Source organism: Lutjanus erythropterus, chromosome 14 (assembly GCF_056507025.1).
Source record: "Lutjanus erythropterus isolate fLutEry1 chromosome 14, fLutEry1.hap2, whole genome shotgun sequence".
In the NCBI taxonomy this organism is placed as follows: Eukaryota; Metazoa; Chordata; class Actinopteri; order Lutjaniformes; family Lutjanidae; genus Lutjanus; species Lutjanus erythropterus.
In genome coordinates, this window is record NC_139330.1 from 22,244,577 (window position 1) to 22,532,934 (window position 288,358).

Sequence of the window (288,358 nt, forward strand, 5' to 3'; positions counted from 1 at the left end):
TAATTCCCCTTGGCTGGAAAATGGGTCATTTCCCCAACTGCTGGAGCTTACCTTTGAGCGAGCCAATTTGCCAGTTTCAATTATTAAAGGCAGCACCTGTCTCCTTTCAAATTTCAGTGGCTCAGATCACTGTACGAGCAGCCCTACAGAGACAAAATCTGCAGATTTTAAAGCAACAGCCATCAAAATGAAAAGAAGATATTGGTGCGATGCAGGATTCAAAAAGGAGGGATGCAAACACACCTCATCTGTGGAATATCATCTGTCTCCAGCACTGTCTCTGTCCCTTTTCCGTACTAAACCCTTGTGAAGTAATTGGCTTTCTCTTGGCATGGAGTTGTCCAATCTAAATGGTAATTTGGAAGGCCCTCCTCTCGTCACTGGTGGTAATGCTTGTTTACTGGAAGGACGGTTACTCTATAGGAAAATTAGAGTTGTAATGAGAAGGCAGGGGTCTGTCCGACTGTCATGAGACAATACATGTCAAAACTGAGAATCTGCTCTACAGCACTTCATGTGATAAACTACATATTGCCCAAGTGAAATCCAGTCTAAACAAAAACATCCACTTTTTTTTCCTTTAGTTTATCAATGAAGACCTTTCTAAGTGTGGTTGCTCTCTCTCCTTGTTTACCTGTGTTTTCCCCAGGTGATCCGGTTTCATCCCACATTCAAAACACATGCATAGCAGGTATGGTGGAGTCTCTTAAGTGTCAATATATATAAATTTTCATTCTCTATGTACTACATCTGATAGAGGTGCTTCCCTGCCTTCTCCCAAATAGATACTGCGATAAGAGCCAGTCACCTCAAACTGGAACTAATGGAGTGAAGAAAGACAATAAATCAATGTGTAGGGTGAACAAGAGCAAGACGATTTCTCTGCAGATTTTGGACTCTGCTTGGTGCATCAGTGTTCCACTGAAAATGCAGTACAAACACCTTCCCTCCCCAGTGAAGCATGTCTGATGTCCTCTCTGTTGAGAAAATAAATAGCTGGTCTAAATTTCATCTGTCATTTTGATATTAAAGTACTGAATTCAAAGGCACTGGCATCTGGGAAAATGATCTTCTGTCATGTCCTCTGCTTTATTATTTCTTGTTTTCTGACCTTGCAAGGTCTGAGCATTTCACACCATTTTTTTAATCTTTACTTTTGGACGGCTCGACAACATATAGGATGAAAATTGCAAAGAAAAAGTGCAGAGAGGAAGCTACATGATTTCACTCAGGGTAAATGGCAGTGTAATAATACTCCAAAGGCTGGAAAAGAATTTAGGGAGTTACGTGGGAGGTATTAGAGGACAATTTTTTATCATGTGCAAAATGGTTGTTGCAGCTACTTAATCTGCAACAGTCACAGCAGGATTTCATGGCCACAGTTCTTGTAAAAAAAAAAAAAAGACTGCTGCTACTAGTTGTTTTTAACTTGAGGGATTAATAAGGTTATATTCAATTAAAATACATGTTAAAATAATAATGCTGCTGCCAAAGTAGATAGACTTAAGGCAAGGTCTGACTGGGAACTTAGTTCAGACCTTGTATTTTTTGTCTGGACTGGATTGGAGAATTTTGTGACTAAAAGATTTGAGTTTCAGAGACTTTTGTTTCCTGCATTCCAGTGACTTTTTAATGAGAACAAAATAACGTGCCCATCTGGTGTGAACTTATTTAAATCTCTGGCATAAACTAAAATTCATCACTTTGCTTGCATTCATTTATTTTTGCCTCTGCTCCAACAAAACAACTGGTGCGGCAGATTTTACTAAATGCGTGCCCCTTTATTGTTTCTTGTAACTAAAAAACACTGATAAAAATTGTGGCCAAATTAATGTTTTTGATTTATAGCATCAGCCTCAGGATTTATTTTCTTTATCTCTCTAACTTTTTCCACTTTAGCCATTTGCTTTATCAGGTCCTTATCCATTTCACTTGTTTTTCAACTGGACTCCTGGCAAATGGAGGAGCCAGGCAGCACACACCACTGTACATTACATACTTAGACGGGTCATACTCTGTCACCTAAATTCCTACTTACATTCATACCTAAATTTTATTTTTTGTTTCAGGTTCTTTTTTTTTGGTTTGGTTATAGTTTAGCAGTCTGGTGTTGGTTGCCCATTATTTGATTAATGTAACTATAGTGGATCAACATGCAGGATGGTGTTTTGGTCAGAACCTTTTGATTTAGAGGCTGTCCTCATGACTTCAAACAGCTGGAGGGATTTAATCAACTGAAGAGGAAGTATTTCTGACAGATTCAAGATGTTGTGACTGATAGACACTGGGAACACAGTCAGGTCAGTGCAGGCTGTTTACTGGCAGGACGGAAAAAAATGTAAGGGAGAAAAGATTGTTTTCTCAGCCAATACTGTTTCTGAAAGATTTGTGTTTCTGTAAATACGAGCAACTACAGTTATTTTTCTTCCATTATTCCACGAGACCCTATCCCTTAAAAACAACTTTCTGACTTTAAATTGCCAGTGCACAAAAAAACTCACTGTGTCTCTCCCTAAGAAGTCCTCATATGCTACACAGCAGCCGAGAGGCTTCAAGTGATTTCCTGACAGGTCAGAGAAACTGTGAAAGAAAGAGACTGAACAAAGAAAATGACTTTGGGAAGAGTGTCTGGGGATGACAGCATGGATGAAAAATAGACCATTTCTTAAGTTTAATCTCAAAAGGATGAATGCCCATAAACACAGATACAGTACTCATACTATGAACTGAAGAGGATGAAATTTATCATTTGTTCATATTACCAAATATGTCCTTTTATTCTGAAAAACAAGTAGCTCATTTGGTCCCAGCACTCCAAATAGACAAAATTAATACATTTTTTATGAGACCACAAAAACAAGCAAGCAAGATTAGACTGCCCTACACTGCCAAATATTAAAATAAAATCAATAAATGACAATTACAAAATCACAACACAGAATCCTACGTGAAAAATAGTTGCAGTTTCAGGCAGACAAGAGCTCCCAAACTGAAGCCAGAGCCAATAACACAAAGCAGTCATGTTTAATTCAGAGTACTTGGCCTCAGGTATGAGTAAATTCACAGCTGCACTCTCCCCACACTTTCTTTCCTCCTGTCATCTTTTATTGATTTACAGCTCCGATTACATCGCAGTGATATATTTGGGTGCAGAGGCAATATTCAGAATGATCCAACCACATGCCCCCTTATCCATAATCCATAATTACAATGCCCTCTATGCATACCCACCTGCTGTATGCCAGCCTAAAGCCATCTGCCCATGCATAATGCTTAAATCCCTTATTGCTGGCTACACATACTGTACATTACCAGAATGTCTTTATATCATGCAAAAACTTAAGGCTCTGCATGATGGATCCATATCCCATTGATTTTCCATTGAGGACCATGAGAAATACGGCTGGCTCCATTAGTCACCGCATACATTTTGCTTATGTCACCAGGTCAGTGCAGTTTACATTATTTCTGTCGCTGACAGGCCAACTGGCTTTTTGTTCAACGTACTGGATGGAATTACACCAGTGAATTTTGCAGAAAGACAAGTATGAGATTTGTTTTTGCAAAAAGACAAAAGGATTTCAGTCACTGATATTCATGTCTGCATAGTTTGTATAGATAAAAGGATAAAAGCTACTGTAGAGATTGACTCCAATGTTGACCTCAGTAGTAGCAATGACCTTGAGAAGTAATATACCTACACTTGCTGTTAGACAGTGCACATCTCTGTGAGAATAATATTATTCATATTCTGCTGTGAATGAAATACTAGCATTATGACTTGCTTAGTCTTGATATTTTTCTCTTTTTTTCACTTTCCCGTCAGCTCCTGCCATGGTGGAAAGTAAAAGACTTTCCTGTGTGCATGAGATTCAAATCTCAGAAAAGTATGTATACGTGTTTAATATCAGTGTCTGACTGGTAGTTGGTGTCAGAAGGTTGTGACTTTAGGCAAAAGGCACTTGGTTTAATGAACAGTCACAGTGAAGAGGTGGCTGCACTGTCCTGCTCACATGTCAGTGGATGGACATCGCAGACGAAGCTGCAATACCAGTTCACAATAAGTTTCATCTTTTGCTTTTAGGAGAAAACCTGAGGTTTATGTGCAATATTTTCTTCTTCGACATCAGAGATCGGATCTGTGTCACGTAGTGCAACCTTTCTGCTAAACTACCATTCCTTCTTTGAATGTAAAAAACCCTTAAGTACATCCAGACCTTCTGGCCTCACCATCATTCCACCACAGGATGGAAAGATCATGAAGACTAGAGGGGGAAGCTTGGCGGCTACAAACGAACATCCATCTTATCCACGGTATCTTTTGATCAAGCGGATGTGGCAATTATCCACACAGTCAGTATATTTAATTTGGGAAGTTTTGAGGGCATTAGGTGCCCCGCTTCAAAAACGCGGTGTTCCAGTTAATTGACCGGTGGAAGGCTACTTGTGCAATTGTAGCCTGTGCCTCCTGCAGATCTGTGGTGTGAGAGAACTGCAAAGAGGAGTTGGATGTCTGTGGGTTTGATGTTCTGACGGTATGATTGATTTTTATACACACCAGAATGGGATAAAATTCCAAATGAAATGGGCTTTTGATGAGAGAGGTTTTTCCCCATTCTTAGACCTCTGGAGTAAGACTGACATGGCAACTGATCAACTGGTTTTCAGTCTCTGGTAGCTCCGGAGCTGGCAGCTACGATCTTTATGAAACTTCAACTGAGACTTTGTCTTCAAAGTGCTGTTATTTACAGACAGTAGCAGTATAAGATAGAATGGCATAAGAAAAATGTCTTGTGGTCTTAAATACAACTTTTACCTGTAAACAACCATCCTTTCACATAATCATATTAGTGATATCTATTGTAGATACTTCATTAGACCTGTATTAAACCTTATTAGAGGGTAATTATGGACACATTGCAACAGAAAAAGGCCAAAACTATAGAGGTAGATGAATATTCTACCTATGGGTGCACAGACTTATTCTAATACTGTGGGACTGACTCCCTGTGGCTTTGGCAAAAATTATATGGAAATGAACAACGGTTACTTTCTTAATAGTCTAATTTTCATTCATCATTGTTGTGCGCCTTAAGTAATTCTTCAGTTCTACAATTGTAAAAATGTGTTGCCTGTAGTTGTAATATTTTGTCAACTAAAATATGGGTCAAAGCCTTCATCTACAGCTTGGCGCCTTTTCCTCTAAGTTTTGTCACTGGCTAGTCTTGAATCTCCCTAGGATAGCTATGGATGCCAAATCCCCTCTGAGGAAAAAAAACAGAATTTATAGTTGCGACTCCAGACAGACTTTTGTTGTTGTTGTTTTGAGAGAAAAGGTGTGTTTTTGTTTACTGGATAAGAATATATTACAGTATTTCTAGTTTGTGTCTAATTTAATACAAAGTACAGCCTGTTAGGAATTATAGGTGTGCTGTGAAACAGTGCAAAACAAAGTAGTCAAAATAATATGAACGTTAACTAGTATTTAAACCTCAGATATAAGAAGCCCACAGTAGGGGTTTCTGCTGGACTGGTAATCATCAGGAGCTGAGCACAGATTCTTCTCCACCAATAAAAAATTTACTTCTAAAAAGACTCTTTCCATGAACACTGGTTAAAAATGTGAAATTTAGAGAATGGAGAGTTTGGATTTCATTCACAATATAATCTGCACATAAATATTCCAGACACTTTAATGTCTCAAACTAAAATAAAAATCATATCAGATACTATTATCACTGGGCCTACATGGTGGAAAATCTTCAAAACGGATAATACAATGGCAATTTCGTGAACGAGAGGTAAAAAAAAAAAATACTAACCTCTCAAAGTCACTTTTAGAATTTGGTTGCAAACTCATTGCTGATGGACCTACTTGATATAATCCACAATTCCCAGCACAGATAGTAAAACATGAGAAAATACTGTTACCTGTGGAAAAATGAAGACAATGACTGAGTTTAGTTGGTGTTCGCTTCTTGTGATATTCTCTGCCTTCTGTTTTGTCTCCCTCATTTTTACTGCATATTTTTATCTCCCTCTTCTGTCTCCTTTCCTTCTCTCTCTCTCCTGTCCTCACTTCTTTCCATCCTGTCTGGCTCATCTGTAATAATGTATCAGAAGATACAAAAAATAATGTTCAGTTCTCAAAGTCTATGACAAATAAATGAATATAAACACATGCAAATGTTCCTCCGTGTCCATCAGATACCTATTATCATGATAGTAATTCATTCATTATACTGCTTATATTATACTACCTCGGAAACACACGCTGGAAATGAGGCTGTATGTAATGATTTGGACCTGCAGTGCTGCATCATTAACATAGCAACTGGCTGAGTGACATACACATTCCTGATTGTGACTTCAGAAAAAAAGCATTATTGCTGCTAATTTGGTAAAATAAATTACTAAATAGCCTAACTTAAAACTAAAAAATTACACGCATGTTTCAATTTGCACCCTTTAAGAAAAATGTGTCAAAATATGTGGAGTAAATAATAACACAATCCAGTCACACTCCTCTCAGACTCCGATAGTGGACAGTGAAAACAGACCTCTGCTTGTTAGAATTAATGTTGAACAAATAATCACATTCAAACCCTGAGGCTTGATTTTAGAATTAGGGACAGAACTCGATTAAAGTTATTTTCTAAATCACTTACCAACCTACAGGAAACAGCTGAATCCCCCCCCCCCCCCCCAACACCAAAAAACTCAAACTTTGGTAGATGTTGTGGACTCATATAGGACCCCATCAGTTACAATGACAAGCTAATTGAGAACACAAGTTTTCATGGCCTGTAATTATCTCCCACATCAGTGATTACACATTCTAGATTAATGATTTAATCAAAAGATGGCTCAACCCTAATGGTGACAATCTCTACCACCATAGCCCTTTAAAATGCAGGAACCCAGTGCCCCAATGTTTTACTTTGGATATCTATAAAGCCTGATTTTTATTATTGCATTGGAAAAGATATTTATTAAGATTTCTGTTTATGCAGAGAACATCATGCAGAACCTTTTCCATTTGTCAGAATAAAGCAGGAGTTCCTCATCTTTTTTTCTCGTCCTTCAATGAGTTATAACCATATGCTTACAAGTCATAACTGAAAAGCAACATGAATACATATCAGCAGCAGAGTTTGACCTTTGCATAATGAGGACAATATCTGTAGGTGGCCCTCCTGCGCCTGCTAACCCGCTGTTAAGATCTGTGCCCACATGCACATACTCAGGGCGAGTTTTTAACGCTTTAACAAAACTTGCCACGCTACTTTAGTCACCAAGTTAGATTAGAGGATTCCCCAAAGACTTTGTTGGCTTTTGTGATTGTGGTCAATTGTGTTGTTAAGCTTGGTAATCCACTTCCCTGGCAATATTTTGACCCAAGCACTGAGACACCTGCTGGCATGCAACAGAGACTGGTAATGAGAAGGGAAAAGAGCTGAGGATGCGGGACGAGAGCAGAGGGAAGGGGGAAAAAAAAATTAAGAAGCAAGGACAGGAGGAGGAGAGGGATCCTGGAGAGATGAGTACAGCAGACAAGAAGAGAGAGTCACAAGAAGCAGGGAAGAGGAGGGTAAAAAGAACAAATGCCAGAGGGAGAGTGTTTATCTGGATGTCACACAGGGGAAAGGGATGGGAAGCTGTGATTAGAAAGACAAGTCGCATCATTCACAAAACATGAGCTCTACAGAGACACATCACGCCAGCAAAGTGCCAGCTTTGACTGCTTGAGATAATGATGTATAAAAGAGTAAACTGGTGCAAAACTTTTTTTTGGAGACTCAAGAAACTGAAGAAATAAGTAACTTCCTGCCCACAGGACAAAAACAAACAGTGAATTAATTTTGTATCTAAACATAAACAAATGGTCCTCTTTCTTCAGTTTCCAAATAATTTAATAAATATGTTTTAGAAATACTCATGTGCATAAATACATCCGTATACTTTGAGGGAAAATCACTCCAAAATCAATGTAGTGCACACACACAATTCAAGGTAATTAAGTGAGTCCAAGGGCATCAGTCAAGATGGCTTCTGTGTGATGACATTATCTAGGGAGGCCTTAGATCTCTCAGATTTCCTTTCATCCCAGCTGATCCTCATATTGCTTACGGAAACAGTCTCCCACGGGAAAGAATTCCCAGGAACGTTCCTGATACATTTTCCACACATAAGATTCCTGGCAAAGACAACACAGTGGTAATATATCATTATTAACTATGTCAAACTAGAGCAGATTAGATGAGTAAAATAGCAATCTAAACAGTCTCCACAGAGAATACTATTTCAATTTAAAGTTCTTTTGAGGTTTGTGTGGCTTGATGGAGAAACATTTTCCACATTCCACCTAGCAGCTCTCTTTATAATCTTCACCTGACACCTGTATACATTTGTCCAAAATAATTCAGGCAGATATAAAATGTAATATTTTCTTCTTTTTATCAATTCCGCAGTGTCACATTTAAAAAGCATTCAGTTCCACAAAGATAAATCCAAATGATTTAAAATAAAATGGATTTATTATTTTTCCTCTTACACTGTGCAGTATTTAGAAATAAACATGGTCTCATCTACCTTGATGTGTATCCCTTTAATAGATTCACGTACACTGAGTACGAGACACAAGACAGAGATGAAAAGATGCAGCTCTTTTGAAACTGAAAATGTTTTTGCTGATTGAAAACACTCCTTTCTGCTCCTCTATTGAAAAGATCAAGTGATGTAAAATATTTGCCCGCTTCGTTTTGAAACACCCCCACTGACATGAGTAAAAAGAGAACTGCAATCAGGGGTATTCCTGGCATGTATATTATCATAAAATGTGCATGTTGAGACTGATAGGGTTTTTGAAAGACAGACTGAATACAGATTCCGTCTTAGTTGAAAAGGTTACACTACAGCTTTGTCATTTCTGTGGCAAATGTTGGAATTAAAAGGTCACTGAGACATGGTGGAACCGTTGTAGAGGGACATATTAAGGAATGCGAGAATTGGCAATGACAATAGAATTGTTTAAAAGCATTAAAAGTGCAGGCCTTGTTCTTACTTTCATGCAACAATAAAACAGAAGAAGTAAGTATTATACCTGCCCTGTGTGTTCGGTTTCGTCCTTGTTAATGAGGTACATCAGAAAAAATCTGTAAGGACACGACAGAAGGATTCATGTCACACAGCTCCTGTATATATTTGGATTTGATATGGAGAAATTCACACTCAGGTAGAAAGTTACCAAGTTAGTTATAAGAAAGTTATAAGTATTTCGAGTGGAAATACAAATAAAGCAGCTCTGTTTTTCACAATCAAGTTAAATATTTACTTAAATGCTTACAAATATCTGATGATTGAGAAGAATCAAGGAATAACGAAAACTACCTGAACATTTCTTTTGTTAAATTATGAATTATGAGGGTTCAGTCTATACACGTTTTCCAAGAAAGCTCAAAATGCCACATGGAGAGCCACCATACATACACTGACATGAGCAGGCCATCAATAAGAGGATGCAAACACATCTTGTGGAATCCATACTAATTTGGCTCAATACGCTCTTGCCAAAGGCAATTATTGATGTGGCAACAGTGAAAAATTCAGCAACACCTTACAAATACCTGTTTTTAATCATATACATAGAAGAAAAAGTTTTCATTAACTTAGTGATTAACTGATTTTTATTTGAGCCTTGTTTTAGTTTGCACCACTGACATATTGAAATGGACAACATGAGAGCTCCCTAAAAGTGAAGCCAGAACATCTCTGTCATCCTCTGGTCGCTGGCTGCAGTGTAGGTCATAAATCCTGCCTCCCCAATGTTAATAGATAGGACATGGGCCAAACTAAAACATCAAAGTACCGGTCAAATATATTTCTTTTCTAAAATGGTTTCTGTCATTTTAGGTAGCTCTTATCATGTTGATGTCTGTCAAAGGTTTTTTTTTTTTTATCAGTTTAGCTTTAATTAGTTATCTGATGCTTTAAAAAGTAGGTTTAACAGAGTGATTGACAGCTGAGCTCTGATCACAATTGAGCCAGCCAGATGTTTGGGCAGGAACTTGAAAGCATTGCTCCAATGCTGGTCACTGTGCAGACTGCTGCAGCGCTCATATCCGGGATATTTTGGCTGCATTTTTGTACAGCAGGAGGATGTGAAGAAACACATCCACCTTTATTTATGTCAGTGGTTTGCACCCTGTTTTTATAGGTGTTGTTATATATTACAAGATGTGGCAGAATATCTGTGTGGTGGTGGAGCTTTTTGACATTTTAATATTTTAATAATACTGAGACTGAGAAGTGAGCAGCAATCCCTCTGGCATTACACACATCAAAATGACATAATGTTAATTGATGCACTTATTAGTAAAATATTGATAAATAAGAAACAAGTCAGTGGTTTGAATTTGAATCATAAACGCAAGTGCTGAGGTGGCTGAAGATTTAGTATTGTGGAGCATGCAGAATATTTGTGCTTCACTGTCTCTGTGAAAGACAACATGACAAATGTAACAACATATCAAGTTGTGAGCTTTAGTGTTAGATTGAGGCATTGGCAACCCGAGGCACGATAGCGGTGAACATGAGTCAACTCACAGATAGTTGGCCAAGTTGTGCTCCTGCAGAGTGTGAGTCTCAAAGCCATGAGGGACTTTATCAAAGTATTCACTTCCTATTCCACATATGAAACATTTGGTCTGCAGGGGAAGAGATGTAAGACATGTATAAATTCATGAAACAGGGCTGAGCATACGTGACGTTCTTATTAAAGAAACATAAAATACAATCCCCACCTCAAGACCAGAGCAACCTGCTAGCAAAACAGTGACACCTTTTAAGCTGTTTGTTTTTGCAAAGGCACTCAAAGGAGGCCCACAAAAGGCAAACAGCAGCAACTTAATTCTTCCAGAATTACTCACTACCAAGCCTTCTGAAGAGACACAGGGGCATATTTATTGAGGATTTGCATCACTTTGGGGTACTAAATAGCCAAATTATGTTGGCTGCTCATATTTACTATGTAGCTGTGCAAAGGTTTCGTGCTGGCAAAATGACAATTGAATTTGTGCTTTTTCGGTTAATGCAATATGTGTTTTAGGGCAATCCTTTTTAGGGCTTCAAATTATAGGATGGAAGTGGCAGCTGAAACTGATTTATCATTGCTGACTGCAGCAGAGTAAATTGTGAAATTTAATGTCTGGGAAAAGCAGCTTTGACATCTGTGGCACTGTTTTATTTTTTGAAACAGACAAAGGGGGACCGAGATGATACAGATACTAAATGAAAACATGCACTAATCACTGATGTCAGAAAACAAAATACAGTATTATACTATACACTAATACAATACTTGTAATCATTTCACAGCCACTGCTCGCTTCTGCTCTCTTCAGCTTTTGGTAATCTATAAAACATTTTGCTTGAATTATTTCTGATATTATTTTTTAATCAACTGCACAATGGCTCTCTGCTATTTTTCACATGATTGTTTTTTTTCACGTGAAGGTACAGTTGCAGACACTGACTATACTGTGTGTGCCACTCAAGTGGAGGTGAGCATAACAGCTATGTGTTCAGCGGCCTCACGTGTGTACCCTTTATATTGAGAGGGTAGCTCACCACTGTTTGTCAGATCATCTGTGCTGCCTTGTCACCTCAGCAGTCCAGCCTTTCATTGTCCGCCTGCCTCTCCTCCACCTTTGGACTTGTTTGCCTGTTCTGATTACATACCTGTTGATGATTGTCCATATGGGTGACCACATAATAAAGTCTCTTTTAACCTTCCTAGTACTGCCTGCAGAGTCTGCTTTGGTAGGCTTCTGTTCACACCTGTTGCAGAGGCAAACCACTGAGGAATACATGCACTGTGGCTGCACTGCCAATAACGCTGTGCCACAGGCTCCAATAAAGCAAGCATCAGATGTAACTCTAGTTCAGCAAATCTGATCAACTAGCGGAATCGTAATTAAAAAGAAATGCATCTTCAATTCAAGAGTAAGGTGGTGGGACCCCTAAATGTTCTATTGTGGCAGTGAACACCCACCTTCTTTTCTTTTGTTTATTTTTCTCAACTTCCTCCTTTTGTTTGAGTAATTAATACATACATGGTGCACATTGCCTCTTTGTGGGAAATGAGTAGGTACGCTGAAATCAAGTATGCATGTTCTGTACTATCTACTTTCTTGAGGTAAAAATGGATGGTACATATCAGTAGTGCGAGAGCATGTTGGGGTAGGGCCGAGGGGGAATTGGGCTTGTGTATGCGCATGGGTGGGTCGGTGGGTGGGTATTTGTATGTGAGAGAAAGAGAGAAAGTGTCAAATCTCACCTCCATATCCTCTTTCACCTGCTCCTGCTGGTCACGCAGCTCCCCAAAGGCATCAATTATCAAGCCTGAAAAGAAGGCCACAATTGTGTGTGTCTGTGTATCTGTTGGTGCACAGGTATTCATGTGCATGGCTGTGTTTGTCTCTGAATGACAGGTGTCAGCGAAACTTAAAGACTCAGAGGAATAAACAGAGACTTTGTTGTTTTTCCACTTCTACATGAAAAATTCATCAAATGTACTCTAGTCAAACAAGGGGAATAAAATGTACTTCTGGGTCTTGGTAAAAACATGTAATATACATGTTCTCCAGCTGAGATGTAATACTAATTCAGGTGTGAGACTCACCTTGGATGATGGCCAGGAGGATGACGACGACGAAGAAGAAAAACGTGATGTCAAAGACAATGCGTTCAACCTCAAACTCATCTCCAGCAGGGTCCTCAATCTCATCACCTATGCCTCCGCCTGCACGGACTCCAACATACATGTGGAACATGTAGCACTGAAAGAAAAGACATTTTCATTTATTGTATAGTATCCTTTTTTACCTGAGGATGAGTACACTTCTCCCCCAACATATCCTTGCCAGACAGGCATTTTCTTTAGCCATCTTCGTCAAAGTGTCTAAAAGGGACTGGACTATTGTTTCTCCAAACTCCAAGGATAACACATTATGCCGAAATTTCAAACTGCAAAACAACATGAGAACTTATTTACTGCATTTTCATGCCTGTCTCCATGCTGATTGCTTTTGAGGGGGCATTTAAAACTTTCAAACATACAGCATGTTTATACAATTTCACAGAATAGTATAAGTTTTTTAATCAATATTCTTCGCCTCACACACTGAATTTCCCCAAGAGGAGTTTATGTAAGAGTATGAGGCAAGAGGAATTAACATTCAACTTGTCTAGCAGGGAGGGTACTGTGCTTTTAAGTGCCAAGGATAATATTTTCCACAAGAAACTTGAACAAAAGCAACAAAAAAAATGTCTACTAAACTTTCAAGGAACATTCAAAATTTGAAATTGCTACTCTTTCTGTGAAGAGGAGACTACACAGTAGAGATTGAGATGTTATAATGGTGGGAATGGGATTCTGAATCATTGTTACTAAAGTGCTGCTAAAAGTCAAGCATAAACAATAGCACAGTGAGTGTCACTGAGGATTTAATGCAATATTCCCTGCCTCCTATAATGGTAGGGTTTTATTCAAATGCTATCGCTGCCCATCCGTCTGCTTGTGTGAGTGACAGTGTAGAGAATAAAGCAGGCGGTGGGGTGTTAATGTTGTGAATGGCAAAACAAAGAGCTGTGCTAAGGCTTGAGGAGCTGTTTTGTATCCATGTGTCCATCATTTTATGGGAAAGTAGTAGAGGGACTAAGACAAGAGGCTGTTCTCGGTCCAACAATGGGGATCACTGTCAGAATCCTCTTCTGCCCCTCTCAATCTGAGGAGGTAGAAAATGAGGTGTGTGGCTGAGGTGGTACTAGAAAGATCAACAGAGACAGATAGAGAGGATGGAAAGCTGCAGATAGATAAATGCGGAGGAACAGACTAAAGTGTGTGTGCGTGTGTGTGTGTGCCAATATGCAAATTAAACTCACAGTGAGCATGTCATTGCACTTCATATCTTGGGTGTCCTTGTCATCACTCTTGTTGTAAAACTTCCTGAAGAAGTTGAAGGCCACAACGGTGTAGAGATACACGACCACCGCCAACAGGCCCACAGTCAGGACCAACTGACAAACACACATGTAATTACAGATGGATAGACAGAGGCAGATGGGCTTTAATACGCTTCTTCATCTCAGAAAAGCCCCCATATAACCCTACAGCGTGAAAGCAAACATCACATGCATGCAAACTGAAGCTACGAACACACAAGACAGATGGATATAGAGGACTGACACACACACCTGTTTCCCATTGTGTGTAACAGAAGAAAGGATGGTACGAAGTGTCTTAAAACCCATGGCGATGTCCAAAAGGTGAGCAGCAAAGAAGAAGTTGTTATAATGACCCAGCACTGACATGGCCATGTACCAAGCCAAGTACAAGAAAGACTGTAAGCACACGAACACACACACACACACACACACACACACACACACACACACACACACACACACACACACACACGTGTATATATAAAAACAGGCAATATAGATTACCAGGACAGATACAGGGACAAATGTGTATTTTAGATAAGGCAGAATCACAGGATATTACTACTGTCACTTCTGCAGCATGAATTAAACAGAAACATAGCACAGTAGAACAAGAGATTAAACAAATCAGGAGTAAGTCGTAAAATATCTGATGTGTTTTACACACACTGCTGGGCAGTATTGCATTATCTGTGAACATAAATTTCAGGAGGTGACATCTTTATCTTTATTGTTGCAGGTACAAGAGGGCATACACAAACCAATCAAGCAGGCAGCCATTAAATATTAGACACAACCAAACTTACATTATCAGTGAACACAACTCCTAGTTTCCAGACCTGGTACTTCATGTCAATGGCCTTAAATCTGAAATAAACAGCATTATTACTCAGACACATGATGGTAAGAACATGTGAGAGAAGGTAAAAAAAACAGTCCATGGCTAAAATCAGAACTTTGTTGCTACAGTGTCTCTTCTAAAAGAGCCTCTCTGTCATGTGATTCAGAACGCCCTGTTCTTCCTCAAGTACACCATAATGTTCTAGGACCTTCTTTTGTCCTTCTTTTGCTACCCCTGTAGGTGACACACACATACACACAACCTCGGAAAACACATACACAACACCATTGAAAGTGGCTATAAATAATGGCATAGGATATTGATAACTGACTGTCTGAAATGTTAACTAAGAAGACCCAGACAAAAGCAGGACATAACCGTCAGTGGTTCATCAGCAGGGCTCATTTAGGATTCCCATTCACTGATACAGCAAAATGCAATTGAGAAAGAGCTATATTGATTTCCTGATTTAAGGATTTTTCATTGTATATCAATACCACATTGCCCGCATGCAAAAACACATGCAGCTATCCTACAAAAAAGAACGCCACAGGATGGCTATCATCAGTGCAAGCTGTTTTTGTACCAGCCACCTGCTCAGCTGCATATTATATTACCTATCAAAGGCCAGAATTATTTATTATTTATAACAATGATGTACATATATGCTATACTGCCATAAAAATTTGAAGATCTTTTCCTTTGATGCCTCACAGTATGACAAATGTAATCAAGAAAAAAACTATTTTAAATGCTCTCCTATTTAATAGTCCACCATATTTTGTTTTTCTGAAACTGCATTCAGGGCAAAACAAGTGACAGACTAGATAGCTGCAGCTTCCTCATGGATCTCTTTAAGACTTTGGCATTTTTTACTCACAGAGCACTCCAGGCAGCGTCTCTCTTGAGCCTCTTCCTTTCTTTTCTCTCAGAGCTGAAGTCTAAAGCAGCTTGGTCCAGACCTAAGAGTTCACTAATCTTTTCACAGCCGTAAAAGTCACCATACTTATCCATCACCTGATGAGGGAAGAGGACAGGTTTACATTGGGACTACAACAATAGTCTCTTCACTGTCTTTTCATATGAATAAAGAATGACAAGAGATAGCAAGAGGCAACTGGCTGACTCCCTCTGCACAGTCTGTACCATAATGAGATGGCAGCTTAATGCTGCTGACAACATGATGGTGCTGCTTATGATGGCTACCGAACAAAAAAGGGTTTTCTGGTGCCTGTGCTGACGATATAATATTTCTTAGGGGGCACAGTGTCTGCATCCCCCATAGTGGCATGGTGGTTGTGTATATGGCTGTAAGCCATTTGTATTGATCTAGGCTTATATTTTATTCTTATATTATATCCTTCCTTCCAAATTGTGTATATACAGGGAACCTTGGCTAGAACAAACACTTAAAGTACTGAATTTAATCATGACAAAGTTTCTTCTTATTGTGCTGCCATGGCTCTAAGAAACTTTATGTCACTTGATTTATTAACTTGAAACAACAACCTACCAAAGCTTAGTTTTATCACAGAGCCATTTTGTTATTACAAACATGAGCACTTCAACATATGGTAAGCAATATCTATAACCTCCAAAGTCAAAAGTGGATTACCAGAAGCACTTGAAGGCATTAGACCATGTATTTTACTGCAGGCTCTTAAATGGATGCAATGCAGAGTATTAAATGCACTGTGGCAGTTCTAGACTTGGTTTATATAGATCAAGTGGCCACCCCAGTGGCAAAAAGCTGAAGTACCTTAAGATTTAGTGCCACTAATGGGGGCTGGATGCTGGCTCCAAAACAAAAAATCTAGCTCTATGGAGATCCATTCAAACTAATTTTATCATACATTTATTTCACAAGGCATTATGTGCTAAATAGCTAGTTCTTCTAATATTGGTGTTTGTGGCAATAAAAAAAATACATTGTGATTTACAGAGATGTATATTTCAGGGCATGTTTGCCAGATTGGAAGGAGTCTCAGCCAATCACAATCAGCTCTGGCAGTATCCACTACCTTGTTCCATATGAGCCCCACTCAGGCCACCTGTCCTTTGTTAAAATGTGTTACAATTTGTAATGTTTAGGAAGATGGCATCGGAAAGAATATTGCTAATGTTGTTTCCAGCATCCTCTGATGAGGCTATCACTGATGAGAACCTGATCTGATGCCATTCACTTGGGGAAAAGAGGAGGAATGTGCTTTTATGAAGACTTTGGGATTTTAGGAAGATATTCACCGGAGTGAACCGGTAAAACCAGTTACAGTATTCTACTTTTACTGAACAGATCTGTCTTCTTTCTTTCTAGATGCATTGTCTAACTTAACTAGTTTTTTTTTTTTTAAAAAAAAAGAAGACAAATAAAGTGTTTCTTGAATCAAAGAATAATTTCATCTCATAACATGAGTGGCAACCAGAATGAGGAAACTAAAAGTGTCTCACTGTCTCTGGAGACAATAAAATCCACTTTGGTAGCTGATAGGGGAATAATTACACCTGCCATTAAATGGCTCATTAAATTTCAGTTAGTTTCTTAATGCACTGTCACTGACTGAAATATGTACACAATTGCATACACGGATAAGCACATTTAGAATAGGATGTATAATATTTTGCTGTGCAAAATTACAGCCAGAGTCCTCTGAAGAACTTACCTTCCTCTTCACAAATTTATCCCAATAATTACTTGGAAAAGATCTGAAAAGACAAAGAATTTAAAAAACGTAATTATTCACTGTATATATAATTATATATTAATAAATTGTTCTGAAAAATATATTGACAACTGAGACATCATTGTGAGTGAAGCATTTCTGTAGTGTATGACTTGTAACATCATAATAAACATATGCTAACAGTGAGCTCCTCAAACTTAAAGTCTAAAACATGTTTTTATTTGATGTAAATATGACATCAGCCCAGTGGATTATGTGGCTATGAACATACGGTGTGTTAATGACTAGTCGGTCCCATTGCCCTTTGATGTCCTCCTCTGGGGGCTGCTCTGTCACATACAGCCCGTCAAACTCCAGCCTTCGTGCCACTTCCTTCTCACGTTTGAAGATCACCAATGGTACCTGCCAATCAAACACACTGCAGAGATCACTTGGCTCCTTGAATAATCAGTCCATTCTTAAATGGCCAAAATTCAATTCGAAAAAGTGAGAGTGAGTTCATTATATCTGCAAAAGTACGCTTGTGCCAGTATACCTTGAGGCAGTAGTAACCGATAATGCAACAGAAGGATATGAGTGTGTGTGCTACAGCCAGGAAATGGAGTGCCGGCTCCATGTATCCACTGCTCTCCTCCAGCACAAAATAAACTGATTCCTCGTCATCACTGTCAGCAGCAGAGTCCAATTCCTCACTGTAAACAGATGTGACCACTCCTTCCTCTTTTTCTGATGCAGGCAAAGACGCTACCTGGGAAGACAGTAAGACACCAAAAGAAAGACAAAGCATGACCAAAAAGACAAAACACACACACAGTATAATGCAATACAGTTCCACATCACCAAACTACAGCAACCAAAAAGCTAAAACTCCTCTCTGACAGTCTCTGATGTTCTTTTGATCTTATCAAGGAATGCTTGCTAGTTAAACCATTGCTGGTAAATAGTTAGGCTACACAGCATATAATGAGTCTGCAAATTAATTAATAAAGCCTTTTCAAAACTTTAAAACTTTTTAAAATAAACTTATTTTCCCTTGGTCCTTTTGGGGTTTTTTGAGTGGACAGAGTGAGATCAGCAGTTTATGCCATACAGGCTCAAGCCTGTAAATAATTAACATGTTACAAAATTTGCAGCTACGAAAGAAGTGCTTAGATCCCTTACTGGAGTGAAGGTACCAATACCACACTGGAAAAAATAAAAGCCCTGCATTAAAATTTTTAAAAGTAAAGCACTAAGTCCAAAATTATTGTATTAGTACCCAAAGTAAAAGTATCTGTTATGATGAAAGATGGTGACCGTGAGTGTTGCATTGTTTAATAGTCTATTATTAGATTATTATTACTAATACATTCTTGTGTACATAGTATGTCATTGTTTGGGGTTGTCCAAGTACCGCTAATCTTTACTACTGTTAAGTAGTTTAAAAGGAATATTTTATGGGACAATCCCATGTTTTGTTTGTGAAACTGTACACTCTATAATAACAAGTAAGATGTCAGATAAATAAATTTAAAGCTACTTAATTGATTATGAAACTGTCTCAAGATTTTTCCTCAGATTATTTTATTTTTGACATTTTATTTTGTGGTAATTACAGTGGAAACACCACTTCTTTTGTCCAGAATAAAACGTGAAAGTTCCTTGTAGTCGCTGTAAGTGCAATATGTCCATGTGAAATCTAGTGTAGTCGACTTTCCACCCGCAACACTACAAAGTTGATGTAATTTTGGATTTTTCTCACAGGTGCGCTCTCACCTTGTAGAACAGGAGGATGAAGTTGATCGCAAAGGCAACAAACAGAGCCAGCAAGCGCATATTATAAAAATTCCTTGCAAAGTAATTCTGGGGGAATAAAAGAAAAAAACATCAGATGTTTTATGCCTGTATGCGCAAACTGAAGTGCTGGTAAGTGGACATCTTTATCTGTGTTGGTATGGGTATCCATAAGTGCACAGGCATCTGTGTGTGTGTGTTAGTTGTCTATTACCAGCAGGCCCTTGTTATGAGTGCTTATCGTCTCCCAGAGGGCAGACTGTTGGCTCTCCGTTTCCTCAGACTTATTAGAGCATCTCTTGGCTCTCCATTCTGCCTCGGCTCTCTCCTTCCCAGTTTTCTTCTCAGATTCCTTCCCTCTGCAAACAGCCCAAGCACAAACAGAGGGAATGTCAAATTATTTTAAATTATTATTTCTTTTATCAAGAGAGTACCTGAAATGATGAAATCAAACTTTAACTTTTTCTTGTTTTATGATGAAGTGTGACATCAACACTTCTGCAGCTTAATTGGACAATATAGTTTTTCTAAGTTTTAGACCCATCATACCTAACACCACTGTCTTTATTTTTCTACTTTAACTGACTCTGCATCAAGCATTTAGGATGTTGTGTAATTTCTCTTTGACGATTAAATGGTGAAGCAAGGGACTCACTTTGTGTTCTCAAATTCAGATGTTTTCTCATCTTCTGTTTTTTCCTCAGTGGTGGTGCAGACTTTATGTTGCTGTCAGTAAAATTCATAAGGAAATCAAAAATTAATATGAAACACTACAGTATCAAAGCAGTACAAAATTATGCTCAGCAAAACTTCTGGGAAATGAAACACACTGAGCATTAAAGATTTAAAAAAGTTATGGACATCATCTCATATCCAAAGATACAAATAAATTCATACCGTGCCCTGGTGCTTCACGGAAAAATCAGCAGTTGTAACTTTTCTGGAGGTTGTGTTGAACAGGTCAGTCAGACTGGCAGTGAGGTCTTGTGCTGTAAGTCTGTACTGACTTCCCTCTTTCCTCAATTTAAGGCCAAATATGTCTGACAGTACATCCACCTCCCTTGGGGAGGTCACAGCTGCCACTTGCCCCATCTCCCTCATTTCTCTCTGGGAAGACAAACTGGCAGAATTCTTCCTCAGCCGATCCACGCCACTTGGCACCCCCATGACCTCATCAAGAGTCGGCTCAAGGATCCCACCCAGCAAGTCCGATATCCTCATCTTTTTGGCTCCCTCTATGAGCCCACCGTTGACAAAGGCTATGTACAGCACATATATGACGCTGCGAATTACAACAGAAATACATCTGACCTGAGCCATAAAAATCAATCTGAGGAGAAAAACAGCTGACATGAGGATATCCTTCAGGGTCATCTTCATCAGTGCCTTCAGGTGTTTGACAGAAAGCAGAGATATCAACATGAAAAACATTCCTTTGTTGTCCAGCCCTTCTTCCTCACTCTTACTCTTTTCCTCTCCTCCTTTCTCAGCATACCTTTCTCCAGTGTCAGAGCCAGATATCTGTGCTGCAAGCTGCATCTCAAAGATGGTATCCTCACAGAAATTGACAAACATCTCCATTTTCTCCTTCTCTCCACCCTCGTTGACCACGTCAAAAATGAACTGCCTCTTTGACTCTTTGACCTGAGGCTTCTCCCACTGTGTGCGGCTGGATTCACTGATCTCAAAGTAAACACGTTCAATGCGCTTCCCACCACCAAGGATCTCAATACGTCCTAGATAGGGCTGGAAGTAAGTCAAGACACACTCTGCCAGCTCCAAGAATGTCCCTAGTCTTAAATCGTTGGGCATGTGTTCGGACAAATTGGTCAGGAGGACAGCGATGCTGAAGCCGATGTCTTGGGCTGGCTCATGGAAGCGATCCACAAAGGCCTCATAATCCACAATTTCACTGTCATCAGTGTCCATGCAGGAGAGGAGGAAGTGAGTCTCAGTTTGGGAGAAATGCTTGCAATTCTCCATGGCTTTCTGGAAGTCCTTCCTGGAGATGCAGCCCTTACGATCAGGGTCATACTCTCTGAAGGCATCTGATGAGGTGAGGTCTTTAAGTTTGAGGAACATGTCAAAAAACTTGAGGATCATCTCCACATTTCCTGATGATTCCACCAACATATCCACCATCTGTTTTCCAATAGTTCCATTAACAACATTACCTGCAGGAGAGAAACACAGCCACAGAAATACAGTTTATGTTAACCTGTAATCTATTTATATGGTTATAAACTGTGGAAAAACTAGAATAACAGTTTCACAATTGTTTGCCTCCACCCATTATTCTTTATGCCTGCTACCCATGAAGTCAGATGACACCAGTCTGTGTTAACTTTTCCCAGGTAAAGTCACAGTAAGTAGCACATTAGCCAGTTTTAAAAAAAGCAGAATTTTTTTTTTTTTTTTTAAGATAACTTTATTTTTGACACTGGAAACAATACCGATTTTGTCCACACAGGCCTCCAAAATCAACAAAATATTAAAGTTTTGGAAGTTATCATTATATTGACATGTGTGATTCCAGTAAATAATTTCCAGTGAAAAACAGAATTTTGTCATAATTAGTGCGTGAATTCAGTGACCTTTGACCTCCAAAATTTAATCAGTTCATCCTTGAGTATCAAATTTGAAGAATTCCCCTCATGGTGTTCTTGAGATATCACACTCACATGGGATGGGATGGAGGGAAGACCCAAAAACACGAAGCCTCTGAACACGGCTGCCGCGGAGGCATAGGAGCATCAGGATAAGTGGAAATCTTACCTTCTAACATGGACAGCAAAAAAACAACCATGTCCTTTTGTAAATCCATGAGCTCTTTAAGAAGCTCAATTTGTCTTGAATCCTGTATATGAGAAAAAAATTTACAATTTCATTTTCATCCAATATCTTTCATTTTACATATTTATCAAACACATTACCAGGGGCACTTTACAAATAGTGCATTAACAGATTAAATGTTTTGTATTAACATTGCCAGCAGACTAAAACAAGACTTGCTGGGGTAGAACAGTACACTATTATTTTATGTTTCAGCAGAATTCTAGACAGGAAAAGCCAATTAAATGGGAGAATATATGTGCTGTACCTGAGACAGCTTCATCTGCATGTGGGCAAAGACATGGAGGAATCCAATGACAGCATCCCAAAGACGACTGTGAGCTAGACTCTGTTGGTTCCCAATACATGGGCCCTGGATAAACACACTGATAATGTGAGCTGCATCATTTTCAGAAGCATCTCAACTAGTTGAACTTCCTGACTAATAAATCTATATATGTTCAGGAAAAGAGCCAGAAGACCGAAGTATGACACTATAACATGTAACGGAGACTGACTGACCTGTATGTACTCAGTGAGTGTGTTGAAGACCTGTTTGGCCACTTCAATGGCCTTGGAGAAGTTGTGTTGGCCTTGTGCATCAATCACATCCTTCCCTGAGTAGTACCAGTAGAAGTCGCTGATTGACTCCTACAGCGTAGCAAAGAAAAACAGTTGTGATTTATGATATCAAGAAAAGTATTATTTCAAAGACTAAATGCAATGTTATGATAACACCATGATGAATTTACAATTAAGAGGATCTTCAATCTGATGACAAACAGAACTTGTATTCACACAGCAGCCAAATAAAGGTTTTCAGGGATCCTACAGTTGCTGCACAGCCCATACACAGTTGAGGCATGTTACAAAGTCTCAGTCTAAGAAACCACCTGTACAACTTTTTGGATCAAGATGCTGATCTGTCAAATAAACAACTGAAACATCCAACTTCAGTCAATTTTCTTAAAATAGTCAATTGATCAGAAACTAGTCAGTTATTCTTACATGCTTTTATCATTTGGTTGACCAATATTGACCATTTTGAGTGACAATTGCTGCATTCAGACTCATGGGAGTCATGTACACAACTCATTAACTCAGCACTTTCAGACATTTTCTAGAAACAAGGTCATAAATACCACAGTTTATATGAACTCTTCTTGTGAATATGATGAATGCAAAAATGCGACTCCATTTGAAGGCAGCAAATAATAAGGAAAATATTTGCAAGCAAGAAAGTGCTGTTTACAGTCAGTATCGCCGACCTTAAGATTGATGATGCGCTGTGAAAACACTCTATAGTGCTGGACAATAATAAATAAGTACAGCATCACAAAGGAAAACCTGTCACTGTGGGCTTACCTGTACTCTCAGAAGATAGTCCACAGTGGATATAATGATGTTGACAGTGGTGTTGTTGCCTGTTTGTGTTCTCAAGTAATTCTGGAAATCTAACACATGAAGAAGGTAAGTACGTGCTCATTACATACTGAAAACAGCAAATGAATTTCATCTGTTATAGGTAATGGAAGTGAATTAGAGCAACAAATATGAATCAATGCTATACTCTCATAAGCATAATATAAAAGTGACATTAAAGGCACAGTTCACCCAAAAATAAAGCCTTAAAACTTAAAATGCCTCCATACTGCTCATCTCCTAAAGCCCCAACATGCCAAGGTGACTTCAAAGATGTCATTTACACCATGTTTTTACTCTGAATCTTCACTGTATATCCTTAGCTTGGAGCCACATTCACATTTCGGTGGTATGTCAGGGATTCAGGAAACTTGAATTATGCCAGACAAGAGATATGCAGGCATTTTATGTTTTTTGGGGGGGTTGTTTTTTCTGTCTGAACATTCACCATTCATTTCCATTCTTTGGGAAATTCTACAACACTGCTTTCCTGTGAAACCTCCAGCAGTGTTGTGTGGTCTACAAAACTAAACATGACCTTCAATCAACATGAGGCTGAGTAGATAACGACTGAATTTTAATTTCAGGGTGAACTATCCCTTTAAGGTGAAGAAACAATTAAGCCTGTTTTGTGTTCTCCTTTTATTCAAGTATGTGTTCTAGGGTGTACGTTTCTATTTTTCAGACATCAATATGATACATGAACTTTGTGACAGAGTGTAAGTGGCTACACCAGAGGGCAAATAACCTGAGTTGTGTCCTTCACAGAGCAGCTGTAGAAAACGAAACAGGTCACAAGTTATGTCTTTGTCAGGCATCACCTTCTCCCCTGGGAAAAAAAAGACAGAAAACGGCATGAACTGGAAGGATGAAAGGCAGGAATGAAGTACTACTGTAGAAAAGGTCATGAAAGAGTGAATGAGAGAATATATGATGAATTTAGACAGGTGAGAGAACAGAAAGGGAGACGGCTGTTGATAATACTCAGGACTGTAAAAGGCAGAGAAATAAAATGTGAATTTGGAGAGTGAATTTAGAGTATGCTCCAGCCCGGGGATCTCACAGCTGGCTGCATGCTATGACATGGCTTCACAGAAATTGATTTTTCTTTTTTTATTTCCATATGAATACAGTACCTGAGCTCTCGTCCATAGCCATGCCTAATCCTTCTGCTTTGTTCTGCCTCTCAAATGCATTCAGATCCAGAACGCTGGATAGCAAAAACACACACATGCACGCGCGCGCACACACACACACATACACACACACACACACACACACACAGACACACAAAAGGATAAAAAAAAGATTTTGCGCGCTTACCATTTTTATCAATCTGTACATGAAGCCTGCTGGCCTTTGTGACATTTGACAGGTCTTGTCAGAGAATTTTCTTACAGTTACTCACTTGCATGACAGTATGAGTCCAGCCATGCTCTGAAAGAAGCCAACATCTCGCTTCTCTCTCAGGTAATCCAGCATTTTCTATCAAACAAAAGCATCAGAAATGAGGACTGTGCATGGAGCAGAATCTCATATAAAATTATTAATTACATTATTTTTATTACTGAAAGCTTTGCAGATGTGTCTCGGAACAAGATTTTATCATGAAAGTGATATATTCTGAATGGGTTAAAAACTCCACATGCTGAAGAAAGAGCATTTAATTTATTGCAGGAATAGTCCAGATTCTTACTTAACTGATGGGCTCTACAGTGAGTTACCACATAATGTGTCATCATGACATCTCTATTCATTAAATTTATCATCACGTTTTTTTTTTTTTATATAGCCCACATCTTCCACTACTGAATACCATATTTTACAGCTATACTGTTCTGCAGCTATACAGAATTATGAAGGCAATTGTTCTAGCAATCTGATCTGGCTGCTGTAATAACCTTATTTCTTGGTGTCACCAAATCTAATTTTACTTCCTCTTCATCTTATCTGTGGTAATTATTATAATCCTTTGTTTCATGATATTAAAATAACTAGTCCCTGACTGAAAGGCAGAAATGGTCAATGTCAGAAACCAGGGAATATACAAAGAAAAAAAGACACAAACCAAATAGTTAAGCTGTACAATTTGAAGGGGAGACACACTGTACCTGTTGAACAGTGGCATTTCCTCCACTGAGAACAGCAATACCCAGCTTGAGTGTTGGAGCAATCATGGGGCCCATGACCCCTGATGGGATTTGAAGTTTGTTACAGTGAGACGCTTTGCAGCACAGACTCAGAAGAATAATAGTGCACAACTGCTACAGATCATCATGTATACTTTAACAAAAGAAATGCTTCACTTTATTTTTAACTTTAGAGTTCAGGACTCAGCTCACCTCAACAAAGCAAAAACCTAACCTTAATAGAAATTATTTACTTCAGTAATTAAGCTTTTCCTACCTTTGCTGGCACTAATAGTTTGCAGGACCATTTCAGAAGCTCCACGATGATGCAGCCTGGCCTGCTGGTACAGCAGCTTCTGTTTCTGCATCTCCTTCTCCTGAGCCATAGAGAAGAAAAAATATAAAATAAAGAATTTATTACATTTTTGCTCACTGAAATATAACTTGAATGTCAATGAATTATTAATGTAATATTTTAATTTCATCATTGCAGTAGAAAAATTAAGATGAAAAAGTCAATTATGATTAAATACTGTTAGCAAGAAACACTTTTAATTCTGTTCACTCACTTCAAAGCTTTCCACCTCTTGTTTTTCATCATCATCATCATCATTATCATCATCCTCTCTGTGGCAGCTCTGGGAGAGCAAACATACAAGGCATTGCAGTGATAAAACAGGGGAAGACCGTTAATCAATACAGAAGAGATACAAAATGTACAAACTCAGCTCTTGCTTTTTATTATATATTGTAAGTGACATGCACAAAGACATGAAAAGACATAAAAGCACAAAAATAAAAGCAATACTGAAAGATGTCCCATTAAACTGTAGAGTTTTTATCTCTTTAGAGTTTATTCCTGCCAGCCGAAATAAAAAAAAAACCTTTATAGCAACATCTGTAACATTCAAGTCCTTTTCAAGTGTCTTGTCTCGTCTCTTGTTCTGACCTTTACCCAGGCCTGCAGAACCAGGAATTATTAAATGCAATATTGTCACAACATTATTAATAACGCCTGTGTAATGCTATACATGTAAATTTACAGGCCATCAACCCTTTCAGAATAATGCATGACGTAACATTATTTGAACAAATCAACAAATATTTAAATACTAAAGCTCTAAATAATTCTTCATGTTCTATTACCTTGGCCATAATAGCAGCATAGGACTGATAGAGACTGTCATTTCCCAGCTTACTGTGAACACAGAAGACAGATGACATTATATTAGTATACGTAGGTCTATTAACAGATTAAGTATTTGTAAAAACAGCAGGTCAATGACTATAGTTCCTGGCCAATCTGGAGCTGATCCTCACTGGATCCATTCAAATTCATAAACATGATCCCCTTGTTTATAGTCACAGTAGCACCTCAGTACACCCCTAAACTGTGTGAGAGTGCGACAGTCCCAGTGGCACTGAACATCACCTGGAATCTGGTTAATTTGATCATATCTATGCAGTGACCGCATTAGTGAGAGTGTTCTCCCTCTCCTAAAGTCTTTGCAGTGATCGGGAGACAAACAGTTAATTTAATGTAATGCTCACAGACAATGTCTGAGTCTCTGCAGCAATGTCATGGGGATATCACAGCAATACCTGATGGGATTGGTGGACCAAGTCATGCATGAATAATAAGAGAACCACAGGAATACCATGAGAATACTAATTTTTTTTGATAAACATACAGGTTACCCATTAGGCCAAAGGAAGCATTCATGCATAACCCAACACTGGAAAATTGTACTTCTATTCAAAAAGTGTCTAAAAGAAAAAGTCTTGTTGTTACTTGTACCAATAAACATTTCAGCAGGGTGAACCTACAAAGAATTGAAACATGTATCAGATTTCAAGGTTTCAGAAAAGAATTTTGTTGAAAAAAGAAACAAATCACACATCTGACCAATTTAATATTGACTTTCCTGGTTTGACCACTAATAAAGGTAGACTGGGGTTTTTACTGCATGTGATCTTTTATAATGAACACACACACACACACACACACACACACACACACACACACACACACACACACACACACACACACACACACACACACACACACACACACACACACACACACACACACACACCTCCTTTCGTTCAGGGTGCTTCGACTGAAGAGTGTAATGAGTTGTAGGAGGGGATCGATCGGTTTGGCGCCATCTTCCACATCCTTTTCTTCCTCTCTGTCGCCTCCATACAGCTCCATCCCACGTCCTTTCTGCAGTCCAGTGAGAGAGTAAAGCAGATAATGTCAAACACTGACCATCCACAGCCACTGGTGTCTGACTAATGTTTACAAATGCCAGGTTCGCTCTCTCGCATACACAGTATACACCAAACATACACAAAATTATTGCTTTTATGCGAACAGTGAAGACAAAACAATAGAAAAGGAAAGGACTGTCTTCCCAAAATAAGGTTTAACTGACAGTTGTCTGAGAGCATCTTGTGTCATTTCTTATTAGCATATATACTGCAGTATTACTATATAGTATGAATTTGGTGCATCCAAGTATGTGGGATTTGTACAGAGTCTAGAGGATGTTCTGCCTGAGAAGCTCATCTTAATGATATAAATTGTTCTTGCAGATCATCAACATAGCAGCAAGCTTGAGCCCAGAATCAACATGAGACATGGAGAAAGAGTTGTCCAGGTGCTTTGGTCCAGGTAATCTAATGTAGAGTTAGAGTTAGTACAATGTTCTAAAGAAAGTTAATCAAAAGCAATTTTGGACCATGTTTGAGTTACACACATTCATGGTTAAAAAATTTGAGTTACAGGTGACATTTTGTGTTTCTCACCTGATCATAATTCAAAATATAGGTCCGTACCAACTATTTTAATGGATTTATTTTAAACCACCAATGTCAATATGGCTTGCATTTCCACTCACAGCTAAATCCTCCACAAGTTTCTCCTCAAAGCTGTGGTTCTCAGCTGATATCCAGGATTTATTGTAGCCTTGGAGGAACAGGTTGACAGCCCTGTGCCTGAGGAGGAAAAAGAAAGGATGAAGCGAAAGCAATACATTTGCACTGGTCTTATTTGCAACAGACAAATGCAAATAAGAGACTGAAAACAGGCAGCATAAAATGAAACTATTAAACTATAAAAGAGCCCTGATTAGACCCATTATTACTCATTAATCAAGGCCTCTTCTGCCAATCTAACGTAATGATTGTTACATCCACCAGAGAGTAAGGAGTGCTACAGGCTATAATTCACAAGACACAAACGCCAAAATACCATTCCTATACTGTATCACCTACATACCACACACAGCCACAGGGCTTTCATATGCTAATTGACACCTCACGGCCCTGACATGCCTGTACCTAATTAGGTTTCACATTACCTCTCCATCACAGTAGTGTCTCCTACACAATGCAGAGCTGCCATTCACGCACCTAAATAGGTTTGTATCCCTATGGTGCTACTGTATAAGTTCATACAGCATATTCACAATTTCTTGGTCTGAACAGCAAAAAAAGGGCAGAGGGAGGAATGCAACAAAATCTGATGAAATTGTGGTTATCGCTGACTCATTTTGTGCCTAACTTCAGATTAAAATAAAACCCTCAGTTAATGGATCAAGCAACAAAATAATAAGCAATTCACCTGATAGCATAAATAGCACTTTTGTGTATACGAGGTAGCCATATATACATCATGTGTTCGTACCTGGGTAAGTTGTAGAGGGGAGCCATTCTTAAGCAGGCCACCACTGCTCGTTTCCTCTGTTTGGATAAGACCTTGTGCCACACAGGTCTTTTATTTCTCTGTGGGTGTTCCACCTGAACCCAAAACCAAATATAGATTAATATAACAAGGTAGTTCACATGAAACTCCAGTGACATAAGGGGTTTCAGTGGTAGCTGCTGGAGAGCTTCACCTTCATGCATTTGTCTTGCATTTTCATGCATTGGCACTGCAGGTATGACTTTCTTTAAAGCAATACATTCAAACCTATTAGTGTCTGAAACACGAACACACCAATTTTTCTTATTCCAGGGCTCACTATAAGAAAAAAGTTGGAAAATAAGCAAATCCTAACTTATACCAACAACAATTAATCAAAAGTGCAGCACTGCAGCCAGTGAGCAAATAACGTGGTGCTTCTACAATTATGTATTTGTAAATAGATATAGTTTAAATTAATGAAAAAACAATTCAGCAACACTACTGTAAATACTACTTGAGGAGTGTTTTCTTTACAAAACATTTTTTACAGTCACACTCGATGAAAAGTCACTTTATTTACAGAAGACTAGAAAAATACTCCATATAAGGAATTTTATAGACTGGATAGAAGTACAGGTTATAGTATTAATATTCCACAAAATGTCTCAGAATGTCCAACAGTAAATACAATCAAATCACACAAACTAGAGTAAACAATTCAATATAAAAGCATGTTACATGTTACAACAAAAAAATCACTGAAACTAATGCCAAAAAGAAAAAGAAAAGAAAACAGTCAGAGCTGTCCTTGTGCCACTTTACTTGTCACTTTAGAGCTAACAGCTGACTGATTAAGTAGCACCACCAGTCCACATTTCCAGCAGATTTGATCAATGATTTCGTACCTGAATGCATTACTAATGATGTTTTATATTGCTTGAAAAGCTCACCTGGTCCAGGTAATGCAGGACTTGTGCTATTTCCAAAATCCTGTCTGCAGTCCTTTGGGCGTCAGTGATGGCCTCCAGCTGGCTCGGGTGCTCAGAATTAAGAGCCTCCTGCCTCAAGCAGTCTGATGCCTGTAAAGAGAAAAAAGAATGGCACCTTTCTTTCGTTCTTTCTTTTGTTCTCATATCTCAACCATTCAATTAAAGATATTTTTAGAAAGGCTGCTGGAGAGGTCCTCAATCCACTGTAAAAAGGTTTATGGCAATGAGAAAAGAGAAGCAGCAGTTCACCTTTCACAGTGCAAAACACATCGAAGAGGAAATGAAAAAGCTTGGTTTGAAGTGCGTAGGTGAATAAACATCATTAAGGAATCAAGTCGTTGTCCTGAATCTTGCTTTCTCTATTGCCTTTAATTTCCCTGCTTGAATTCTCATACAGTAAACAACAACAAGACTCACTCTTGACTATTTCACTGAAATTAATTACAAATGTTCACACAGCCAAAAATATGGTGAAATTTCTGTTTAAAACTTTGTTTATGCTAATGGCAAAACAGAATTTACGCTCTTTTCCATCACTGACTTATGAATAAACATTTTTATCACTGACTCATAAACAAATATTGCATGAATACTCTGTGTCTCTAATGAACAATGAGTCACTGACTGAGATTATTTAAAAAACAGCTTTGGATTTTCCAGGGTACAAGAGCTTCTTCAGTTTAATTCATCACACACTTCTTTGGCATGTTAACAGGTATGCAGGATTTCTGCAGAATGTAGAAAAGATATGAGCTTTTGTTCACATTCTAACAGAAGATAGTCCAAAAAGTGAATTCATGCAACCGACTTCTATATGCTTTTTCTTGACATTTGCACTTAAACTGTCTCCAACTAAGGATATTCTGATATAGGAATTTCACTTTTTCAGTCATTCTTGAAAACCCCCCGTCGCCTACAGGTGGATGCTGGGGTGGTGGTGGGGTTAAAAGAGCAGGCAAGCGACACTGTGCAGGGCAGCAATGCATGCAGGCAGCGCCAGATTGGAAGGGTGCGTTCAGTATGTACTATTGAGAGTGAGGTATGTCACGTGTGATTGGTGATGCAGCTCGAGTTGTCTGCCTGAACTAGCCTGCACGTGTCGCCACATGTATCGTCAGGAGACACTTCATCAATCAATTCAATCAATTCATCAATAGCAATAAGAAAACTGTTCAATCAAATGTTCAATAGTTTCACTTAAATGCATTAAATGCAAACTGCCATGAAAGCACATAACTAACACGCCCTGGCTTATAAACAGACTATCACATCCCTTGATAAAACAAACAAACAACCAAGCAATCATTGAACAGGTGTGTTTTTCTGTTGCATCACCGAATTGTGATAAAACAGAAACAGCATGAAATGAGGAAATGAGAGCAGATGATGAGGATTTTTTAATAAGCAGGTCAGCTTGGCAGTATAACAGTTTTTTTTTGTTCTGTTTGTCAAGTCTGTACCTATGTGTTGGACAATGTGGCTAAAATCAAACTAAGGTGAGTAAATCAAAAATAGTTTTTGAATTTTTATCATTAAAAATTAGCAATAATTATCAATATTGTGTTGAATAAAAGTTGAAAATGAAGTAGCAGTCTTTACCTGACTCTGAAGATGTATAAGGCAACTGAAAACATGCTCTCGAATCTCATCTTCAGTCTTCTTCTGTGGGACGCAAAAAATGCCCAACATTAAATAAATATACCATAGAAATATTTTAAGACTCTCATGTTCACTTTAATCACACCACACTGGAGACTATCAAATAAATACACTCATTAAAGTGATTTACATCTTAGAAGATTTTGTCGTCATGGAAATACATTAATGTTGGTGTTGTCTACATTTCCAGCTGACCTGAGTGAAGCTGTTCTTGGCCAACACGATGAGGCTCTGGTCGCTCAGAAAACCAACTCGGAGTCCCACAGGGAGCAGTCTCTTCATGGAGGCCACAATGAGAGAGGTATGTGTGGAATAACGATTTCCCTTCTTCTTCATCCTCCTCTTCTCATGGCTGAACTGAGTATTGAAATGCCATGAACAGGGATTAACTTCATGTGATTACAATAGAACATCTAATAGTATCTCTGTTACAAAGACATGAAGGTGTTGAACATCAATGTCAACATGTCATTGACGTCAATTCAGAAATATAGCTGACCTTAGACATTTTGTCCTTGTTGACCAGGAAAGCCAAGTTGTTGATTTCATTCTGAACAACATAGTTCTGTTCCTCCCACTTGAAATTCTATTATAGCAAGTACAGGAGAAGAAATTACATACTTAATTGGGTATAATATCGACTTGGACAGTATAGATATGAGAAGAAATAAATAAAAAACACTATTATGTGTCATCCTCACATGAGATTTGGCCCAGAATACGAAGACCTCTGCCACCATGCTGTACAGCTGCTCAGCATCAGGGTTCGATTCTTTCAGCCAGCTGGCTCTGAGACAAGACAGACAAAAACGCATCAAATTACTGTCGCAGAATTTATTCCTGTAAAACCTAACCTAAGCATGAGATAATAAGAAAAACAACTATGCATATTACTCTTTTTGTATCTTCATTTTTTCTGTATTTATAATAACTAGTTTAAAATTTTCAAACAGTTGTTTAATGAGTCAATGATTTTTATCAGTGTTTTAGGATTACCATAAATATTCACAGAAAATTTGGTGTTTGAAGGGTTTCTGAAGAACTTCAGAGGCCAGATGATAATTACTGGTTAGGTGATGTCAATATATATTAAAATATGTTTCACTTTCCACTGAGTCTATAAATACTTTAAATTTCTCCTGGAGCTTTTGTCCTCAGAAAATAAGCTTGCCTCTCCACATATAAGCTCCTTGGTAGCGTGCCTTACCGATTAGAATCCACAAATGGGATGAGGAGGGGATAGAAAGCATAGAGGTCTCGCACCAGCACAGTGAACTTCTCCTGTATCTTCAACTCTGCTTCAGAGGTATCACTCCCTTCTGCTTTCATCTGCTCCTCCTCTAGCAGCACACATTCCGCCCTCTTCCTCAACTTTTCCATCAGTGGCAGGAAGTGGCTCTTTAACAGATTAGAGTGGGCTTTGGATATGATTGGCTGAGAAAAAACTGAAACATATGACAGCTGTTAATAGTGGAGAGAAAAAAGAAATACACACCAGTACTGGGCATGACCACAATACCTGCCATCTGTGTCATCCAGTCACCCTGGCTGGCACCCACATGGTTGTGGATGATCCGGAGGATGTGGCCAAGTAGGTCACTGGCATGCTGAGGAATGACAGAAGTACAGATCGGGCTGTCTGGCTGGCCCTCGGGGCCCCAGTGCCACCAAAGGGACATGTAGCTGCACAGCATGGGCAAAGTGACTTCCGTGACATGGATGTAGTGGGCCTGGCGAGCTCCAGCGCCAGCACCTGCCAACTCCTCTACTTCCCCCAGAGCCTGTTCCAGAGAAGGCAGGAGGGGACACATGTCGTCCACCCGATCAGACAGCCCCAGGTCTAAAAGAAAAGAGATATGGAAAATAAGGCTTAGAATACAGAGGGGTTAAGACACAAGATTATACAGACAAAACTAATAAATATCAGTGTGTTTGTTCATTACCTTCTCTTTCAGTGGCACTCATTGTGTTGTAGATGGAGTAAGGGTTGTTTTGGTTTAGGCCTGGCTCCAGGAAGCATACAGGAAAAGTTCCAGTCAGGGCTGCCAAGCAAGCGCCTGCTGCTGACCTCTGCCTGTATGAATATTACTGTGTTAGGACATCGGTGTAGGACTGATTGACTGTCCAAATCTTATCTAACTCTCTGGGATAGGATTTCTAAGACAGGTCTGTTTGCCGGCTGCTTAATTTTGTAGCTAAGCTTTAAAACTTGACAGTCATTGGTAGGCGAATTATTAAAAAGATTGGAGAGGTTGTCTCTTCATGTTAAGACAACCAAATTCTGTTTTTTTATAAATCAGAAACACATTGATGGGGATACTGAATTGAAGAAATCTGTGCTGTCAAAATTAAAAAAGTTTTTGAGACAGAATTTCTAGGGCATGTGATTGATCAAAATGTTTTTAAGTTCACTGTACAAACAGCAAAATAAGGAATTAAAACAAGATGTGTCTATCTCTATTGTTGGGGTTTAATTATGGAACAATGTAACTATAAATCAAAGAATGTCTAACTTGGTTTTAGATTTCAAAGAAATGGCTCAGAAAGCCATTTTTAAGGTTTACAAATGTGCATGATCCGTATTATTTTAATTTGGGTTGGGTTAAAGTGATAAGAATGTTGGACAGGTATATATAAGCTTATTGTTTCTGCTTGTGCCTTTTCAGTCACTACTTAATACATAACTGGATAAAGCAAAAACACTAGTACTAGTACATCAAATGGAGAAATAACATTTCATTTCATTTATTAGGATCCCCATTAGCTGCAGCTGTAGGAACAGCTATTCTTCCTGGGGGTCCACCCCAACACACAACACTATATACAATATGATTAAAAGAAGACACTGTCCTTAGCACAAAGTCTGAAATCACATTGTAAAACAGACAGTACCCGTCCATGTAGACGCTGCTACTGGTGCCAAGAGAGTAGAGGCTGTTGAGGATCCTGTAACAGGACACCTGGATACTCCCCACTGGAAAGACAAGGTGATGCTTAAAGGTGAGATCCTTGTAAGGTTTCTGTAAGAAACAGCCAAGGGTGCTGAGTAGGAAAGCTGATAGTATGTAATCACAGAGAGATGGACTAGCTGGATGGCTGCTGATTCAGGTAATGAATTATTCCTGGGAGGTCTGGATATTAGTGAGGAGACAATATGCTCCTGCTCCTCTGTGGCCATGACTGAGACACTTAATGAGAGCGGGTTTCAAAGATGTGGAAGGTGAAGTGGAGGGGAGGGTGTCCCTGAGTGATTTCAGGGGTGTGGAAACCAGCTGTTCATCCAGGTCCATGACATATGGAGGGAAGCGAATGAGACTACTGAACACATGTGGTGGTGGTTTGAATTTTACTATTGTGAAATGATATGTTAAAGGGCTACATTTGTAACTGTGTATTGTTTTGGATGCACAACAAGGCAGTCCTTACCCAGGAGGTCCACTCCAAAGTTTTGGATGCCAAGATGCTGGAAGACGGAAGTCAAGGTGGGGAGAAGAATAGAGGTTGTGTGGCTGAGAACTTTGGCCACTCCTCTAGTCTGTTGACTCCTGCTCTGAGGCAGACAGACCAAGGTTACAGAGAGGCTTTCCACAGTCATCTCCAGATCAGCTGCAGCTGCCTCAAAGAATGACTGCAAGGATGACTGAATAGACTCCGGGGCTGACTTCATCAAGGTCCTAGGAACAAAAATATTACTTTTTTGGTGATATGTTGCGTTGCAAATTTTGTGCATTTTTTTCATGAACAATCAATAATAAATTAATAATTAATCATTAATTAATCATTAATAAGATTCAAATACATGCCCTTTTATAATTTTAAGATTTCTTTAAAGAATTCTAGTGGCACTTTAGTTGTCTGAAACAATTCATCAAGCACAAAAAATTAAAACACACAGAATGATAAAACAGTAAAGCTCTCATCAATCGTTAATATGATACAAAACAGTTTGAATTTTCTTTAAACTATTTTAATGGCATATTAGTTATGTGACACAAAACATAAATTATTGGTTAATAAATTTTTAATTGGTGAAAAAAATTACAATTGATTTGTTTTCTACAAACTGAGATAATATAAAAGGAACAATGTTGGATGAAAAGTGTAAGAAACTAAAATGTTGCAGTGCTCTTTTAGCAACCTATAATAAATGCAGTTAAGTGGTCTAAATCAGTTGCTAATCTATCCACCAGACAAGCCCAAATGACATCAATCTCTGCAGAGCCAAGATTCTACTTCTGGCGTCATGCATCAGTGGCATTGTCCTCAAGGGAGTAAAAGTGATATCAACCACAATTAGATAGCATCGGTGTATCAGTGGTTCAATTACACCAGTCTTCTCATCCTCAGACATGGTGGTGTGACACTGATGCGACCACAGGCAGAGAGCGAGGATATCGATTTAGGCAGAATGGGACAGTAGTGCCATCTAGCTACCTGGCATCCAAAGCCTGAGCCAAGACATGGAGGCAGCTTGCAACTGAGGTGGCTTCGTTTCCTGGGGAGAAACACACACACTTCAAATCCAAAATGTCAGCAAACATGCACAGACAAAAAGATATGCAACCTTACAACATGCAAGGAGTTAGATAAATGTCAGAAAACTACATCACAGAGAAAGAATAGGCAAAAATGAACAGTGTTAACAACCAAAGCGCAAACTAAAGAAGCAACAAGCAAATGGAACATATTAATACCAAAACAACATCCTTACCAAAGAGTGAGATTCTGTGTCTTACTAGAGCTGCAAGCTTACAAAAGAGGCTGGATGTGAGAAGAAAAGACAAGTGAAATAATGAGGAGAGGAGTGAAAAAAGTAATTACGGGACACGAAATCAGAAGAATGGCAGCACAGAACAATGAGGTTTCTCCTGCAAAAAACGGTTACTAAATGAAAACTGTTATTATGCAAAACATGTCAGGGAAATTGACCCATAACAACACAATTCAAGAGCATGAGAACTTTCTCAAATACTGCTGGTGTAATCAACATACTGTGTGTTTTGTTGGGGGTGGCACATACCTTGCAATCATCTCCTTTTCCTTCTTTGAGGCATGGCTTCTACTACCACTTGAGCAGAAAGAAGTGGACAAGAAATACAGATGGTGGCTCTTCACATATTGTTCCAAAAGAGGAAGGATAACCTGTTGAATGGAGTAATGATCACATTATAAATGAACATAATAATCAATACAATATCACTCACATTACCCTTAAATGGTTAGTTTTGAGTTTTGGGAGTGGGGTCACAGCAGGTTATTATATCTACATTGAGCACACACCCAGTTTGAAGAAGCAAAGAGGAGTACTGGTCTAGGAAACTTAGCAATGTACTGCTTTGGACAGGGTCAGCAGCAAAATGCATTTTAGCCAGATAAAAAAGGTCCCCTAAAAAGCAATATGAGTTTAAATATATCCAATATTTAGAACTATTTTCACAGATTTACTTTGTTGTCAGACAGACTTTTCCAACTGCAAACTGCTGGTATATAAACCAAATATCACTCTCTTCAAAGTAGAGTTGTCATGACATGACTTTTTCTTTTATTTTATTCATTTTTCTTAATAATTCAAAACTTTTGACTCTATTGAATATTTCTAAATAAAATTAATGTCATTGTACTGTTTTAAAACGTGGAATTGAAAAAGTATTAAAGTAATGATACTTTTGACAACTTTACTCCAAAGCAACCAGACTCATTTGACTCTACTCGGTTTGTTGTATTGTTGTGTGACTTTGGTGTTTTAAATGGTTATTTCAGATTCACCAAAGTCACATAATAACAAAGAAACCAATCAAGGCAGCAGCAGCAGAATATCAATGCCTGAGTTCCGTGAGGTAAAATGACTGTTTTTGCCAAAGAAGTCTGGTTGCCTTGGAGCAGATATTTGACTTATATAATGTTGGTGTCCTGTAGAAAAGGCTGTTTGATGGAAAGTAAAGCTGTGAAAATATTCTCAATATAGGGCACACCTTAACTGATATCAATTTTTCAGGGTGGGTGCTGACACTGCCATCTTCTGTGGGCTGACGATGGATAAGAACCTTGTACAACCCTGTTTCAAAAAATCTGCAATTTTCCCCTAGCTTCAAAGTTTGATGTAAAAAAAATCATCCTGTTTGACAACATCACATACATTTGGTGCCTGCTTGTCCCAGAGCTTCATTGAAGCTACATCACACCCACTGAGAGAAATATTTAATTCAAAGAAACATTTTATTTATGGCTGCACCATTACATCAAATATCTAACTCTAGAAGCCTTGTTTATCACATTTTAGTTGCACACATACTCCCATAATTCAGAGGATTTGAATGTGTTGTGATTATGGCCAGAATTTCAAATCAGTTCTCGGGGTCTGAGCAGCGCCTGCCTGTTTAACATGAGGTCGTACTGATGGACCTAGCAATGACCTGAGGGGAAAAGAGGTTAAACATTTTGCACTCAATTAGCTCTTCTCACGAAGCACTGACAGACAGATGGACAGCCACAGAGAGAAATGCGTGGTTGTACGAGTGTGTGGTTCAGTGGAAGGTGTGGGCTGTGGAGATCTGAGGCATGACTGTTCACGGTCTTGGCTGACTGGGTCTCACTCAGGGGGTCCCATCAATGAAAAATAAACCCTTTTCATTCGCTGCCTCCTTAGAGGCAGAACTGTGTGGGAGGCTTTAATCAATGTCCTGATGGCAATCGACACACCCACATGGATTTCCAAAATGGTTAAATAAATTACACAGCCACAAAGGGTTTTACTTAGAGGAGTTCCCCATGGCAACCATCTAACAAAACTAATTAGATGACGTAAATGTAATAAGAAAAAAGCTAAGGAGAGGAAAGAAAATGGCACTGGAGAAATGAAACTGGAAGAGGGCTAAATCAATGTTGGAGATTCCATATCAGACAGTAGATTTGGACTGTGTTTAGACATGCATTGATTGAGGCAAACCTTCAGAAAAAAGTGTTGCTGCTGGTGTGGAGCTCTTTCTCCTTTAGACATCTGTCCTCTGGCTTGCATCACCTCTGGAAAGAAAAACACAATGAAGTGCTGAATCATACACAATGAAAGATCAACACTATCATGATCCTACAGACAAAATAGAGAGATATAAATACGTAATCAGCATTTCTACGCAATTTCTACCTAACAAAGACAGGTTCATATACCCAGGCCTGGTGTGAAATATTTTGTGATGGTTCAGTTCAAAACTATCTTGAGGCAGACTTGCTGGATGTAGACCCAAGGGCTTGTTGTTCATTATTCATAAAATAAAGATTCCAGGCTCAGTGATGTTCAAAACCTTAGAATATCAGGTGCATAATATATGCACAACTTTGAAATGCATTATGTTACAGCCATGTTTTGTATTTTATTTTATATCCATGTTTTCTTGTCTCTACATTCATGACCCCTATAATGTTACCCAGCTCCAACATGTGCTCTTGGGCATCCTCAGTATGAGACAGCAGCTGATGAAGGAGAGTGTAGCCAAAGCAGTTGGTGACAGCTGGGAAGTCCATCTCCACTGTTTTCCGATCCCTGTAGAGGGAGTGACATCGAACAGGGCTAATAAAACACTACTGCTTGAAAAGACAGCAAGCTCTAACCGTTAATACTGTACAGTCTGGACTATTTGTTTTATTTTCAGGAGAAAAAGTGGGAAGTAAGAAGATAAAGAGGTAATACAATTATCTTATTCACCGGCTGTGCCGTATAGATAGTTTTGATTGCTGCGATGCCTGAATCACGTTAAGAAAGGAATACCACTGTGACATGAAAACAGAACAAATCATTTGCTACCCACCTCATACTGTACCACATAGACCTTTTGCAATCATAAGCTCATTCTGTACTCACCTCCACACAGTGTAGCCATTGAGCTGAAGGAACTTGAGGATGTCCTGGGCCCTTTCTCTGAATTTGGTCTTCTCCTTGGCAGTTAGGGTATCATAGGGTACAAACACTGAATGGCCACCCCCTCCTGAGAACAGAAATGCAGAGGAGAGGAGAGGAGAGGAGAGGAGAGGAGAGGAGAGGAGAGGAGAGGAGAGGAGAGGAGAGGAGAGGAGAGGAAGAACATTTTATGCTGCAGACCTTGGTGCCATTTCTATCAAAGTTTATGGGAGATGCAATTTCAATTGAACAGCAAAGCCAAAAATCAAATGCACAAAAATCATTCAGTAGGCTATTCTCTGAATTGTGTGTTTTTAGTGTAGATAATGTAGATATGTCGGGTTTTAAGCCCAGTTCAAACCAAAGATTTGAAACAAGGCAAGTTGAAACTACTTAGAGTGTGCCATTCTGCAACATTCTGAAAATCTCCCAACTGACAGCACTACAACTGGATGAGATGGTACATCAACTCCATCACGATGATTCTGTACTTTAGCTCTAACTGCTGGCTGTTCAGGTTTTTTGTAGCTTTATATAATTTGTAGCTTCCTACAATATGAAATGAGCACAGTGGTAGTGAGTTAATTGCTACAGTTGCATTTCTAGTGTTGATTAAACTGCGAAAACATAAAAGGTATGGGACTGTGGTTGAGCTGAGTGAGAGAGGGAGAGAGAGTGACACAAAGACAGATAGCACAAAACTGCAGGCAATGGGTATCAGTACTCAATACCTTCAAGGTATCAACTGAAATAACCCAGTACCAAGTAGGTATCTATGGTTTTGCCACCAAAATGTTTGAAAGTATGGTTATATTACACTCTTGTAGGGCCTGATAAGAATAAATGCATAAAATGTGGAAAGATTATTTCAGGAAAAATTGTGAATATGATTAAAATGGGCCTCCTAACCTAATAATCATGAAGAAAACTACAGGGAGAATAGTTGCACTGTGCACTGTGAAAGGTTACCAAATGAGGTACTCTATTGGTATTGGCATTACTTTAAGGGTACTGATATTGGTGCTGGTATTGTAATTTCTTTAAACAATACCTAACCCTTGTTATTCAGAAATGTCTTTTCCTCATAGAAACTGATGATCTGATGCTCTCTTTCTGTCCAAAGCTCATTACAGACAGTTTATTGACTTTAACAGCTGACTTTGCTGTTAGCTAACTGATCGTTCTAAAACCAGCTGCTGGGGATTCAACAAGGTGAGTCCCAGGTGATGCCATCAGCTGGCTTGAGTCGAGCTGAGATGGGCTGAAACTTTTCCCTGCGACATTCTAAAATGTTTCCTCTCATTCTGAATCTTTGGTCTGAGCTGGGCTTTAATGTGTTTCTTCATGCATGTCCCGTAGGCTTCAATATAACTAGCACCAGAGTCTGGCACCACGTAGATCACAGAATGTTCTATAGCAGAGGTTTTCAAAGTGGGAGGCGGGCCTCCCCAGGGGGCTCCAAACAGTTTCAAGGGAGGCTGAGTGAATGGCAGTGAAACAAGAATTACATTAGTTATCAGAAGGAGATCACATAGAATAGCGTAACTGTGTGTGATCTGGTTAAAGAGATATTTCAGGAATACAGTAGTTTTAGGAAATTTTACTGTTTTTTTTCCCCCAAGAGCCAGAAACTAATAAATGCCTTTGACATAATTTCAGACTGCACCTAATGCATAAAACTATCAGTACAAACTGCAATATTAGGTGATTCTGGCCCAATGTTGAGTCTCTCAGGGACTGAATAACATAATCATGATCTCATAGATATGGAGGAACTGAGCTAAACTAAGCAAATAAAAAGGGGAAATCTTTAGCAAGCTTTGTCTAAGGCGAAGCCCACAGACTTTGAAAACCCCTGTTGTATAATGAGAGGAGAGGAGTGGAAAGAGTATTGTACCTTTACTCTCGAGTTCCAATTTCTTCCTCTTAGCCCAGGCATTGTGGTAGTTTTCAGCCAACTGTTCGGCCATGGCCTATGGAAATAAAAAAGACAGAGTCAAAATCTTCTATAACTATCTAGCAAATTAATTTGGCAGACTTGTATTGACTAATTATGTGACCACAGGGATGCAGATGCATGGCAGGTTGAAATAATGGCCAACATGTCAGCTCAGACAGTGTCCAAACGGACCAGGATTAGAGCCCAGGCCCACTTATCCAACAAGACAACTGCTTTTGTCAAAGACATGCATCAAGGAAAATGCCTGAAACTTGTGTCACCGAGTTGTTTTAGAAAACAATTATGTCTACTGCATTACATTAAGCCTACATTAAGCCACTTATATGACTGCACAAAAAGACTGCATAATCTGACAACTTCAACTAAAAACCCTTTAACATGCAAGAAAATATTATTTGGATTATTCAGATGTGCAACACAAATGTGTGATCCATCACCCACCATCACAGAATGATTGACTTACACACTGATCCCATGATAAGGTGATGCTGCTCATGTCCAGAGGTTTGGGGCTGAACGTTGATGCTCCTTCAAAAGACAGCTAGGACAGACAACAAAAAGCTTATTACTCTATTAAAAACAATCCAGTAGTGGAAAAGTTTAGTTGTGAATAGTATCACTTTTACTGGGACAGACATGTTCAATGCCCAGAGGCAAAGTGAATGTTGCCTATGAAGTAAAGATGCACCAACTGACCAGCCAGTGACTGCAATCCGTCAGTTTTTAGCTTGACCGGACATGACCGATGACCAGCTGGTCAGCATCAGATATCTGATTCTGTACCAGTCAAATTTACATGCATGCACCACATGATGGTTCTCGTCAGAAAGAAAAAGAAATCAAAATCAGCCATAATCAGAGTTGACTAGTCAGACTTTCAAAAACTGGAAACTGGAATCAGCCATGAAAACATCTCGACTATGAAGTACACATACCTGCCCAGACTGAGAGACTCTGCGTGTACAGGTATGTGAGCCAAAAGCATCTCCTTCTTTGGTCCTCTCTATGGTCCATCTAAAAGCCAGCATACTCTTTATTGTCTCTTTAATAGCCCAGCGGTATGCCTCCTTCTCCTGGAAAATTCAGAAATAAAATACATAAACCCTCATGTAAAACTGACACTGGCAGGTCATCAAAGGACAGCAGAAAAGCAGAACATGCTTCAACTGTTTTGATATTTAAAAAAAAAAAACTTGAAAAGAAGTCTGTTGTCCACTCAATACACCAAAGACCATGAACCGAAGCATTTTAATCTTTTATGCTACATAAACCACATTTGATATGCAAGTGCCCCTGGGATTTGTCAGTTCGCTGCTTTCTTTATTGAAGCACATTCACAGACAGACAGCATAAAAACTGACTTCTCAGTCTACCTTCTCAGCTAGAGCCCTGTATGGCTTGAGGAGAGGGTGAACCTTGGTGTTCTCACAGAGCTGTTCTCCATGAACCCAGCCATTGGCAAACTATCAGAGAGAACACAGATTCAGAAAAAAATATATATACAGACATCAACCTCTTAGCTCAATCACATTGCAGACTAATGTTCTAACACTGTCAAGCAGAAAAAGAATTATTAGAATATCTTAAGTGGTTCAGCCCTGAACAGGACATCATACATCAACTCTACTTTGTGGACTTCAACAGGCCATTCAGATTTGAGGAATAATTATTGTGATATTACCTTGTCCAGTGACCATTTCTCGTGAGTATGCTCTGCATATTTGTTCACTACAAACTCCAGTCTCTCTGGCACTGACACACTAGTGCAGGGAAAGAAATGATACATTATTTAGCTCTATTGCACAGTTTCACATTTTGGATGAAACTGCACATTATAAATGGATATATTAAGAGGTAATCTTTAGGATATTCCTACTAAGTAAGTAAGTATCCCTGGTCAGTATCTTACTTGGAGGTATCTATAGGCTGAGGGTCAAAATGTCCATCCAGGTCCATGCAGGCTTTCCCCTCCGTGTGGGACATGCTGCTTGAGTCTATGTGGTCAGGAGGCAGGGCCTTGGCTACTGCAGCCAGGCACTGAACACAAAGCCTGAATAAGTCAGACTCATAGGGCTGTTGTGTGGAAGAAGGAAGGAGGGTATTGGAAACATAGTGTTGGAAAAAGGGAAGAAGAAAAAGACACAGCATGGGACATGGGGAGACAGGGTCAGGAGAAGCTGGGCCATAAATTATGTGAAGAACTAGTGTACAATATAGAGACAGCAAAGTTTGTAATTATTGATTTCCATGATGGTTCTGGGTGATTTACAACAGTAATGTGTGTCTGTTTTTTGCTGTTGGCATGTGCCTGAATTTTACAAACAGAACACTACTCAGCAGAGGAAAACGGGTTGTTCATTCAAATTTAATCACATATTGGATTTAATTATTCTGGGTACAAAGATGTAGCCCCTGTTGCAGAAACCCCAGAATGAAGTCTATTTCAAGAACGTGTGCAGCCATGTAAAAACCCTGTTACAAACCTACTGAAGTGGTCAACAAATCCTGAAATCCAGCTGTAAACTCCTCACCACAAGAGAAGTTTCTCATTTATACGGTGCTTAAAATATCTGCTTGCTGCAGGAAGCCAAAACTAATCCAATTAATGGCTTCAATTTAATGTAAACACAGTATGTTATACAAACAATAAACAAATATATATACACATACTGTATCCCACATTCTTCAACTGATTTAAAATTTAGTTTGCATAGCCAGTTTTCCTTGCTATACAATTTTAACCTTAAATTATGTTTCAGTTGTACTCGATGTACAATTAGCAAAGCGGAATAAATAAGGAAACTGCAGGCTAGGCTACAGTACATATACATTAACTTACTGTGCACTGACCTGTATGGTAATTTCTCCGAAAAAGTTATGCAATTTAATGCAATGTTAACTGTGCACACAGCTTTTGAGGCCATTTGATGTGGGCCACAAGTGGGAATGGGATAACCTTATGAATTAGTTCTTTGATGTTTTCATGTTCTGAATCAGTCAGGGAAGTGTCTGTCACAAATATGCTGGTCACACTTAAAGTGACCTGATAAAAGATTCAGTTATGCTTATGTCTCACATTTCCAACAGCTCTTTTTTAGGTTTCATACCAGAATATGAAAAATTAGGTCTTAATCTTAAGTGTGTTATATGTTCTTCCACTTGTTTTTTTTTTTTTTTAAGTTCACGAAAAGACAAAATCAAATACACATTGTTCCTGAAATAAGCTCAGAGGATGGAGAAAGAAATGCAATGCATCAATGAAAAATTTTAACATTCACTCATTTTCTGTAACTTCTTTTGGTGCTCCAGAAAAGTATTCTTATTACCTCCACCAAGTAGGTTGTTTTCAATGCTGTTCGTTGGTCCATTTGTCAGCTAGGATAACAGAAAATCCACTGACCCGAATTTAAAGATTCTGTTTTAAAGAATCTGAATAATTAAAAAATTGCTAAGTATAGAAAATTAAGTCTCAAAATCATGAAAAATGTTCTCTCCTCTGACATGCTGGGGGGGTGAGTGCCCCTCTAATTTTAAATCATTTCAATATGATCTTGAGATTGCCATGGGTATTCAATATGGTTTACCTTTTTTGCCAAAGCCTTAAACACACCCCAGAACAACTTTCTAGACAGGTGGAGCTCCTCTTCAGAGGCCAAACCGTGGTCACTCTGCCCTCCAGTTAGCAAGTAGTACTTCCACCTCTGCTCATAGTGACTGGTCAAGAGCTGGTAGATGAAAATATTGTCATTAAAATGAATCATTTTAACTTGGTGTGACTGATACACTTGCACTTAGACTGCAGTAAACTTTAATTTAATTTGTGTAACCACCTTCAGTGGCATTTTGTTGTAGTCTGTGAGATGGGGAACATCGAAGACGAGACATCGAAGAAGAGGCTGCATCATAGATGGCTGGAGTTTACTGAGGACACCAATGAGTGCAAAATTAGTCACATGAGCAAGCCAACACACACACACAAACACACACAGTGAGTGATGCTATAACTGATTATCATGTCTCAGAAGTATGACATATGTAATTGAGAAGATGCCATGGGCAAGATGTTAATTAATTTAACATTTTGATTGAATTTGGCAAATTATATTTGAATTGGGAAAAAACAAGCTTTATAGTGATTCATTAAATATAATGAGTGGGAATAAGATTGCAGTGATGTGGGCATTTCTCTACTCAGCAAATGGTTTGCTGAAAACAGCAAGAGTTAGGTCAGTGGATATAGGAAAATAATTCATAAATTAAAAATAGCAACCAGAAGGTGAAGCTACTAAAAATAAAACACCACAACATATATAATCAGCGGCTTGCTGAAAAATCAATATCTTATCTGAAGTCAGTAACTGGAATAATTCTTTCCAATAACAACTGAGAGGAAACAGAAGCCTAACACTGTATGTCATGTCATCAAACCAACTAATAACTGTACCTGCACACAGCCAACAAACACTCTTCAATAGTGTCTCTCTGAGCCTTGGTCAGGCTAAGAGCCCTGGAGAGGCTGTAGATCGCCTGGATGAGAGAATCCACCAGCAGAGGATGGTCCTCCAAAGCACAGAAAAGAGCTGAGTATTTGGTGAGCAGGGGAAGCACGGTTGTACACAAATATCTGTTGAGAGCCAGGGCCATATCTGTGGATCCTAAGTCAGCCTGCAATGAAAAAGAGGTTACACTAACATTCAGTCCAAATAACTAAGTGAAACTAAACTTACAAGCTGGAATTAGGTGGCAGCAAGAAGAAATGTTTCCTCAGACTGAAATTATTTTTTAAATTTATATGCAGATCACAACAAGGCTACTACAAACACATATTAAAACTGAAATGTCAGCTTTTATTAGGAGTGTTGCATCCTACACTAAGTTTCACGGAAAACAAAACACTCACTTATTAGAAGATATCTTTGTGGATTGAACAAATAATTTTTATGTCAGTTCATCACTCAAGCCCTGTTAAATAGGATTTTTAACAATCACAATAATGTTATGATATAGTTCACTCAATGCTGGGGGACTGGCGGCAGAGAGGAGCGGATATTTTTCATTGATGACTGGCTGCAGCTTGAACTAATAGAAAGCCATAGGTCACCCCTACAATGTTACAGTGGGTCTCCCAAGCAGGTGAACAGGGCAACTAAATTCAATTTTCTCTGCTCACAGTGTCAAGAGAGATTGCTGCCTGAAGGTCAGGTAGAAAGCCAACTTCCAGCAGATGGAGAAGAAAACTCTGGTTCTCGACGCCATAAACCCGGTCCAGGAATAGAACCATAGCTGCCTTGTGTTCTGGGCAGAACACTGTGGATAGGTCAGGCTCAACCACTAGACCATCTGGACAAACAAGCAAAAGGTAAAGATTAGATGTACTGTATGACCAAAAGCCATGTTGACATGATAGGCCTCATGCAGCAACATTTTCTTGAAGTTCTCTTATATTATCTCCTAATTTTCTCTTTTCTTAAAAAAAAAAATAAGGCAAATCAACTCTGTATGCATCAGTGCTCTAAACCATCCAAATGTGCATTTACCCAGGTGTGCTAAATGATGAATCCCACATCATAAAGTCATGAACTGTTATTAACATAGATAACTCCCCCTAAAGAATACAGAAAGGCAGGTGTTGTGCCCTGTGCACATACTCACATGCCCAAGACTTAGCAAAATGCCACCAAAAAGGCAATATTATTATTTATTATAATTTGTTATTCATCGCTATATTTAGTTTTATTTTTGACTGGTCTCATAACATTTTATTACATAATGTCAGTTTATGGGCTCTGCTGACATCTTCAAATTTCTTCGATGTTCTGTCTGACCAACAGTCTAAAACCTCTGAACCTACTGAACATAATATTATATAAAATAGATAAAGGCAGCAAATTTAGGAACAGAAATCCGATGTGGGAAGACAACATAAAACATCTTTTATTGTTTGTTCAGGTCCCCCTAAAACCACGTGTAAAATTTAACCTAAAAAAAGAGCAAAAATAAAAACACTGGTGAATCCCAGAAACCAATGGGTACAAACAAAATAAGAACAAATTGTGGATACAAACAAAAATAAGAGAATATCTGTTTATATATTGCTTCTGGCATGAGGCCCAATGTGTATTATACATTTATTTATGATGTATGTGCCCATCCCTGACACCCAGATTCAGCCATTGTCACAATTGTGTACAAGATGAAGAGTCACAGACACACTTTAACTACAGCAATCTCAGATCTGAAAGAAAATCATAATTTCATCGGCAGGCCAGGTTTTTGTGCAGCGGCTTAATAGAACTTTGATTTACTGTAGTGATGTAAGATTGCCTGACAGGCTCATTTGACCTTTAGACACTGAAGGGACTTGAAATGAGATGCTGATGACTCCCTCAAGATCCTGAATGGGGATGAGTGACCTCAGAATGGCTCTGATTCGGATAGCTTCTCCTTTGCCTCCTTGAATCAACTGGACGACAACAAGAAAAAACATTGTTAATGGTCGGTCATTTACAGATTACATGGGATTGCAGATGGGCGTATTTCATAATGATATGGTAATGTTATTATTGTTATGTACATACAGTATATTATGATATACTGTCTTCACTGGATGTACACTGATTCTACAAAAGATCAGGCACATCATTCTAACATTAAGCTGCAGCCCATTTTGCAATCTAAAATGTTCTTGAAAGCGTTGTAGTTATATTAATGTGTCTTTCGAGTATCGCCTTATTTCGTTTTACAATTTATCTGCTTTTTCATTATCTTTGAGATGTTTTAATGCATTCTTATGGCTCCTGTAAAACATTCTGAAGTGCCTTTGTGTTTGAGAGATGTGACGAAAAACATGGCCTTGTCTTATTTTGCCTTGCATTTTAATGGCACTGTCATGGGGAAAAACACATCCTTTCAACAGACAATTTTTGTCAGGTGTTTATGCTGACAGTCAGGTACACATGCACACTCCCAGAGATGGCCTAGTTTTGCTGCATTCTAACATATTCTGACAGCTTAAACCAATTAGTTGTCACCCACTGAATAATGCCAAGGAAGTCAGAGTTTTGATGGACATCACAGACCACCAGTTAAAAATTGGATGACAACATATAACGTGTGTGTGTGTGTGTGTATATATATATATGTACATATATATACACACACACACATATATATATATATATATATATATACACACACACACACACACACAGTAACAGAATATAATACAACTAGAAAAGTCAGAAAGTCCATTAGGCTTTATTGTTTAGGGCATCAGTGGATATTGATGCAGAAGGGCTGCTGAAGGCTGAGAAAACACTCACATGCATCTCTGGAGCGCAGCGGCCCAGCAAGTCGATAAGGGCTGAGTAGAAGGTCATGATGGCGTGCCCCATGTGAATGAGGTCATCATCAGTGTCTTGGACAACATCTCTGTTGCAGGAAACAATTGTAACAGTCAACACTTTGTCATGAACTAAAATAAATAATTAAAGATGCTGTGTTTCAGCCAAGAACAATATTTTGATTGTGTATTTGATGAATCTTTGTCAATGCTGATTACAGAAAAATGTACAAAAATGTAATTTACTAAAGAATTCTGAATTGTTTGCAATGTTGTAATCTGTAGTCTTACTACTGTACAGTTCAAATCCAGTACAGTATCCATTAGACAGCTTTTGTATGTGTGTGTACACAATACTAAACCAATTTCTAAGAATCAGAATCAAAGTAACAAATTGGTGAAACCAGATTTAGTTCCTGAGATATTCTGCACCTACACAAAAACCCCATTCACTCAACATCTAATACTGACAGTGTTCTGTTGGACGGGTATGTGGTGCAAGGTCCATCCATAAAAGGGTCCTCTGAAATCCTAATGGCTTCCTCCATGGCTGCTAAGAGACCGTTTCCCCCGTCACCTCGCAGGGCAGGGCCAAAACACTCAGGCCGACGAATCAGCAACCTCAGCACCACATAAGCATTCTCTTCCACACTCTCACCTGTGGTCAAGGAATGCACTGAATATTAAGACTAACCATCACCAGAGATGCCCATGAATTTGTAGGACAGGAAATTAATAAAACGAAAAACATTCCAAGATGATCAATTCAATAATGATACAAAGGTTAATATTATGTACAGACGGTACAGAAAAGAGTTACAGCTGCAATCTCTAAGAGGCACTTGGTATGGAAAGCCAATGCCATTTGGCTGAACTGTCAACATCCTCAAGGACAATTTGAACTGATGCCTTCTGGGCATTGCTACAGAGTAAGAAAAATCAATAGCAGAAGAACTAGAGAAGTAATGAGGTAATCACCTCTATTGCAAATCATGTACTTAATGTGGAGTATGATATAGTATGATGCAGCCTCTTGTGCCCTTTTAAGTTTTTATAATTCAAATATCCAAGAAGTGATGAATGCCATGAAGAGGTTGTAAGTCATAAGTATAACTGAATAGAGAAATTGCTCTGTACTCCAATAACAGTTGAGCAAACTTGGTACCTCAGTTAACTTTCTCTTTACCTATAAAAGCAACATATAGCCACATTTTTAGCTAACTGATGTCAGCAAAAGGCTAGCTAGCTAGCTAATATTAGTAAAAACGCTAGACAGCTAATGACCAAGGTGGATTAGCAAGATACCTTGCTATTTTCACTTAACTTAAGATGTGAATATATGTCACTTTTACAGGTCCCCCAGCAACATCTTTAAGCAATCTTCAAAATTAATTTTTCTCAACATAGATGGCCTAGCAAATTTTATACCTAAGTACAGGAAACAGAAAAGGCGAAATTTAACTGAGGTACCAAGGTTGTTAAACTGTTATTGGAGCACAGAGTGAAAAGGTGGGATTTAGGAAGGTCCAATTAGTTAAATAGTAAATTGACAAAAAGTATAGACTGACTTTAAGTCAAATAATAATAATCAAGCCAATCAAATTTCTGTGATGGGACAGCCAAGTTTATATAATTAAGTACATTTTTTAAAGATAAACTGACCAGTATCACCAGAATAATACAGTTTTTGCAAACAACTGTCATTTGAAGACCTGATATTTTGCCATTTAAGCTATCACAGAACAGTTTCTACCTGGGAGAAATTTTATGGGTAGCACTAACAGGTTACCATTGCAGAAGACAGCAAAGCGTAGAAAATCCAGGTAACGCTCGCCCTCCACAGGGTTCCATCCAATATCAGGGTAGCCTTTAGCCACTAGCATCGGACAGCTCTGAAGACCACAGCCAGCAAGGTACTGAACCACCTGGATAGGAGATTAGACAAGTTATACAGTTACTGGGTTATTGCAGCTACTCTACAAATTATTAATATAGTATATGAACTCACCTTCTCTAGGTCAGGTTCCCTCAGTGCTAAGGCCAGTTCATTATTATCCATAACAGAGGCTGCTGCCACATCCAGAGGAGTGGCCCCACGCATGGATGGTGAAGCTACGGGACAAAGCCATAAAACCATGAACACCCAACTCATGAACTATATATTATTTTGGGATATTGGGGTTTCTTATCATGGAGACAAGATCCCAACACCTTCACAAGGTCATTGTGTCCCTAAAATTTAATTCTGGACACGGAGAGGGAGTCAAATAAAAAATGTTTTCTCCATTTTCTCATGTGCAAGATAACGTTCAAGCAAAGAGGTTCAGACACAGTGCACATATATCTGTGTAATTTAATACAACCGTCCTGCAATCAATTTTACTGAGTAAACCATCTTCATGAAACGTTCAATGCTACATGTTTAAAATTTAACGCCACTCTTACAACAACAATGCAACTTATAGTCTCAAGAAATGAAAAAAAGAAAAGAAAGTTGAATCAACATCCATTTCAAGAAGTTGAGAATTATAGGCTTGATATGTAAAGTTCAGTATGGTAATGAAAGGTTATTGTATTGCCATGCATTATAGTACATTCTATAGGAATCTGTGTTGCTTTGCACACCACGTATACACAGACACAAAAAAGATTTACCTAGTCCAACACTGCTGTTTTCCAGCAGGTAGCTGAGATGGTCAAATAGGGCTCCCTGATTGTGACGGCTGATGCGGCAAAAATAACACAGGAATCGACAGCAGCTGGCCACCATCTTGGGAAAGGTAATCTCCTAACAAAAGAAAATTAATGCATGGATGTAAAAAAGAAATGTGACGAGGTAGATGGTTCAAAATACTGGACTTTACTACAGGGAGTACAGCCCTACTCATCATACATGTCTGCTAGAACATATTATTTCACCTTTGGATTTTTTTAACCTTTACCCTTAGAGTATGGTCTGTGGAATATCAATAATGTTCAAATAACAAACTAATGAAAACATGTGCTTCATTGATTACCAACATTTTCTCCACATTATCACAATAATTTAAAATGAATCTCTCACCTTTGATTCTCCTTCTCCTAGAACATTTACCATCACCTCCATCACAGTTTCATGCATCCCCAATGCTCTCATTAAGTTGGGGTGTTGGTAGAAAACTTTATTATTCATGATGTCTCTGTACATAAAACATGGCATGACATAAAACTATAAGAATACTTTCTAAACCACAGAGGATAGTATGCTGCATATGTGTTAAAAATGAATCAATACAAGTAATTATACAAGATCACAACAATAAAGAGGTGTCAAAAGCCATGTCAAACCCATGTTGCATTGCAAATCTCACCCTACCCTAGTTTTCTGATCATCAGCCTCTCCTCTTCTTTCCCCATGCGAACACTGAGAAGGGAGCGGATTTGGCTCAGGGAGGACAGGAGAGCCATGGTGTCCTCTACTGAAGCCTGACTTATCGTATAGGCTCTGCTGAGGTATCCTGCCATCTGGCCACCAAGGCCCTGATACTGGCGGTGCAGCAATGAGAAGACGGCCCGAACCAGTTCGGGGTCTTCCATCTCAGTCTCTTGTGCCCAGTGCACCATTGTCTTGGAGATCAGCTTTTTGAGAGAATCTAAAGAAGAAACAGGTGAAAAGCAGGGATAAAAGTGACATTACATTTTAGGTAATTGTCCAACAAAGATTCTATTGGACAAGCTACAGTAGATATGTCACTTGCAAAATTCAACTTAAAATCTCTGATCCATTTTCATCAAATTCCTTTCTTAATACTAGCCAGCTGTGTTTCTATATAACATTGATCCTGAATGATAAAATGCTGCATGTACAGGTAAATTAATAGAGAATGTAAACATGATAAAATACAACTGTTGTTTTGAGAGCACAGCAACCTAAATGTATAAAGTGAGAAGGGGCTTTGACACCATTGATGCACTTACTGGCACTCTGCGGTCTACTCTCCTCCACTTCTATGGGTTTCCTCTTCAGTCCAGTGACTCTCGCCACTAGACTGAGAAGTCGATCTTTTACAGACATCTCAAAATCCTCTTCATCCTCTGTGTTATTGTCCAATTCAATGCCTGCACCACAACACCACATAAGATGAGATTTTCACAGAGGCAATCATGTTAAGTGCCTCCACAAAGCCTTTTCTCAATTTTCATTGAGCTTCTGGCTCAATGAAGATTAATAATGAATTCATTCAAAGACAAAACAGTCTTCCAACCACAGTGTATCTTGAGGAGCTGATGGAAGTCGTGCAGAAGCTGCTGGATTTTCACTGGACATGGACATTTGAGCTCATCCTCTTTAAAGTTCAGCAGCATGTTGATCTAAAGACACAAACAGTAGAGACATATTCCTAGAAATGCCACAGTTATATTGTCAACTATGATGACCCAGCATTTCTCTATGTTGTTTATATTTTAGAGTGCACAGCTCCTGGAATTTACACAGTTAGTTGATTAGGTTTTTAGAACAGTTGTTGTTCAACTGTGCATTTTTGGCTAAGCCTCTTATCCTGAAAACAAGAGTCCACTGCTCTGAAAATACAGGAGACTAGGAGATGAGATTAGGGACTATCAGCTTTAATATTTTCTAGACTAGATTCTAGAGATCATGTTTTTTTCTGACTTATATACATCCACCAACTCATTCTGCAAACATTCAGTATTAACTTTAACTCTATCTAAAGGTGAATAAAAGTTGTACAGACAAACAAAAACACGTGTTCAACAGTGGAATAAAAAATTCAAAGGAGAAGCATGTTTCCTTTATCTATGATGACATATCATGGTTGATTTCATGATTTAATACTGTAGAAATGTTACAAGTTTCTCCTCCAATCATCTTAGCTAGCATTAGCAACTGCTAATAGGATTATCACATATTATTTAATCTCAGCACATTCAACCTGCTCCTGTGGAGGTGAGCGGAATTCCTTGGTCTTGCGGGCGGTGAGGGCAGCAGACATGTTGAGTGCTTGCATGACTTGGTTGTAGCGAAAGCGTTGGTTCTCCTGCAGCTGACACACAAAGTTGTCAGAGAAGGCGACCACAGCTTCGATCCTGTGGCGCATCTGACAGTCACACAGGTAGGACAGCAGATGACAGAGCTGGAGAAAGACATGTGTTAAATCTTCCTTTACAATTCATTTTAAACTGCTTATAGAAATATAACAAGCATCAAAATAAAGCTGCTGGTTTGTTCACCTCGAGCTTGACAGCTTCTGGAAGCTTCATTTGAAGAAGTCCTTGTTTAGGGATGTCATCTTCTTTTACATTGCCCCCTTCACATTCGTTTTCATCATCACTAGTTTCTTCCTCTTCTTCCTCCTCAGGGATTTCACGATCTGCAGAGAAGACTCCTGGCTCTATTAGTCTCAGAACTTTCCCCAGATCTTCATCCCTAAATACCCCCATCACCAGCAGGGTGTAGAACAGTCTAATTAGGGGAACCAGCAAAAGCTCAATGCTGCCTCCCACAGGATCCCGCACACCCTGACCCACAGCCCAAACTCCAGCCGTCAGCATCTCGACAGTCAGGTTCTTCAGTGTGTCCAGAGGGATTTCTGGGCTGTCTGCACAGGCTATTTCAACTGCATCTTCTCTTTCTATGCCATCACTCCTGACAAAACAAGGAGGTGAGAAATGCATCTGTGGTTTAAGAGATGTGCTAAGACTAGTGTTCAGAATACCATTAACACCATCAGTAGCACTGGGAAAAAGGGTAATTTCTCTGGTCTGGTCAGTCATAGGCACAATGTATTCATGGTTCGTCAGGAGACATGCTGTGGTGTAGCTGCTGAGGTGAACCTAAAAAAACAAAAAATATACATTTATTTATTTGTCAAAGACCAAAGTTGCCCCATCCTGAGCTTGATGAAAGTTACATACAGAAAAACATAAATTTGGAGAAGCAATCACCTGAATAAGCAGCTGATAAAATGCTGAGCGGAGTGGACCAGGGAGGTAGTGATTCTGAATAGCAAAAAGAACCTGTGATTGGTCCACATGACTGCAGAGTGCATGGCAAACTCTGGTGTTTCCAAGGGTGCATAAAGAGCAGTAGAGCAGGAGAGTGTGGTGGTGAAAGGTCAAGAGGTCATCAAGTTCTGACAGCTCCAAAATGTCAACACACCTAGACACAGGTCATCAAAAAGTAAAGACAATTTCAGTGTTCTTGCTTGCTCAAGATCAAACTAAAGCTCTTATTGATAACTTGGCACAACGGCAGTACCTGGATAGACTGTTATAGAGCTGCAGAAGTCTGGGACAAACTGAGGGCTTTGATATAAAATGTAATATTTGTTATAAAATTGTTTTGGCTGCCTGTTGCATGGAAATCTGTCATCTAAACACATAGAACTGTTACAATTAGTCACTGGTATTGTATGTTTGAAAATATGGAAAAGAAGGTGTATGATGGTGACACAACAGTCTGTGACCATACTGTCAAACAAGTACTTGCTGACCTCCAGAGGAGGAAAAGGCTTGACAGCACCTCGGCATCTCCCCTGAAATATTTTAAATTTATAATGGAACAGCACTTTACAATTTCTTTATGTACATTCTTGTACTTTGCACTGGTATTATTTCACTTGCTTAAGAATTTGCAACCACAGTCTGTGACATGTTTGATTACGGTATACACTAAATAACATGTCTTGCCATGTGAGGGAAAAAAAGACCAGTGAAATGATAGTGACATTAATAATAACACATGCATTTTTCTGTGCACTTAAATCTGCAAGCCCAGCTCCAAAAACACACATTTATTTCTAATGTTTAACCTGTTTTCATCAGGGATCTGTAGGGTCATGACTTGCAGGGGCTCAGAGCACTGGACTCTCCATCCGTGGCACTCATCTGGTCGATCCACAATCACCTTTAATGCACTGTCTGGTACTCTGGTCCATGAAACCAGGCTGAGATGCTGGACCTGAAACCTTGGAGGACACTGAGCAGTGGTATTTCTTCTTTGACTGCGGAGCAAACCAGCTGACAGTGGCATCACATTCTAGATCGAGAGGAAAATAAATGCAGTGAATGGTGCAACAGACCAAACATTTATAAAGAGAGAAAAAAACAAACAAACTGAAAAGAGTACTTCATAGAGAAGGAACGTTCTAACACTGAACAGTTCACTAACTTTCAAAACTGCATCCTAATTAATTACTGATCCAAAATGTCAACAACAATTCGCCTAAATTTCATTAATTACGTTTTTTTTTATATGATGCTGAGAAGCAGACAAGGGCAAAAAAACACAACATTCTTCTAATGTCTTTGACGGGATTAGTAATTAAAAGCTCTACCTTTACACGTCCCACTTCAAACTGAAACATGTTGCTGGTGGTGGGCTTCACAAAAACAGCAGGAAACAGCTTTGTGCTGGCTTCCACCTGATTAATGATGAAATAGTGCTTCAGTTTAATAATGCAGTGCTCTCTGTTTAACAGTGCCTATAATTACTTTAATAGGTTATTCCCCCAAGCGTAACATACATAGCTCAATATGAGGCTTGACGTATACTGAATTTAGATTAATATAAATGCATTACATTTAACAAAAATACTGAATAGAGAAGAAAAAGACTGATTAGCATAAGCAAATTAAATTAATTCCTGTGTGACCTACTTGGTAGAAGGTGGCCATCTCCACTCCACTGGAGGTAAAGGTGAGCAGCCCAGTGGCTGTGTCAATTAAACAGCCAATTTCCAACCCTGAACTTCTCCGGCTCTGAGACAGGCCCGTTGCCTCTCCAGCACACACCATGTAACAGTTACATCGTTTCACACTTAGAAAAAGAACAGGGGTGTTTAATTGGCAGCTTGCTGATGATTTGTCATGAAAACCCAAAAGAAGAGCCAGCAAATTTAAGGGAAAATGAAGACAGAATAATTTTTCATAAAAGTTAAGATAGCACTGTAGTTCAGTAATATAGCAAACACAATTTCATAATACAGTCTGTAATTATGATTCAAGATGGATAATCAACATCATATTTGACTGCACAATCTGGATTTAAATTTTTAGTCACGCATATGAAAAATGTAACTGTCTTGGTGTATATTAACCTTTCCTGGACTTTGCCACTGTCATCTCCGAGGGTGACAGTCACAGTGTGGACAGTGTCGGCGTCAAAGGTCATGTCATGTTGATGAAAGTCAGAGGTCACCCAGCCTACCCACACATTGAATGGCTCCTGGCCTGGAAGAACCCTCACTGAGTAATAATACTGAAACAAAGAGGTCAGTTAGTGTTAATGTGCGGTACTTGTATTTTGTATGTATATGCATAAGCCCTGCAGTGGAATTTGTTTCATTTAAGTGCACTCAGAAGCAGCAGAGTGCCCAAAAACATTTAGTCTTTTCTGTTATTATTTCTGGGCGTTGCTTAAAAAAAAAAATACAGTACTGTAATATGTTTTTCTTATTTGTGTTGATTTTTTGGTATGTTCTGTGATAATGATTATGAGGAGAAAATGAAAGTCTCACTCTGGAGCTTTGGATAAGATGATCATGGTTATCTTTGTCAACTACAACATCTTCTAGAAGCCGTGCAGACGAGTTGCTGTTGACTAGTCCTGGTTTAGTCCTCTTCAGCATGAACCTTACAGAACAGAAATGCACATGAACTTATAAAAAGCACAATGAATGCAGATTAAGTATGACTGAGGTGAATCATTTTAATCACCTGGCAGACAAATATGGTTACATACTGTGTACAATACTTAACATTTCTAAATAAATGGTACATCATTATCCTAACTTAAGTAACGACCCAAATGTTGATGTTTTTGTGTTTACTCTTCCTTATTCTAAATTATGTGCATTTCATTGCATATAATCCCAATTTTAGTTTCTCTACAACCTACCTTTGTTTCAATCTTGACGCTTTGTCTTGACTGTGATCCTTATGGTTGAGCTCATCTCTTGAGCCAGCAAAGGCGTGGGCTGACTTCCTCAGCACTTCAAAGTCAGAGTCCACCTCCTCCTGCTCTTTCCTTGCTAAAAGGACAACGGGAATTAATTACATCAGGGCCCCAGGGAGCTTAAGCAGAACAATCCATCAAGGTCATAATGGTAGAATATCAGTAATCTGGATAGTGGATAATCTGGATAACTGCGAAGAACCGCTATCCAGATCTCACACACTAATTATTTCACAAAGTTTTCATTTTGTAATACGGTAGCTTTGTACTTTTTGCATGCTGCATCAGGGGTCCTGTCATTTTCCTTGCTGTGGTCCTTTGTGATGTCGTCTAGAGTTCTATATGGCTAATGTGAACACACTTCATGTGATATGATATAAATGATCTGAACCTGGAGAGAGAGAGTTGGAGGCCACTGGCAGTATGCCCACCACAGGGCTTTTGAGGATGGCAGCACATTCGACGGACATGCTGAGCCGGTAAAAGCCCATTTCACTCACTCCACCGTGGTGTGCAAACATCCTCTGAGAGACCCTCAGGCTGGATACGGAATCCGTTGAGCCACTGACTCGAGCGACCTTGCATAAGATTTGAACAAGAGTGTCAGGATCAGTGTTGTCAATTAACCAGCGCTCAAGCAACCCTGGTTCCCAAAGAGTAAAAGACAGCCAACAGACTGCTCAGCTAACCTGTAAGTTGTGATCATCAGGTTTTATGGAGGTAAACTGAGGCTGATTCCAGCTCATCCACAGGGATGGGTCTCTGGCCATGTTGACAGCAAATGGTTCATAGCCCTCCTGCTGACCACATACAGTGAAGTACCGCAGAGAGTCTACTTGACGGCCCAGGTTCAGCCTCCCCACCTGGTTCACCCCAACACAGACCACAGGCAGCAGGCCTGAGAAATATGAGAAAGACAAGACAAATTCAGTTTTAGTCTGACAAATATATTTAAGTCTTGGACATAGTTTGGGCTTCAATAAAGGGATAATACTGCCAAATTGAAAATCAATGTCTTTATTTACTATCTTTCAATTTAACAGAAAGTATCAAGTCTGTGAACTACACTGTATAAATTCAAAAACTCTTGCTGACCGTCTCTGATATCAAAGTCCTTGGCAGCCAGCTCTGATCCTCTGTCATTAAACAGCACCTCTCCATTGAGCGTGACCATCATGGTGCGTTCAGCTATGTCCACCAAGCAACCCACCACATCGCCTCTCTGCCATGGGCATCCCAGGGGCTCGACGCCCTGATGGTACCACTGAGCCTGAACGCAACAGGGAGACGGGTACAGGAAACAGAAATAAAAAGAGACAAGTGTAAAAGCCTCATATAAGAACAGAAAAGGAGGTAAAGGAACCAGATAACTACAGAGATTACAGTGGCTGTGCTCCACTTTGTTAATGTCTATGTCCCTCATGTTAATAGAGACCAGTATAACAATGCTTTTTTGGGTACAAATTTTAAATAATATGGAAATAGTCCAACAGAAACTGGCACTGGTTTGATCACACATTGTTTAATCAGAGTTACACATCTTGATAACAGCTTTGTTGTAATTGTGAACAGCTGTGTTGTTGGTCAAGCACCAAGTTTAATTCAGATGATACTGCCTGGAGAAGCAACTAGCGTGCTGACATTAAATTCTGTTGGACTTCTTAATGCTTAATTCCAATTATTAGTCATTAGTCATTTGACAGTTATTTTACTGACAAGCATAAGGCCACAGGGTCCACAGTTTATGGTGAGTAACATGTTTGAAATTTCTTTTAAATTACCCCAATATTTACCACAAATTTCATGGGAGTGAGTGGTAAATAGCTAGTGATGTATTTGAAGATACCCTCAACATTTACCCCAACATTGCTATTTAATGTAATTTAAACTGCAAGTGCTTACATGTGACTTCTGCATAACAGGCGAGTAAATGAACTGTCACTGCTGAACTTCCAAATAGTTTCTGCCTAACTTCTGTAGGCCAGTAACAACATTAAAAATTCTTACAACAGCAACAACAAGCCATTTGTGATAATAATAATAATAATGATTAATTAACAGGGACCATAGTAGTGGTTAACATTTAAAAAACACACACACACACACACACACACACACACACACACAATCATGCACACCCTGACAACAATGATATGATATAAATAAGGTCTCTGTGTTAAATGATATCACTCCTGATCAGATCAGAAAATATATTGAAATGTTAGGATAATTTGTACTTTCAGATTTATTACAAGCTAATTATGACCTATCTACCATGAAATTTGGGATCTGTAATATGACGTGTTACCTAGAGTTTTTTATTAGATCTAATCATAGTGTAATTCTGTATGCTGTAAGAGTAAATCAAGAAATATCTAAGATCTGCTGAAACATAAAGCCATTTTTAAACACACTTGAATTTTGTTATGACAAAAAAAAAAATCCACACAGAGGCTTAAATAGCATCACACTGTGATTTGGGCTTATTGCTGTTTTAACAACATTACATTAAAGCTGTATTAAGAACTGTCAAAGTCGACTATCTCACCTCAGATCCATTGAAGACATATGCTTGATCATCTGAGCCAAGTTCTTTATCGGGGGTACAGCTTGGATGGGCCCAGCCCACTTTCATACTCCCTGCTGTCACAACTTCAAATTCAAAATACCACTTCCCCTGGGTTACAGTGTATGACTTATCTGGTCTGAACACTCTGCGCTTCTCAGCAGAGAAGAGACAAGAATTTGATAATGTGGCTGTAAATCCAAGAACAGAAAAAAAAATTGTTATCTGCTAAAATAAGATTTGCATTCTAGTACCACTGAACAGAGTGTATCTTTGTAATACAATGTTGACACATTTTGCAGTATTGTAAATATTATGTAAAATAGTGCAATTAATACTCACATTAATTTAGCTGACAACAAAGACATATCTTAATTAAACTTAATCCAATATCTGTATAAAGGTTACAATAAATAGAAGTGAACCGCTAGAACTGATAAAATTATTGTTTGAAACATACTCCGTTCCTGGTTGAGGGGCTCCAGGCTGTAACCGTAGGCCAGCAGGGTACAGACAGCCTCTCTGACACTCTCCCTGCCCACTCTCCTACTCCTTTCATCAAGAAGGCTGTAGGGCATGAGGTATGGACTCCGCTTTGCTTTCACATCCTAAAAATACAGATGCAAGGAGAAAAAAAAATGTGCGACTGAATTTGTCAGAGAACAATGTCAATGTTTGTGCTGCCAGAGCATGATGTAACAATGTGCATTTCTATGTTATGTCTGAGAGACAATGTACAGGGAATACTTTTTCATATACTTCATTCTCAATACTATCTGAAAACAACTGAACAACAATTTCCCCTACTCCCGCTTCCCACTCTTTTCTAGAGATAATCTTCCAGGACTTTCCTAGGACTTTTTCAGTGATTATCTAGTATTTGGTATGACAGACAAGAATTGCACTATGGAAACCAGATTTAAAACACGTTCACTTTATGAAATCATCTTAGAAATGCTCAGAAAGTATGACAAATTGATCACAGAATAATGCAAACACACCTGTGGATGTACATTACTTCACTTAAGATGTTTCAATGTCATTATATTTACTACTAGGTCTTCTTATTGTTGTTCTTTTTTATTTAATGGTTTATTTTAATGCTCTGTTTTAATATTGTTAACTTTTTTATAGCGTTCCTTGATTGTTTTTACTTAAAGACCTTTGTGCTCCATACTTGGGAAGTGCTATTTAAATAAATCTTTTCAATATTATTAATTTTCAATCAGAATCCCTTTTTTCTTATGATTTAATGATATTAACCTGCTGCCTGAACATCAGTAACTGAAGCCCTGGGGAAACCTGATTTGAGCAAGGCTACATACAATATCATAACTGAAAAGTTATTAAAATGCAGTTCCTCCTCAGCAGTGCCTGACCAGTGCAGTAATACAACGCAGAACATAAACCTGTTGGGCTCCATAGGTCCATCCCTGCTTGATACGCTCTCTGGCCCAAACATTGTGATCATTCTCTGCCAGCAAGTTCACCACTTCCTCGTGGGCGGGGTTCAGAAAAACCTGCCTCAAGTCTAGTGGGGCAGGTCTGTAGCCACTGGGCTGCTCATATCTGGGAATGACAGTATTCATGAATAAGATGGTCAGCAGACAAAGAGCTTCCCTTGGCAATTTTTTCATAAAAAAAAGAAAGAAAGAAAGAAAATAACCCTAACACACATGTTGGGCTACAATAACAATCCAAACTGAACCCCCTCCCCCAAATTTTTCCTATGCGCAAGGGCTTCGAACAAATTGCAATTACACATGATATTAAACCTGTACATACTTGGTGGCTAGTCTCACGTGTTTCACTCTCTCTTCAGCATGGTCATCAGTCAAACCAATGTAGAAACCAAAGGCAAGAAGAGTCCTCCAGGGGAAAAATAAAAAGAAACATTCACTAAGTATGACAACATGATGACAGACTCATTACTAGTGTTTAAAGTGTAAAATTTCAATGGAAAAAACTCTGTTAACATACAACTGTGTCAGTTTTAATGAATGAATCGACATAATAAAGTCAAATAAAGGTTTGGTCTATTGTATGATGCAGATAGTGGCGCTCACCTGAGGGTGTCCTGAGCCACCTGAAGGTTCTGGTTCCTCTCCTGCTCTGGCAGCTTGGAGAACTCCACCAGACAGGGATCATGCCTCTTCACTTCATCTCTCACCTGTTTGACAAAAATAACTTTAAAGCTGCGAGTAAAGGTTAAGTGAGCTGAACCAGTCAAGTTTCAGATAACACTACTCTATTACATACTATTTGACATACAGTGTTTATTTGTTACTTAATTTATGCAATTATTGGTGTTGTTTTTCTTTTCTTACAGGTGCATGTGTCCATCCAAGATCAATCTTGTCCATTGCCCAAAGTTCATGGATATTCTCAGCCATTTTTTCTCGTATAGCTTCGAGTTGTGGTGGCAACACCACCTATGAGAGTAATATGGGTTAATAAATTTAACTACACTAATTGATATGGAATTTTTCAACCCAAAAGAAGAATTTTAAATTGGAGATAAATATATGTATTTCCAATTTAATATAATATTTCTAAATATAAAATCTACTTGTACAATGAGTTAATAATTAAAATGAAAAAAGGAAAGAAGAATAATAATTTTTACCTTGCTGATGTCGACTGGTGTGGGAATAAAGGTCACTGCAGAGGCAGGTACCAAAGGACCAATGAGCTCTTGTTTGCCCTCTCCATAATCCAAGATGTATTTGTGACATGGCTCTACCTTCAGCTTGACTCTCGGGAGCAAAGCATCACAGCATGGAGCAAAACCTGGGGGTGGCAAGAAGCGAAAATCTCCATGCCTTCCTCCGAATAGAAAACGAACCCTGATTTCCAGAAATGAGTCAAGGACGAAAGAATGGAGAGGTCAGTTACAGAGACAAAAGAATGAACTGAGACAAGAATGCATAAAGACAGATTTTTCAATTGACTTTTATTACACTCTTTACTATAGAAAGGGACAAAATACTGAAAAAACTAAAACGTATCTCCACAACTAACTTGACTCCAGCAGAGAAGCTGACCACAGGATAAAGGAGACCATCAGCACTGAAGTTCTCCAACATGCCCTGCACAGGTAGACCGTTGACTCGGAATGAGATGCATGGTGCGCTGAGGTCAAGACAGCAGCTGACCACATCGTCGTCTTTCAGTAGGTGAGGGAAGGGAGAGCTCACTCTGCGGCCTACACAGCCTGAGATTCAGGAGACACAGCCAAGTCATCCAAGTTTAGATTTCTTTTTTTTTTTTTCTTTGAAGTTGTTGGTTTCTCTTCAGCTCAAACTGAGGCAGCATTTAAGTGGAGGAACACATTACCGTGTCTGAAAGATTTGCCATACTTTATTAAATGGAAAACAAAAATAATGTAAAATAAAATACACATTTTTGTATTATTTTCATAAGATGCTCACATTTCATCACATTTAAAAAAACAGTGTAAAAATCGAGGCTGACATTATAACAACATACATTTTTGGAACATAACTCCAGGGCCACTGCAGAGCAACACAAGAGAACACCATTAATCACTATCAGAGCAATTCTTAAATTCAAATATGGAATTAAATTGTTGTTCAAGTACATCATGCTTAACAGGACTAAAATGCAATGAGATTGTTCATTTTGACAAGTTTTTCTCTTTTCTGAATTGATCTTAATATGGCATTAACAAATCTTTGTTAAAAATCTGTCTGCATCACTACTGCTGCTGCTTTAATATCATCTTTCCCCACCTCTCCCTATGCAGGCTTTAAGAAACAAGCAGTTACTAGCTCTCTCTGGATCGCTGAGTGTTGCTGAACTATAATTTTAATTGCTTTTACTTCAATCGCTGCTGAGATTTGAGTTTTTCTAAACGGGCAAATAAAATCTAGTTTATTGAGCTTCTTTGTTACTTCTTTTAATTAAGCATGATACATTAACCATATATGCCTTATATGGCACTTAATTAAATGCACAAAGGCACATCTCTAGATGCTAATGTGCAGTACCCTGGAATTTGTGAACCACTTTAGTTTGTGAAGAAGAATTTAAGATTATAAAATATAAGTCAAACCTGTATGCCTGTTTCTTCTTATGAAACTCTCCTGTCAATCTGATAACACACCGTGTTTCTATCCTAACATATATCTTTTGTATGTGTGTAAAAAGTGGTCTATGTTGGTCTGTATCTGTACTCTTTATAGATATTTTGCATACCTAGATTACAATTTAACTCTAAGGGTGGACATATACTTACCATTTACTGTAACAACACATTGGCGTTCACAAAAGCATAGTGTTTATTTCTAAGGAAATGAACAATCATTGCTCCAAATGGAGGCAGGATATGTGAGGCAGCCATGATGCATGTGGATGTGGATGTGAACATGTACTTAAAAGCAAATATGTCTCCGGGCTAAGGATCGGTATTAACTCCGGTGTACACTGAAGGAAACTGTATGTGATGTTGGTTGTCAATATTTATTTCTTTATTTCTATATCTATTCTTCTATCTTATTTCTTTATATAATCTTTCTTCTTCATTAATTTTAATTGTACACTGTATGATTTGTATCTGCAATAAAAATATTTTTTTGAAAACCTCTAAGGATCAGTAAAAACTCTCATAAATGTGCACTCTGACAAAACTAAACAAGAAACATGGTTGTGATGAGAGTGTATTTCAGTGAGTTCCCCAGTAGTACTTATGTATTACTCTATCTTTTATCTCTTGTTTGATCTCATCCTCACCTGACCAGAGGTGAAGTCCATCAAAGCCATAGGAGCAGAAGTCATCTCCCACCCCGTTGCAGCCCCAGCCCTCACCTCCTGAGGGCCTGGGCTGGTAGCCCTCAGTGCAAGCCCAGCCAACACGCAGGTGTGTGGGCTCAGATGTGAGGAAAGGCTCGACTTGATCCACAACCAGTTCATAGTACCACCTGCGATGCTGAGCTGAATCTTCCCCCATATCCAAAAAGATGTTTGGTCTCATGCTGTGGTGGAGCAACATGCAGGGAGTGTCGGAAACAAACAAAGGGCAGAAGAACAGTTAAGAAGAGCAGTAAATCCTAAGAAAGTGGACATTTAAATGCAGCGTATGAAATATATCACTACCTGTAAAAAAATAATTTAGAAAGGTAGGATGGAGGTTTTGACTGAGGTGAGCTGAACAACAGACTTGCTGTACCACAGAGGATCACTGAACTGAATATCTAATAAGCAGACAGTCTCTGGTATGCTTGTTTATTCTTTATCATACTTCTCCATGTAGGACCACACAATATATATTTCTGTTATGCGGGGCATTTAATAGTCTCTGCAGCCCACAGCATCACATCACTTCCTCACTGGCTCTATTTTAGCAAAGTTTCTAGCACTTGCTTCATTTCCAATGTGTTTTATCTGTTAAAACTCACTGCTGACATCCTTGACCTTTTTCATTCCCCTCATCAAAGCAGCCAATAGAGAGGACAAGAGACTAATTAACGGTGCTGAGAAGTGGCATCTTTTATACGATCCACAGCAATCATTTTATGGGAATAACCTCAGAAAGGACAAGGACTTGAAAGAAATCGGGGTGTTACAAGTAAGTAAACTCTCATCCAAGTATATAGAAATAAGACTGACTTAAGGAAATTATGTTATTTACAATTAAATCACTTCACTTCACTTACTCATCTGTACTCATCTGAGGGAGAACTCACAAGTGGTGCTGCTGCAACATTGATCTTATTATATCAGGACAATGTTTTGCCCTCCATCCGCTTGAGTTCACTCACTTGCTGTATTTTAGGAAGCGGTCTAACTCTCATGGGCACAGCTCATTGCATCGCAATAAATATATAAATGAGTGAGCAAATACAGGGCCAGGTTATTATTTTGACCTCCCGATATCAATGCTGAAACTAAATTACAAAAAATAATACAAGAAGCAGCGTATGAGAAACAGTAAGATGGAGAGGTATGTGGACAATAAAATGACAAACATGTTGTTGGAATTAAGTCCTGGCAACATGGTGTCTGGAGAGTAAATGACAGTTCATATCGTGACACTAATCTTGCCCTTGACAGAGCTCTAATGACAGTGGGGACATGAGGACAGAAGGAGGGAAATGGGGAAATGGTAAAAGGACACAGAGAAAACTACGATTTGGTTAAAATTATGTAGGAGATTGGATAAAAATAGAAAAGAAGAATTGATCAAGAAAAAAAAAAAACAACAGGACAAAGGGCATCTGGAAAAATTTACAAAATGTGATGGGAAAGGGGAGAAAGAAAGAGAAAAACAATTGATGAGATGAAGGAAATAAAAATGAAAGCAGATGCACTAATGAGGCATTTTGATGAACAAGAAGTAAAATTGATAGAATGAGAAGTCGCTTGAGGATGAAGAAAGAGCTGGGGAATGGACTGAGCAGGTGTGAAGAATATGAAACAAAATAAGCTATAAGGCCTGAGGAACAAAATGGGCTGCTGATGGAGAAAAGCATGATAAAAGAAGGCAGCTGCTGAGTAAAAAAAAAAGGGCAGGTGAAGTTAAAAAAAAAAACAAGCTCAAAGGAAAAAGGAAATGGAAACTGCCTACACGATCAGACTGGGACAAAATATTGAGAGAGAGACAGGAACATGAAATATGATGAAACTGTCAAAAATTAACTCTGTTGAGCCATACCATTTCAGGCAGTGGGCAACTTTTCCAAAGTCTCACTGGAAAAGACTGAGACATATACATCTCTGCTGCAACATTTTTGGTCTGATCTATCCAGACAAAAAGAAGTGGTGCAGCAAATGATGAGCTGACACTGAAGGAGACAAGTAATTCTTCAGTTAACTCGAGTCCAACAGAGAAAAGATGAGTGCTGTGCTGTGGAAAAACCTGAAGTGTCTCTTATATCAAGGACATGGACCTTCTTACAGAAGAAAAACTAATAAAAGCATACCTAGGGCACCACCAGTTGACAAACAGCACTTGGCTAAACAGAGGCATGAGCAAGTATTTGAAGAAGCCCTCATTCAATGGTGGCATCAACAGTAAATAAAAGCAAGGACGGAATATGTGTAGATGCACTCTGTGTAACACAGACACATTTTAATTGTGTTCTTTTGTCATAATAAATCATATTTTATCATTTTTTTATGTAACTTTTGTACATTTGATTTTCAGGTATAGTGAATGGCACACAAAATTAGAAAAACACTAAATTAAAAAGGATAGAATAGAACTGCAAAGAAAGGAATGACTTAGAGACAAAGCACAGTAGTCCTACTGAGTGAAAACACTCAGTATAATACATAAGTTGTACCTGGTGACGCGATTAGCCAGATGTGTTTGGAGCAGCAAGTCTCTGTCTGGCAGCAGGTTGTCACAAATGAGGTTTTGATTGGCCCGCACCGCTACACCATGGCACACACACAGAGAGCAAAGCACCTCCAGCACCTGGAACACAACCTGTCAGCACTTCACCCAGACATAGCTCCATAAACACATGGAAATTATCCCACATTAGAGAACAGATCAAAAATGGCTATTACAGCCACAGTACTTCCATGTTTTTGCATTTATGTGCAACACTGACACTGGCTCATTTCTAAACCATTTACAAGACAATAATGGATATTTTTCTCTAAAACTCTATACTTTCTACTGCATTCCAGCCTGTAAATACAGAAGTGACATGACAAAAAAGACAATAACTGGTTGTTGTGCATATTTTATTAATAAAGTATGCTCATTACTTCTTATTATTTTTCAGTGTTTTAAAAAAACACAAAAATCTTGCAAACATTACCTTGTGGTTGTGTCCATGCTTGTCTAGAAAAGAGATTATAGAATGAATGTGTCCTTCTTTGATGACATTGAGTGCTTCAGGACTTTCCTCTAGGACACACTGCAGAACCTCCAAGACTCCTGTACATAACAGTAACATGACAAGACATAACAATGTATACCCAGAATATTTCACCACATAATCACTGATGTAAAACAACTCAAACAGGAATACAAAGCTACTGTAAGATCAACATTTTTCATTTTTTTGAATGTTTTGCAAATTAAATCTAGGACCACTGATGAAATGACCAAAAATCCAACGAACCAGAAGAGGCCTCTAGGCGGTCTAGCCTGCCAATCAGCCAGTCTAGAGAACCTGCGAAGTGTGCACAGTTTACACGGTTTCCCTGGAGCAGAGCAGCTAAAGGGGAAAAAGAGGGAAACATTAAGGAAACAGAAACACTTTAAAGATAGGTATTTTAAACAAAATGTGTTTCAGTTGAGTATTAACAACTTAGTAGATATCAAAGAAGAAGAATTTGTATCCATTTGGCATCAGTATTGAAGATGAAAACGTGAAATTGAGCCATTTGTATTAAGAAGATACATGTTAATTCTCACCCAGTAGCTCATAGAAATGGTTGAGGATGGTCTCCCACTCTTCTCCTGTGTCACTCGGAGCAGCCTCAGCAAAATGAGAGGCACTACTATATTGGTGTAGATGGTCAATACAATCCAGGACCAGATCTATCACACCCTGAGAAGAAAACAAAGTGTACTTATGAAACAGTGACAAACACACCTCACCTAGGAAGAATTTATTTATTTACACACATATGTATTTACCTCTTCTTGAAACATGTTCTGACGATTCTTTAGCACTGTCATGTTGTTCTGCCTGGCCTCATGGTCCAGCCCCTCTGGTACAGGCTGGAAATAGTTTATCAGATCCTGCAGACTATGTGTCACTATCTCCATTGGCAGGCTGACAGATGTGTGGTTGCCTTGTTGACTAAAAGCATCCAGTTTCCTAAAGAAAAGGTGGGTTAAGTACAATGACTCAAACTACCACACTTCCAAATCTTTTGCTATCTGTAAAAGAAGCCCTGGTTTGAAAGTGACCAGTATGACTGGCCCTAGCAGTTTTCTATGATACATATGCAATGTTAGCCTTTTTATTCAAGGATCTAAGGATATTAGGTACTATTTGTATGTGACTGGCTGTGATCTTTTTCTTTTACTTAGACCACAGTACATATTGTGAAGACACAAAATTACTTTAAACCAAGTCTGGCATGTCTATACTACAACTGTTGTTACCTACTTGCCAATATATACACCAATACTAATAGATCAGCTGATTTATGGGTCTACCACTAACAAGGACGTGCAAAACTTGTACTATGAACTCATTTGCAGCAAGATATTTAGTATAATATTTAACCTCAATCTTTATTGAGGTAGAGAACATTCCAAGTGGAAACAACTTTCATGATGTCAGTCTAACCATGTCTCTATAGGTGAGGTATCCTCAAATTATGTTCTAGATATGCCATCCAATACCTGATAAAGTGAGTGAAAAGGAGAGTAGCACTCCGGATAAGTCTGGCTGTGTGAGATTCTTCACTCTGAGAGCGAGACAGTGTCAGCCCATCGTCCATATGACCCTCACTGTGCAGAATAGCCTGGAAACGCATTATTTGCAATAGCTTAAAATTTATTCTTGCACTTTGTGAAAGTGGTATTCAGCACATTTTCACATTTAACATTAATCAATAATGATTCTGTCATAATAATAACTTTGACTCTAAAGTTTACCTTTCGCTGAGCCACTCCCATACGTGTAGATTTGGCATTAGTAGCTTGGTACGTGAGCCAGAGCCCAGAGTCTACGTGCTGAACATAACAAATGGAGTCTCCATACTTGATCTCTGGGGTCCCCATGCCATCAGCATTAGTCTTTGAGCCAGAGTCTAGCTTCTCCTACAGACAAAAAAAAAATCCATTGTCACATGTATCCCAAACAGACTGTTTCACTGATAATAATTATGAATTGATCACAGCAACCTTAAAAAACGCTTCAGTGTATTTCTCATGTGACTCCTGACCTTCGACGATCGAAAGCAGAAAGAGGTTGCGTTGATGTCAGCCTTGTCCCGATCAACCAGCTGCAAGCCTTTGTCCTCTGTAAGACCCAGGTACCTCCCAGTGGTCATATGGCAGAGTCGGAAAGGCTGCCCCCAGCATGTATGCCTACCACTCCAACTGAGGAATATCAAGAGCATTGTGTTTTCATTTTCCTCTGAGGGAAACTGAACAGTCCAAAACATTTAGTTTTTCCTTTTTATTGTTGAAATTGCAGGGGAGCAAGCAGGGGACACACAACCCTAATTCCATTCTGGGCCAGCAATATTAAATATGGTTCCAGCAACTCTGTAAAGCCTTTGTGGGCAAAAACAGCAGAAACGGAAATTTTAGGTCCTGCTCTGGCAGTGACCAGAAACAATGTACGCAACATGATACAGACTCGCTCTATGGTCTCAACAACCATCGACTACTGTGTGTATGTCTGGATTATTTTCTCTTTTTGGCAAAAGGTCTTACAGATGAGACTATAAAAATGCGATGTGTTTTCCAATAATGAGTTTAAACCTATAGAGCTTAAAATGTCATCCTTTTATGAGGCTACAGTAAATATTCATTTAGACTGCAAGTGAGTGGATCATTATATCCAATGTATACTTACACAACACGCAGAATCTCCAGCCTCCAGAGAGAGCGGGCATGGCTGGAGACTGATCCAATCTCATAATGCAACGTCCTAGATTAAGAAAAAACACATGACCATTGAAGTAAAGGACGTTTTGTCTTGCTGGCATGAGCAGATACTCATGTTGAACTGACCTTTGAAGCTCTTCCCCCTGCTCTGTGGATGGAATAGTCAGACACGCGTCACTGTGGCTGTGAAGAAGCCGCAACGTGTCACCCCCCTTCAGGTATCCTAGAATTAGCACAACAAACACAGAGGTAATCTCCACTCAAAAGGGAAATCTTACTGCATCTTTGAAACAGGCCATTTCTTGTCTATTACTGGTATCTAAACAAGGGTGACTATTCCAAGCAAAAAAGCACAGGGTATGCTTCATAATAACTATAGGCACATCTCTTACACAAGTATTAATTGGCATCTGCATTTGTAATGTCTGTCAGTTTGCAAAAAACAAGGGACATCATTTATATATGAAACATCTCTTTGACCAATCACATTTTTTGGAACAGTCAGTTGTCAAACTTGCCTTGAGCAACTCCCCCTCCAGAGCAGATGGGAGCAACACTCCAGAGAGTCTGCTGGAAGGCTGCATTAACAATCAGGCTGTCACTCAAGCTTTTGTTGTCAAATACAGTGCCAAAGGACAGGTGCTGGGGAGAAAACAAAATGGTAATAGCAAAAATGGTCTCATCAACAATGAAAACAACTTCTGATTTTTCCACTGTAGTAGCTGTCATCATAAACAATTATGCTACACAACTCCTCAGAGGCAGAGAAAACAAAGTTTGCAAATGAATTCAAGGAAAATTAAATCAATAACATATAAATGGTAGTTTCTGGTTCTGCAAAGCTCAGAGGAAAGATAGAGAAGAAATGCAGGAGATGAAAACACACATTCCATTTACCAACTTCAAATGTTCAATTAGCAGTCTTGTGTTCTTTCTTCAAATGAATAACAGGGCTAGAGTGCATTTGATATAATCTCAAATATTTAAATCAGATTTTTTGTTGTCTAAGCATAAAAAAACTTCTTTACTGACTCACCAGATATCTCTCTGAGGACACATTGACCAGGATGAGGTCATCTCCAACACGCACTTTCTCTCCCTCTGACCTCTGTCTGGATGCTGGGTGGATGGTCCACCAACATGCTTCACCTAAACCACAAACAAAACACAAATTTAAGTAATTGCTGTTCCACATGTTTGCCAAAGGCTTACTCACAGTTCAGGGTTGAGTGTGTAAGATTTAGGGGGTCTATTGCCAGAATATACCAGGAATGGAATAATATTCATGTTACATTAGTGCATAATCACCTGTTAATAAGAACCGTTGTGTTTCATTAATCTTAGAATATGATATTAATATCTACAGAAGGCATGGTTCCTCTTCTTCTGATTTGTCTTTTTTTTCTCCATGCTACTATAAAAACATGGTGGGTGAGTCTTTCGTGTTTTTTGGAAGTTTGCAACCACCATAGTTCTCCTATGCGCTTAGAATGAGAGGGTGAAATGTGTGTGATTCAGGTGGTTGCAGTCTACAACTTCACTGCCAGATACCACTAAATCCTACACACAGGTCATTTAAAATTACGAATAAACCACATCATATTATAATTATAAGAAAAGAATAACAATGGTATGAATACATACATTTTTGTGGGTACATTTAAGAGAATTATAAAAACGAATGTACTGACATTTGAATTATTCACTGTTGAATAAAAAAAAAGTCTGATACCAAATACCTGCTTTATCTTCTTGCAGACCGACATCAAATGCCAATTTGTCAGTTGAAGACTGAGATGAAGACAAGCAGCTGAGATACTGGAAGTGTAATAAACAATGGATATATATTTAAGTAGACATATGAACACTTTTTTTTTAAGTTGATAAATCTTTTTACTATATCGAAGTGGAAAAAGTACAACTAAAACAATCTGAATTATTTCTGCATTATATCAAAATGACTCACCATGCCAGTGTATGAGTGTTGAAACAGCACTGCTTGGCCATAAAGGAGAGTGCGATGGTTTCCTCCAGCTCCCACCTGTAAATCACAATCACACAGCATTATAGAACTCTTAGAATGACAATAACACTAGTGTGAGAAGTGAATAAACTCAAATAGAAATCATCCTAATAAATAATATAAAAGAAGCAAACAATCATACAATGTGTGGTTAATGTAATTCACTTGTTAGTTCATGTTAACGTCAGCGGTTCCAGCTTTATGATGGTTCTGTCAGTGTTTTAAGATTGTGTTAACCTGGCATATATTTTGCTTTCATTTACAAGTAAGGCTGATATGAGGTCAGTTTAACCTGGCAATTTATGTATGTTAAGTATGGAGATACTTAAATATGAACGTCACAATGAAGATTCTCACCTCTGTAGCCAGGTGCTCGCTGTGGGTCAACATCTCCTGCAGGGCTCTAACAGAGAGACACTGGGCCAGGACAAAGCCACATACAGACAAGTCCGGTGGAACATTCTGTTAAAAATAAAGACACAATAAATCAAATAAATGTCATTGAGGTAACTTCATATCTGTCTACTCTTTCCACAGCCTAACAGTGCAATTAGATGTGACAAGGACTACAGCAAATTGGAATTGGGCAGTCCAAATTAGGGAAAAAAGAGATCTGGCCCAAAAAAATCTAACAAAAACATATATTATAAAAAGACACTGGAAAAATATTAAGGAACATAGTAAACATGGAAGAAATATGAATTATTAAATGTATTTAGTTATTAATTTAGATGTCATTTGGTAGTAGGAAATTAAGAAAACAAACATTTACAGTTTGAAGATTTGATTACTGTGTACCCTGATGTTCAACATACAGAGGCTACAGAATTTCTGTGAAGGCTAGCCATTCGGTCACTTTTCCGTGAATTATTTGCTCATTTTACACATTTCTCTTCATTACTTAAATTTTCATGAGTGATGAAACGTGATGATAATTGACAAATGGACTGCTCTGGCAATGAGGTGTAGCTTTTTACCTTGCAGTTAGAGGTGGGCTCAAGCCTGCAGAGTCTGCTACCAAATCCCTCAGCAGCAAGACAGAGCTTCACATGTTCCTCCTGGGAAGTGAAGATGCTCTGCAACACCACGTCATCTCCCTGAGAAATAACAAACACGGAAACAACAGTAAGCATAAACTCTCACCTGCATAAGAGTAAGATATCTATGTACATAAAAAAAAGCACATTTCTGGTGTGAGTGCAAATTAAGAGTTAACTGATTTGTTTGTTAAGACCAAAGCTGATACAGATCTGTTGAAGACCATCTTCCCAAAGAGAATTTAGTGCTCCCTCTTTATTTACTCAGCATTTATACCAAGCGATACGATAACGCTTCACTGAATCTCACTGATAATAGAATTCTTTTAGGAAAGTTTACAGCATTTTGGGGCATGGTGACCCAACATTTCCACACAGTGCTGGCACGAATTTAGCCTTTAGTAATCCAGTAAAACAACTCACAAATATCCATGAAGTAAATGACAGAAACCCTGAAAATTTTAATTGAATCAAACAATAATTAACTTTAATTTAAGCTTATCAGCTTAATACCTCTGAATCAGGGTCTACAATATTTGGAGAAAGTTACTTGTGAAAAATAAGGTGTAATGAAGTCAGTAGGCCACTGTTGTTTCATTGTGCTAGATACATATCCAACGATCACCCTAATCAATTATGAATTGATTATTACTCTGATCACCAACTATTTTGATAATTGATTAATTAGTTTGGTTTTTTTTAAGAAAACAAAGGGTCAAAGTTCTCTCATTCTAGCTTTTAAAATATTAATATTGTCTGGTTTCTTTACCCCTTTGTGCCAATAAACTGAATATCTTTGTGTTATCTTGTGGCCAAAACAATACATTTGAAGATGTCATCTTGGGCTTTCAGAAATAATAAACAGCTTAATCAACAATGAAAATAACCCTTAGTTACAGCACTGACTGCAATTCTTTATAAGAATAAGCAGCCTGTATGCTGGTTAAAACGGGATGCATAAAAAAAGTAATCTCTTGCTCCTGCACCTTGTGCAAACTGTATGTTTAACGTTAAAAAGCAATGCATCAATGTAATTTCTCAAAAATTCTCTTTCTCAACAAAAAAAACAAAAAAAAAACACGCCAACGTCATACCCCTTATTCGTAAGATTAGAAAAGACCTGCCTCACTGGACAGCATTGCCACTGTCTCTCCTACGGAAGAGTGAATCTTTTTAAGATAAATATATTTCCACAGTTGTTTTATCCCTTTCAAATGATCCCAGCTCTTTTAACAAGGAAATCACTTTCAGTTCTAAATAGTTTGCTATCATCCTTTCTTTGGAGGAACAAGAGGGCTTACAACACTGCAGCATCCTTTGAGGAAGGGGGGCTGGGACTGACAGATATTAAATGCTACCAAATTGCATGCCTCTGTACCTATCTATTGCACTGGTTTAGAGACGACCCCTATTCTACCTTGTCTTACCTTGGAGGCTGCCCCTGTGGCCCCTATTCCTCTCCATAACATTTTATATGCTTCCATGAAATGGGTTTGCAACAAAGTAAAGGCCAATTTTATCCTACAAAGTACTGTAAAAGTTTAAAAACTGACAAGAAAACTAGAAAACCAAACATCCTTTGATCAGCTTAGAGAGAAGTATAATCTTCCTTAGAATAACTTTTTCAAATATTTGCAGATATGTAGCTTTATCTCTTCTGCCACAAAGTTACACCCCAATGGGTTCTTCCTTTCAGCAGTAGAAAAGGTTATTCAAAATCTTGACACCAAGAAACCTATCACTCGGTTTTATGGGGCCCTGTCAATCCCAAATAATGAATATGTGGGTCAAATCAGATCTTCCTGGTAAGCTGATTTTGGGGAGGCTATCAAGAATGATAAGAGAGACAGTATCTGGTCATGCTCCTCAGATTGTTTACCTATCAGGTTATATATAGGCTCCAGATTACCCCGCTGAAACACAATACATTTAATCCTTTGCTTTCAAAATACTGCAGGAAGTGCACAATTTCTGAAGGTGCGTATTTCCATTGTGTCTTTGACTTCCCCCTTATTAATGACTTCTAGGTCAAAGTGTGTAAAGAAATTGATATTATTTTTAAGAAAAAACTGACGATTGAGCCTATATTTTGTATTCTTGGGATCCAGTCAGCAGCACTGAACCTTAGCCCCTCTTCACTGAAGCTGCTTAAGGTGCTTCATTTTAGTGCAAGGAGATGTGTTCTTCTTCAGTGGATTTCAGATACTGTTCCTACGGTTTCATATTGGATTCAGAGCACTATGGAACTTATCCCTTTAGAAGGTAAAAGCTTCTGGCTCAAGGACTATCCATTCAAGGTTTTTCACATTTGGGACCCCTTTCTGGACTATATTTGAAATGATGGGGCCCAGACCCTTAGGAGTGGACCGTACGGACTAGCATAGACTGAGATCTCATAATACATCTCCATGTAGATCTAAGTGCTCAATATGTTACTATGTTCAGTATACCTGATTACCCCTGAGAACTGTAATTCTGTGAACCTTTGCTTGTTTGTTTTGTTTTTTGCCTGTTTTGTTTTTTATTTGTCCATTTGTCTGTTGGTTAGTTGTTAACCACATAATAATTAACTAATATATTGTTTGATTATTTCATTTATATCTATTTTTGGTGTGGAGAATGTGTTCTGTGCTACAGAATAAGTTGGAAAAGAGGATATGTATATCTTCTAAGCCCTTCAATTTGTACTTTTATGATTCTCAACCCAATAAATATACTGTAAAAAAAAAAAAAAAAAAAAAAAAGACAGTGGCCATATATTCTTAACACACAAAAGTAAGCATAGACCCCTGCTACATGATCTAGTCCTACTATGAATGCATTTATAGTAGATCTCTGTCACTTAAACTATCTTATCTCAATGTAAATGTCAAATTGACCACGTCAAAGGAATTAGGCTTTTCACATCTATTTAAGGAACTGTAGACAGAGACAACAGACGATTGGGCTCCAACGTGCAGCCACGACTACCAACACCTCTCTGTAACCAGGCTGCATACCTCCATATTGGGAAGATACTGCACTGTCTGACCCCTGATTCACCCTTCTTTCCACTCCTCATATCAGCAGTACTCTGCAATCAGTCAAACACACTGCCCAACGCTGGGGCACTGTGTGGCATTCAGATGGCTAGATGACTCTGTTCTTCTTCAAGGTACATTTGGCAAGTGGACATTCACTAAGCTACAGTGCTTCATTCAAAGCCCTGACAATTAGAAATGCATGTTCACACGACTGTAACAGGCTTTTAAAAGTCTTAATTTGGATTTGAAACTGACGCTGGTCTATACATTTCAATCTGTACTTTTCAGGGTTTCCAGTGATGTCTTCAAACAGAGGTGGACCACCTTACCCCAAACAAAGACCACCACCATTAACATCATAAAAATGAATACACTTTTAAGACATGAAATATTGACCTCTAGGGACAAAAAAAGCAGAGGTGCACTTTTACAAAGGCCATCTATTTACAGTAACCAATGTGGCTAGAGAAGTAAAGGAATCGGTCAACTGATTAATTGTTGCAGTTCTAGATATGAGACTGTGTGGTATCTAAGTGTTATCTTTTCCTGGTTTTAAAGGCTGCATTAAATAATGCAATTTTCTGATCTTAGCAGACTGTTCTAGCTGCTGGAATTATTTGCCTTTACCCACTTAGTCATTATATCCACATTGTTGATGACTGTACATCAAAAATATCATTGTGTAACCTTTTTGTGAAAGTAACGGTCATCCCTACAATACTGTCGCAATATTGACATTAAGGTATTTGTTCAGAAATATTGATACTTGATTTTGTCCATATTGCCCAGCCATACTCTGGATACTAGCTTCAATAACCATCTGCATCACTGCCTGTGTGAGTATTTGTCTCATATCCACACCACACACTCTCTCTGTGACATGCCCTTATCAGAGGGGAGAGATAACAAGCTGTGAGACAGATTACAACTAGGGAACAAAGATAGCATCTTGCAATGAGGATGAAAAAACCCATTAGTTGTCTTCCTTTACTATCAATGACAAAATAAAACAATGTGATGAAGATAGCAAAAATGCTGCTGGGAGGCACTGTGCATTACAAGTAAATAAGGATTATAAATTAATTGCTATTCAGAATTACTTTATATGTGTTATGTTAGAATCATGTTTTAAGTAACCTAATTAAATTAATAACATGACATGAACAACTTCAAATTGGCAGCCTTGGGCCATACACCATAATGTCACACTTAATTTTGATAGACACATGCTTAATGATATTAAAATAATTCTCATAATCGAAAGTCATTATAAAGTACTCTAGGTCAGCAGTATTAAAACTTAGGTTAGACGATAATGAAATTAAAAATCTTTGAGCTACTCAGGTTGAAGTTACCATTAATAAAGTATTCAGATTTTGCATCCTGAGACACTAAACTCCAGAGGACTGCACAAATAAAGAGTTACATTTTAAATATGAATTAGCGGTTTTAAAACTAAAAAGAGTAAGGTGCGGATATTCATTCATAGAGCTAGCTAGCTAGGTAGCTAATTTCAGCTATGGTCAGCCAATGCATCCTTTGTGCCTTGACCAAATATTATAAATTTATCACTAGTTTGAAAAGTGTCTGACTCACCGTTCGTAGAAACTGGTATTCATCGTCGCCCTCTCCAGTGTCAACCATTATTTGAACCAAACGATCCACATTAGATAGTCTTGAGTAATACTGTTGACACCGAGGGAAACAGAAGAAGACTGACTGAAGAAGTTGCAGCAAGGTGTACAGCCGTTGACGTGTGGGCGGAGTTTATCGTTAGACTCCCGTGACGCCATCTTTTTTTTTTTTTTTTTTTTGGCGGGAGAGAGTACTTTATGTTTAGTGACGAAAAATAATAATGAAAGCGTCACAGCAGTTTATAGTGTACAGCAGCTCATAGTATATTCACCTGGAAGTATCACTGACCCTTATAAATAAGACACATCACTACGAGATGAACGACATAAACAGAGGAAGGAGACTAATGGTCGAGTCTTGAAGGGAACCCCAGACCTGTGATCGAGCTCGCGAGTCTATTAAAAAGTCTGTAACACTACATTAAAAACACACCACGAGCTCAGTAGTTTACGCAATGTATGGCGAAATGCCAACCGTCAGACTGGGCTACGGGGTTTTGTGAATCACAGTTTGTGAGCTAGTCTAAGCTAAATCCACTGCTAACATTAGCTTAGCCGTTTGTATACCAGGCAGACGGGACGCTGACATTCGCCTCTCTACGCCCAACCTCACGGTGACCCGTGGACAAACAAGAAGGCCCCATTCGCCTGACTGAACATCGGAGCTTCGGGGCAACTACAGCGGTCACGCAAAAACAACACGAAGAAGAATGTCTTCCACCACCGAGGTCACGTGATTTCCTGCCAATTCCGGAGGTCGAAGGTCTGCAGCCAGGTACTCTTTTAATGTTATTTATATATATTATATTATATTATATTATATTATATTATATTATTCATTCAGTCCAAGGAAAGGAAAGGAAAGTTTTATTATGAAAACTTCATGGGTCAAAAACTTGTAATAGCAAGAGTCATAACTGAACTTGTTTGCAGTTTGAGGTGTCTTGTAAACAATTTTACAGACATCTCTTTTATAATGGTGGCCTATGGGGGAAAGTGCTTTTTGGGACGTTCTTTCTCTTTTTAAGGGTTAAACATGACGATATGAGATTTATTTTCATGCTTTAAAAAGTACTGATTACCTATGTGTAATCTTTTTAGATCAATACTTTAATAGCCTGGTAATTGTGTATCATATGTGCACCTTTGTGCTCTGGATAATTACGTAAAAAATAAAATTATTAAATATTTTATAATAAATTAATTAATACTAGAACATCTTATTTTTATTTTGACCAGACAATGTTTTTTAATGCTTCATTTTCTGGATTTGTAACAGACCTTTTTTTCACAGCACTCATATTGATATGAAATAGCTCAGTTTCTAATTGTCCAATATTGAATTAATTGGAAGTGTGGAATTGTCCAACTGAAGTAATTGCAAGAGTCGGCATGTACCAACTAAACGCTGTCTCAGTTTTACCCACAATTTGTATCAGATTACACAATTTTTCCAAGGAAAGATCTTGGAAGATATTAGAAAAATATATTTGTAAAATGCATGTCAGAATTTGCTATGGATATTCAAGATATCCTGTGTTTATTTCCACTTGATTTGAATGACCCCCATCAACCCTTCCTCTAAAGACATTATCTGGTCAAACTTGACCAATGCTTTAGTCCATTTTACCTGGAAAAGTAACAGATGAATTGCTTTGGATACTTATGAAGCCCAGGGGACAAATATTTCTGGTGACCCTGTGACTTTTCTCAAGCTAGCACAGCACTGCAACCAAACCTAATGGGCAAAACACAATAAAATTCACTGAAGGCTTCATTATCCTAAGAGGATCCCTGTCCATTTTGATTACATGACCTGTAACACCCTTGCACCAAAACACCACTTCCACAGAAGAAATTGCATAATGTTGATTGCACCGACATTTGTTTTCCACATTCAGGGAGAAGCCTTTCAAATTTTTGCAGTCTGTAATGCCATAAAGGGCTCAAATTTCACATTTTTAGTCTTGAGAGGCAACGCTCTGCAAAAAGCTAAATCGTTAACACATTATTCTTTCCATCCAGTGAAGGAATAATTGGAAGATGACATTGCAGACATTACTTTTCTACAATCTGGATGACTTTACCAAGTAATACATTTCTCATTAAGCTTTGCTCTATGGCAAAGCATATTAATGTACATCTCAGATTGTAAAACATACTTAAAATGTAGCTCTCCAGCACTGCAAATACAACCCACACAACAAATCAAACCAGTATCTTCTCCCAGTCATAATTTGTACCTGTTCAAGCCCAAACCTGCAATTATTGACTACATGAATATTAATTTGAATCACATACAGATAGAATTTGGCATATAGAAATCTGATCATGAATAAAAATATAGGCTTTTTGTCTTGCTATTTTTACAACCGGTACTGATGGAGCTTCTGTTTACATGTGCATTATGGCTCTACATATTTTCCACAATAGTGACAAATTGGAAATGAAAGAAATAGTGCAAGCAACAATTTATCAGGTGAAATAAATGTTTGACAAACAGTTTATTTAATTAATCCATTACCCTCAAATACAAAGTTTAACTCACTGAATTTGTTGATAACAGAGCCAGCAAATGTCTTCAAGGTGTCAGTACTGCCTGAGTATCTTTATTTTCCTACCAAAATACAGCAAAGCAAAAAGCTTTCACCCAAAATTAGAACATCTCCTTCACCAAGAGAGATCTGTGGTGCCTGAGGCAACTTTTCTTTTAAAGGGGACTGCTTGCATCTAAATAGAGTATTAAATTAAAACTGTGCTCCAGTGTCTTGTGTTCAGTTTGTGGGAAGTGACACGGACATTATTTTGAGAACTTCTACAGAATTTTAGCACTCTTGTGTGATTCACATATTGCCCATGGCTGAGCATGTACATAACTGGCACATTACCACTATTGTATATTTAAATACTTCATTTGTGGAAATACTATTTCTTCCTATCTTAACCATATACAGTACCAAAAAAGGACAAATGGGAAACAACTTGACTACAAAAGTAAACACATAAACATTAGTGATTACACACATTATATCCATACAACACAAAGATGACTAAATATGGAGTTAATTTACACAAGTGATGCTTTTTAAGCCAAAATATCATTGAGCAGGAACAAGCAACATAGTGCCTTACTTGTCTCTGGAAATACTTTGGGAAAGACAAAAAAATGCCAGCACAATGACTTTGTAAGCCAAAAGACAAAATAGAAAAACATCTATAAAAAGATGCAAGACATTTATCAAAAATATGTAGTGACCCTTTGCATCTCTTGCAGCATACCTCACCAAACAAGAAAAGGGTAAAAAGAAAACCTCCAATGCAAATTCTTTTTCTTATTATTGTACTCGTACGTGGAGTTTATTGTAGTTATTTTTAGACACATGTAAGCATTACAGTGTTTGTTGCTGCCTGAGAAAAATCTCTAAAAACATTACTCATGAATACTGCACATTCAGTCTTCCGTGTTTCTGCCTTCAAGCTACTGAGCAATTGTAAACATTTACTTTTGCATTCATGTGGTTTCCCCACTTCTCCTTGGTTGGTACTGTATATTTTTGGTCTTTTGGGAACCCATTTCCTACACTGTTTATTGTTGAATGGCACTAGGTCTAAAATTGCTTTTGCAAACTGTAATTCACTCTCAAAATGCCTTATCAGAAGACTGTATTCCCAAAACAAAGGCACTGCGAGGAAATATGAAAACAATAGATGTCACTGTTTGACAAAACAGGACTTTCATGTCTAATTTCTTCAACTGATAAACTATGGAAACACCACGATCCTGTTGTTGTATTAAGTGATCTGTGCTTTTGATAGAGTCAGTTCTGCTCAAATACCATATCACATATCACACAAGACAAAATGTACAATGCATTATTTAAATTTGAACATGGCAATTTCTGTTTTGTTTAGGGGGGCATCTTTCATCCAAGAGGACACAAGAAGAGTACCAAGACACATGACAATGCTCAGCATGATTATAGACAGTCTAATGCTTCAGACAACTAATCAACAAAAACCTGGTATGGCAACAAACACATTTCATTCAACATTATTTGATCCAACTTTCTTATAGATTCCTTAAATTCATCAAGAGATGGAGGGCGGGGTTGGGAGGGGCAGATGGAGGGGAGGTTAGGTAAACGGTCAGTAGATGAAAGGTTTTCTAGACAGTTAAAGGTCACTCTCTCCATATAGGGCAGTGGAGAAGGCGGTGTAGTCCAGCGCCCCTGGTGGCGCTCCTGGGCCAGCGTAAGGAGGCATCCTCGTGATGCAATACTCTGCCTGTTCAGGGGGGAGTTCTCTCCTCAGCTCCTCCACCAGTATGTAGGGCTGTGGCAGTGGGGAAAAAACTCAGATTGGTTTCCCGAAAGGATTCATGCTAACACCCCCCCACTCTTTTCCATTTTAAGCTCATGAACAAAATTGTACATCATAAATCAACATGGCATGGCAAATCCTTGGAAATAATGACGGGAATAGAATAGATTAGTGTTGGCTAAGAATATCTGCCCATTTGCCAGTAAATGACACCAACAGAAACACGCACATACCTTATCAGCTGCCAGGATCCGGAAAGATGCCACAACTTGCTCGGCAGTGTCTGTGTCAGCAGTCTCCCTGGTCATAAAGTCAATGAAAGACTGGAAAGAGACAATTCCAGTAGCATTGGGGTCCACTAGCATCATTATACGGGCAAACTCCACCTCTCCCTGAGAAAGGCATGAATACAGAATGAGAAGAGTTTGTACAGTAAACAAAACCCTAAACATTGAGAACTGGTAACATGGCCCCCATCCACCCGCCCACATTTGAATTACCATACCAAGTCATAACCCATAGAGATGAGACAGGCTCTGAAGTCATCAGTGTCCATAGCGCCATTCTTCTTCTACAAGTTGAGGCCAAATTTCAGGTGCAACATACAGAAAATAAAAAGGAAAGTAGAGTCAGAACAGACAGAAGCACAGAAACAGATGCACAGGAGAGAGCAAGATTGTAGGACTAAATCCTAAAAGATATATGCTATCTGCAGTGTCTTCAAACTTTTCCCAGATCTGACAATTAGATGTTTTGCACTGTGATAAAATAAATAACTCTAAGGAGGAATACTTTCAACTTTAAGCACCTAATCTTTTGGCTTCTGTGATAAGACGTTAAAGATGCTGAAGATTTCGGGATAAAGAAAGTTTGAGAGCTTAGAGACTCAGGAAAGAAGCGTACAGCGCACACTGTATACAGACATGGAAGTTTTGTACACAGACACAAAACATTACTATCTGGGACATCAGTACACAGCAACAGTTTGCCACTTTGAAGCTGTCAGGTGTATTTTCCATGCTGTTACTCTGGCAGTCAGTCTGTGGGATTCCTGCAGATGTAGCTTGAATAAAATGAAACAGTATACTTGAATAAGTCATCCATTGTTGCACTTTCATCATATGAGCCATTAAAAAAAAATCGCTAAATCATTGCTTATCATTCCACAGTACAATAGCAGATATTGTTTATAATGCATTATTAGTGGTCATCTGTGATGGCCAAAGGAGACTTTTCATCCTCCCCCTCCATCAGGAATTCCTTCAGGTCAAATGTATAGGTCAGCTGCTCAGCACTGCTCCTGGGTCTGGTAAGAATTCAGCATCATATATATAAAAATGATACTAAAATGATTTTTGCTCCATTTTCCATCGTTGTTTTAAAAAAGATCTTTCAGATTTTATTCAAAGTAAAAAAAAACATTTATTTTGTACTTTCTTTGTAAATCAAGTTTTTTGTAAAATAAAAAAAATGTTGTCCCACATTTTTATGTCACTACTGAAACAGTGTAAGTTTGAGTCCATGGCCTGAGACTGATTTTAGCCACACCTTTACATTTTTGATCAGGAAATTGTCCCTCTCTCTAATGGCTGCATGGTAACATGGTAGGTTCCATCATTTTGAAGCAAATGTGTTCATAAGTCAGAAAATCAGGGTGTAACTTTAAGGTATGTCACTATCAAATACCTATTTTCTGCAATTAAGCAACATTTTTTGGGTGTTATCGCAGAAAACGTGGGAATTGGGTGATTTGTCAAAAATAACGTATATTCAGTTATAAATTAAGATGTCATGATAGTGTTTTGTTCAATTAATATTAAAACTAACAAATCCCTAACTTTGAAATCACAATGATCAACTTTATGCCCTTAACAAAGAAAAACTAGATAACTTTAACCAATGAAAACAATATGAGTACAATTAACTGTACAACTAGTGGAAATGTTAGATGCATACCAAACTTGGAGGAAAAGGGACTTTTATTTCAAAAGGTTTCCAACTCTGACTTTGAACCAATTCTGCAGAATGGCCCACTTACAGAACCATCTCTAAATAAAAGGTCACCATCACCTCCTGCTCTGCTTCGCTCGGATTTCTTTAGATCAGTCACTCAAATGGCCAAAAAAAATGTGGCGTGAAACCGGTAGAGAGCTGTACCCTGTCAAAGTGGTTGAAAGAGGATCTGAACTCATTCATCTGCTGCTGGCTGATTCCTTTGGCATCCCGGGTCAAGATCTGGGTCTCAATCTCGTTGATGGTGCGGGCGATGGTTGTGAGGAGCAGCTCCCAGCCGACACGGATGTGCTGTTGATGTGGTGACAGAGCAGACGTGTTAACACAGAGATGCTTGAACCCTGAGCACTTAAATAAATATTGAACGTTCAAAGGTGCAATATGTGATATTCAGCCTCAGTAGATGTCAGAAAACTATTTGCTGAAAATAAAGTGAACTAATGGCATCCTGAACAGAGAATAAAGTCACACAGCCTGGTGAATAAGCTTTATCATATTACAGCTAAATAATGCACTAAAATATGTTTCTGAAAACAGTTAAGGAGAACAATAGGTAATGTAGTAACAGAACTGTAATCCATATTTTATCAACACTGCCTAGTTTGAAATTTTGATCTGAGTTTTGGGAGTTTCCATTGGAATCCGGACCCAAAATCTTTCTTGTATTACAGCCAAACAGTGCATAAAACTGTGTTTCTGAAAACACTTTAGACTAGAAATAGGCAATAGGCAGTAAAACATGTTTGATCCATCTTGTGAGCTGGGTTTTGTTTCTTTTAGCTTTATTGAGTCAACGAGATGCACAAGTGTTTTCATTCTATGAAAACCAACCGTGCCCAACGCAAACACGAGTATTGTGTGTGTGTGTCAGCAAATAGTCTACATGCATCCATTGTTGTATAGTCCTGTAACACTTTACCTCCATGGTGTAGTTGGTGTGTTTATTATCGAACACCAGTGACTCTTGGATGAGCTGGTGGTCTCCTTCCAACTTGTCGATGTTGGGCTTGTAAGCAACAATGACATGCTCAAATTGCTTCAGCTGGGTCATCTGGTCCTCCAGGGTGCCTCCTATCTCCAGGGAGCAGCGCCCAATTTCCTGTTAGAATAACACACGTAACAAGGTCAACTTAATTTTTGGACCAATTTACATGATACGATGTTGGTCTCAGGATGAGATGGTTTGCTCACTGATACTGCTGGGAGTCATTTACCTGTGGCTAAGAGCAAATTCTGTCAGAAAGATTTTATGTGCATAATAATAATACTTGGCATTATCCAATTATTATAATTACCAGGAAAAGCCACCATTATTGTGTCTCCTTTATGTACAATGCATTTGTATATAATTATCTTCCATTTGAGGTCTTTATTTGATTAGAAGGAGATAACTGTCACATTGCTTATGAAGCCTGTATGTCTAACCTCCATCCTGGCCTGGATCCAGGGTCCAATGAGATTAGCCTGGGCAGCAAACTGTCGTCTCAGCCTTTCATGGGCATGCTGGCGTGCCATTTCCTCCTGGAGAGCACCGTCTCTCTGAGGAACCAGCAGCTTCACCTGAAAAATACACACACGTCGTGGACATATAAAAGGACTTATAACTATGAGAAGATGGCTCCTCCTGAAAAGGGCTCTTAACATTAAACAGAATAATGCTTGTAATAAAGGCTTTAGATATTTACTAGGTGCTTAACTCAGTGCTAAAACATCAGAGCTGGACTTTGCTATATATACTGCACTCCTTTGTTCTTTTCCATTATTAATGCTTTATATGGCCAGAATAATGACTTTATTCCTCAGTATAGATGTCTGTAAGTGAATTTTAAATCTGTAGTTACCTTTTCCCATTTGTTGAGAAGCTCCTCGATTGTGATGGTGCTGTAAGGATTGATAATGCTGGCCTTGATCCCGTAGCTCTGGGAAATTTTTTGCACCTCATTCTGGATTCCCAAGATGGCCTGTCTCTCTGCATCCGCCTCGGGCAGAGTCGCTTTGAACTGCTCATGAGCTGCGATTAGACTCTGGAGAGGGAAAAGGGAAGTCCTGAAATTTTATTACAATTTCAGTTTTGGCAAGAGTGACAGCATTTTTTGTTTTTTTCTTTTGGGTGTGACAGATCTGCCAACATTACTCCCTATATAACATGAAACATCCAAACATGAATCATGTTCATAGGAAAGTTGTGAGCAGGTTAAAGGGACAGTTTGGAATTTTTGAGGTGGGGTCATATGGGGTACTTATCTATTGTGTGTGTATTACAGTACAGTACATTATAGTAGATGGTGGTTGGCACACTGTCATTTTACAGAAGCAGCAGGAGTACCAGTGTAGGAAGCTAAGCAACAAACTGCTGTGGACAGAGTCAGCAGAAAAACATATTTTAGCCACCTATAAAAAAAAAAGGCTCACCAAAACTAATCATTCACATCAAGTGTATGATATATTTTGAACATTTTCACTGCTTTAACTGGAAACTGACAATTATATGAGCCAAATGTTGCACTCTCTCCGAAGCTGGAGAGACTTCAGTGTTTTAAAGGGTTAGTTCAAATTCACTAAAGTCACACAATAGCACAAACAAACTAACCGGTCAAGGCAGCAATAGACCAGCAACTCCAATGTTCTGCAATGTAAAACTTCTGTTTTTGCCAATGGAGTTTGGTCAATTTGCAGAGAGCGAGATAAGGCTTATATAAAGCCCCATTCCAAAAAAATTTAAACCATCCCTTTAATTTTAATTGCACTTTTTAACAGCAGCAATTCTGTGAAATGAAACTAGTATCTCACAAATAGCAGTAAGTGTGTAGTAAGTATGTCTACAGCGCAGTCTGTGAGCTTACCTGGACTTCTTCAGTAGTGTGGACTATGAACATGTCCTGCAGATCTTCCATGGCTCCTTCCATCCAGTTGTTGAAAGGAGCCGACCTCTTGGCAAACTCCAAGAACAACTGATCAATAGTGTCCAGCAGCTTCTCTGTACGCTGAGAAGATTACAAGATATCACATATCTGGTGTTTATTTTTAAATCCTGAAAAAAAAAACAATATCAAACCTACAGCTCATCATTACCCTAAACAAAGGAGTCATCATTTCCATCATCTTCATATATTGAATACAAATCCCAAAACAAACATCCTCTCACCTGTTTTGATGACTAATCCTGGGGTGCATAACATTGGTATGGCCTTGTTAAACCCCCCCCCCCATCTCTGGCTTGTTTGTTCCTGCCAGAGACCCTCCCCCCCAGGAGGGGATGGCTGGGAGTGGAAGATGGACAGAAAGCAGACCCCTGTCCCTGTCATTCAGACTTAATCCTTGGCCCTCTTCCCGGGCCCTCACACATTTGCAGGTCTGGAATGGCCAGCATGGATCAGAGGAAGTGGCTAGTGGGCTTTCAGCCAGTCACTTCACGGACAGGACTCCTACATCTATTTCTCCTTTATCCCCTCCACCCTTCCATTTTACCATCCTATCTGGGTCAGGGATTTCAGAGGGGATCCAATTATCTCTTCTCATCAATCAGTTTTGTCTTCACTGTTAAGATGTCATTGACAGGCAGCTAAATATGCTTACACTGACATTTTGATTAAGTTGGTCTTGGATGCAACTTTATTCTGCATCTATTGTGATCCACGTGGAACATTAGCACACTCTTGTGGGGGGAACTCACAATATTTATCCTTACTTATTCAGAGAAATGAGTCTAATGAGTTTTACGAACTCACTAACACAAAAAACCCTGACTCTAGAACAAAAGAACACTTAGAGCCTATTAGAAAAGCTGTTCAAATGCTTTCAGTCATGAACTCAAAGCCATTTTAATTGTATCCTTGTGATCAGCCTTTAATGTCGCCCTCACCTCCAGTGCCTCTCTCCTCTTCTGAGTCAGGGTTCCCAGCTTGTCCCACAAGTCACAGATGCTCTGGCAGCGTTGGTTCACAGCAGCCACGTCGTGGTAATCCAGCTCACTGGAAAAACAAAACGGTTTGTTTCAGTTGTGGAAAGAGCTTTACAGTGTTCCAACCTTTTAGGTGTATTTTCCAAAAAAAAAAAAAAAAAAAAGCCACTGGATAACTTAGAGCAGAGTTGGACCTCCCAACAGTTTCAAGGGTGACTCAGTGTATGGGAAAATATTACATTAGTTTTCAAAAACAAAACACCTACAATAGTCTTAATGTTAGTGATTGTTAAAGAGATACAGTATTGGTGAATTACTGTTTTTCCCACATCCCCAGATCCAGAAACCAATAAATGCTTTTCAAGAGACATCTATTTTGTATTTAGTGTAATGTGAAACAGCAATATTAAGCCATCTTTGCTCAATTGTTGAGCGTCTATAGGATCAAATAGTCATGATCATATAGATAACCAGGAATTGAGCAAAACTAAGCAAGCAAACTAAGGTGAGAGTACCTTCGCCAAGCTTTGTCCGACAGTAATAGACTTTGAAAACCCCCAGCTTAAAGCACAAAGGGCAGCAATGGAGCAAATTAGACACTGCCATAGTGGCAAATGTTTTAACAAATGCCCATCTAAAGGTCTCATCATAAAATTAGAAACCATTAAAATTGAGAGCATAAAATGAAATATGCCCTGCAATCCCAGACTTTGAAACTACCAATGCAATCAAACTTTTTTGGTGCTAGAAGAGGCAAATGAGCCACATGCAAATTTCAAGGGTCAGTTCACCTCAAAATCAAAAACACATTTTCCCCCTGGCCTGTAATGCTGTTTAACCATCTAGAATGTTTTTGTATGAGTTGCAAAGTTTGAGAAATCAGCTTCTGTGCAGAATACCAAAAAAACATTTGAAAAATTCAAAACCGTCTTACTGGACATAACCCACAGACCTTGTGAGTGGCGTCATGTAGGACTCAGACCATGCAACTTAAAAGATAAATAGCAATAAAGGCCAGGGGAAAATGCATTTTGAAACAGAGGTGATCTGTCCCTGCAAGTTCCAACAAGCCAGTTTTAGACTTGGTGGTCATTTAGCGGCACCTTAAAAGCTGTGTCCAAACTCAATTTTAAGCTCAGTATGAGTACAACACATTCAGTTTCCCCCCCCCCATTTACAGCAATTTCTAAGCTGCGTTTGATTTTGTGTCAACACTACTGAGGATCTGCCCCGGTGTTGACTGTAATTTAACATTTGTAAATGTACAACCTGACATTCTCTAGTTGAAGACTGTTTAGTAAAAAAACAGAAAAGAATATTGTGTTCATTTAGCATTTTATTTAAATTTTAGAGCTTCAGACATCACAGAACACTTTCAGTAAAGTGCAGAATAGCTAGCTGCCTTTACCAAAGTTGGTCTGAAGACTTACAGTCCTGCTTAAGATTTGGTATTGTACTGGGGCAGCTGTGGCTGGTACTGCTCCCAGAGTTCAGAGTCACTGGGAAGCTGCTGGGTCTGAGCGGCAGTGGTTTCAGCCATAGGATCGTAGTATCTCTCATAATGGTGTTCATCCCAGTAGTCCCCGCCAGTCTCATAGTCTGACTGGAAGTGCGAGTATGTGCCAGGAGGAAATTGACCGGTCAAGAAGAGGTAGTAGTCGTTTGGGTTCAGTTCTTGGGGCACTGGATGCATGTATCCTTCTGATGTGGACGCAGCCGACAACTCCTGGACGCTCTGTGGAGCAGAGGCATATGGAGGCAGGGGCGGGAAACCTTGTTCTTCCGTTTCCCTCTCTTCATTTCCAAACTCAGAAAGGGATGTATATGTGCTGAACTCGCCAGCATGGAAGACAGGTTCTGGATACGGAGCAGGAGGTAGTGGCGGCGGCAGCAAGCTCAGGTCTTCAGTTTCCATTTCCGAGTTACCAAACTCCGCATTTCCTTCATAGTGGGACAACTCACCCGCCTGGAAGATAGGGGGAGGGGGAGGGGGAGGGAGGCCAATGTCAGGTGTGGGCTCAGATGTTTTGGACACAGTGTAGGTCACCATAGACTCTTCAACAGGAGCCCACGCCACACTGGACACACCTGGAGTAGGGCTTGCTGGATGGCTTTTCACTCCTTCTGTTGGTGGATCATATAGGAATGAGACAGCAGGGTGATTCACAGTGGGAGGCAGGGCAGGAGCACTTTGGGATGAACTATGATAGAGGCCAGGAGATGATGCCATGTTCGTGAAACTGCCCTTATTAGGAGCACTCTGGCTCCAACCTAAGGAGAAAAATTGTGGTAAAAATTAAAGCAGGTGATGAAGGAAAGTTTTAACACATTCAGAGTACATTTATAGTCTGAGCGAAGTGACAGTCCTACCTTTTCTAGCAGGAAAGCAATGGACATTCCAGCTTAACAGTGCAAGGAGGAGCAACAGACTGTAAGAGAAGAGTATGGTGAAAAACTGGAATAAAATAAATAATCCAGTAGCATAAAATGAACAGGCAAATATAGTTATTTAGCCATGACGTACCTGGTTGAAAACCACATGGCCATTTTGCTTGTCAGCTGAAATGTTATCTTCCTCTCTCAGAGCACTGGTTAAATACGAAACAGGAAATGCTCTGTGGCCAATCACAGAGTGAGAAGCTAACGTTGGACAGGTGTTCATCATTGACCGCTGATTGAGAATGTGAGCATGTAGACTCTATACTCAAGTGAGAAACACTGAAGTGAGGAGCACCTTACTAAGAAGAAGAGGGTTTAAGTAATTTGCTCTTTCCAAAGTAGTTCAAAACCATCACTTTAGAGACAGTGTGTGCATATTGTTCCAAATGATTTTCTGCATCACTTTTCTCCCACTTTTATCTTCTTCAACTGTGTCAAATGTGAACAAAGAAAACAGATGTTTTGGGACTACTGAACTACGCCATATTCTATGTATGAAAGCTCTGTTTTGACCCATATAACATCAGTTTGTATAGAATGTACTGTATTTTCAAATGACAGATTACTTGTATTTTAATACATGTCCTTATACTAGTATTTTGTTTTTTTATTTTGATACATTTGATGATTTAATTTACATTTATATTTTTTTATATTTAATTTGTAATTTGTAACTAGATACTTTTTGATGGATTTGTGCCCATCTCTGAATACCAGTGACAGTTCACTGTTTCAGTGCCCTGATATCCTGGTGTCCATTATTTGGACTATAAACTTTAATATCCCCAATATAATAATATCAGAATTTCTTTTGCTCTGTAATATTAATATCAGCCCAAAAAATCCAGTATCGGTCAGGCTCCAGTTCTATATAAGTGCAGTCTTGTGTCATCCATAATCTATACAAGCAATCACTCCTGTACATAATACAGAGTCCAAAGCCAAAATCCTATTAGAATAATATTTTACGATAATTTACAAGAGAGAAACAGAAAATAAGATTGCATTAGTTAATTTTGCTATTAGTAACTCCCCTCATGATGTTGTGTTTGGCAGGAATGGCAACATACACCAAGGCCTCCTTGACACATGACTGCAAACGTCTGCTAAAGGGAGCGCGTACTTAAGTTCCTGTGCAATGGCAGCAATCTGCTCCACTCTGTCCTGGTGGGCTGCCAAGTCGCTCTCGAAGGCTTCGTGTTTTCGCAGCAATGCTCTGATTTCTGTCAGGGTGGCTGTTTCATAGTCCTTCTGGGAGAGGATCTGCTCTTTACCTGAGTATCATACATATGCAAACAGGGTGGGGGCAACAAAATGATTGTCAGGTTAGATAAACACACAACACTGGCCTTATTTGGTCATTGCTGATGAAGAAAATGAGCTGTTACAGTCGACTACAGGCTGATTGGACTGGACAGACTCTAAATCCCTTCAATCAAATCTCATTAGGAACAAACCCCGAGGTTAAAGGAAACACTTGAACGCTGAAAAGCAGGCAGAGAAGCAGAATACAGATGCTTGTAGATAAACGGGAAGCTAGCAAATCAAGATAAACAGATAAATGTGCAGGCCTATAAAAATACTGCAGCAGTGAGAGAGAGAGACAGAAAAACAAACATGCAGACAAACTACAACTGACCGCTAGCCCAGTTCTCGTGATTGGTGGCTTTTTGGCGAAACTTTTCAGCCAGGTGGTCCAGCCTCTCCAGCCTACGGATCTCTGTAAGCAGCCACTCCTCATAGCCTTTCTCTGCCTGCTCCAGGCCCTGCCATGCACTGGCTATGTCCTGAATGAAAAATCACATTTCAAACACTACAAATGCTTTGAATTGATTCTATTCTGGCAAATACTAAAATAAATATAATTTGACAGTGCATGTAAAACAAATCCTGCATTGGTAGACTGTCAGAACTGGTTAAAGGGATAGTTCAAATCATTTTAAGTTGGTCTGTATGAGGTATTTCTTGACAGCCAGTGTATTACCAACAGTAGATAGTGGTCAGCACAGCCCTAGTTTGGAGAAGCAGAGAGGAGTACCAGCATGGCAGCAACGTTTAAGTATTTTCACTGCTTTACTTTGCTGTCAGACAGAATTTCTGAATGGAAACCACTGTTATATAACCCAAACATTGTTTTCTCCATACCAACCAAACTCCATAGGCAAAATTCATAATTTTACCTTGCAGAACAGAGGAGTTGTTTGTCTAATGCTTGCTTTGGTCTGTTAGGTTTTTTGTGTTATTGTGTGACTTTGGACATTTTAGAAGATAGTTCAGATTCGCACAGTAACATAAACTAACAGGTCGAGGCAGGAGGTAGACTGAGGTAGTAGACCAGCAACTCCTGTGTTCTGCAAGGTAAAATTACTGATTTTGCCTGTGGAGTTTGGTTTGAAGACAGTGGTGGCTAAAATATCTTATGTTGCTGTCGACCCTGTCTACACCAGTACATTGCTTAGTTTCTGGGGGGCCTGTCGACCAACATCGACTGTAGCCAATACATTGACTATTGAGAATTATCTCATACATCCTCACTTCAAATTCCTTTTTTAGAAGATATGCCATCTCAAGCCATGAGACTTGACATAAACTGTGGTGCACACAATCATAATCACTTCTTCTACTGTTGAATTATATGCAGAGAAAGAATATGGAGCCATGACTTACAGATACCATCTTCCCCTCAGAGGGCATGAAGGCAGGCCGATTGCTGATGCGCAGCTTGGTCTGCAGGGTGTTGAAGTTAATTTCCAGCTGGCACTTCTCCTGCACCTTTGGGGGCTTGTGCTGGCGTCTGTAGTCCCTGAAGTCCTCCAGCTTCCGTTGCATCTCCGCCATGGTCTTCTCTGGGGTACGGTTCTCCAGCCAGGGAGTGGTACGGCGGATCCACTCCAACAGCTGGAAAACACAAGGACATGGGAATAAGTGGAGAGGCAAGAGAGCTCCTTGTTACAGTCAGATAGCAGCATGTCAGGAAGGCTGCGACGGGTCTAAGCTGCAGCAATGGGATGACATAAGTGGGGGAAAGATTGATGTTTTATAATCGTAAACTTTTACTACTTTGAACTACTTTCATGTAATAGGCTGGGAACAAAGTTTAGTGTTACAAGAACACATTATCCACAAAGGCTCTGAAGTTTCACAAAACTTCTCTGTGAAAAATCAAAGCTTTCATTACACAATGTGTCATCATCATACAGGAGGATATTTTTAATGAAATTGCAAATCATGCTTTACCTCACTGGCCAGTCTCTCATACTCCTCCATCATTTTCTCATTCTCCTGGTTCACACCGAGCACCTTACAGATCCTGTTGGCAGCCGTCTCTGCCTGAAAGCACAGAGCACAAGAATATTATAATTACATGAGCAAAGTAACACAGTGGGCCACGCTCCTATCGATCTGTCCAATATTTCCAATAACATTATCCTCATAATGAATTTGTTGCTCAGAGTGACACGTCAAATTCAGACTGACAATAGATTTTTCACCTAACTCTGTTCTCTACATACATATGGATACGAGGGCTAGCTAACTCAATTAAAAAACAGATATTGTTAAGGCAATAGGCTCAATCACCATACCTGTTCAGCTCCAGCAAAAGCGTGGTAAAAGCAGGACACATAGGTCATGATAGCTCTTTCATCGGGCTTGGGGGTATTGATGATATCTGTGACATTGAGAGGGAGGAAAAATCAAGGTGGCAGAGAGTAGAAAATAAAGTAGAAAATCAGTCAGGAGAATAAAAGGAGACGGAAGCAGCACAGTGAAGCTCAGACTGCAAACATGTATATGAGAAAGTGAAACATTTGAAAAAGTTAAAAATTTGATCTTTCTATTTCGTCAAACATTACCTTCTGCATCCAGCATTTTGGGAATGTCCAGGTGTTTCTCGGCTATGTCAAAAGCCAGGTTCAGGTTCCCCAGAGGATCATCCTAAATAAAGAAACACAATTCTACATCACTGAGCAGCAATGCTGGACTTAAAATGCCACCACGCTGACCTCCCCGCTATGGTGGACACATCATACTCCCTCTTCACCTCCTACTGTACATGCCCTCATTTTAAATTTGTATTTGAGAGATCTGCTGCACAAAAACTAGAACTGACTTTATACGTTTTCTAGTATTCACATGAGCTGGATGTTTATTAGCAACTTCATGAAACCAGTCTCTCCTTACAATTTTCTCAAATCTATTAACATTAACTACTTTTATTGAGCTTTTAACTACAGATTACATTAAATGATTACAATTATTGATTAGCTTTTTAATTAGTTTGTAATATGTCAACGTGATGTCTTTTAATTGGCTAGTAAATGAATTGACTGAGTTTATGTTGTTCACATAAAACTAAGTTTATGTTGATCTCTGGAGCAAAAGATACTGGTAGAAAACCACTTTTGTATTTTCGTATTTTGTAAGTTATACAAACTTACATTCAAATGTCGTATAGATAATCTTATCAATGAAAAACATAAAAAAAACTGGACTTTTTCATATATAGAAATATAACTAACTTTCCTATGTTTTTTGGGGGGAAGGATTATTGAAGCTGTTTTTCTCTGTTATGGATTATGGTGATGTGATTTATAGGTGTGTCTCTCTGCCTCCACTCTTAAGCTCTTGGATGCTGTTTAGCATTCTGTTCTTGGGTTTATTACTGGTGGTGTTTATAGCACTCATCATTGCATCTTGTTTAAAAAAGCTGGGTGGTCTTGCCTGTCTGAGATACATGATAAGCATATGTATTCAATTATTTACAAGGCTCTTGTTGGAAAGTTGCCAACTTAAATCTCCTCTGTGCTTCTTGTAGTTTGATCCTCTGGACTAGGATTGCAAATTTTGTGCATTTCCCTTAATTGATGGTTGAAAATGCTAAAAATTGATTTTTTTTCCAATTGTTTTCCCCCATTTTTGTCATTTTTTTCATTTAACATTCCTACTCTGTACTGTATCAAACAGGGTCTAATGACTGGCATTCTCTGTAAATACCTCGTTTGTACTGACATTGGTGGAGGTGCTTTTCATTTCTATGCTGTGACTACCTTGAAATCTTTACAACGCGCCCTAAAAATAAATTCACTGTGAAATAAGTAAAGAAGGCTCAAGGTAACTGGCTTCAAAAGAATTTCAACTTCAAGTCAAACTCAAACTTTTGCCAACCTATGATTTTTTTGTTCAGATAATTTACTTTTCTTCTTTAGAGGAACTTGAATCTTTGAGTTTCACAAAGATTATTCAAAAATTGTTCAGTGAGCAGTGGACCTGATTTATCATTATTTGGATGCTTGAAAATGAAGTGGTTGCAATTAAATATAGAAAATTATTAACCATTATTCACTTTCATTTTAAGGTTTTTAAGGAGAAAAGTAAATCATCTCAAAAAAATTATTAGTTGGGAAACTTCTGTTTGAACGTTTTTCACAATTTGTGTCTTTATGACTCATATACTTGTCTTAATTAATTTCTTTTATCTTTTATTGTTTCGTATCTTTTTAAATCATTTAAACTGCATCATTGTAAGTGAGAGCCAGCCCTCAAAAGCTTTTTTAGTTTTTAATACTCTGAAGCTAATAGATTACAAAAGAAAAACCCCAACAATATACCTCATAGACTATGTCTTGAAATTAGCTTTTCACAGACGCTTTTCTGTTATGAGAAACCAAGTGTTTCAACAGAGTGGGAGTGTTGTATTAGACCAACAGCTGCCAGTGAACCCTTCCCTGCTAATGGGGCAGTCAGTGAGGTGAGTGAGTACAGTGGGGTAAAGGGATCATGCTATCATGCTGATGCTATTGTCTCTATCTCTGGCCCACTGTTCCATAATGGTCGGGGGCCGGGGCGCTGGCACACTACGTGACAGGGCCAGCTGCTCACAGATCCGGTGCGGGACAGATAGATGGATGAATAGGGTGGCAAATTGATGACGGGATGGAGGGATGGACGGATGGATGGATAGAAGGATACCCCAACGCCTGTGACCAGAGCTGTCTCAGCCGGCTGTAAAACTGCAAGCTTAACAAACATGCTCACCTGGAGCCAGACTCAACAGCTGCCTGGCGTGCAATGCAACTGTCTCCTGGCAGCACGAGCAGAACTGAAAAGTTGAGATGTGACTGAATGTGTGAATATGTATGTCAGAGAGATTGAAAGAGCCCAAAAAAGCAGCAGAGAGGAATAGAGAGGGCAGATTTTGTGTTTGTGTACCTCATCCCTCATATTTACCTTGAATGCCCTTTCCTAATTATTAAAGTCAGTTGAAATCTCACTACTAAATATCACAGTAATCTTTTCATAGACATCTTCCTGACTTTCATGAGGAGCAGCAGCCTCTAACCGGGGAACACTATGTGGCAGCGTGTACAATAGCAGAGGTAAAGCTAAGCCTGAGCTCTGCGGGGACTAGGCTCATGTTTCTGAGACTATTCAGGGTCAACTCCAAGTCAGGCCAGGGAGCTGTGTGCTGAAAAGTGAGTGCTTCTGTTTCCAAAACAGATGAAAATGTCACTCTTAATAACCAGCCAAGGAGTTTCCCTACTATACATACTCAGTATAGGGTCAAATGTGGCCTAGGTAAAGTCAAATTTACTATTTGAGCTCAGAAATCCTCAGTTTCTCACGAGTAAATGGTTAGATTTTTTAGTCATTCATTGGATAAAATCGCTATAAAACAAAATAATTTTTTGCTTAAAAATAAAACTTGCAATCAATGTAGTCAATGTATACACAATGGAGATAATCACTTTTAAACTAAGAGCTCAAATGGCGATATATGATGAAAAATGGTCAAAATGGCTCACCCATATGTCAAATACAAGGCCTGATTTTGTATAACAACAATACACTCATATTAAGGGCGTATCTTTCTCTTTTTCTCCAAGGCAGAACCATTATAAGTTGATATGAATGTATGTATATGTGTAGTTTTTGTTGGCATTTAAGAGATGGATCTTCCCCTTGTTGTTTCTATGTATATTTTAGTATTTGTTTGTTGTTTTTACAATTATTTATTTATTTTATTCTCTATTTTATTCACTTTCTGACCAGTTGGCACGTATGTATCACTTCAGTTATCAGTGTTCATTAAATTAAAATCTAACAAAAAAACAAAACAAAACAAAAATCTTGCAGTTTTCTAACAAAACAGACTAGTCAGTGGAAGAGAAAAACCTCAGATGTTCCCACAGCAGACCTGACCATCATTCTGACTGCAGACAGCACTTTCTTCCAGGAGCGAAAATGTTGCCTTTCTTGTGCATTATTGTTTCTTGGCAGACACTGGGGAGCTGTCAGCTGTGCTCTCCAGCTCCACAAATACGCAGCGCAGCTCACTGAGGCCCTCACCTGTTTATAGACAAACACTGAGAATCCTGGCCATCCATTAAAGCCAGAACATTTAAATGAGCTGCGGATTTGTTTTCCCTGAAAAACTTCTGAGCTCAAGCAGCATGCACACATCCTGATATGCTGGATGAGGAAAGTCAAACTCTGCATTCATTTGTCATGATCTGAAGGTAGACATGCCTTCATGGTTCGCGTCATACAAGAGACACCGCATATCCAAACCATTAAATCCAATGTTGTAATGGGCACAGTGTGGCGCTCGAAAAACAGATTGAAGCAACAGTCTTTTTCATGCTAATTATGCTGAAATTTTGTGCCAAGTAAACTGCTTTAGTTAAGAATAATGAAGCATGATGTGAGACTAAACAATTACCCTTTAGATAAAAGCACTCTGCAGTGAAGAGGAAACATCCACAGATTAAAGAAGCTTTATATCCATTAGCCAAATCACCCACTGTTTATCTAAGTAGAATTCTGAGATTCACCTTAATTCACCTCAACACAACCTGCAGCTGGTCTATTCTAATTTCTAATAGAGTCCGACTGATACATCAGTCAACCAATATTATTGGCTTGATATTGGCCTATCACAGATATATAGGTATTTAGCATGATATGAAAACTTTTACAGAACATAATGCAGATTGTTTTTACTTTTTAGCTTTATAGGCATCATTTTATATATATTTGATCAATTTTTCTTGATTCAGGTTTAATATATATATTGTCCTATTTGTGTGCTTCTTTAATTTATTATTTATACTTATTTATTTAGCTCAATCTTTTTTTATTGTTGTAAACTATTTTTTACCATAATTAACTTGCTTTTATTTACTAGTATCATCCCAATTCCTTTTTTATGGTATTATTATTTATTATTATTTTTATTTTTTTTTGTTAGCTGAAGTCTATGTTATGAAGTGTTCTATATAAATAATATATTTTAATTATTATAAAATATCAGCAAAGATTTACTGTTTCACTGTCCTCATATTATTAAGTGTTTGATAACCACATTTGAGGGATTATTGGAAAAAAAAAACATGTTTATGTTGTATATATTCTATATACTGTGTAAAGAAATTGGCTGATATATTCATATTGGAATTTTTTAAATCCTTAACATCGACATTTGCTCCAAAATCAGTCAGGCTCTAATTTATAAGTGCATCCAAAAGTGCCAGCAGTCCCAATGAACACTCTCCCTGTACCCAGGTAACTCAATCAAAACAGGCAACCAGGTGAGCACTGCAAGTAGCTCTTTAGCAGGGTAAAAGGCAAATGGTACAAAAAAGATGGCGTACACCTCCAGTCCTAGACGTCTATTCTTTAGACAAGAACATAAGTCAACATAAACAATAAGCCAAAGTGCCATTATTCTGCATTCAGTGTGTGTTTTCATCGGTTCACTCTGTGACGGGAGTGTTAATTCGGTGGACACCAGTCTGTTAGTGTTTGGGGGCTGAAACACGGCATCCTGGTTACAAGTGAAACCACACGACACCTTGTTGAGCTTAGAGTAGTCAAGGAGGTCGGGTCTGTGTCTATGAATCAGGGCGCAGAAGGCCAGGCCATCCTTCCAGCTTCACCAGCCGACGAGCAGAAAGAACCAACATGTCAGTTCAAACATGGCAACGTGACTCAATGATGAAGTTGAGTCCAGTTCCAGAATTAACTATTAGAAGTGGACTAGTGCTTGTATACAAGTTCTCTATTATTTAATGGGACGGTTCACCCTAAAAACAATTAACAATATGTCCATCTTCTGGTCTGGTCTGTAATGCTATTTATCTGTTTTGACTGTTTTGGTGTGAGCAGTTTCATGTAGGAACTACTTTCTTTCAATTTTAAAGGAAAAATAGTTCCTTCATGAAACTGTTCACAACCAGATCTGAGGATTGTCTTGAGTAACAAGATTTCATGTCATGATTTCTGAAAAAGAGACATCGCTGCTGAGTTTTTCAGATGTGTTTTTTGGCACTTTTGAGTGCCATTTATCTAAATGCATTATATTTGAGAGCAGGCAGACATCTTGACAGTCGATATCTCCAAAACTCTGCAACTCACACTAAAACTATCTAGATGAATGAATAGCACAACAGACCAGAGGAAACATATGTATTTTTGATTTTGGCGGGAAGTGATCCTCTAACATCACTCCCAGGAAGCATTTAGGATTGACATAATGCTATCAGATGAACAAACTTCATTTTACTGTGATGTGTTAAAATTATTATAATATATCACATTTTAATAACTTGTGTGCAAATGTACAAATGAAAGGAAAACAATACTTTGTGTGTCTTGATGTTTATCATCCCTTCACTTCAACATAAATATAGAATTAAGTCACTATAATTAAACATATTTATAGACTAAATTAATTATAAATTAATTAAACTGACAAAATTAAGTTAAGTATCTGATGTGCTGAACATTTACCTGACATGGAAGTTTTGGACATTGACATTCCTGTAGGGGGCAGTCTTTCTCTGACACCACAGGAGGAGACCCTCCTTGGCAGATGTTTCTGAAGAGAAAGTGAGTTCACAGGAATCGGTTACATCACATATTGCAATGCCGCAGAGGTCACACACACACAGAACAAACTAGACTTTGGATTTTATGATCTCACCTTCCACAGAAATGTCCTGAATGGCGAAGCGGAGGATAATAGTCCAGATCATTCCAAGAGTCATCTTCACATTCCCGTCCACAATCTCTGAAAGGGGAACAGCCTGTTACAGTTACGCCTGTTACCATAACTAGTTTTGTTTGATGATATCCTGTCCCAGAAATAATTGAGCTAAACAATATTATTGTCATTTTAAGAGCATCTTATCTGGTATTATGATGATGTACTGTAATAGCATGATATTGCAAGTACTCCCTTTCAAGAGCAGCGAACTTGTTAATGTTTGTGAGATTATATGAGCGTCTGATGGGCTCTAGTATATTCATTTATACAGGAAGGCTCTGGGTACCTTCAGCTCCAATGGAGACCAGTTTCACTCCTTTGCTTGTAATGAAATCCAACGCTTTGTTCACGTTAGCAATCTTATGAAATCGCATCTTTCCTCTGTCTGGCTTGGGTAACCTCTCTCCTGCATGAAAAAAAAAGATGAAAATGCTGCGGTTAGTTAATAAAATGTGCATTTTTTCCTACTGGTGAGGAATCACAAAGAACACATTTTTGAAAGGAGCATATAAAAGAGATATCTTCCCTTAGGGGTCTAACCTGAGATAACTTCCAGAAGCAGCATGAGTTTCAGTCCATTCCTGAAGTCCTCCTCAATATTTTCAATTTGAGTACCAGCTTTCCTCAGGTGGGAGTTACACCAGGCTGTGAAGGTCTTAAGGAAAGGGAAACTCAGGTCAAATTAAATTAGGATTTGATTGAATGTCACTATACAAATGAATACTATGGTTTATTTCTACACTTTGTGTGAATCTGCTGATGCACCACAGATAATTGGAAGAAGACAATGCAGGAGAAATACCTCTAATTGGACTAAACTGTAAACATGATATTCCTCTCTGCCGTGGACCTGAACAAACTGAAACTGCTAACAGCTTAACAAGTCTTCACTATAGGACTATATACCAAATCAATGTTGACCTCTTCGACCAGTGCTATATTTAAGGATTAACCCTCAGTGACCCATTAGTGTCCAATTTCAGCTTTTTCCTCCTGTACTTCCACAGCTAAGAACCATCAGAGCAAACACACTCCATGTGGGGTCCTGATATACTGTAAATCAAGTTAAGACAGGATCATTGTCTTTCTCCTCCTATTTTTATAAAGTCTCTCAATAGCCAGCAGCAGAGTTCACGGGCGCTCAGCGGTGCCTGGATGAAAGCTGGGAGCCGACCGACCACAGAGCACATTCCGACCGATATAAGGCGTTAAATTTAGACCGCTCTGCTGTGGCTCACGATAAGAGAAAACGTCAAAACGTCTCGCCGTGTCAACATGAGCGAAAATGTCACGTGGACACAGAGCGAGTTTTCCCCTCACGTCACTTTCCGTCGCTATTTTGCCACTTAAAATGTGGTCGGTTACAGCTGCAAGGAGATAGTGTTATCACAGCAGATGTACGCCGCTCCTCCAGGTCGGACTCATTAGTATGCTGAGGTATGAACACAGACAGGCATAAGGATAAGGGACGGAAGCATAGTGAAAAAAATCTAATATTTTAAGGATATGCTAAAAGGATGAATAAATGGATCTGTTAAAATAAAAAATAAAAACTGTAACGGTAAAACTGTAAGGTACCATCATCAACTAGGAAAGACTTCATTCATGATTTATACCTTTTGGTGATTAAATCAATCAAATCAATTTTTTGTTTGATTTGATGTCACAAAAAACAAAAAGGTCCAAATGTCAGAGGTTGAAGCATGGTGTATATGGTACATTTTGTAAAATGTTTTCCGGTTATTAGCTGTTAACGGAACAGAAGCAAAAGCATTTTCATATTTGTCTTAACCTGATTCAACATTTATTGGTACTTTATTTGGCCATTGTTGACACTATAATCTGACGAGTTTGTGTTGTCATCTCTTTAGGATTAATATAGTAAGAAAAAAATCTAACTCTTGCCATTTAAACATTTAAATACGTTACAATCATCGACCTCAACTAAAAATGAAATGTGTATGTTTATAGGTGCTTAAATCAACGAGCTGATCAATAGATACTTTGCCCTCTGTCCATCATTCATCATAAGAAAAGCATTAAATATGTATGAAAGACAAATGCTTATTAAGCGAAGCTCTCAGCAGAAGCAAAGAGAGGATATTTTACTAAATTAAAGTTAGTTAATGATATCCACTTACTAATTAGGAGACAGAGTCTGGCATAGCCAGACATGTTATCTTTATAGCACTGTCTCAGTGCTGCAGAGACACATGTTCAAATGATTACATTTGGATTTTTGGCTGGTGAGTGAAGCAAATCCACTAGCCACTTGCATATTTTATCACCACTGTGCTTGTGGTATTAATAAACCATGTAAAAACTGAAGCTAAACAGAGTTACACAGAGTTGAACAGGTTGAGGCTGCCTAGCTGAATGAGTGGTAACAGTGTCCAGATCAGGGTGGGTGTCAAGAATGACAGACTCACTGTCAATGATGTCAGATTATTATTCCCTGTATATATGTCTTTTACAGCAACATCTTTTAACCATATTGGTGTTTTTTGTTTCTTTTTTTTGGAAGAAGGAAGAGTCATTTTTTTAAATAATTCAAACATTCACTGCCAAAGACAATTCATGCCATTTTTTTTCTATGTGCTTCTGTCATGGCTGGCTACTTTTATTTTATTAAAGAAGGAAAGCAGTAGCACTTTAAGTTACAATTAAAAATTAATGAAAAAAAAGCTGTATGCATGAGATTTATTATTTCATCTTTGTCTTTTAATATCGTGATAAATATCATATCATGGGCTTTTTATCATGGTATTATTGTACCTTTAGTTTTTGGTATTGTGGCATCCCTAGGAAAGAATGGAATTTTTAAATGTAGCTTCATGTCATTTCACATTTTTGGCACTTTATTGATAGGATGAAAAGATCAAATATAGCATGTTTTGTTTTTCTAAAACTTGGCTCGGTAATTTAAGCTACTTTTAACTTGTACAGTTACAATTCTTATACATCCTTGTACCCAGCAGGATCGTCTTCAGGTGGTGCAGAAACAGCATATTACAGGCTACAGGCTAAAAGGCATCGCATTCCACATTGAGTGAGTCCACAGGGTGTGTGTGACATTGAACTGCTGCCCTCCTTGTTAAAAAACATGGCCCGCTGCTTCTCCAAATTTGACCCAGCCGCAGTCGCAGAACCCTGCTGCCCACTTTCCAAGCCCCCCCACCTCCTCTCACCTCCCTCTCCAGCACTACTGACCAGTGACGATTAAAGCTAAAAATATTTATGAATCACATCCAGCGAGGACCAACCCTGTCACTGAACTGGCCGATGCCTTTGAGGCCTCACTAGGTCAGAGGCTGGCAGGCTGTGTCCAGGAGGATGGAAAATAAACCAGAACTTTAACATGTTAAAAAAAGATTACAAATGGATCAGAAAGTTTTCTTGTACTTCTGTCATTCTGACTTCTATTTAACTTACAGGGATAAATTCATTGCTTATCCATAACACTTCTGCGCTTTCACATAATGTAACACAGCACCCTGGCAGTGCAGACTTGGCTTAAGTCTGAGTATCAGTCTCTGTAACATAAATGGGCACTGAAGGCTTTATCAATCTCCTTGATAGCCTGTCTGAGAAGGTAATAGATTAAAAAAAGGTCCACATAGGCACCATCGCATTAATATCCACTGAAGGAAAGATACCACAGCTGCTAGTAGGATTTGAAATGGGCCCACTGCACCGTGGCTCGAGCTGGATAAAAGACTGGAGAAATTATTTAGAAAAAAATGACTAAGAGACGTCCCTAATGGAGCGAACAAAGCCCGGTGGCAACACAACTGCTCACTGTGAATGAAGAGCAGGGGTATAAGGTATAATAAGCTGGTCAGGCCCAGAGCAACTCATCACCTCCCTCAGTGCCAAACAGAAACACTATACCAGTGTTATTGTATGCAACCATCATTTAACAATTCAGATCATTTTGAACAGCTGCGAACCACTCTCCAATGAGAACCTGTCAACTCCAAATTACAATAAGTAAAAAGATAAACACTGGAAACATAGCTGTCTGTCTGTTGCTGACTTGTGTTACCAAAAATACACAGTTTTGTCATCCCTGTGTGGGCCACGGGAGGTTATAGCCTATGCATGGAGCTGATGGCCTCCAGTTGTGCAAAGAGCTGCAGTTTAAGGCTCAGGCCAACTTTTTAAAGCCCTAAAACCAACTGAGAGTGCGGGAGGCCGAGGCTATATTGAGTTGAGCTGGTGTGCCGGTACAATATTTCTGCATGGTTTCTATAAACAAAAGAATTCCGCACCAAGGACACTGGATTAACCCTACTATAATGCCTTTTGGTCCCGAGGTTAAAATTAGATGCAGCGTCCATTCTAATCCCAAGAGCGTCATCATGTGTTAGGAGCATCTGTTGACAGCTCGCATTCCGCGCGTATCAGTGGAGAGGCAGCAGTCTGCAGAGCCGCTGGAAGGCAGAGCTATTGTTAGCTGGTACCCACCGCATCCGTCCGTCAAGTCTCCCACCCCGGACCCCGGCCGCGTCAAGACAGCAGCACGCAGTGGGAACCACGTCGGAAGTGCAGCGATGCTGTCCTTCAAAATAAAACTACACGCGACGCATCTCGCTCTGGGCTGTCACGACACAAGATCGAATTCACGATAACGATAGTATGAAAAAATTGAAAATTCACCCTTAACTTTGTTTATTGTGTGTTTTGTTTCTTTTTTTTTTTTTTATAAAAGTACACTCAAAATAGGAATTTAGAGGATACAATTACACTTCAAAACCAATCACTATACCAGTTTATTGCAACACCTGCAAATGTTGCAAAAAAAAAAAAAAAAACGAAGAAAAAAATCATCCAGTCATTCGTTAAACTGCCCCTTCGCCCTTTCATTTTCTCTTTTTTTCATTAATCTGATTGAAATAGTTTATTCTACTTAGATTTCAGAGAACGAGGTCACCATACTGCTAAAGTGCACCTATTTGTGGTGCGCCTATCTGCTAATCTAACTTTGGCTAAACTTCTCAGTGCCAGAAAGACTGGCTAAAGTTGATGCTGTGACTTCATTGTTCATTTTCTACTTTTGAAGTTTATGGCCTCTCAAATATCACGATGAAAACTTCTAGCGGTTGCGGGTTATTAACAGTTAGCAACAGAGCTGGCGACGATGTGTCCTGTGCCTTTTCCCACAAACACTTAGCACAAACAAGAATTATAAACGACAAGTGTTTCATAAACTTGGCGTCTATGGTAAAAAAAACGTCCGTTTTATTTGCCACTAACAATGTTAGCGTCGTCATCAGATGTTTTATTTTGAAAGTCTTAACCGGATGTCCAGCTCTTTACTATGATCGGCTTGACGTTAGCCCTACCAGTTATTCTAAACTGTAGTCAGATACTGTATAAGAAAATGACTGTCAGAGTGATAACTATTATTTTTTACACGTATTCCCATTATTTGAACTGTTTATTAAATTCTGAATAACATAGTTAGATATTTTCTCCTTTGCATCCATCACACAGAGCGATGATTCAGTTTTATTAATTTGAAAGTTTTTTCTTTGACTTACTTTCCTCTGCTGTTGTTCCCAGGCAGGGTCCAGCAGCATGTCCCTGTCCCACTCATCCTCCTGCATCATGTACTCATCCTCGTAGCCGTTATCGTAGTGCACCGTGGTCTCCACCTGGGTCATGGTCATCATTGTGCCGTTTATTTCTGCTCCCCCGAAACGCAACTTCGCGTTGTCCTCAAAGACGGACAGATATATTGACTGTGAAGCCGAGGACGGGATAGTTTCCTGACTTTCTCTTCTCTCCGAGCAGCTGCTTTTTCTCTGTCTCACTCTTCTCTCACGCTTGCCCTTGTCCTGCCGACCTGACGGACGTCTGGCCCTGGTTGACTCAGATCAACAAGCGACGGTATCATTAGTACTGGAGAGTCACGTGACGCCCTCATACCTTCGCCCAAAATCCCCATCACACACACACACCCACACACCCATCCACCCCCACACACACAAACTACAGCAGGACAGTTTATAAAGTTGAGATCAATAAAATAGTCTTTATTGTAGAAAAAACACAAGTTCAGACTTTTATTTCAGACAAAAACAGCACAAACTGGCTGTTGGGACATATAAATAAGATGTTTCTTCCTCAGATAACCCATTTATTCTTGCACTGAAAGCCACTGGCAGGTACACACCAACTAGAACCACTCACTCTATAAAAAACTGGGTATTCAAACTTGTAATGGCAGAATGTAGTGTATCAGGTCCGCTATTCCATTTCCTAGTGTTCATGTTGTATTGTTCCTTTGCTCTGACAGCTGATAGCCAATTCGGTCTCTACACAACACTGAGACATGGGTTCTTAAAGTTTTGATGACTGAGTGCCAACTGAGGGACACATGAAAACCCATGACACTGAAATGATTTGATCCATTTTTCTCGAAACTCCCTTTTCTCTTCAACCATGCAGCATTCTTTCTGTGGTGGCTTTTCCATCTCATTTCCTTATTAAAACTGATGTCCACAGAAATATAGTACTAGCTAATGTAATTCACGAGACCCTCATGAGGAGCCACTTGTTGGCAATGTAACCAGTGGTTTTCTACAAATTGTCATTCTTAACCAGACAGACATTTGTTAGGAAGGCGCAGTTTGACACAGTGGCCGAGTAGTGTATTAAATGTAGGCTACTTAAAGTATTCAAATGGATCTTGGATGATTAAAAGGAAATGCATGTATTTCATGTCATGTTGGAGGGGACCACACAAAATGTTTCTAATGGCCGCTATCGGCCTGCAGGCTGCACTTTGAGAACCTCCATACTAAATTATATGCAGTATATGATGCATGTGATTGTGCCTGTGAATGTGTCTGGCCATCTTTTTGTCCAAACTGTGTGTTCAAGTACAAATATACAACAAATCTAATATAATGTGAACATAAATTAGTCTTTTAAGAAGGAACTTTGAGGCAAACAAAGTGTGTGATATGTGAAAATGTACTACGCCGATTTAGACTTAACCAGCTGCACAAACTACAGGGAATAAAGTGTGTTTTCACCCAAAACACTAGCCTAGACTGTGGTCCGATTTTCTTTTTTTTTCTTCAGTCTGACCATGTTTTTATGTGCTGTGTGAGTCCTTTCATTCCTTCCACAGAGCACTTCCTTGGCACTGAATTCTAAGTTATTGGGAAAAAAAAGCAACCACATGTAAATAAAGAAAAGAGAGAAATTCTCAGATAGATTCATACGGAAGCCGCTTTGAGAAAACAGTTTTTATCCCCAATGTTTAAAAAACTTTAAAAATATTTCCATTTTCTCAAAAACCACAGGTCAAAATGCTCTGTTAAAGAAAGGAAAGGATTAAAAAGAATCAGATATGCCTATTAAAAACCATGAACTGTGCCTTTAAGGTCCAAGCTAACGGGAGGAAGCCGGTCCCTACAGTCACTACTGAAGGATAACCTCACCACAGAGCTAGAGTTCATTCAGAGTGCAAAGAAGGACACACGGGAGTGTTTCTCAAAACCGTCCAACAACCTTAAGAACGTGTTAACTGTCACAGCGGTGCTAATACTGTCCAAGGGGCTCGACATTAACCCAAACATTCTCTGGGCTCTGAGCGTAACAGTCAGGAGAGGAAAAAGGGAGTAGTGTTTGTTAGTTTGTAGAGAGGGAATGAGCTATTTGGACTCCATGTTTCCGTATGTATCATCTGTGATGTGCAGCAGTGTTCTTTGGTCCTGGGTGGCTCACAAGGAGGGGGGGGGGCGGGGGGAGAGAAAGGCAGGGAGGATTTCTTTTCCCATCATTCATTTTCACTTTGGCCACAAGGTCGCCGCCACTCCTGGCCTCGTTCATGGATCCATTTGTTTGATACTAAAGACAGAAAGAAACAAAAGTTAATAATCATAGCCTTAATCTAGCTCTTTGATTACTTTAGACACACTACACTGTATGTAAGATATTTACTGATGTGTTCTTGAATGGTTTTATTGGGAAGCAGACACAGAGGAGCTTACCCCACTTATTGCCAACCAGCACTGGACAAGCTGCATGCCGGGTGCTGTAGTCTCCCTCCCCGCTGGCAAACAGATTGTACCAGAACACTGCGGTGCCCTGGAATACACACAAACAGCAGGCAGAAGTGGTTAGAGATGCTGCAAACCCTCCAGGAATAGTAAGGAATCACAGAAAGTCAGCCTTGCCGTTCTAAATTAATTCCCAAAGAAAGATTCTGAGGGAAAAAATGATCTTTTTATGACAGGAATGAACAAATAGGCAATTGCTTGTAGTGCATGATCCTATTTTGCATGGAAATGTTACCCTTGTAGAGGATTGTGCTGTGTGTGTACAGAATGTGCTGTTCCTCACACCATTTTGAACAATTTTATTTGGTTATTAAGTAATATTTTTAGTGTGCACTATACTTCAATGCCAACAATGACAGCATATATTTAGTTTTATTATATTTAGATATTTAGTTACAGCACTTCAGACACTGCTACTGGTTCAGGAATAATGTACTGTAATAAGTGGTGGAACATAAATGGGTACCTTTTGGGGCCAAACTGCTGCACCAACATCTGGGAATACTGTGGCTCCACCAGCGGCAACATCACTCATCTGCAACAGAGACAGAGAAGCAAAGAGAGTTCAGTCTTTATCTGTTGTATCATATAATTCTGCCATCCGACTAAGTACATTAGTTTGCTCAGGGGTAATGCTTTCTGCATGGTTATGATCCATTTAATAATTCGACTGGTTCTGTATTCTGTGGCGCTGTTTACAGAAAATATCACTGGTTTTATTTTTGTCCCGTATTTCCTTGTTCCAGTAAATGTAATATCCTCCTTATTGCATTAGCACAGTAAGTCTTGCTTTAACTCAGATGTTACCTTTCTGACAGCGAAGATTTTGCACACTGCCAAAGCCCATAATCAGAGATGACAGATAGTCCTGGATGTGTAATACCAGGGTGCAACGCCGAGCAAAACCGAAGGTGAAGATTTATGCTGACTGTACGCAGCTTTTCCAACCACAGGAAGTAAATTTTACTCCACATGATGTGAGGTGAGAAACAGTAACCCTGTTTGATGAAGGCCTCAATTTTATTGAACCTACACTCAACTTTTATGTTAAAATCTACTGAAATCCCTTCAGTTACTTCTAATAACTATCTGCAAGAGCCAACTGTTTTTTTTACTGCTAATTTCAGATTAATGATAGCTGCAGCTTGTCATGTACATGTCCTACCCTCTCAAAAATGTACACATGTAAATAATATTTGTGTGAGTGACTGTTAACTGTAAAAAATGATACAGTACTAGGACAGGCAATTTGGATTAAAAGTCAATAACTTCTTCAGTCAAAATAAGGGCAGACATGTTTTACAAAAAATATCCTGCATTTTTGACCCATGGATGCTAATCAGAATCTTCATGCATTCTGAAGATAGGCCCATCTGCTTTTCTGAGAATGATTAAGGATGGTTTGACTACAGGCAAGTTGAATTTAAAGTGAACAACTTTGGTCTTTTTAGGAAACATTTACTCACATAGAAAAGCCATGTTGCTATGCGGTTCCCAGTGCCCAGCTCTTTAAAGGCATCTGGCTCATCTTTCTGTGGAGAGAGTCAATATCAGCTTTAATGTCCAACACATTAACACTACTCTACATCTGTAGAAATGAACGTGTGCTTATCACAGCAGGTTCTTACCCTTCCAAAGTCAAAGTGAGGTTCATATTGACCTCCAACACCATAATTTGCAACCTACAGAAATCAATACAATAGGATGTAAGTGTCAAAACAGTACAAATCAGTTTTCCAACAGACACACACAAACACACATAAACAGAGGCTCCCCAATGGGCAGGGATTTTGTCATAATTTACATTTACATACGTGTATGTATATATATACATACATATATACATACATACATCCACAACCTACAACAAATGAACAAACTCTTTACCTGCAGCTCTTCTGCAGTGTCCATTTCCAGCCCTGTGAGATCTTCAATTCTCTGGTTGATCTTTTCAATCATTGGATCCTCATAGCCAGTGAGCCAAGCACTGGAACACAGGAGCACAACAATTGAGAAAAAAGAGGAACATGCTCCAGTGTGTCAGTCAGGCACATATTTGTCCACTAGATGGCAGCAAAGATCTCTTCTGAAAAAAAGGCAACTGTCATGCTGAATCTTGCCATAGGAAGCTCAAGGGGAAAGTGAAGTTGGGCATTACGAGATTTTAAAAAAGGGGGGGAAGTGGAGGTATGAAGAAGGTGAAAAACAGAAAACTGGCCCAAGATTCAGAATCTCCAATCAGCTCAGGGTACTGGGTTGTTCTGATTTCAAACTATGTGTGTACTTCATGAATTTAAACTTTCCTGATGCTACACACCTTTGATACGCACTTTCACACCACAGTCTACGCAGAGACCTCTGACAAAATAAGGTCTTGACAGAAAATGGAACTCTTTTACGTGAATTATCAAAACATGACTCAACTGTAGCTCTGTAGACAACATCATAAAACTAAAATTGGCATTTTGTCTGGCTTATGCATTAAAAAGCCACAGCTATCCAAATAAAAACTAAAAACACACATAATGAACGATAGAACTGAAGATACAATTTTTATGAAGTTCCTAACATGTGGGATGTGAGAGACAAAGTTGCTCTCAACAAAATAAAAGTTAGGGGATTTTTAAGACAAACACAGCCTATGAAAGAACACGCCCCCGCCCCCCACAGTCTCATGGAAGAGTTTCTGAGACTATGTGTGATGACTCATCTTTTTTTCTGTTAATAATATGTTACATTTTTTGAAGGGATTCTGGACCAAATGTAAGCCAACAAATTTTCTCCTGATGTGTCTTGCAGTCAGTTCACAGAGCGGTCAAACTCTACTGAGTGCACCCATCTGTCTGTCTGTCTGTCTGTCTGTTCGTTCTCTCTATCACTCGATGTTCACTGAATTTGCAAATACATGCTGGCTAACACGTACGCACACAAAAACATCAAAGGAAGACCACACCCTTGCACCCAAACATTAATTACCAAGAATGGTAAAACCAAAGAAAGTTGGGGTTTTGGTGGCCCGTTAAACCTGCTATTTTTAGGGTGGTATGTAACTTTAACTAACAATACTTGCAATGTAGCGGTCAAAGTGGAACAGCTGGTTTAACTACACAATAAGACTTTCTTAACATTAGGAACAATTGGAGAATTACAATCTTTCTTTTCAAACATTTGAATGTGCATCCAGACTCAGTTTCTTCATCTCTCTTTTTCTGCTGATATGGAAGCTGAAGAAGCAAAGTAAAACCACAGCAGCTGTAATGAGCGCATACGAGAATGTGAAACAGACAGACTCATTCTCTGGAAAATGCAATAGGGAGTAGAGATTCAGTGCTCTGGATCTCAAATATCCTGGGAAGGACAGCAGGGGGAAAGAAAACAGGCTGTTACTATAATTGTGCAAATTCATAGAAAATCCTTTATCACCAGACAAAGTGAAAAAAAAAACAAAGAATATTTCAAGCTACACCAAAAAACAACAACAAAGGAATGCTTAGCTTGGTTTAAACTATATTTTTAGAGCTAGAGCTGGGGTGATTTGCTCATGTTAACATAGTCTCCTCTGCAGGAGCACTGGTGGTGAAAAGCACAGGAGCACTTTTTTAAGACAGCAGCAGCAAAACAGCAGCGTCCTGTATGCTGTTTGTCCTCACCCAGGCATGATGTATCGGGATTGTCAACAGGCTGAATATGTTTCTGTTAGTAGTCTCTTGATTTTCTAAATGTTTCTTCCTCATCATTATGTTATGGGTGTTATCGAACGGTGTTATTCAGCTATTTTATACTTAATGTTTATTTTAAGTGCTTCTTTTATAGTGTGTTGTTGTAGTCTGTGAATTGTTTCAGTTATTTTCTATGCCCCACACTGATGCAAAAATTCACTGCCAATGATTACCTGCATATTATTCCAGTAATAAAATAAATCCATGTCATTACTATATACTATTTGAGTAAAAATACTGATTCTCCAGTTCAGGCATTGACACAATGATTAAATTGATATGCATCACAGCAATTTTAGTATTTTTCTGATCAGACATCTAACAAATGCAGTCTATTAAATAGCATGGAAATCAGACTAATTTCAAAATATGCCACTTATCATTATTCTAAAGCGCTTTATATATCAGGATTATGACTGAATAAAATATTACTCTTAACTTCAATAAGACAAGTTTTTGATATTTATTTATTTTATTTATATAAATCAATTGTTATATTAATCAAACAACAAAAAAATCGTTTGATTAATCATTAGACCAGCTGACTAAATTAAAAAACAATCATTAGAAGAATACTCTTAGCTAAATTCAGTTTTCTTTTACACCAAATTAAAACCCCCTCTAGTGTTAGTTTTCCAGGTGTAGCACAACATTTTCATTTTTCCATGATGTTTATTGGGTGCAGGGCTGAGTAAGTGCTTTTCAGCCAGAGCACAGAGATACAGATGCAGAGATGGATGGAGGAGGATGGGGAAGTAACCTGTGACCCCTTACCTCTTGGAGACTCTGTATTGGGCCGTGGTAAGTTTCCCAGTTTGAGGGTCATGCACCGTGGCTCGCCTTAACTACAGTAGTTTCCCCAGCAGAAGGACACGGAGGTCGAGGAACAGAGGATAAAAAAGGAAGAAGAAAAAAAAACGGACGATGGAATGTGATACACAGAAAGAGCAGTGGAAAGTAAGAGAAGGAAAGAGGGAGAGAAAAGAGGCAGAACCGGTCACTAGTTGTCAATGTTATTCTTAAGAAGGCCCAAGAAAAGTGTTTCCCGAGGCAATGCTAGGAACCAAATTTCTATTTTAAAATAAAAATATCTAATTATTTTTATCTGATACTAGAGAATTAACGAGTGCCTCTGGTACACCTCTTGGCTCATAAAAGCAACTATGTTAATATCAACTAGAAGAAAAGTAACACAATTTTCCCCTCCTCTGTCTTCTTGTGTTACCTTTCTGTAGCAGACTCCTGAGCAGAAACGTATCCATGTCAGAGCCTCAAAAAATATTTGATATATTTGTGCAAAAGTGTTTAATAAACCAGTAATAGTTTTAAAATGATTATTTATGCTGTGTAAGTCTATGATCACTCTCAGCAGGCTCGTGCGCTTCAGCTCAAGAGCCTTTAAGATTTGTAAAGGCGAAGAAATTGAGCTGTATGGAGAGACGGGGGTACAGAGGAGATATGGGATGAGTTATTAATGGAAAAGAGGAGGAGAAAGCCTCACTCTTCCCTCTCAGCTCTCTCCTATGTCCTCTGTTCTTAGGGGCTCTTGGCTAGGCCTTACCTTTTGCTGATCCGGTATGAAGCTGTCTCGAGCACTCCTGTGATGGGATTGGAGATGGTGGCCCTGCGTAGCTGTGAAGCCAGGGACATGATTTACCCATACACAGACCCACACACACACACATGCAAAGATGTGTGCGTGTGTGTGCTTGGCTAACCAAGGTACTACCGGGGTTCTCCACATTAAATTTAAGACTTTTAATGCAACTTACAGTGAAATTTAATGCTTAAAAGTATGAAAGATAAAATAGTTAATCAGTGTAGACTTTAAGCCCTAGAGAGCAACTGTTTACCAAGTACTTGAACTAAGTAAAACATTTTATTATAGTCTAACACTCGCATTTATATTGCCTGGAATAGGCTTAACACACTCGTCTTTTGGATTCTGCTGCCACTTAAAAACAACACTTATAGGTTCTTTCATTACTGAATAATTGTTATTTATAAATATAATATTTTAAGAAAGAAGACATTCAGAAAAGGATTAGAATTGAATATTTTAACTATAACCAACTGTTGTTTCTAAAGCAGCAACAGTAATCTATTATAAATTCACTATATATAACATCTTAATAAAAAAAATAGCTAGAAAGTCAATAAAATAAATCACGTTTTGACATCAAAATAATGAGTGACGTTCAGAAAGAATGAAGAACACAGACATCAGTCAGTATTTCTATCCTCCTCCCTCTGCTGCTGATGTGATTCACTGCCTGCAGGTACCACTGGTAAAGGAGGGGGGGCTGCTATGTCTCAGCCAACAGCTAGGTTTACAAGAATTTGCCAGATTTTAATATACATGGCAATAATATGCTTGTTGAACGTGCGTATTGATAAAGAATTGGCTTTAACTCAAGAGGTTTTACTGCATGTACTTACAGTAACTTAGTTGTCATCAACTCAAGTACCCTAACCTTCAACTTATTTTCACTTCACTGTCTCTCCACCAACTGCAGCGTGATAATAAATTACACCAAAACTTTACATACATCTGACAATTATTTATGATGCTTCTGAATTTATATAATCCCAACGAAAGGACAAGAAGATTGCAACTGAATTCAGTATTGTAACAGTATTGCAATAGTACAATAATTTGAGAATTTTAAATTCAATACTTCTAAGACCCCGCAGGTACCCTGCTAACTAGCATCACAACAAACCACCCTCATAGCTTTGTGCTCCTGCCCCTCAACACTCTAAACCACACAACAGAAACTAACAAATGTTCCTTCCAGATCACTGTTAAGTCACCAATATAGCTTTATGTATGCATCATATTGCATCATGGGAGAACTGAAACTACTGAGAATCACTTACTCGTGGCTTTGCCAGTTGCTTCACCCTTTCCATCTCTTTGTCGGAGATGATGTCAATGTAGCGGACAATGTAGGGGCGGTCCCACTCATCTTGCTGTTTGACGGGTGCCAGCACATACATGGGGTTGTGATTGTTGTCATAGTAACGACAGAACAGTCGGCTCTGTCTGCGGGGGGTCTAATTGAGGGAAAACAAAAGCAGGGAACAAAGGAGTTGAAACTGAGGCGTATTCTGAATTTTTGAAATTTAGTTTTTGTGTATCTCCTTGCTTTCCTCACCATTCTGATGCCCTCCCCACGACAAAGCATCTCATACTTCTTCCTCTCTGGAACCAGCTCATTGGAGGCCTTCTTTTTGGACTTTGTCTTCTTCTCATTTGTCTCTCTTTTCCCTCGCTCCTTCTGTTTTTGAGCATCATCCTCTGCAGCTTTTCTCTGTTTCTCCAGCTGGAACTCAAAGTACTTCAGGTTGCCCTTCGCACGCTGGTGCTCAGGGTCTGGGAAAACACAAGGCCAACAGATATAATAGTGGTGTTTACAAATAGCGATGACTGCAGCAATGTCACCTAAGAATATCCCACCCCCTGTAGTCAAAATAACTGAGCCTCCAACATGACATAATTATATGCTATTTATTCAGTCTGACCTTATCCAGTTCTCAGAAAAAAGACGTACAAAGAAGACAAATAAATTCAGGGGCTCGTTTTGAAAAAGCGGGATACCAAGGTCACCGGTTTCATCAGTACATTAATTCAAATTCATGTTTGCAGCATCCATTGTCACCAATATTAATCAAGAGCAAATGCTACTAATGGACTTTTTGGAAAATATATGGGGGTTAGAAAGTGACAAACACTAGACAAGCAAACAATAGCAATTCCAAAAGAGCAAAACTAAAATGCTTTGGGTCAAATACCTTCTATTAGAATCAAACCAATCTAATTTCAGAATCAACCTCACCTTCTATCCAAATCCCACAACTCTCAGGAAAAGATTATGCTGTGTAATTTCATCACCTAACTTAACCAGAATAGAGATGGTGATCCAATCTAATCAGATGCCGGTTAGAGAATTCCACAATTATTTAAGGTCAAGTGAAGAAAATGCATAAATCAAGTCCCTCTGATTACCTTTAAATCACTACTATTAATAAGTCTCTACAAACATCAATAATAGGTCCTGTCTGAGAAGAGGGTCTGTCTGCATTTCTGAATGGCCCTGCAGTTTAATGCCAGACCAATATCTGACTGTTGGGGGTAAAAACAGCACACTGTTTATGGACAAAACTTCGCATGGATGTTTTGGTGTAACGATTGTAATCTATACTAATAATGTCTGTGTGGCTTGGAAGTGTTCACCTCTGGTTCATCTGTTTACTATGTCATTTAGTTGTAACCAAAGTGAATGTCTCATTTGCTTCTTAATTTATCCAACTTACTTACTGACATTGCAAAACATACCTCACAGCATATTTTTTTGTACAAGTATTTATGGTGTTTAGCAACTCACCCAGTTCAAGCAGCCTCTTGGTGTACTCCAGGGCTCTCTCAATCTCCCCCTGCTGGTAGATAGCGTAGCTGAGGTAGTCGAGCACTGTAACCTTATCTAAAGTGGACTCCTCTCCCTGGTCAAGCTGTCTCAGGGCCTGGGCCATCCACAGCTCTGTGTGGTAGTAATCAACATCGGAGTAGGCGATTTTCCCCAACTCATAACAGTCCTCCACTGTCATTTGACTCTTGTGCTTCACTCCTAGCATGCAGAAGATAAAGGAGAAGAAAAGATGAAAACTGAATCATCTCTTTTATAATGCAAATAACATAGATACCAAGAAAAACCTACTATACCCACATGGCCTGCTATTCACTACTGTTTTTTTATTTTTTATTTCAATGATTCCTGAAAAAGGGGTCTTTGAAGATACAAACTTTGTGCTGGGCAGATTTGGAATGCACTGATTTAAGGCCTTTACCAGGTAGGTCTCCTACAGAGATGGTGTTAGCATCCAGTCTGTAAGTGTCTTGTAACCGAAGGAGAGCTTTAGCAGCCCCGGTCTGGTCCTCGTCTGTGGGGAAGTACTGTCTCTGGATGGTCAAGTTGGAAATAAATCCTGAAAGAGACAGACAGAAAAGGACAGAGAAAAATATAGTAGAATGAGTCTACAACCTCAAGTGGACAATAAATACTCTCTCCTAATGGTCAGTTAGATGGCTTAGAGTGATTCTGATCTTATGTGAGAGACCTCTAGTTATATTAAGTCAGATGTGGTGTAAAAAATAATGAGCAACACTCTCGTCCACCTCAGTAACTCATAAAAAGGTGACTGAGAGAGGTTAGTAAAATATGTCAAGTATGAATGAGCAGCACAGTATTGCTACAAACAAGCAAACATTCACAGCTTTCTATGGATGACGTGTCCTTTAAAAGCTTTGTTTATTTGTCAAACAAACAAAAAACATCCTTGCATTTGAGACTCTGCTGCACTAATTAGGCAGTTTCAAGATCAGTCAGTCCCAGGAGATTTAGAGAAAGCCCTCGACCAGATCAACATCAGACAGCATTGCAAAATCCTTAGTTTCCATACCATCCGTGGTGTCACTGAGTACAAGGCTCTCCAGGTTCCCCCACTCTGTGTTCAGCCTCTTCATCAGTTTGAAAGCATTGACAGGGTGCCCCAGGAAGCCCTCTGGGTCCTGTATGGCTGTGGCTGACAGTGAATCCAACTTATCAGCCCACCTGTCACACAGATGGCAAGAAAAGAGTTAGGTAAACTGCTTACACTTCATTCACAAGCAATGATAAATTATTCATCATAAATATTAAAAAAAAAAGTGTGTAGACAGGTACATGTGTAAGTGTCAGTTTTTTTGCTTGTGTGCATCAATCCATAACTGTAATTTGTGTAACTTTGTGTCCACAAACTCACTGTTTGACGCGCTCTAGCTTGTTCTCCTCTGCTCTGATGTAGTCCTTTAGAGAGGTGACAAGGTCTTTTTCTGTGTATAACAGATCTGTCATCTGGCCTGGAGGAATTCAAATGTGACATCAAGACTGCAAAGATTAATTACACATGACATCACTGGTCTTACCATTCATTAAAGGATCATTAAAGGATCCCACAATGTCACGACATTTTATGCATAGACATTAAAAAAACAATGAAATCAACAGAGTAATCAAATATTTAAAACATGAGTGCCTGATGGTTTTACCTATGGAGGTGAAGAATTCAGTGTGGGCTGAAAGCGACTGCATGCAGCTCAGCAAAAATAAACACCAACACGGTAGCTCCATCCTAAAGAAAGAGTGAGAGAATTACAGACATTGTTCAAAATATCAACTTTAAAACTGAATTATGCATATAATACCCTGATGAATATTAGATCGCCAGGAAACCACATCAAACTTACTACTACCAAATGTTACCTGCCCTTTAAAGGGTCTGTCCATCACTACTGACAAACCAGAGGGACTCCTGTCAAGGTTCTCTGTGATGCTAGACAACTGACTGTAATGTCAGACCCATATCTTACCTAGAACTTAATACTGCAGGCTGTCGCACTCTAACATCCCTGACATCACACAGATGTTAGAAGGTCTTTTTTCCAGTTTTAGCCTGAGTTTCTTGAGTTCCCTCCCAGTCAGCCACATCAAACATTCCAGACCTTGTAACTCATCCAGATTACTGCTTACCCCGCTGTCCTACACCTCCCTGATTTATCACATCATTTTCCTCCGTTACTCCCTGCAGTGCACCATTTAAGACCAGATAATCCACAGACCTACTGTCCACAATTTAACTTTATTTCTGGAGAGGAGTGTTGCTGTTGAGTGAGAAAAAGTCTCAGCAAGAGTTATGTCAAAACTATATGGTTTTAGGCTGTGCATGATGCAACAAAAGGTAAATCAAAAAGAGTACTCAAGAGTAAGCCTTGAACTGAAAGATTCAATCCTTTTAAAAGTGCAGCCTCACAACCACCACACAAAGCCAAATATAAATCTGTGGTTGCTGTCACTGTGTCCGGTTTGGCTTTGGAGTTGGCACAACCATAACCAGCCATTCTGGCCTGTGAGGAGTGGCACTGCGATACTTCTACCAAATACAGACAGAAATTAGAAGAGGGCACAGAGAGACTGGCAGGAAGAAACGGGTAGACATATAATAAGACGTGAATGCACTGGGCAGTAGCAGAGGACGTGCTTAGACAATGACATATTTGTTGTTGTGTTAAAAGAAAATGTGTGTTTAAAAAATCTGCATCTGGATTTGGATTTACATTAAAAACCATCCAACAGTAGACATCATGGGATATGTGTGTGAGAATTTTACTTTTAAAAATTCCTGATCCATACATGTGTATCCTGATCTGCACCAAAAACAAATTGCTTGCTCTCTGGCCAATGGGCTAACCTTCCACAAATCTTAATTTAAGTTTGTTGGCACATTTGAGATATCTTGTTAGCACATTAACAAGCAAACGGGACTGAAAATACAGCCAAAGTTGAACCTTGCTGAACTTCTGTGCAGCATATTGTGATAAAAAATGCTTTCAAACCAACTGGCAAAAGCAGCAGACTTGGAGGAAAGTGGTGGAAAGACATGATTCCAACACAAATCTGAAGCTGTGTATACAGACCAGAGGGATGTTAGTCGTATGTGAATACCTTGTTTGTTACCTATACAGCAGAGATTAGCAAAATATGATCTTGAGGGGTCTAAATGGATTATGTAGTTAATGTACAGCACAAATAAGACAAACAAACTGAGCAAGGCTCCTCTCTTGGTACTTGGAAAAAGCAGTACATGGCAGTACTGTGTTTGTTGTTTGTGAACTGAGCCAAGACTGTTCTTGGGTCAGACATAACAAAATGCACTTGTGATAATGTCATTAACAGACAAATTCTCATGCCACTCTGATGCCTTTGATTTGACCTAATCTGAAGTCAAAGCAAGGGTACCAAGGATAATACATATAGATTTGTGGGTTTGTAACTGTAAGTACTGCAATGCTGTGGAGTGTAAATTGTCAAACAAACATTCAGAGAAGCCATAACAGCAGCCTCTGTTTTAGCACCAAGGACTTCTGTTTTTCCATGAAATCACACCTTGGTGTAGAGCTGCAATGATTAGCCAGTTGCTTAAAAAATATATCTGCAACTATTTTGATTATTTAGTCAATGTCATTCAAGTGATTTTTCCAAGTAAAACTGCCAAACATTTGATGGTTCCAAGTTCTCAAATGAGGAAATTTTCTATTATTTGTAGTCTTACCTTATAGTAAAGTCAGAAATAAATGCATTTTTTACAGTTTTCTAACGTTTTATAGACCAAACTATAATCAACTCAAATCAGACCACACAATCCAGAAAATATTTGGATGATTAATTAATAAAAAATATTGTTAGTTGCAGCCCAATCTTGATTATGCTGTTTCTAGATGCTCATGTTCAAAAATACTTAGGCCTGAACAACCTCTGACTTGGGTAGAGAGAGAAAGAATCACTGCATGGCATGAGCAGATGGTGATTTACAAAAAAAATGGAGAAATAGCAGTGTCAGGTTCACTAACTAGTGGTAGTATCACCTTAATAACCATTACATGCCACTGGCACACACACAAACCCATGCAAACACTCACATACAACTTCAGACTTGCTACAATGCAGACACATACACACACATACACCGAGTGGAAAAGTAAAGGTCATGCATGAAAGCTGCATCTATCCAGATTTGTATTGCTTTTCACTGGAGGTAGACAACAGGCCCAGGCAGGTTCTCACTTTGCCACATGGACAATCCTTCAGTGCAAATAAAAGAATTACTTCACATGACATTTCAATTTAGGTCAGCAGCAGCAGGCAGCAGAGAAAGGAAGGGAAATGAAGCAAAATTAAGTTACATTAAATTCAAATCTAAGTATATTTGAGTAGAAACTGCAAGGTAAAATGCAAACTACCATTTCCCTAACTATTACTATTGCATTTCCAAGAGTCAGAGGTGCCACTCAGCCCAAAATACCTTAAATATGCCACTTAGATTTCCAGGATAAAAACTGAGCGGAATATAATTATTGTAATAACAGGGTAACAGCTACTGTGCCTCTGCTGTTATAATGTTGTAAAAGTGCAATGTCAAGATTAAAGCTGCAAGAATAACAGTTATAATTTAGATCTCTGTGTCATACCACACATGAAAGTGAGTGGTAGCGAGAGTGCTTCTGTGCACACATACGTGTACGTGACATGTGAAGACTCCAAAACATTCCTGACAGCCCATTTAACCTGACAGTCACTTGTGAGGCAGTTTGTTACAAAGCTATTTTGCATAAAATACTCCTGAAAGCTTTTTTTTTTACATACCACTCAAACTATTTGTAAATTGGCCAGCATCCTGTTCAAACACGTTTATTAGGCGAGTCCTTTTTACTTCACAGCCAAAGTTAATTGTAGGAAAAGAGGATACAGTACATCACTGTGCTAACATTAGCAAGAAAGGGTCTACTCTTAAAAAGTCCTTTATTAATAGACAGTGAGTTTTGATATTGACGTCATTCCTGGACTTATTATTCGTTTTAATGATTTACTGTTTCCAGTCATCTCTGCTATTTCCTATTTTTCCTAGAATGACTTTCAACAAACGCCTGAGGCCGAGACTGAAACAGGAATTTTAATATAGAAGAAGAAACAAAAGCACTAGAAATACTGACAAGGAGAGAAGTATTTTCTGTTGGTAGAAAAAACCTTACTTGCACTTTAAAAATATGCTATTTTCTAATGATGACTGATGAAATTTAGCACTTTTATTTTCAAGACATGACACAGGAACCAAAGAAGCTATGAAACATAACCCAAGTGTTGTCATGTCATAAACATTTATCCACAGTATCTGCAGGGAAAATTTAGCCACCAGTGGGTGAAGATCAGAAGGCAAAGAACATAAAATATAATCTATATTATTTTCAGCATTATTATACAGCTTATAGGGTTGCACAATATGGATTCTTTTTCAGCTGATGCCAACAACCAATACTTACCTGTTTCTTATGGCTGATACAGGCAAAAGATAATTTCACATTTAAAAGATGTATTTAAAAAGACGGTTGCATAACGTGTACTTTATGCACATGGGAGGGCAAGAAAGGCTCATATGTAGTGAACAAAGATGAATAATTTAATATTCCACAGCTATGACCAAAACAGATTTAACTGACATAATAAAAAAAAAAAGTACAATTCTGACTTTTCATGTTTTTTCCCCCCATTTTTTTAAATAAGGTACATCAAAAGCGCAACAAATATATTTGGCTTTTAAAGAGCATTTGCCTAGGAATTCAAATTAGATGCTTTGAAATAATCTGTGACCTCAGATATAATCACATCCAATATTTATATTATAATATTTATATATTGGCTATAATTCCCTTATCCGAGTAAGAAATAACAATATAAATGCCACGTTATCACCAGATAATTTATCAGAATCAGTGTTTTATGATGCATCCAAAAACAATAGAGATACTGACAAGGAGTGGAGTCTTTTCTCTGGGAGAAAAAGCTTAACTGCGTTACAATATTTCAAAGTGATGAATGCCTAAAGAAGCGAGGAAGAAGAATCTTTTATTAAGAGATTACACAAGCTATGAAAAATAAACCAGATGTTATCATTACACAAACATTTATCCATAGTACCCACAGGGAAAGTTTAGCCTTCAGTGGGTAAGATCAGAAAGCAAAGGACATATAAAATAATCAATATTATTCCTTAAGATTGTTACTGAATGGTTCATCATGACTACTATATACTATTTTCTATAGAAACTACACAAATATAACATCAGAAAATCCCTACATGGGTAAATTCCATTCAAACCTTTAAGGCATGAGTACTGCCATTAATATTCATTATTCTATACATTTTGTCAGCCACACTCCTATCACTGCAGTTTTGAACAAATGTCTGCATCATATTCTAGTAGCTTCTTCTAGAAATTGGCTTCATCACAAGCATCTCCTCCAAGTTTTACTGCTGGGAGTGAAGCTGTGGAGTCAGATAACACAGGATGTGGATGGAAGAAGAGGACTGCCACGTCTTCGCCCCTCCCCACCGGGGAAACTCATGTGAGGACTCAACACTGCCCAATGGAGTCTTTCTACCTGCAATAACCCGTCAATAACCCCTGCAAAACTGACTGGCAGCAGCAGCAGCGGGGTATTTTAATTTGTAGAAAGCAGCTGCTGCTGTTTGTTTACTCCCAAACCAGTTTAGATAAATAGCTAACAAAAGTGGCTATAACGTGAAAACAAAGTTTCCCATGAATATTAGCCTTTACCACCTAATAGCCATTAACGCGTGCTAACTGCAGTGTATACTATAACTATCACTTTTAGACTGTTAATGTACAAAAGGTCCTAACAGATAAAATCTGTGTGAATTATGCTGTTATTGAGTGTATGCAGAGTGGAGGCAGCAGCATCCCACGCTGCACTGCACTGGAATGCAGTTAAGTTAACAGTGGTGCTAGTTTCACAGGAAAAACAGGAAAAACCCAGGCTTGGTTCTCTTTTTTTTTGCTATTTTCTACTTTCTTTAACTGAATTTTGCAAATTTCACTTCCTATTAATCTTTTCAATCTTGTGATATTCTTGTCTGCTACCGAGAACCATCACATAACTATATCAACGTTTCATCCAGTTAGCTAGTTTCACTAGCATAGCTAGCTAACATTAAACTAACTGTAACAAAACGATACTGGCACTGTTTGACGGTCACAACTGTACACAAGAATAACTGCAAAAAAATACCACACAACTGCAGTTTGACGTGAGAGAAACGTGAAAAAAACACAAACAAGTTTTAGTTAGACTCACTTTTACCATCTTCCAGGATTCAGGGGTTAATATTTACCTTAACGAGAGCATCCTGTAGCAGAAATGTGTCCCCGGCGGTTGTGTCCTCTTGTCTCAACTCCAGCAGACTTCGTGCAGTTAACGGTATGAAGATGAACACTGAGTGTGCCCGGTGCTTCGTCCTATCTGGGATGTTTCAGTGTACTCTTGGCCATCTAGTAGTTAGGGCTGGATTTCTTAGAGTCTGAATGCTACGTGCAGATTCTCACATGCATACAGCCTCCTGCTACTAGAGACTTTAGGGGTTGTCGTTTGTAAATTGCTAGGGGAGGCGTCTCTAGCTGTCTTGACCCGTGAAGAGACACACATGCATGAATATTTTGGGTTTTTGCCAAGTTTTGAATTGTTCTAAAAACTATTATTCTTCACTAAAGCTGGAATGTCCAGGGAATTAAAAATCAGTTTTTTAACTAGGTTATATATTTTCATTGATAGAAAGTTTTGACGTGGCATGTGTATCCTTCAGCTCAATATCTCCAATGGCTTCTGTGTAGTTTTTATTTATTTAACTTGGCCAAAGAAATTGTTTTTCACCATTTTAACCTGCAGTGTCGTCTTCCTATTTCTCCCACATTCCAGAAAATTCCTCCCTCCCAACTAAAGACTATGAGACTGTGACTGGAGGGAGGGAATTCCTGCTGCATGCTAGAGTTCAACAGGGTGGAGCCATGTGTGTGTGTGACAGAGAGAGAGACAGACACACACACACACACACACAGAGAGCGAGAGAGAGAGAGGGAGAGAGAGAGAGAGAGAGAGAGAGAGAGAGAGAGAGGCAAACTGTTAACTTAAATGCAACATTTCTAGGATGCCAGATGCAGCAAATCTCAGCTAGCTATGTCCTATGTAAACACTACAGTGTGTGTTCAAGCTCAAGCCACCACTCAGTTTATAATAGGGGTGTCAATTCTCCAAATCCACGATTCAGTTTTCAGCTTTAAGCTCATAAATCACTTCAAACATATTTTTGTTTCCAGCACTAACAGATATGCAATGGAGTCTTGATTTGTAAAGATCACATTTACATTTTCAAATTCCCGGTACAAGCATGGTGCAGCAGTCACAGAAAAGTGATTCAGGCGCAATAAGGGGTACTTAAATTATTATAGTCAGCTGCAACAGGGCTAGATAAGCATATAATAATAGTTACTGAAAGGCAGTGTATTGTGTTCACTAACACAGAAGAAAAATAAAAAGTCAATTTGTGTAATGCTGCTGTGTATCCTCCTGCATTCTCCACACTGTCACACTTAGTGCTACTAAAATTATCAACAGAAACTGAACTAGCTGATACATAATTGAAGTAGAGCTGCAACAATTAATCAGTTATAATCAATTATTAAATAAATCACCAACTATTTTGATTATTTAATTAATTAATGACTAATTTTTTAAGAAAAAAAGTAAAAATTCTTTAAATTGCAGGTTCTCAGATGTGAATATTCTCAGATTTTTTTTACTCATTTATGACAGTAAATTGTATGTCTTTGGCTTGTGGACAAAACAAGACTTTTGATGACATCACCTTGGGCTTTGGGGAACACCGATCACCATCTTTCTCTTCTGACAGTTTATAGACCAAACAACTAAACTGTTAATCAAGAAAATAATCAACAGATTAATCTGTGATGAAAATCGTCATTAGTTGCAACCTTAAACTTTTCAATAGAGGGTCAATCAAGAGAAGGCAGGAATGGAGGGAAAAAATATACTGTGAGAATCACAGATCTTGCTTTTGATTTAGATTATTGAAATTGAAAGCTCTTTTGAACAATTTTTGATTTAATAATGACATTGTTACATGAATACAGCATCATTTCATGGAATAAACACGAAGAGAAGACATTTTAAATATACCCTTTATTAATGTATATTCTCTCAACTATCACCAAGCAAATGTTAGAACAGTAATTATATTATACTGAGTAACACCGAGGTCACAACATTAAACATCTGTATGATTATTGTTGTTTTTAAGGCATAGCACAAGAAACACGGCGTGGAGGCTGGAAATTAATGTCAAAATTGTGGAGAATATAATCCTATCCAGTCTTTCAGAGTCTTTCTTTGATTACAAAATCCACTTTTGGACACTTTTCTCAATGTGAACTGTAGAAAAAAATATTATACACTTTCTCTTAAAGTCAGCTGTAGAAAAAAAAACATCCAGTGTATCCTTTCCATCATCATTCTTCTTCCAGTCATCGGCGGATGTCATCCAGGGAGGTGAGTCTGCTCCCAAACAGCTGCTCCTCATAGGTCAGCAGCTGACGCAGGAAGTTCACGTTGGGTGCCGTGCATGCCCTCCTCTCCTTCAGCCAGCGCACCGCATGAAGCAGTGACCAGTGTCGATGCTCCATGAGGAAGGCCAACGTTAGTGCCGAGCTGCGACTCCTGCCCATGCTACAGTGGACCAGAACGCGGCCGGCAGGCTCGGCCCTCAGCGCTGTGTTGATGAACCTGGATGCCAGCGGCAGCGCCTCCACCAGGTCCTGCTGGGCGTCATCACTGAGACGCAGCCTCAGGTAGCACAGCGTGTTGGGGAAAGCGTCAGGGCAGTTCGCAGTGGCATTGACCACATGTGTGATGTGCAGATTCTTGATTATGCGGTAGTCAGAGGCCTGGGAGACGGAGCCCTGGTAAAGAGCTCCCTCCAGGATCTCTGAGGGGTAGATGGTGAGGGTGTGTCGCTCAGGTTCCAGCAGGACCATACGTGGTGTGCAGAGGAAAGGGTAGAGGGCATTGAAGGCTGAGAACCCCCCCAGCAGGATGACAGGGTCCATTCCCAAAGCACTGAGCTGGAAGAAACAGCGCTGGAGGTCTGGGGAGTCTGCCCTGGCCCTCACACTGCCCACTGAAATAAGCACAGAGACACATATGGACAATCACAGTCAAAACACAGACAGTGAGAACACGTCATTACAATCAGGCAGCCATGCTCCACTTCCGAGCATTGCATGGCTGACCAACAACAGGCTGCACCCTCCTACAACTACGCAAATACTTCTGGCTAAATTTGATTAGATGAATGCTCACTGGTGGGCTGTCTGCTCCTGGATTTCAAACCAGACCGACATGGCAGCTCATTTGAAAAGTCTCTAATATTACAACAAAAGTTCACTGACATGTAACAAGTAACTATGCAGCTGAATCTGAATCTGTTCTCATTTAATTTCGACTGACAATAGTCAGTTTAAAAGTTTTTCAGTGGGTTTCCCAGAGGTGGTGAGTCGTGCTGGACACCCATGATTTGCATGAAGTAGCCAAGACCACAATTTTGCAAATGAGGTGCAGCCAACATGACACCACATAACTCAAAACACGCTATGGTGTTACCAGAATGCACTGCACGGCTGCTTACACTGACAATGAATGGGAGGGCAGGAATGACAGATCCTGTGGATAGTGTCCCCAACTATGTAATCTACCCAGTAGTTGTCAGGACAATTAAATTAAAGCCTAAAAAGGTAAACTGCTTGTGGCACATGAGTAAAAGTCAGGGGATCATCAGAGTCAGTAGGATTCATCCTCTGGGGACCATGAATGTTTGTGTGGAAAATTTTCTCGCAATCCATCTAATAGTCGTTGAGACATTTCAGTCTACACCAAAGTGGTGGACTGACTGACCAAACAGATGAATGTCTAGAAATGAACACTTAATTTGCAAGACTCTCACAAGTTTTATATGTATTATTTCTTCATTGTGTACCTTATACAAGCTAATTAACCTAAATCTGGGTAAGTTTAGACACAGAAAACACTCATGGTGTGAGTTAAAATGATCACTCTTGCAAGATCTTTCACTTGGTTCCCTTCTGGACACAGCCTTGAGATTGCCATCCATACAGCTGTGCCGTGAGCACAGCTAAAATATGGTTATGCTGGATTAGTAATAAATTGTGAAGTTAAACATGTTCTTTGTTTATTTGTAAGAGTGCATAAGTGTATGTGTGTGTATCCACAGAGTTGAAAGTGTGTCGCTTACCAGGGCTGCTTCCCTCCTCTGCATACAGCAGGATTATTGAATACTTCTGCAGCTCTATAGAGCCGATTAGACAGCCCAGCTCAGGGTGGATCACTGTCACAGCTGCCCGCGCTGTCACCACGTGGCTCTCCTTGTACCTAACATACACATTCATAACATGCACGCACATAGATAATGTATATCATAACCGCAATAGGTACAGTAACTGCCAGCTCATACATCCAGTATTGAATATACAGCTGTACATGACAGGGCATCTGCATATAAAGAGCACTGATGTATTTTTGCTGCACCCACCTCTCTGCGCTGCGGCAGTCCAGGATGAGAATATAGTATGGATCATACAAGGCGGGCTGGCCTTCCTCTGCATTCAGCAGGTTGTACACCTGCTGTGGGGTGATGTAGCCTCGTTCGACACAAGCTGTTTCTGGAAGAGCAGGAACCAGCACCTCCTCTGGCTCACACACTGCTTGCAGGCAGAAGAAATACAAAGAGTACATTGTGTTTACATCTGTGTCAATGTGTGTGAGAGAGAGATAGTGGTAAAAATACTTCCTTTACCTTTGTTCCCAGTAGGTATGATGGAGGAATGGTCGCCTTCTGTACTATTGACCTCTCTGTCACAGATGCTGTTCACTGTTTGGGATGTGTTGACAGGCTCTCTGGAGGCCACTCTACAACTGTTATTCACTCTGACATGCATACACAAAGACAAGTGCAATCTAAAAACAGTAATGCAGCAACATTAAAGGAGTGAAGAAAAAAAAACAGCAGAGCTCTTTACCTGGACAGTACTGCGCCCATCTCGTTTAAGTCATTTGACAGATGCATCAGCTGTTCCCACCAGCCCTTCATTAGAGGAACATGCTACACTAAGAAACAAAGAGATAATGTCAAAAAATATTCTCACAGAAAGCCCAAGAGGAAGTAACAAGGTAAAAAGATTTGCACAATTATTTGTAGCTGTGATTCCAACTCAGCCCCACTTCATCTTCACCCTCAGTTTAGCCGGTGGTCTTGGAAACACAGTAACAGTTAAGTGCTCTAGAGGGCCACATGGTAGCTGGCTGTGACAGGTGATGGAGGAGAGACCCGGATAGTCCTACTTCACCCAAATCAACTCCCGATAGTTGCAGCATATGTGGTAATTTGGTCAGGTTTCTTTTAAAACCATACGAAGATTAGGGCCACATTCAGAAAAGAAAGAGGGAAGGAATTAGAGGGGTAAGAAAATACACAGGGTACAACACAAAACTGTTCAGTGATTATATTGTTAAACCTTGGAGCAAAACTAATTTTTGGGTTGCCACATGAAAATATTGAACTGACAGATAATAGCTTACTTTTAGGATCAGGACAGAAGTGGTAAAACACCTAAAGATCACAAATCAAACTTGTATTAGACAAGAATATACACCAAATGAAGGGATCTTACAGTGAAATGTGGGTCTGCAAATTTGCAGAAGACACGTTCATCCATGGTTAAAACATACTACTGCCTAAGACAAAATAATCTATTAAGAAATTACCAACAATTTAAAAATCCTATACAGGCATGCCCAATATCCACTATCACATGTATCCTCCACACCAGTGCAAGTGATTTTAACCTCATCCCAGCACCTCATTGGAATATTTATGTTTTGAGTCTTACTGTTTAGCAGTGTCCCTCAGTTGTCACTCTCAGCCATGTCACCGCCTCTCCTCCATCTCCATGTCACCTGTTCTTCACTTTTCTTTGGTCACAGACTCTCCACCACTTACAATGTTCCCTCCTCCCAAACCACTGCCACCTCCCTTGTTACCCTCATCTTCTCCAAAACATCCTTCTTAGTGCTTATGATGATGTCCTCTCATCATCTGCTGTCAGGATTTACCTCTTTTGGAATGTAGGTTTTTTATACCAGCATGTGAGCCAATAGGCTTTCATATGTAAGGTCATATATCAACTTAACTATCTTAATAACAATCACAACAACATATCACAATGAAGACAATGCATAAACCTAGTTTACTACTACAAAAATAAAAATATAAAATGTGTATGGTAGAGGATATATGTATGTATATACATATATATGTATATCAAACCACATTTTGGTCGCTGTAATTGTTCCTCGGCATTCCAAAATTCAAAGATATAATATTGAGGTTTCAGCAGACTGAGCAGTGGCAGACTCTGGCTGTCTGAGGGACAGGGGTGAAAAAGATAAAAAGGGTACCAACGAAATTGCATTTTCTCTATTACAAAGGCATCCTTAGTGCTCCGTATCACATTTTCCCCAAGGGAATGGCACCCATGGCGTGTCAAAAAGACAATAATATATGCAAATATCCACCAGATCTGACTGACTCGACTGTAAAAAAGCCTGCCAGTTCTGCTTCCAAATTTGGTGACGTCACACATCTGGACTGTCTCTCTCTCCTCTCATCTTTCTGACACGCAGCCCTGCCCGATTCTGCTGCGGTGGACGAGTCTTCTTCTGCTGGAATGATGGTGAAAACCTGTCAAGAGACCATAATATGGACTGTCTGTACCCTGTGATGTGTGCATGAAGATCATACATGTAAGCTATGATACTGAAGTTGTGAATAATTATTCCTGAATATAGTTTCTTGTGAGTATAATTGGTAACACCTGTGTTTACCTTATTATTTCATATCAATATGGCTATAAGAAAAAGGTCTATTACTTTTTAGACAGAGCTACCTTATTATTGGGACTGCTCCTGCTAATGTAGGTTATTTAGGTTTTATATTACTGTTCTCCAGTTTATTAATTTATATTTGAAAGGTTTGTTATGTTTCCTATCATAAAATCTGTTAATATTTAATCTGTAATCATGCGTGCTAAAAAAGAGAAGTACCCATCTCGATGCGCAGTGTACCTAACAGAAATAACTGTCACATTTGCTTTATTTCCTACAACAAAAGATTCTCTGACCAGAATCATTCCCATGATGTACCAACCCATACCAGTTTACTGAAGTCACACTTCCCCATACGACTGCTGCCGCCTCATATTCACTCCGCTTCAGCTCAACTCTAGAGTACATTTTTAAATGAGAAGAGGACTGTGAATTCACAGACATTATTCACACTGGATTTGCATTAGGAGGGAACCTCTTGATTGTCAGTATGGACAGGAGGAGCAGTTACACCAGCCAAAAACTCTCTCTATGAACATCTGGGCATGTGAGTATTTTACTAAGATACAGCTGAAAAAAGGGGAATGCATGGGTAATATATGGATATTATATCAGTATTGTGATACGACATTAGACGGCGTCTTAGATTTTGGATATTGTTATATTGTGATGTGGCATGAGTGCTGTCTTTTCCTGATTTTAAAGGCTGCAAGTAATTTTTTGAATTTACCTGACTGATATGAAGTTACTTGGTCAAAAATATCATGGTATTTGTTTTTGTCCATATTGCAAGCACTACAATGGAGTAGAAGTATTTTGTTGCAAAAAGTGAGTGAATATTGTACTTAAATACCATACTTGATACCGTTCAACATTGTTTTTTTTTCATCACTTCTCCAGGTGGGCAAGTGGGTCAGAAATTTGCTTGTGAACTTATCAGTATTAACTTTTGCTTGACCCTGTATATATTGTTGCATTTATTAACAATAAAAGACCTAGATTAAATGTCATGTTTAATATAGGGCTGCAACATCTGTAAAATGTCAGATAATCGTGAAAATCTCACTTTTTCAAAGTTCAAAGCCCAAGGTGAGGTCTCTATTTGTCCTTCTTTGTCTAAAATCCAAAGATATTCAGTTTAATATGATAATAAACAAAGAAAAGCAGGAAACCTCCATACTTAAGATGCCCAAAATAGCATTTTTCTGTAGTTTTTGCATACAAAAATGCTTCAACAATTAATCAGTAACCAAACAAGTTTATATTTTAATTGTTTTTCACCACTTGCTCGGTTGAGCAAGCAAGTTGCCAGATTTATTCGCCCGATATGGCATATTATTTGCCCCAGGCAAGGCAATCCTTATTGTTGAGTCCTGCTTGAGTAAATGTAAAGCTCTCTGTGACTGTTATAACAAAAGATTGAAGGAAGTTTATCAAAACGGCAAATTTTTGGATAATTATGTTCTTCAAAAATAACGGTTGTGTTATATTCTTTGATGCTTACTAACCGTACAAATGGGCAAAGATTTGAGGGAGAAGGTTGTGAATTCACAAACATCAAAAACAGGGTATGACTGCCCCCTGAAGGTACACAGATCACTCATATCGGTGTACACACAAATATGTGCACATAGTGTATTTTCACATTTATACCAGTGCACACAGATCATATCAGTATGCTTGCATGTAGTATGGACATACATATGATCAGGCACCACCGTCCATCTTACTGGTTTTTATTATGTTTCACTGAAGTCTGGGTCATGACAGAAAACCCTCTGCATCCCACAGACCTGTTGCTATTCTGGATCAGTCAGAGGCCCTCATGCATGCTGCTGCTGTGTTTGTCTGAGCTGCAGAGCGCACAGACCCCCATCCTCTCTCAGTCTGTTGTGTCTGTTTACTTTAGCACACTCTCACTCCTGCAGCCATGTGGTTCATCATGGACTCCATTATGGCCTCAGCTCGGTGCGAGGCGGGGTAGTAAACGTAAAGCTGGGGGGGGGCGAGGGGGTGTCAGGAATGTCACGAACAGGTGTCAACATCCTGGACAGAGACAGAGCGCGCAGAGGCTTTTACTGTCACACCAGCTTATCAATAAAGTTAGGAATGCAAAATCAATTTTACATAGATAACATGGCAGGTCAGATTCCTCTCGGGAGGATCTCATTATGCCGCATCATGTCACGCGTAATGAAATGTTAATGGATTCCACAGATGGTGCGTGTTCCGTTTATCTTCAGAGAGACGGACTTTTAATAACTGTCCAGGCAGACTGCTTCTTTAATTATGGGCAGTCAAACAGCGCAGGACAAAGTCCACCTGGACACAGTGAGGAAACACGGGTGAATGTCCACAGAGAGCAGGAGAACAGAGCGGCTCATGCTGCAGGATGGGAGCACTTTTATTAAGACAAATATTATAAATAATATCAGCAGCGGTGGTAAGAGTGAACGACAATGGCAGCCACGTAGAGGCAATGATTCATCTGAAGATTAAATATGACTTTATGAGGAATTTCAGATGGTGAGTAAAGTTTTTCTCGCACCTCTTTCACAGCTTCTTCTTTAATATGTGTTGTTTTTCTAGTTAAATAGCAGCAGCTTCACCAGCTGCTGAGCGAGTCTACTTGTTAAAGCCTTGACTTTTCCATCCTTATTTTTAAGATAATTATTATAAGCACGACATGCATACAGTCCGTTTGCTTGTGATTTTTGTTCCACTTGTAAGAAAGGTTTTCAACAAATTCTTTAAAAAATCGTGATTATTTTCGCAATATAACCAGGGGTGTAAATAAAGACGTTTGCCTTCGTTTATTGATCTGAAAATAGATGAGTGAACTGCCGGCCACATTTCATTATCATAGCCCTAAACATCTTTAATTCGTGTAATAATAATAATAATAATAACAATGATAATAATAATAATAATATATTTCCAATATTCTATTGATTTTAACATTTTTAGTGCTTTACATTGATAAATTTAAAAATATTTACATTTTAAAATGTCATCCTTAAGTTTCCTGACTCATAATGAACTAATCAGAGTACATCAGAGTAAAAAAGAAATGTGATGCTTTATATTACAGCCCTCAACGTACAGTTAGATGAAAATGAACCAGTATGACTGAATCTGGCACATGAGGGACTTGTGCTCATGTTAATTAATGCGCATTGTCCCTTAAATAGAATAAACAAACTTTACTTTGGAGCCAATAGAGGTTCTGGTCAAGCATTATATTGTTAGAAACATGCTGTAGGTATATAGCCTGCATGTTACTGTGTATGTTGTAGAGTAAGTTTTCTTACAGTGTGGCGTACAACACTGTACTTTAAGGGGATTTCAGCAGGCTGGTCATTCAGGTTTATGTGGCTGGACACATTGCTGCTCTTTGTTGTTATATATTGTGTATCAGAGGCAGCATTTTTATAATGAGGAAGTTGAAGAAGATAGCCCATTTATATTCAGTTGCAGAGTAACTGTCTTGAACAGGTGAGGACACAAACACTACAGTCATCGACAGTTTAAAATATGACATGGTGAGCTGTGGATCATTTCAAACTCAGCCCGTGTCCTCTAAAAGTAAACTAACTGTAGCAGGTATAGCAGACCAAATGGCAAAACCACATGATATATCTATGCAAAACAACTCACTTTACCATCAAACACTGATGGTGGACATTCGTTTGCTTTGGTCAGGAACTTCATGCTCATATTATAACAAATACCTAGTAGTTAAAAATATCTCTAGTATAAGTTCTCTTTAGTTTTATCCCAAATAACAGGTTGTTGCTCAGTGGGTCATGGTGTACCATATAGTAACAGATTAGGTGCCCAATAATTAAAAATACCTACAGTATAAATTCTTATTCATTTACAATTCTCACATTATTACCCTTTATTAACTTCACATATTGTTTTCCTGTATGCACCAGTAGGTACAGTACAGCTACACCATTAGCACAAATAACTACACTGTAGCTAAGGATTAATTACTCTGTACATTGTTAGTTCTAATCTAAAGTATTACCAAAAACAATTAAAACATGTTCAACAAAATAAGTGCAAGAACACAGTAAGACAGGGGCTGGTTTGCTTGTAATAATGGTGTCAATTTAGTCTTGAACATAACTGAATATATTATTTGCATATTCATGAATCCTTGAATGCTAAAAAAACAAACAAAAAACATGTCAGACAGAATTGAATTTTTAGAGCATTTTATATTGTGATGCTAAAACATTACTGGAGGTGTACTTAAAAAGATAAGGTAACATATGACAGAACTTTATTCATCCCAAAGGAAATTCTTGTGGCAGAGTTGGCTACATAATTACAGTAACATAAGACTGAAAATAATACAACATAAATATGAACTGAAACACAAAATATAAAGTATATAGAAGTAAATGCAATGCAACAGTGCATAAGAGAATAACAATAGAAGCAGGATAATTTTTAAAAAGTAAAAATCAATATTGGCAGTGATGCTGAAAATAATATTGGCAGTGATATTGAGAAGTAATAAAAAGTTATATTGCACCAGGTAATGAATGTAAAATTGTTAGCCTAAAGCATATCAGTAAGAGGTGAGGATGTTATGCCAGTTAATGTTTAAATTTCATATTCTGTCCTGTTGTTCTTTGATATTACATATTGATTCTTCACTTTTTTTCAGATCCATGTCACCTTCTCCTCCCCACTCTGACTCCAGTCAACAGATCCCTGTACTCTGCACAGAATGACAGCATGTCTCTTAGGTAAAAGGTAATCCTTCTGGCTTTATCTTATTTCTGTTATTCTGGGAACCAGGAATTAAAATTAGAGAGCCAACTGTGTACATAACTGCATTTGCATTTAACTGCAAACCCGCCGTACTAAGTGCTTTTTCTCAAGAGGTTATCTGTCAGCCAAGCAAAGTAACTTTCTGGTGAGCATTATCAAACAAAATGGTTTATTCAAAGTAAGTTTTTGTTTTAATTTGTTTTCCATGCCTAGTAAAAATGGTTTTAGTTGTTCAAACATATTAATGTCATTGTTAATGCATGATTCATGTCTGTGTCCGTGTACAGTTCAGGGAAGAAGAGGAGGGGATGGTGTGTCTCAGTGACAAAGAGGCTTTCATCTAATCATGTCCTGAAGCCGCTGGTCCCCACCCTCTGCCTGGTGGTCGTTTTCATGTATGGCCTGGGTGACAGACTTCGAAACTTTGTCGCCGGCATCTTCATCCCTCAGTACCACTACCCGTACGCGGTGGCTCTCTGCTTCGCCCAGGTTGGTATCTGCCTGCTGCCTGGCTTGTTTCCAATGGGTGACAATTTATTCTGATTATTCAGAATGAATCAATCAAAAATGGAGGTGTTGTTTGCTTACTGGCAGCACCTGTGCATTTTATTAATGGTGGAAAAGAGTGGCAGCACTACACACTGTGTGCAGCTGCTGTCAACACTGTGTGTCCTGACAGCAGGGCAACTGCTTATGATGCATTTACTTTATAGTATCTCTGCTCACGTTCATACAACAATTAGTATCAAAAACTCACACATACTTTTGTGTAAAAAGATGCTGAATTTATACTAATTAATACTAATAACAATAACATGTCACTATCAAAAAAGACAGTTCATTCACTATTAAAAGAAAGGAAAAAGAACTGTCTTCATTAGATTTTTTCAAACTTAAACAAAGTTTTGCTGAGCTTAAATGTTCTGCTTTTTTGAGTTTCGGGGGGGAAAAAAAGAATGCAAAATTGTTCACAGTGAGCGATGAATCTGATTTGTCATTTGAATGCTTGAAAACTGAAAAGTGCAATTGAAAATATTAAATTATTAGCCATTATTCACCTTCACCTCAATGGGCTTACATTTTCTGGTGGTGTCTCAGACTCAAAGATTCAGTTTAATCAGATTCTAAACAAAACTAAACTTTTTAATTTTTATAGTGTTTAAGACAGTGTTTTAAAATTGTGCGTGTGTGTGTTAGTTTGAAGGACAGAGCATGTGGTGTAGGTGGGCACTGGAGAGTGACAGAAGGTAAACACTTGTGCATGACAGATGTTTAACCAAATAGTTGACTTAAGGACTGACAGGTAAATGAGATGCTGTCCAAAGGCTGAAACTACCTCATGCCTGAGCTTTGTGAATGTCATGTAAGTGTACAGTTTGACCCTGAGTGTTAACATGCATTTGTTGTGCGCGTGACATAAATGCAATGAAAATGTGTGATGATTTCTGACATAACAGTTTTTACACTGCGCATCATGTTGACATTGTAAAGAAGTTATCAGTAGATTTTAATCAACAAAGCAACACACCCATGATTTACAAGTTGTGATGCAGAGAGGGGAGGGAGCAGGAGGGAGGGGCGATAAAGACTGAATGACATTAGTCTGTAGGTGAACACTGCTTTTAGACCAGAGCTTAAAGTTTAATTCATCCACTTGGCATGCGGCTCGCACTAATGTCATTGGATCATAGAAGCTGGATGGGATATCCGCAAATCCTTGACCTCTGTCCTCCATTTCTGGGTTTATTTTTGGTCATGAAGGATTGTTTCAAAACAGCGCATCGTTCTTCCATTCGTTCTAATTTTCTTTTGCAAATTTGCCCACAGCTTCACAAGGTGGTTACAGCAAGTCTCAATAAAACCTGATAAAATGATGAGCGTACAAAAAATAAAGGACCATAATATAGATTAGGGCTGCAGCCAACAGTATTTTTCTCTCAATCAGATTATTAATTGATGATTAAGTAATTAATTACTTAGTCTATAAAATGTTTGGCAATGTTAGGTCTGTCTTTTCAAACCTAAAGTTTAAGCTTTAAGTAAGCTTCAGATCAGTCCAATACTTCTGATGTCTGAGTCTTTAGTGCATTGTGGTAGTTTTTATATTGTAACTCCATATACTGATTGTCTTTTCCAGGTTCTGGTCTCTCTCTTGTTCTTAAATCTCCTCCATGTGCTGGATCTGGTGCCTCTGAAGCATTACTCCAGGTCGCTGGGCGAGAGGCTGCTGGTTCCTGCTATCTGCAGCAGCATCCATGCTGTACTGGCCATGTGGGCCAAGACCAGCAACCCGTACGCTGGCCTCTACCCCCTGACTCTGCCTCTGCTGCCCATAGTCACTGTGGGCTTCAGTTTGTGCCTGAGGCTGGCAGCCCCACCATCGATCCACATCTCTGTGCTGATCTCCATCCTGAGTGGCACATCTTTTGTCATCACAGGTAAACGATTAAATGTTATTTAGAGGTGGTGATGGCTCTTCACCTCAGAACAAATTTATCTCTGATCAGCGTCTCTCTCTGCAGTCTCTCAGGGTCTGGCGGGTGTCGAGCCTCTGGAGTACCTGTATGCACCTCTGGCTTTACTCCTGCACAGTCTCTCTCTGACTTGGCTGGCTAAAGTGGCTGAAGCTGAGCATCGCCACCCGCCTGACGCCCAAGCCTCCGTTTTTGACATCTACTACACCCAGCTGGTGAACCAGAGCTGCGTGCTGGGTCTCTTGTGGCTGCTGCACCCAGACAGTCCCTGGCACGTGTTGAGCCACAGCAGCTGGCGCAGCCTCCTCTTCCACGGATACCTGCTCGCTATTCTCCTGCTGGGGATGGTAATGAACTTCCTGGTCGGTATATCAGCTCTGTGTGTCTCGCCGCTCTCCGCTTCAGTGTTGTACTCAACAAGGCAGGTGGTGCAGCCATTCTTCCACCTTCTGTAGTTTCACTCGAAAGGACTCAGAAGAATGAGTGACTGTTTTGTACCAGCGCAACATTGAAATTTAATCCACACCACTGACCACAAACAAATAAAGTGAATGTCAAGGGTCTTAAGCAATTTTAGATCCAGAAACAGGCGCTTTATCAGCTGACATGAAATACAGAATGTCAGATGTAGATTGCTCACATTGCTGTCGCTTTACATATTTATTAGAAATACGAATTCATACTCCATATGCCCTTAATACATGTCTCTTTCTGCAATTTTATCACGTGTGTGTAACTAGAACACCTGAGGACCAATCTACCTAAGCAATGATCACCCTGTTCTAGCTGAGTTAAGAACTTTAGGCACTTTTTAACAACAATGAAACACTTACAAAAGCATGGGTTAAATAATACCAGTTTACTTTTAGGGCTGAGGGGGATACACTAATATCAAGCATTTTTTCTATATATGTCCATGAAAAATTGAAAATGTACCTTTTATGGGAATTGTGACAACTTTTAAGAATTACTGTCAGATAAAAAATAACGGTCTCAATAGTGGATCCAGATGTTTGGACCCTACAGTGTTTATGACATAATTTACTTAACAGTATTTAAGAGGTTTAAACAGAGAGAATTTTCAACTTAAGCTTTTCAGATGAGAATAGGAGTCGCTCATGCCAGACACAGAGAGTTAAACCCACCTCATTAAGATTAAGTGTCAGAGTTAAAACATTTGAACACAAGTCCTTGAGTGAATAAATGTTTAACCAGAGGTTTGTAGAAATTGCCCTTGAATGATTCTGACTGCTGAGGTTTGTTAGATGAGAAGGGATCTTGTTGAGAAGAGTTAATGGTGCTGACTTCAACTTCTTTGTTTCTACCTTAAGTTATTATCAGAACCTAAATTATGTCTTAATTTAACAATATGCTTTCATTGTAATTTAATTAGCTTTCTCAAAGTTTGTATGTGTATTGCATTTTCACGTTTAAACATACTGTGATAAGGATGTTGATCTACCTGATGATGGTGCTCTAAAAGAACATTTGTATACATTTAATAAACTGAAATGACAAAGAAATAAGGCTTTATTTACAAAAATATCTATTCTCTTTCTAACACATGTAAGTGCTGTCAAAAATCAGCAACAGTAAACACATTCCTGCAGCTTGTCCCTGTAAAAAAAATCCCCTGTAAAACTCTCCAAAATGGTAAATCATAACTTGCTGGTGAATATTGCACTGTGATTTCTAACAAATATGTTGAATTCAATGAGTGAGACCACTTTTTATCGTGTATCATGTTAGTTTTATGGCAGCACAGACATAAAAAAAAAAATATCTGTGTTTACACTGTAACCAAAACTGAATATAAATGTCTTTTTACACTGCCATAAACATGCCCCCATCATACATCGCAGATTGGGACATCATATAAAAAATAAAATGTTGTATATCAACCACAATATGCACAAAATATGGACCAAACATGAAACTATCCACTGGGGATAAATCTTGTAAAATCATGTAAATAATTCTAACACAGTATTTCATTGTGTTATGTGTGGTTTTTAATTACCATTATCTTAAGTTTATCTTGGGCAGATGGATGAGTTTTCTTTCCTGTATATTTAACATGACACTCCAAAAGAATTTTGGACTCATTCCAAAACAAAAAACAAAAGTATTTTGTAGGAACGTGTTTTTCATTGCTAAAGAATGTAGTTTTACAGTGCACAGAGAAACATTACATGTAAACAAAACCATGTTTGTTTAAAATACGAGGGCTTTGGCAGCAGGAGTACTGACAGTATAATGAAGACATTCTTTAAGAGAAGCCTCGTCGACTGTAGACACTCATCCTTGCTGTGTATTAGAGTCCAAATTTCGCCTTATTGATTATCTGAGTCAACTTCATGTCCTTTACGAGGGATCGGAGTTGGGTGGCAGGTGTATACCTAAACTCTGCAGCAGGTTAGAAGCCGGTCCAGCCAGTCCGGCCTGGCAGCTGAGGGACTCCAGCAGGTTTGTGACCAGATTAAGGTCGACGTCAAGAGGCTGGATTTCCTCCTCTGTCTCTTCCAGGCCTTCATGTGTTGGGAGACTGTCTCCGGCAGAGGGGTGAGGGGAGCCATTGTCCAAGCCTTCCTTGTTGTAATTCTGCAGAAAGAACAAATACAGTAAAACAAATTGTTGACTAGATTCAGAATGAGACGTGCATTATTTCAAAAAGCAGGTGGAACAGAAATCATAATTTACTGTCTGATTGAAGCTTTGTCCGATATTAGTGCTCATCAGCTCCTGATCCATCTGGTCCATGTATCTTTTGAGACCGTCCAAAGTTTCTGTGCCATTCATCTCTGCATGACCAGACGACCCTTCATTTCCCTCATCATCATCATCATCTTCATCATCATCATCATCGTCGTCATCTAGATCATCTGAATCTAGCTCTTCTCCTTTGCTTCCTGTAAAAATGAAAGAACAGATTCAATAAAGAGAGGAAGACGTGGCAAGTTTATGCTAATTATTTTTACTTAACTTCTACATACCCAGTAATCTGTCCAGTGCGTTGGTCATGGAGTCAGGATCAAAACTGAAAGGCTGATTTGAACTGCTCCTGGAAAACAAAGAAAAACTGCGTGAAACATGAACTGAAAGACTGTTGGTGGGACAATGCACGAATAAATACATTAACAGACAGGCCAGATGCATGGACGCACTAAGAGAGCTTCATTCATTGAATATGCTCATGTTTCTGGTGAACAGTGAAATGAACAAAAATCAGTTTGCAACTAATGAACGTGAGTGTTGTTCACTCCTGAGAGAGAGAGAGAAAAAGATTCATGTGTTACATCCAGCCCTTTGATTCCATCTACTCCACTGAGTTGACTGATTCTCTAAATACGCCGATTTTTTATTCAGTGATCCAAATGTGGATTTGATGATCTTGGCTAAATACTGTCAAAATCAATCAAACCAGCAGATAATCATCAGTCAGTCTCACCAAGGCAGTTCAGCCCCCTCATGTGACGACATGGCACTGAGGAAGTTCTTCATCCCCTGACTGACTGCCACCAGGCTGTAACCTCCCTCCTCTTCCCCCTTGTCACCCTCGCTCTTGTTTGTCCTCTCCTCTGCACCCCCAGTGTGCTGTGTCTGTTTGATGGAGCTGGAGTTTTGGCTGCCGACATCAGCTCTCCCCCCACTCCTCTCCTGCAACATACGCTCCAAATCCTGAGCTGTGATATCCAGCCAGCTGTCACCTGGAGATAGACACAGAGAAAAACTAATTATGGGAAGTGATTGAAAGAGAGAAAGGGTAGAAAATGGAGGAGGCATACCAAAAGGACAGAAACAGAAAGGAACTGGCAGGAAGCAGAAAATCCCAGGTGGCACACAGACAGACAACGGCAATGTCAACTTTCTATCAAGGTCATATAAGCCGTACTTTAATGTAAGTATGGGAAATATTAAAAAATAGGCTTTAACAACCATTACGGTATATGTAAAGGAACTGAGTAAATTACACTTTCTAATCTGAACCACTTGTTTGTGCAAGAAATACTTACAATGCATGCAAACGTTTCTCATAAATTATACAGCAAGAATGACTTCTAAGTTTCTATGTTCACATATTTTGAGATTTTATTCATACTTGCCAACCCTCGCAATTTCCCTGTTTTTCATTGTCCCCTCCTGGTTTCCTCCCAGGGTCAAAATTCTCCCAAATATCTGACAAATTTTCACGCCTTTTTTACTTATGGAAAATTTTAAAGGAAAGGGACGCATTTTTTTTCTAAGAGACGCCTAAAATTAACAGAAGAACTTGTGTAAAATAATTTTACTGTAATAAAATTTGAAATTGGACTACTAGGTAAGGCAAAATGTAGTGATCTTTTTGGGTTTTCCAGTAAATCATTATCATTTATCTATGTTTATCTGTTTACAAAAAATGTGTATGTTATTAATTATTATGTAATTTTCACTTTTTATATGTCAGCATGCAGGAAACAAAGTATATGAAACTCAAATTTTAATTCCACCCTGCTTTAGTCTAGAAATGCTCCCTATTCTTGAGGTCTCAAGTTTGACAAGCACAACTGATTTTATTCTTGCTGTCAAGATTCATCACCAATCAATCCAAAGATATTCCAAGATTTTCACTCACTGTCCTCTTGGGGGAGCTGTGACTCTTGTTTCTTCAGCTCTTCCAAGTTGAATGGACTGCAGCTGTGCAGCAACTGGAGCACCTCCTCACCCGGGGACGAAGCACTGAGACAATGGACACAACATGTACATTCAGACAGATGCACTTGGATGTTGCAGGCAGGCATATTAAGTATAGTAATTATACACATGTCACACAGGTGCAAGGTTATCACAATCAGCGTCAAAGAAAAAAGCTAATGCCTGCACACTTACTCTATGCTACAAAAGCCAAATAATGACAATGTTTTGATCCCACTTGATCAGTCTGACCTGACAAAGATCCTAATGGGATCAAAACGTTATCATAATTCAACTTTTGTAGCATGGAATAAGTTTGCAGGTGTTACCCTTTTTCTTTCAGGCAGGCGGGCATATTAACCAAGAGCGCAGTGGGCACATACGCATGCAAAGCCACAGTCCTCACCTCGATTTCGAGGCAACTGACTGTTTGAAGAAGTTTTCTGCGGATTTTGTCAGTTCTCTGTACCGGGCCGATCCTTCAAGTTCTCCCTGCATTTGACAACAATAAAATCAAAAACTTGGACTTTGTGTAGTTGAGAAATGGAGACTATATAGCATCTTTAATAATGTGAGCTAAAAAAAAAGTAGTAGACTAACCCTGAAGTAGCCGTTCCTTTGCAGACTGTCCATGAAGCCTTTCCACTGAGGGTTACAACTGACGGGAGCATCAGGCTCTGACGATGGCAGCCTGCACTTGGAGCACAGTATCTCAAAACCATGTGCCTGGGAGTGGGACACACACACACAGACAGAAATTTAATCAAATGCTGTACTAAAAAACCCTCAATACAGGCCATCCTAACAAATGCATTAGAAAAAGACAGGTCAGACTGAAGAGGAAACACAGGTGATGCCTCACCAATTTCATGCCGAGCTCGTGGGCTTTGTACTGGGGATGAGAGCGAGGAGGCAGGGTGAATCCGCTCCTCCGGTCTGGGGTGAACTGTTGCTGCTGCAGCTGGGCGTACAGGCAACGTGTGAACGTCACCTAGAAATATATATGCATAGAAGTACAATGGTTTCATTATGGTTTGGATAGAAGACATTTCACAAAAGCTGAGACATGAAATATAAAACAAACATAAAACAAACTTAAATATAACACAACACAGAAGCAATATAGTGAAATATTTCTTTTAAAACAGGTCAACCTCTTCTTTTTGCCCAGACTGCTGCAATCACAAATCTTTAACTGTATTTACCGAGGTGAGGACTCGTGTATCAGGAGGAAAGGTCTTGAAGCTTCGACACGCCTGCAGATCTACCGGATCCCGCAGGTAGAATGCTGACACTGCAGGGGCGACCAGGTCTGGTCGTTGTGCCAACACTGTGGCAATACCTGCAGGTATGAAGCAGTGGGCACGGTGGAGGCCAGTTTTAACCTTCTCTGGGTACCTATGTAAAGTAGAGATTGATATGCTTTTTCATGTTTGATACCAGTCAGATCCTCTTTTTTTACCTACTTACATGCCATTTTTATGAGGCTGTTAATGAGTCATTCTCAGGCATTTATTGGGTTTTTAGTGTATGGCGTTGAATTTACATCAGATATGTGTATTTTTGTGAAGATGTCTTCTCACCCCTCCAGTCTCTTCCCCAGGGCTGAACAAATCTTGGGGCTTGCCTGACAGGCCTCTGGCTGGCTGGAGAGCAGTGCGAGGGCTTGTCCAACACTTGGAACCACATCTTTTGAGATCCCCACTGGACTGGATTTGGAAGGACAGGGCAGAATATGCAACTGCCCCCTGTAAAAGAAGACCTGCAAAAAAGAATAAGCAGAGCAATGAAAGCTTACAGTAAATACAGACAATGACAAAAGGAAAATTTTTAAAAAGGGCCATACCAGTGGTTTTCAGTGTTTTGTTCCATAAACCACAGATGTGTGCTACATCAAAGATAAACATTCATTTCTAAATTCTACCAAAATAAACTAGTTGATTGTTTCTTGCATTAAAAGTGGTGGTTTTTGAAAGTTTTGAAAGTTGAGTTGTTCTTCAACATACCTACAACAAGAGTTTTGAAAACAGTCCCAGATCATAACTGAAATTAAGTGACGCATTACCAATGTGAAACACGTTTTAGGTCAAACATTTTCTATTTTTATACTTTACATTCATTACAACTGATGGCTGCTTGGAAGGTGGTATTATCAACTGACAAATTCAAAGTATAATTTGGGACATGATTGGACATCAACGAAAACTGTGATAAAGGCAATCACAGACCATGAACTATTTAAAAACAAAAAACATAATCATATCTGCCATCTCATCTGGTTGACTCACCCTGTTGTCACTGGTGTCTGGATTCAACCACTTGGGAAGATAATCAGCGGTTTCAATCAGAAGAAACTCCCCATCATTGTCCTCAACTCTTCATACACAAAGCAGAGAAGTAAAACATAAAACACAAACTTGGTCCACGTTTAAACACTGTAATATGAAAACCAAATCATTCTTTTTTGATTTTTAAAAATATAAACTCAAAGCACATTTTGTCATACCTGGCTGCAAGCTCTGGGAAGGCCTGTGTGATTTGTTGCAGGAGGTAAACAATAAACCACTCGTCCTCCACATTGTCCCCGAACTGAGTGCTGCCTCCGATGTGAGCAGGGACATCTCCTGTCAACAAAAAGAACACACATCAGTCTTAAGTGTGGGTTACATACATGTATACATACACACAAGAAAGCCACACTGAATCAGTATTTAAATCATTTCATCACTGATGTGTTGTCAAGACGACACCTTTCTCAGGATGATACTTGAGGTTGAACGACTGATGTTGCCAGATGTATTGTATCAGCAATGGGGTGACCTTTGCCAAAATCTCCTCTACCAGATGTGTGAGATGTGCCTCAGTCTGCAGTGAGTTTGAACCGTCTGGCTGGACCAAGAAGAGCTTGTACTGAACCACGTCCTCCAGAGTCACTCTCCTCTGCAGGGCGTCCATTGTCGTTATTCTTTTTAAAGACCTGTTAAAAAAAAGGAGACCAAAGTAATATAGACATATACGTAGGATGGGAATTACACCATTATATTGTCTCTACATTCAAGTAGAAAATAAGAGTGAAGTATTAGCATTAGTTAAATGCTCAGTCGACTAGGTTACAACCGCAAACGAGTTATTACTGTTTACGTGTCAGTCAAACGTACCTTGTTTTTTAATGTGAGACGTTGTGCAAAAGTAGTCAAGCGAGATTTTAATGCGAAAATGTTAAACTTTTCTCATCTCAAACTACGTTCGTATCACGCCATCTGTCACTGTTTAGGTCCTACTGTGAATTATTCTCGACTACTCCAGCCCTGTAACAAATAATAGTTCCTACGTTTTATATCAACCGATTTTCGCTTTTCTACTTGCAAAAATAATCTACATTACGTAAAATTTAAATCTATATTAAAACTTATTCTACGAAATATAATGAAAGTCAAATAATTAATTAGACAATGTGCATTTTGAGTTTAGTCCACTAGATAATCCACCAACGACAAGCGGATACATTTCAGAAACGCAATCACGCTGTTGCAATACATGCTGGGAGTTGTAGTGCAATAGCCAATAATGTAACGGCTATTTTGTGGTAGTCCGAAATCGATTTCCCGTGAGACCACGGGGATACGAAGCTGCGTATCCATGACACCCGTGGAATTGTTGTCGGTGGTGCTAACATTAGCAAAGAAAATCCTCTGAGGTAACGAAAGCTAGCTAACGTTAGCGCTACTAACGTTAACGTTGTAACGTTACACTTGTGTATTTTAAGATGTAAACCCAATGCATAGGCAACTTCCAGACCACACAAGATAAGAATTTAATGTAGCAACGTCAGTCTAACAGGAAATGTCTTTTGATGAATTTCACAATGCTGTTCGTGCCTTGTTGATGTTTTACCCGTGCGTCCATGTAACGTTAGCCAGCTTATTTTTAGACGTAGCCTTCTCCTAACGTTAGCTGCAACCATCACAAACCGTTAGCATCTGTAGCATCTGTTCCTTTGCACTAAAGGGTGTTTCTCTATGGACCGGAGGAAATGTCAGACCTCCCTCCAAACTGTTCCCAGCGAGCCCAGGATGTGGAGGCAAGAGTGAGAGACGGGGGCTTGAGCCTGTAAACCGGAGACGAAGGAGAATGATTTCACGGTACAACAGAAGACCTGTATCGCACAAGCTTGAGATGTGAGTATCGAGCATCAGCTGAATTTGCAGCTGTAGCAGCTGAGCTCTGTAAACAAGGTATAACCAGCGGCTTACTGCTGTTATTCTACACTGAGGGAAAGTGAGATGAGTGATTGACTTCTTCACCACTATCGAATGACAGTGTAAAATAATATTTTTTATTGATCCAGACAGTCTATTTGTCACACCAAGATCTCTTGCCTGGTTTAGACAGATATAGTATATAACCTAGTAAATGATGGTGCTCTGCAATTCAATTGGACAACACATTTTTAGACTACCAAGGCACCCTGCTATTTGAAGGAACAGCATGTCCTGTTTTTCATGATGTAATGCTTTGGAAATGGTCGACAATAAAATGAAGTATATTTGTATTTAAAGGGGGCTGTAAAACAATCAGTATGGCCCTTTAAACATTAGTAACATAGTTATTATGCTACAGATGTAGAAAGAACACAGGTATGTTGAAAATCATCATATCTTTTTTATCATCTGGACAATTCACAGTGTTTTCACTGATTCAACCAATGGGAAGATAATCGGTTACTGAAGGTAATCTATAGACCTTGTAGTGAGCAGGGAGGAGCAAGAAGAGTGACAAGAATTGGTCACAACAAGCTCTGTGGATTACCATGAGGGACCGGGTCATGATTTCTGGGGACAGATATTGTTGTCCAGTTTTTCAGATGTATTTTTTGGTGCTTTGAGTACAACAAGCCGAGTCCCATCTAGTTCCATTACATTTGAGAGACCAAAATAATGTAGGTGGATAATAGCGCTACAGGCCAGAGGAAAATATGTATTTTTGATGTGGGGTGAACTGTCCCTTGTTCTCACTCTGTCTTTTTTGCAGTCGTGGATTGTCCCGAAGCAGCCTCGACCACCACCCTCTCCCAGAAGAAGCAGATGACAACCAAACCCCTCAGCACTACCTCCATGACCTCCAGGAAGGTGTCTCCACTCACAACAGGTAACCCCGTCCTGGTTTGCCTTCACACAGGCAGCCCTGACTTGTACTGCAAGGAGGAAAAAAAAACCTTTGGCGATGCCAGAATGAAGCAAAGATCAAACTACTTCCAGCTAGTACACACAGATACTCTTGCTCTCTTGTGTGTTTTGTAATGTTACACCATCTTGAGTGGACAGCTGATTCTTAGGGCTCTCGCTATGTGAAACAGGACACCCAGAAGCAGTGGATTAATTGCTATCAAATTGCCTTCTTCAGATGTGCAAGTTAAAAGAATAAATAATGAGGCAAGCTGTTTGAATATTTAATTACTTTGACATTTGCCCTGTATTTTCCACTTTGGGCCTGGTTTTTATTGTGACACAGAGAGTCAAGGTGCTTGTTAAATTCCCTAGGTACATGTGAAACAAGAGAAGATTTGCTGTGGGAAGAAGAAGAAGTGTTACATATCCTCTACAGGAATAAGAAACATGATGAAACTATTTCTCAAACTATACATAAACCTCTCAACTCCCTTATTTTTCTATGTAGCTCAGAGACATCTGCTGCCTCAGGCCACTCTGACTGTCCCACGGTCATCTCAATAGACTCCAGCCAGTCGTGGTCTGGCATCCACAGCTCCACTGGCACCGGCATCTCCACAGAGAGGAGCTCTGTTTTCTCCTGGGGCTACGATGTAAGTCTTCTCCTGCAAAAACAATCTTGAAGTAGAAATAAGCAGGTTTTTTTTTTGCTTTACTTTAATTATGAAGTAAATGTTCTGTCCACATTTAGAATGGTTCTCTAAGCCTGGTTTTTACAATGCAAACTGGTCTGCCACTGGGCATGATACTTCGTGGGAAATTGAATTATAGACATGACTGAAAAAACTCACACTTTTTCTCCTATTTTTTCGTAACGTTACTCCACCTCCACCCCAACAGCATCCCCTGTTGTGGTTACTTGTCAAACTAAATTATTACTATGCACATCATTACAATAGCTTATGCTTTTTCCTAAATTTAATGTAAAATTGTTACAAAAGAGGGAAGAGGGATTGGGGGAGTCTAATCCATGGCCACTGCAGAGGACTCACAGCCTTGGTGCATTTTGATAATAAGGATTTGTTGCTTTTGTTCATCAGTTATGGGAGTAAATGAAGAGTCTTGGGATTTTAGATTGTTGGTTGGACAAAAGAAGCCATTTGAAAACATCACTTTGGGCTCTGGAAACATTTTTCACAAATTTTTGACATTTAATCATGAAAATAATCGGCAGATTAATCGATAAATGATTGTTTGTTGCAGCACTACTTCTTTCTTATTTCCAGTGTAGTGTTGATTATTTCTTCATGGAGCTCGGCTCTGACACTGAGGAGACCCTGAGGAGTATGTTCCCCTGTCAGATAGTGTTTCCTGTAGCAGTGCCCTGCATGACTGGGAGTTGGTTTATGGTTAGGCATACCAGGGGAAGGTAATTGGGAACACATATTGGCGGGGTAACAGATTTTGATACAACACCTATTGTCTTTGTCACAAAGGATCAATATTAATACCACTTGGAGACACTAGGGGATTGAAAAGTTGTCTGTTTACGCTTCAGTTTGAAGTGATAATTCCAGCCTTGCTCTGTCTGTTACCCTGAAACACACTGGAGCATGCACACACATACACATACACACATTGTTTTTCTTGAACCATTTTTTTTTATCCTCCTTTTGTTCTGTTGCAAAGATGAAACAACTTCACAGACATACTTTCATTCACTTGTTAATGTCAGCTTTTGATTTGCTTGCTAACATTCACCTCCAGTCCCCTTTTGGAAAACTTTTAGAAAACTATAGAACAACCAGTCACACTGTATCTGATGGTAGATGCCTTGTTTGTCTGCTTCCTCTTTGTAAATGCACGGCCTGATTCCACTGGGTATTGGTTTGTTATTATGCTGTGCTTTCTACCCTCAGCTGGTCCTACAAAACTTTTTCCAGGACTGAATGATTTATTTAGTTTGTTATCCTCAAGCCGCTTCTCAGATGAAAAAAAAATCTCAGTTACGCAAACTAACTTGCCTCTTTCTCCCTGCCTCTCTTGTTTTTTCATTATAGCACATGAACAATCCAGCTTGACCATAAACACATACACACATCCCAAAAGGCCACAGAGAATAATTATCATGCACGTTAAAGCTTGTTGTGAGATCTAAAAAAGAATGTGGCGATGTGTTGCCAACAACCGATGAACAGACTGAAAAGCAGCAGCTTTCAATCATAGAGGCGGTGTATGAGAAAAGAAGAATAACTAGCTCTCCTTCCTCTGTTTCTGTCTCTTTCTGTTTTTTTGTGTCCCACAGGAGTTTGACAAGGCAGCGTCCCGGCAGGTGCAGCAAATGTTTGAGGAGATCGACAAAGAGCTGTACGAGGGGAGAGGCAGCGGAGGAGGGATACTCCAGGGGCTGCAGGATGAATGTCAGCAGTGGGCCACACGTTTCCCACATCTCCGGTATGTTATCCTACAAACATCCTGACCTTTTACTTCTGAGTGGGATCAAAGATTAATTCTGATTGTAGAGACTGACCTGAAAAAAACACTCTTAATATTCTTAACTGAAAAAACTTTTTTTTTAAACTTATTTTTTCATTGTGCATGTGTGTCACTCAGGATCCTGGGGACTCAGTTGGTGTCTCCCAGTGATGAGGGCTTCCAGTGGTATGCTATCTCAGGGAAAGGCAGTTCTGCCAGCAGCCCATCAGCAGGAAAAGAGAGCAGCGTCAAGTCCCAAGAGAAAGATAAGAGTGGCACAGAGTAAGTCTGAACTGCACTGATTCACTGATTTTCTGTCTGATAGGACACATAAAGTCAAAGTTCACCTGTTAGATACATTTCCCTGATGGAAGGTACATTTTACTGTGCGTCCCTCAGATTCCCAGTGAAATGGGCAAACAGGCTTTCATGTTCTCTGCCTCTGTAGCCGGGAACTAGTTGCAGACAAGCAGATGGAAATCCTGATAGATAGGCTGAGCCCAATTAGGGCATGTAAAAATGTACTGAAGGGTTTGGAAGTTAATTCAATCGGAATATGCAATTGCTTCCTCAGCTAGAGCTGCTTCCTCCTGTCTTTCTTTTAGGCATAAGATTCTATGAGTTGATTCTGTGAGTGGATCTGGCTGTTCAGTACAAAGATGCAATGATTTGTTCCTTTTTATCAGTTCAGTCCCACACTAAACTCCTATATCAGCCTGCACGAGTATGTCTTACCAGTAAGACTTTTGTTTTGATGCCTTTCATCGTCATCTGTGATGTGATCATGTCAGATTTCCACACAATCAGAGAAAGTAAAAGTGCCTGTTCTCTTGCTCACAATTCAGGTATAAAATGCCAGCACAGCATGGAGCGTTTCTCCTGCCAGCTGCTGACAGTGCTGTCAGCTGCTGTCCACTGTCACCTGCCCTGCTAGCTCTGTGGTACACTGGGGTGGCTGCAGCATTTAACAGCACATCACCTGCGCTTCGTTTCTTCACTTTTCCATCAGTTAGTTTTGTCATTTGTGGTGATTTCGAGACAGGGTTTGTAAAATTTACATACTGCCATACAGTTGGTTTGCTCTGTCTACAATGATGCAGCTAAAAAAATCGAAAGCTTAAACATTTTTCGAAGCTTATGTCTGTTTTATCCTGTTATCATAATGCACACTGACTGACAAAAACCAAGTTGAAAAAACCTTGACTGTGCAACTTGAATCTCAGTTGACTGGTCATGGACTGATGATTGGAATCTTCAACCTTCAGGGGGCAGCCTTAGTTAATATTCTGTGTTTTAATTTTATGTTTTTTTAATGTTGCATGAATGTTGATCTCGGTCAGGACTTTCTCGAAAAAAGGAGATTGAGATTTTGAAATCTCAATGGGACTTACCTGGTTAAATATAGGTTAAATATTTTTTCCTTTACTGTAAAACATATAGCACTGAGTAACACCAAATTATAAATTGAATGTGATGTGAAACCTCAGTTTGAAGAGATGCCAAGGTAAATTGAATTTACATATATACATTAGTCATAGAATTCCATTGCTCGGAAACAGCTTGGCACAAGTTTATTCAGCTGTTGATATTGGCAAACTCTGCCAAAACCAAATAAAAAATTTGACCATTTTACAGTTTTTATGTATTTTATGTGAAACTATGAAGCTGGTCTATAAGAACTATTGTTGAACTGCTGCTCTTGGCTGGCTGTCCAGATGACTGGTGTTAGTGCATTAATTATTGAAGAGTCTTGGCTGACTCTGTGGTTTCTTGACCTAGATGCTCTGTCTTGTCAGTCAAGTTTTTGGGTCAAAGTCATGTTTGTTACTGTGATTAATAGTTGCTAAGTCCGCCACTTTTAATGTTAGACCAGTTGTAACAAGGTAGTGCCAATAACTGACTTTAAAGTATTATGGATGTATATGTATGCGCTTGTGCATGCATGTGTATACTGTGAAAGTTCATATCAGGATTTCCTTCTGCTTGTCTAGCTTTATGATTTACAGAAATCATAAAGCATGAGTTGGATTGTGTCTGTGAGTGTACCATTTGATGTCTACACATTAAAGTGCTTAACTGTGTGTGCCCTTGTCATGGGGGAAAGGTTGAATGTGCAGGGTAGAAGAGCGGCGCTGATAAAGTCGTCCTCAGCAGAGTTGGATGGGCCTCCTGGCACCTTTGTTGGCTCCAACAGTCATGACAATCCGAGAGTGATTGAAGAGGAGGGTCTTATGGAGGAATACCTGGCTTTTGATAGCAGGGATTTGTGAGTTACTCACTTTTTTCATGCTACGCAGCATTGTTCTTATCCCAGAAAATGAATCTGAACCTCAGCCAATGTCTTGTTCAGTTTTGTTAAAATGATTCACTACAACAGGGAGGATGAGTGGGAGCAGGAGTCGGGTCGAAGGCATCACTGTCTGCCCCCTGTCTCGCCATACCGGTGTCGCCGCCAAGCTGTTCTCGACCTGCTGTTTGATGACGTGTGGCGGGAGCTGGTTGGCTGGATGAAAGAGCTGGTCCAACGCCAGTGGGAATGCTGCACCTCAAGTAGGGCTGAATTGAACTATTGTGCATTTATTGGACCTAACTTATATTAATCTAAGTTGGTTCTTATGCTCGGATTGTATGTGTGATTAGCAGATGATGAAAAGATTTCTGGGAACCTGAGCCCTGTGCAGCAAGATTCCCAGAATCCCTTCATGCTGCTCTCCATGCTGCCCACGATGCTGCCCAAACTTGGCCAGAGCAGGGTGCCCCCACTCACAGCTGGCCTGCAGTTCCAGGTCAGTGGTTTGGGGGATTTTGGGATGGGTCTAGATCCCGGGAAGGATCTTTTAAAAAAAACATGAAATAATTCACACATATATACTTTTTGAAGGATTTGGTTTTGCCCAAGTCCCATAAAAACAAGCGCATTTGTGCAGGGTCAGTGAGAGTGTCTGTGGAAAACACTTAATCACAGGTCAATTAATAATGTTTATTATGTGAAATGACGTGTGCTGGTTGTGCCTGTAGATCAAAGTGAATCTGAAAAGAATCTTAGTGACAGTCTAACTGAAGTTTTACAGTGAAAAAATATAGTCCTACCATTAAGCACATGCCTTTAGAATAAAGTTTCTGGAAGCAAAGGGTATTTTAAAGGTAATAATTAACATAAATTGAGCTGACCTACCTTTTAATAATGAACCATGTAAAATGCATAAATTAATGTAGAAAGTGAAGCTCCAAATGGCCTGTTCTCTACTTCACTTGGCTTGTCGTAAAAGGCGTGATAAGCACAAACTGCAGTCAAAATAAAGACAGCGGTTCTGCTTTGCTCTGGTCCACGACATGAATTTCACCAGTGTTCCCCCAAATTATAATGAGATCTATGCCTGTGGATGTGACGAACATATTCAATAATGATAATAAACTAATGAAAATGATCATGTAGAGCATTAATAAATACAGTTACAGTGTGACTCAATACAAAAGCAGCTTCAGATTGAATCCATCCTGATTTTAAATCAGATTGTAGAAGAAAACATGTCTTACTTAAAGCCAAATCATTTCAGCCTTGATTGAAGTAGTTAACATTTGCTCTGCACCCCTAACTGTGAGCTCTTTGCTGGCTTTAGAGTCACAAATCTCTAATGGATAGTCACTTTTTTTACTCCTGCCTGTTGCTCTTTCAGTCTTTTAGTGCTTCCAGTTCATTAACTTGTATCACTGTTTTCTTTCCTTCCCTCTTAACTTCTGCCCTTCACCTTGCTTCTTTTGTCCACTTTTATTTTTTCCCTTCACTCTTTTTTCTTTCTCCATGTTTTTATTTCTGTCTTTATTGACCTCTATGTTCTTAACCTTTCTTTCTTTCCTTTTTTTTCTATATCTACCATCTTCCTGTGTTCATGCCCTTTTTCCCCTTAAAGAACACAAAGTCAAGGGGCTCAAAGCACAAGTCCAGACGGAAATCCAAAAAGCAGAAAAGGCCTTCCAGTGTATGTAACTCCCTCACTTAGAGCCAAAGTGGTGGCGTGTTGCCCACACGACGTCCATGGCGGCTCAGTATCTTTATCTCTAGAATAAATGTGCTTGTGCCTGTTGATTAACATGAAAGCATCATCACTGTTTATCTTTTTTATTAACTGCAACTTATTTTCAGCATCAACTTTTTTTGATTTTCTTTAGACCTTTCTTTTCTTTCACAATGAGAATGTTGGAATGCTTTGTTTTGCTAGTTATTTCTTTTGTTGCATTTCAAGTTTTGTGAATGTTATTTTTGTTGGTATAGCTGATATGGGGATCCTCTTGACATCACTGCATGATAAATAACGTTTCTTTGACGATATGCTGTATTATATATGAGGAATTAAGTAACCATGTGGCAAATGGCATTCATAAAATACATTACTTATATTTCTAACCTGCCTTTGTGCCTATATTATGTCCCCTCTTACTCTCTGTCCCTGCCCACTTAATCATTCCTCCCCATCATCCCTCTGTCTCATTACTTTCTCCCCTTCATCTCACACCATTCCCCAGGCTGGGAGGGTCCCTGTAGGAGCACCGGCAACCCAGCATAACCTGAATGACCTCATCGTGATCCACAGCATCCCCCTGCAGCAGAGGAACCTGGGTGTGCTGGATAGAAACCAGTATGGACACACACTCATACTCTTCTGACCAATGAGCACTGGTGACAAAATGGAAAAATAAAAGATTAAATACACACTATTACAACGAATATGACAATATTCTGAATTTGGTACAGGTCATGTAAACACCATATTCTGTTTGGATATTCTAAATTAGGCCTTATTCTGAATATAGCATTTTCTGGTTAAGACACGTAGGATACGCCGGTATTATTAAAGGTTTAGAAGCGTTCTTTCAACATGCATACATACAGTACATTTTTAAGTTCCACTGCTTTTTGCTATGTCTTATAACAAGTGAGCAAACCACAACCACAGTACTTTTTGCATGTGAACATAGTCACTGACTCATCCACCACACATTTGTATATTCTTAACATGTAATTTTAATCTTTGAATGAGAATGAATAGCAGTCTTGTAGTTCTTGTTTTCCATTTATAGGTAAACACATTTAGCAAAACAAGAGAGACATTGCCTCACTCATGCCATGTTTTTGTCCCTGGTCTTAACACCTTGTTTGGCAGAGAGCTCAGCCAGTTGGCAGCGGGTGAAAATGCACCATTCATCGATTGTGCTCCGCTCTCTCCTTCCCATACAGGGAGCCAGAAGAGCGGCCCTGTCACAGACCAGGCTCCAGCGTGGTCCCTTCCAGCAAACCTCGGCCTCGCAGAACCCTGGAGCAGAGCTCTTCCTCGCTGTCCCGCCCGCCACAGTCTGCCCGACGCAGAAACCCTCCTCCCCGCACCCTCCTGCCACTGGTTCCCAGCCTGAGTCAGTCCAGCGCAGTGGGATCCATGGATGAGGTCATCCGCGGGACACGTCTGTGAGTTTTGGCATCATGGGAAACCCGCCAGCCCCACCCAAACTCCTATCTAGCTTTTTACTCTCTAGTTCTTGCCTACGGTCTCTGAGGTTGTGCAGAAGCAGAGTGAGATTACTTTGAAAACAGACTCCCTTTCAACTTGTGCCTTATGGCTCTTTGCAGCAGAATAATGGGGGTGGAGGTTGATAGAAGCCTCATTGTGAAACAAACTTCACAGATGAACTTGTTATGAACCATGGGTGAAAGTATACCACTTAGTTTTCATGTCATGTGGATTGGCAGTTCTTCTGCAAAATTCTGCAACTACAGTATGTAAATATCTAATGGTAAACTTACTGGACACGTTAATGTTTTTTTTTTTGTTGAATATTTTAAGTATTATATATATATTTGCTTTCTTGCTGTGAGTTTGATGACAAAATTGAAGACCAAGGTATAGAAACATTTGTGGATTTTACTTTTTACCTGTAGACTTACTGTTCTAGCATTTGGCCTTTGTGCCCTCAAAGAATTAATAACAAATCTATGAGATTCCAGGCTTGGTTGTCACTGGACCTGGCTAAGAAAATGTCCGGCACATAACTGCCTAACTGCCTAACAAAACTACAACTTGTTATTTTCCTTCTTCGGTTTTAGTCTCCAGGTTTCAGGCCCCAGCTTCATATTTAACAGACAGATATGAGAGTGGCATCAATCTTCTCATCTAATCATCTTTCAGCAAGAAAGTGAATTAGCACATTTCCCAAAATATCAAACTATTCCTGGTGATCAGATTCTATGTGGAGAGAGACAACTTTTGACATTTCACAGGACTGGTGAAACTCAAATTCATTACAGCGCTTAAGATGAAACATTATTTACAAGTTACATCTGTTGTTTATGTAAAAGAGTATTTACGCTATCACAAGAAGTAAAATTCTAACTTTGACTCTCATTCTTACACTGTAGCTGTGAATTTTCACAACTCCCACAGTCTTCTCAGAGAGAAGTATATGTTATAGATGCAGCATAGAACAACCTATCAACTGTATATGTATGTATTGTATTTACTGAAGTGGTTCTTCTTCCACAGACCCACAGCCAGCGACCGCCTGACATCTCCGCTGTTGCCTCTGAGCAGGAACACACTCCTTCCCCCTATCAGCACTGGAGACCCAGAGTCATCTCACTCAGGGCAGCAGTCCAAACCTGCACAGGTACAGTTTAACACCACTGAAACACAGTAACTTCACAGAGAAGAAAACCTTATTACAGCGGCTGATCAGAAACACTGATAGTGTAGCAGTATTTAAATGCATTGGTCAGTTTTTCAAATGCAGTAAACTATCTGTGTGACTGACTGTGTTTGAATATTTATTCCACCTGATCAGCGTCAGAAAGGCCCGTCCAGCCGTGCCCACAGTGCTATAAATGACGAAGCTACCAGTTTGATACCAAGGGATCGTCACCACCTGCTGGACGTCTTCTCTCGCCCCAACACCACTCACACATACAGGGTAAGATGCTCTTTATCATCACAGAATCCTGCATATACATACAGCACGCTATGATAATAGTAGGTCGATGATTTTGTGCCTTTCTGTGGAGTTTTTATTTTTTATTTTAACCCATCAATTTTAGATCTTAAGCAGAATAGATTTTATAATGAGTTGGCATAGTTTATATTCTTATCTATATTTTGTGAAGACAGGATGTTTGACCTCTGGTTTTGTTTCCAGTCGGACACACCGTACCGTCGTTCCTTCACAATATTGGACAACAGCGGGCAGGGCCGGCCAGGCAGAGCCTCTGTCGGCACAGGTAAGAAATTCAACTGCTATACTGCAGTGGTTCAGTGGTTTGTTTTTTTTAAAGAGATGTCAGATTAACACAAGTACAGCCTCATCATCACCACCCCTCATGTTCAAAATAACAGTACTGTTATAATATTTTTACAATTGAAATGTCAGTGTTAAGGTTGGTTTAGTTAACATCAGTGAATTTGCATTAATACGACTTGAAGTGGCAGAAGATATACATTTTAACTATTTATCCATTGCTTTTTGATAACTATTTTAACAGTTTTAACATTACTATTAGCTATTTCAACCATCTATTTTAACCATTAATCCATTATACATAAATATACAATGACTGCAGCGATCCCTCGAATGTGGCTAACAAACACTTAGGACATAAGTTAACGATAAACTTTAATGCCCAAAATGACATTAGGTCACTGAAACCTTGAACTTTAACTGGTATTTTCTATAAATAAAATATAGTAAAACATTAATAGAGGAAAATATACAGTTTATAAATTAAACTTGAATTAAGAAAAAGGATCACATATACATAAAATGATATCTATAAAGCCAAAAAACAAAACAAACAAAAAAAAAAACGGTTAATTATGTTGTTTAAAAAAGTTTTCAGTTTGGCACATGTGGAACATGACAGTCGATCAGTTGGCCAATATATCTCTGTATACTCCTGACTGAGAATCACTGATACTCTACACCAAATCCTCTACTTTTAATCATTTTTTATTGTACATACCCAGTGCCCACGTATGATAGATTTTGTAGTACATCAAGTTAATCACTTATGCATCAATTTATTCGTTCATTCCCCCAGATGCTCTTGGAATCGGTGTGACTGGCATTAGTCTTGGCATCAGCAGCTCATCTTTCTTGGACTCGTTTTCCCACCACCCCTTGGGGCACTCACCCATCAAAGACGAAGAGGAGCCAGACCCACAAGCCCCTGTCCCAGGTCAGTAGATTAAAGCGGCTGATGAAACACTTCCAGACTCGGCTCTCAGATAAAGTATGACTGAAAGAGGCTGCAGCGGCTGGCTTCAACTAAGATTTACCTACTGGTCGGATGATTTAAGTGCGCAGTTCAGTGTGTTCATTAACTGGAGTGTTTTTTTTTTCATCCTTGCTCTTTCCCATAGCTCCATTGGTGCCTGTGTCACTCCCACCTCGATCTTACACCCGGGGAAGCATCTCGTCCAGAGCCAGCAGACCTGGCTTGTAGTTTGATCTCCAGACCTTCCAGCCATTCACCTTTATACAGCACAACAAAGTGCAACACCCTGCAGCATCTGTGCCCACTAAACTTCTTTTTTAACAGAAGTAGCAGAATTTTTTCACATTATGCTGCTTTGGTGAAGTTTTTGTTAGAAACCTATTTTTATATTTCAGAAATCAGCTTATGTGGCTGCCAAACACAAGGAACTGTCAACAGTAACTCCATCTTTATGTATAAACCAGAATTCCAGAAAAATCGGGACGCTGTGTAAAATGTAAATAACAAAATGCAATGATTTCCAAATACAGTTCAAAGACATTAGCAACATGTTTCAAAAAGATTGGGACAGTGTAATTTTTACCACTGTTACATTATCTTGTCTTTTAACAACACTCAGTAAGCATTTGAAGTTTTAAAAGCGAGTCTTTCCTGTTGTTGCTTGATGCCTGACATCAGTTGCTTAACAGTCTGGGATCTCTGATGTTTTTTATGCTTCACAATGCGTGACACACATTTTAGTTGTAGTAGTAACTCTTTTATTATAAAGCCACACTGTTGTAAACCATGCAGAATCTAGCTTGGCGTTGTCTTGTTAAAATGAGAGGCATCCCTGACAAAGACGTTGTCTGGATGGCGGCATAGTTGCTCCAAAACCCGTATATACCTTTCAGCATTAATGGGGCCTTGACAGTTGGCCATGACAGCATGGGCACTAACACACCCCCATACCATCACAGATGCTGACTTTTAAACTTTGTGCTGGTAACAATCTCGATGGTCCTTGTCCTTTAGACAAAAGGACAGGACATCCGTGATTTCCAAAAAAAATCTGAAATGTGGTGATTTGCAAATCAATGCATTCTGTTTTTAATTTATGTTTTACACAAGTGTCTCAACTTTTTCAGAACTGGGGTTTGTACAGTGTGAGCTGTATGTGTGGACATTTCTACTATGTATGTATGATCTGAATGTGTATATATTTATTTATATGTGAATGTACTGTATATTATCCTCTGCAGTGTGTTGTTGTACTGGTAGATGACTATGCAGGGAATAACACATCCACCCAGACAGGGATAGAGAGGATAAAAAGCACTTTTTCCCCTCTCTGATGCTACATCAGAGAGTTTGGTACTGTATCTTTTATATGGACAATTTTCAACCACCCTGTGTAAAAAAAAAAAAAAAAAAATTGACCCAGAGCCTCTTGATGCATATCATTGCACACTGGAACAAGAAGAGATGCCACCTTACAAGGGTTTTTTTTTTTCTCTCCGCTAAAGCTCAGTTATCATATAAATAATAAGAGGGAGTGTGGTGGCTGTATAAGCACTGACAGAACATCTCTAATGTAGGAATACAAGAGGCAATTATATGAAACTGTAAATAAGTGACTCATCGTGTCTGTACAAAATGCTGTATTTGTGGTAATTCATTTTTCCTTATTATCTAAGTAAAGCCATGTGGGGAGGTAACATCAGGGTTACTGTACAAAGGGTAGATTTTCTTTTGATTCATTATTAAAATAATATATCAGACAGCCATGTTACAAAGGTGACAAAGCTTGAAATCAAAGCTTTTCTTCAATGCATTTTCTTTGATTGTATTTTATACTAAAGAATAAAAAGCAGTGTACAAACAATGTATATAAATAAGAATTTATTCATGTTCAGACAAGAAACAAAAGATGCATTTACATTTATATGAGCATCACATGAACTACAGAGGTCAGATGAAGGACAGTTTTCTACGGCAGCTCACAGAACGGATCAACAGGCAGCTGCTCATATATTTACTTGAATGCTATTAATCATCAAAAAGTGTTTTTTTGAACAAATAACAGAACAAATCTGCAGTTTATGTACATTTTATCTGCTTTAACCAGAGCTTATGTGTGTTTTCACTTCTTTCCTCTTTTGGCTTTCCCACCTTTTTTTGAGTATTTTGCTTCCAGGTCAGAGAGGAAACTGTTAAAATTATTCTCTCTGGACTTCTGTCGTTGCTGTAAATAGGAAAGAAAAAGGGATGGTTATTGATAGAAAAAGCAAGCCAACCACTTGCTGATTTCATTCATGTGTATATACATTTGTTACCTGAAGCATCATCATAAGACTTTGATCCTCATCACCGAGTCCCATCTCTTTCTTCATTTCTTCTGCTTCTTGTCGCTCTCTATCAGCCTGGAAGCATTGCAATCACATCACTGAGACTGGACCAAGTTGTGAAATACTAGAGACTAGTCCTGTGTGTGCAAATATATGAAATTAATATGAGCTGTGAGGGATTAACACAAACACATTTCTCACCCTCTTCCTACGAGCCTTCTTCTTTTTTTCACTCTCGCGAGTAAACGCTGGGAATGCTTTGACATCTCCGCCATCGATGGCGGCCTGGATGATGCTGCAGATCCTGGGCTCATCTTCCTGGGAGCAGCACAGTGCTGAGGCTGTGATGGCGTCCATGTCTCCCTTGTGCTGCACATAAAGCTGGATCACATCCTCACGCTCCTCATCAGAGCCCTTGTATTTCTTCTCAAATTCAAGGATGTCCTGCACTGTAATCTGGGAAATGGAGAAGGTTGTCAAGACAAAAAAAAATGTTAGACATGTTACAAAAGGATGTTAATGTGCAATTTTCTATGATGATGCAACAAATAAAACAGTAAAAAAAATGTTTGTATTAATCCATCCAACCACCATTATCCCTGGAATATTTTGCTTTTATTATTTGACAATAAACTTGATCCCCATCTACTGCACATCATCTAAATTCAAATTCCTTGAGTAAAGTGACTCAGTCAACACATCAGATCATCACGTGTAACAAAGCAACATTCGTGACTCACTGAGTCAGAAAACACCCGCTGTGCTCCAATACCTTAGGGAAGAGCAGTCTCCAGTAGTCTTCCCAGCAGCGATCTTGACTCAGGACGTCTGACTCTTCATCCACCACTCCCTGCTCATCATACACAGCTCTCTGTTCCTTATCGCTCAGCACTGCATACAACTTTCCCAGCACCTGGTGAGGGAAAGAAATTCACATGGAACTCAACTTTACTCAATTTGTTGTATTATTATATATACTTTAAGGATGTGAAGATGCATTGAACTACTGATACACTGTCAACATTTGTTATTACCACCTTTAAAAGGCCACATCTATATATTAAGTTTAGGTGACATGATAATGGATGTTAGAAAATTTGTCAATGGCAAGAATTTACCCCACTTTTTATACTATGACAGCTGCTCTTTTGATATCTCTGACTGTATTAACACATTTGTTCAGCCGATAGAGATAACTACCTGCTTCTCATGGCTGATACTGATAAGATAACCAATAATATCACATTTTTGTATTTTAAAAGAAGTTCATATAACCTGTAGTTTATGCACCCCACAAAGAGGCATGATTTAATCTGTCATAACTGAATCTGACACCAAATGATCGAACCAAATACCAAAGTGTATATGGGTTTTTGCCAATGTATCAGTAAGAACGTAATGTTAAAGACGTCTCGGATTCTGCTGCAAATACCACAAATGTACAAGCAGTCCCTATGATGATATTACCCTAATTTAGGTAGTGACTGCACAGCAGGGGGGAACTATGAGATAACTTAGCTAACTCACTGCTACTGCAGTTAGCTAGCTGCGTTAGCTAGGCTAGCTAGTAAACATACCGTTAGCTTGTGTTCACTGTGTGTGTGTCGTCTGACAGCTATGTTAACAACGATAAGAGCAAACCTGAAACTTCTCTGTGGCCTGCGGGTCTTCGGGAGCTCTGTCTGGGTGGACTTTGAGCGACACTTTGTAGTAGCTCCTCCGGATCTCCGCCTCGGCTGCCTCTTTGTTGATGCCCAGCACCTCGTACAGGTTTGAGGTCTTGAAGAGCTCCTGGCAACGCTCAAGCAAACCCATCCTGACCAAGATCTCAGTTCGACTTTTGACCGGTAAAGTGTTCACCCTCAACCGTCTAAACAGCTCTTACAGTCAAGTTTTGTGTTCACGTAAGCACAAGTCCTATTTTCTGCTCTCCTTTTGTCGGCGATAACAATTTGGCGCGCTGGCCTGTCAGATACATCCGTACGTAGACCGACGTGCTTACGTAAGAAACACAAACGCCCTCTTATTGGTTCCCATCATCGTTTTCGTCAGACTATGTAATATGGACATTTCATGGCAGTTTTTACCCCTAAAATCCTTAAAAACACTTGTAAATCACATATACGTTTTTAATTTTCTTGAATTTCAAATATTATTTATTTGCATATAAATAATATGTCACAACTAAATAAATCACAATTCTTCTGTTTATGTACATTTTTCATTTGTTTTTTATTTTTTGCCTACTTTGGCAATGTAAACATGTTTTCCTTGCTAAAGCCCCTTTAAATTTGAAATGAATCTGAATGTAATGCAAATAACTCATGGATTATTAAGTCACACTAAATTTGATTAGTCAGCTGATACTCACCTATCAGTTGTCAAAAGGTTCAACAAAGCCTGGCATAAATGTAAGCAAGCTTCTGGACTCTGCTAATCCCAAGTCTGATCCTATGGTGGCTGTAGAACCTGTGCAAAATGCAAAAGTCCATATCTAAAGCCACTGTTTGGTTTGAACTTACTGGGCAGCTGAAGAAACGTAGCGGTGCAGCGTGGTGGTCTCCATGAAAAAGGTCCTGCACCCTCTGTAGACACAAAAAGTTCATTCTAAGTTAACAAAAAACCTATCAATTCTTATTTTCATCTGGTTACACACTAATGAAGACATACTAACGGATATTATATTAATCTATTTCATATTATGGCATTTAATCCCCCTAAATCTTACCTTTAACTGAATAGATTTTAACAGCACATTTTCAGAATTATATAAGCAAAATAGTAAAATAATGTCTTAGCTTTAAATAAAAATAAGTAAAATTACTTGACAGATTTGTCTTTGTGAAAGATAATGACCTGACAAAGGAGAGCTATTTCAAGACACAGTCGTTCAGAAACTATATTTAAATTTTCCTGTAATACTTCAACTGAGTGCAGCCCCAACAAGATACCAAAATAAACACATTTATTCACCCTACACTTAAATGTCACAAATCAGTATGGCATTGAGCTGCACAGTGCCTCGTCTATTATACTAAAAGTGAAAGCTATCTGAAAACAACTTGGTAGCAATGACATCTAATTTGACAGTCCAGTTTACACATGCATCACTCAGTCAAGAATGTACAGATACCCCAGTATTTATTGGTGCGTTTGAAGCAGCACAAGAATACATCAAAGACAATGAGGCAAGTCACTAAGTATTTTTCACTGCTCCATGCGAAAGCAGTACACAAAGATACACACTGACTTTGAACTAAGCATCTGTAGATTGCACCCATCTGTGTTTATAAGCCTGTACAATATGCAGCACTGGAGATACACACTGCAAACCCCCCTGTCTCAGATGTTATCCAATTATTGCCCCATCTGTTTCTGTTGCATATTTGGCACAGTCTCTGTTGTTGTTTTTGTACTGACTCTGTCATCTCAAACCTCATCTGTCCTTTGTACTCGCACACAAAATAAGCACTTGGACAACTGGCACGTCATTATCATGATCAACAATGAAAAACAAAATGACAAAAGCACGAGAGTTGTATTGTAAATGTTATGAACTTTTGCTGGTGTGCAGATCCTTCTCATATGCTTTCCATCCACTTGCATGGATAGTGCAAGTGGAGTTTGAATATTTCATCACTCCTCCAGAGGGAAGATTTCCTTGTTATGGTAACAGTCTCTCCACAACAGTCAAATGGCTTCGTTCTCATGGTCAGTCTTTACAGCATGTCCATGGCCGATGCTTTTTCCCCTCAACTGGGACAGTCTAAAAGCCTCCTGTAGGGGGCAGCAGCTCAGCACTCCTTTCTGGTCTTCACCATCTTGCTGGCGTACTTGATAGGGATCCCCCAGCGTCTCATTAGATAGACATCAAACACATAGGCCATCCCTGGCTCCAGGCCCCCGATCACAGCTGTAGTAACGGCCCGCCGAGGATTCAGCTCCTGGAAATACTTGCAGAGAACTCTCTCGGTGTCAGAGCGTGACTCTGGCCCCAGACAGGGCGCAGTTAGAGCTGACGCCTCTGCTTCACGGTTTCCCAGCTTCCTGCGGTACACGCAGTACAGGCTTCTCTCCTCTGTGCCCATCCAGGCCAGCGTGACACTGTTGCAGCCACGCAACCGGTTGAAGGATTTTATCTGCAAGGTGGAGGGCAGAGATGGGACTCCTCTGCGGTGGTAGGCTGAGGAGGTCTGCATTTTGACTGAAGCCGTCAAACCTCCTGGTAGAGCTGCGTCTGAGATGTGGTCTGTGGTAGTTCCGTCTCTCTCCAGGTGGATCAGGTAGGATGGACTTCCCTGCAGCCAAATGTGCGCTAAATCACCCCCCACAGCCTGTGAGGTCAACACCTGACCTTTACTGGACACGGTGACCTTGACCTTTTCACCTGTGCCACAGCTCTGCAAGGTGAGGAGACCACTCTGTTGCAAACCCCGAGGACGGAAACTGAAGAACTGCTCAGAGTTGGAGCCTCTGTCGCGGAAGGTCACCCATCTCAGCTCCCCTTCTCTCAGCGTGGTGATCGCCGGACGAGCCTCCTCGTGCGTTCGAGCCAACGTCCCCTTGTACGCAGCGCTGGTCCCATTCAGCCTGTCGATCACGAAGACATCAAAGTAATACTGGGTGTCAGGCAGGAGCTCAGAGACAGTGCAAACGCTCTCTGTCCCCTGACACACACACTGGAGGTCAGCGTACTCATCAGAGAGGGAGGAAGGTGGAGTCTGGGGTTCAGGATAAGCATCCCACTGCTGCCACCACCACTCCTTCAAAATCGGCCAAACGGTCACCCTCCTCCTCCTCTCCTTCTTCTCCTGTCTGTGGTCCTTCTCCTTCCTCATGCTCTCTTGTGCTGCACAGAGGCTGTGGTAGTTTTTCTGGGAGTTGACGAGGACACAGTAATTATAACTTTTCTCTGTGTGTGGGAGGCTGGTAACGGAGGCACTGGGCGCCCAGCTGAGGGTGACACTGGTCATGCCGACACCTAATGTGTGAACTCGCGGGTCAGCTGGGAGCAGAGGGAAGGTGCCCGAGGGCCCCAGGCCTTCATGGAGGTACACTGTAGCTCTGGTGTTCTGCTGTTTGGAGCGCAGCCTCAGGATGTAGATGGAAGCGTGGGGGTGGGAAGGACCTGTGTAGGTGTCCACTGCATTGCCTGTGAAACTGTGCATTTTCTCCTCAGTACCAGGACCTCGCCACCATACCTCAGGCATACTCTTTTTAGTGCTCCCTGTGAATTAAAAAACAAACAAAAAACACAATTACAAATATATAACTGATCAAAATCTCAGCAGCTCAAAAATAGGGATGTAGTAATATATCACAAATCACATTAAAAAAAAGTATTGATACTGTGCTGGACTGTAATAGTATCTACCATGATATTACCTGGTTCATTATTTTATTATTTTTTATATATTTTTTAAATAAAAGAACCACTACTGATGACTGCATTGTTTTTGTTTTGTATTTGTACAATCAAGTATTCATGCCAAGACAATTTTTGCACATAAAGAAGGAAAGCAAAAGCACTTAAACAAACATAAAATACTGTACATGCAAGATTCATTATTTAATGAAGGATGTCATTTGTTGTTGTTTTTCATTTTTGTGACAAAATATCAAACCATCAATGCTTTAGTGTGGTATTATTTGGTATTTTGTTTTTTGGTATCTTGCCACCCCGACTCAAAGATGTGCTTTTATTATTACGTCACTTGGATGTTTGACTTTCACTGTGAAGAATGATGTACAGACTTTGACACTAGAAGGCTATTTTCACATTCATCTAAAGAAAGGGTAAAGTTTCTCTGTTCAGTTAGCATGTCAATGTTGAAGGAACTTAGAAAATCAACAGTGGTGATTTTAGCAGATTCTGTAGTAATGGGGCCTCCACGTTTCTTGTTTGCCCCCTTTTTCAATCTTTGAATAAAAAAATAGGTAATTAAAAAACCCTTTTATTTATGGTTAAGTGCAGAGGATGAAATGAGAAGTCTCACAGCCTCCAGAAAGAAGCTGTTCTGCAGTTTGGTGGTACCGCAGTGGTTACCTCTGTATCTCTTGCCAGACGGCAGCGGGGTGAACTGCCTATGGCTGGCTTGGGTGCTGTCTTTTCGTATCCTCCTGCCTCCTCCTTTTTTAAGCACAGCTGGGGTAGCTTAGCTTCATTTTTCAAGTCTGTACACCATGCTGATGGTTTGCTTGGCAACTCTCTTTCTGAATCATTTCATTATTGAATAGTTGAAGTCAGTGGAGAGGCCCTGAGACACTCATGAATTAACTTATTCGGATGCCATTTTAGGCTATGGTGTTTTGGAAAGACATAATTAATTAGTGAAAACTTTCTTAACCCTAAGTTTATGAGGCATTTTAATAGGGCCCTTGGTAGTTTGGTAATAGTAAGTCACCCCCTGAGAATCAACTAGTAAAATCTTTTATTTGGGAAAAAATATTAAACTGTTTTCTGGTATGTGAAGAAGTACCACTGACTAGATGTTTATATGTCAGTGACAATTACACATTGTATTCTACTTTTAAAAGAGTTTTGGTGGTTGCAGGACACAAACTGCAAATTGCCTAAAACGATACACAGCACTGAATCTGATGTAGAGAGAATCCCAAGCACCTGATAAATGAACAAATAAATAAATAAAATGTCAATTACTACTTAAAAAGTAGTTACCAGTATTTCCATTCATATCTAAAGTATTGTCATTTTGAAGTACGCACTCTTCACTGGAATGACGCAACTGGCAGTTAAACACGAATAAACCCGCCAACGCTCATCTTCACTGTTCAGCTCTCCTCGAGACGAGAAATCGCTCCTCAAATGAGACCAAATGTTTCAGAATCAAAGTGAATAATTCAGGCTGGCGATGGGGACCCATGAGCTCAGGGTCTGAATGATTCATGTGTCATTTTATAACTTCATAATGTTATTTTATCATGTAGAGAAGCTTGTTTAGTTAACCTGGAGAAGTACCCATGGAACACTCTAAGGCATATTTTATTTTCCATAAATCTGTACCCTTTTTGGTTGGAAATTTGATTACTTTGGTGACATAGCGTACTTATTACACTGACTTCAGTTTTAAGCCACTTTGTAATTTTGCTGCTCTATAGTTTTTTTTTTATTCTTCTGAGTTGATTTGATTTCTTTGGTTTGCGAAGCACAAAATATTGCAGACCAAGAGCACGGTTTTATTTTATTGTTTATTCAATGTTTGAATCAAGAGTTGGCAGCCCTGTCCGGCTGATGTGTGTGCATTTTATGAGCTTTTAAAATCCAAATCCAAAGCCTCATATAAAATTTATGACAATGTGACAACCAGATATGATCACACTCACTGTCTCTGTCCTTGTCTGAGATAGTGGGTGGCATATAGAAAAACATATTTCATTTTTCTCTGCTTTGAACATAAACAAATGGGTAAGCAGATGTAGGGTGAAAATATTTGTCTTATATACCTTATAAAGAAAGACATTTGAAAATACTTGCTTGTGAAAACATAGGCCAGTTTATCAGACTATAAATGTGATCTAACAGCAGTGGTAAAATAAAGCTATGACCCCCAGGGTGCAAACATTAAAAGACTATGAGTGGGTGGCACCAACAAAGATTAATTTAATCTAAGATTAGTTCTAATGGGAGCAAAACTTGGTTTAAAATGAGTTAATCCAGACTTAAAATAAAGCAGCACTCCGTTACACAAGTAAAAATGGATCTCCATTCAGTAAATTCAAGTTTATTGATTTAAACTGGAATTAAATAATTTAATCAGTGTGGCTATGATTGCTTGCCCAAATAAAAGTAGGCCTAAATAAACATATAATAAAACTGAGTGCTGTCAGCATCTAGTGAGTATGAAAGAATGGGAGGTGCACTGTTAACTTTTGGCAGCTCTGTTTTCACTTTATTCACCTACGTCATCAACGAGTCACCAATACAAGACTGTGGAGGACTTCAACAACAACAACAGTTAAATCTTATCAAAGTCAAACCCCCCACCGCAACTGCGGACTGTCGTCTCTAACTAAATCTCAGCATAGTTTAGATCAACAGTTGTCTATTGACAGGTTTTATTTACAGACGACATTAAGCCTACCGATACCTGGTAGTTCAGCATTAGAAGTATCTGTCCACTGTGAGCCATTGATCTACTGGGAAGAGGGAAGACTGAAGCAGCCTGATGGCTGACTGATTAACCTGAATTTATTAAGACGTCACAAACACTCTTCAGACAAGGTTCAGGCAAGGCCACAGAATGATTATTAGACATGTCTATGAAACAAAGGTTTGTTTAACTTGTCATGAATGTATACAAACTTGTCAAAATTGTTATTAAAAAACATGTAAAGTTGCATTATTGTGTATGAGCTTTCCAGTTTTCTATCCCCCAAAAGATAGCACAGCCTGATGTTTTGGCAAAGTACTTGTATATGCCAGTCTGATGTATTTCTTATCAAAACGTTAGATTATCTGCTAACTAAAAAGTTATCAAAATGTTTGATTGTTTGCTAGCTAGCTAAAAATTTGACAAAACATGACACTGTTTGCTAGTTAGCACAAAGTTAATTTGCCTGATGGCTCAGCAAAGAAGCTATTATGCAAATAGCAAAAATTAAAAATCTAGCAAAGACAGTCCATAGCATTTTGCTTACCATTAAAATGTTAGCAAACCTTTATTTTGAAAGGGGTCAGTACTATATTCCTTGGTGAATGTTATTTATCTCATCCTTCTTGTACTTTTGCTGCTACTATCGTGGCAACCTATATGTGGCATGCATGGTAGACTGTAAAACATCAAGTTTTGGACATTATTAACAAAATATTAGCCCACAGTTCATCATATTGCAATTCAGAAAAGGTGACCAACAGTAGAAACGCCCTAACACTTCTAACCATTCAATTATTAGACATTTGGCCATTGTTAGGACCTTAGGTTCACGGCAGCCTGATCAATTTCTCATGTGACCCCCATTGGTGGAGCCAATGAATTATTCCATATGTTACACCTCATCCTTAATGTCTGTACTACAAAGTCTGATCATACAGCTCTATAAAGTTAAGTAAGATTAGATTCCTTGCCCTCTACTTAATCCCTATCTGTGAGTGATGATAATATCTAATTGATCGTCTCGGCTCAGCCAGATGTAGTGATGATCTTCAGGGTGAAGTGGGTATCTGTCGGTGCGGGCTGTGGTCTTACTGTTCACTCACACTGCAGGCTCTTGAGGGGTTTGTCCTTCAGGGTGCGGGCAGCCAGGCTCCATTCGATGGGGAGGTCACAAGGGCTGACCGTCACCGACATCGCCGGAGCCTTCTTCTTCAGCGTGAAGTATAGCCTGCGGAGGAAACACCAAAGATAACCACAAGAAGTTGTTTGATTCATCACGGGGAATGTCAAAAAGATAACATCCTGTTTCAATTCAGCTGCAAGGTGATGGATGAGACGACAAGATATCTCCCAGTGCATACTGTGCAACATTCTTTCATTTTGTTGGATGATTTGATGATACGGTGGGCTGCTTACAACTTTCTCTCCTGAAGCTTGAAAATTTCAACGTTGCAACTGTTTCAAACATCTGCCAATCTGCTGTCTCTCCATTTGCCTACATGCTGATCAGTCATTTGATAGCAGATCAGGAGAGGTGACCTGGGAATCACATGATAAGGCTGCATTGACAGTTTTAGATGGATATCTGCCTGTTTGCTGGAACTATCTGGGATCGTGCTTAGCATAGAAACTATTACGTCCCTTATTGTGATCTGATGTTTTACGGATTTGCATATGAGATGGCTGTTCAGTGGCAGTTAAAGGACATTTCATGTTCACACTGTGGTGGTCTGGTCATATTTTAATTCAGATAATGTCTTCTGTGAACTCATGAGTCAATGTTAAACTGTTCACCTCCACAAAGACACTTGAATGGAAGAGGTCTGTCTCCGTTACGTGCCATGTCTTCACAGCTAGTTACCCTTCGTGAAAATTAAGCAACAGCGTGGTTATCTGTTAATAAATATTTGCTCTCCTTCCTTACAAACATCATTATTCATGATTCTGTGCAGATGGCGGTTGTTTCCAAACAGATGTGCGACACTGTCATTCTCAAGGGCGCTTTGCAGCTTATTTAATAGAGTGATTAATTTCTGAATCAGTGTTTTCTCTTCATTATTTGCCGTGCAGTTCTGCATGACCGCACCGGTGGACAGACTGCAGCACACAGGGAGACGCAATTCGCAATTTTCAGCTCCCAGTTTCAGAATGCGAGCACTGGCACTGGCGTGTAAGGTTCAAGCCAAATGGGCTGCACTTCCTCTCGCTCACTCTACAGTGGTGCTGGAAGCAGCCACTGTCTAGAAAGGTGGTCGGGAGATGGCTGGTGACTTGTTATTGAAGTGGAAACAAGGGCAAATCTGATGAGCAGGCCTCAAGATTTATTCTTGGGTTCACTTAAGAATCCAACTAGCGAGACTTCCAGTTATGGAGGCATAGAAACAGATGTGTAGTACCAACCTCTGCTCAAAAGCTTACCACCGTTACTTTCATGAGAGGGAATACTGAAAGTGAGGCTATGCCGCTGAAACAGAATGAAGCTACAATAACATAGGACGAGAAAAGTATGCAAGCACCCCCAGCTAATGCTAGCTACAATGGCAGTGGACCACCTGACAGACCTTCACAATGGTTTGTATCTGAGATGGAAGAGGAGTACAGAGGATTGTTATCCTGGATGCTTTGACAATATTGTTTATATGACAATAAAGCCTGTTGAATTGAATTGAAATTAGATCATGACTGCAGAATGTTTATCTAAAAATTCTGAAATGATGGAGAAACTTGTCAGTGTAAGTTTACTTAGCTGCACGCTGCAAGAATTCAGGTAACTTCAAAAGCAAAACAAATCTCTGCTGACATGATCAACTTTGTTTCTTGTATACGAGACGTATGAAATGATCTTCTTGTTGACACTGATGTTTTAACTTAATTTCAAGTCTGTTTACCAGACAAAATTAGACGCACATTTATGTTCAAAGATGAAGTTTTATTTGGAAATTGTTGATCAAATTTAAATCCAGTTTCAGTGAAGACATTTATCAAACAAAGATGTCAAACATTTGCTTCTCTGATGTGAGCATTTGCTGATTTTCTGTTTATTTTTTTTTAATATAATTGTGGATTAAATATCTTTTGTATTTGAGGCTGTTGATCGAACAAGACAAACAATTTGAAGACCGAGGGCTCAGGTACATTGTTGTTGGCATTATTCATTATTTTCTGACTTTATATACTGTTCACTGGAGTGGTTCCCAACCTATTTTGTTGCATTGTTGTACTCCCACGGGCCCCTCAGAAGAGCTCAAGTACTCCTTCATCGACGCCTCATGTTCCCAGTTTATATTGTTACAATACTGTTTTCATACATGCAGTCAAATTGCCCGTGTTTTGATTTGGCCTCTTTCTTTTCTTGTGTTTTGTATGTTTAGTTAAATATTCACATTATCACCATTTTAAAAACTTTATCCAGTACTTCTTACTGATGAGTCCACCTGCAGTGGAAAGAAACTAAATAGATTTACTCGAGCGCTGTACTCAAATACTATTTTGAGGTACTTTACCTGACTATATTCATTTTCTGCTACCTTATACTTCTACTCATCTACATTTCAGAGGGACTTATTGTACTTTTTACTCCACTATATTTGTTTGATAACTTTAGTTGCTTTTCAGATATGCATATTGATAACAGAAAATAGAACTAACGAGTAAGTTATGTATTATTGTAGGTTAAAAGCTATCCAAACCACCCAGCAGTATATAAAGTAATTCAAGTTAGACCCACTTCTACCAGCTGCTACATTAAAACATAATCAGTGCTTTCACTTACTTTACTTTTAGTGCTTTAAGTATGTTTTGATGCAAATATATTTGTACTTTCACTTGGCAGTAAAAGTAAAAATTTGAATGAGTGACTTTTTCTTGCTGACTCAGGTTAGAGGCAGGTGTGTTCTTTAGTCAGCCTATCATAGAAGGTAGTTTATTGGATATTGTAATAATAAAGATATTAGAAGTATGCACTTCAGAAGCTCAGTTGTATTGATAAATGCCAAGTCAGGAATCACTGGAGTAGACAATTTATTGATTACTTTAAAAATGATCCACAGATTGATCACCACTGGAACTGATCATTGGTTCTAGCTCCAATGGCTACCAACAAAATGGACCTTTTCTCTTGTTAACTGTGTTATAGACTGATGGAGGCCTGACTGACAACCAGGGAATACAGTACCAAGGTGATTTAACATTAAAACAGCACCGACCAGGACTGTGACTCCGGGGACGATGAAGACTTAGCAAGTTAATTTGTAAGTATACGTCATCCATTGTGTTGATCAGTCTGAAACTTGTTTTTGTGAAGGTGGATATTATTTAGCCCTCACAGCTCATTTTGTTCCCCAAAAATATACATTTAAATAATTAAATGAATATCATGAATGTGCAATGATTAGTCAGCTGACTAGTACTTCACCCTCATATTGCAGTAGCCCACTGGTAGTTCAACCACATCCATATTTACTCAGTGAAATATTGTATAATATTCAATAGTAATGCACAAGAAGTGAAGTTACTTTTTGAGATTTTTTTGTGTAGATAACTACTAAAACTACAAACAATTTGGGGCCATAAAAGGAAAGAAATTATTATTTTTTATTTCTATTTTACTATTGCTTTTCTACTGACTCAAGGACATTATACGCAAAACCAAAGCTGACATTTCTTGTACTTTCCCAAGAACATTAGGGTATTTTATTTTTCTGGTTTATGTATGACCTGTGGACAAGTTGGAACTTTTTGCATTTTTTGCTTTAAGTTACTATTTAAGTTTCTTCTTCATGTCCCTCTTGTCTAAAAGCTAATTAGTTCCTACCTGTCATTATTTAGGGGGGACAGGTATGAGTGTGGTGCCATGTGTGCAACAGTTTTGTTCACCCTGCTGTGAACCCCAAAGAGTGAAGTTGCGTGTTCTGTGTTGTCAGGCCGTGTTGTAGCAGCTTATTATGAAGAAAAGAGGGTTACAGACAGGTGGTGGCGGTGTTTTTTCTTTGTCTTCGGATTAATTTGCCGAGGCATTCAACTAGTTTACACCCGCCAGGACTTATTGGACAGCGGCTGGTTGTGGTCTACAGGTGCATTTATTCCAGTTTTATATGGACTTAAACAGAATTTTACGAACAGTTTCCACAGTTTCTGCGATCATTGATGGACGATGTTGAGGACAGCGAGTCCCTCGCTGATGATGAAGGTGCATCCAAAAAACAGAGAGTAAGCATCAGCAAAGACCTTGAACTCTGCATCGTGTCGGTTCTTTAGATGTTTACTTGTATCGAGCGGCTACTCATAGTTTTATGAATACGAGTACAAGTACGTGAGGACAGTATTGGACTGATATCCGATGCTGGTATTGGTATTTGTGCATCCCTTGTTATAATAGAACTTTTCATATGAATAGTTGGGTAAACAAAGGTGTTTACCAACGTAAACAATGTAAATGTAATGTAAATCATTCTATTTAATGCAATAGTGTAGCACAGTCTTTCCAGTGATAGAAGCACCCTGACCTGGACAGAGGAATATTAATTAGTGTCACTGGTATCACCGGTGTTTATTTCATGTCAAAATGGCTGCTGTGAAAAAGGTCTATTTTGTATGTTCACAAAGTAGTTTGAGCTACTTTTTCTAAGTAGTTTTAGTTAACCAAGCTAGATTTCTCCCCGGGGTACCTTTGCTGTGGTTCAACTTCTTCCAGTGTGAAGTAATTGGTAGCTTCAAAGCAGCTTCCCCAACACTGTCACATGAATGCTTCATACTTTTCCCCCATCCCATCTGTTACCCTACCTGCGAGTTCGTCCTTTGGGGAGCGTTATGGAGGTGATCTTCCCTTCTGGTAACCATGTAGTCGGGCGAAGTGGCACCTCATTCTCAGGTGCCAGGGCCGAGCGTGCCTGAGGCCACGGAGAGCCGCAGAGCAGCGCCAAAGCTGCACCGAGACACCAGGACAGGGACATGGGTGCCATCGCTGATTCTTGCTCTCTGTCTCTTTCACTCCTTTACTTCCTCAATCACCACGTCTTGGAAATCTCCCAGGCTCTAGTGGAAAGGTCAAGACCATCAATCAGAGCCCATCAGCAACACACACACCCACAGTAAAGCACTCAAACGCACTTAGTTAAATTTCTACTGTACCATTCACACAGACACTAAAGAGCTGTAGCGGCTGATGATTCATTGATATGAAGAAACATCCTATCCTATTCAGACAGAATTATTCATGCAGGGGGAAAGAAATTGCCATGCTATATTACTCTGGGATATGTGTGTGTGTGTGTGTGTGTGTGTGTGTGTGTGTGTGTGTGTGTGTGTGTGTGTGTGTGTGTGTGTGTGTATAGCACAGCTTGACACTCACTGTAAAAAATCACCCATCGCACTACTTTTCAAAGTGTGAAGTGGGTTGCTAATATCACTCTGAAGTCGATGCCTTTACATCTACATTTCTATTTTTAGTCGGGGAGTTCAAATGGGTCTGTTCTCCTAAATATCTTTCATCATGGGTATTAGCGGCCATTTTATCAGGAGAATGTGACGCCATGCTGATGTGGAGAGAGGTGCACAAACAACACCTGGAGGTGCTCTGATGCAGTCAAATCCAATCAGCATACATAAATGCAACGCCTTGTATCAGATCTTTCTGTATCTCTCCGTCTTCCTGTCTTTTATTGCATTTCTTTCACGCTCTATTAGTGTTTCCTTCCTCCTTTCTCCTTTTTTGTGTGTATATTTATATATGGGTGTGTGATTGTGTGGGATTTAGTGACAGTGGATAGGATGATTACAGGTCTCAGTGTTCTTCCTTCTCCCCGGAGAAAACACATTTGTTCAAAGTCACACAGTCTTCACAAACACACTCCCCGCCTTCCTCTAACAAGGTGTATTATGTCAGTGCTGTGCCCTATAGATCAGATGACAATCACAGTGGAACCATGAAGGCGGCTACAGAAGGCACATCTGAGTCTTTTGGGCCCTGGGACGCTCCGAGATCCAAACTCACAAACCGTCGCACAGCTACAAAGTCGCACAGAGGCGGCTGCTCATTATCCTTGCAAAGAAAGAGGGGAGTGAACGACCCATAAAGCTTTAACTGAGAAACATGCAGTGGGGAGAGATTGAAATGGGAGGGAGAGGGGAGGTTGAGGAAGGAAGGGAGGGCTGTGGAAATGGAGAGCAAGAAGAGGAGGATGTTGGATCCTAGAGTAATTAGAGGCAAAGAGATGGAGAGAGGGAAAAGAGGAGAAAGTGCAACTGGAAAGAAAAAAGAGAGGGCTGGAATCAGAGGAAAAATACAAGGTTGCAATGAATTTGTTTCGGTGTTTTAGCCAGACACATGGACCTGATTGGTGTTTACTTTAGCCCCCATGTCGAATGGGTTCTAATGTGTCACATATTAGCAGACGGCTGCACAACCTCGCAGCCCTTCTCACACTCCCCTCATTCAATCTTGATAAAGACGAAGACACAAAAAAGCTTGGCGGGCTTGCTTCTTCAAAACGCGCCCGCTAATAAAATATGCATACGGCTCCTCAGCAAATTATGGCCAATTGAATTTTCATAAGGCAAAAAGGCTGGGTCTTAGAGAGGCAGAGGGAGCCCAGTGAACTTAACTGCCGCCCTCTATAAATAAATACACACTCCCCTTTAAACACAGGAGCTCAGGACTTTGATGGTCGCGCTCGCTCTCTGCTCAGTTTCCTCTTTCCATTATGTTTATCCCAGACGGTTTATTCTGGATACTGTTTGGGTTTTAATTAAAGATACTCTGCTCTGTTTGTCTTTTTCTCTCTCTGTCCTTCTCTTTCTGTCTGCTTTCCACTTCATCTGGCCCTCTTATTAAGAAGTTGATGCAGGCTCAGTTTCAGAGGGACAGGTTGAGTGCTGTGCGCTATCTGTCCACACATTGTATTAGCTATCTTCTATCTCCCTGCGCTCTGGCAGGGACCATCTGCCTTCTGTTATCTGTGGGCAGGGACAGATTAAATGGCATGGGGTGGTCCCTGCAGGATCTGTTGTCCCCCTCAAACTACTGTGGGCAAAGAGCTGGCCTGTGGTTTGTGGGTGGTGGTGGTGGGGGTTGATGAGATGATGGCGGGGCAACACGCAACGACCATGGAACTTGATAGGATTTTACGGTTGATTTTCTACCTCGCTGCATGTACATTTGAATATATTAACCCTTCTCCTGTCTTCCTTACTTTCATTGTCCCTCTGTGCCTGCATTTCACTCTCCTTGTCTTGTTTATTTCTGTCTCACACACTTTCGTACAGCGTCTTTACTTTATGTCTGCTCTTTTTCCAGTCATACTTTTCTTTTCAAATGACAAGAAGATCATTGGTGGTCAGAGACACAGAGAGTGATAAAACACACAGATAACAGAGGAACACAGCCTTCAAACATGCAAAAATGTGATGCAAATGACCCCAGCAACAAATGAAAAGTGCCCTGCATGTGTCTCAGCTTTTTAAAAAACCCTCCAGAGACACCACACACACACACACACACACTCACTAAAAGAACTGATCCAAAGAAACAAGTTGCTGACTTACACATCCAGTTGAAATATGAGACGCTGACACACACACACACACACACACACACACACACACACACACACACACACACACACACACACGCACACACACTCTGCAAGGACAATAACATGCATGTATGCATTCCCCTTACCTTCTCTCTCAGTGCACACTCTCCCTCTCCTGCGCAGGGAAGTGAGGGATGGGATCAAATGAGAGAGGGAGCGAGGATGGAGGAGGAGGAGGAGGAGGAGGTGGAGGGGATGAGAGCCGGTGGCGAGGAGAGGAGGAGCGACAGCAGGTTGTTGTCGGGTGTTCCTCCGACTCTGTCTCCCATGGGGTGCTGCCGCTCACTCCCTGTACTTCAGGAGGTGTCTCTTCAGGGGCTCAGGTGTCCCTTCAGGGCTGTCCCACCTCCTGTGTGCGCCCCAGTGTGGCACTCTCCTCACTCTTTCTCTCCGTCTCTCTCTGTCCCTCACACGTGGGGGCTCGTCCGGGTGAACACTGTGTGAATGTCATCCGGTCACTGGATTCTCTGTGCCCTCTTCTCCTCTTGTTTTCTGTCTTTTTTTTTCTTCTCCCCTTGTTCTTCTTCTCAGTTGTTCCCTCTGTGTTTACCTCCTCTGGTAGTGAACAGAGCTCACTTGCAATTCAAATGGGCTCATGTGTGATTGTGTGTGTGTTTGTGTATCTGTATGTGCAATCTGAGAGTGAGGGAGCGAGTGGGTGAGTGTGAGGGGGCTGGCAGTGAGGTCGCTGAATGGGGGTGGTGATGAGAAGAGAGAGAGAGAGGGAGTGTGTGTGTGTGTGTGTTGTCAGGAGCAGCGTTAGGGAAAGGGGAGGTGATGTAAAAGTTAAATACATTAACCATTCTCTAGCTGCTGTGATAACATCTGTATTGGGGGAGAGCTACAGACTGTGTGTTAGAGGTTACACTGTCTTTGTGCCCTTATCGCTCGTCCAATCAGGTGCTTAGATGGCCTCTAAATGAACATGTTTAAATGAAAGAGTGGCCTATCAGACACTTAATGGATTTATGCAAATATTTGTGTGCTTGCTGCCTTTAAAACAAATTAAAAGCTGTGCCATGTGAAATAAAAAGAGTAAAACTAGACTTTTGACCCTTTTCTTACTGCTGCTAAACATCTGAACATTGCAGACATTGCGTGTCCAAGATAATGTCTTCTCAGGAAATGAAAATAACCCCTGCTTATTTTTTAAATGAGTGAAATCTGCGTTGCCAAAGTTGGTTGCTTCATTTAATACTTTTCATTTGTTTAATAGTCGTAAAAACCCACAGATAGGCATTAATAGTGACCAATAGCATTGATTTATGAAAATTTACAAAATATGGAGATACAAGGTTGTGTTTTTTTTCTGAAAGTACAATTTGTATACTAAAAAGAGGATGCATTATGATTTTTAAATAGTAACATTTCAGAGCTCATGTATAGGCTTAGTTTATTTTAAAAATGTAGTATGTCTGCTACTTCTGCTATCAAATATGGATACACATCTCTTTGGGATTTCAGTGTTTTTTAGACCATTGACTGGATTCAAATTCAGAAAATATTAATGCAGTTTTCAGTTTACTTGTGGATGGTTTTGGGCTGCAGGTCTTCAAGTTTATAGAAAAATAGAAAGTATGTAATTCGTAGTAAATAAATAATTGCACATATTTTACTAGTATTTAACTTTCCAGTTACTGGAAGGTCAGACTGCAGTGAAATGCCTCATATTGTTGCCATTTGTTGTTATATACTAACATATAAAAGTAAGTAAACCACAATACTTACCCTCTTGTATACAAGGTTAGTTAGGGAAAGGAATTGTTAAATTAAGATGAACTGTTGTGCAAAATTCTACAGCAGTCTTAATATTCAACTCATTGTGTTCATGTTTTTTTTAAGGAATAGTTTGGATTTCGGAAAATATGCTTTTCATTTCCTTGGCAACATTTAGACACTGTTTTGTCATTTCTGCCACTAGGCATCTCTCTCACACCAAAACAATAACAAAAGACGTCTGTTGATGACATAGTGAAGTACTGTGAGATCATGACAGTTAATTTTTAAACAACCACCTCTGCAGAGGAAAATCGATCAAGTGACTCATCACGCTTATGGATAAGATAATGTATTAAAGTTTTATTTGCTTTAAATTTAGACGTGTTCCACAACTTCCTTCCTCGCTCTGACATATCCCAAGTTATTGCATCAGTCAACCATCTGAAATGCACTGCTACCTTGACCAGTGGATTTCAAACATGGTTGGAAACATTTGATATAATGTAAATACACAACTCAACAAAGTATTGAACAAAAGTAGTCATTTTTACATGTGTTAATGCAGAAATCTTACATGTGAAGCTGGAGCCAAGAGACGATTAGCAGCTTAACACAAAGACTGTCAATGGGAACCAGCTAGCCGGGTCAAAAAAACAAAATCAGCCTACCAGCACCTCTATGGCTCACTAATTACCATGTTATCTCTAGTTTGCTTCTGTACAAAAAACAATGTGTAGATATATAAATTTGTGGTCTTATGGAGGGTTATGTGTGGGACAGTTTCTTGGCAGGAACCGACAAATTCTTTGTGCTAAGCTAAGCTAAGCTAACCAGCTGTGGCTTCATATTTACTGTTCCTCTTGATTTCTCTTTTTCTCTGTGTTCATCTTTTTCTCATATTAAGCCTCTCTGTTCCTGATTTAAGTTTTGCTGAAGTTTAGTCTGTTTAGCTCAGTGGCTTGTATTTGCTGCCCGGGGCTCAGTTTCAGAGTGAATCTCTGTCTGTGTGGAGTCGAAATTAAAAACCTGCATGTTATAGTGAGGGCATAATGTAATGAAGTGGAAACCTACTGGACAGAGACTATATCTGTAAGTCTGTATACAGGACGGCCATATTGAAGGCTTTATGTTCTGCACCTATAGGTCAAGTGTAGATCTCAGAGGATTGGAGGACGGGGGCATTCATATCAGTGGCTCTCCAACCCCACCCAGCCCTCTCATCTCCACACAATGGTGGGCCTCATGTACCATGCTCTCTCTCCTGAGCTCTTTAATCAATATCATCAGGAAAATAGAAAGAGGCCCGCCACATTGTGCGTTAACTCCCCCCTCTGTCCGTTCTGTGATGGGGCCTTTTCTCACTCATTCACCAGGTACTTCAGTGTAGGGCTATTGAGGTCGCTCTGAATGGGACCCACTCCACCCAGAGGGAATATTGTCTGACCACAGGCTAAAACCTGAGAGACCCCCCCCCCCATGCTTTCCTCTGTGTCTCTGTCTGCCTCCAAAATCACTTCAAAGAAGAATAAAAAATGTGGCACATGAGCACTATTAATAAATGTATCACTTCTGTGCCCACAACTGGTCTTTTTTTCTGAGTGAGGACCCTTTACTGCGGCTGGACTCTCTTTCAAAGCCACCAGTCTTCCTCTCTGTATCCCTCTCCATTTGCTGGCCCACTTTACAGTCCCTAAGAAGTTCTGAAAGTCGGCAATCTGGCAGAGCACGATACGCCGGCTGCTTTTGAAGATTGGATGGTGATTAACCTTGGAGAGATTACTGCACACATACAACTTTGAGTATATGAGCTGCGTTCTTACAACTTTTATGCTGTGTTTTTTGGGAGAATATGACTTGAGAATCACGTTGTGGTCTTGTTTTCCTAAGACTCTGGACATCTGTCGGACATCTGTCAGACCTGGAGTTGATGCACACAGGCTTTAGGGTGACACACGCTCACCAGCTCTCACACATATCCTCTCTCCATTTCACCGCCATCGTGACTGGCCTGAATATTTCTTTTGATCCCACAGCTCCTCTCCTCTTGTGTTGCTGTTTAATAATTTATCGTCATACAGTCACCGGACAAACTCCATCCGCACAGAAAGCGACAGAAAGTGAGAGTAAAAATTTCATTTGGCGTAATTGCATGAAAAGAAACTGCAAAACTGGCCTTTTCATCTATTATTGATGTCTGCTTACAAGCCATGCATAATGCAGGGGGCCGTCTTTATGACAACCATGTATTAAATATCATGTTCTGGGGGTCGGGGGGTCTCGTGCTGCATGCTTTCACTGCCACAGTCAGTTGGCTTTGGTACTGAGTAATAGCCTGTGTGGACGGTGTTGTAAAAGCAAAGAAAGAAAGAGGGATTGACAGCCAGAGAAAGCGGTAGAGAGGGACTGATGAAATGGGGGGACATGAGGGTGGGAGGGAGGGCGTGCTAGCTGACAACGGGTTAACAGGAATCTTTATTTTTAACAACATGTCATCACCAGCCGCCCATCTGCTCCTGTGCTGTCAGAGTCCCTTGGGAGTGTGTGTGAATGTGTGAGAGATGGAGAAAGAGAGAGATGCGAACAAGCCATCACAGATCAGATCACTGATCAGCACCCAAAGAAGGAGGAGGAGAGGGGAGAACGAGGTTAGAGAGGTGGGTGGTGCACAGATATCTCTTCCTCTAATATCCAAATGGGGTGTGACAGACAGGGGAGGACGGTATGACTGGAGGAGTGTGTGTGCGTGTGTGTGGTTGTGTGTGACAGGAAGGTAAAGTAGGATTAGGTGGATCAATCTACAACTGGCCTCTGTGTGCTTGGATGGGGGGATGGAAGGAGGTAGAGATGGTGGTCCAGGAGGTAATGAGAGGGAATCTATTAGCACCGAGGACGAGGACGGGGGGTGATGAAGACACACAAAGAAACAGCAGTGAGGAGGAGGAGGAGGAGGTGTGTAGGCTATGCTGGACCTCCAGGGGTGGCCCCAACAGCTCATTTTATTTATTTTTTTGGATAAAGGGACTGGTCCCCAGGGAAGAAGGGAGCGACTGAGGAGAGATGTTTGTTGGTGGAGGAAGTGGGGGCATGGACTTTGCTTTCAGAGCGCTTTTGTTTCACAGTGGAAAGACAGGACCAACAGCTAGCCGTTCCACAGGTCACTCATGATTAGCAAATACAGTTAACTACAGTTAATCTGGTCACACTTTATTTTACAGTACACTAATAATATGTGACAAACCGTACTTTGTATCAAATTGGACAAAAACTAGAAATAATATGTTCTTTTAAAAACAATATTAGACCATTTATTTGACCCAAATGAACCTTTCTAAAAGGGTAATTAGGGAAACGTGTATTTGAGTGACACATTACAAAAGAACTGCACTGTAAACCAAGGTGAAATCACACATCTGCTACTTCCCTATTTAAAAACAAACTTACACTCTAAGAAAGTGTATATTTCCCACTGTTGGACCCATATTAGACTTTAAGGATAATTTGGGACACATTGCAACATAACTGAATTGTAAACTAACATGAAGTCACATATCTGCTACTTCCCCATCTAAAAACAATATGTGAACCAGATCTACCAAGTAAAGGCAAAGATTATACAGTTAGAGGAATATTTTATCAATGGGTAACAATGGGTAGTGGGAAATAATACAGTTTAATTTATGGTACAGTTCCGTTGTAATGAGTCCCCAGGTACCCTCTAATAAAGAGTCCAATTAATGTCAAATAAAGAACATATTACTTCTTGATTTTGTCCAGTTTGTTACAAAGTATGACTTGTTATGTCTCATTAGTGCACTGTTAAATAAAGCGTGACTATTAATCTCTCCGTTTTTATTCTTTCTTCATGCCTGTTTTCCTTTTTTCTCTCCCAGTTCAGACTTGTTTTTCACTCCACACGCCAAGATAAACTGCAGCCCTCCAGTGGTCCACTCCACTTTATCAAAAGTTTTCAGTTAAAAATCTGATGGAACGAAAACATCTTGTTTTCATATTTATGATGATGCACTTTCTTTTTGCACGACATGTGAAGCGAGCAGTGCTCGGTCCTCGTTTGCCTCGCGTCTGCACTGAATCTGCATCTCATATTGAGTACTGAAATCCCCCCCCCCCCCCCCTTTCTTCATCTTCTTTCCGATGTCTTTCTTTCTCCCCCCACTCATCCTTCAGGCATGGTAAATTTGAAGGCTAATTAGTCCAGAGAAACCAGTCATACCAGAGAACCTACCCCGGGCCACACATCCTCCTATTGATCTTGTAGTGCCAACACAAGCACCCAAAATCACGCACAAAACAGAAGGCAAACAAACAAGATGCAACAAGAGTTTTTAGAGCAGCATGTATTATAGATGGCGCATACATACAAAAAAGTCAGCAAGCTTGCATTATGCAAGTTTTTTGACCTTGACAGAGGTCAAGTGTTTCAGATATTCTGCATCATCCTCACAGATGCTATTTACAGAAGAGTTAGGCTGTAAAGGATGTTTTGCAGCATCAAAACCTTTTTTCTTGCGTTTCCTCTTCTCCTCAGTTCCTCCCGCTTTCTCAGCCATCCCTTCCCCCCCTCACTCCCCGTTCTCAGTCCTTTCCCTCATTTCTGATCCATTTTTTATGCATTACTCCATTACTCTCAACTCCCATTTACAGTGCATTACCTCCTCCCATCTTTCACAAACACACTTTGTACTTCTCTCTCCTTCCTTCAGTCACTTTGCCTCCTCCTTTCTTCCCCTCCCTCGCTCTCCGCCGGTGCATTATGACACTTTCCTCTACTTCTCCCCCCTTCACCCCCTTTATTATCTCTTTGTCTCTTCTCCGGTCACGTCATCTCATGCTAAGCATTTCTTTTCCCCCGTTATTCTTACTTCCAGTCTAGTTTGTCATTCTGTATACGTCGCGCTGTCTGTCTGCACCGCCGTCATCCTCCCTTTTAATTGGTTATTCAAAGCATTCCATGTAATTGGGTACTTAATGTTGCCCCTGCTCTTTTACAACACAAATGAACAAATGTCACCTAATGTAATTAACAATACAGGCGGTCAGTCTGTCCAGACGTCTGCTTGTCCCTTTAGAGCACACATGGATGCACAGACAGCCAGCAGACTCTCACATTTGAAGACATTATAAATCACTAAATTACAAGCTGCAACACAGAGTCACAGTGAGCAATGTGTACAGATGTCATCCTGTAGTCTTTAAATCAGATAACTGTGGTGATGTGGCTGTCTTCTTCGCAGTAGAAAAGACATGCAGGAGTTCACAGCTCTTTTTTTATGTCAGAGGTAGTTCTCTTTGATTGTAGGACACAGCTTGCGGGATCCCATTCTCATGGCTGTGGACAAAACCAGAAACAAATCATTTTAGTTTGAAAAGGTCTTTGATATAAACAAAGTAAAAGAATAAGCATTTGGCCTGCCTTGGAAGAAAACATGTTTTAATAAAACAAACCATACTAAATAACATAAAAAAAACTTTCTAAGGTCTGTAAAAATAACCATAATAATGCAAAAGTAAACGTCAGGATATCCTCCTCCTCTGCATCTTTTGACCATTTAAAAAAATCTGCTTTGGTATGGATGAGCAGCACTAAATAAACTGCCAGTTTAATTAATGAGTGTAATCATCATCCAGGAAATTATTTTCCTAAGAAGAAGGGTCACATTTTAGACCTGATTTTGGAGTAATGCTCAAAACAAAATGTATGGAATGACTCATGTATCATAAAGAATCCTGTTAAGCTGGTTGAGAAAATGTGTTCTTCCTCAGTTGCATACAGAAGACTACTTTCAATCTGGGTTTTCGATTACAGTAAACGTGTCTTTAAGCAATCTATAACCTTCATCAGCTTCTATTACTGGGCAAAAGTTGTGACTAACACATGAACCGGTAGAACCAGGCCTCGGAGTGATCCACCAGACAGGTTGTCCACTCTCGCAGAGTCACCTTCCTGTTCCTGTTAAGGTCACATGACCTGCAAACACAGCACAGTTGTATACCATATGGTGACCACGTGGCACCAGCAGACAGCAGAGCAATTGCAGAAACATGTGCATTCACTCATCTCTAATGAGCCTATGCACTTGTTACATGCACACACATTAACACATTATGACCGACTTGTATACATACACACAGAGATGGTATAAAGACATGTCCATAAGTATGGAAACAACTGCATTAGGGCCCTTCAACAGCCATTGTCTTTGAGTTCACCCTGCAGCGTTATCTCTGAAGGGTACTCCTTCAATTTGTGTTAATCCATGGGCAGCGGGAGGCACAGCGGGTAATAAACATTATCATTGCTGGGAATGGCTTGACATTGACACAGCCAGCCCTACTCCCACAAAACCTGTCACTGCAGACTGGCAGAGAACAGGGGGGGGGGGGGGGGTGAATGGTGGAGTAGGGGGGAAGAGATGGAAGGATGAGGGGTTGACGGAGAGGAAGGATGAGTCTATTTGTAGGGAAGATGAAAGGAAAGTAGGAAGCAGAGCAGGGGGAAAGAAGTACTTCAACATGGAGGAGGAGTAAGATGATGGAGAGATGGTGTGGTCATTGGAGGGGAGGAGGACACAGGAAGAGGGTATTGGCATGGAGGATGAATGGATAGATGGCGTGCAGAGAGAACAGCATGGTGGGAGGTGCAACTTGGTCACAGAGCGGAGGCGAAATGCATCGCGGTGTGACATTTTTAACCCTTGGTGTTTCAGTAATTAGCTAAAAAATAACATATTGCAAGAGACAGAAGGTTCACATTATGAAGCTTTGTGTGACAGAAGGTAGTGCTGATATGAACATAGGGAGCAACACTGCCCTCACCTTATTGACCACTAAGTCACCTTATGGTAAGTAAAATTCTATCTGCTCATCAAATAGGCCATGTAATCATAGCTTTTTTCCTCCCATGCAACACTAAAAATGAATCAGAGGCGATTAGTTAACGATGTGCTATGATGGTATGTGCTTCTGACTTCTCAGAAAAAAAAAACGTGTCAGTACTGACGTCATTCAAATGTGAGTCAACCAAGTTAGTCATCACATAACTTGGTTCTGTTATCCAGTAGCTAAAGTGTTTAAAGCAGGCCTGTAGCATTAGCTGCTGGAGGTGGGACTGACTGAAAGAATGGTGTAGCACAGTGTTCCAGTGGCATCCTCTTGTAACGCAGCTTCTTCAGGTCTCTGCGGCTCAACTTGCCATCTTTGTTCTTGTCCAGTATGTTAAATCTTGACTAAAGAGAGAGAAGAGAGATGCAAGTAATGATGGGGAAGAAGCAGACTGTTGAGCTCATTATTATTTGCACAGTCTCTTTAACCTATATTTCATTAAATGAAATACACATGCATTATCAGCAATGCTTGCAGTATTGTCATGACATTTGGTACAGAAGGTCTACAGAAGATGAAGCCTGATGAATTTGATGGTTCTCTGACCTTTCATCTAGCAACACCATCAGATCAAAATTTTAAGGTGAGCACAATTAGCACCCAGGTGTTAGTAGCTAATGATGCTATTTGCACCCGAACTGTGACTCTTTACAATTAGCTGTATATAGCCTAGCATGACAGAGAAAAGCAGCCAGGTGTCCATGGTCAACAATGTTGTTGCACTATTTGTAATGCGGGTATCACAGTAATGCAGTTATAAATAGCCACATTATACCTGCTAAACATCAGCATGTTGTGCCTAAGTACAGCCTCACAGAGCTTCTAGGATGGCTGTAGACTGAACAAAAAGTTTGATTTTTAGCAAGGCTTGAGTTAATATTGATAAAAAACCAGTGTGTGGGGTTTAGTGCCATCTAGCACTCAACACTACATTGCAAACACTATACCTCACCCTCCCCTTCCAAGCACATAGGAGAATCTACAGTACCAATGAAACTTTCGAAAAAATGTGAAAGGCTGATCTAGAGCTAGTGTTTTGTTCTGTTCTGTGCCTCTGTAGAGACATGGCAGTGCAACACTGCAGAGTCCATGGAAGAGGACACGTGCCCTCTGTAGATATAAAAGGCTCATTGTAAAGTAACAAAAACACAATGATTCTTATGTGTAGGTGTCTACATAATAATGAAAACATACTTATGAATATTATATTTCTGACACATTCTGCCAATGAATCCCTATAAATCGTACACACCAAATCTTTAATCTGTGAAGAATGCATACAGTGTACCACAAATACTTTTTTTTATTTCAAAACACTGTATATCATTTTTCATATCATCAAAATAATGCATGAACCTTCTTTTAATTAATTTAAGGCCATGAGATCAAGGTGGCTGGCGGGAGGATATTAAGTTATTCCCCCATTCGCCATCTTATTGAATAATTTAGTGATTATTGACCAAATCCTATTTATACTCAGTGTTCTTGAGAGGCCCTGTCTCATTCTGTGGACGACCACACCGCAAGCAACACAACCTACTTTCCACTTAAAGTAGGTTGTTAACATTGATTTCTCACAAGATGGTCCATGAGAATGATGAAGGTGTCTTGTATCAAAAACAACTTTAGTTTGAGTGTTAGGTTACAGTGGGAGTGAAAGTGATCCCTTGGTATATTATTCCTCTGGCTATAGTTTTTTTTAGCATGTTGTGGATATTGATTTAATTTGCATCATCATTAGATGAGGTCATCATAGATCATAAATCATGTTTACATTTTTTCCCCTTGGATGCAGGCTATCAGTGTCTGTCTGCTGCTAAGACTCACTTCAAGCATGAATTTTCAGCTACCTGAGCTAGTTGTGTCCTCTGGGCGTGGCTGAGGCAGCTCTGGGGCGGGGCAGCAGGTGCGTAGGACTCCCCCATACGACTCAGGAGCAGAAACCAGTCCAGGAGGCGATATGGAAACTGGCTTAACTCCTCCTCAGTGCATTTAGCCTTGGGGACTGATCAAGAGGGATAACAGAGCTAAATTGGCAGGCTGCAGTGCACAGTGGAAATTGTGTGTAATACCTAATGCTTTGTGTGTTTACCCAGACAGGGTCCTGTGTGAGCCAGTCCAGTGCGGCGTCTCTTTCTGCAGGCTTCTTTATGCAGCAAACACTCATTCCCATAGGTCCTCCCCAGAACACTGCACACTGGTGCCCTCTGCCTGATTGGATGAGCCAGTGCCAATATGCAAAACTACATTTGAGGATGGGCCATACATTGTGCACAGCTGGATTAAATAAACTGCCACTTAATGATTTCTTTTTTGTTTGTTTTATATGGGGATTATCAGCAAATCCAAAGACAATGAATAACCAACTTTTAAAGAATACATTTGAGTACATTTGCTGTTCAAAATCAAATGATCAAAATCCCAAATTGACTGTTACTTGGTTTGACTGGTATGAGGCGATTACCATGGACACGACTGAGGACAAACACACTTGGGGACGAGGACTCCATTTTCCTGAACGACCTGGCACCAAGATCCCACAGGACTGTGGCATTTCAGCAGCTCGCACAGCTTTTCTGAAACACGAGAAAACAAACTTGTTACTGCTGCTGTGATTTTTCTGTTCTGTTGTTTGAAATATGTGTTTTCTTTGCCTGATTACAGGCCTGTTAGACGGCCATTTATTCAGCTTTTGGTCCTGATTAAAGGTGTTTCAGATGAGAGCACTACATAAAATGTCTCATAAGGGTCTATTTAAGATAATGAAATGTCAAACAACGGTGGATGAAACAAAAAGGAAGTTAGAAAAGGAAGCTAGCAGTATTCAGCAACATGATATGTACGTTCTGTGATAAAACATTCCTGTATCCTGGTTTTATAGTCTTCTGTGCTTATAAAATAATCTTGTTACAGGTGACTTTGTAGCTCACACCAAGATGAGGGTTGCATAACATAAAAAGCACTTTCACCAAGGTCACTGCAGGTGTGAGTAGTGATATAAATAATTTTATCCATGTGACTGAAGGTTACAATTATTTATGGTTTATGAGCCAGCAGAGACCATAAATAAGGAGGCACTTCATGTAATTTGGCCTTATGAAGAAAAATGTACCGATGCTCCATTCTACAGTTGTACAAGGAAGAGGCGACAACTGTCTCATACAAACGGCAATGATCGGTGTGGAAACCCAAATAAGGAACAATTTTTGACATTTTCAAAGAAGATGATTTTGCATTCATATATAAAAGACCACCATAATGAATTGCTGATTAAAAAAATAGTTAACATTTTTTTTCTTGTTCCAGCAGAAAGACAAGATTTATTTCTATGAACTTATGTTTAAAAGACAGATCATCTTTTAGAAAAAAAACAAGGTATTTATAAACTGAGGCTTATTCAGTCACCTCATCATTTAGGATAACACTTAGATACACACCATGAGGTCTTCTTTGACCTCGAGAAGCAAATCATTTTGATTTGTCAGCATTTAGTAAAGGTCTCACTTCATAAAGATTCCTCTGCACAAAACTAAAATCAGATTTTAGTTTATTAATCACAACTGCTAAAAATGAGCCAGAATTATCCAAAATGATGCCGTCCATGTAAGAATGACATTTTGTATTGCTATCATTATATATTATATGTAACATAAATAAATAATTTGTAAATAAAATAAGCCCCAGAACAGACCCTTGTGGAACCATTTATATATTTAAAGAGTTAGAAAATAAAACATCAACTTGGACAAAGTGCGTTCTACCACTCAAATAATTTGCAAACCATTTAATATTTTTTAAGTCAAATGTAAACCAACCTCTGTTATAAAACAGAATGGTCAAAAGGATCAGAAATCCTTAGAAAGGTCTGGGAAAAGTGCAGCAAAGTATTCTTTTCAGTCAGTTGCATTTATGATGTAATTTAAGATAATTCAAGATGCATCATTTTTCTGCAGCTTATCATGGCCCAGTAAAAAGAAAGCTTAAAAAAGAAAGAAACTGGCATACCTCCAGTGTACTGTAGGTTAAAGTCTTACCTGGCTTTACTCTGCCAATATACGGTCTCAGGCTGTCCTCAGCTTGTCTCTGTTTGCGTTGGCCTCTAGCTCCCTGACTCTTACACACAAACACACATCCACAATCACATGGACACACAAATACAATTTTCTGAAAGTACGCTGTAGGCAGAGCTGAAAAGATTATTTGCTTTTTCATGTCATTCCAGAGGCATGCACTAAACTCAGGTATAAACTTGTCTGTAATTGTAAACCTACAGTGATAAGCTTTGGATCATAATGTGGCCCCACATCATAATAATTACACTTTTAATCAGTGTGAGGCATCACAGGTGAAGAAACGTATTATGGACCTCTAATCTATATAATCAAATTAGTCAATTTATTAAAGTCAGTGTACTGTAAATCATAAGAATGAATCACACGAAACCGAAAATGTCATGCATTCTTATATCACATCCATCTCCCTTCATACGCTCCAATTCCAGACGTATACTTCAAGAAACTTTGTAGTCGGCGCCAGGTCCACATCTGCCCCCAAATCCTCCCAGATCAGATGAGAAACAGGTGCAGTGCTGACCCAAAAATACTGCAGCCACATTTCCATACCTCAGGAAGTGGTGCTTTAACACTTATCACAAAACAACCCTGATGACTGGACAGGTGAAGGAAGACTGTGTGCAATAATACTCAAAACACTTAGCCAATCATGTGCCTGAAAATGATCAGAGCTAAAAATTTTGAGTCTGTGTTACATGTAACCAAGTCAAATTAAAGTTATATATTGAGCCAACTAAGCCAGCTTTTTTGGTAAATGCAACTCAGAATATTTACCCCACTCATTGCAATAAGTTAACAGAACAGAATAATTTGAATTATGAAAATCCATTACTTCTTGTTCAGTAAAATAAATATTTATTTATTAGTTTCTTATTTAAATCTCTTGATTTTATCCTACTCAAATTAACACTCACATTGACTTAATAAAACTCAAAATCATTTACCTCAAAATGTTTAATCTTTATAGTAATCTCTAGTAACTGCAACATGTCATCAGTCAGGATAAACACATTTTTGCTCATGCTAAATGAGCATAAATAATATTTGGCAGACAAAAAAAAAAAATCAAACAAACAATTGCAAATGCACACTGGACCACCATGCAAACCTTTAGGGCAGCAACTTAAAGCTTCACACACACAACCGTCCACATTCATAAACATTCATAACTGCATTACTGTTCCAAATATGCGAAGTTACACTCACCATGGCTGTACAAGTGTGCAGACTCAGCAGCAGAAACAAGGCAAAGGTCAAGCTCAGGGTCATATTTGAAACATCCAGTGGCCTACAAGAGGAAATTGACAAACGATTGGACTAATTCACTGAGCTCTTGCACACATGGCTGTGGTTGCTACTTCTGCACATTTACAAGACCGAAAAAGAAAAATAATACATATTTGTATTAGTTTCGAGCAAAAGCATAATTCTATATTTACACTTCTTGATATGAATTACACTTTAGTTAAAATGTAGAAAACAAATATCGCTGAAGGACTCTCAGTTTACCCCACATTACACTTTGTTAATAGATGTATTTTTTCTTCTTCCTTCTGTGGCTTCATTTACCGGCTATTATTCTATTTCCAGTCATTCCGGTAATGTAGTGGGAAACAATGCAGCTCATTGAGTCTCAAGAAAACAATCATTTTCCATCACAGAGGAAACTGAGGGTTGAATTACACTGAGAGGACATTCAGCTTTCAGCTGAGGAAGTTATTACAGTAGAACGAGTCATTTTTTATCCCCCTGGCTGCTTGAAAAAAAAAAAAAAAAAACTTCTTACCTCTGTCACTGCTTTCTCCTGTTGTTATTCCCTGGTTAGTGCTCTCCTTCTTTTCCTTGTTGCCAGTTACCTTTTTCTCTCCGTCTCACTGGCTCCTCTGAGGGGGTGTATTCTTTTTTTTTACAGCCCTCTTCAGCAGCCTTTACTTTTTCTTTTCATTTGATCTATCTTTTTTTTTTTTACATTCTTGCCTTATCTAACCCCTCCTCTCTGCTCTTCTGTGTCTGACTGACTTTCTTCCCTTCACATTAGCTCCTTGTTGATAGCTGAGTGCACAGGTATCTGAACTCACTCAGTGTTACTTAAAGATAACGTGCAGATGAACGCTGCTGAGATTAAACATGGTACAGGAGAGCTGCTTTTACTGCGAGAGTGAGAATAAAAGAGTGAGAGGATGAATTTTTATTAACAATTCCAAAGTGAAGGGATTTTCACTGAACTTGGCACTGGTCCACAGAAAGATTTACAAGCCAGAGAGAACATATGGTCACACTTCTTCTTGGTCTGACACTCACTATCTCTTTGTCTTTCTTTCTCACATTCAAACTCCCTATGTATTTCAGACACACACAAACACACAAAGGTGAGAATGAATGTGTGTAGAAGGACACCTGAAAATATAAACTGTCAAAGGCAATAACAGGGAAAAGGCTGCTCTCTAGTGGTTATACAGATCAATAACAGTTTCATTGTAAAATGGCAAATATGTATTTTAAATCAAACAAGTTATCATTCAGTCCATTGCAGTTTTTTCATCCTCAAGGAGGGCCATGATTTTGTGAGCACATTTTGCTTTGTGTTTGCTTTTTGACACAGTATCCTCTTAAAATATTTAATGAAACATTTTCCCTAAGCAAGTTTCTCACATTGTTCAAAAGAAGAAGCACTGAATATTAAATTGAAGAAAGAAACACAATAAAAAAAACATGAACTATAAAATAAATATATCTTGAAAAAAAAAGTGTCTAGTCTGTTGGTAAGTATAAGTAGAATGTTAATGTTCTGTTTGTTGTGATTTAAGGCTGGACTGATGATTGCACAATGCAAACAACTGCCCCAGGGCCCTAGTCCCTCAAGGGGCCCTGAAGGCTAACAATAGCCTAATAAATACTTAAGGTACTTAAGAACTAAAGGTGTGACCCCAAGTTTTTTTTTCAATTGTCACTGTCAATAAGCAGCCATAATTAACTGACTGTAAACAAGCATCTTATTTATTGTCACAACACAACATTAGGAACCACTATCTATTAAGGTACCCTTTAAAATGTTTTAGAGTTGCAAAGTAGCTTTGACAGTGGTTAATAAAACATAAATCATTTTCTTATAAAGTCTTACTGGTGAAGTAGAAACAATAAAGAAAATCTTTTGGTTGCCACACAGGTTGTGAAAACCAATCATGTTGACAGTTTGACTTGGCAAGGGGATTTTCTCTCAACCTGGCAACCCAAATGTTTTTCTTCTTTATAGTTCATAACCGACAGTGGTGGAATATAACTTGGTGCATTTACTCAAATACTGAGTATTTTACTTTACAAATTTGAGGTACTTGTACTTTCCTTGAGCATTTTTTTCCATTGTATTTATTACACTAAATCTCAAAGGGAAATATAGTGTTTTAAGTAATTTTTCACACAAGAACATTTCATGATTATTTTTCACAAATTTGTGGTTTAGACTATTGGTTGGACAAAAAAAAAAGAAAAAACTATTGTGAAACTATTTTATGATTTTTTACAAACCAATCATTCCATTAAAGGAGGAAAATAATCAGCACATTAATCCATCATGAAAATTATCATTACTTGCAGTCTTTTGCAAAATAGTTCAAACTGAGCTCAACTTCGACAAACTACAACAGTAAAATACATGGATGCATGAGTAATAATGATGTATCATGATATCATATAGGCCTATAACAAGGGAGATCGGAGCATCTTGTCACACATTTTGTTTTCACTTCAACGTCTTGGTTTCAGTACATCACAGTCGCTCATTTTCCATATTAAATTAAGTGATAAAATCTTGTGCATTATTGTATAATTTCAAAAGTTTTACTTTTCCCCATCATCTGGTAAGATGTCACACGGTGAACAAATACAAACATGTATAAAGATTTTCCAACACTTTTTTTCTGCAGTTAAAACTGTGATTTTTGACAGGTATTTCATAATTTATTAATATTTTCCAGCTTTACCTACCTCACTGCCCTAAGCATTATGTCAGGTGGTGTGCTGCCATTGTTAATGCTTCTTTTTTTCATTTCATTTTCGTGTGTGTGAGATGAACACGACTGTGACTCTTTCATGAGATTGCGCCTGCTTATTCCTCTGCCTGTGTGATTGCCTGCGCCTCACTACCTGCCCACTCGCCTCTCATTGAAGATGAATTATGAGGCACGTCAATCGCATCCTGCTTGAAAAGTCCATAAAGTATCAACACATGCAATGTTGTTTACACGCTACATAACAACCACCAACTTTATAAGCTAGCAATTATTATTGAATTATTCTCACCTCAGATTACAGTGACACACTGCATATCAAGAGCAAAATTATTTCAGAGCCGTGAGTTGTTCATGACAGTTATATTTTTTTTAGATAGCTCCCTCTGGTGTTGGAGTTTTATAACCAGTGTAACAACTTACTTCTGTGACAAGATGCCGTGCTCTCCCCTAGAATAGTTGTCACGGAACATTTTACTGCACTGAGTACTTTCACTTTTAAAAACTTATGTTAATTTTCCTTTTGACACACTAAATACTTTTAAGTAGCCTCTTCAGTGCTATACTGACAATTCGACCTATACAGCATTAATGAATAGCGTCATAATATGAATTATAAACCATTTACACTACTACAACTAATAACAAATTTCTACGGTACGGTAATAACAATAATTTCGCTGTTAGTACTTTGTGATGAGTACTTTCACGTGCAGAGCACCACACCACTAATCATTACAGTCTGACGTCACATAACGTCCAGCGGGAGGGTTGTACAGAAGTGGTTTGCTTTCAGTGAATGGAGCTATGATTTGAAACAAAAAAATGTCGCCAATACGCGGAGAAAAATTAATTGAGTTAATACTTAAAGTTCAGACAGCACATAAAAATAGCATACAGATGCAGGCGAACAAGCGCTTTGAGCGTTATAGCGTGCAGTGTCACCCTCTGAGACCCAGGTGACATGTCCACGCTCCGCCCAGATGGAAGCGAGAGGACGATGTCGGAATGATAAACTGCTGTGGGAAGTCAGTCGGTACGGTGCGGCTGTCTGCCGTGTTTATTTTATTTACATGACCGTGGACTGTACTGTACGAGGATTTTACGTTGTTTACACGGTTGTAAATTAGTTTACGTTCGCTCGCCGCTTTACGGACTGTGTTTGTCGGTCGGTAATGCTCGGTATCATCAGTTGGTCGGTGCTGACACCGAGACACTTTAACTAACGGCTTAGTGATACAGTAACGTTACTGTAGCTTCGGGCTGTTTTGAACGGTAAAGTTGAAGTACATAGTGGAAATGTGAGGGATTCCCAACATTTTGCTTGTTCCTTTTCCAGCCAGCTCGTCTAAAAAGCAACACAGTTGATTTGTTTGTTACAGAACAGACTTAATAGTATGTCAAACGCAGCTTTTCATTTAAACTAGTGTAACAAGAGGACTATTGGCGATGGGCTAGCTAACGATGCGTGAATGACTCTCAACCTACAAAGACTGTTTTAAACGGAAAGTGAAAGACTAGCTCGAAGATACTTGGCAGGTCACTTCACAACATGCTACAAGACAACGAAAAAGTGGACTGTTGACCGACCCATCGTTAAGGCTGTAAATATGCTTTTAACGGCATAATTCAGGTAAGTGCAACCATATACTGTACGTCTATCGGGTTACATAAGTCCCATTACGAGTGTGAAATGATTGGAAAACAGTGAAAGTTAATGTGTTAGCAATATGGCTACCTTTTTATAGTAATAAACCTCTTTATTTCTCTGTTTGGTATGTGTGAGTACAGAGGGTGGTAACTAAATATATAAATGTTATTAAAGACTGAAAGATTATAGGAAGAGTTTGGGATGAGGTTGCCAGTAGTAGTCCAGTGAAGCAGATGAGGCCATGTTTTCTAACGTCACAACATCACCCCCCACGGTCATAACGTGCCCTGGAAAGAGTCATTGTACCATGAATCATGATGCCCAGGCTTTTATGTAATAAGAATATAAAAAATAACTTATTATATAACGAATCATAATAAGAAATTCTGCACAATGATTTCATAATGTAGCCTAGATAAATTAGAAAAATCTGGGAATTCTGCTGCTTGACCATTGTCTCACCATGTCACACAGTATCACTATGGCTCAGTAGTTCATATGCCTATTTTAATAGGAAACCAGTTTTGTTTGAGAAAAAGGAAAATAAAATTATAGTGTCCTTGCTTTGAGACACTCCGCTCAGCTGTATGTTCCTCATGCACATGTCAGGATTAAAGGGTAACTAAAGATGACTCACGTGCCTTCATGCTTCCCTCAGACAGGAGTTCAAATTTAACCAGGGTTTTTATACCATGCGGCGCAGCCTCACATATTCATATTTTTATACCTCAACTGAAGTTGCTGTCAGTCAAGTCTCATAACTCTGTGTGTGTGTGTGTGTGTGTGTGTGTGAGTGAGAGCCATTTTGGGCTGTGATCTATTACAAACCAGACAGTGCAAAGCGCCATGGCATCAACATGCCAGTACACATTAGGATAAGGCATGACTGATTGCCCTTAGTGTAAGTGAGATGGACACTCCTCGGGTGTTCCAGTGTTTGGGTGGGGTTGCATTTACACACCCACATGCAAATCCATGTGTGTGTTCCTTAGGCACCTGTTGGCATAGGTCCTGGAGCGCCACCTTGGCTGAGGGTGTGTTTACAATCTGATTCCCACCAACAACAGCTGAATGTCTCTGCCTCCTTGCCTGCTGAAGGACCCCCCAAATTGCAGTTCAATAAGCGAGGGCTTTTCCAGACTGTGTTTTTGTTGTCTGCCTGTCTCCATATGTGCCCTAACCATCAGTGTTAGTGTTGTTGGTAATGTAGCTATGTGTGAAGGTACACATTATACACATTACCCGCTGCATAGTAGTCATTCCAAGACGATGTAATGTCCCTTACGGGCGACCTTGAGGCCAGCAGATAAGATGTTAAAGTCTGTTTGCAAGACGATAAAACAACAAAGAAAAGTTTTGATTCATTTGAATGACAATACCAGAAATCACAGACTGAGGGACTGTGTGTAGAGCAAAGTAAGTAAACATCTCTTCAGACTGTCAGACACAAGCTGTTTTCAGTCATCCTTTCCATTGTAGGAGTTGTGTTTATTGTATATTGTATTTTTTTCCTGATCTAATTCATTGGAACAAAATGATATGGCCTTTCTCTCTCTCATTCTCTTTGCTCTTTTTTCGCTGATTGTTTCCACACGCGCCACTCTACCGACAATAGTTCAAAATCAATGAGGGATCTAACAGCCGAGTATGTAAAATGCCCAGGGATGAGGTCATTCAGGATAATTCATTGTGCATGTTTTCGTGTGTGTTGTGATGTGGTGTTCAGAGCCTAGAGATTTGATTTGACTTTGACTTTTCTCTGATCCTCCTCGCCCTCTTCGCTCCCTGTATGTGGCCTATCATTAGAGCTATACTTAGCCACGCTTATCAGTTCTGTCATTCCCTCAGTAAGACCACAGATGTTTAAGGGCTTGGAATAGCTCAGTGTATAGCAGATGCATACACAGGGTCAGAAATTGACAGGCACTTGGGGAAATGATGCCCTTTAACATTCAGGAAATACCCTTGGAATAAAAAAATGGTGAGCAAGAATGCTCTAATATATAGGAGTAGCTCATTCACATTTACTTTATGATTTATGTTCATGTGTCTATCGGATGATGTGGATGATCTAAAACCAACCAAAATGTAACCTAAAGTACTAGAAATTTAAAAGGCAAAAAAACAAAAAATGTTGACTTATACTAGAGCATCAGTGGAACATAAACATCTAATATAATAATGAAATGCAAAAAATGAAAGTTAGAGAAAGATAGCATGCATATTATAACTTGCTTTGAAATATGTGGCACAATTTTTTACCTGCTGTATTATATCAGTATTATGTGGAACAGGTGTGAGTGCTGTGAAGTGTTTTTTTTAGTGACTCCCTCTGTTCTTTTGCTGCAAATAGTGTGTTTGCACAGGTGTCATTATGAGCACAATGCAGGGCGGCATAGGCAGATGTATGCTGTTTTTGGCTTGATGATGACATTTGTTGTCAAGATACAGTGAGCAGTTGCTGAAATACCAGAAATCTTTTCCTCAACATGGGGTAGACTATAGCTGTAATGATTAGTTGATTAATCAATTAATGGATTAGTTGTCAGTTATTCAATTTATCCACCAACTTTTGATTTCTTTTGATAATCGATTAAGTGGTGTGAGTCATTCTTTAAGAGCAACTAAATAGAATTTAGCCAACATTCATTTTGTTCTACTGTGCTACTATCAGTGCTGTTTGCCTTCTACAATAAATTTGATGGTTTTAAACAGCTTTGATTGTAAGTATGTGGTATAACGAACTGAATGTAAACTGATATATGACAGTCATCACCTTTGTTGAAAAATAATAATGGGCAGAATCTAAAGCTTATACATACCCGTTGTACACCCACATTGTTGTTTTCACTTTGCCTGATTAGACCTCTTGTCTGGACTGCATGGGTGTGTACATGCTCCAATATCCAGCTCCGCCCGATACCTACCTGAGCGAGGCCTGATTAGCTGTAAGTGTGCACTTGTGTGAGTGCTTTTAAATAGAAATGAATAAGAAAAAAGGATAATTATATACTGTTCATTATGCAGATAAAAACCAGCACATACGTCACAAATTCATTGCTATCATTACAACTGTATGCAGTTTGAAGTGAATGCTTTTTCTATATTGAGAGCGGAGGAGTGGTATATTCAGTGCATGGCTCACCAGGTGTCTGCTCTTGCCAGCATGTCAGCTGTCATTGTGGTTCATATTAGTTAACGTGACAGATACATGTATATAGTATGTGGCCCTGCTTCATCCTGTGCCTCATTAGCACCAGTGAATGTAACTGCATGCACTCCACCGGTTAGCAGGATCACTTTCCTTTAAGTCTCATTCAATAATCCTTCAAGGATTTGAGTCATGTGATATTATAGAGTCTCTATGTGCTTGGGATCTGTCACAGGACAATGCTTGTGCTGGAGACTGTGAACTGTGTTTTGGGGGCGAAAGTTTGCTTTCAACAGCTCTGAACAAACACAGCAGAGTCATTCTCTAAAACCATATGTGACCTGCTGAAATCCGCATACATCTGTTCAAAATAGCTGTTTTTCTCAGACATGCTGGCTCATTTTCAGAGCACTGCCCACTTAATAAACCTTGTCTTGAGTGTCTGTGTTCTCATGTACCAGTTTCATTTGGCACATTGCCTGTTTTTGGTCACTCATTACTGCTGTATCATTGTCAGTACTGGACTGCCATTTCACCCAGGATAACAGAGGGTACTTTTTATGACACAATTGTAAGGTTTAAGCTCTGGATCTGCTTGCTGAGGTGTTTTGACACTGTAGTGACATTAGACTCATTTTTCATGTTCTGTTGAAATGCAAAAACAAATGCAATCCCAAATGTCAGTCAGTGTGGTCACCTGCACAGGCATGAAGTTCATATTCAAATACTGTGTTTGCATGCAAGGCTCAACTACAGTATCTGAAATCACCATTTACTGCCATTTCGAGATTAACAAAGCAGACCAAACCATACCGGGAGAAAACCTGTGAGCTCTGTAGGAATGGTACAGGAAACATGCATAGTCAGTTTAAAAGTTTTTAATTGGTTACACTCTTAACAGCACATGATCGATCAATGATTAATCATTAACATCCCTAATTCAAACGAGTTTTAACAGCCAGGATATATCCAGCCGCAACCACCATTAATAAGTATTCAGTCAGTTTATCCCTGAAGGCTCATAAGGTCAATAGAAAGGTTACTCTATTGTATCCAACACTCTTTTGGATGGGTTCCCGCTTAGTTGCATCAGTTGACCCAATAACTCTACACCCTGTGAAAAATTGGACACAATGGCATGGCATTTGATGGATGTTAACCACCAACTGGGGCCTTATTTGATGTAAGGAGGCCTTATTCTCCCTGGCCTCATATGAGACTGTTTGTCAGTTACTGTAAAAAATATGCTGCCTTAGGAAACAGTAGAGTTTGGGGGAATTGTTTGTTAAGAGAGACAGCTTGATCAAGTGAATTGAAAGGAATGAGGCGCAGGAAAAGATGGAAGCTGTGGAGAGAGGAAGCTGACCTAATAGCAGTGTATTGTCCATTCATAGAGAATAAATCCAGTAGGAACATGATCTATTAAAAGCTTTAGACTATGTTTCATATTTAGGGCCTTAACCCAGACTCTGTGTCATGGAATGATTTAGGTTCATTGTCTCAAAGCCACATCTCTCAGGACAAGTCTGTGTTTTGCCTTGTAACATGTGGTGATAAGGAATGAGATAACAGGTTACATCAAAACAAACTGCACAGTGGGTAGATAATCTGGAGATGTATCAAATAAAGTCACATGTCAGTGTAAATGAAAAATGTTGACACAGCAGAGAAAGTGAAGAAAAAAATTGTGTGAAGGCATACAGTTGGCCATGAACTCACTCTGCATATGACTCTGAGGTCTGTGTTAATGTTGTGGGGTTGTGTTCATTAGTCATGTGGGAAATGTGCTCATAAAGGATTTATTTTTCATTTAAGGGGCTGTAATAGCAGTGCATAAATCTATACATGTGCCTGTACCTTTTCTGTTTAAAAACGTGACACTTGAGTTTAATGTGATGTTATACTTCATCAAAATGTCATGTTGTCAGGGTTCATTTAGTGTTCATGTTCTCATCAAGCAATAATTTTCACTAAAGCTTTGATGCAGACTATTTTCATATCATATCTGACACACAGAGAAATTAACTTTGCAATCAGATCATGAAACATGCTTTCAGCACAACTTCCTGTGTACTGCTGATATTTCAGTACATAAAACCAACAGACCTACTTTTTAACCTTTTGCTGTACTGGTTTAACAAGTGAAGCCAGAATAAGTAATGTTTTTAAAAAAATAATTTTTATATTATAATATATTATATAATATTTTTTATATCATAATAACTATCCAGAACCTGACCTAATTAATGTGCATTTGACAATGATATCCATCGTGATGTTTAGTTGTGGGCATCATCATATGCTAATCTATTAGACGTTGCCCAACCCTAGTAGTGGCTGGTGGTAGAATGAGAACACTTTTACCCCCAACCCCCCTTAAGAACTCATAAGCGCAGCTCATGAACTCACACAACCCATTCTGTACTATCTTGTCCAGCATGAAATACCTTAAAATTGAAGGATTGATTAGCAAAGAAAGTCAAACATGTAGGAGGTCAAAGAGATGGGTGTAGTTGTTTCAGGAGTTGGCAGATGATACTCGAGCTAAAATCACAGTGAATATGGGACATTTGACAGGAAAAAAACATGATATCCTCTTTCTGGTGGATGTTTAAAACTGTTTCTTAACATGTTTCCTATAAGCTCAAGGCCTGTTTGGTTTGTCTTTCTGTCCCCTACTTACAAAAATCTCACAAAAACTGAGCAGTGATCAAAACTTTTCTGTTCCCCTGATTTAGATCCAAAACGAACCATTGATAGCCGCTGCTATACAAATTGATTAAAACGCACATAACGTAGGCCCTTTTTGTTTCAAAATGGCCTGCCCTTTATTTTGGAAAATGTTAGTTATATCAGTATTTGCTTGAGCTAGTTAGCCACCAGATCTATATTCACATTGCATTTCTTTTAAAAATCTGTTGTAAATATGACGTTGTATCCATGAGCCACAATTCTGCTCAAACTCTGGTTTTATCCTCAGAATAAATGAGTACATTGTTTGGCAGCAGTACTGTGATGTCCCACCAACTCTGTGATCAATAATCAATGTTATGTTCTGTGATTTACAGTGATGTTTGATAAGACTTCAAAAAGAGCAGTAAGCTTCAGGCTGCTGTCCGCCCTGCCGTCTGCTGCCATCTACATAAGCCAATCTAATGACCTCGCAAACAGTGATTGACACCTGCGCAGTTGCCTGGTGACAGTTCATCAGCCTTTCTTAGCCCTTGTGGCCAATCAGAAGGTGAGAATTAAATTGGGCTGTCAAATTCACTGCAGTCTTTTTACATTGTGGTTCAAGTGAAGGTCATACATGGAAGGGGGAGCAGATACTCACGTCTGTTTATACATGCCCACATACTAAGAACCATAACTGATAAAGCAGAGAGAGGAGTGGTGTTAGGAGAAATGCGATTAGGTTGATGGTTGTGTGAACATATTGGCTGCTATGACAGTGAAGATAATTAGATTTATGTAAGTCCTACCAAGACTTCTCCTGCTCAGCATCACATCTCAGAAAGACCACAGCAGAATTATTCTTATAGATGAGTCAGGATGGATTTTAAAGACTTATTCTGGGTGTTTCTATGTCGTGACTAGTCAGAAGTATGACTCATTTTGGTTCAGACTTCTTTGTAGCTGTCTTGGACCCAAGTTTATATCCTAAATTAATGTAGCACAGGTCATATGGTATAACATTAGAGAATGACCATTTTGAGAGCTAATTCAGACCAGGGTCCCGGGACCAACAGGTGTACTTGAGTGGGTTGCAGGGGGTCCATGGCAGAAGGATCCTGTGTAAGCTGGAAAACACAGGAACAAATAGACCCTTTTCTGTTGGTAAACATTTTGACCTTTTTTTGTGGGCAGAGCTTAGGTGGAGGCAAAACTATTCCCTAACCATGTTAGCTAATGCTAGCTAGCAAGTTTTGTTAGTTTGTTTCTTAACAGTGACTGAAGAAAGTATTAGCTCTTCTAAGTCATATCTTTTGAATATGTGCTGCCACTCACTCTCTGAGATTTACTTGAAAAAGGCTTACCACTCTGAGATGATTTGTATCTGCCTCCAGTTTTTCCTTTTTGTTTTGCCTCCAGCTAACACCATGATGTAATCATGACATGGCAATAAAAGGATCTATAGGGTTGGCCATTTGGTTTGATTAGAATTTGTAGTGATTCTACTTTGATCTTTGAGTGACTTCAAATTTAGATAATAAAAAAATAAAATGCCCAGAGGGCATCCTCAAAACAAAACCCTCTCACGTTGGGGGATCTGTGGTGTAACATGCATTTATTGTGGGGGTCCTTTCATGAAAAAAATCTGGGTACCCCTGGTCTATCTGAAAGAACACCAGTATAATGACTTAGATGTAGTAAATCTGATTGAGGTTTGTTAATAGAAGCATATCATGAAAAAATATACAATATAAAAACTAAAAGATGAGACACCCTGTGGTTAAGCATTTAGTTTTTGTGTGGCTAGTGTGGGATGGATTGGACACCCTGCTGTGATTTATCAAGGCGTGTGACACTTAGAAACAGGCAATATTGAGGAACTGGCAATGCTTGTATGGTTTTACTGCTGGCACTTAACAGAATATGGTTGACTGAGTGGAACCAGTGTGCTGTCAACCATGAAATGAGTTGGGGGAAATTGAATTCACACTGAATCTTTAAGAGAACCACTACAAATTCCTCTTTGCTGGAGTCACCTTTCATGTGCAGCTGAGTGCTAGTCAGGATCTGCTTTCCCTTATTATCCCCTCTGGTGATCTCATGGCATTATATGGCAGCAGTGAGCACACTGTAAATTGCGACTGTAGCTTGTATATACATTTTCTTGTGTCGAAAAGATTATATGGCTTTAGTCTTTAGACTTTGTACCATATTGTGATACTGCTAGAATCTATTTTGAACTGGAAACAAGTCTTTGTAATGTTTTTCCTTTCCTCTCTTGGTGTACTTTCCCAAAAGCGTAGCCTAATTTCTCCTCTCCTCTCCTGCCCTCTCTTCTCCTCTTGCTGCACACTGAGTGATGTTCCTAAAAGAAGCCCCATCAAATATTAAACACACCCATGAAGGCTCTGTTGTCTCCACCCACACACCCATCGCCACACACCACACATGTCACGTTACTCACACTCTCTCTCTCTAACACACACACACACACACACACACACACACATACACAGACTCAGACTCAGGCACACATGCAAGGAGAGAGCCAGGCAGCAGACAGATCAACCTCTGAAGAGTGTCTTCCTGTTTCTGTGCTCTGCTCTCTTTAGGGCACTGCCGCTTTACTTTCAGTTAGGTGAAGGAGGAAACAAAGTGCAGAGTCACTTGGCTAGGTGTAGCCCTTATCTTAATGGGATGAAAAAGATTGGACTAGTCAACATAAGTTCACAGAGTTAAGGTAATATTTTCCAGTCTACTTTTTTTTCCTGGTACATTATGAGCAAACCTTGATATATTTGTAAAGATAGATTTATGTAATGTGATATTGTGTGTTCCTGCACTTGTGGTGATCCAGTGTTTTATAATATGCACTGTGTAAATATAGTAGCTTTTAATGTAGCAGGTTACCACACCTTAACTTTCTCCACTTCTCTCTACCTACTGTTTCCTCTGCTGGTCTCTGTCATTTGATCCACCAGAGATAGTACACAGCATTACCAAACTCGCTATGCTGTCTCATTGGATTAGCATCTCTAAGCATCAGTGCAGCTCTGCCCAGTATTGCTTTCACTCAATACACATTAGCCTAGCGCCAGTGTTGCTTTCATCCCTGTCTCATTCTATTAGCCTGCTCTAATGGCACTCTGTTAATCTCTTCAGGGAGAGAGCAGTGGTCCACTACTGCCCCTGTCCAGATGACTGGCCTACTTATTACCCCGCTGAGACACTGGCCTCTGCCAATATATGTAAATGAGGTTGCACTTTGGTTCAGATGCGGGAAGAGAGGAGGTTAACACGGTTACTTGTGTTTGTTTAGAGTCTTCACTGACTGAGACAGGAGGGAAACTGCTCTGTAAATGTAGTAATGTGTTTGTCTGGCCTGGTCCATTACCTTGAAAACAAGTACTTTGTCTTAGAGAAGTTGCATGATGTACTAGGCTCGTCAGACAGGTGTTATATAACTATTGATCCATTTAATTGATTGGCTCAGCACTATGAAAGACAGATTTACCAAGATGGAACGACACTGAGAGGTACAAATGAGTTTCAAGTTGCAGCTGCCTTCCCCATCATGACATGAATGAGCCAGTACTAGAAGAGAGGTTTCATCTCTTCTAGCTCACTGCATCCATCCTTCCTGTCCCTCCCTTCCTCCATGTTTTCTCCACTGTTAGCTTCCTTTCTTCAATTCTCTCCATTATGTAGGTGAAGCACAGTCCACGTGGACTGCTCAGATATCTTTTTGATTCAAAAGAGAAAGTGCTTTGCTTGGTAAGTCTTGCTGAAACTACTTTTTGTTTGCATTTTTAGCCTCTACAGTTACAAACACTGCTGTTGTGTTTGGGATGTGATTCTGAAAATGTGAAAATGTGACTATAAGCTACCATTTACTCTACACAGGAAACAGTTAACTTTAAAGAAAGCTACTTCAGAAGTACCTTACAGTACTGACATTATCTCAAAAAATAAAGCATTTAAAAACACACAAAGTGGCCTAAAATGTGTCTTAAACAAAATGAGCCATTGTAGACAAACAAACGGACTGTAAAACTTTGCACGCCAGTGATTGTATTTTGCAAATAACTGTAAATGTATTTTTGCTTTTAGAGATTCCCTGGTAAACTGTTTGTAGATGATGGTCTAACAATAGGCATACTATTGTCATTGCTATGTGTGGTATTTTCTGATGTTTAATCAATAGTCATGGAAGTAACTGCACCTCATTTGATATTGTTTTGTCTAGTGGAGCTATTTGCTGAATAAGGAAACTTAAACTTTGACTTAAAATGAAAATAAACAAACAAACAAAAATTAAAATAAATAAAATTAGGCAAATAAAATGTGTTATGTATCTTATAAATTATTAATGATTAATTAGTTGTTAGCATTTTCAACAACTAGTTCAGGAAAATGCACAGAATTTACAGCCCTAATTTGGAGAAGTGACTGTGACATCAACGGTTAAAAGTAACTGATACTCTTAGTAGTTTTTGAGAAAACTACTTTGTACTTTTACTGAAGTTTATTTCTAACACCAGTACTTTTACTTGTAATTTGGTAATATTTTAGCAATGTAACTGTACTTGTACTTGAGTACAGATTTTAAGTACTCTTTGCACCACTGCTGCTTATCAGGTTTTCTTGTATACTCACTTGCAACATAGCCTACAATTCAGTAGGTGTGATCATTGTACAGTCTATAGACATCAAACTTGATTTCATAACCAAGTTTTTAGATCCATGTTGCATAGTGCAGCTTGCAATAAACTTAGAAGACTGCTGAAATTTCACAGCCTGTAGGTGCCATAAGGCATCCTTTACTGTGTAGTTTTCTTTGGGGTTTCCACAGCCAGAATAAAGACAAATAAAATTCTCTCCTTATAAATCTTTCAAAATTGAATGAAAGAAAGCTAACAGAGGAAAGATGGATGTGACCTGATATGCTGCTATGTTAAGAGATGGTGCAGAGACTTTATAATAATGGGGAACTTTCAGAGTTGGGAGATGGGGACAGACTGGCCGTGGGGATAAACAGCAGGATAGGGGATTTACTGTGTGTAGTAGAGCACCTCCATTCATGCGTAGCCCCAGTGACCCAGTAGATCATAGCCCTCAGGCTGTCGCATCCTATCTACATCCATCCTGTTACTCCTGAAGAATGCCTCTCTGTAGCGTGTGTTCATGTGCAGCTCAAAAGTGAAAGCTTTGCCAGAAGAGCAATGAGCGACTTGACTCTCACAGATCAGATTTTTCAGCCTCCCTGTACCTCTGCCAGGTGCTTTCTGTCTGGCTGTCCTCTGAGTCGGAAATAAAGTACGGCCAAACAGCCTCACTGGCATAGAGACAGAAAGCTTCCATTCCCTTTACGACAGAGAGTAAGGAAAGATGTCATCTCACTTTCCTGCTCATTTCACACACAGGGATCACTGCTGAGATGCTAAAGTGTAGGTCTTGCAGAGGATCTGTCTATGGCAAGAGTCTGCCTGAGGTCTCTCTCAGCATAACTCTATTTAACAGTATCTCTCTCTTTATCTATTCATCTTCTCTTTGTAATAATTTTCACACTCTCTCCCACTTGCTGTCTTCTCTTTCATTGTGTTTTTGTCTCTCAGTGAGGAGTGAACCTGTGGAGAAACCATATATTATGTTGGATGTGATCTTGGCTGTCAATTTTTTTTCCATAACAGACAAATTCTTTGAGATTTTGGGACATTAAGCTAAAGCTATTTTTTGCTGTTCTCAGTGTGTTGAAGAATTCACACCAGAAGACACAGATACACTTAATTATTTAACCCATCTCCTCAGTGTTGAAGGTTAAAATTAGATCAACAGCACTTTCTCCTGTCTGTTCAGTGTATATAATATGCTGTCCCTGTAACATTATGTTTTCATCGTGAAGTATGATTATAACCCTGACCTAAGTTGGATTCAGTCTTCCTGGATTGTTTGCTTTACTTTATTCATCTCTTCACACTACCAAGGTTTCACTCATTGATTCCTATGCAGCGCAGAGCCACAGAAGGCACATTGTTGACCTTGTTTAACATGGGGTTTACTGGAGGCCTTGTACTTGATGTTAGTGAAATGCTGGGATATTTATTTACAGTATTATACCTTGGGGGGAGGGGCACACTTTCAGATATCAGCGTTTGACAGATGGCCTGCATGGTTTACTGCCCTACCTCTGAATGTGTGTCAGTCAGTTAGGATCTTGTTGTTTATTTGTGGTCCTCTTTTGCTGACCTGTGTCTTTGTGCTGGGATTGTTATCAACCATATTGTTTCCACTGCACTGAGTAACAGAACCAGGCATTTATTTAAATTTGGCACTCTTATTTTCTGATTCTTTGACAAGATATTTTCTGATTAAAATAATGTGTGTTTTTGTAGCCAAAGTGCTTTTAAGGTTGTTTAAATGTTCACAACAAGTATACATTGATGCATTTGGCAAGTTTGGAAAAAATATTTAGTTTTATTTTATTTTTTACATGTTAGTTTAAACAGCATGTAAAGCAATTTAATAAGGCATGTTTTGTTTTGTCCGTAGATCCTTCTGAGGTATATGTTTACAATTTGCTTAAATGTAGAGAAAGTAATTGTAGTATACTATCCTGTAAATGTTGAGTTTTTTGAGATCTAATGATATCTCTTGTCCACCAAACGGTCATTAAGATTTTTAACTTCCTTTTAATCATACTAGCTATATTATTTTAGACCCTTGGCCCTCATATATTTCCCTTATGCTGTTGCAGTAAATACAAAGTTAAACCTTATCATTACACTGTTATTTTCCACTGACTGCACCTTTCCATGTAAGCAGCAGTCCAAATAATTACAAACAACAAAACTATAATTATGAATACAATAGAAGCTGTGAGGTGAAAAAACAGTTTAAAAAAAGCAAAAACATCAGCAGAGCAGACAGATATCTTCCAGTGGCTGAGTGATGAGTGAATTGACCCAGATGAATGAACACTTGCCTCAGCAGTGAGTGGATGTGACTGCTATGTAACAGTGATCTGCGACGCTGGATATGAATGAAACCTGAGAGGTTGTGGGGCCATTGACAATAGCAAAAACCCCTAATCTAATTGCTACCCATTGAGACACACATAGACACACAGTCACCGCCCCCTCCCCAGGGCAGAAAGGCTTTGGTTGCCCTGCCTGCACATACTGACCTGATTTTGTGCGTGTAAATGTGTGTTTTTGTGTTTGTCGCCATGTGTGTTTATGAAGCAGATTAAGATGATGGCACAGCTAGACACTTCTGCATGCAGGGGTGAGTGTGTGTGTCTTTGATTGTAGACACGTGTGTCTGTGCATGGGAATGTGGGGCAGTATGGTAGGAGACCCACATTGTAACTCAACACCCCTCCCCCAGCCCCTCAAAAGTTGAGTGGATTATTGCTCCAGTATCTGCCTTTGTGTCTTTGTGCCAGTTTGGCAAAGGACCCACTCACATGGGAGAAACTGCTTGATCTACTGTGGAGCAACTACACATTTCTCATAAATGAATTAGTATTTGTGAATAGTAATATTCAGTGATGCAACAATCAGTTGTTTTCCATTGGGATCAAGTCAGCAGACAGTTTTTAGTAACCGCTTTACTTCCTCGTGCAGATGGGTCACTTTCTGCTAACTGCACCCACCATCTGGATCCCAGTTACTTTCTATTCATAATCTTCCAGCACTAGCCAGATGGATGTAACATGCAGGTGCACCACCAACACATGTACACTTGTCACATGGCTGATTGGAATTGAATTAATCTAACAATGAATGAAAGGAAACGGCCCTGTGTTCTCCCTCCATTGGTTTTACATGCTGTACATCCTCCATTCACTATTCACAGTATACTGGCCACCGTCCCAGCATTGGTTTCCCCTTTTCCCCCAGGCGTTGTCTACCCGTTTGCCCATTCTTTTGTTGGCCAAGCCTTTTGGCGCCATATCCTCCAAAACCAGTGCCAGCAACAGGTCATGTCATGTGTGAAATGTTAAAGCTTTTATTCTATTAACTTATAATTAACAATGTCCTGTTTGTGCTGTCTATATACTTTTTAATTTTGGGGGATATTATTGCTTTTATGAAGATTTTATTTACCAATTACCTGGTTTTAAACAGATCTAGGGCTGTAAACTAATGATTATTTTCATTGTTGATTAATCTGTTGATTATTATCATTACATCAATTATTTGTTTGGTCCATAAAATGAAAAATGTCGATTGGTGTTTCCTCAAACCAAGGTTGATGTTCTCAAAGTCTTGTTTTGTAACCAGCATGAAGACATTTAGTATACTGTCACAGTGGAGTAAATGAACCAGAAAATATTCACATTTAAGAGGCTGGAATCCGAAAATGTTGACTTTTTTCTTAAAAAGATGATTCAAATGAATGAATCAGTTATCAGAGTTAATTTAATAGTTGACAACTATTCCATTAATTGATTAGGCCTAATCATTGCAGCTCTAAACAGTTTGTAACAAGCACACAATTCTGTTTGCTGCCCTTGATTTAGTTTTGTATTGTTTTTGCTGTCTGCTTTGTACAGTCACAAGTACTTACAGTTAGGTTTAAGGAAGAGACATCAGATTTACCATGTATGATGGAAATTTGCAGCTTTTCAAGCTGTGTACCACTTGCATAAAGACAGAGATTCATTTAGTCTTTATTTCTCTCACATGACCACGTGAAAGAATCAAGGCAGCCCTGCTGTAACAAAGTCTCAAGTCAGCCTGAAAGCTTGACATTTTAATCCCTAATGCTCCTCACAGTCAGCGGTGTTTGAAAAGGAGACAGACATTCAACCACTCCAGCAGGTGGACAGGACTATTAGCAGTTATCATTAAGATAATTAAAATACCATTACACATAAGGGCATATTATGTTCACAAGTATGTGTGACTGCATTTGACATCACACTTGACTTTTCTTTTTAATCAATTCGGAATGGAACTTTTCAGACTAAAGGAATTAGTATTAGTAGAATATAAGAAATAATTAGACGATGTACAGTACAGTAGAAGCTTGAGCTTGAATAGTGTATAGAATTATTCACAAATGTTGCTGTATTACTTTGTATTTAAACATAAATTAAAGGCTGGATCAGTGTTCTAGGCAGATTATGACAATGGGAAGGCAGAGTATTGGTTTGACTTGTTTTATTTGATAACTCCAGCTTTAGGTAGTATTAGAAAAGCTACACAATGTGGCAGCTGTTGGCAATAAAGAAGAGTTTCAAGGACTGAACTGACCTATAAAGCTGCTTTTCAGTGTCCTAAGTCAAGTCATGTACACTTAAAACTAATCCTCTCTTTCTGTCTATTCTTTCCCCAGTTGTGTCTGATTCTATGTTCCTCCATGCCTTTGGTGGCATCTAATGGAAGAAAAAGCACCCATCAGGTCTGCCATGGTATCAAGACTGCCTAAGTTCGGTGGACGCTCCTCGACTGGTGGTGCTAGCCCCTTGTCCAATGGTTCCATGCAGCCAGCCACCCCTACCCAAGATGGTAAGACTACTCCCCCAGGAACACGCCCAAATGGCGTGATCCGTGCCACTCCTTTTTCCCTGAAATGGAAGAGGGATGAGGGGACAACCCCCTCCAACCCCACCACCCCCACCAGCCCTGGGGACGGAGGTGAAGACAAGGCTCAGCTACAACCTCCCTCATTGGCAAAGGAGGTAAAGAATGGTGCTCCAGCAACGCCTAAGATGCGCAGGCTTGGTTCTTTGGTGGCGGCTGTCTCAAGTCCCAAGGCCATCCCCAAGCAGTCCTTGAAGATGAGTCCCAAAGCTGGGACAAAGCTAGGCCAAAGCCCACTTAATGGAGGTCCAAAAATAGGCCAGAATGGCTCCAGCATTTCTGCTCGAACAGGGTCAGAGTCTCGACTTGTGAGGCCAAGGTTAGGCTCCAGTTCTCCCAGAAGCAGCTCTCAGGACAGCCTGTCCCAGTCCAGTGACAGCCTGAAGACCTTAGCATTGGACAACATGGTGCGTTCAAACAGCTTCACTCACTTCAAGCAGATACCCTCACCCACCAGCCAACCTATGACACGGTCCTTTTCCTTTAACCGGGCTGTGGAGCTAGCCAAGCCTCTGGCAAACACTCAGCTCCGGCCTCCCCGGAGCGCTTTCCTCAAACCACCTCAGTTGAGCAATGGAAGAGTGGGTTTAGGACCCGGAGGCCTGAATGGCAGTCTTGGAGGTTCAGGATGTTTAGGCGGAGGACTTGGAGGGCATCAATACAATAGAACTCCTCCAGCTGCCTCCTCTCTGCCCACCCTTTCGATCCCCCCAACTCCTACTACTCCCAGTGCTCTTAGGAAGCCTCTGCTCCCCAATTGTGTGCTAACCAAGTCATTGGGGAGCAGTGGAGGGTCTTTGGGCTACAGGCTGGTTAGATCTGGGCAGGCCAAGCAACAGAAGCCTCTTTTTCCAGGTAGGGTCAGGGGGGATATCAGACCCTCACCTGCTCCTGAATGTGGAGGGTTACAAGGGATAGCAATAGACATTGAGCCGGCTGCTGAAGCTGACAAAGCAGACAGTGACAGTGATGGAAGCTCTGGAGATGGAGGAAGAAAAAAAGAAGAAGGCAGTGTTCTTGAGCAGAGGTCTGGCCAGGCAGTGTGTGAGACTCTAGAGGACATGTCCTTATCTTCTGCCTCATCTCTAGACAGAGGCGACACCAGTGAAGAGTTTCTAGATGACTTTTATAGTGTGGGAGATGTGCTCAGTGATGGGGACCTGCCTGACAACAGGAAAACTAGCAGCACTACTCAAACCCATCTGCACGGCTTTCTCAATGAGACCCTTCACTGGGACAATATGGATCTGGAAGGTATAAAAAACTGAATTAAAAGAAAATTCAATTACATTTTACTATCACATTTGTGTCAGTTGTTAATATATTTTCTGCAGGACACAAAGAAGAAAGCCCTATGCAGGACTCCCAGGGACCACTGGTGTCTTCTGAGCAGAGTGATATCCTTCAGGCTTCGTCTGTGGAGCTCTCACCCTCCAACAGCTCTGGTGGAACCTACATGTGGGATGAGGATGGCCTAGAGCCCCTAGGAGGGCCTGGGACACATCCATGTGACAGCTATGATGATTCAGAGCTCAACAGCATGGTGAGTCCTGGTTTCCAGCATTGATGAATTATGACTGAAATGCATACAATACAAAAAAGCATTACCTGTATTAATTTGTCAGTCCTGAAATCTGGTCTTTCTTAAAATCGTATCTGATTCATTCATTTAATATAATTTCTGATTCCGCTTCTGTTCTTTCGCTGCTGTTTTGGTTTCAGGAAAAATATCTGAAAAGGAATGGGTACCCATTTAAAATTTACTTGCATCAAAAAAATGACAGAATTCAAGAAAACTTGCCAGATTAATATTATTTAACTAAACAATGATAATGATGATGATGATGATTCTGTTGATTGACTATTCATAGTAAATCAGTTAATAGTTTCAGCTCTTATATGTTTTGAAGTATAATTTCTCACTTGTTTGTATTAAACTTATAAGGAAGTAACTGGTCTTGTCTGCCAGCAAACACTCATGCTCCCCACTCCTTCTCGCTTCATGCCAACTGGCAGATTGCTCTGTAGCATATTTGAGAAAGGGAAAGGGGTGGATGGCAGCCAAAACCCTTTAGCGATGATACGGTTACTAAGGCTAAAAACTTTAGAGAACACTTAAAGCTGTTGCAGCTTTAACTGATTGATAGTTGGCAAAGAATAGGCTTGTGTGACTGAGAAGTGGGTTCATTTCCAAGTACAGTTGATTTTTAAGAGGGAGAAGGTTGAAAGAAATATTAAGGTTATGACATTTTGTGAGTGGTCTGATACACATTAGACAAATGGACTTATAACATTTCCATGGACACTTGAGAATAGTAGTCAAATGACCAGCTCAAAAGACTTCCGAATTTCTTTATCACAAAATATAGATTTACAGAATATATTATTAAAAACATTGTGTACTTTTTCAAGAGCCAGACCTAGGTTGCCCTAAGCACACTTCATACCACCTGATTGTATTTACTCAAACTAAAAATCCCTATAACATATACAGTATGTCTCCTGTATGAAGTGATTCCATGGGTGTGAGAAACCTCACATTTGCATGCCCTGTGGTATGTCATCCTGTTAAATATGAAGTTATGGTATTTTTATCTGTAAAACATATCCAGTATAAAAGCTACATTTTGACAGAGTTGGTCTTTCAAAGTGAATGACATACCATGTACAGTAGTGCACCATAGTACATTTTGACATGAAAATATAAAGGACTTAATGAGTACCTATTAAAGGAGAAATATATAATTATACTGTACTAAATCATAAAATGATCATAACTTGTCATCAGAGATTAAGTTGAAAAAACAGCTTCTCTGGTGCTACAAGCAGTGCGTTTCCGTTCTGGGGTGGAACAACTGTTTTTGTTTGTCCGTTTCATGTTTATTAGATTTAAAATTAATGCTGAGCGTTTGGCGAATGAGTTGGTGTCTGTTTATGAGTCATAAGAAATATAACGAGCTTAGCTTTACATTGACAGACAACTGATAGTTATAAACAGCAGATCAACTTTGTTGTCAATTGTCATTATCTCAATGTCATGTCGTGCTTGTCTTGTGCTTCTGTTTGGTGTCCCTGTCTGCAATCTGCAGCCAAACTGCCTGAGCTTCGAGTCTGGGGAGTAGAGGGCAGCGTTAAACAACCCGCTTAAACTGTAGATCGTATATCAGTTTTTTAGAATAGCACACTGTACGTGCCTTAGTCTATTACAGTAATCAGTTTCAAATAATACCTAATTCTTATTATTATTGGGGATTAAATGAGCAGAACAAAGGCTGAAAAGGAAAGTAAGACCATCTAGAGTTTTCTGCCAGATCTCACTGCCAGTTTCATGCTAAGGCCTCTCTCCCCCTGAGAAGAATGCTGATCTGGCCACCAACTGTGTGTTAATTGCAACGTTGGCCTTGCTGTGGTTCTCTGTACTCCTGTACCAAGGCACCTGATCTCAGGAATGTGTAAAGAGCTTAAAATGAGCTGGATTAGAAATTATATAATAAGGCATGCATGTTTATACTTTTTTTTTTTACCATGTGATGTTGACACAAGTATCGAGTCCCTGAAAATAATGTGTATTTTACAATAATGGATCTGTAGCAGCTACCAAAGCAATAAAATCTGAAGAGAGTTGTGTGTGTGTGTGTGTGTGTGTTTGCATGCTCTATCTGTGCTGTATGGATTCATTGCTCCTGTCAGTTCAAGCACACGTGCTTTAGCCATGTGCGTCTGATTAAGAGTCATTCAGCATGTCTTAAGGAGTGTGTGTGTGCGCATGTGTGTACCCATGTTTTTGTACTATGTTACTTGAACTGTTGTCATGTGGAAGACCTGTTTGATGCTTAGCATTGCAGAATAGCTTAATGGACACAATGCTTCAGACTAAGGCTGGATGACTAATCAAAATAATATTGAAACTGCAGTATGGCCAAGTACAATATCCAAATCACAAAAACTGCAATTTTTTGATAATGGAAAAATATGTGACAAAGCAGCATTCTGATTAAGTATTTTAGTGTTGCAGAAATGCCCAGGATTACAAATCTCCAGATGTAAGAAAACATGTTTGTTTGGTATAGACCCCAAAGAATTTTACATCATCATGATTTTTATATTTTTTTCAGTGGAAATGAAAATTGTGATGCAAAAATATAATTCCGATATAATTGCGAATCATATCACAGATGGAATATCTGTCAAAATAATAGCAATATGATTTTTTTTTACCATATCGTGCAGCCCAAGTTCAGACCATATAAATCTTTACTGTATATGTATACAATATTCTAGATAACAATGCTTCAATCTTTATGTCATTGCTAAAGAATTAACTATGTATGAGTGAATTTTAAACAGTTCTAGAAGAAGCATAGTCTACTGATTATGCCATACAGGATCACAAAGAGTTCAGAAGAACACAATGCTTTCCATGTCGTTAGGCTATTGTTAATGTAGACGATAACATTATGTAATTTTGAAATAATAGTGCAAAAAGGGAGATTTAAAACCAAAATCTAATGCTATTCTATTCTAATAAGAATGAAACAGCCATAGGGCTGCTAGTTTGTGTTTAACGAGAGGATGTATGTCCCCTGTGAGTGCAACTGGAGGCTGTTGTTGCATCAGTGGCAGGCAGCCATCATTCCCGCCCTCAGCTAATGCATTGAACCCAACACCACTAGAAATCTGTGGAAAAATGAATGAATGCACGTTTGCGGCCTGTCTGTAACATTCTTAGGAAACACGTGCAAAGAAAAGATGAGTTAGATGACTGCCATGATGACTATCAGTTATAGCTTTACCCTTTTTATGCAATTTGGGAAATAACATTCTCTTAGTGAGGTTCAAATCTCTGGTCAGAGAAGAAGGGAATAGTGGTAGTTGTTGCTGTAAGAGAGGGAAAGGTCTGATAATGGCTGCTGAGTGAATGGGAGCTATAGAGGGAAAAAAAGGAGTAAAAGGGTAGAACCAGAATGTGAGAGTGAGAGACTGATTGCTCATGTGTGAAGATCAGCTCTATGGGGAATCTGCCTTTGAGATATTTAACTGAGCTATTTGATTAGAGGAAATGAGCCCACTTACTGTAATTGGATGCACTGAGCTCTCTCTCTATCCCATCCCTTTTCCTGCTATTTCCTCTCCATCTGTTTGCATCTCTCTCTTACTCATTCTCCCCTTGTTCACTGAGTAAATCGTTCCTCATAACGAGCAGAAGAAAGCCACAAATATAATCCAGTCACAAAGCAGTGCCTCTGTCAAAAATGATTAGTAATTCTTCTTCAGATTTATCCTTGCATAAATGTGGCCTGTAATGACAAAGTTGAGGCATCAAACAATGAGTATCACAGTCAGTCAGAGCTTCTTTCTTGGTCTTGTCTCAGAATGTAAAGCATGTAGAAATCCCCCTGCTCTGAATTAGTTGCTGGACAGAAAAGAACTGCAGGGTAATTAGGCCTAATCTTGGTGATATATAGAAAGGCAAGGCATACAATCATGGCTCTAAGCAAAAACAAAGAATGCAACTGATGTTTATAGCATTTACATAACCAAAACTCTCTCCCTTTTTTTGTTTCTCGTTGGTATGAGAGAATGGATGAGATAATCAGCTCCTAGCAGGTTTTGTTTTGCCTTACTGCAGTGATATGCTCAGTCCACTTGGAGGCACTGTGCATCCTTAGGACAACACAATGAGTGTGTGTCTGCTAGTGTACTGGTTTGTGTGTCCCTGTATTTTTCTGGCTATATATGGCTCTATCTGCATTCTTATGCCTCTGTGCAAAATCAAGGAGTGGGCTACCTGAGCTGATAATAACATTCCCATGATGCACCATGCAGCCTGGTACAGTACCAGCTTTACAAAATTGGCATTGTGAAATGGAGGGCCACTTCTCACAGTGACTGTTAATGTTTTCCTGGCTTCAGTGCAATTTATCATGCAATGCAACAGGGCATAATTTATATTTAAACGGTTTAAGTGTTTTGGAGTAGTTGAGATTACTTATTTTGTTTCATTATGCAACTCCCAAGCAATCAAGCAAGAATAAAGGAAAGAGCTAAGCCGAAACGGTAGGAATTCACTCATTGGTAGATGCTGTCTGCTATTTACATGGGGGTGGACACAATAATAGCAACACCTGTGCAGTGTGTTACAATCCATCACAGCCCTGTGAGACATAAACCCCTGTGAAGCTTATGATGTTTTATTGTTGTTGAAACCAAGGCAGAAGAATAGAATTTGCAGTTTGGCTCTTGTTATTTCTAGTTTTTGTTGTGCAGTTAGATTTTATACTGTTAAGTAATACTCCCTCTGTAGTTACCAAATATCAGGTCCAACTGACATATAATAAAATTAAATACAACTAACTTCAAAATGATGGATTGTGAAGGAAGGAACACCAGTCCCTCCAGTCAAACTCAGTATATGAGCAGTTTGTTCTAAAGCAAGCACAGAGGATACTGTTTGACCATCACTTATTCTCCACCCTGAGTATGAGCTCTTACCCTCTGGCAGATGATATAGAGTACCTCAATGTAAGCTTATCTGTTTTATCTGTTATTTGTGCCTACCTCAATTATGATTTTAAATTGTGTTGCTGGAAGCTGCATGTGGTTGTGCAATAGCTTTATAGTGTTCTTATGACTGGTCATGTAATATGTGCAATATATGTAATGTTCACTATTATCATTTGTTCCATCTATGAGAGAGCAAACTTGTGCACACATTTAAATGGATGAGTAACTTTAACAGTTAGCTTAGTCAAAATTCAAAGTCAAATTTAACATTTCGTTTTAGGATGGGCCAGTTTCCTTAAGAACTGTTATGTTGATTTCATGAACCATGTGTCTGAGTTTCTCTAATTAGAAGAAATTGCAGCCCAGTGTCCCTCCTCACAGCTTGAAACCTTGCATGGAAAACGCCTGAATGTTTACCTTTTGCCTCCTATAATAATGTCAGTTCTTATCCCTTCTTGGAAAGCTGGCTGTTCTCGCCATTTTCTTTAACAGTGTTTTGTTCCGCTTTCCATTTGCCTTCTTTCCACCCGCCCCTCTTTTCTCTTTCTGTTTTCTAGCCAAACTCCTGGTGGTTCTGTAATCCTTTGGTTTCTCCCTTTGCTGCAGAGTTACCACTGCCTCTTATCCCTGATTTATTTATTTTGCCTCTAATTTTAGGCTTTTGTGGAGCCAGGTTGAGACAGGTCAATTCATTAGTGTTTAAATGAGTGAGGTGCTTAAGCCTTTTGTCTGCAGAGTGCTGAGCCATTTATGGAACATGCTGCCAGTGAACCGACTATGCTGTTGCATTAATGAGGCTTATAGCTCACCTGCTTTTGTTTGTCCCGATTTTGAATTGACAGCAGCAGCCCTTTAAGGTAAACAATGTTTTGTGTGTACCCCTTTTGGTGCATCCAGTGCTTTCAATTAAGACCATTACTCTCTCACACACACTGAAGATACAAGTTTTTACTTGTGAAAACTGGGGTCTGAGTCATTCCCAAAATTACAGCCTTTACTTCCATCATCATTGATCGTGACTCCCTGAAGTTTCCAACCACAGTCGTGTCCTGTTATTTTACTATGGTTCATTACTGTGCTGCCTTTTTTAACCACTTTATCTCTCACCAGGCTCTCACATACTGTAAATTTTGACTCTGCTGTGAACGATGAAGACAATAGCATAGTAGGTGATTGGCAGGATAAAGCAAAACCACTTTTAGTGGCAAGATTGGATTGATTAAGTATAATCAGGTTAGAGCAAATGTTACCATCAATTGTTACATACAATAAATCAACTATTGTTGCTCAAATTTGTCAGAGGAAAACAAATATATATAGAATATTATAACTTGATTTATGAGTGTCATATCAAACTGACTGTATTTACAAAAATAATGTGCCATTGTCCAAATACATATGGACTGCACAGTAAATTACAATTCTAAGCAAACATTAGTATTTCAATATATAATATTTCATTCACAGCCTATTAATGTTATAGAAACAGGATTTGATGTAATGTTCACGGCACCCAGTACTGACATTTGAAGCACTTTTAGATTTCATTTGTTTAATCTTCCTGCCCTTCATGTCCAATTCAACTTGCAGTATTCTCATTTGCATTTCATGGTCCTTATGATATTTTAAATTGTGCTGATGTAATTCAGTATTTCATCTTTCGTGTGTAGTCTGTCTTTTTCTTTTGATGATCTGCAGTGGTACCAGCTCTGTCCATTTTGTGAAGGCTTGTGTGAAAGGAAAGCCAGCTCGCCTCTCTAGAGAGACTGTTTACTTCAGTAACCAAGCAAATGTATACAGATGAAATGAAAAACAAAGTTTGGCAGGAGAGAGGAAGATCTATTTATTGTGTTTTAGAATTTTTATCAGAATTGATCAAAATGTTGTGTTGATACTTGCACAAAAATGCATTAAAGGACCAGTGTATAGGATTTACTGGCATCTACTGGTGACGTTGTTGATCGCACATCGTTTTGCATCTCTGTTCAGAAGCGTTCAGAATGCAAGAGTTTGTGTTAAGAGCCAGTGTTTGGTTGTCTGTTCCGGGCTACTGTAGAAACATGGCAATGCAACATAGCGGTGTCCACAGTTCCCTCTAAAGAAATATATGATTTATTCTAGGGCAACAAAAACACACCGATTCATATTTTTCGGTGATTATACACTAATATAAACATAGTCTGTATTATATTCCATTTTTGCCAATATATCCCTGTTACTGTTGCATACTGGTGCTTCAAATCTATAGAGCTTTGAGTTTTTAGTGCAACTGTAGGATTTATATCATTATCATATATAGTTGCTCTCTGTACAGTTTGTTATTTATTTTCTGTAGTGTTTTTGTATATTACATATGAGAAAAACCACAAGAAAAAATCAAACAAGATAAATAAAATGTATAAAGCATAAAGATATCTACCTCACTCCCTCAAAAGACAAGTCATGATATTAAAATTCTGCAGAGTGCTTAATTTATGCTATATATTTTTTACAAAGCAATTCAAACAACAAAATCTACTTACATTGTTACTAACAGTAACAACACATCATTTTCAAACTGTGGTCATCTTATAAAACCTTGTACTTTTGTGCTTGTTTGGCATTGTGTGTCTGCTTTTATCTCTTAAGGTTTTTTTTTTATGAGTAAAGTGTTCTTTATGTCAGCACACGTGGCTGTAGAACAGGTGGTGTATATGGCACAGACGGCATATTGTTTGTTTTTTTTGGTCAACAATATGTCTTGAGCACCAAACGAAATGGGAAAAAGATGAAGCTGGGAAAAACACACCACTGATTTGAGGGTTCTCTAACTCTATTTTGTTCTGTTCTGCAGCTGCCATCACTCATTAAACAATTTAACTCAGAATGCCTCCTTCACACTGCTTATGTTTCCTTTCTCCGAATGTTTGCCTGTGCATAGCACAGCAGAAATAAACTGTTAATAGAAAGGATATTGCCATTTGTGGCAATAAAATGTGGAGGAGGAAGTAATCAAAATTTAAATATTACAATAATAAAATCTAAAATATTAGTACCAGCAGCAGTTAGTATCATGGGGTCACTCTGTGAACTGGAGTGTGAACGAATGCAGAAGTAGTGAAATTATAACCCGTTATTACTACTATAAATTTTACGAATGGGACTTTCCTCAAGAGAAGAGTTATTATTATTTGGAACCAGTTATAATTAGAGACTAGCTCTTATTTCTAATTTCCTCTGCTTTGTAAGTATACTTCATTATATTTTTGTAACTCAACTTAACTAAACACAACACTTTTCCCTTTGAGTTTCACAGTAAAAGCTGCCTGGCAGTCCAGGGGTCATACATTAATACCATCTTATTCCTGTAATTATTTTACTGTGAAACATCTGCAAGTGCTGAGCTCCGTGATCTGTAACTTACTGTGACATTGAGACAGAAAAAATTAGAATAAATCGCAATTTTCCTGTTATTAAGAGGCACTTAAAGCAACGGAGTGGCAAATATAGAACGATAGTTTGTTGAACCAAATTAATTCTGTTGTACACAATATAATGTGTGAGCAATTATACAGGAGTAAGCTAAAAGTGATGTGTTTCTTTCCTCCATATTTTCCTCTAGTCTTTATTTGAAACTGGTCTGTATTTGTTTCAATATTTGAGATCAGTTTTTGCTGACCGTTTACTGTATACTCTTTTCCTTCCTATCTGTACTGTAGCGTACTTTCCCTTTAAGCCCTCCCACTCTATAATCACAGAATGCCTACTTGAGCTGAAGTTGAAAGGAAAGAGAACAAAAAAAAGCAATATAAAAAGATAATTCTTTTCTTATATAATTATGATTTTCTGGTATTTTTCTTTATGCGCCCATAATTTGGTGTCATTCTTTGGATGTTTGGACTCCCACAACTCATGCATTTCTCAAACAGTCAGAGCTCACAGTGGATGCCTAATTATCCCTGTAAAAGCCAATAAGACCAATAAGGCTTTTGCAGTGGGTGTACTAGATTATGATTATCCTACATTTCACACATCTTACAATGGTTACATCCAGTGAGACAGAGAATGAAAATGGACTTTTTGTTGAAAAATGTTCCTAGTTCAAAAGTTCCAAATGAGTTGGGTAAATGGATGACAATGACATCCGTAAATGATTAGTTAGAGGACATATCCTCCATCAAACCACCGGCGAGTCCCAAGATATAGTGTATAAAGGATTATACTGTTAAGTTGGGGTGCTAATGTCACACAAGAGATACATAGTCCATACACTCAAACACACACAGCAACAGTAGCAAAACACTTCATACCCAAACCCTGACCATTTCTTTATAAGGTCACTACATTAATTTTCGCATAATAGTTCAGTGTGTCTTAGGACATTATTTTGGAAAGGATTTGACCTTCAAAAAAACGAATGATCCCGGAAAAAGATATGTTTTATGTTGTTATCTAGCCTTCCTCGCTGATCGAGTAGCTCAACAGAGATTTCATTTGAAAATAATAGAAAGGTACTGGGCTGAAAATAGTGGCTTACTTCATGTGAGACAAAAGAGAAGATAAAGACAGAGATGAATGAGAAGAACAACTACAGTCACTCTAAAAACTTCTCCCTGGCACTTATTGATTTTACAGTCTTACCTAACTCTAAAGTTTGAGTGAGTTTTTTTTTTTAGGTGAGGTGATTGAACCGAAAATGAGCTGTCTACTTTGCCTTTTCAGCTGATTGTGTGCCACGAATTTACATTCAAGCCATGAAAACCCAATTTCTACCGGAGATTTTGAAAAGATTCCGTCGAAGAAAGCAATGAGTAGAATTAAGATTTCTGTAATGAGCTTTTATGTTGCTTTGCAAGTCTGTTGTACAGATCCTCTGGTCATTTGAGGATAAGCTGTTGGAGTAAGAAAAGATAAGTTTTTAAACCTTCCCAGTGATTATGAAGGTTTTAATCGTTGTTTGATCCAGTGATGTTTGTTGTAAGATTCAGCTGATGTTACTGTTGGAGCAGAGAGTATGAACAATGATTCTGAATGCAGGTCGTGACTCAGGGCTTGGATTGATGTAGCACCTCTGGGTATTTAAGATAGATCGAAAATGTGCATATTATGTGTCAAATTCATGTACTGAAAAAAGTCAAATCATTATTCCTTTAGTGAGAACAAGTATAACGGCTACAATTTAATTGGCTCAAAGCTGCTATTCAGATGCATTTTAATAATAGTTCATAACAGCTATTGACTTCACAGGTGGATCTGAGGGTCCAGAGCTCATGAAATCCTTGGGAATCATTATTAAACAAAATAGTTTTGACACTCTTCATGATAGAATGAATTTTCAAAAACTCTCATACTCAACTCAGTGTTGATATAATACAGTAGGTCTGTAGTTGAATGGTTTTGGTACAGGGTCATTCACAACACATTAGCCGAGCAAAGTATCACCGAATGTTGTCCAGCTGAACATTTGCTGTTAGGTAATATTAGTAATTATCCTGCTGCCATTGTTGTGTCCAGGTCATTTGTAGAGTATGGTGTACTTTCATAAATGACCATTTTGGACTTGCAGACCATAGTGGACCTGCCCTTTATCCAGTCCACTACTAACCTACACACACACACACACACACACACACACACACACACACACACACACACACACACACACACACACACAAACAAACAAACTCACTCAGTCACTCTTCTACTGAGAGATTATCCTGACTTTTCAGTGCTCTAAGCGGTTGTGTGCTGCCAGTGTGAAATGTAATTTCCTCTGGAGCTACATACTGTAACAGAGACAGTCAATGAAAGATGGGGACAGAGACAGTGTAAGTTGTGAGTGCTGCTGGAATGAAGAAAAGACCAAAAAATTATGTATCATTAATTGATTTGTTGCTAATTTTGTTGATTGAGATGCCATGGGGTGCAGTACAGTAATGTATGGATACAAGGTAGCTGTAGTTCAGGTGGTGCAGCAGGTAGGTCATTAATTGTGGTTGGTGGTTTAATCCTTGGCTCCTCCTGTCCACATGTTGAGCATCTTTGAGCAAGACACTGAACCACAATTTACTCCTGATGTGTATAAAGTATGTCGGGAAAAATATAAATTGCTTTGGACATGAACAGGAAGAATGTCACATAACAGCTGTCGGTATGCTGCAAAATATGGGTAAATAAACAGATAAATATGTCTTTCCTCTTACATCGCCATTGAATACCCAAGTGTTTCTGGTAAGGCCTTCTTCCATTGGTGGTTCCATGGTGTTGTTCAACCTGAGAAGCAGTGGATTTTTTTCTGCTTTGACTTCATGGTTGCACTTGATTAAAAATATGGTCACCCTAATGATTTCCTTAGGATGATTTAAGGGAAAACCATGTAGTCTGACCATTTTCCTCCAAAAATTCTAAGAAACCAATAACAGCCCCTTAAAACAGAAATAATCTGTCAGACAATGGCTGAATTTAGGGTGATTGAAGAGAAGGAGAAGACAAGACCATTCAGTACAGAGTAAACACAGTGGACACTGTGAGTGATGTGAAACTTGTTAGAGACATTATCACTAGCAACTTTGTCTTATATTAACATTAGTTGTATTGAAACTCACCACTTTTTGTTTTGTGCGCTTGTGTGTATTTGCCATTACTGGATTGAATTTAGTTTGGATTTTTGTGCTTTCTGTATTCAAGAGATCAACCATCTCATCTTTTTTTTCTTTTCTTTTCTCTTTGCAGTCCATTTTGGAGAAGCTAGCTAACACAGGCTAATTTTGTATGTTAGCTAAACTAGGTAATAACTGGCAATAATCATGTCTAGTAACACTGAAGAATGACGCGAGTGAAGTGTGACGTTGGTAACTGTAATGTCCATGTGCTGGTGTGTAATGCCTTGTGCAGCACTCCTAAGTGAACCCCTTAGCTAGTTGTTTTAGAGTTTTTTTTAACCTACACACCAAAGTGTGTGATTCTGTACTGAACTGTGAGTTTTGTCAAACACCTCATAGTGCACATCAGTTCTCTGAATGAATACAGTGTAGACACTAATGGAGGACTCACAGCTGCTGCTTTGGTTGTACACTATATAGAGGGTGCGAGTCTTTCTAACACATACACAGGTAAACTGTCAGACAGCTGAAAAGTTCCAGACTGTCTGGAGCCAAGCAAGAATGTACTTCCACCTCAAAAATATATCACAGTATTGCAGTTTTAATGCCATTATATTGTTAACATTTCACCAGAACTGTGTGAGTGTAGAGCATGCTGTTCCTGAAAACCAGAGCATTTCTCCCAGTCAGACTACTCTGGTTAAATAAATGTTCTAAAAGATATAGTGTGATGTATTGCTTATCAAATATTTGTCTGACCTCTTATATTAAAATCAGAAGGTGGAGGGGTATAATGTTAGAGAGAAGAGAGCAACCGGGTGGAAGAGAAAAGAGAGATAGAAATCTGAGGCAGGGGGAGTGAGGGATAATGATAAAACAGATGAGACAGGTTGATGTGTACAAGGACTCTTCAAACAACAAAGATTCCACCCACGTCTTGGTTGACAGCTTTTAGAGGACTGCAGAAGTCAGTTTTGTTTATTCTATTTCCTTCATTATTCCCTCTTCATTAAGCCTGAAACACTGAGTACCAGTCAGTTATCGTGCAACACATGAGATTTTCTATAATGAGTAATTTTATGCTTGTGTCTTGTAGTCAAAGCCCTGTCAATTTAGTTTCGTGAAGCACAAAATTGCCTTGAAAAATAAAGCTTTGAACTATTGATTCATTCCTTTGCTTTTGGGTATGCTTTGAATTATTCGGTAGACAGCAGTGCAGCAGTCAGACTAACTGCATATTCGGAGGTTGTTATGAGAAGTGTTTTTGTTGGGTTTTCAAACTCCTCTGTATTATTATTCATAATTGAGTGATATTTTTTCCAGAAGCCTGTTCTGTTATCTCTGTCTTGATGTAAGGAATAATGTATGAATAATGTAGCTGTGGGGGTGAGAGAATTATGTGAGAAAGCATGATAGAAGCATGATCGAAAAAAACATTGATAAATTGTTGTTGTTAATGACAAAATTACTTAATTACGTGCAGTGAAAATAAATATTAATGAATGCACAACAGAAAATTAATATCACATGTCCTAATGTAATTAAGATCACACTCCATGATAATACTGTCAGGGTCTTTAGGACAAGATAGCAGGTCATGTACATAGAAGTGGACTTATGGAACGCCAAAGAAAAATTCATGCTGTGAATTGCTATCAGAAACTTTTGACATTTTGGACATTTTGTTTTAAAATTTTATGTTTGGGTTTGATAATAATTGAGTCTTCTTGGTCAATCAACGATCAAACTAGGATCACTATAAATTAGAATCAATCAAAACGGTCAACGTATTTCTTCCTTTGTTGTGCCAGCTTCCAAAGAAGTTCAAGTATTCTGTTCCTCCTTTTGCTTGGAACCCCCTACAACCCACTAAAGGACCCCTGTTGGTCCTGAGACCCCAGTTTGAAAACCAGTGCTATATATCACTGCTGTATATCATAGAATGAAGTAAATCTTGTGTGATAAATTTTAAGGTTTATATATCTCCATAATATGTACTGCTTCATGGCAACAAAAGCTGCTTTGGTGCATTGTTGATGCCAGACCAAGGACAGAAGGATTTATGTCAAAACAAGGTGTAACAGGGCTATGTGAACATCCCTTTTTGCCTAATTGGAGGAGGTGTAATCAGGTTTCTGAACATATGCATAATTTCAAAATTATGTTCCACATAAATAGGCTTTAGGCAAAGATTGCATTGGTGTAATTGTGTTTTTGTGCATTATGTGTTTTTGTTTTGTTTCTGAATCTATGAGGAGTTGCATGCATGTGGCTCCTGATGTCTAGATATTTCTCACACAGTAGTTGGTCTTACAAAAACACTTTTGCCCAGAGGCAAAATGACATAATGACTCTAATGCCCCCATAATGTGCCTATAATGTTATCTAATGCTTTGCGATGAAGTGAGAGTTACCTGTGATTTTCCTGCTTCTCAGGATATCCTGAACAACCTGGAGCCTCCGGGAACTGGAGAGCTGGACGATGATGACCTCATGCTGGATGTGGACCTCCCAGAGGACGGCTTGCACGGTCAGCACACACACACACACATAACACTGTAATGTAATTGCAGTTACCCTGCACAGGATTTTTGTGAGGTTATTCTATGGCCATGACAAATGCTTCAGTTTCATTGGCTGGAGGTTGCCCATTATTTTCGTATAAGCGGACACCTCCAGCAAAGCTGTTCTGATCATAATTGTAAATTAATGCATTACCAAGGTCTAAGCATTCTATTTCCAGCAATATCCTTTTATGGCATATAATGGCTGGAATAAATTGAATCCTGCCTTGCCTTGGGTGAATATTTGCCTCTGCAACATCCATTAAAATCTTTTAATGGACACCTTGTTGTCTATTATGTGCTGTTACTCTTTTAATATTTGGTTGTTGAAGAGTTATTACATTACAACTCCACCACAACTACACAACTGGCCTTGAATGACAGCAAGACAGCCGGCTTGGAGAAGTATTCAGCCAGCCGTCTTGCTCTGTTTATATGAACAGATGCACAAACACACACACATATGGTGCGAACACAGGCACAATGCATGCATATACAGACTTAGTAAGAGTAGAGTTGACATTTGATTGCCATGACAACAACAGTATGATGAGGTTGCATGATTAGTTTAATGGCTAACTATTCCACATTACATCACCAGCTCTTATCTTGAGATCATATCTATTGAAGTTTTAGGAGTTTTCTTTGTAACCCATTTTCACTTTGCAAATCTAATCAGTCACCAATCAGTAAAATGATTTCTTTGTAGTGTTAAAGGTAATCAGGTCACATTATTACCACATAATAACATTCTTGACAATGTTATTATGAATGCATCAGATAGTGCGTGTCACATATATGAGAGGAGGAGGGGGGAAGGAAAGACAGGTTGAGGAATATTGACCTCAGCTGTCATGAAATATAATGAATTCTAGGAAGTGAATTTTCCCTTGTCAGTCATGGAACCCACCCTGTCAAAGTACCTTTCATGGCTAATGTGTTTGATGCACTAGTTTACTGTGGAAGGGCTTTGACACTGACAGGCCTGGTATGTGCAAACAAGCACCACAAAATGCAATAAACAGAACACATATACACATAGGTGCCAGTGGTATGAGGTATACCTTGTTAAGCAGGCTAATGCAACAACCCTACAGTAAATCATACATTGTAAAAAAAAATATTAATCACAAGAATAATCAGTTCAAGGCAACTGGCTTCACTTAATTTTTAAATCAAACTCAATCTCTTACGATTTGAAATAAGCTAAAACAAATTTTGCTGATCTATAACAACCTCTATTCCAAAAAGCTGGGACGCTGTGTAAAATGCAAACAAGAACATTATGCAATGACTTGACAACAGTACAAAGACAAGATATTTAATGTTGTGCTGATTAATTTTCTTTTTTTATATAAATATACACTCATTCTAATGCCTGCAACATGTTCAACAAAGGTTGGTATGGGGATATGTTTACTACAGTTAAATTGTTGAAGTTTTGAAAGTGAAACTCTTTAGTTGCTCAACAGTCCAGTGTCAAGGTTGTATTTTGCGCTTCATAATTTCTCACAAATTTTCAATGGTAGTCTGGACTGCAGGAATGCCAGTCTAGTATCCACCCTCTTTTACTGTAAAGCCATGCTGTTGCAACACACACATCTTGCTGAAATAAGCAGGGGCATCCCTGAAAATGGCATTGTCTCAATGGAAGTACATGTTGCTTCAAAACCTGCATGTCAACAGGGCATCTATAGGGCCTTCACAGATGTGACAACCATGCCATGGACACTAACACACCACCATAGATGCGTTACAAGGTTGCAATTTAAAATATTAAATTATTTACCATTATTTATTTTCGCTTTAATGAATTTACAATTTTTGACACATTTTTTTCTTCTAAAACTCAATGATTTAAGAGTTTTATTTTGATTCAAAACTCAAAAATTTAGTGAAGACAGTTGCCTTGAAGGTTTTCAACTTTTTTTTTTAGAGTGTACCCTCACAAGCACCTCTTTAAAACAACTTCAACAAAAACTGAATATTTCAATCTTCATAAATGTAAAATTAATTGCAGGACTGTTGTATTATACTGCATCAGTTTTAGCTAGGTGTGCCTAAAAAACTTTCAGTTACTGAGGCACTACTGAGGCAGCTTTACACCCGTGATCTCATTCTTTAATATGTAAATAGTGATCCTCTTGTTTTTGAGAGACAGGAGACAGAGAGACAGGGAGAGGAATGTTCACTCCGGAGGAATGTGAATTGGAGTGGTGTCCCTTCCTACTCCTTTTCAGGAAGCGGCCATATTTATAGCGCTCTATGTCATAGTGAGAGCTAGTGTCACGAGAGGCAGGGTGAAAGCAAGACAGGCTTGAGTGTCCAGTTAAACCCAGCCCACAGGGCAGGCTTTGAGACGTGGGATAGGGAAGGGTGTTTCCTTCCCTCCCAAAGACACCCTGACTGCCACAGAACAGGAAGAGAGGAAGGGGAGAAGAAGAGAAAAAAAGAGAAAGGGAAGGGGAGAAGGGGCCTCGTGTAACATCAGGTCCCGTGACAGGGTTTCAGAGGCTCTTGCTTTTCTGCCTCAGCTGGTAACTTCCTAGCTTGGACACAAACCAGTCCCCACAGCTGCTCTCCCACCACCACCACCACAGTCATCTCTTCCCAGCTCCAGTTCCTAGGGAGTTCCCAGAAAAACAAGACTGTCAACAAAGACAGAAGCAGGCAGGGTGGGAGCTCGGGGTGACTTTCTCTCTCTGGCCCTTTAACTGCTCACCAGCTGACTGGACAAGGAGTCATTTCGCTCCACTCTCCATCTGAGTTCCTCTGTCTTTATGGATTATTTTTCCAAGTTGGAATATATTCTTGTTGTATTACTTTTTAGAGGACTTCTTCTAAGCTGAAAGGGGAAAGTTGACAACTTTTGAGTGCTAAAGCTCAAAATGAAACAGGCTGTCTGCTACTGTGCTATGTGGTGACACACAGGGTAAAGTATTTAATCGCCACTGCTGCATTCCTTGGCTTGGCTCTTTCAATCTCCCAATATTTTGTTATCTCTCTTTTCCTTTCTCTCTTTCACCCCTTTCTCTCAGAGCAAAGACTATCTGGCATATAAAAAGTCAAGGGTCCTTTTGATTTCCTGGGGGTCGCGCTCTGTTAGTTGTCAATTTTGTTGTGGTCATGGTTCATTTCACAGCTATATGCTATTGAGTGTTGCCAAATACTGTGTCCTTTTACCTCGTTGAAAATGAAATGGCCTGTCGCTGTGTGTGTGTGTGAGGGTGTGTTTGCATTTGACGGGGGAGGCAGTTGAGAGAAATAGAGAATGAGATGGATCAGATCATGATTTATATGCAGATATTCTAGAATAAAGTATTTGAAATATACACAGGAGTATTCATTACTACAAGATATGAAAAACTGACTCATAGTCTTGCATTTTCTGTGTGTGTGTACCTTAGAGTGGTAGAAGATACAAACAGACAGAGAAGAATAGAGAAAAACAAATTCTAACCTTTGCAAAATACAGCTCATCTTCAGTCCTATACTAGTTTCACTTCAACAAATAAGAGAAGAAATAGAAGTACTTTTTTGAACTTTTATTCTTTGGATCCATATTGCAACTACAGTATATCACAAGCACAGATTAAAATTTCAGGTCAGATAGCACCATGTATATGCTCTTTTATCTTTCAGTTGCATCCTCTCTGTGTCAGACATGCACTTTCTCTGGCTCACTGTGCTCTAAATTCTGTTTGTATAGACGCTGACAGGATGTCCCACATTGAGCGCTCGGAGAGGGCTGGCCGGCAGGGGCAGCGCCGTAAACACCACCGCTGGAGCGGACCAGATCACTTCCATAATGATAGCAGGTGGTTTAGACTTGAAAGTTAAAAAACACTTTGCAGAAAAGAAGTCAAAAGTAGAATTGTAAAAAGTAAAAACACAATGTCATCATTCTATTTTTCTGACTGTTTCTCTCTCTGGTTAATTTGTCTTTGTCTCAGGCCCCATGTCTTCCAGCACTATGATGGTCTCAAGGCTTCAAGGATCACTTCACGGCCTGTTCCCTCTGAAGGCAGACAGCGTGGCTACATGGCGATGCTTGATGAACTCACCCTCGAACACATGAGTCAGGACTGCAGCTCGCTCAAGAATCAGCTGCTCAGGCTCAAAACACTACTTCAGGTTTGATCCATGTTTGCAGAAAGATGTGAATGAACACATGCGCTTGCATGAATCTTCCATATTAATATGTTAATCACTTGGTCTATGATATTATGGAAAATGGTCATCATAATTTCCCAGAGCCCAAAGTGGCATCTTCAGATTACTGCTTTTGTCCAACCAACATTCCAAAATCTCTTTTCTCTTCTCTCTTCATTTACTGTCATAAATGACAAAGAAAGTAGAACATCTTTACATTTAGGAATCTTTAACCAGCAAATGTTTGACAGTTTTGTTTGAACAAATAACAAACTATTAATTAATTGTGAAAATAGTTCCCAACCAATTTTCTTTTTATCGACTAATCGATTAACTGTCTAATTGTTGCATCTCTACGTACATGTTACGTAGATACATAACATAACACATACATATATTCAGAATGCATTGTCTGGTGACAGAAAACTCTGTGACCGTTATATGTTGTTATATGTCATTGTTGTAAAGCTGCTGCATCACCCTTTGAACACATCAGAAACAAATAATATGCAGATCGTGTCACTAGTCCCAGGCTTTTATTTAGGTCTCATAATGAGGCCACATACTGTGAGCTGTCAGGATTCTGGGTTTGATTTCAGCTGCTGTTTTGTCTATTAAATACAGCTTTATATTAGTTTGCCAGAGGGTTAGTTTGATTAATCTTTATAAGCTTGCCAGGAGTACACTGCATCACTGTCCTCAGGTGCTCAGCATGAGCAACATGAAAAGTATTTTCTGACAAACCTGAACAAAGTTCATTTAAATTGTTAATGTGGTTTCACTTTAAGTATTAAAAAGTTTTTTAAATGTTTAATTACATGGGTTTAATGAATCCTGTCATTTCACAGATCAGCTGCACTGTATGTAGATCCTGCCTATAAACACAGGAAGATGTTAAGACAGATTTTTATAGGGAGAGGAATAGTGAATTTAATGTACCATACCCGTCTCACAGCATTTTTTTAAGTTATTAGATAGTCTGGCCCGCCTTCTCTTTAAATGCACAGTATGAGATTTGTGTTGTGCATTTGCACTTGCATGTACTGCATATCTGTGCTTTTGTGAAACTGATCCCTTAATAGATCTTTCTCTGTCATTTTCTCAGTTTGAGAAATCCATTTAATGCAAAGAAGAGAGGATGACGGGAGAAGAAGAGAGAAATAAAAGATGTCAGCTATAGAAATGTGCGCTTACATATGAGATGAACACACAAAACCCACACTCCTACAAAAACACACAATCCCATCTAGGAAATTGCCGAAATGCACAGAGGCACAAACACTTCACACCGCACGCTCTGTAAGATGAAATTACCCTGGAATGCCTTGACTCAATTAACCTTACAGAATAAAAAAGGGATATTTGAGTTTGCATTTAAATCAAATGCCTCCTTCAGATTTGTTCATTGTGCTCACTGCAATTAGTCAAACGCTTTGGCTATATAGCCTCAAGAGAGAAAATATTTCTGTTGGCCCATTAGTAACTGAGTTCTTAATTGTTGTTTTTTTTCATATGACGTTGAGCTCAAGGCAGCAACAATAAAATGAGCCTCCAGCCTTGCTGAATCCTAATTGATCTTTGTTTCATTGTGCTAACAGTCAGACATCCAGTGCAGCTCTGTTTACACATGCCGCTTCTAACTGAATTAATCTACCTGATCTGAATGAGGAGCAGGTGAAATGTAGTATTGAAGTGGATTTCAAGTAGTTTATTGAATATTTATCAATAACAAGTTGATTTATTGCTGATTGTCATCAGCGTGACAAAGCACGAATTTCATAATTAGTAAGAGATCCAATCTTTAGCTTGTTACAGCTTATAAATGCAGTCTTTCCCCTACCACTGTCTTGGACCTCTCACCTCCCCAGAAAGACACAAAATAATTTATTTGTTTCATTTCAGCTCAGTTAGAGGCCCTTTTCTACCTTTTGCTGTCAGTTGGTTGCATTTCTCTCCCCCCTTTCTCTCCTCTGCTCCATGTACGTCCTCCACATGAACACACATGGAGCAGAGCAGAAGAGAGACAGGTTATAATACTTGTGTTGATGTTACATTGCTTTAAGTGCAATGAGAGCTGCCCAACAAGAGCAATTTTACTAATATAGTCACTCTGAAACTAAAACCAAAGATAGATATGTCGACCCCACAGTGAAACTAGAGTGAGACTCATCTCATGTCTATGCAGGAGAGCAGACAGAGGTAGTCATTTCTAAAAGTCTCTGTGCATTCATCTCTCAGTTCTTTTGCAGCTCTGAATTGAATCTCTGTGGTTTGAAGTTTCTCTCCTAAGTCCCTGCTTGTACCGTACTTTAAAGTATCTGCTCTGTTTTGCTGTTTCACGCTTGCTTTAAGATGTATATGCAAATAACAAAACAATGAGGGTGATGATGGTGAAGAAATTATAGGGAATGGAGCATCCACTGTCACTGTTCTATGGCCACAGGGCTCAAGACAAGCATTTCATGTATGCGTCAGTGTATGACATATCGAGGGGGAACAATGAAATCTAAGGATTAAATCTCTTTTTTCCATTTCAGATAATTGAAAATTCAGTACCTTTTTGTGACATAATTTCAACACACGCTTACAGTAATCAAACAGTAATTGGGGAAAAAATGTTATTGGAGTGTTGCACTGAATATTCTGTATACACATGATAAAATCTGGACCTGCTTTTGGAAGAAACACACCAGTACTGCACTTATTTAAGCAGTCTGTAAAGTGAGGGATTTTTTATACCCTAAGAAATGAATGTATTGAATGTTCAAAAAAACATACTCAGCAACTCTGCCTGAGGTATCTAACATCGCGGGCTGACAGTTCAGGGTCGGCGGAGTATATATGTGCTAAAGAGTAAACTTATTCCACCGTAGTGAAATTTTGCTCTTGAGGCATGCCTAAGGCAATTCTCATTGATCCAGCTCACTGTGTACTCTGTATATGTGTGTGCATGTGTATGTGTTTGTGTGTGCGTGTGTGTGTGCCTGTGCTCATTCATGTGATTGTGTGTCTGTGTGTGCTTGTTTGTTTCCAGCTTGAGGATACAGACTCGCCAACAGATGTTCCTGAGGAGATTGAAGACAGCACCACTGCATCACAGGTAAGAAACTTTACCTTAGGTCTACAACTGTGATTGATTGGATATACTGTATATATATAGTAGATATTTTTTATTTTTCTCCATTTTCCAACTGAGGCAGTCGGCTACAAACTACAGGCTACTGTGTGTGTTTGTGTGTGTTATCAGTTGGAGGAGCTGATTAAAGAAGTGCAGGTCCTCAGAGAGGAGCTGAGGAGTCGAGACAAGACCATTGCTCATCTCACATTGCAGTGTCAACAGTTACAGCAACAGCAGCGGGAACAAATGGTGAGTTGGTCTGAATAGGACAGATACAAGTGAAAAGTCTGAAAAAAGGTCTGTATATTAAATGTTTGAAAATATAGTTACGGTGTAACCATTCAATTTAAGGAATACATCATCCCCCTGCCTTTTATTTTAGTCTGTTTGAGAGTCATTAAACAAGAGTGCAGGACATGCACATCCAAACAACCTCCACAAAAACAAATCACACAAAAAGATCTGCAGACTGTAGTGATAGCTCCCAGCAAATTTGACGATTGTCAGGTAGGTCTGACAGCGCCTGGTGAAGATTGCGGTTAGATCGAAACCGTGTTCAATTAAATTTGCTGGGAGCTATCAATACCGGTTGCAGGTCTTTTGTCTGACTTTGACGCCGACAGAAATTACACTCGACTGTTGATCTTTTCTTATTGAGGTACACCATGTGAGTTATTTCTGCTGCTGATGTCTGTTGTTTGATGCTTTAAATGTATAAGTAGGATAGTATTGTAATGATGAATCATTAGTCAAATTAGGCACAGACAAGATCATTGCTGAGAGGACTGGCAGCTCGCACAAATCATAAATTTATCTCCAAGAACAAAAATGACGCTCTATCCTTAGATGCTTGACTTGGATGAGGAAAAGAAAAAAGCAGGGGAAAAAAGGAGAAATCTCAGGAAGACTGAAAGAGGAGGGATCCCTCATTCAGTATGGAGAGATGTGCTATTACTGTTGTAGAGATTAGACAGAATTTATGATGAAATTATAATATGCAGAAACAGAATGATAACACTTCATACATTTAAGGATCAATTTCTAAGATTTTAGTGGCATCTAGTGGTGAGCAGATTTTTGCAGGTTAAAAACACCTCATCTCTCCCTGCCCCTTCCAAGGGTGAAGGAAAACCTACAGTGGCTGTGAAACTTGCACAAAACGCAAAAGGCCATAACAGGAGCCAGTGTTTGGTTAATGTAGAAACATGGAGATGTAACACTGCAGACTCCATGATAGTGGACCTGCTTTCTCTGTAGACATAGATTTCTCATTTTAAGGTAATGAAAACACAATGATTCTTATTTTTCAGGTGATAATACACTACCGAAAACATACTTAAGACTTTGATATTCCATTTCTGTCATATTCTGCCAATAAATGCCCATAAATCTTACACACTGGAACTGTAAATGCAAACATATGTTACGAATGTGGATAAGACAGGAAGATGTGTATTTGTGATTCTGAAGGGCTGTTATCATTGAGCTCTAGTGTTGGGAAAAATAGCATCACCTTCTCTATGATAAGCTGCAAAGGTTACAAATACATTATTCATTTTGAGATAACAACTATAACAACAGCTAATATACATTCTATATTAGCCTCAAAATTGGCATAGCTGTGGTGGAGCTTGCCACTGACAAATGATCAAGGTTCATAATGAATGTAACCTGTTGAATATCAATACAGGCTCATCTTGACCTAAGTATTGCAGGATCTAAGCATGTGTTCCTTGAATGCTTGCAAACAGGGCTATAATGACCTCAGTTCTCATGTTTGCTTATTGCTTTTATGTAGCTTTTATGTGCTGCAAGCATGTAGCTTCTCTTTTGGTAGTTCACCTCTTCACATATCTGAGATAGTTAATCATGTTTCTGCACCAACACTACCTTCCATTATCTTTTGTTTACACCAATTCCATATTTATCAGATCTTACAAAGAGAAAGCATGACAGAAATAAAGTGAACAAAGAGAAGAAAATATTTTCTATAAAAGTAATCACACTGTGCTTTGTAGCATAATGAAAATACAAGGATTCATAAAAACAAGTGATAAATGAAGGCAAGTGAAACCTGTGGTCAGTGAAGACATACTGTTGTGCCCTTCATCATAGGTGGGAGTTAATTTTCTGTTCAGTATGTTGCTGGACTCCTACATGCACTCTCGTGTGTGTACTCACACTACAACTGCCTACCAATAACCTCCATTCTGTTTGCTTTTAGCTGGCTCCATCCACACTCTAACATTCATTAGTGTCTTGACCAGGCTCCCTTGTTAGCCAAACAACCGTATGCTTGGCTGACATTATTCAAATCCCTGCCCTATCGAGAAATACCAAAATGTCAAAGGGAGGCTTGTCCACCAGTCTCCCTCACGCATGCAGTCTCTCCAATTAGAATTAGCACCCACCCACAGCAGGTTCTTCAGCCCAGCACAATATTGTTGCATTCTCAGCCTCAACAAGCACAGAGAGTAAAAAAGCTTGAGCGTATTTTCAGATCTGACCTTGACATTAATGAGAGTAGAGACCAAAAGAGTGAAGATGTTGGGGCAAGTAGAGAGGATAAGAGGGAAACAGAGATGTTTACACTGCTGACTCTCTGTTGAAGCACTAGGGGGGCAGCCAAAGTTAGGTTAGAGAAATGCTGCAGAGGGTTTGCATTCTCATAGCCTCTGGTGTCACTGCAGTACAGGACTAAACAATGATGGACCAACCCCCCAAAACAAACAAACAAACAAACAAACAAACAAACAGACAGACAGGCAAAACCCCACATGGTTCAGATGAGTTCAATGTGCTGACCAGGTCTGGAATTTTATTTTATCATTTCATCATTTTGGTGGTGAGGCTGTTTGGCTTTTGGTGTTGTCAATTTGTTGAGGGCACAAAGGCCAAATGCCAGGGCAGCAAGGCCATTAAATAAAACAATGATTTTCAGTTCATGGAAACGATGTAATGAGTTTAATTTAGGGATTAAGGATAATTTTATTTTTATTCAACTCTGTCCTGATTTGTTAATGTTAATAAGTGTAGGGACACAAGGATGGAATTTATGAGCTAGTATCTCAAACTAAGGACTTAGTATCTTAAAATAATGAATACTTTGAATACTAATGACAGTAAAAATGTTTGTTTTTTAGTTTTCCATTATTTTGAGACACTGACTCATTGTTTTGAGAAAGTTTCTCATTCTAATCACTTAGAGGGTGTTTTTTTTTTTTTTATCACATTGGTGGTAATAGGCTTTCATAGAAAACAACAGCACATCCAGCAGTGCAGTGAAGAAGAGACAGACGCAGCTCTTGCTGTTTTTTTTGTCTTTTTTTGACACTTCTGTCCCTTTCTTGCACTTGTCCAGAGTGCATCCTTTCACTTGATGTTGCCCAGTCAGAGTTTCAAGAAAAGACAATGTCATGCTGACAGGAAAGAGGCAAATTGTGGAATCAGTTAGGGCAGTGCAGATGGGGCATCAAGGCCACTGTGGCTGGAGGTTTTGAGGGTTTTTTCAGGGGCATAAAACCATACTGAGGGGGCGAACCCTCAATGTTTGGTTGAGGAGATCACAGTTAGAACAACTCTGGTTCAGAGTCTATGAAGATTTCCAGTCCTCTGGTTTATATGATTTCCAGATTTTAGGAAGTCAAAGGCAACTGGACCTGCTGTTTGCCCTTGAAATTGGTAAAGAGATGATATCGCAGTTGGTAGAGAGCCAGGTAAACAGAGGGAGGTGAAGTGTTACAGAGAAACTGCTGAGAGACAGAAGGGGGGGACACTTGACTGAATTGAACATAATGGAGTAATGAGAAAACAATGGAGGAGCTGTGTGGGGCAGGGAGAAACTCTACTGCAGTATAGAGTGTGAGTGTGTTTGTGTGTGTGTGTGTGTGTGTGTGTGTGTGTGTGTGTGTGTGTGTGCGTGTGTGTATGGAGGGCTGAAAGGAGGGAATGGGAGAGAAAATGAAATAATGGGAGAGAGAAAAGTGGAGCTATCAAAGAAAGAAAACTGATTTTTCAGTCTTACTTGACAGAATGCATTTCTGGATGCTGCTTCCACCGCTGCTGAGACAGTCTGCTCATGATTATGCACTTCTCTTGTTTGAGCTGCATTGAAGTTTTTCACCAAGACTGGCAAGAATGAGCAATTTCTATCGAATTCTGCCATAGTGTTTGCAGCCAAGTACAAGTTGCTCTGCTATTTATTCAAGTATAAGAGATTCAGCTAAATTCTTTCAAAAGTGCACACCATAAGTTATTCTGACCTTCTATTCCAATTATTCGATTCAGTTAATAGTTATAGTAAAAATGTATAATAAATCACGTCATTACTCATGACATCAGCTTGTCAGTCAAAGTGGTTTGTCAGTAAAGGTTGAATAGATGAAAGAGGAGGTGATAATGGATGAACATTTGCTGAAAGTAAATGTCAGTGAGTCTAATTTACTGCTGAATCTTTAAATTATCATGTGGGTAATTCTAGCTATTTACAACCTGGGCTTGATTTTCCCTGATTTGGCCATCATGCCTGTCAGTGCTAATCAAAACTGCGTGATAGTCTGCTGACTCCCAGTCTTATTACATATTCAGTCTGAAGAAGTACAGGATGATGATTCATTGCTTCTGCCTAGAAAAATTCGTCGAGTTTTGAATTGCATTCAGTTTTATTTATGAATTTAAAACCAGACACATCTAGAGGATATTGCATTTTGTTGTCAAAAGAATTTTTGTTTGTTCATTCATATTGATATGATATTTTAAATGTGTATTTTGTGTGACAACCCTGTGGATGGTTTTCCTGCTATGTTTACTGGTTAGATTGTCACTTACGCAACTGATGATGCCAAATGCAAGATAGTGAACCCCAAAAAATATTTTCACACATCCCACTTGGTAGTAGTTTTTGAATTTTTGGCCATTTATAATTTAACAGTCTAGTGTATTAGATGATTAGATTACAGAGATTTATTGGCAGAAAATGGCAATAATGGAATATAATATTCATAACTATGTTTTCATTAGTGTTCTCATTCAGCCTCTACCTTACACAAATTACCTTAAACTCAAATTCTTTGGTGCTCTGAGGGTGTTGATGTGTTTTTGATTTGATTTGACTGCTCCACAGAGCGACAACATTGAGTTGTTGTTGAGTATTATAAGCTTTCTTTCATTGATTCATGTATCGTTGCCTCCTCAGCCCGCTCAAGGCCGGCAGTTCAGGTGTCAGTGCCACCACCAGAGGGCTCCATCTTCATTACGACAGGGCGACCGACAGATGGACAGACGGTTGCAGCATCACTATGACAAGGCCACCCAGACATACTGGAGACCACCGAGCCATGCTGTGAGTCCAAACATTCAAAGCACCCTTAACAGCACTCCTGAGGAGGGCTGTCTTTCAACCTTTGTGTTGCAAAACAGGGTTTCCGTAATCTGAAACTGAAACATAAAATGTTTGTTTCAGCTTATTTCAAGAATTATCAAGATATTATTACATCTATATCTTTCTTGGTGCAACAGAGCACATCTCAGGTTATTATTCAGAGTTGAATACACACATCACGTGCAGTATGTTCCTGAGTCATTCCACTTTATTCAGCGAGCCACTTTCCAGTTTACCTGAAGAGAAACACTCTCTGGCCAACCTTGTCTGAATTGTTAGATGACTATACCACATCCTCTCTATGGAATTCAGTTTATTAGGTTGTCAGTGGGCTTGTCACTCTGTCTCACACTCTTAATACCTACATCTCACACTGAACAGGGGCTGGTGTTAATGTTTGAGTGACAGAGAAGACGTACCCTAGGAGGGTGGGAGGAAGGAAGTAGACAGAGAGAGACACAGAGGGAGAAAGGTGGAAGATGGATAGATTCGTGTTCAGTGTATTCAGTATCATGCCATAATAGCATGCTGTGTGGCAGCCAAGTATTGATTCAGTAGCAGGAGTGCCACAGGCAGGGTGCCTGGTAAACACTCCCCTAATTGACCCCCTCTCAGCTAAAAGGTGACACTCATGCACACACAAGGAAGTAGACACGAGCATAGTGAAAGGAATAAATGGTCAAAAGTATATTTTAATGTAGTACAAATGTGCCATAGAGGAAAAAATAATGGACAACACAAACATGCTCCTGAACAGTAGGCACAGTAGGTCCCTTCTTACCACAAGAGCATATGGTTTAACAGTTGCTATGGCAACAAACAAAGCAGGACTAACTGTGTTGTGCTCGATGGGAATCATCTCCATGGTGGGAACATCTACCTGTGACCTGTGACCAGTACCTGGTGTATAATAACGCATTCATGCACAAAAGACAGTGAAATTGATTTGCACTTTTCTCTCTTTTGTATTTGCTCCTGTTTTTTGATACTTCTTTGTCTGCCTCCCTTTTCTCTTCCTTTAATCTACATTACTGTGTCATCACCGGAGTGGAGACTATTTCCTGCCCTGTGTTTTGCACGGTTGTGGGCACAAACACATTATGTTAGTGACATTTTTTTTACTTCTCAGAGCTTGCATTTGCTCTAAAAGGTAAGCTGTGATTTTATTGTTGCAGGTTTTTGACAATGTAACAATAAAAGAGAGCACAGAGTAAACAAATAACAGAGAGAAAGGGATGTTTCTTTCTCTGTTTTTCTCACTTTTAGATGGTATCAAAGCTCTTGATGTTGCACTGACAGGTTTAGCACCTTCAGCGAGCTCGGGTTCACAGTCTTCCTCATACAATGCTTCACTTCTACCTTTTGTGTTTTTTCACATTATCATTTGATTTTTTTTTTTTTGAGTCTGTCTCTCAAGTTTGACATTTTTTACACAAATATTGTTTTTTTTTGCTACCCGCACATTCAGCGAATCTGACTCTTTGTTTTCACTTTCAGTACTTCTCCAATACACACATATATACTAGCACACAAATTCATAATCTGGTGTCAACTTTTTTTCTGTTTTTCCCCTCTTGCTCTCTGAAATGCCCTTTTCTGTTGATTTCCGTCTCCTCTGACATTTTAAGTGCTGCTGCATCAGAGCTCTGGAGTAGCTGTTGCCCTCTGATAGTATTTTTTAGTGCTAAGCTGAAAGGATCAGCCAAGAATAATTTTAATGTCAAAGGCCAGCAGCTGTAATCTTTTTATAGCGCTAATGCTGATATCTAGTTGCCTTATCAGTAGCCCAAAGTGTAAAATTTACACCCTGATACTGGGAGGTCCAGAGTTGAATCCCTGGCTGAGTCCTGCCAACAACTTGAACACGGACTTCAGGGAAATCTTACAGTGCTTTAAAGTCAGATTAAGAGTATAACAGAAGAGTAAGCTTGTGACCTATTACCCTTGGACATGGCTATTTAAGGACTTTTCAGGGCACAGTTTAGTATTTATGCAGCATCTTCAAGCAGTTGATATATTCTCCTCAAGCGAGCTGTATCATTTTTTGTCAAGAACAGAAACATTTCGGGCTATTGCTCTGTAGGCTGCTTTAATCAATTCCTCTGTTTGTGGAGACTAGGGATGAGGGATGTACTCATCTCCTAACTTCACAGTCTGTAGGAAGGTTTTGGCAATGTGTCCTAACCAACTGCTTTGGGCACCAGCTCCTGCAGCTTCCCATTTTAATCTGCTTGCAATCCAATTTTGAGTCCAAAAGCATGCTCAGGGAGAAGAAAGTCTCACAATTTGGCATGAGTATATGTCCGTCAATGTACAAGATGCAGATGAATATTAGACTCACTTGTTGCGGAAAGATGCACATGTAGTGTGACATTAGAAACTACTTAAATGTCACTTGTAGAAAAATAATCGCCTTGAATAGTTCCCCAGAGCAATCATGGCAGCAGATATGTTTTCTGTGCCTCCTCTGCCTTTCGCAGCAAATAAAATATGAGCAGTATGATTTGAGTAATTTCAGATGCTGCACAATGAAGAAATTCGCAGCCTTGTGTTTTTGTGTGTCTGTTTATGTTTTTGTTGTGTTTGTGTGTGTGTGTGTCTGTGTTTGAGAGAGACACCCTGATTGTCTGCATATGTTTGTGTGTGTGTGGTAGGGGGTGTGTGCCACATGTATCTCTTGTACTCAAGTGCAGGGCACACTCAGTGTGACTGAACAATGAGTTCAGCAGACTGAGGACTGGGGAGCCGACCTTGTTAATAACCCAGATAAACAAACACGCAGATGAGCAGCAGCAGTGAAACAATGGCAACACAATAGGCAGTGTTTCATCAGTGGCAGACAGAGAAGATAATTACAGCCACCCTCCTACTCCCTTTCTGCCTTTTAAACCTCCTCTTCATCTCTTCTTCTCCTCTCCTCACACCTCCCTCATGTCTTTTTATCGCTCCTGTCCTCTCTGTTATTTTCTGCGTTTCTTTTTGATTCAGTGATTTCGTTCTTTCCTTGTATTTTTGTCTGTCAGTCTCTCTGTGACATTACCTCTACTTTTTTACCTCGTCACCGAGTGAGAAAGAGAGGACAGGGAAGTGAGAGACAGGGGGATTGGACAAGGCTAGTGATCAGTGTTAAGCTGGAGGGTGAAAGAACAAGTTTGCCCCTCTCAGATCCTGACATTATCTCTCCACCCACATCCCCTGTGTCTGCCTCCTTACATCACAGACATTGTAAATGCACACACACACTTACTCACCCATGCACACTCATTAATGCACAATGCATAGCAGAGTCATCTTGGACAGGTGAGGATTTAATTACCAAAGTCAGCGAAATAAGACATTGTGGCTCGACCTGAGGTATTAGCCGTAGCCAACACCACGAGAAGCTCTGTGTAGTGGATTAGGGGATTCAAGCAGAGATAGGCCGCTTTAGGGGCACAGCATCATGGTTTCTTCTAAATACTGTTGTTATTAGATCAAAAAGTTGTAGGAATCACGAAGAACAACTTTTACTTGACTCTCTTGTCCTACTTCACCAAGTTTCACCATCTGCTTTTGGGACTCTGCTCAGTTGAAGTAGCTTAACAAATCCGGAGAGTCCCTTTCACGATGAAAGAGGCCTCTGGTGAACTACTACCATTACTGATGTGAAAGTTATTTCTGTTGAGGACAATGATATTTCAAACACAGCTGCTCTATTTTATGTATTATTTATTAATGTTATATCTGTTGATTTCTCTTTATATTCTCAGATAAAGGTCATTTTTTGAAGCAAGATGTTATAAACCTTTAACAAGCACCTGCTTTTTTCATGCACAACCTGAAAATGACATACCCAAAGAAAAATGTTTCTTCTTGCACTGCAGTTTCTGTTTCTGCTAACTAAGTCCACAGTTGTCCCCAAGAGTGCTGCAGACAATTTCCTCCACGATCTTGGATATTTTTTTATTCTCCACTTTGTTTATTAGTTATAATTGAAAAAGAAACAGGAGAAAAGTTGTTTTTTTTCATTCAGACAGACAGATAAACTAAACTAATGAAATAAGGTACCACCATATAGAAACAAAAACAAAAAAAAAGAAAACAAAAGCACAAAAATAATGTGTGAGTGTGTGGTTTAGAGTTAACAAAAATCTATAACAAATATTGAAAATAAGCAGCACTACAACCTCACAGGTGCTGAGGTGGATATGTAATGAAAGATTGGATTACACAGCTAAAATTATCCTTGTAGAACAGAACAGTGTCAAAAATATCATATAATCTTGGCCACAAAATCATTTATTTTACTTAATTTTTTTCTAGTTGTTTCTTTCCATTTTAAACTATCCTTCAGTTGCATGCAATTTAAATAAAAACTGAATTTTATTAAAGCTGTATGTGTGTATTTTTAAATGGTTGCCTGCTGCGATTTGTTGACATTCTATGTACAGGAAACAATACAATTAGTTGTTCGACGATATTTCTCTACCAGCAATCACAGTGGCAGAATGGATTAGCAAGTCATCAAATGACATTTATGATCAGTCACACAACAAAGCTAGAGTTTTCACTGTATACTCTGTGGCGTTTGATGCAAGCACAGGGCTGTGCTGAGTTTGTTACCCATGCGTGGCTAACTGATGGATATAAACATGTATAGAAACTCCTGTTGCATTTCTTTTTGTAAATGTGACGAAACTTTGTTAGTAATGGAAATGAGACAGTACATTTACAGAAATATTGGGCTTGCTTGCAATATTTAAATGTTTAAGTGGCCTCCCATGAGATGACAAAATAGTTTGAGTTCTCTCTGTCAGAGAGCAAATCTCATCTTTTCTAGGTTCAACAATTGTAATGTATCTCAGATCCAGTGTTGAAAGGAGGGAGGGGTAGTCTGCTTCCATTTAACTCAAATGAGTCTTCTGGGTAAAAGAGTGGCATAAGCAGTGCAGTTTGACTTTGCCCTAGGTAGATGACTGTCCTCATATTGGATACCAAAAGTGGCTTTTGAAGGATTTGGATCTATAGTTCTTTTGGGCAAAACTGGAATGTTCACGCTAGTGTTGCAGGTCAGTTTCCACTACCTTGTGAGCTTTATCAGGAGACTATGGAGGTAATGTGTGGGTGGTTTAGGCTATCTCATCAGTGCCAGGTACATAGTTTACTCCCACTGTGCAGGCACAACTAACCAGAAGGAGTTGGGAGTCCAGCAAAAAGAAAGACAACCGTCACCGTTCCTTGGAAAGAACGGCGCTGCAATACTACTACCAGGCTTCGAGCCCAGGGTCTCTGTGTTGGTGGGTGCGAAATGAAAGAAGTTTTGATGAAATTGATGGAATATGAAAAACTTTTATATTTTCCCAATTTCTGTCTCCCTGCTTTTGCAAAGCTCCGTCAGCCCTTCATTGGAAAGCCTTTACAAGCGATGGAAAACTGTAAAAAATTGACAGGCTAAGCTGCTGTAGAGGTCTAATAAAGCTGCCAGACACTGTCAGAATCATTCGCGAGCCCTCCAACATACCCGCTTGTTCTCATTGCCTAAGGTTTTACTCTGCAAATGAAGCCTCGACGGGAGTCTTCTGCCGAGACCTCCCACTGAAACAGTTGTTGGTGTTCAAGGAAGGACATGGATGAGAGCAGATCAGGGAAACTCATTCCTCGCCCCTCCAGAAGTCACACTAGGAGGGCACTGAAATAGCCTGGGCTGGACCTGCTGAGAAGTTTCCCTCCCCTTTTCGTCTTCTGTCTCTCTCTGTTTCTTCTTCCCTCTGACAGATGTGGTACTTCTCCCTTCTATATTAAAGTCCTATTTCAGCAGTGGCCCTCTCCACAGCTGAGGAAAGGAGTAGCATTTGATAAGGTTTTGGTTCTGTGTGCTTAACGTGATGGCCCTGCTGCCTCCTCACTTTGCTTCTCCGATGGGGGTCAGGGATCTTTGAATTGCTTAACCTGAAGGTTGGTTTGGTATCAAGATAGGGCTTGTATTCTTTCAGTTGTATGTTTGTGCGCAGACAGATTCTGGTCAAACGACATGTTCAGATGACAGAATGCATAGTGTGATAAAGTGATAAAATAAAGCATATAGGCAGCACATGTAACAAGAAAGTGGGCAGAAATATCATTAATGTAGAACTGCCACAGTGAGCCACACTAACAATGCTTAAGTTAGATGCCGTGTTTAAACAACTATGGATTTGACAATTTCTGTAACTAATTATACTAGTGTATAATGTCATATTATTATCCTGGCAAGTTGTCTTAGTTTGTAGTCCAAGACGTATGTATAGAGAAAAATAACTTCAGCATATTCAGTGAATAAAAATTCAGAGCTAATGATGGCATCACAGCTTTATGAAAAATCCTCCCACTTCTCCTCTCAGCTTATAAAACTGTCAACTTTCAAAGTGACGAGTGGAAAAGTTGTATGGTTCGGTTGGATCACCTGTCAAAACTGCCTATGATAGAGTGCCCTTGTTCAGTTGTATTGTAGGTTAGGAACTAGAAATGGTTTATAATGTATTTGACTCTACATTTATATAAAAAGTATAACAATTAAAAAGTAGGAGGAAAACAGGTTTGTGGCTGAGGAGAAACAACAGTGAAAGTCTCCAGGTTGTGCATTTTTATAGGATAATGAGTATTATACTGTGTCAAACAATGTTAGGAAACAATCTCCTGGGTTTAAGATGCTCTAAATTAGCAAATATACACATTACAGTGGCAAAAGGAAACCAATGTTTTGCCTCATGTTTGTGTTTGGATACTTAATTCCCTATTAATAATAACTTACTATTGTGATGTGGTGAAGAACACACTCTTCTGTGTGTGTGCATGTTTATATGTTGAACACTGTGTCATACTATTTTGACCTCTTAAATCCCACCGATGCATTAAGAATACTATAAAGAAATAGCCAGTCTTCTCACTGAAGGTCTCAGTTGCTGTAGGTCATACAGAGACATCAGTATTAAACTGAGACTGTTTCATAACTAGTTAAAAACTCATTGTTGTAGCTTTAGGGAATTGTGCTGCCCTAAAAAACATGGATCCTGGGTATTTCACTCAGTGTAAACATCATATACAGTGTATATACACTGTAGTCTCAATTAATATTTGGAACAAGCCAATAGAGAGCATATATGACAACAAAAGAGAGGTGGGATAAGAGTACAAAGTATTTTTCCAACCAAAAAGCCGCTTAAGGGTAAACTCCATGTAAAGGGCTTCATTTTTAATTGTCTCATTAACAAGGACTAATATGGATGGATGGTGTATCAATCTCTGTGTCACTATACATGTGCATGTCTCCATGTGTGTGTGTTTTTGTGTGCTGCCTTAATTGGGCAATACATACTCATTAACTAATTAATGTGTTTGTACTTGTGAGTGTTGTTTTTTTTTTTTATGTCAGCATGCTTTTGTGTGTGTATGTGTGTGGTCTGGTACGTCATGCCTTTTGTCCTTTGTGTTTTTCTCTGCATAGGGTGTGCTGCCCACCCCTCTGCTGTCCCCGTGGCAGGCACAGCACCAGGGCTTGACCCGTACCAGCATGCCCCAGCGCAGACAGAGTGAGTCACTAACATCCTTTGCAACCTCTTCTCCGTCGTTTCATAACACGACATATTCAGGGGTCTGTAACAAGCCTGCAAAAGTTAAACTATCTGTGATTAAAACCCTCTAAACGACTGAAACGCCCTCCTTCCACTGTGCAATTACTCTATTTGTGCTGCATGTCTGCTTAAAGATTAATTTGTAACAAGATTAGTAACATGCGAAACAGTTTTTCTTGTTTGTTTTACTAAACACAGTCTGACTTCTTGTCCCTTAACAATTAATTATCTGGTGTCTTATTCCTATACTGCACATTCAGTGTTCAGTCAGAACCTGGCTCATTTGTTCTGCAGATACCTGCATTTCTATTCCTGACTTTACTTTCCTCCACTGTTTGTAGATATTCATTCAAAAATAATATAGCTACTACTATTTATAGTAGGAATAGTGTTAATGATATACAATAAGAGAGGGTGTATTTTCTGTTCTTGAACAAATAGTGCACATGACCATAGCCTGATCTTGGCTTTGGATATAAAAGTGAAATTTACAGCATTTTCTGTAGACTTAAACAGTTTGACTTCATTGAGAAAGACAGGGCTGCAGAGACAATGACAGCGCAGTCACAACAACCTCGCCTATCTCAGTGAATCCCACAACAAAGCTTTAGTATTATGCTGTGCTGATGTGGTAGCGAATAAGGGAGGCAGGTAAAGAGAATGACAATGGGTAAATAGACTCCAGAAAATGCGCATATGTGAGAGAGCGAAGAGCAAAAAAAATAGAGAAGGAAACAAAGAAAATAACCCACGCTTTGTTCCTTTGATCTATCCCAGTGGGGCTGAGCGTTGTACTGAGAGGGAAGGTGAAAAAAATGTGACACAGGTGTATTTTTTTAGTGTATCTCAGGTTATTTCAATATCAAGTACACTCTGTTTACAGACGTATTTTGACAAATATGTGAGTACAGCCCTGCATTCAGTCAAAGTGCGTTTTCTACCAGTAGATTGTGTGGCCTAATTAAACAAAACAGAGTATCAAAAGAACGTCTGTACAGTGGGAGAAAAACAGTAGGAGGAGAGAGGTAATAACACTGAAACATACAAAGATATATCTGGTATGCAGTCATATTTAGATATAAGATGAGAAACAACGGATAAGGCAACGGATAATGATCTAACCCCCCGTTGGGAGCTCTGGCTGTAAACTAACCAGCAAAGAGTTCTTGTAAGAAAGGTCTTTAGAATATAAAATAGAAATCTTCACATAGGTTTGGCTTGGTTTGGAGGCTGCAGTAATTATATTTAGCTGTAAATTGGTTTGTTTGTTGTTGCTAATGTGTGACCTTTTCTCGCAAGCGTGGGTTGGGTGCTAATTCTGCATTTAAAATTTCTTAACCATAACAAATGTCTGTCTTACATGTCTGTACTCCCTACTGCTTTTCTCTTTCTCGTTCTCTTTCTCTGGGATCTCAATCCAACCACTCTCCTTGTTTTTTTAACCCTTTTTTTCCCCTCATTTCTGCACAGAAAGCTAAAATTGAATCTCTTATACCTTTGCCTCCCAACATATAATGCATATGACAAGGAGTGGAGCACCTAGTGCAGTACTTCTATGACACAGCGTGGTACAGTAACACTTTCTTTAACATGCAGTCATGTTGCCTCTATGACCCCACCTCCTGCACGTTGGGTTGAGGTTTGGCGTCATGTGGGCTGACAGAAGCATGCTCCTCTGCATCTGCATTGGCATGTTTTGCATTGGATTTTCAGTTGTTTTGGAATTTTGATCTTGTGTATCTTCATTTTAAAATTTGGTCTGCACTTCTCAACTGAGGTCACAGTGATGCTGTGTTGGTTTTCACCTTTCCTCTCTTTCATTTACCTGTTCTTCATTGCATTTTTGAAAATAGTTTTGCCTTGTTGTTGTGCTTTAATTTTGAATCTCAGTTTTACATCAGTGTCTTTTTAATTTGTCCCATCCTATCAAATTGAAGGGACAGTTCACCCCAAAATCAAAAGTACATATTTTTCCTCTTCCCTGTTGTACAATTTATCCATCTAAATTGAAGTGTTAAAGAAAGTTGAAGAGTTTTGGAGAGAAATTCAACCAATGTCTGTCTCTTCCCAGAAATAATTGTTACTCAAGATAATACACAGACCATGTTGTGAGCAGTTTGATATATGGTCTGCTTTCCTTCTAGTAGAAAGAAAGTAGTTCTAGTAGATTCTCCTGTAGAAAGAAAATAGTTTCCTTTTCTGGAAAAAGGCACTGGAGTTTTTCTTTTCTCTCTTTTTTTTTGGTGTTTTGAGAACCTAGTCATATTTGGGAGAAGACAGACATCTATACGGCTGATATCTCAAACACTTTTTAACTCACACCACGAGAATCTAGATAGATAAATAGCACTGCAGATAAAAGGGAAAATTAGTATTTTTGATTTTGTGGTGAACTGTCCCTTTAAGAACTGTTATGCATGCCTTGGTAAATATCTCTGTGTGGAATACTTTTCCTGTATTTTATTCATCGAACAGGCACTTCATCATTCAAGGTGTTCACCTTGAAGGTTTCGAATGAAGTGTTTCAGAAGGAACAACATTTAAGAATAGCCCCATTTTATTTGATATTACAGCTGTCCTGAGCAATCGTTTTCGTTCTAACTCCCCAATCAAAAGCAGTTAAACGCAGCAAGCAAAAGACAAATCGACATAATCACATATCCTCTGCTCTCACGCTATTTCTACAGCTTAAATTCGAATACAATCCAACTCACCATTTTTACAGTCATCTATATTAAATGATGCGATGAAATCTAATCCAGCTTTGAAATGGAGTGCCACCATATTGCCAGTCTCATCAGCTTATGCGCTCCAATCACATTGTCTTGCCACAGACATAACGGAGATTATTTACATCCTTATTCAAATTCTTGCATGTTGCTTTTCTAATCACAGTCATTTTTCATGGTGAGGGAGGCTGCAGATGAGATTGGTTTTGGTGGCCTCTCACATCTTCCAGGTGATAGAAATAGGCGCATTTCTTAGTTAGACCGGTGATTTTCTGTTGAATTGATAGCCATCATTATTGAGCTGAGATATTTCTTGGCAGTGCAGTGAAGAACTCAAAATGATTGCTGCTAATTATTAGTACTGTAGCAGAGAGCTGTAGATGCAAATAATTTATGACTGTGACTTTATACTACATGCTGCTAACACTGACAGAGGCTCCCTCCAGCTGGGTCAGCTATAAATATACAGTATGCACTCATTGCAAACCTTGCAATTAAAGGTATCATATATTACTGGTATTCTAGACATAGACATTTCAGTTGGTATTTTACCATGGACTATATCATCCAAAAAGGAAGCTAAAAAATAGCACATGGCCTATATATGTTGTTTCCCTTAACCAACTTAAAAGGCCCATCTTAAAAAGTTTAATTGTACACTATATTTACAACATATTCACCACTTCATCTTGCCATGAGACAGCCTTGTCCAGAGGGAAACTGCTGTCATATAAGCCAGATATCGCTCTCTCCAAACAAACCAGACTACATAGGCAAATAAGTACTTTTATCTCACAGAGCACAGGAGTTCATGGCCATGGTCACTAACAATCGAGGCAGTAGTAGACTGTGAAAACATTCTAAATATAATGTATGTTATACAGTGACTATGGATAAATATCTCATACAACCCCACTTCAAATAATCTGAACAACCCTTTAGTGTCTAAACTAGTTAATTTGCTTTGGTGATGTCTGTAATTGTGGATTGGAACAAATCCTTTATTTAGTTTTGAACTATGGGAGCCAGTAGGGAGTGCTCAGACAGTATGTCAAAGCTAAAAAAAACATTTAATAACATGTTCATAATTTGATTTAGTGGAATAATCATGGCTATTGTAAGAGGCAAAGAAAACCTGTTTTTATTTGGGAGTTTTAAATTACATATTTTGCAATCTAAAAGTAGTGTCTCGTTTCTTGACATGAACAAAACATCAAACTGAGAGGTGGACGAGGGTCTGGTAACAGGCTAGTGGACGCACTGTGGCAGGAGACCAGGAGATGGAGCTGTGGCCCTGGACATTTACTCCCACTCACAACACAAACGACTGATGGTAGAAAAAAGCAGAGCAGCTTGACCTGCACAGCTTTGTATTCATATCCTCTGAGATCATTTCACTCCCAACTCACACTGGGTATGTTTCTGATAAGACTTCATGCCTTTTTTGTGGCTTTGAATGGTTCCAGGTGGATTTAGATTCTTTAGGTTCTGCTCAAAGGACATTCATGGAAAAAGGCCAGTCCTCTGATTTCTGATGGTAAAGACTGAAAACAACACCGTCAGTATGCTTTATAGACTCAGACTAAGCAGAGTAACAACAAGAAATACTATTAAGAATTTCTATAGATGTTGAGGTCATAAGTTATTCAGAAAATGTACTTATATAGTGTATAATATATTTATATATAGCTCAATATGGATTTTTTTTTTCCAGTTTGAGCAACTCTGCTCTGCTGCTGGTTGTGTGAACTAATAAGCACTGTTGGCCTTCTTTTCTGCTGCTCATCTGTAAATGTGATCCAGGATAGTACATGTAATTGTTTTTTTTGTGAAGTTATGTAGAGCTGCAACTAATGGTCAATTAATTGATTCCTCAATCAACAGAAAACTAGTTGCCAGATATTTTGATTTCATAATTTTTCAAGCAGAAATGTCAGACATTTGCTGGTACCATCTTCTTAAATGAGAGGATTTGCTGCTTTTCTTTGTTGTTTATAATAGTAAATGAAGCGTCTGTTGGTTTTAGACTGTTGGTTGGACGAAAGAAACAAGTTAAAGACGTCACTTTGGGCTCTGGAAAATTGAGATTAATATTTTTCACTTTTTTTTTTTACATTTTACTGAGTAAATATGATTAATTGTAAAATAATCAAGAGAATAATGGACAATGAATCAGTTTTATTATAATAAGCATTATTTTAAAATATTTGTTAGTTGCACGCCTAAAATTATGCATCATCTGGTTATATGTTACCTCTTATAAAAGCAAAGTTATACACATTTTTTTACAGGCGAGCTGTGATGCCACACATATCTTGAATCTGTAAATGCTTCATTTGAAAACAGGCTTGTCCAACTCATTTTAGTTCAGCCAAATTTGATCTCAAGTGGACCAGACCAGTAAAACAACTGGATAAGCTTTAACCTATAAAACCTGTAAATAACAATACCTCTCAATTTTATTCTTTTTTTAGTGTAAATAAGTGAAACAATATGAAAACATTCACATTGTTATAGTTTACAAAACAGATTATGAATAGCCTGAGATGTCACTTTGCAAAGTCATTTTAGCTCGCAGGCCGTGTTTGACACCCCTGGTCTAAAACACACAAGGCTCGTGCAGGAAATGAACAGAAGTACTGGAACAAATGCTAACTCTGTTAAGTCATAATGAGGCTTGTTTTTTTGAGTTTGTGCCAGAGAGGTGTTCATTCAACTCTTTTGAAGTCGTACTTTGTTTTTTTTTTGTCGCACTGGATAATTAGCAGCTCTCTAACTCAACAAATATAAAATGTAACAAGCATCAGTAAAATGGTAAATTTTGCGGGGCTGTTGGAGGGCTGCGTTAGATAACAGTACAGGTGGTCAAGATTTTGTGTTCCCACCCTATATGTCCCCTGGTGGAGGACACCACCATGGTTGGTCTAAATTCCATGTTGTTAGCAGCTCAGCACGCTCTTACACTGGCAGCAGGCATCGTAGCTCGCAGTTTGAATGTTTTGAAGCCCCTCTGCAGCAGCAATCATAAAATGACTCAAAAGACTTCAATAGATTCCAGGCGCTCACATAGCAAGGTTATTCTCCTCTGCTTGTTTTTAAATGCTGAATCAGGGCTTCCTCTGTGACTTTGCCTCTCCCATTCTAGGAATAGTTCAGCGACTGGCGGTGGAAACAGGCTGCGATATTAAAGAATAAATAAACAAGTCATAGCGAGGCAGAATGTTCAGTTGGCTTTTTGATTCAGGATTCCTTTGCAGCGACGAAATATTCAAATAGCCTGGATTCCAAAGGGATCAAAGATACCAAAAAGGAGGAAATTTTTAAAACCAGCCATTTCTGGAACATAAAAACAAGTCCTACCTCATTATATTGTACACTCACTGTTCCATGACTATTTCATACCCATTTTTCAAATCGTATTGACACATCTTTCTTCTCCTCCGCAGCCTCAAATACTACAGCCTTTCAACCCCTGCCTCAGAGAGCACCCCCACCAGGGAAAACTAGTAAAAACTCCCCCCATCGAGGGCCGCAGTGACCTCACAAGGAGCAGACCAGAGGAAGGAACCCATATAGATGCTGACTGTCCTCATGAAGACCTTACGGCAGATGTGTCCGGGCCAGCAGACCCTGACAAGCTGAGTCATCTCCTCAGCACCCACCTGCACCGCCCAGGCTCTGGGGCTCCACGGGAGGTAAATACCAGAGACAGTCCAGCATCAGCAGCTCAGTTTGCAGCACAGCGTGAGCAGAGGGCCCCCGTTGTGGTATTGCAGAACTCTGTCACTCCTACATCTGCTGGTTTGTCTTGCCCTCGCATGCTGCAGCCTCCTCGCCTTCACAAACGTGTGTCTCTCCCCACACTGAAGTCAGGGGGCACTGGTGGCGGATTTGCCTCTCTGAAGCCGGGGTGTTCCTCAGGACCTCTGGCTAACCGGATCAAGCAGCTGCCCCCTCCGTCTAGAGGCCTTCCTTGCTTTAACGCTGGACCCCAGGTGCAGCCACGAAGTTTGTGTCGCACGTCGCTGCTTCAGCCTCGCAGAGCATCAGAGCCTTGCAGAGATCTCCGGTGCACCGGCTCCAGCCTGGAGGAGCCCGACCAGGGGACACTCAAAGACCCCGGGTCAGCCAAGATCCTGATCCCTTTGAGTCGCTCATGCCTCCCCAAGCCAAAGATTCCCTGAGGAGCTTAAACCCACACATCAAAACTTAAAACTGAGATCACTCTGACATTGACATTCATCCCTTCCTCTCCCCCAGCCATAATAACAGCGTGATCGTATGAGTGTCAAAGGAACATACACTAAGCTCATTAACCCACATGGACCATTCAGGGAGTGCCTGTGTTGCTGACATTGATATTGTGACTGCTGTATTGTTTCTAAATTAGCTTCTGACTGATTGATCAACTGAGCATCTCATCTTCACAACAATCCATAGCGGTATATGACAGTTTTCAGATTGAGGGGAATTCCTGGAAGAATAAATATATAAATGTCCAGTTTACTACCCTCGCACATGCACATAGATTCTGGTTATGCAAGAAAAAAAAGAGTGTTACTGTTGAGAGAAATCAGCTTTTTGTGTTTTTTCGTAACACCCACTGGCTATTATCACATTTTAAAGTCAAAGTTTGCTTGTCCTCACACAGCTGTGCCCTCTGACACACAGGTGCATTTGGTTTTGAACGTGGAGGTGACATGAATGCGACCTTTGCAGTGTAATAGAAAGCCCAGGGGAAGATGGAGGCAAAAACAAGAAGTGGGAAAGAAAGTAAAAAAAAAACAGCACAAGTGAAATGGTAGCCAGAGAATGGAGAGCAGATTCGTCAAATATTTGGGAGCTGTCACCTCCAGAATGAAAATATGTGTTTGTGTAAGTGTGTGTGTATGAATGTGAGAGATGAGAGAGATAGAGGTGAGGGACGCTCAGGAAAGCAGCTCCACACTGTAGGTGCATACATGCATACAAGTTCACTTTGCTCTTTTGAACCCTGCACATACAGTATTAGCAAAAAGGGTCACAGACCTTCTGTGTAAACGCAGCTGAGATGGAAATACAGGCTTTTAAAAAATAATACTTTGCTTCTGGTGGAGATATAATTAGGAGAAACAGTACAAAAGTGAGTAATTAGCTTTCATAATGTAGTGGAAAATGTAAGCACTTAAGTGTGCTCAGGTACAATGTAGACTCATTCATCCGTGTGCAAACACACACAAAGTACACTGGTTACTTTGTGCATATTTAGATAGAAAACAGTGTAGCATAACAGGAATTATGATGAGGGAGAGGAGACAGCATGTAACCAATCTAATTTAATATTTTACAGTTGTATAATCCTCATTAATAGACAATCACAAAACAAATACAATCTGCCAGTAATTCTAGGAAATTTCACTTTCTTCCAGTGCAAATAAATTTGTTGAAAGTGAGAAAAACTTGAGCATGAGCATCTGCCTAATTTAATGGCATCAAAATGTGATGTAATAATCAGTCCCTCCAGGATTTCACAGACTTTTTTGGGGGATTGTAGGGGTCAAAATGTCTGATTTCACAGCAACCTTGTAAAAAATGTTGTTTTAGGTGGTTTTTGCAATGACATTGCAGGAGCATGTGAAAAAATAGCTTTTTTTGCATAATTCATTAAAAATCAAAGGCAGCTTGTTCCTGGGAAAATAAAATCACACGCTTTTCAGAGCGTTCCAAGTATTCTTACCAATAAGGCTCATGATTACAAAAAGTGCTCCTGTGGGGGGTATTCTCCATAGAAGCAAAATCTTTTCAGAGCTCAAACTCAGTCAAAAGAGCAAGCACAAAATAAAAATGCACAGAGCATTGATAAACGTCAACAATGACAAACACTGTTTTCTTTTCAGTATCCATGATAAAATAAGAAACAAACACAAAAAAATAAGAAATTTGGACATACAGGTATGATGTTTATGCAGGGGACTGCTACAATTGGTGGAACACGTGGGAAAGCTATGATAACTGGTCAAATTTGTATAGAAACTGCAGCGATTCGACAGAATTTCAAGGTTGCACAGAATTAACAGGGATTGGTTAAATTTGCGTTAATTGTTGCAACATTGCAACTTCTTGGAAGCCCTGAATAATATTTGACAAATCAAATTCAAGTTGAGAAAAAACAATCTGGGAGTCAATTGAATAACTTTTTTTTTTTTCAGTGCACTCAATGACCTGCTCACAGAAACATCAGGTAACAGGGATTCATTAGATGTGTGAAGCTGCTGCCTGGTGTGTGTACACGTGTGTGCTTGAGTGTGTGAACCGTTGTCGTTCTCCCCCCCTCCCCGTCTCTCTCCTCCTCTCGCTCTCTTGCACATCTCTTTGGGAACATCAAAGGTATTAGCGCGGTATTTTCAGGTAGGGAGCCTTCGGGGCTTTAGTGGTGTTTCTGTGGGAGTTTTGGAGAATTGTGTTTATCTCTCCTTTGCGGAGCCCTTTTTGCAGTCAAACGCTCCCGAAATGTCCCCAAACGGAGAGCAGCAGTGTGTTAAAAAGGCCTTCTGACAGCAACTCTGCTCTCTTCTCTGTCACGCCGCGTGACCGCTTGGTGTACGCCTCTGGCACTGTCCGGTCTACTGCGTCCAATAATGCACCCTACATAGACAGAATGAGACAGAGAGAGAGGGACACAGACACACACATACATCACACACGCATACACATCCGGACACACAAGCTACATGGACGCACATGCACGGCAACTTTGACAAAACTCAAAGAGACACGAAACTCAGAGGGAACACATACATCACTTCTCACTTCCCAGTAGCCACACAAGTGCACCTACACACACATATACTTTGAATTCTATAACAAAGTGCATATAAAAGTGTGTTTTGGTAGCCCACACAAAATGAGCTCTCCGAGTCCACATTGATCCATCTGTTTGCTATAGCCAACAGAAGATGGCCGTCTCTAGATTACTCTGGAAATGGGAAGAGGCTCGTGTGTTTGTGAGAGTGGATCACTGTGGCTGATAAAACGTGTTTACCTGTTGGATGGGTCGACATTGTGCCAAGCCAGCCAAGCAGTCAACGCTGCCTGTGTGGAGCCAAGAAAAAAACCATTTCTTTTAATGAAAACGGAAGCAGAGACAGAAAGATACATACAGGGGATGAGAGCAACGCACACAGAGAGACAATGAAACGGAGCGTGAGGAGAGAAGGAAGAATACGAGATGTTGAGATGAAATAGTGAAAGCGCTTTGATCAGGATAAGATGTTTCTGGCAGAGTTTTTTTTGCTTGTGAAGGTTTGTCTATAAAATGTTGTGAAGGTGTTTATAAGAGAGGAGAAGGAGACAGAAAACATAGCATGTTTGTTTGTTTGCACTGTGGTCCAGAGAATAGCCCGATCCCCTCAGCTGTGTCACTCACTGCTTAGTAATGCCAAACAGGAAATCAATGTTGCCCGCTGTGTGTGTTTATGTGTGTGCCTGTGTGTGTGTATGAGCGTCTCTAGACACCTCTGGCTGCCAGTGCTTCTCTCTTGGAGGAGTGTGTGTGTGTGAGAGAGAGAAAGAGATGTGTCTGCCCACAGGCCAGAGGCCCATGCCAAGGAAAGCAGGGCAGTGCCATCCTTCTCTCCCTGTGCTGTATTCCCTATCTCCAAATCAATGTCCCTGCTCAGTTTAGCAGTCAAGCCGATCAGTCTTGCTAGCTATGCTATAACAAAACCACAACTAGGCTGAAAACTCTCTGCAGCAACTTGGATCAATTCTAATGCAGGATGTTGATTCGCTTTATTTTGTGAGAACACAAATTATTAAGCTGCATTGCACAACAGGAAGAAAGTTACCAAAGGGGCTGGGTTGTTCGATGTTATTACACTGCATGGCACAGGACTGCATTTCTGCACCAAGTACATGTGATCTGTCTATGAAGATGTTTTCTTGCAATATAATGAGGATGCACATCAACTGAGACACTTGACTTGTAACCAGGTGATCCACTGATATTTGCAGCGTATAGAAGAGATGCTGCAAAAATGATATATTTGCAGTTTCAAGCTTTCAGTTTGACTTAAAAGGACCAGTGTGCAGGATTTTGTGGCATCTAGTGATGAGCTTTCAGATTGCAAATTCCTTGTTTCACTCTCTACTTCCAAGCGTGTAGGAGAACGTACAGCATCTACAAAACTTGTGCTAAATGCAAAATGGCCGTATCTAGAGCCAGTGTTTGGTTTATCTGTTCTGGGCTACTGAAGAAACAGGGCAGTGCAACATGGTGGCCTTCATGGCTGAGGACCCACACCCTCTGTACATATAAACAGTTGATTCTAAGGTAAGGAAAACACAAGGATTCATATTTTGTGGTGATTACACACTAATGAAAACATATTAATGAATAATGTATTATATTTCTGTTCAATAAACCTCCATAAATCTTACACACTGGACCTTTAAACCTGCTTTAATTTACAAATTTATACTAATAATGGATCAGGTGACCATGCATATGTAAAGGGAGTCATTTGCAGTGATAAACCCACAGATGCTGATTACTTAACTTCTTAGTTCTCCTCAGCTCTACATAGCATTTTGGCACCTTTTAGTTCATTGTTTTGGTTCTGGAGCCAGAAATTTACCTCAGGGGTTGCTGAAGACCAAAAACAGAGCTGAAGAGCTAGGAAAAGATATACTGGGCTTAGATTTGTCATCTGAACAAAACAGAATAACTCCAAATGAACAGGAATGCTGCAACAAATCTGCCAAAAAAAAAAAAATAACTGAAAGGTGCACTAACTTGTTCTGAAGATAACTGGTTGTTGAGTCTCATTCTCAGATCATCAGATTACAGACACTTTGTATTGGTGGCCCGAAGACGGTTAATTGTTGAATCTCTGACATTTAAGCAATGAGAATCAACAATCGACTATCTTACCAGCCTGTGATCGCCCAAAGTCTCCCGACACAGGCTAGATTTTTTTAAAGCCTGAAAACAGAGCCAAGAGGAGGAGCAGAAGTCTAGTTTTCTCACAGACCACATGCATTATGCATAGAAGTTATTATGGAACTTTTGCCCAGTGAGGCCAAAAATAAGCTGCCTACCCCAGCTTTAATGCAGGTTTAAAACCATCATCAGGGTGAGCTGGTTCTTAACCACCTCTGCTTGCATTTATGGATGGATGGATTTAAAGTACAATGCAAAGCCTGAAGCTGCAAATATGTCTATTTTAAACTCTGCTCTTATACTTGACTCATTTTTTTAGCGTATTTGTTGTCAAAGCAGCAACAGACACGGTACAGTCGATTGATGTATGTTTTCATCTTTTCAGATCCACCACTCAAGCGTTACAGTTGTCATTTCCATTGTAGCTGAATTTCCACCTAGACGTTTAAAGTGTTAGCAGATAAAGCACTGTTTTGTGGCTGTTAATAGTTGTCTTCCATAATATGCAAGGTCATGTATTTATCCCCACATAATCTCCAATAACAGCTGCTCTTCATTGTTCAGCATCGTCTCCAGTATACTGTGCAATATACGTAGTTTGAAGAAAAAAGATTAGGGAACGTCACACTATAGTTTTAGCAACCTATTATGCAAATAAAAGCAAATAAAGCTTTTTTTTAAAAAAAAGAAATTCTAATCTGAAGCACTTTAAATATTAGCTGTTGATGCTGAATGATCATTAAACTGGATTTAGAAACTATATAGAATCTATTTGGTTTTACAGTATCAGTTTTGATTTCTTGTTTTCTTTCTCCTTTCCCAGTGTGTCTCTGTTTGCAAATTCCTGTTTTTCTAGGACGCCATGTGAGAAAGCAATAAATGTTGAACCAAAAATCTGAGAAGGGTGTTATGGCTGATTTCCTGTTGGAGCTTTGTTTATTTAATATGCGTTTTCCACACAAATTGCTTGCATGTTAGACCAGTAACCTGCAGTACTTCACTGTAGGTCAAAGGCAAAATGTTAAACATCAGAGCAGAAGATGGTGCTGTGCCATCAGTGAGAGGCCACAGGTGAAAACGCTGGTCCTGCTTCACAGTCAGTGATATTGATTGGTCTGGATTGTAGTCCCTCACTAATGCTCTCACACACCAAAATATAAGGCTGCTGATCTTCGCTGACGATGAAAGAGAAACCTCAATCTCTGTTTTGCTTGTTTTCACTGGTTGTATTTCTGTGGAAATAAAGTTTGGTTGTTAAACAAATGCAATTTTGTCCAATTTTTCTTTTTAATTTTAAGTACAATTGTCACCCTTTTTCATATAGAACACAAGTGTTTCTATTAATTCTTCTTAATTTCAACAAACTTCAAATGCCTATACAAAATCCAGCATATATGTCTGAAGGGCACTCTCACTCCATGGTGCCTTTTCCTTCCCCAGGACAGAAAATGCATAAATATGCATAATAATACATTATATTACCGAGCAAAAGGTCCTGCACTTTGTTCTAATTGTGATTTAAAGATACATCATACAAACCCTTAACAACTAGAACACTGAAAATCTAGGATTTTAGCCCATCCCCAGTGTTTAACACCACACTTCACCATATGTTTGTTAAAATACACATTTTAGGTCCCCATGTTTCCACTCAGTCCTGTTACCCTGACACATCCTGGGACATTGTACAAGTCACATGATCAACAAGGCGTAGCATCATTTTACTCTCTCATTCAATTTTTTGTTGTTGTTGTATTTTTGATCATTTTGTGAGCATGACTGAGAACGATCTCAATGATTATTCATTTATTTATTTATTTTAGATGTTATTATGTTTTTGTTTTTTTTAGTTTCGGTAAACCACTTGACAGTGCTAAGGGTTCTCATGCTATTAGTACTGATGCCACGTGACTACATTTCATGTATTTGCTTATGTAAAGCCACAAACTCAATCCTGTTAAAAAAAAACCTGCACAATACTCCATTTAGAAACCGTGTAAAGAACAAATAAAGAGAGAGACTGTCCATTACACATGTTGAATACTTACTACAGTACAGAAATAAAGCATGAAGTTTAATTTGGAAAGTTACAACATGTGTATGACAAGATTCAGTGAAATGGCTCTTATAGTGTTCAGACTTCAAGCAGCCCAGGTGTACTGCGATGAAGGTTATAGGTGTCCACAATTAATAAGAGATAAGAGGTAGACTTGGATGTAACTCTATTGTGAGATCTTTGACAGGAAGTGTCTTTAAGCCGAGGCATTTCCCTTCCTGTTGAATAAATTAAACTAAGTAGCATTACTCATCTCTATTCATTACAAACCCTGCAGCCTTTGTACACCTTGCATATAGTCCACTTACTAATGAGGTTATGTGCTTCAGAGACGATGGGTGGATAACAGCCTGCCAAGCGCAGAGAGCAGCGTGACACTGTCATTAACTTGGAAACGTGGGAGATGGAGTGCAAAAGGTTTTCTCTTGAAAGCAAACTGGGCTCTTTTATCTTAAACTGTCAAAGATTTAACTGTTTTAACGCAACAGTGCAGCAGGTTGCTACTCAGAGAACATGTATAGAGTAATTTTATAAATAATATAGAGGAAACTGTGTTCTAGTGTGACATAAAATGGTACAATTGATGGTCTTAAATTATGCAAAGCTTTACTTTGAACCCTAACATTAGGGCAGTAAAACCCTTAGCATTCAGTTTTCCATTTATTTCCCCTTATGTGGCTTTCAGGTTGAAACAAAAAAATCAAAATGACATTTCTATTTGATATTTGCTTGTTCCTGCTCTTCACTGATGCTTGGTTTGCACTGGCAAATATTTGAACCTCAGACTGTTTGACTTTTTAATACCTGCACCATTCAATTAAACAGAGAAATTGTAGATTTTGGTGTTGATTATTTTACACACACTTCCTCCAAATCCAGCCTGACATATTTGGTAGCATTATAAATGTTAAGCCTACACTAGAACTTCAAAAGGTTTGATTCCAGCAAGGGTCCTTTGTAACTGTCTTTCCCCAGTTATCTCTCTCTCCCCTCATTCCCTGTGTGAGCTCTAATAAAGGATTAAAAAGCCCAAAAATGCTTATTAAAGCTAAAAGTTTGGCGTAAAAATAACCTAAGTTGAAACTGGGTTTAAAACAGTGGCTTTAAACCACTTAAGCATTGCAAGTCTATTATAGTGTGAGACTCATGACATCAGACACTTTTTCATTCTTCTTCCTTGTCAAAACCTGCTTTCTTTCTGATTGGTGTATTGTGGGTTATTCATGTGACGTTGGCAGAATGGGATGACCAGGAAAAACACCCCTTATTCCCCTCATTATACACAGTCCAAGGTGGTCATAAATAGTCCAGATAAATCAGGAACTTTTGTTGTGTTACATATTTGTACCAGCTTGCTACCAAGTGAAACCAGGTTCCAGCAAAAGTACTTAAAAAAATTGCTGGATCAATTGTGTTAATATTGAATTGTATTTTTATAAAACTATCTGCACTGGTGCATTGGCAGCCATTCTACTAACAGTTACAGTCACATGTCTGTAGTTTTTTTTCCCATCAAGTGGGAGATATCGCCTGTCAGAAATTCACAATTTCAAATCTGAGGTTGACATGCTTTTTTTTTCCCCCACTCAGTTTAACATTATTGTGCTTTAAATGGTATCATATTAACATAACAGCTGATGTACCTCCTGCAGAGTTGAGGTGGTCTGGTACCACACCATTTTCAAATTTGGAGTTTGTAGTTCAGCCCCAACTCATCAAGTGACATCACAATAACAACAGCAATAATAATAACAATAACAATAATAATGATAATGATGAAGATGATAATAATAACAAAAGTGAAACCAATAAACTAAACTACATTAAAAACCAAAATTTAAAATGAAATAAACATAAAAATAAAAAATATTAAACTATAAGAGCTCTGCTTTACGCACACTTTAAACAACTTCTTCTTTTTTTTTTTACATATATATGCATTAACCTTAACAGCTGCAAACAGGCTTTGATGTGTAAATCCGTCAAGTTCCCCTTGAGCCTATTATTTTTCCTTAACCAGGAAATAGATATTTTTGAGATGATTAGTTGAACACGGACTGTGTCATTACACAGACGTACAACAACATGATGGACGCAGCAACCAATCAGGTGGGAGGACTGGTGACGTCTTTTCACATGACCTACTCCACTGGCTGACGCCTTGAAAAAAAAAATGGCGGTGGATTTAATTAACCGGACATGCATTTCTTTGTGCTGCTAATTTGCCAACTCTGCCGTCAACACTGCTTCACACCTGCCTCCCTGCTGCAGTTCATAAAGGCCTACAGGACGTGGATATGAACGAGCTCGCCTGGTTTCAGGAGACTGTGCAGAAATGATTAATTATTTCTCCTCTGGCCTCGAACTGAACTTCAAGCTGGACGCAGAGTTCCTGGTGGATGTTGCAGCTTTGGACCAGGCTGCTTCACTCCTTCATGTAAGTTTGTGCTGTTTGAGCTCACCTGCATGTTGTCTTCTTGGCTGTTGTGTTGCTCTCTTGCTGCTAATTTTTGCTGCTGGATCCATGTGCAGTGTTTGTGTTAAATTCCAGCGCTGGCTGGATTTTTCCTCAGGGTTGTTTTGGCATGTGCATTTTTATGCTTTTCCTGTTATCAAGTTGCTTGGATGAGCATGTAGTATAAGTGTTATGAGCTGAAGTAGCTTTGAGGCATATTTGCTCCTTGATTGGATTGTTGTTGTTTGGGGGGATTTTGCATTGGCTCACTGCAGGCTTGGGAGAAGATAAATATGTAAACTGGCTTTAGAATGTAAACATTTATTGTTTTCTTGCATCCAGCTCAATGACATGCTTATTTCCCTGTAACACTGGCCTCATGGCATACCCAACATGGCTTTCGTCATGCATAAGATAGGTGGTCACATGCACACTTTATCATGACTCTTCATATTCAGCTAAGCTTTAGAAAAAGTATTTAAATCAAAGGGTGTAATGTCACAGCTCGCTTTGCTGTTCTTCTTATCATAATAACATTTCTTCTGCTGAGCTCCAGCTTACTGTTTACTGCTGCTGCAACCACAAGTCTTAAAATGTTATGGCATTGTCTGCTCAAATCCTCGATTATTTATTTGTGAGATTTAATGCGCTTCAGTTAATAATTATCTGCTGTATGACATCCAGTACATGTCATAGATGGTATATTCGCATTTCCTTGTAGTTTGAGGTGCGTATCTCACACAGTGGTGATGGGCTCTGTTGTACTGAATTTGATGTATATTTGCAAGTGTTCACTGCTCATTATATTAAATCCTCTCAGTGTGAGCTATCTGACTGAACTGTATGTCACCTGGTAACCCTTCTAGGGTTACTGCAGATACTAGGTTTTAATAACCAGTTTCTAAAGTACAAAAAAATAGTCTGTCTCATTCAATTGCTTCATAAATTCTTCAGGGTTTGCTTTTTTTTTTTTTAGAAGAAAAGGTCTCCTTTGTAGAATAATATAAAGCTGAATATGAGACCTGTTCACTGACAACAAGGCAAACCCCAAAAGCAAGGTTATTTTTTTTTGCAAGATCAGGAGTGAGTCACAAAAAGGATTCTTTTTTCTCATCATGTCTTGTTTCTTTTCACTATCGGCTTGCATTTTATGGCAAAATTTTCCCATAAATAACCTTTATACTTACTTTACAGTTCTGTAAAGTGAAACGCTAAGCTTACTTTAATTAAAAAAAATATTCCTACTTAAACCCGAGTTTTGTGAGTTTCAGAGATATGTTTTAAATTTTAGCAGTGGATGCAAGTTTCTCTCAGTGGAGATTTATTTTAGGGGGAAATAATCCCATATCTCAGTCTGACAGGTATAGACCTGCCCTGCAGGTAATCTCTTCAACCTCCCATGGTACAGTGTTATATGTCACTATGTGCTCAAACCAGACAGAAATCTTTTCCAAATGTTGCAATTTTTAATACATTTAACTGGAAAAGTGTGTACTGGTAAATGATGTACTCAACATCAATTTGTAAGTTAGCGAGAGTTGCAACTGAACTTGAACAATACTGTAAAAACACCAATGTTCTATGTTATTATAGCTGCAAGTAAAGGTAATTTTCATTATCAATTAAACTGTCGATCATTTTCTTGAGTTACTGACAAATTTCTTGGTCCATAAAATATGAGAAATTGTTGACAATGTTTCCCAAAGCCTGAGGTGACATCCTGAAATGTTGTTTTGTCTATAACTCAAAGATACCTAGTTTACTGTAATAGAGGACTAAAGAAATCAGAAAACATTTCAGATGCCGAAACCAATGAATTTCAATATTTTTGATTCAAATTGATTATCAAAGTAGGTTATCTACTGACTAATCGTTGCAGCTCTGTCTTTGATATTCAAATGGAGGGGTCATGTTCTTGACTTGGATCTAGCCCAAGGAAATGGCTAAGAACCTATATGCACTTCATCTCACGATCAATTTAGTCAGATGAAGGCCTAAACAAAAACCACACTCATTAAGCATATGGCATTGGCAGTGTGAAATAGCCCCTCTGGTCTTTCTCTCTCTAAAGGTCACTGTTTCATTTCATTTTTATGATAGTGGTCTTTGCTTCAGAAGCGGTGGCTCACCTCTGCTATAATAATATAAAACTCATTAAAACCTGATCGTGACAAACATGGATCTTTGCTGCATTATATTTCTAGGTGGGTGCTTTAAAAAGTTTGAGCCTTGAATTCGAGTTTGTTGCTGTGACTGTACACAGTGTGCCTACAGGCGAGTGGTGCATATAAGGTAAACAGGACAGTGGTAATGGTAATTGTACAGTGTATGATTTGAATCCCTGATGTGTTGTAGCAGGGTTAATGTAGGGACTAGGCTTGGCTAAATGAGTGGTTTCATCGCGGTCTTGATTATGTTGCAGAATGTCTTTGCTCAGGCCGAAGCTGACACCTGGTATTTTGCATCTCAGTCATTTTTAATGGAGTCAATAATACAGCACATTGTCTGTATATGTCACAGGTTCAAGTGTTCCTCATTAACTGTCCTAGTTTGTTGCAGGCTCCTCTTTCTGTGATCTGTGGTGTGTGGGAGGCAGTTTTATTGTGCAAGTAAACTTCACGGTATTTTCAAGTGTGGTTATTTAAGATGTGGTTTAGTATATTGAAGGTAATTTAAAGGGATAGTACGATAAAAGGATTATTTAGGAAATTATTCATAGTCAAAGTGTTAACTACAGTTGATGCCAGTCAGCAAGCTCCCAGTTTGAGGAAGCGGAGAGGAAACCACTTAAAAAAAGGTCCACCTAAAGGTAAAATCTAGACTTGCAGCGGTTAATCGGCAATGCTCGGAATCAGGCTGGTTTTCACGGGACCGGCTCTGACCAATGACCAGCCGGTCAGCGTCACATATCCGATTCTGTGCCTGTCATTGTCACACACGTGTTCTGCACGATGGTCACGTCATGCGTGCAGCACACAAACTGACCATGATATCAGCACAACGCTGATTACAGCTACACACATTCAGACACGTTTGCTTGAAGATGGTGTCAGCGACAGATTCCAAGAACAGGATAAAGAGAAGACAGACCGTCTACAACGAGACAGAGCAGCTGACAATGTCTGTTTTTTTTCACTGCAAAGTTTTACTGTAGCAAACTGTTGCACTTTGTCTCGCGAGATCACGTTCACCCGATTCATAATCTTAATATAAAACTATAATAAGGCCTGGCTGTAATCTGGAGGACTTTGGAGAAAATTTAAAGTGTATTTAATGAATATTTAATAGTCAGTGTCTTATTATGAGCTTTCAATTTAATTTTTACAAGAAAAGTTGCTGCTGCCTTGTTCTGTTGTTTCTGTCATTATGCAACTTTGCTGTTTCAAATAGTTCAGATTCACCAAGGTAACACGAGAACACAAACTAACTAACCGATTTAGGCAGCAGCTGACCAGCAACTCTGTTCAACAGTTGTGGTTTCATGAGGTAAAATGACTGATTTTGCCAGTCGAGTCTGGTTGATTTGGAGAGAGTGATATTTTGGCTAATGTAACAGCGATTTCCTGTTGGAAAAAAAGCTCTCTGACAGCAAAGTTAAGTTGTGAAAATATTTTGAGTAGCCTATTGCTTACACCTCTTCCTTTTTTATGTTGATCTTTTTTTTAAATAGCTAAAATATGTTTTGCTGCTGGCCCTGTCCACAGCAGTACATTGCAAAGCTTTCATGCCGGTACTCCTGTTTGGGGGAAAATCCAAATCTGATCCAAACTTTTACATTAAATCTCTTTTGTTTATTTCTTTTCTGAACACTTGGTGGAACTCACGTTGAAAAAAGGTTATATTAGAGTCTTACATCTACTCCACTGAGTTGTCACTGTTGATTCATGTGCTCTGTTCCAGAGAGAATACCAGATGTTTGTGCCAGCTGATCTTTTAATTAAGGCTTTGTTTGTATTTTGAGTTCATTCTCCTCATCCACCTTTCTGTCACTGCTACTTAAAATCTTGAACCTGCTGTGACATAGACAGCGTGCAGGAGAGTTTCTTGAACAGTGAAGCGGTGACAAAGGCACAGAGGGCCTTTGTGTATTTGACTTATGTTGTGTTTTCGGGCAGAGACTTTCCGCCACCAGGGTACCCGGCCACATCTCTTGAAGGAGAAATGCCGGCCTCGTTCTCTTCCTCCGGCAATACTTTCAAAAATTCACAAACGCTGCAGGCAAGATGGCTTAACTTGAGTGTAGACGGGAGGTTTGGGGGGAATACACAACATTGAACAGTGCACTGTGGGATGGCAGAGGAGTATGACCATAATTGGATCCCCTGACAGCTGTTTGACTTCTACCTCCTCTAGGACAGGACCCTCTCACTCTGATGCTTTAATTCACACACAGACGCTCATTGCTATGCATAACTGTCCTGATCAGTTTGAACTACACAGCGGTGATCACCTTTAATGACCTACAAATCAGATCGCCTGTCTACCATTTCAGAGTGCCTGCTGTCAAGGGTATTTATTGGCTTTGCAAGATGGCAAATTTTTAAAAAACGTCCAAAAAAAAAAAAGATGTGTGCAGGGTGGTGGTACAATATTTAGGTCTGAATGAGAAGGCCAGGTCCTGTACCTGACAAACATATTAATATCTTATTTTTTTTTTACCTGTCTATATATATAAATCTGTTGAGAGAGAAAAGTTTTAACATGTATAGAGACTGTAAAATGTTGTCCTTTTTTTTTATTTTTGTATTTTCAACATGGGGCTGTTTTACATTTGTTAGAAGAAGACAGAAGATTTGTGACAAGAAATAATGAGAGAAAGAAATTGGGGGATGATATGCAAATACAATATGCAATAGGCAAACAATATACATTCAACAAAAATACAACAAGTATACAACTAAGGTCCAAAAGATCTTTCTGTGCACGCAAAAGGCTTATTTCTCAAATTATGAACTGTTAAATCGCATGTTAGATTATTTTTTTACATCAAAATACATACACATATATTTAGGTTTTTTTAAATGTGGCTAAACCCACTAAAAATAGGCAACTGACCCTTTTTCCCATTACCCAATAGAAGAGTTTGCCCTTCTGTTATTTTTTTCTGATGCTTGTGAACCAAGACTAAACTTGTGTGTTTTTTTTTTTACTGTCACTGTTTGTACTTTCCTGCTAACCTAGGGAGACATAAGCCTAGCCACTGGCAAAATTTAATTGAAGAAATATTAAAACATTTTGTTTTCACATTACAACCTGAGAATGTAAGAATCACTTTAGACCTATGATATTGGTGTGAAAATTGAAATAAGAACCATTATTTCCTTCTTTTGTTTTTGTTAAAGCCACAGGGAGCCACTGGAGAGGGGCAGAAAAAAGCCACATCAGGCTCCAGAGCCACAGGTTGCAGACCCCTGATCTAGTGTAGAGGGGGCTGTGGTGAGCACTTCTCTTACAAAGATAATCTATCTGAACAGTTGTGGCATATAGAGATGCTGATTAAACAGCATGAATACTGCACAAGTGTGTCTTGGACTTGTCACGATAGAGGCCCACTCTAAAATGTGCCCTTTTATCTTGAAAAACGCCATTTATAGGCACAACGGCTATTTGACATAGTGAAAACAAAAGTGTCACCTTTTTCATTTAAATGCATGAACACTACTACAACATCTATCGCTGGGAGATCCTAAACAACATCATTTTATGAAAAAGGACAAACTTTGAAGTAACTGCAAAGGTCAGTCACATTAATTGACATTTTAGTGAGCTAATTTTGAACAGTGATCTTCATATCCTCATTAATATGACTTGTGTTTGATTTAGTAATTTTGGTGCAGGCTGTTTGTGTTTGGCTTGTTGTCATTATTTTTTTAATATGTTTTGGACAGATGCACCTGCAATTGGGCACAGATCATTTGGCTTCTTTTGAGTTCTCTTAATTGTCTCCTTTTTTAAAACTTGCATATCAAAGAGCTGAGCGCCAGACCTCGTTTGCACAGGTCTGGCACTCTCCGTTGACAAAGGCAACTAATTGGCATTCAAACTAACAAAAGCCAACATTTGTAGCACTGCTTAAGTATCTGTGATTAGGTTACTTGAATCTACAATAACTGACTTTTTGGTCACTTGGCAGCGGAAGAAAAGTTATGTGGATGTTGTCACCTCATTTACATACCCAGCAGACACAGAGCAGCATTAGCATTTAGTCGGGGTCATGTTTCCAGCAACCTGGTAAATGTAGTATTCACCCTCCTTTTAGCCATTTTGGCCTCCAGCAATTCCTGAGAGGAATGTCTGGCTCTTTAGCTGCTCAACGCTCCTCTACATTCACCAGTTGGGCCTTAACCTTGTCTGCCGCTTGGTTTTGGGTTTTCAGATCTTTTGCTGGCAAAGACAGTGTCGATGAAAGTGTCTAAAATGTGTTTGCATGATTTTGTCCACCAGCTGCATTTACTTTTTTCCCCTGCTTCAATAATTGACACTCCACAAAACTGCAGTCAGCAGCTGGAAAGAAAATATGTCATGTCCAGCAGCAGAGGTTTTCTTCTTTACATATAACATACAAGAGGACATGTATGAAATCTCTGAGCACCGTTTCTTTGAATTTGAGGTTTCAAGCTCAAAGCCTTCATCCTCACAAAGAGAGTTACAGACATCCATTGAGAGAGTGCAGATTGGCACTCTGGAGTGCCAGTCTGCCCTTTTGTTGGAAGCATGAAGACGTATTTTTTAGCAAGGCTTTTTCATTTTTATGTCAGATGGTGTGCATTGATAAATTATGATTATGTCTGTCTAAAACATTTGCCTGGATGAAGACGGCGCTGGTAGTTGATGTTCTGACAATGCACACATAAAAATAAGCTTGCTTTGTACCCTATTCTATTAGTGTATTAGACTTCAACGCAGAAATGATGTGGATGAGAGACAAACAGATGGCTGGATGACTGTCTGCACAAAATGTAGTCAGACACAGCAGCCGGAGACCCGTCTGCAACACCTCTCTTTTGGAAACAAAGTTTTAAAGGGCACAGAGCTGCTTCTGTTCTGTTCTACAAGATGCAAGGCAAATATTTGTTAGAATTTTGTTTACATCATAGAGGAGCTCAGGGTGGATAAAACTATTTTAATTAACTTTGTTAAACAAGTCATCAAGTTTAGATAACATGCTCAAAGCAGTTGTTTTTATTGCTTTAAATCTAAGTTTAAATTTGACTATCAATGTGATGATTTCTTACCGAGTAATGAGCTGTCTTTTCTAGTCAACAGTCAATTAAAGACAAAATTCCAGCTTTTTATACCAAATAAAATAGGCAAATACAAGGAAAAACAAGAGAAAAAGAGAGCAAGCAAACAAGAAAGACAGCCTTGCTGAATCTTAACACAGATGCTGCTCTGTTGGCCTTCAGTCGCAAAGAACATGTCAGGGAGGTTGGAAGATTAAACAAACCCATTGTGGGTTTGAGTGCATCTGAGATGAGTGTTGACATCTGAGGTTAAATCAACACCTGCCAAAGAGGCCAACGGAGGCCATATTCTCTGCACATTTCCAAGGCTCAATTCCATTCACAATGAAAGTCTTCTCGCCTGCAGGTTGTGATGGTTTGAAAGGTCAGCCTGATTGTCTCAGTGGACATATTAATGCTTATTTATCAGTACTGACCCTGATAGATATCAATCACTTCCTCAGCACTAGCTGGATTTCACAGCCCAGATGTGTTCAACACACTTTACAGTTACTAGGGATGTCCCAATACAACTTTTTCACTTCCGATACAATACCGATATTGCAGCCTTGAATATTGGCCGATACCGATATCGATCCGATACGATATCAGCACGAATCATACATACTTTTATTGCATATTTTGTAGTGTGGGATGTTAGAAAAGGCTTGATCAAGTGATGTTACTCAAACAGAGAACAATAGTCAGCAACCAGAGTCACCTATGGATAGAAGTGCTGGAGTGGAAAATGGACTGCTTATTGGAGCACTTATATCGGAGATTTTAGATGCAGTCTGATAAAATCCGATACTCGTGTTTTGGCTGATATCGGACCGATATCCGATATCAATATCGGATCAGGACACCCCTAACAGTTACTGTGATGAACACAGTAAATTAAAGCTGGATGAGGGCAGCATTTCAAAAAGTTATTTCAGGTTTATTATGTATTTGAAAGTTTGAAAATAATTTGATCCATATTTTAACTGACAGTTAATATTGTCCTAAAAAAGATGCTAGACCTAAACACTTAGTCAATAATGTTAGAGCACACATACAACAATTTCTGAAAAGGGTGATTGATCAGTGATTTTTGGAACTGCAAATGCTCCTCCTACAGAGAGGAGTATACTTGCCTTAAGCTTTAAGCTGCAGTTTATTCTTCACAGTTGCTGTATTCTGAGGACATTCAAACAAGCCCACAGAAATTCAATTTATGATGATAAGTGGCGCATCCTCACAATTGACAAACTGGAATCGGAGATTGTTCAAAAAATAAAACACAAAATTAATTGATTGTCAAAATAGTTGTTGAATAATTCCTTGGTGAGGAACTAATCGATTAATTAGTTGTTTGGGCTCGGCTTAAAATTGCTTGCTTTGTCTGACCAACAAACCACAATCCCAAAAGATAATCCATGTTACTGCATAACACAAGAAAAGCAGGAAATCTCAAATTTAAGAATTGGCAACCTGGGAGAAATGACTGAATGACTGAAGCAAGTGATTGATTATCATGATAGTTGCTGCGTAATTTTTTATTGCTTGTTGTTGGCACACCTAAAACTACACTCGCAGCTGCCAGTTGTCCCTGCAAGGACGCTGGTTGGCTCACACCACCTCTGGTGTGGACACAAACAGATAGCTTGGCGCCTGGCGGATGGATTCTTGTGTGATCTTGCAAATCCAGCTGCTTTGCAAGGTAGAAGAGGTATAATGAGTTTGAGAAACACTGGGTTAGACATTAAGATTTGGTAGAAGAAGACCACAGATGATGCTGGATGTATTTTAATGATGAAAAGCAGGCTCATAGTGTCTTAACTGTCTTGTGTCACCTTAGGGTCAAGTGACTTTGGAGCATAAACTGGAAAATCCAGAAAATGGGTTTGTCTGCTATCATCTGCAGTTATCCACTATTTAAAAGTTTTGCATGTCAAGCCCATTTAAATTTCAGTATTGTAACTGTATTGTTTAATTTGAAAAAGGATGGATAGATGGAATTATAGTAACATGTTACTCCCAATACTTTCAAGCACTGACATTAATTTTTTCAGCTCTAAATTTATCCTCTTCATTAGTAGACTGTGGTGGCGAGTGATCAACAATCTTTACCTTTCATGTCTCACTATTCTATATCATACCTACCAAGTCTCCCATTCTGTGTCTGAAAACTGCAAACTGTATGAAAAAGGATCACAGGTGAGGCCAGTAATCATATCACACAGAGCTGTAAATGGTTGGCCTGTAGTGCCTTGCATGTCTCATTCTCAAGCTTGAAACCTGCATTTATGAACCTAAACACGTCTACTCTATTTTGAGGATAATATCACTAAACTCACCCACACAGCCACCCACAGACGGCGAAGCACTCGCTGGCTGAGATTACAGACAGGTAGACACTGACAACATGAAGAGAAAAATACAAAAGGACATACAGTAAAAGGACATCTAAAAAGCACAAGTCTCATAATCATGCCAAAGAACAGGCTGATATGAATATACCATTTTAACATATGCAGTGGAAAAAAAAAAGTAATTAAATGAGTCATCAGTCCATTGCATACTTTAATACAGCATAACATTGTTTGGCCGAGTGACATGAATTCATTTCGGGGAGATTCAAAATCCTCTTCATATCCTAGATTCTCAGTTCATTTTGAATGCAGAGCACAGCCGGCCGGCTTTCTAATGTTAAGTGCCTGAAGCCTTGAATAATTAGTTTAAGAAGAGATGAGTGCCTTTGCTCTTTTAAGGATGGCTTCACAGTTTTTCTTTGTAGGCTGTTTTTTGGGGGTGGTCTTTCTTAATGTTCTGTCAGAGATTTTGACATTTGGTGACATGGAAATGAGTTTTATCTCGCTGCTGTCTGTCTGTGTGGGTCAGCCCGAGACTCTATGGAGCACGAGTCCTCCAGGACTACTTCATGGCTAGTTGAATTCATTATTTTTTTTAAGATGAGGAAATATGACAGAACAAAATGAAGTCAGGATGTTTCATTTTAGTTATTCGATAAGATAGGTGGTGAAAGGAAATCTGTCTGGTCTGTGGGACGACTGGGCAGCACTAGTTTTCTATGTGCCGTGGAGGAAATGTCTTTGTTATTATCACATCAGCGATTGCATTGATTCATAGAAATCTCCTAATTTTCCCTTTAAAGCCATTATGATGTTGACATTTGTGATTTTGAGTAAAATATCTTGACAACTATTGGCTGGATTGCTAAATAATGTGGTACAAATACAAATGCATTGTAGTAACTTTGGCAATCAACTGACTTTTCATGAAGCGCCATCTTCAGGTCAGAATCTCAAAGAGGAACTAGACAGCATGTTTTTTGAGCTGCTAACTAAATTATATTAATGTACTGTGATGTGTATATATATATATATATATGTATATATATGTATATATATATATATATATATATATATATATATATATATATATATATATATATATATATATATTTTAATTTTCCCCTGCTCCCCTTATCATTTAGTTCTAAACTTAACAAAACATCTTGTACCAGACAGTGGTGTCAAAATGAAAAAAAAAAAAACATCTGGGAAAAACAACTTAAATAATTAAATAAAAATAAATGATACATTGCAATTTAAAATAACTGTAATATCATTACCATTACAATCAGAAAGGCCCCCCAGCTCTGCCCTACAGGGTGCAGAGGTCTATTGTGTGAGACGAAAAATGAGTAGAGCCATTAAATAATAATAAAAAAAATAATAATATCAGGAAAAAAAAAATCTGCCTCTTAGGGTAAGGTACCTTAGTTATGCCCTTTGGACAATTGTTCCCTTAACACCAATTAATCTGAGGTTGGCTGACGACCAGCTGCAGCGTCATATGATTGGCCCATGTATTCAGGGATCCATTTGAGTGAGGAAATGTCCACATCCTGTGTGTGACTACATGACACCTGTAAATAAGATGATTTTTCTTTTTCCATCACATTTCACCAGGTGTTTATTTTAAATGCTTGTTCATATTTCAGTGACAATGAAAACAAGATTTATCCTTCAGAATTATTGTTTAGCCAATAAAATGTCAGGAAGTTGTGATAAAAATCATCCTTTCAGGTTTCCAGCACCAATTTTTCAAATTGCACTCCCAAAGGCCAAAGGTATTAAATTCTCTGTGTTAGAACAGACAAAAGCAGCAAGTTGTCACATTTGAGCAGCTAGAACACATGAATGTTCCCGCTTTTTCCTGATAAGTGACTTCAAGAACATCTGTTGTGACTGTCTACTGACTCATCGATTAAAGCACTAATTGTTCAAGAACAAATCTTAGAAGAATAAATTGTGAAGTGCTTTTCTAGGCCTAATGGGAGTGTTATTAATAAAAACGAAGGATTTTAATCTTTTGCCAGCACTTTCAATCATTAAAATTGGCCTTGAGCATATTTTCACTGGCCAGCAGGCATAACATGAAAAGAACAGTATGGAGCAATTTTGAACTATTGAAATCTGTGACATCAATTTATTTCTGTAAAAGACAGTAAAAACTTTTGTATTACAGTGAACATTTCCAGCAATAATGTCAGAGAAAAATGGTTGGTATGTTTCCATTCATTGATTTTTCTCAATATACCATATATCAGCCCTGACAGGGGGTGTCAGCAGCCTACTTGACTGTCTGCATCACTGACACAGATTAGGTGTTGCTGTCAAAGGTATAGAGTGTATGTTTGTTGAATCTGTTGGCACCTTAAAAAAATACATCATATTGATCCTCCTCACTGAGGAGATGCTTTAAAACTGCACAGACTGTAGATCAATCAGGTTTATCACAAAGAAACATTCCCTTTTCATAAAAGGCTTTTTGCTTTTGCTTCTAATTTGAAGTAGATCTCTCCAGTCTGATTAGTCACCGGAGGCGTACTCAGTCAATTTCAGATCAGATGGTAAAATACTGGCTGATCACAGGCTGAAGGACAAAACTGCAAAGTTTGCTTCTGGGTTAGTGTCCCAGCTCACCCCCCCGGCTATAACTAAACCCTGACCTTGTGTTTTCTCTGTTGGTAAACCTCCCACACTGCTGATACACACTGGTTGACCCCTTTGAACTGAGATAGAAGTACAAGTGAGGATGCATTATGTATGTGTGCAGGGTCAGAGACAAAGTCCCCAGATGTGGAGATATCATGAGTCACGATTCATGCAGTAAGGTGGAAACAGATCAAGCTCGGTCCCTCAGTGTTTAACCCATCAAACAAGACAAATATCTCTACTAATCTCTTGGCACCTCCAGATTCGATTCCCTTTCTGACAGCTAAGATGCAATTATAAAATATCCTCACTGAAACTCAAGAAGTAGTCTAGTTAAGAATGTAAACACAACACCCATGTTTAGTCTGTTAAAGAAGGACTTTCTTTCATTGCTGAGGCAAGTTTGGATTGAAGCTGAACAATATATTAGCTGTTAACAGTTTAAATTATACTTTAAATAAATATAGGTAGCTGTCATCAGACATGTTGCATCTAGTGTTTTATATCTATTCTCCTCATTGCCAGGGCCAGGGCCACATTCCTTTGTGCTACCAGATGATTCCTCTTCCTAAACATTGGTTAGATGTCCTGTCCATTGTTGAAATCCTTTTGAGTGAAATTCAGCATCACTTAAGACTATTTAGCTACTAGCTAATGGAAATCTATTGCAGCTAGAGTCATGTAGAGAGCTGCTGTAATGTTAATGTGCAGTTTGGTGATGCATATGTAACATCGGCATCAGAGGGCGCCTATTTCAAATGACAGTTTAAGTGTTTGGGCACCATAATCTCTGCTAAGGTCTGGTCTGGTCAGGTCAGTACAATCAGTCTTGTTATGTTTCACCAACCAATTCATTCAGCTGTAAAGAATGTACAGCCCGGTCTTACAGAATTGTTACAGATCATCATAATGTCAAGAACTGGGTTTTAAATTTCCCATTATTGACTTTTCAGCATCAATTCATAATCTAAGAGAATCTTGATGCATGTGTTTTTTTTCCTCTATCCCCAGTGTTTCACATATTATGTCCTGTCATGTTATGACATTTTTCTCACTTAATGTTGCATATGGTTTATTGGTGTTTAGACAGAATAAAGTTAGCCTTTGATTTCACAGCAGAAATATTTAACCTCCACTCATGTGGATGCAACATGATGATGATCAACAGGAAATGAAAAGGCAGCAATGTTTCCAATCCACTTGAGAGCCAAGCGGATGAAAACAAAAACATCTAACTCAAATGCAACAATATAAACAAAAACAGAATATGAAATTAAATTGCTGCTGCATTTCAAATGTCCTTGGATGCACCTTGTGTTTCAAAATGAGAAAGAAGCAGTGGCAAACCACACGGAGCCACATACTTTGTTATATCTCTGAGGAAATTGGATCATGGTGCCTCATTCATGTCGAGTTTCATGAGTTTTGTCCATGTTACTCCCTTTATAATGTCTCTCTTAAAGGAGAAAAGCTGTTTATGAGAGATTAACCGGCCCTCGATTCTTTTACATCCGCATTACTCCGAGGAGATAAATCCGACCTTGAAACTTTGGATAAAGCAAGACACGTCTTCAAACACTTTACTTTTTCTGCATGTAATGTCCTTTTAGGACGTTCCCTCTCTGTCTTTCTCACTTCACCTGCCCTAGCTCAGTTGGAGGGATCGGGAGGAGATTCATGTCCCAGGGAGAGTATTTGTCAGTAACGGATCAGCCGGTGCTGCTGCGGTGGCAGGTATCTCCATCACCTCCGTGGTGCCTTTCCTCCCCTGCATGGATCAACTCCCTGTGTCTGGCTAAGTGGGGTCCGGAAACACATCTGTTGTCTGAGAGACCCTCTAACAACTGGGGACCTGGTGGAGATTCATACTTAAAGCTCTGTGGAGGCTTTGGCCTGTAGCTCAGATTGAGTGTGGGTGCTTTGTCTCCAGCTTCGAGGCTCACGGAGGAGCATCTGCCCAGACAGGGGGGGGTATTAAAAAAAAAAAAAAGCTCAGACATCGGAGACCTTTGTGTGTTACGCACAGAAATTGTGTGATACACGCCCTCCCTCCCTGTCTGCTGAGCGCTAGATGTCATTGCACAGTCCTCTTCTGTCTCAGATCACATAATAGACTTGTCCAATATTCAGAGACAAAGTCGTGTCAGCCCCAGCACACACTAACACACTCCGACACTGACTCTAGCTCTCCTATATTCTCCTGAGTGAGACCAGGAAACAAGGTGTTGCGTGATGGACAGACACAATCACAGAGTGTTTTCTTGCCAGTACACATCTGTCAGGAGCCTTTCCATTTTTTAGATGCATCAGTATACTGTTTGACAGGGAATGTGATACAGATTCTCAGGGTACCGAGTGAAGAATAGCTTTGCTGGGAAAGTATATTATCTTTTTGTTTTATTGGCAAAGTGCTGATGCCTTGCATGCCTGTCAGCTGAAGGTATTTGATTAACAAAACATCTCACAGAACCTTATTATTTTTATGTCATGTATATTAAGTGTGGGGTGAAAAAAATCAATACAGCATAATATAGTGACATTTTGTGTGGCAATATTGTATCGATACATGGACGCCAAGTATTGATTATTTAGTATGTTAGTGAACTGAGCATTAATAACTGCACTGCTGAGAACAGTCGACTCTGATGTCATTTTCTAACCTTTCAATTAATTAAAGTATCATGACCACGCGTGATATAAGGGTTTGTAAGCAGTCAATGTATCAACACCATGTTGACTTCCAATGACAAGCAAAACACAGCTGCAGTGAAGAAATGTACAAGCCATCTCACTTACCATTGCCGCTGGGCACAAACTTTGAATCTCCATATGTTAACATGTTTAATTTTTTTTCTTAAATCAATGCTCATGGTCACCTTTTTCTGTCTGTGGGATTTACAATATTTAACCAACGAAAAGAATTAAAAAAGAGCTTCTAATTCTGACTAGGCAGCATTCAGTTTTTTTTTATTTCCTGAAAATTAACAGTTTTGGACAAAGCCTGATAAAGATGTTATGTTAACAACACAAAAATGACACAGTTACCAACATCCCACCATGTTCTGAACAAACACTAACAAAAGTATCATTTATATTCTGGAACATAAAATATCAAACTTTTGGTTACTTTTTGTTAGTGTAATGTTTCCACTGTGTGTAATGCATCATGGTGGGCTTGTGTGGTGTAAAGGTACAACAACAGTTCCAAAGAAGTTATGATGTTGTCTAAAACGTAAATAAAAAGATAATGCAGTGGTTTACAAATCCTTGTATTTAATTCGATACAGTACAAAGACAAAAATATATGTGTAAATATACACTGAATTTGATGTCTGGAACACAATCCAAAAAGGTTGGGACAGGGGTAACGAAAGACTGGGAAAGTTATGAAATGCACAAAGCATACCTGTAAGTAACAAGTAAACAGGTTGATTGGGAACAAGTGATCCTGATTGGATATAAAAGGGTCATCATCTAAGGCTCAACCATTCGCAAGCAAGCATGGGGCGAGGTTCACCACTTTGTGAAAAACTGCGTGGGCAAATAGTCCAGCAGTTTCAGAACACACAATTGTAAAGAATTTAGGCATTTCACCACCTACAATCCATAATATCATTAAAAGATGGAGAAATCTCTCCAAGTACGGGGCAAGGCCGAAACCCATCACTGAATGCCTGTGATTTTCAATCCCTCAGGCAGCACTGCATTAAAAACCATGATTCTATAAAAGATATTACTACATGGGCTCAGTTTGAAAAACCCTTGTCAGTAAACACACTTTCTTGCTGCATCTACAAATGCAAGTTAAGACTCTACCAAAGTGAAGGCCATATATCCACAACATGCAGAAACTGATTTCTCTGGGCCCGAGCTCATCTGAGATGGACTGATAAAAAATGTGAAAAGTGTGCCGTGGTCTGACAAGTCCACGTTTCAGATTGTTTTTTGGAAATCATGGATGTTGTGTCCTCTGAGCCGAAGTGGGAAAGGACCATCTATTGATTGTTACCAGCAGAAAGTACAAAAGCCAACATCTGCATGTATAATTATGTGTTAGTGCCCATGGCATGTATAACTTGCATATTTGTGAGGGCCTTATTAATTCTGAATGGTACATACACGTTTTAGAGCAACATATGCTGGCATCCAAACAATTGTCTTGTTGTAAGAGACGTCCCTGATTATTTCAGCGAGACAATGCCAAGACACCTTTTGCACGTTACATCAGTGTGGCTTCGTAGTAAAAGAATTTGGTGCTAGATTGGCCTGTGTGCAGTCCAGACCCGTCTCCAACTGAAAATGTGTGGACCGCCGGACTGTTGAGCACCTGAAATTGTATGTTAAGCAAGACTGAGACAGAATTTCGCTTTCAAAAGTTCATTAGTTTCCTCATTCCTCAAACATTTACTGAGTGTTGTCAAAAGATAAGGTGACATATCAGTGGTAAACATGCCCCTGTTACAACTTTTTGGAACATGTTGCAGGCATCAAATTGAGTATGAGTGTATATTTAAAAAAAATAAATAAAAGTTTGTCAGGTAGAATTAAATAAATTAAATATGTTTGCCTTTGTTTGTTCACCAAATGGCAGACTAATTATTTTCTATGGTCTCGGAGAGCAAGTGAGAGTAATAAGTCGTAAAAGTAAACTATTTGTGGTGGAGTGTGGAGGATGAATTGACCGTAGATGACTGCTTTTACTTCTCTGGGTTGCAGTATCTGTGTCACATTTGACATTTGCTAATACATCAACACCTGTATTAAAAACTTCATGAGTTGCAGACATGGAAGAGTAGATAATGAAAAGGGAGATACAAAAACAGATTGGTGAAAATCAAACGGTTCTGAAGATCAAACGATTTTCACACAGAGGGAGAAGTCCTGAAAAGGAACAGGGTTAATCTTCATCAAAGCTATGCTCATTACCTGGCAGGTGCAAACATTTAGCACCTAACTGCAACCCTGTAATGTGCAGGATTGGTCAGTAATCTACCAGGGCCAAACAGATCAATGTGAGCCATTCCAAACATGCTAAACTGGGCTTTGGCTGTAATGAAACTCTGCCTCCCTGGAGGCCAACACATAACGCAGTGAGATGGAGAGGGAGCAAATGACTCCCTGCATGAGCCAGCAAAGAAAATAACTCTCACTTCAATAGCCTGAATAAGTGGAACACAGAGATTCTAAGAGTTCATACATCCTTGAACAAAGACTTTATGAATATATTTCTTCAGGCATGGAAAAAGTGAAACTGTCTTTTAAAAGGAGATAGACCTTGTCTGGCCCTCATCCATTGATCTCTAAGAGTCTGCTACTGCTCGTGGTTGTCTATATTCTGAGAAATTTGCTAAAATTGTGGCAGTGAACCTAGCGTGAGTGCTATTAATGCTTTAACAATGATTAGAAAATTATGACATATGATGCAATATATTGACAAAGTTAAATCTCTCATGTTAAAATCAATGAATTTAGTTGTTTTTCAAGATTGATTTGTGTGTTTTGAAGCTGCTCAGGCCAGACAGACAGTGACATTCGTATGAGAGGTTTTCTGAGGCCAGGTTTCAGTTGAAGGCAGCACCAACAACAAAAAGAAAAATCTTTTTTTTTACTGAGAATACGAATGATAAAAAAGACCCAGGCCACCTCTGTGGTCCAAGGCAAGACACAGTGGTTTATTTCTCCTGTTTTGTGCTCAAGTGAAAGAATTATTATTTCTCATGGATAAGTTATAGAAAAGTCGTACATCACATTCAGATATCAGTTATTCTGAACTCGGAGAACCTCACGGCTTGAAGGCCTAGCTTTAGAGGACAGCTGGACGTCCGCTGCAGTGTCAGTCAGACATCACAAACACCACAGTAGATGTAGTCACTTGTCAGATGAATGCAAATGGTCTGTAACAGTTTGTGAACTTCAGAGTATCGGCGTATTCCTGGCTTTTCAATGAATGCCAAATTTAGAATTCAACTCAGGGTACAAAAAGCTGCAATTGGTTCTAGGGGAAATAGCTGTAATTTCTAATATTCCGTTGCTCTCCCTAGATTTTTCACCCCAGACAGCCTATTTAGGGTTTGTGTCAGACTTTCTCAGTTGTCACATTGGCCTTGGCCTACCACATTTTTGTCAATTACCCAGCAATGTTCTAGGACACATTGGAAAGGTTGAGGTGGGGCCTTTTTGGCAAAAGCGGCATCCACTGATGTAGACTGACGCGTGGCGTAAAGTGCCCTCACAGAAATGGCACAGAGGTAGAAAAGTGTCAACTCCATCAGGCAGTGGAGGAAATCCCTATCAAGTCTGTTTAAGACATCTCAACATCTTGCTCGTCTGCATGTCAAGTGACAGCGAAGTCACTCAGCCATAGTGACTCGTTGATACGACCTCCACCGCATGGGTCAAAATGACTCAGCACCTGTGTCTCTCCATTTCACTCTCCTTCTTTATTTTCTGTCTTTCTTTCTGTCTGTCATTCCCTCTTTTTCACACTGTGAAGTGATGTTAACTGCAAGCCTAGCAATGCAGCAGATGATATTGTCACATTTTAGCTGTGGAAGAGCTTGAGATCAACTAAATGTCACTTGTGGTCACATGCAGAGGTGAAGCGATTAGTCGACAAGTCAGTTGGGCCAGTTCCTCAACAGACTGATCTGCTACCATGTTGATTATCGATTAATGGTTTAAGTTATTTTTCAAGCAAAAATGTCGAACATTCTCTGGCTCCAGATTCTTTTAATGTGAAGATTTCCTAGTTTTTTTGGCAGGCCCCATATTTAATTAAATCTTCAGATTCGTCAGATTATTCGTCAGTGAAAATAATTAATTACTTGTTAGTTGCAGCCCTAAGAATATGCGGTGTGTGTTCATTAGAGATTTCATTGCAGAGTTTTAGCCATGCTTGCAGCGTGGCTCTACAGATGGCAATGTTGGTCATTGCACCGCTTTGGTTCAGACTAAAATATCCCAAAAATATTGAATAAATTGCCATGAAATTTGGCACACTAATTGTCTCTGCAGGACGAATTCTTCTGTCTTTGGTGATCCCCTGACTTTTCCTCGAGCGCATTCCCTTGGATGGATTGCCATGAATTTTGGTGCAGATATTCATGTCCTCCTTAGGACTGTTTGTAAGCATGTTTGTGATCTCTCAAAGTTTAATCCACTGCCAGAATTTTAATTAGTCAAGTACTTTTGTACTTTTCTGACTGAATACCTGCACCTTGAATGTGCTGAATGTTAAAAATTGTGGAAAAAAGTGAAAAGTGTTATTTTGTGCAGCTTTTTCTCATATTGCTCCTTTTTAAGTGTCATTTTCAGAGCACATTTTCAACTACTGCCGACAACACTGACTTTGTTTTAAGTCAACAGGTCCCTGAAGCACCTCGTGTATATACTGTATATGTTCATTTATGTGTGATCATGCTTATGTATAGACTAGTGGTCTGGACTTGTTTCTAGTTTCTGTAGACTGTATAACTCAGTGTATAATTTTCTAATTAATTTTGATAACATAACAGAAAAATTAAACCCTTGCAGTGCAAATTATTATTTGTGTTGCTCTTACATGCATCACTGGATATGATTTAGGAGCAGTATGAGTTCAAGTGACTTATGGCACAATGCATAGAGCCTCAACCAAAATGGAAACAGAACTCACATTGTTTGTGCAGTATGTAAACAGAAATACAGACAAGCCCAGATGTTTTACAGTCCCACAGCACCTGTGCAATGTCTTATATTTCTATATTCGGAGATACTGATAATAACCCAGCATTACTGTCAAAGATAGTTATGTAAGTGATTTCTTAATGGAGGAGGAATCTGTCAGTTTCCTAATGCCACCTACACACTGTATGACTTTCAGAGTTGTTGCTGTACTGATTGGGGGTGTAAATCATCACTTTCATACAACATTATATCGATTCTTTGGACAGCAGTACCATATTTGCCAGTATCACAAAGTCTGCAATGACGTCTGCAGTCGATATCAGATGCTATCATGTGTCCATTTAAAACATTCAGTTACATTTATGCCAACTCTCAAAAAACAACCAAATTATGATTTGACAATTTTACAACTGAACTCTTTGAGACATTTATGACAAACATGCCATGTGATTTTCAAAATAAAGGTGTATCTTAAAGACAGCGATAGAAATGATAGATTGCACCGAAAATGGTGTGTCTCACTCCTGTTGTGGATTGCACATAACATAAATGAGTTTAAATGATCAGCAGTAGGAGGTCAAACATTACAAGACATTAATCCTGACAAGGTACCCGCCCCTGGTAGGGATGGGTACTGAAACCCAGTATTAACCGGGCCTTGGGGCTAGACTGGAGTATTGATAAACTCCAACATCATCTGCCCTTTTATCTGTACTTAAGGTTTTAATGATATGATGATTGTTGTAAACCAGCCGAGACAAAGCAGCCCCTCATCCTCCTCTGAGTATACAGAGGAACCATCTTGTTTTCTTAATATGATTTAAGTTAATAACAATTTAGAATTATTACCGGAGAAATATTATTAAGTTGATATAGTGACATTACTGTTGCTGCTCTACAACATTTATTTAAAATAGTCAATTCTAATTCTGCTCTGAATTAATTTTGTAGAAAATGAGACTTTTAAAGAAGCAATTATTTAGTAATGAAAAAAAAAACTGTTAAGATAACCGTTAGAGCAGCAGATCGATGACCAACAAGAGTAGTGGTATCAATAAAATCCTAGTGATACCCGTCCCTACTGTCTGGTCTCCAACACAGAAGAGACACCATGTGCATGTTTGCTGATGTTCTGTTGCAGGTGTCATGACTCCTCCCCCGGATATTTCCCTCACCCTGTATCTTGTGCTTTTATTGGCTTTAGGTTGTTGCTCCTGTCATTGCCCAGATATTTAGAATTACCTGCTAGATATGTCTTGGGCATCTGCAACACTTCAGCACATTTTTCAGATTGCCTCTTTGAAAATACATTCAATACAGTATATGACTTTTCCCTTGTCACTTCAAACCATGCCCCACTGATTTGCATTTCCATTACCAGTGAACACACGTTGAGCTGTGCTGAGTTGGGCCTCAGATGGACCATCTCCAGAGTGGGTCAAAGCGTGCCCAGTCCACCTCCAAGTAGGTTGCGGTGATGTCTCATCCATGGCAGCCAACCCGTGACGACCCTCAGTTATCCCCCTCAAACAAGACTGAAATAATGTCTGTGCTGCAGGAAAGCAGAGAGAAAGAGGTTTTTAAAAGTCTGTGTTCATCTTGCAGTACTTTTGTAGCTTCTAACTGAATCTCTGTGGTTCAAAGTTTAGTTTCTCCTCTGCTTTGTTTTTTGTTGTTCATCAAGCAAGCATGCCAAACATTTGCTGCAACTTATAAAATATCTGTTTTGATTGTATTTCATTATCCTTGCAGCATTTTTTAAAAATTATTTTCTGCTAATTTGTGCATTGTAGTTCACATTTATATGATGTTTACACTGAAAAGTTGTCAGCAGTACTACTATAATATGGTGATTGATTTTAAGAGTGTCAAAGTCTTCCTCCTCTTCAATTACTTACTCTTATGTTGTCTCTTAATAACACATTGGATGAACTCATTGGTTATCTACTTTCTCCTCACCTCGCCTGACTTGTTCCCTCCAGCTCTGGCTGTAACTCTGTCTTGGGAGCGGCCGTGTGAAGTCTCTGCAGCCGCTGTAACAGCAGTGGGCAGCAGAAAAAGGTTACCTGTCGACTGCAGCTCTTTAATACAGCTTGTCCTCAAGAGTGTGTTTGCCTGTTTGTGTCTGTACTGTAAGTGCAAGTGTGTGAGAGGAACAGGGCCACTGTGAACTGATGCAGAGAGACGAGGCAAAGTTTTCTCTCTGAAATATTTATTAGCACAGGCCCGGGAACGACATCTCCCTAACTTTCACACTCATCCTCTCCCACAAAGGGCAAAGGGGCAATGTAGTGGCTGCATGTGCATTAAATGATGTCCTCTGATCCAGCAACTCTTTGCACGGTCGTCTTGAAGTTTTTTTTTTGTTTTCTTTCTTAATGATTTGTCTTGACAGAGAAAGTGCAAATAAAAGATGCTCAAATGTACAGTGAAAAGAGTTTATCAGCTCCACTAAAGTTCTCTAGTTTTAACAGCTCTACGGTAATGCAAGCAATGTGCTTCATCTGAAGTAAAAGGTTCTGATTGGTCTGGCTTTGCATGAACATTTTTCTCACCTCTACAGAGTGCCTCCAAAAACTTGAGACAAGGAGTTCCCCTGACGAGACAATTCAGCACTTATTTTCCTTATAACAGCATTTAACATAGCAAACTACACTGTATACACTGCATATATACAGTATACCTTTATACCAAGTATCTGGTTTATGCCTCAATGCAGTAACCTGCGCCCAAATAAACACATGAATACAGATATATTGATTCAAGTTTTAGATTAAAGGTTGTAACTAACAATTATTTTAATTATTGATTAATCTGTTAGTTAATTTCTCAATTGGTCTAACAGTAAAGCAGTAAAAAAAAGTTCACTATTATTTCATCATACGTCCTCTTAAACACAAAAGATTTTTAATTTAACCACAATGTAAGATGAGGAAGAGCAGAAAACTCTCACATTTGAAGAGCTGGCACCAGAGAATTTTTTTTAGCATTTTGCTTGAAGAAATTGTTAAAATGATAAATTGATCATCAAATTAGTTGTGGATTAATTTCCTGTTAATCAACTAGGGCTACAACTAACTTCTTTTCATTCTCCATTAGTCTGCTGATTATTTGTGGGTAAAGGCAAATAATAGTCTGTTACGTTACTCTCACTTTACACTAATTCAGCCTTGAAATCCTTTAAATTGAATGCGTTTAAAAACGGAAAACACTTGTACCAGATCACAGTATGAGATATAAAATCTGAGACGATATCTAGTCTCGTGTCACATTATTGATATAATATCGATTTACTGCCTAGCCTTACAAGAAACCCTAAAGATATTCAGTTCTGCTAAGGCAATGAAAAGCTGCAACTCCTCACATTTGAGAAGCTAGAATCAGGAAATATCTGGTATTCTTGCTTGAAAAGTGACTCAAATAATAAATAATTTATCAAAATATTTACATATTCATTTGTTTTTTACAATTCATGCTGCAGTCTAACACCAACAATGTGAGAAAACCCAAAGGGTGCCGCTCCACTTAAACATGCATGGAGTGATTCATTAAATTGCCATTTAAAATTGTGCAATTAATAAAAGGGTATAAAATGCTAATTAGATTGTTCAATAATTCATTAATTAATTGTCCTCGCCTTAATAAAGAGAGAAATAAAAAACAACAGCCAATCAATGAGGCAATTTGAGAAACTTTGTCAAACATAAATCTTAAAACTATTTCTGTAATAATCCACAACCTTTAATAAAAGATTAAATGTATATATATTAATGAAATGCACACAGACCATAATTGCACTCATCTACCTAGCTGATATTTTGCTGTTGACATGATGTTGGCTACATATTAAAGCAATT

The 288,358-nt window shown here is 39.2% G+C and overlaps 12 protein-coding genes across 24 annotated transcripts; 3 read left to right on the forward strand and 9 right to left on the reverse strand.

Annotated features, from left to right (window-relative positions):
• Positions 1–7,908: 7,908 nt before the first annotated feature.
• ryr2b (ryanodine receptor 2b (cardiac)) lies at positions 7,909–79,171 on the reverse strand. The gene is made up of 104 exons (XM_084735423.1): positions 78,965–79,171; positions 74,286–74,405; positions 73,666–73,770; positions 73,252–73,326; positions 73,025–73,103; positions 72,322–72,434; positions 71,804–71,927; positions 71,412–71,508; positions 71,254–71,328; positions 70,616–70,772; positions 70,326–70,490; positions 70,071–70,192; positions 69,354–69,537; positions 69,129–69,264; positions 68,833–68,928; positions 68,527–68,645; positions 68,041–68,174; positions 65,489–65,730; positions 63,758–63,950; positions 63,363–63,582; positions 63,064–63,168; positions 62,803–62,906; positions 62,522–62,605; positions 62,146–62,305; positions 61,197–61,344; positions 60,719–60,927; positions 59,266–59,440; positions 58,860–59,068; positions 58,562–58,748; positions 58,114–58,246; positions 57,734–57,848; positions 57,314–57,474; positions 56,874–57,033; positions 56,552–56,638; positions 56,027–56,253; positions 55,161–55,374; positions 54,447–55,049; positions 54,149–54,349; positions 53,462–53,567; positions 53,175–53,315; positions 52,573–52,849; positions 52,282–52,396; positions 51,873–52,005; positions 51,226–51,329; positions 51,007–51,142; positions 49,689–49,875; positions 49,198–49,306; positions 48,218–48,338; positions 47,046–47,215; positions 46,320–46,540; positions 45,706–45,796; positions 45,460–45,600; positions 43,785–43,948; positions 43,557–43,635; positions 43,249–43,338; positions 42,811–42,948; positions 42,339–42,416; positions 41,813–41,888; positions 39,880–40,003; positions 39,446–39,561; positions 38,971–39,044; positions 37,045–37,166; positions 36,736–36,785; positions 36,459–36,519; positions 35,451–35,698; positions 34,917–34,998; positions 33,968–34,098; positions 33,544–33,864; positions 33,232–33,469; positions 32,726–32,813; positions 32,524–32,610; positions 32,220–32,381; positions 31,965–32,027; positions 30,327–30,455; positions 29,377–29,489; positions 28,589–28,685; positions 27,782–27,912; positions 26,832–26,883; positions 26,255–26,323; positions 25,963–26,062; positions 25,668–25,747; positions 24,965–25,041; positions 24,693–24,766; positions 24,305–24,385; positions 23,500–23,588; positions 22,657–22,785; positions 22,403–22,507; positions 22,078–22,159; positions 20,200–21,476; positions 19,958–20,028; positions 19,517–19,661; positions 19,285–19,371; positions 18,065–18,277; positions 17,801–17,931; positions 17,509–17,551; positions 15,729–15,865; positions 14,814–14,874; positions 14,257–14,403; positions 13,945–14,079; positions 12,683–12,839; positions 12,338–12,402; positions 10,606–10,706; positions 9,104–9,155; positions 7,909–8,197 (listed from the first exon to the last, which is right to left on the reverse strand). The coding sequence occupies exons 1-104, from the start codon at positions 79,010–79,012 to the stop codon at positions 8,102–8,104; spliced, it is 14,856 nt and encodes a 4,951-aa protein (XP_084591549.1). The 5' UTR covers positions 79,013–79,171; the 3' UTR covers positions 7,909–8,101.
• Positions 79,172–82,329: 3,158 nt separating this feature from the next.
• On the reverse strand, positions 82,330–107,601 carry actn2b (actinin, alpha 2b). Its single transcript, XM_084735227.1, has 21 exons — positions 107,264–107,601; positions 102,261–102,375; positions 102,007–102,126; positions 101,658–101,744; positions 101,465–101,552; positions 100,527–100,605; positions 95,530–95,611; positions 95,260–95,345; positions 94,913–95,005; positions 94,343–94,573; positions 93,315–93,462; positions 92,799–92,949; positions 89,198–89,306; positions 88,179–88,319; positions 87,177–87,359; positions 86,761–86,895; positions 86,255–86,434; positions 85,480–85,626; positions 83,828–83,893; positions 83,556–83,714; positions 82,330–83,334 (listed from the first exon to the last, which is right to left on the reverse strand). Exons 1-21 carry the CDS (start codon positions 107,393–107,395, stop codon positions 83,176–83,178), a joined length of 2,691 nt encoding a protein of 896 aa, XP_084591353.1. The 5' UTR covers positions 107,396–107,601; the 3' UTR covers positions 82,330–83,175.
• LOC146315559 (uncharacterized) lies at positions 90,582–91,936 on the reverse strand. Its single transcript, XM_084735228.1, has 3 exons — positions 91,761–91,936; positions 91,607–91,665; positions 90,582–91,507 (listed from the first exon to the last, which is right to left on the reverse strand). Exons 1-3 carry the CDS (start codon positions 91,781–91,783, stop codon positions 90,675–90,677), a joined length of 915 nt encoding a protein of 304 aa, XP_084591354.1. The 5' UTR covers positions 91,784–91,936; the 3' UTR covers positions 90,582–90,674.
• Positions 107,602–109,008: 1,407 nt separating the features above from the next.
• Positions 109,009–125,591, reverse strand: p4ha1b (prolyl 4-hydroxylase, alpha polypeptide I b). 2 transcript variants are annotated; one of them, XM_084735603.1, is made up of 15 exons: positions 125,299–125,591; positions 119,603–119,685; positions 119,317–119,413; positions 118,975–119,126; positions 118,363–118,500; positions 117,903–118,142; positions 116,673–116,890; positions 116,395–116,571; positions 114,289–114,359; positions 111,683–111,782; positions 111,424–111,477; positions 111,262–111,327; positions 110,262–110,330; positions 109,727–109,823; positions 109,009–109,583 (listed from the first exon to the last, which is right to left on the reverse strand). In XM_084735603.1, exons 1-15 carry the CDS (start codon positions 125,310–125,312, stop codon positions 109,513–109,515), a joined length of 1,647 nt encoding a protein of 548 aa, XP_084591729.1. In that variant the 5' UTR covers positions 125,313–125,591; the 3' UTR covers positions 109,009–109,512. The 2 variants fall into 2 exon arrangements, with proteins under 2 accessions (XP_084591729.1, XP_084591728.1); XM_084735602.1 differs by lacking the exon at positions 114,289–114,359 and adding an exon at positions 115,076–115,146 and having other exon boundaries at positions 125,299–125,586.
• Positions 125,592–127,261: 1,670 nt separating this feature from the next.
• On the reverse strand, positions 127,262–130,140 carry LOC146315561 (serine/threonine/tyrosine-interacting-like protein 1). 2 transcript variants are annotated; one of them, XM_084736389.1, is made up of 5 exons: positions 130,070–130,140; positions 129,847–129,977; positions 129,583–129,751; positions 129,286–129,422; positions 127,262–128,154 (listed from the first exon to the last, which is right to left on the reverse strand). In XM_084736389.1, the coding sequence occupies exons 1-5, from the start codon at positions 130,138–130,140 to the stop codon at positions 127,502–127,504; spliced, it is 1,161 nt and encodes a 386-aa protein (XP_084592515.1). In that variant the 3' UTR covers positions 127,262–127,501. The 2 variants fall into 2 exon arrangements, with proteins under 2 accessions (XP_084592515.1, XP_084592514.1); XM_084736388.1 differs by having other exon boundaries at positions 129,583–129,754.
• Positions 130,141–136,656: 6,516 nt separating this feature from the next.
• Positions 136,657–140,311, forward strand: LOC146315562 (uncharacterized). Of its 2 annotated transcripts, none has more exons than XM_084736071.1 (4): positions 136,657–136,703; positions 137,009–137,210; positions 138,859–139,159; positions 139,244–140,311. In XM_084736071.1, exons 1-4 carry the CDS (start codon positions 136,678–136,680, stop codon positions 139,648–139,650), a joined length of 936 nt encoding a protein of 311 aa, XP_084592197.1. In that variant the 5' UTR covers positions 136,657–136,677; the 3' UTR covers positions 139,651–140,311. The 2 variants fall into 2 exon arrangements, with proteins under 2 accessions (XP_084592197.1, XP_084592196.1); XM_084736070.1 differs by having other exon boundaries at positions 136,673–136,696.
• Positions 140,312–140,707: 396 nt separating this feature from the next.
• ecd (ecdysoneless homolog (Drosophila)) lies at positions 140,708–147,154 on the reverse strand. Its single transcript, XM_084736072.1, has 14 exons — positions 147,025–147,154; positions 146,617–146,843; positions 146,373–146,490; positions 146,155–146,242; positions 145,450–145,628; positions 145,072–145,264; positions 144,729–144,857; positions 144,467–144,592; positions 144,273–144,358; positions 143,808–143,911; positions 142,644–142,902; positions 142,189–142,256; positions 141,896–142,104; positions 140,708–141,796 (listed from the first exon to the last, which is right to left on the reverse strand). Exons 2-14 carry the CDS (start codon positions 146,819–146,821, stop codon positions 141,560–141,562), a joined length of 2,001 nt encoding a protein of 666 aa, XP_084592198.1. The 5' UTR covers positions 146,822–146,843; positions 147,025–147,154; the 3' UTR covers positions 140,708–141,559.
• A 279-nt stretch (positions 147,155–147,433) lies between these two features.
• fam149b1 (family with sequence similarity 149 member B1) lies at positions 147,434–160,618 on the forward strand. Of its 6 annotated transcripts, none has more exons than XM_084735831.1 (17): positions 147,434–147,563; positions 147,897–148,044; positions 148,898–149,014; positions 149,543–149,687; positions 151,340–151,488; positions 151,648–151,791; positions 153,614–153,775; positions 153,887–154,059; positions 154,150–154,295; positions 155,421–155,489; positions 156,034–156,146; positions 156,746–156,970; positions 158,043–158,166; positions 158,341–158,466; positions 158,689–158,770; positions 159,587–159,724; positions 159,909–160,618. In XM_084735831.1, exons 2-17 carry the CDS (start codon positions 147,998–148,000, stop codon positions 159,989–159,991), a joined length of 2,043 nt encoding a protein of 680 aa, XP_084591957.1. In that variant the 5' UTR covers positions 147,434–147,563; positions 147,897–147,997; the 3' UTR covers positions 159,992–160,618. The 6 variants fall into 6 exon arrangements, with proteins under 6 accessions (XP_084591957.1, XP_084591954.1, XP_084591959.1 ...); XM_084735829.1 differs by having other exon boundaries at positions 147,450–147,563; positions 147,875–148,044; XM_084735828.1 differs by having other exon boundaries at positions 147,439–148,044.
• Positions 160,619–161,627: 1,009 nt separating this feature from the next.
• dnajc9 (DnaJ (Hsp40) homolog, subfamily C, member 9) lies at positions 161,628–164,053 on the reverse strand. The gene is made up of 5 exons (XM_084735836.1): positions 163,732–164,053; positions 162,863–163,003; positions 162,292–162,546; positions 162,079–162,165; positions 161,628–161,987 (listed from the first exon to the last, which is right to left on the reverse strand). Exons 1-5 carry the CDS (start codon positions 163,903–163,905, stop codon positions 161,886–161,888), a joined length of 759 nt encoding a protein of 252 aa, XP_084591962.1. The 5' UTR covers positions 163,906–164,053; the 3' UTR covers positions 161,628–161,885.
• Positions 164,054–165,214: 1,161 nt separating this feature from the next.
• On the reverse strand, positions 165,215–179,449 carry ndnfl (neuron-derived neurotrophic factor, like). Its single transcript, XM_084735842.1, has 4 exons — positions 178,882–179,449; positions 175,986–176,237; positions 171,308–171,432; positions 165,215–167,317 (listed from the first exon to the last, which is right to left on the reverse strand). Exons 2-4 carry the CDS (start codon positions 176,162–176,164, stop codon positions 165,885–165,887), a joined length of 1,737 nt encoding a protein of 578 aa, XP_084591968.1. The 5' UTR covers positions 176,165–176,237; positions 178,882–179,449; the 3' UTR covers positions 165,215–165,884.
• Positions 179,450–184,854: 5,405 nt separating this feature from the next.
• sparcl2 (SPARC-like 2) lies at positions 184,855–193,852 on the reverse strand. 2 transcript variants are annotated; one of them, XM_084735916.1, is made up of 9 exons: positions 193,274–193,852; positions 192,694–192,775; positions 191,449–191,527; positions 189,879–189,990; positions 189,507–189,625; positions 189,265–189,419; positions 187,646–187,758; positions 186,406–186,500; positions 184,855–185,861 (listed from the first exon to the last, which is right to left on the reverse strand). In XM_084735916.1, exons 2-9 carry the CDS (start codon positions 192,754–192,756, stop codon positions 185,806–185,808), a joined length of 792 nt encoding a protein of 263 aa, XP_084592042.1. In that variant the 5' UTR covers positions 192,757–192,775; positions 193,274–193,852; the 3' UTR covers positions 184,855–185,805. The 2 variants fall into 2 exon arrangements, with proteins under 2 accessions (XP_084592042.1, XP_084592041.1); XM_084735915.1 differs by lacking the exons at positions 192,694–192,775; positions 193,274–193,852 and having other exon boundaries at positions 191,449–191,823.
• Positions 193,853–196,463: 2,611 nt separating this feature from the next.
• On the forward strand, positions 196,464–255,752 carry ccser2a (coiled-coil serine-rich protein 2a). Of its 4 annotated transcripts, XM_084736015.1 has the most exons (12): positions 196,464–197,127; positions 212,312–213,813; positions 213,894–214,102; positions 228,081–228,174; positions 231,918–232,026; positions 232,162–232,342; positions 235,395–235,460; positions 235,608–235,727; positions 240,673–240,819; positions 248,321–248,405; positions 249,976–250,015; positions 254,623–254,830. In XM_084736015.1, the coding sequence occupies exons 2-12, from the start codon at positions 212,355–212,357 to the stop codon at positions 254,681–254,683; spliced, it is 2,571 nt and encodes an 856-aa protein (XP_084592141.1). In that variant the 5' UTR covers positions 196,464–197,127; positions 212,312–212,354; the 3' UTR covers positions 254,684–254,830. The 4 variants fall into 4 exon arrangements, with proteins under 4 accessions (XP_084592141.1, XP_084592142.1, XP_084592139.1 ...); XM_084736016.1 differs by lacking the exon at positions 249,976–250,015 and having other exon boundaries at positions 196,465–197,127; positions 254,623–254,848; XM_084736013.1 differs by lacking the exons at positions 248,321–248,405; positions 249,976–250,015 and having other exon boundaries at positions 196,470–197,127; positions 254,623–255,752.
• The last annotated feature ends 32,606 nt before the right edge of the window (positions 255,753–288,358 follow it).

Coding starts and splice junctions, on each gene's coding strand:
- ryr2b (XM_084735423.1), bottom strand. CDS start 79,012: ATGGTTGACACTGGAGAGGGCGACGATGAATACCAGTTTCTACGAACG. Junction 52,006..52,281: donor TAGGAGAAGGAGAATCAAAG/GTGAGAGATTCA, acceptor TTCTTTTGTTAG/GAGATTACCTTTCCCAAGAT. Junction 26,063..26,254: donor AAGAGGTGGAAAGCTTTGAA/GTGAGTGAACAG, acceptor TCTATGGCTCAG/GAGAAGGAGATGCAGAAACA.
- LOC146315559 (XM_084735228.1), bottom strand. CDS start 91,783: ATGGCCATGTGGTTTTCAACCAG. Junction 91,666..91,760: donor GCCATGTGGTTTTCAACCAG/GTACGTCATGGC, acceptor CTTCTCTTACAG/TCTGTTGCTCCTCCTTGCAC. Junction 91,508..91,606: donor TTGCTTTCCTGCTAGAAAAG/GTAGGACTGTCA, acceptor TTTTCTCCTTAG/GTTGGAGCCAGAGTGCTCCT.
- actn2b (XM_084735227.1), bottom strand. CDS start 107,395: ATGATGACCATGACCCAGGTGGAGACCACGGTGCACTACGATAACGGC. Junction 101,745..102,006: donor GGTCTCCATTGGAGCTGAAG/GTACCCAGAGCC, acceptor TTCCCCTTTCAG/AGATTGTGGACGGGAATGTG. Junction 83,335..83,555: donor GGATCCTGGCAGCTGATAAG/GTATGTGCGTGT, acceptor CCACTGCCACAG/CCCTACATACTGGTGGAGGA.
- p4ha1b (XM_084735603.1), bottom strand. Junction 118,501..118,974: donor ACTCAGTGACACCACGGATG/GTATGGAAACTA, acceptor TGTCTCTTTCAG/GATTTATTTCCAACTTGACC. Junction 114,360..116,394: donor AGCAACTGGCAAAGCCACGA/GTAAGTGATTCT, acceptor AAACTACTGTAG/TTAAGGCGAGCCACGGTGCA.
- LOC146315561 (XM_084736388.1), bottom strand. CDS start 130,140: ATGAAGGGCTGGTGGGAACAGCTGATGCATCTGTCAAATGACTTAAAC. Junction 129,978..130,069: donor ATGGGCGCAGTACTGTCCAG/GTAAAGAGCTCT, acceptor TATGCATGTCAG/AGTGAATAACAGTTGTAGAG. Junction 128,155..129,285: donor AGAGGAGGGAAGCAGCCCTG/GTAAGCGACACA, acceptor TGCTTATTTCAG/TGGGCAGTGTGAGGGCCAGG.
- LOC146315562 (XM_084736071.1), top strand. CDS start 136,678: ATGACAGCATGTCTCTTAGGTAAAAG. Junction 136,704..137,008: donor GCATGTCTCTTAGGTAAAAG/GTAATCCTTCTG, acceptor GTCCGTGTACAG/TTCAGGGAAGAAGAGGAGGG. Junction 139,160..139,243: donor CACATCTTTTGTCATCACAG/GTAAACGATTAA, acceptor CTCTCTCTGCAG/TCTCTCAGGGTCTGGCGGGT.
- ecd (XM_084736072.1), bottom strand. CDS start 146,821: ATGGACGCCCTGCAGAGGAGAGTGACTCTGGAGGACGTGGTTCAGTAC. Junction 145,629..146,154: donor CAGACACCAGTGACAACAGG/GTGAGTCAACCA, acceptor TCTTTTTTGCAG/GTCTTCTTTTACAGGGGGCA. Junction 145,265..145,449: donor CTGGGGAAGAGACTGGAGGG/GTGAGAAGACAT, acceptor TACTTTACATAG/GTACCCAGAGAAGGTTAAAA.
- fam149b1 (XM_084735831.1), top strand. CDS start 147,998: ATGATTTCACGGTACAACAGAAGACCTGTATCGCACAAGCTTGAGAT. Junction 154,060..154,149: donor GTGGGAATGCTGCACCTCAA/GTAGGGCTGAAT, acceptor ATGTGTGATTAG/CAGATGATGAAAAGATTTCT. Junction 159,725..159,908: donor CCCACAAGCCCCTGTCCCAG/GTCAGTAGATTA, acceptor TCTTTCCCATAG/CTCCATTGGTGCCTGTGTCA.
- dnajc9 (XM_084735836.1), bottom strand. CDS start 163,905: ATGGGTTTGCTTGAGCGTTGCCAGGAGCTCTTCAAGACCTCAAACCTG. Junction 163,004..163,731: donor AGGCCACAGAGAAGTTTCAG/GTTTGCTCTTAT, acceptor TTCCCTCACCAG/GTGCTGGGAAAGTTGTATGC. Junction 162,547..162,862: donor GGAGACTGCTCTTCCCTAAG/GTATTGGAGCAC, acceptor TCCATTTCCCAG/ATTACAGTGCAGGACATCCT.
- ndnfl (XM_084735842.1), bottom strand. CDS start 176,164: ATGGCACCCATGTCCCTGTCCTGGTGTCTCGGTGCAGCTTTGGCGCTG. Junction 171,433..175,985: donor CCCAAAGGACGAACTCGCAG/GTAGGGTAACAG, acceptor TTTCCTCCGCAG/GCTATACTTCACGCTGAAGA. Junction 167,318..171,307: donor ACCCCTCAAGAGCCTGCAGT/GTGAGTGAACAG, acceptor TTTAATTCACAG/GGAGCACTAAAAAGAGTATG.
- sparcl2 (XM_084735915.1), bottom strand. CDS start 191,626: ATGAAAAAGCAAATAATCTTTTCAGCTCTGCCTACAGCGTACTTTCAG. Junction 189,991..191,448: donor TATTGGCAGAGTAAAGCCAG/GTAAGACTTTAA, acceptor CTCGTGTTTCAG/AAAAGCTGTGCGAGCTGCTG. Junction 186,501..187,645: donor TGTGCTACACCATTCTTTCA/GTCAGTCCCACC, acceptor CTGTGTTTGCAG/GTCATGTGACCTTAACAGGA.
- ccser2a (XM_084736013.1), top strand. CDS start 212,355: ATGGAAGAAAAAGCACCCATCAGGTCTGCCATGGTATCAAGACTGCCT. Junction 228,175..231,917: donor CCCAGAGGACGGCTTGCACG/GTCAGCACACAC, acceptor CTGTTTGTATAG/ACGCTGACAGGATGTCCCAC. Junction 240,820..254,622: donor GGAGACCACCGAGCCATGCT/GTGAGTCCAAAC, acceptor TCTCCTCCGCAG/CCTCAAATACTACAGCCTTT.